This window comes from Lichenostomus cassidix, chromosome 2 (genome assembly GCF_008360975.1).
Source record: "Lichenostomus cassidix isolate B80296 chromosome 2, HeHo_3.0, whole genome shotgun sequence".
Classification (NCBI taxonomy): Eukaryota; Metazoa; Chordata; class Aves; order Passeriformes; family Meliphagidae; genus Lichenostomus; species Lichenostomus cassidix.
Genome location: NC_139482.1, coordinates 91,962,571 through 92,250,928, shown reverse-complemented (window position 1 = coordinate 92,250,928; position 288,358 = coordinate 91,962,571). Strand labels below are relative to the sequence as shown.

The window sequence follows — 288,358 nt, the reverse complement described above, 5'->3', positions numbered from 1 at the left end:
ATAAAGCAATTTAAGACAGGAAGCAAAGAGCAGCTTTTCCACCTTTAAATAATCGCAGTCTTTGGCCATGGTATATCCCAAACAAAATTCCCTCATGAAAGGCACCTAAAACCTTCCACTATCTTTACATGGCCAGGATTTTGGGTCCCTCCTGCTGCATTGCTGCACTAATGCTTAGCTGGCTCAGGGGAAGATCACCACCCACTGCATCAGTGATTCTTCAGCAGCCTTGATTTTGTTAATCAGCCTGTCTTTCATCCTGGCCTTGTTTGCTGAGAGAGCAACTTCAGAGAGAGCGGTACAACACAGAAAAGCAAAAATAGCAACAAGAGTTTCTGCAAAACGTGGCACTTCATGCATTTACTTTTCTTCCTGCTTGCATCTCCTGAATTTTCTTTTTCTCGCAAGTTTAACTCTTGTGTAGAGACCACACACACACATATTGAAGCTAGTGTGAGGCTCTTCTAAACAGCAGTGGACCATGGGGTTAGTTTCTCACAGTAAACAAAAAATGGCTCAGTCTGATGTTAATGAGTTTTAGTATTTTACACAACAGGCAATTCAGAACTAATATTCTTGGCTGATAGAAAATAACACAAGCTGGCCAAAAAGAAGAAAAACCAGAAACAAAGTGTATCCCTGCGGACAGGGTCTTTCCTCTAGGACAGAACAGTGTTATGGTTGATCTAATAGCCTGGACACAGATTTCAAAATCGCAGAAGGGACAAGGAATTGGTGATGACAAAGTAGTGATCTGCATTGAGTGACAAAGCAGCTACAGCGGAAGACACACCGGCATGCCCTACTTCATGCTGTCTGCACAGAGTGCTACAAAAAAAACTGTGAAAAAACTTGAGGGGGGATGGTGGGATGGGGTATATTTCATCTCAATTTGACTTCACATTGTCCACCCAGTCCTAGAGATGGGCAGAGAGATGATACTGCCCAGGGCAGGTGGAGCTACCTGAGTGAGGACTGGCTTGGTGGGCAGCGGCAGGCTTTGCCCAGGGCACAGCAGCTCCTCTTTGCCATCACTGTGGTGTGAGGCAGACCCTGGGAAGAGCCTCTCCCTACCTCTCACCGTGTGCCTCCCCCCTGCCACAGCACCCTTCCCTCCTGCCAGACCCTGGGCTGGTGTGCAGTGGGAATGGTACCCCTCCTCCCTGCTCCTCAGCAGAGTATGGCCAGGATGGGAATAAAATCAAAAGAAAAAAGGAATTTTTTTTTCCATCATGCATCTTAGCAACAGCACCTACACAAAGATCTAACTATAAGATCTTTTACCCCCCACCTTTCCAAGCAATTAGCATGCTGAAATACAGGCAAGAAACAGGATGGCGATGTCAAAACTGACACGTAGGAAGACCATTTCCTTTTTGCAAGGGTTTCGCATTGTGGACCAAGCTGGCTGAGAACAATTTCTGAACCTTTCTCCTCCCCGTGGAGAATTGCCTCTGCAGCAGCTTTGGTAACCCTCCAAAACCGCCTGCTTTTGGTGACTGGCACTATCCTGGTAGCTGATGCCCAGTAGGTCTCACATTTTCAAAGTAAGGAACCCCAACCCCCATGGACTGTTCTCCAGTGAAACTAGGTTGCTTAAAAACATCTGAGAAAGGTGGAAAAGGGAGGCTGCCTGTTTGAAGTAGATAGGCTGTCTTTTGGAGCAGAGCAGAGAAGAAAGGCAGCTGGTGACATATTCAGTGCAGTGCTGGCTCCATTTGAGCTTTCTTTTGTCGGCCAGATTTTAAATTAATCTCAATCTGGTCTCTGAATCTTGCTGGCAGGTTTTCTGGTAAATTTAAGACTTAGAAGAGACTAAAGAAAGATGCTAGGCAGACAAATTTATGTTAGGGTTTCCAGGTGTGGCCAGCATTGCCTGGGAAGTCACTTGTGACAATGGAGGCTGCCGTGGGAAACATGGAGGGATCTCCTTCAGAGCCACACACCTCCTCTGTGCAGGGGGAGCAGGCAAAGCCCCCTGGCTGAAACATAGCCAGGCCTATGCAGCTGGCCATGAACCAAATCTGGTTACGCTCACAAGCTGATATTCAGGGCTTGCATCTTGAATAAAGAGTTGAGTGAGTCCAAGCCCTTTGGTTTTTCTGTGTTTTATTTCCTGAGAACAAATGATGATGTTTGTTTCCTCTTAGCATCCAATCAATGTTATTTCTGCTCAAAAAGTATGCTGTTCCAGCCTGCAGCTGACGAATGGAGCAGACAGGTTGCAGGGAGGATGTTGCCAGGGGCAGCAGGGAACTGGAGGTGGGAAGCAAACCCCGGAGAGTCTCCTCATACATGTACAAACCTTCTCATACATGAAATCTCCATAGAGTTTTATTCTTTATTTGTTCATGTTTATTGAGATTTGCTCTCTGAGTGCCTTGTCAGGGTGATAGCCTGATTCTTTTTCTTCTCTCCTTGCACCACAAGGCTGGGATGCTGCCTAATGCCAACTCACCCAAACACCTCTTACCAGAGGTGCCCACTTGTCCCTGAGCCACACCTGGGGATTTGTGACTGATTAAAGCAAAGCAAAAGGTCTTCTCTTGAAGGTTTTAATGAAGCCCCCTCTGATCCCCACTTCCTTTAGCATTTAGGTAAGAAATCCATCACTGCTGTGTTTGCAGGCCCAGCTCTGTAAGTGAATATGGCTGTTTTAATTTTCAAGGCCAAAAGCAAACTTTTGAGGCAGGCAATAAGCATTCAGTTAGGACTTTAGAGTAGATTGTGTTTTAGAAGATGCAATAACTTGTGGACTGAATCACTGAATTTGAAGTTGCTAAATGATTTTTCTTTCCTAGCAGTCAAGGTTAAGCATAAGAAGAAAGAAACTCAGCGTAGGAGGATCACAAAATATATTAGCAGTGTAACAGCAACAGAAGGATTGACCCAGCCCTATGAGTTTGTGGATTTTACGTTTTTTAATTGTTTTTTGAAAGTGAGAGGGAGCTACCAGAGCACCAATACACTGAGCTTTCAGCCCATGCTCTCCTGTTTCTTCATCTCTTGCCTTCAGCTACAGACAAGTGATTATGCCTGGCCCTAATGAGCTCGAGCAAGCAGGGGTAAGGAATCCTTGCTTGCTCAAGCCTTCTTTTCTGGGAACAGAGAAAGTGGAGCAAAGCTGTGCTGTACAGGACAGCCTCCATATGTCAGACCTGACTGTGTGTGAACTCACACTCCTCTGTTGTTTCCTCCACAGCCCCATGAGTGGAGCAAAGCCACCTCAGACAGGGACATGTGTTCCTCAGTGGCTGGCTCGTGCTGGTGGAGAGGACTACTACAAGAGCTTCTGTGATCCAGCCCCCAGCCCAGACTGCTCTTTATGAGCTGGCCTTTCCTAACACACAGGAACAGGAAAATTGCATTCATTAAAAAGACTCACGCAAGCCAGAAGCAAATAGGTCACCAAAACACTCCACTGCACACATTTGCCACTTTGGGGATAGGAAGCAAGAGTAAGAGGGCTATGGCAGCTGCCAGTCACAGTGTCTGCCACGCCCCTGGAAGGTGCACTTGCCGTGGGCATGAGCCCAGCAGGAACCTCGGCAGAAATTGGAATACAGCTCCTTGCAGGCTTGCACAGTGCTCATTTAACCTGAATTTGAGGAAAGCCCATTGAGCAGAGCACTTTGCACAGGAGCAGCAGCCCATTCTGAACATCAGGATTGTCTTTCTCTTCCATTTCATAGGCAGTGCTCAGGAGATCCAATAACAGGCGCTGCCCACTGTCTTTGGATAGCACATTACCTCCTGATCTACGTGCAGGAAAGGCATCACAAAGCAGAGCTGGGCAATTCTCTTGCCTGAGCTGTGTTTAAGATATTGCTTTTTGTGCTCTAACAGAGAGAGGTTCCCAAGAGCACATAAATATATTATAAAGCAGCAGAATGCTCAATAATTAATTTTCAGCAAGGATAAGGTTTTATTTCAACTGGAACGACATAAAATGCTTTTTGGATTCTCAGAGTCTGTAAGTGGAAAGCTGAGGTGACTCAATCCAAAGACTGTTGTGCACAAGGCTTAGACAGAATGACCCAATCCCCATGCACTGACACCCTGACTCTATTTGGCAAAAATGCAATTTTCTATGCAGAAAGTACAGAATACACCAAGCAGCAGATCCCTTTTCAGTCCTTTCCTCTTATTTTGCAACTAGGAATGGTCTTCCAGGTCTTTCATCCTTTCAGCCAGAGTTGCAGCATCCCAGAGGATCATCCCACTTGTTTCCACCAACAGTGAGCACATTGCTCATATATGGTGTTCCTCCCTTTTCATATACTACCAGTCAACTGGTAGTCAGGAAATTGAGTATTTAAAGTGTATTAAGGCAGGAATGGTTGATATATGGTATCACTGCTACTTAGCAAGTGTTGTGAACAGCTAAATAATTCCTTTATTACCTGAATTACCCAAATACAAATGAAGTTCATGAAGGATTCAGTGTCTTTAGACAACTGACTCAAATAACTCTGGCTAGGAACAAATGACTCTTTTCACCAGCACTTTGTGGGGCAGAGGGCAGTGAAGCAGCTCTGCTTGAGTCAGGAAGATGCCTACATACCACAGCTAGTTTAAGAAAACCAACAAAAGACATATGAGATTGGCTGAAAATACACAAAACCTTCCTAAGCATAGGAAGTGCTGCAAAGCTGGTTACTATGAGAACTTTTCTGCATGCAAAGGTGCATAGGATTCTGATTGAATGACTTACAAACTACCTATACTATTTTTCACTCCTCATTTATTGTCTTTACTCATTTCACTGCTCAAAACCCAACATCAGATAAAGGACTACCTGTACACAGTGCATTAATTTCATGGCTGGGTTTTTTAGTGCTTTCACTCTGTTACTTTGCCTGTCATCCCTGGCAAGTCCTGCCACAGCAGTACAGCTCAGCATCAGGATGATGGGGCAATGCACACAGCAACTCTTCCTTGCACAGGCAGCACCTCCTTGCACCTTCCTCAGCTCTGCCCCTCCAGACCAGCAGTTTGTTCCAGGGACAGACTCACTTGTCACCTACAGGGCTCAGAGAGGCACAAAAAAGCTAAAACAGCTGTGTAGTCCCCAGATTACAAGCTGAAAATACCAATAAAAGCCAGCTGCACTGTCTCCTGGTGCCATGATTGAGGTTACAACCAAGGAGTTTTCACGTGAGGTTGGCATTCACTCACTGATGTATCCAGCAGGTGTGGAAATTACAGACAGAGAGGTTCTCTGTTTCTGAGCATGCTGTAATTAATATGCAGTAATAAAGGCCTAACTACTGTGTGACTGTGGGCCAGCAGCTGGGCTGATGCCGCACAGCAAGGACTGAAGTGAGCTCATAGCCACTACCCAGCAAATCCACCAGCAGCACTGGGTGCAAGGTGCTCCTGCAGCACCAGCTGGATCTTACTCCTGTCGTTTCTGTGATAGTTACAGTGGGAAGAAGTTTCTGGTGAGAAGAAGCCACCTCTATTTCATACCAGCCTTCTGTGAATTTTTATGGCAGCTATTTTAGAACTCATTTCACTGAGTTTCCTCAGATTTCTCGAGTCTGAAATGCTACGTGTTCCTGTAATAAGGATGCCACTCATAGCTAGAAGGCATTTTTTCCTACATTATTTATTCATTATTCTATGTGATGAATGTGGAATGTGTTATGAATTCATGGTAGGAGATCTGGAGGTAAACTCATTTGCTTTTAGTACTATGTGATTAAAAAGAGACTCTCTGCTTGCGTAGGCAATGAAGGTATTGAATTTCTCTTATCACCAAGATGGTAAAAAACTTGATTCCTTTCATTTCCTCCATCAAGGAAGCAATGACTGCCAGCACAAGCATATACTGTGTGATCTATTCAGAAGATACAGAGTTGCTAGACTAGATATGTTCTCATCACTTGCAAAAGGAAAAGCCAGGAAGTAGGCATTTAAAGGATAACATCAAATATTTAGGAGATAAAATCTGCACAGAGTGTAAAATGAAAGATTTAATCTGAGTCTTACCTTGAAGAGCTGGGTTTGTTTTCCTGTCTACTATCTGCTGCTTAAATTTAAATGAAATGTTAGAAGATATTACATTTGGGTACAGGCAACACAGAGTTCAAAATTTCCTGGTTCAGGAATGTAGTCACTCAGGGTTTTGTTTCTGTCTGTGACAGAAGTACAGGTCTTAACAACCAGGTGAGATGGTCAGAAGTTTCATGCAGGTTTAAAAGGGGATAAATGAAGACACTTCTTTTCTGTTTCTTTGTAGTCCTACAGCTTCACCCTACCCTTCCAAAAAAAGATACCAAGCCAAAAACTCACAAACCCCAGCCACTTGAAAAAACAGCCAGCCCTTTCTGAAGGTGAGCATGTGGCTGGCATTCAGGAACTGCAGGGTGACAGACACGTAATAGTAGGACTGGTGTTCTTTAGCAAGGAGGATATCGGTACCTGCAGGCAGTACCAAGACTTTTGCCTAGACATGGAATAGAGAACAAAAATGTTGGTGTTGGTCAGAGCACTGCTGGGACCTGCAGAGTATCTCAAAACCACAGAGATGTGAGAAACAGAGGAGCATGACCCAAACAGCCAAGAGATAGCAACACTCTTAGGCAGAAGGCAGTTCTTTCCCAGATGGCCGAAGCACTCATGGTGATTCAGTAGTTGCAGTGGCCTTGGGAAGCACTGGAGGTATTGTGCACCAGGGTCCCAGGGGACACACTGTGTAAATGTACTGCTGGGAGCATGGCTAGAAAACGCCCTGTGTGCCTCCACCACTTGCTCAGCCCTTCTGTGCTCAGCCCTGGGCTCTGCCTCTGCTCCTCACACCTCTGCCTGGGCCCCACAGCCTGCTGTCACCTGCCCTGGGCAGAAACACTCTCCCAGGGTGAAGGATTCAGCGGTAGTTGTTTTTGCCTAGAGCTTTCCTCTGCTTTGCTTGCATGGTTGCACTTCTGATCATGTTCACAATGTTCTCTTTAATGCATTGTGGCACTTTGTTTCTCAAAATATTACTTGCACAACTGTTTTGCTGAGTATCTTAGTGCTGAGGAAAGAACTGGTACAGAAAGATCCAAGAGTATAATGTCCTTTATTCAGTTGTCCCTGGGAGGCTAAGAAGCCTCTAAGCTTTGTATCCTGAGCTGCACAGAGAGACCTGCTTTTAATGGCTTGATGGACCAAAGATCAGTGCTGGCTGGTGGAGTTAAGGTCTCTCCTCTGCTCCCAAGCCATGGACAGGCCAAGAAAACATCAGACACAAAACACTGTACATGAAAACTGAGACTCAAGCAAATATTAGTCCCACCAAGAGTAATGCACCATGCACAGAGCTGTCACCATTTCGGTTTTGAGTTGGCCTCCTGGCTTTTCATGAGGATTAGGAAGAAGTCCTGGCCTCCCACACACTGCTTTTGCCCCAGGCCCATCCTGGCACTTGCTAACACTGTGCAGACTGCAAACAGCAAACAAATCCCTCAACAAGGTGCCAGTGACCTTCCTCAGGGCAGCCCAGCATTGGTGACAGCTGAGACAGCCACCGTGTGAAGCCTCCCAACCTACAGCAGTGAGGAGCAGGTGAGGCTGCCAAAGGTAACAGAAGGCTGGTGCTCCATCCATCTCAGCTGCTTCCAGAGTAGCTTGTGGAAAGCTACAGCATCACACATTTGACTGCAGCATCCACAACCACTGGGTATGAAACAGCCTCGTGGCTGCCAACAGACTGAAGGTGCATGGGGAAACAGCTTTGTCTCTTATGGCTTTCAGTATGGTGGGAAGGGAAGGACAGCAGAAGCAGTTGGGATATGTGTCTCTTTAATCACCCCAGAGTAACTGGGAATTGATGCCTGGGAATTAGCCCTATTAAAAGGAGTGAAATTTCAAACTGTATTAGAAATAAAAATATATTGGTATAGCTTTCTGAGCACAACTTTGCCAATGGAAATTCCCTCTCCTGCTAACAAATAGTGGGAGGTTTTTTACTTTGGTGTCAGTAATTGAGCTCTGAAGACAAATTTTCAATTGTTATACTTTGAAAAGATACAAACAAAAAAAAATTTTCAACCAAAAAACCCAAACAAAACCCAACAACCAACCAACCAACCCCCCGCAAACAACCCCCCCCGAAAACAAATTAAAAAACCCAAACCAAACAAACAAAAAAACCCCAAAAAACAACAAAAGAAAGAACCCTCAAAATGTCCACGGTGGGAATACAGAGCTGTACAACATTTTGGTATACATTTAATAAACTTGTCTAAGACTAGAAGACATAATTTTTCTTTTAAAAAGGTCAAGTTTAACTAACACAAATATACTATGCTGGAGAGCAAACGCAAATCCAATGAAATCACTGTTAGCCAAACACCAGCTTGTACTAGCTATGCAATCACTTAACCTGGTTATGGGCTGGAAACATGGCTTTCAAGAAGACAATTTATAATTTGTAGATAAGTCATGGGGCTGTAGAACTGCAGAGTGAGAAAGAGTCAGAGTGAGAAAGACCCACAGGTACTGCAGCTGAATCTGGGTACATCTTTGGCAGATTTTTCTGCTGAAGGAGAGGAGGAAGAGAAAAGGAACAAAGAAGGAAGGAGTTTGGAGAACTGGTTGTGTAGCATCATTTAAGTTAAGCCCCTGACCCAGGTAAAGTGCCCTCAGCAGCTGTGCAGGAGGCCTGAGAGAGACACCTCCTGACAGAAAGAGATGTTGAAACCCTAAATGAAAGTTGTAGTTCACCTGAAGGTGAAAATCTCTTTCTTGGAACAAGATCCCAAATAACTTTCTGACAAGATGTTTCGTACCATCACAGTGAAGTTAAGCAACTTACCAGTAGAGGCAGAAATGACAATCAGTCATCGTTTCCTCTTGATCTGAAAACTGTGGTCATGTATGGAACTGCTAGGGCCCATCTCACCAGCAAACACTCAGCAGCAAACACTCAGCATAACTCCTTTGGGAATACTTGAGAAAACTCAGGCACAGGTCAGGAAAAGCTTTATCCACAGTCATCAGACAGGTCTGTGGCAGTGAATGGAGGAGAATGATTTCTTGATGAAGCTACTTGGCAAAATGTCCTTTCAGGGCAGAAATCGAGGTGCAATTGCCAGGAGGTTACTGCCTGACAACAAGTTCTCTGCCACATGGAAAACACTTTACTCCTTCTAACAGTAAGTCAGTCTTTAAAGAGCAGGAAAAATGTTGAAAGATGACATAATAAAATAAATACAAATTACTGCAGCTTGTGCTCAGTTGCCTTATGCAAATCCCAGGGTGTGTTCTACATGGTGTGCCCTCTCATCACAAAATAAACCCTCAGCAACTTTCCTCCTCTGCAGAATTTTGCCAATCCAGGAAAATAAAGCACACTAAAAGCTAAGCATCTCATTCATAGGATAAATTAAAAGAAGAACACTTTGGTATTTTTTGTATATTTTTCTTTTTGCAGAACAACAGCCTGATTGTAGAAGCAGCACAGCCAGATGGTAAGGACATTGTTCGGTGCTGATGGGGATGGGGTCCTGGCCTGTGGTGTGTGGCCTGAAGCAGCCACATCTCCTGAGCAGGAGATGGTGTTTCTGCCCCCATCCTGCAGCTCAGGGAGGTGAGCATCTGGAAGCTCCCCTCCTGGCTCCTCCTGTTTATTGCATGGCATCCATCTCCCACCTTGGGAGCATGCTGGGAGCTGTTGCTGGCTGCTACCCTACACTGAATGGGGACATCAGTTAAGGACAGAGGTACAAAGGAAAAACTTAGAAGCCTAGAAAATTAAAATAGGGCTGGAAGAGACAGAATCACAAAATCACAGAACTGTTAGGGTTGGAAGGGACCTCTGGAGATCATCTACTGCAAGCCCCCTGCCAAGGCAGCATCACCTAGAACAGTTGACACAGGAACATGTCCAGGTGGGTTTGGAATATCTCTAAAAAGGGAGACTCCACAACCTCCCTGGGCAACCTGTTCCAGTGCTCTGCCACCCTCAATGAAAAGAAGTTCTTCCTCATGTTGAGGTGAAACTTCTTGTGTTTTAGTTTATGGCCATTGCTCATTGTCCTGTCACTGAGCACCACTGGCACAGTCCTCTTGTTTCACACCTTTGAGATATTTACATACATTAATGAGATCCCCTCTTCAGTCTTCTCTCCTCCAGACTAAACAGGCCCAGTTCCCTCAGTCTCTCCTCACAGGAGAGATGCTCCAGACCCAAATCATCTTTGTGGCCTCCACTGGACCATCTTCAGTAGCTCCTCGTCTTTCTTGTACTGAGGAGCCCAGAACTGGACACAGCACTCCTGATGTGGCCTCACTAGGGCTGAGTAGAGGGGAAGGATCACCTCTCTCAACCTGCTGGTCCCACTCTTCCCAATGCACCCCAGGATCCCATTGGCCCTCCTGGCTGCAAGGGCACTGCCCATGGTCAGCTTGTCACTCACCAAGACTCCCAGGTCCTTCTCTGCAGAGCTGCTCTCCAGTAGGTCAGTCCCCAGCCTGTGCTGGTGCTTGGGGTTATTCCTCACCAGGTGCAGGACCCTAGACTTGCCTCTGTTGAACCTCATTAGATTTCTCTCCACCCAATTCTCCAGCCTAAAGAAGTTACTCTTAGACCTGCAGAAGTTACTTCTTCTGTCCCAAGACAACACCACTGTAGACTGGTGTTGCCTAAATTGTTCCCTAAGACCTTGGGTGACAGGGATCTCAGCCTTTCTCAGCAGCCTTTCTCAGCAGCCTGTCTCACTGGTCTGTGGTGTCCACCCTCAAAAATGTTGCCTAAAATCTAAGCCAGCTCTGCTATAGTCTGCTAGTCTTAAGCCAGCTCTGTTTAAGACTAAGCATCAATGCAACATTATTTACCTTTAGCAAATACGTTGAATTTATGTACATTTTAAAGGGAATGTATTGATTAGGCATTTTTTCCTTATTTTTCTTGAGTAAGGTATGTAGGAAGCCTTTACGTACAATAATGTCAAGCCTTTCCCCCTGAAGTTTGTTGACAGGCACTTGTCAAAGGGACAACACAACAGCAAAGATTGATTCAGGAAACAAAAATGTGTACTTGTCCAAAAGAGTTATGGTTTTGAGTATAACATCCCCTTTCTGAAGTTAAATGAATGTTGTGGTTTCACATCACACCCTCGGTGTTACAATAGAAAGGGACTGCAGAGCAGAAAGTGCTGGGCATGTGCCAGGGCTTGGATGTGACATGTTGGTCAGACAGGTTGGCTGCTGGCTAGCTGGCTCTGGGACCCCAACCAGGCAGGCAGCACAATGACTGCCATGTGTGAGCAGCTCCCTTGATGAAATCAAGGCACAGCTGCTTCCAGTCCCCCAGCCCAGTGCTGCCTGGCACCCCACAAGCAGCCTTCTCCCTGTCCCCAATGTCCTTCTGTGCTCTGCCGGGGGCTCCTCCCATGTTGTCCTGTCCTGACCTCACAGCTGGGTCTGTACAAAAAAACCCCAAATGAACCACACCTGATACTTGTTGCTGCCAGGAGGGGAATTTTGGGATGCTTAAGTGTTGCCGCAGCCCCTGTGCTTGGCACTGGTTCAGCTCTGCTGGTAGCTGGCCACTCATGATAGCAAACATCTGATATCATGCTGCACATGAGATGGAATGAGCACACAAGCTGCTGGGAGGTGCAGGGCAAGGCAGAGAGCAAGCATGTCTGGATGAAACAGTTTTGAGTCGATCTTAGTGGTAAAACTCTTTTTGTACATGACATAGAGGGGCAGAACGTATGCTATTTGTGGTGGGGAATGGGTTAATTCAGCTGAATAACATCATAAATCAGCTGTTGTCGGTAGTTTTCATAAGAAAAGAAAATACATAAGTAGAGGCTTACTAAAACTAGTAAAAAGAAAATAGAAGACAGGGAGGTTCATATGTAAGCCAGCCCACATTCAAGGATGTACAGTGCCCAGCTGCAAGTGCTAGAGATCTCCAAGTGCAAGAGATGATGCTATGTGGTATTGCTTTTGCTATTTGCTGCTTAGAAATGTCTCACTGAGAAAATCAAGGGGAGTCATAAAATAACAGTGAGTTGTTTATTTGCATGACTGTCCCAGCAGGAGAGTGCTGGTTTGCATGCGATTTGTAATCCCAGGGAGGATGGGGTATAAACCAGGGAATGCTCATCCAAGATTGCAAAGTATGTTCCAGCAACCCTAGCAGCTCCCAGGGGAGAAAAACTCTCATAAATGAATGTTTTACTTGTCTCACCAGTATCACATGGAGTTTTTGACACAGGGTTTTTTCTGTGCATTATCAAGATTTTGGCTGAAGTAAAATGTTTCTTAAAGCTTTTTGAAAGCCATTTCTGCATGGCAATAAGAGGTGGGACTCAGAACAACTCTTAGGACCCCACTGCTTCTGGCTTGCTTCACAAGGGTGTGAAGCTCAGTTTGTGTGGGAGATGTGAATGGTTATTCCTCCCCAGCATGTGGTATGGCAGAGCTACTGATGTCCTACTGTGTTTGAGAATTTTCTTCAGCCTCTCACTAGTGGATCATGCTATGCTCACTTTGCCATGGCAAAGTGTAATCAGTGCCCTGGAGTAGCAAGCTCAGCTGCTCTGAAGGTAGGTAAGTTAGGCCTTCTGGGTTTAGTCTCTGCTTTTGTCTGTGACCTTAGCACCTCACATTCCTGCCTGCTCCATGGAATGGTCAGACTTGCCAAAGCTCTTCTAAAGCCAGTTTTGAATTGGTTTTTCAGTTATAGTCTCTGCCTCCATCTCCCTCAACATATCTAAGCAATTGTGCTTTGTGCATAATGCATAATTTTGGAGTGTGAATTGTTTAATTGATCCAAAATATGCTGTGGATGTTTCCAAAGAGTTACACCAGAAGATATGCTTCCTATCTTGTATGCCAGTCCCTGCATTTAACTCAGGCTGTAGAAATAAGTCTCTGAGTGTGTGAGTGCAAATGAATCCCTGGGTTACAGTGCCTGAGTCTCACCAGGATGAATGCATCTTCCATTGCCATGCAATGCTCTGCTGTGAGAGCCTGGGTGTCCAAGACAGAGGGCAGAACAGCAAGCAGTTAAGAAAAGGTGTTAAAAAAAAAGAAATATGTAATCATCCTAAAGTACACAAAGTTCTTCCCCATTAAGGAAGAAGAGCCCCAGGATCAGCATAAAGATTTGGGCTGTTACATGATGTTCTCCATCTCTGAATTAATCTATGTGCCAGGAGCAAAGGCAGCACAGCTGTGCCGGAGCTGCTGCGGGTGTTTCCAAGCCGTGTGGCTGGCAGGGGAGTCATCTTTAGCAGCACAGCTGACGACTGAAGGCAAGTCTGTGTGAAGGGATCTCAAACCATTGACGCCCTTGCTACGCGCAGCAGGCATTTCAACAAGCGTTGAAAAGCAGCTGCTGGGGGAACTCCCTCAGGACACCCCATCTCTACAGAGAGCTTTCAGGAATCAGGAAAGGACATTTATTACCTATTTGTGCTATTGCATCATTTAGGGACACCAGTCACAACTCAAAACTCTTTCTTTTTTATACCCGTGTCAGTTTGGCTCTCTTGGCAGAACGCTGCAGCTTTTCAACAAGAAAAGTCTAGAATTCTTTATTAAGATTTATACTCCAGACCAGATAAAGTTGGAGGGGTCATGTTTGTGTGTAATATGTGGTACATGAAAGTTAGGGGAGCCAGATTCCAGCAGTTCAAACTGGAGCTACAAAATCTATGCCTCTTCTCAAACTGAGTTTCTGGAGCAGCCCAGGTAACTTTTTGCCCAGTCTTCATTAAATGAGAGAGCTCTGGACTGCACAGCCTGTGTTCACAGATCCTGAGTGTAATTGTATGTAATTTCTGACTGTGATAAAGAATCTTTAATGGTAAAATGCACTACGGAAACACAACAGAGATAAGATCAAAATAACTTAAAATTGGAACACTTGAAAACTTGGCAGAGAATCCACTTAGGAAGTTTACATGGCAGGGAGGAGTGTGATCCCCCAAATGCTGGGGATTACATTTCCAAAATTACAGCAGGGATATGCAATAACAACTCCATAATATTTTGATTAGGAAGGAAGCAAATAACATACTGCAGGATGCTGCTGTCATAGCACACCCTTTGGCAACACCCTCTTTAAAAAAAAAAAAAAAAAGGGAAAAAAAGGTGGGGAAAAAAAAGAAATAATCCCACTGCTTAAAGATAGATAGGGATAGAAGTCAATGCTTGGAGAAAGCATTTATAGGCATTCCACCCCTAACCACCATCTTCCTCTTTGAACCCATCAAACAGAAAACCCCATGTTTACAAAAACCCAGGTGTGGCCAATAGCAACACTAATCTTCCAAGTCTGCTGCAGCCAGTGATGGTTTCTTTGGAATCTAACTAACAGACTTTCCTCCCCTTTCATGTAAATTCTCAATGTTCTTCATTTCTGGTCAATCTCATTAGCTTAGCACACACCTTTCACTGGCTCCAGGCTCTCACACAGTGACAGGCAGAGAGGAGAACTTAGTTATAATGAATCAGATGTGATAGTTTTGGGGTTGAAGATATTTGAGACCGAGGTTTAAGATGCAAGCTGTAGCAGGAACTGTTCTTGCTTTGTGGGCTTTTTCTTGAAACCAGGGCGTTAAAATGGCACTATCAGTTCCTCTCTCATGAGTGCCCACCACATCACCTAAAATAGAAAAATGTCCCAAAGGCCATGTGTCTGCTTGGGGCACAGCAGGAAGCTGATGTGCTATTCTTTCCAACACTGCAATATCAGCACTCTCCGCATCTGGGTTCTGTTTTCATCCTGCAGGGACTTTCTTGATGCATATCATGACAAATCTTACACATAAAAAAACCCTAATGTAGGTCCACAAAATATTTCCAAATACTAGACTGGGAAGTAGAATGTGTAAATCTACTATTACTAAAAAAATATAAATGCAACTGAGAAATTTATTTCTCTCATGTATTATCCCAGTTAATCCCTTAATGTGATAGTTACCTATTTCTTGTCTGTATGATGGGGGCTAATGATTTAATCACCTTTTTTCTGTCTAGCATTCCCCATTACTCCACAGTTACAATGCTCTTCTCTTGAGACACCTAAGGGATTAGTATTGTTAGGATAAACTCTGCAGTATTAGTCAACTCCCAGTACACATGGCTTGGTGTTAGTCTGCTGTTTCCAGCCTGAAGAAGAGCTTCTGTGCCCAAAAACATGGTTTTTGCATTTGCAGTTATATCTGCAGGCTGTCAAGAGAAGGTACCCTTCAGTCTTGTCTCAGTGCAACTATTAATTTGATACCTCGAACTTATTAGCTAGCATCACTATTAGCTCTGAGCAGTTTTAATGTGGGAGTGAGTATATGTCCTTCTCTCCTGTGAGGAGCCATATTTCAGACAGAGCAGTGACCTCACAGTGAAATAACAGACTTGGAAGATGCTGAAATTAAGAGCTGGGTTATATTCCTGACCCCTCCATTATACAGTTTGTATAATTAGACAGAATGACAAAGTTAGTACTTGGTATCTGGCATCCGGTCCTCCCACAGATTTTGGTAATGCACTGTGGATTCGTGGCTTTTCCAGGTTTTCCTCTCTAAGTATTCCTATTGCTAAATACCAAATGTCAGCAGTTAGCAAGTAAAACCACTCACAGATATCCAGCAGGAAGCCTTCCAATCCAAACCAAACATTTGGTCTTATTTTCAACACCTCAATACTGTCTTTTAGCCATAACTAATCCAGTGACTAGTTGGTCACTAGATAATACACAGATTACCAATTATACTGTCTTTACATCATCCTCCAAAGCAAAAGAGACTCCAAAGTTAACTTTACCCGTTCTGAATCCCTCATGACTATTGTTGCAATGCTAATGAAGTGGCAGAGGGAACAAAGAGGAAGGAATATTTTCAGAATTGCAAGAATTGTTACAAATATAAATTTAGACACATGAAAAGAAAGTGAATGAAGAGCAGTGGAAACCTATTACAAAGATCTCAAAAAGTGTTGAGAAATCAGAAGTTCATCTGCTTTCTTTTGTTGTTCTCTGTGCTTGTCCATAACAGAAAGGCTAAAAAAACTACAACCAAACCCAAACAAAAAAGAACAAAAAGTCTGTTGACCTACAGTGCAACTCTGGTGGAACCTGCCCTCCTCAGTCCATCAGCAACATTGAGATTCAGACTAACCAAAGCTCCTCAAGGGTTATAGGCATCAATATTTTCACCATTAAGCACACCCCCACGAAGTTTCACTGCTGACTTCCAGAGAGGCTACTGCATACCTCAGCGCCTCTAAGACATGACACCATTTTCAGTGCAGCAGCCTGGTATCTCCAGGCAGTAGGAAGAGGCTCCTTCACAGGATAAAGTCATTTATATGAGCTTTGTAGTCGTTCTGTCCACACTGCTGTTGACACCAGCACTCATCTACTCCCACAAAGAGCCCCTTAATGGAGCTCAATCAGGAAAACCTAAGCTACAGAAGAATTTCTCGGAGCGCTGGGTCTTCTTGGGTGGGTTGTGGGAGTTCTAACACAGGCACCAGCATGTGTGTATGGCACATGCACCAAACAGCTGTGCTACTTTGTTACTCAACATTTACAATTGCCAGGAATGCCGGTCCCACCTAAATCCTCTGGTGGCTCTGGGCTTTAATTAGCAACATGTCCAAGATACTTTGAGTGCTTCTGGACGATAGCTATAGGTGCTTACAGACAGTGCTGCATGATGCCAGAAGCCTTTTCTTGTAAAGGGAAATGTAGCTGGGTGTTAATGAGTGTCATGGGTACTTAGGCTCACTCAAACAACCCAAAGAATTCATTTCTATTGACATCTCCATTTATAGCTTCCCTGTGTATTTAACAAAGGAACATCGGTGGTAAAATAATGACAGAAAAAGACAGGACTTGTGTGAAACTATCGTGGCTAATTAGCATGAAATCAGGAACTGAAGGTAATGAGACCAAAGTCAGCTCCCTCCAGATCATGCCAAACCTTAACCACGGGAATAAGGAGGTACAAATTGAACAAATGTGTCAATTTAGGAGAACTGACATGAATAACTCCAGCTGCATATTTCAGTGCATTTACTTTCCACCTGCGTGTAAAGCTCTTCCATGTGCAGGATCAGGGCAGTGCTAATGGGAGATCAGTGACCCTTTCCTGGTACCCAGTACTGCTCACTGCTTTGCTTTGCTTCCCTCATGTTTTTTATCCTTTTCTGCCTTCTGAAAACGGGTGGTTTTGGGACGAGAGCAGTCCCTGGGCAGTGAGTAGATACCTGGCTGCCTTCATGGGTACAGGGCCAGCAACAGAGCATCCACACTGCAGCTACCAGCAGTAGCCATGTTTCTGCTCTGCTGGAGCTGCTCTCTTATAAAAATCACAGCTCTCAGAAGAACATCTCACATGAGATGACAAATGCCTTGCTTACAGGCTGACACATTATCTGAACCAAAATATATTAGTTTAGCCTATCTTGCACTCTAATTTTGTGTGCTGCAGCATCCCAGCATGGCTTTTTTTGCTTCAGTTGGTAATTGTGCTAATTTTTCCATCTAAATGACACTATGTAATGCTCAGGGACAAAAGCAGTCGCATTATGATGTGTATTAGAGTAATATACAAATATTATGAGCAAATGCCATTGTGATGATAGTCAGCTGCCTTCCTTATAGCAAGCAAATAGGAAGGCATTGGAAACACAGCAGGAATTTTTTCTCTGCAGTCAGGAAAGGGAGCTGGAATTGGCTCACCTGGGCTCAGCAGCTTGGAACCTCATTTTTTTAGGCTGCTGATGGCTCATCCTTTTGTTTTACCCAAACATATTTCTCTAGATCCTATGTAATGGCTTGGGAAGAGCCTCACAGAAACAAACTTGTCCCTCTCAGTTAATGGGCAGGAGGTCACATCATTTGTGAGGAGGTTGGCATGAGAATTGAGCCCACTGGGGGGTGGGCCTGTAATGAAAGTGGTCTCTGTAGGAGCCAAACTTTGGTAACCTATGGCTAAAAGAAGAGTCTATGTGAGTTTTGAGAATGATTGTTACCTTTCAATTCTTATTTCATGTAGCTGCACAGGAGATACACCCAACAGAGCGCAGAAACCTTGGCAATAACAGACTACAGACAGAACAACCAGGGTTTGGCTTTATCTGAGAAAAGAGCTGGATCCCCTATCAGTGGGCTTGAAACACAGGCTCCCTAAAGGGGTCAACTGTGATTGTTGCTAGGGAGGTCACGGCAAATTTAAACTTCGGCAGACAGAGCACGATGTTTTAATCCTCAGTCCTTTTATGGTCTCATCTAAACCAAGGATGGGAGAATGACACCACTCTCCCTCAGCTTCACAGGGTGGTTTGTTTGTTTTGGGTTCTTTCACATTCAAGGACATAAATGCTGGACAAATTGTACCTAATTCTACATAACCTGGGGGTAGCTGAGCACTAAATGTATCACACTGAAAGTCCCAGCCCCTAGAGTACCTTATTCTCTTTTCCCTCAAAAGGGGAAACATTCCTTTGGGAGATTTTAGGATTTTGTGCTGCATCTTTGATGAACCAATTGCAAGCCCATCAGTGGGGAACATAAGCAGTCACAGCCTCTGGTGGGACTCACAGAAACTGGAAGGTGGCAGGTTTATGTCACAGGGCAGGGAGCATGGACCACTCAATCCCTTGATTGTTTGCTGTAGCAAAAATGTGCCACCAAAGAGCCGTGACCACCAGACTTGCTCTACATTGTGTTAGTAATTCAAGTGCATTTAGCAGTACATACAGGTTTATCATGCATGCAATTGATTTGCATTTATTGAACCTTACCCTGCCTCCAGTTGGTTACTTGCAATACCAACCTGCATATTTCTCTTCAGTCATACTGTTTCTATGTGACTGAACAATTCTCATGAAGTAACTGAGACAAAAAAAATGGCCTCATTTTTGGCACTTTCTACGGACAGCTTGATTAAAGAGGTCTGGCATAAACAACTCAGCATCTCTGCCCCAGCCACACTGTAATGTTTCCACACAAATGAAATCATAAGTTGGACACACATTTTTGCCTTCAAGGAATAAATGCCCCCCAAATCCCATCTGCCACCACAGCAAGAGGGTTTTAAGCTTCTATTTTTCAGCAACAGCAAGAGCAAAACATGCAAAAGAAATGAAAAATCAGAGTAGAGAGCAATTTCAGGAGGGGGATTCTCCACAGCTGTGCAGAAGGGCAGCTCTCCCACTCCTCTCCAGCGGGAGGCACAGCACCTCCCAGACCCCCTGTTCCCACAGATGTGCCCACCAGAGCACCCTGCCAGCCCTTGGTGCACACACAGCACAGCCACCTTGCTCACATTACTGTCACACACACACCGAGCCTGTGCTGGAAAAAACATAGGCTTAGAAGAGCCTTGAAATCTGGTTTTGCCACTGTTTGGTTTTTTTAAAGTAAATTATATTTAATGAAAATACCTGAGACACAAAGTACCTTGTTTTCATTTTAATTAGCAATTATGGTTGCTAATTAAGGCAATGCCAAGATAATTGTGTCATAGTACAAAGATAATGCCCATATTTTTCTGTGCCAAATAAACAAGATTATGATCTTCAGCCATAGTTCCAGAACAGATAATACTTTACTAATAATTTTTGCAGGGCTTCATTCAACGTGCATATGAGAGAGAAGAACTGTGTAGCTTTTGATGTATGGTGAAGGAGACCATGTCATATAAAGACAGAGGGTGAGATCACAACAAGTCCTTGTCTTAGAGCTGAAACACAATTAGCCAAATAATCAGCTTCAAGTGATCTCACATTCTTCACTTTAGTTTTTAAAATCTTCTTTGTATGTTAAAATATATACACTATCTTATATTTATAGGTATTATATGCAAAGTATAATCTATAATTCTGTTTGTATGAATTTTCTTAGCCTTCACATAGACACATCTTTGACCATTTACCCAGGGAACGACTCACTGAACAAGACTGATATCCTGCAACCAACTAAATAGTCTTTTTTTTTTAAGAAGTAAAGAAAGGCATATCCTCCACAAAAGCTAATTCATGCAGCATGACTCTTTGAATATATAGTCTAGCGATACACAAGTGTTGGAAGTAGCACAAAAGAGCCTTGAAAACACTTCTAATTGATTAATTCAGCAGGGTAGCACCACGGAAATGATTGATTTTAGTCTACCAGACCTCCCTCTGACCTCTTTAGAGCCTCTGTTAATGGGTACTTGAATGGAAAAAATTTAAATACAAATGGCAATACAACAATAGCACCCAAACTCCCATCATTTTAATATATCAAATTGACTGCAACAGGTTTAAGATGCCACAAGGACCAAAGCATTTTACAAAAAAATTATCTTTAAAATAGTGAGAACTTTAATGTCAGTAGTAATGACTGATCTGACTCACAAATAATACATGACTGTGTTCTTCTTAGCTAATGATGAGGTGTAACAAACCTGGTGATAATGACTATTCGAAAGGGTAGAAAAAACCACTGCAGTGCATATTTTTGGGGTCATCAAGTTAGTCTCCTGTATAATTGTGATTTATTGCAGGGATGGCAAACCAAACCAAGGGCATGTACCTTACCAATGCCTACTTAAACTGAAGCTGCCCTTACTTTACCAATCAATGTCAAAAATATAAATAATGAGGGCTGATATTTCTGCCACTCATCTGGCGTTTGGGGACAGGTGATAGCTGCACTGAAGACATACAATTAAGAAATAACAGAATGAGAGGGACTATTTCTAAGTGTTTGATCCTTCAGACTTGACTCAGGCAAACTCCCACTCCAGCTCCAGCCCACCTTCAGAAACCATGCAGACCAGCTGCAAAGGGAAGCGTTTTTTCTTGCCCTTCCTTAGGCTGGATAATGTTTGAACATAGTTCATGATTTCAGAAATAACCATGTTTTTTAGAAATACCCATTTCAGTGTGCTTCCACAGTAGTCATGTGAAATATTGATGTGCTGATGACAGAGGAGGCAGGCAGTGACTGTGAAGGAGACCCTTGCTCCGTGGGAGAAGAATCACTGCTGTCTCCTGCCCTGAAGTAAACCTCTTATTGATGAACTTACAGCTTTTTGGAAGCTCCTTGGCTTCCCTGGGCCCCTGTCCTGAACCAGGGCTATGGGAGTGACATGGATTTCACACAAGGATGTCTGCAGGGACAGCTGAGCAGTTGAGGGCTCAGCAGGGTAAGCAGGACACATGCCAGTCCCTGGTTTGAGAGAGAAAGTAGCCTTTGTCCTTCCTGACAACCCAATATGATATTAAATACACATCATATGCTTGGTGGGACCTGCCTAGATTAGCAAGGGAACGCATGCAAATTCGCTCATCAAAGGTGTGTAGGTACCTTCTGCTGATATTTGCAAAGGGATTTTGGTATTTTGACATCTCTTGAGGGTCTAAACCTGCTAATGTGGTTTTTCTTCACAGCTTTCCAGTGGTGGCTGGCTTTGACCAGATCAGCTGTATTGTCAGTTCCAACCTGTGCCATCAAGACCAGCAACTGTGGAAAATTTCACTAAACAAATTACAAGTATTGTCATGGTTGAGGGGTAGTCAGGCTGTCTGGGTCTTTGATTTATATGTATTTGTTTGTTTCAAAATTTACCAACTTGTTTCCCGCAATCTCAGATCTGATTTATATATGTATTCAAAATCTCTTGCCCTTGTGACTGTAATGCAAAATATAAACTGTGAAAATTATTCAGAGTGTAACCAAGCAACATCTGCCCAAGCTATGAGCTGCCTGAGGAACTGTCAGTACTGACATTCCCCATCCTCTCTTCCCTGCCCCACAGAAATGCATAGTGAGAAAGAGGAGACTATAACTTTGTATGCACCTAAAAGTGTTTCCAAGCAAATGACCTAAGCAGAAAGCATTTCAGTTTGGTGCAAGGCATGGCACCTCCTAGAGAAATCCATGTTCCTCTTCCACCAGCTGGCCCATCAGCTAGGGGGGAAGTACAGAAGGGCAGGCTCACAGGATCATTTTGGACTGTGAACCAAGCATCTCCTGTGGAAATTCCTGCATATCTGCTGCCTTTCTCTGTGGCTGTTGGTCACTGTGCAGTGGGTTCCACTACCTGGCAAAATGCTGTGATGCTTTTCTCCTTATCCTTTATGCCCTGACAGCTTACAGCTTTCTGGCTGCATGTCAGAGAGAGCCAGGCTGGCTGGGCTGGGCTGATTAGCTCTGAATCCCACCTGCATATTGCACAGAAAAGGGATTTTTCTATAATCCTCCTTTAGGTCCTTGCTGTTGGCGGCCATGGCAGTGCACTTCTTAATATTCAGCAGGCAACTGTCTTCTTGGAACTGCAATAATTTAAATTTTTTCCCAGTACAGGTGCATGAGAAGCACCATGAAAGTAGGTGGCTGAGTCAAGCTCCCAAGTCAATCCCTGTTAGCAGTCAGCCCAGCTCATGAGATTGTACAAAGGGCAAAAGGAAATGGATTAATCAAGCTTCCTACCACAAGCACAGTGTTAATGAGCAATAAATAGTTCACTCAAGAGCTGTGGGCTTACCTCATGTGTGTAAAAAGGACTGATAGAATGGCAGTTTTCATTACAGAGATATCATCAGCTAACATTTAGCTTAGCATGAAGAAGATGGCAGTGTGGTTTGAAACTAGGTCCCTTCCAACTGAAACCATACCATGACTGAACCAGAGAGTGGTCAGGCTCTGGAACAGGCTCCTCAGGGAAGTGGTCACAGCCCCAAGCCTGACAGAGTTAAAGAAGTATTTGGACAATGCTCTCAGGCACATAGTGTGACTCTTGGGGCTGTCATCTGCAGGACCAGCAGTTGAGTTCATTCATCCTTGTGGGTCCCTTCCAACACAGGATATTCTATGATTCAATAATAAAATCCAGTAGTTTCTCAATTCCAGATGAAAAACTTAATGTAATGCTTCAGTGTTTCTAAAGATCTCGGAGTATATTAAAATGCCCCCATATGCATGTGTAGGTAAATTATTAATTATTTAAATTTTAAATTACACTGGATTTATCCAATACTCTTGCACTAGAAAAGCAAAGGAAATACAAGCAATTATAGGCAAGCTGAATAGTTCTGTCTACATTCTTCTTAGAAGTTTATTTTTTCTGCTTCAAGGTGATTTGACATTTTTGGGTTAGATTTTAGGAACTTGGTGTGAAATCCTAGCTTTGTTCTGCCGCTCCAAACTAGAAATGATTCAATTATGCATCAGCCCACCCCTTCCCCAAAACTAAAACCTCTCAGATACTGAACTCCCTTCAATACAGGTTTTAAATAGAAAGGGTAAGTAGGGTAAAGCTGGTTGTGGGAGTTACTTTATCTTCCATATTTTCCATAAGATAATTCCTCTGACCTGGTCAGATTCTGAGGTCCCTGTCTGTGTTTTCTGCTGCTGGGAGAGGCCAGTGTTCTTGGTCTCTGTGGATGATCAGGGGTGGGAAAGGGAGACACTTCTGTACTGCAGAGTTCTCCTCCCTAACTGTGGGTCTATCTGCTACTCTGTTGAGATTTGGTGAATGCAACAGATGCTGTTTTAATATAAGGGTTCAAATTTTATCTCACATTTTATATTAAATAAAAGGGCCTAGTTTCACTGAAGCATGGTTATGTGAAAGCATTACATGACTGTTCATCTTATGCAAAATACATAACAGATACTCCTACTAAGCAGTTTTGCAAACTTGGTGACAAGATTATTGTTATTATTTTACTGCAGACTGTTTCCTTGATACTTATAATATGTTCATCCTTTTTTTCAATTTTGTCCTGGTGTTCTAAAATATTAATGTTAAAAACAAAATTGGAAATTTGAGCTCCATTTCTGTATTGTTTTTAAATATGCTAGTTTGCATCCAGAAAATTTACCCCAGCAATTTGACTCCAGCATCAGAGCAAGCAACGTAACATTTTTGGAAGTGGAGAGCTTTGCTTGTCACAAACATGAAAGCAACTCTTGGTTGGGTATGTTGGAAAACAACAGACATGAAAATTAGAAGTGAGGAGCTCACTTCAAAAAAATTTGGCAACTCTAAGAAAAGTGAAAAGTATTTTTCAGTTTTAATAGCATGATAGCAGTATGTCACTGGAGGTCTGTATTCCTCCCAGAATTTCTGTGATGCATACTGATATTCCCTACAGATGTCCATCACTTAGAAAGTAGCTGCTTTCCATTATTTAGTACATGCTTTATGAATACTTTTGTAAGTCAGATTCTCCTCAAGAGAAACACCCAGTTCTTGCAGAGGTGCAAGAGTTCAGCTGTGGGCGACTGCAGCCCACGCTGGCTTTTGAAGGTGACTTGCAAAGAGGACTTCAGGATCCAGTGTCTTTCTCGGAAAGCTGCCACCAGCACTCGGAAGCTTTGAGAAATGCAATTTCACCTATGGGACAGGAGCATAATCCCCAAGGTATTAAAAACCATTTCATCATAAACACCATGCCACAGCATCTACACCACTGACATATTTATCCTGCTTGGGTTTAACTTTTCATGTGGCAAGAGCTAAATTTGGCTATTTTCATATTTTAAAATTTTCATCCTTTAAAACATGCTTTTATCTGGACTTCTCAAACCAGCTGCTCAGTGGAGTGACCACTCCATGCCTGGTGACTGTACTAATGCTTTTAAGGCTCTTAGGTGTCCTGTGCATTTCTTCTGCCCTGATGTCCTCCACTGCACAGGCATAGCCTGTTCCTTCTCATCATTTTCTGTTTGCTTTCCAGCTTAGTTTTCCAATATATCGCTCCTTACTCTGATCAAAAGGATTAACAGAGCTAAAAGGCTTAACAAAAGAAGACATTATATATGGCACAGGGTCGCTGGTGCCTGTGCTGTGGACACTGTAACCACTCTGTTTAAAAATGTCCAGCTTTGGAACAGCTCATTATTATTTTCAGGTGACTGCTAGATCCTTATGTATTTTGTAAGAAAGTGTTGAAACCCTCTTTAGATCACTGCAAGACAGATTTATCTTGAGTAATCTTATCCATCTAAAAGTTTCGGACTATATTAGGCCCATACAGTTCTCAGGGAGGAGAGGAGCAGGCAGTGATATGATAATACAAAAAGTCCAGATTGCTCCATTCTCTTTGTCTTTAGAGCAGGAGCTGAGGGTGTTATGCTCAGGTCTGGAGCTTGTGCTGTGCCCTCTCCTCGGGGAGGGGGAGATCTTGGGAGAAGATGCTGTGGCACAGTTCCCATCTCCCCCCAGGTAGTGCAAGGATCAAACTCTGCTTCTAAATACAGTCTAAGAGGGATTTAAATGACATTGGCCCTAGGCCCAGTCAGGAATTTAATTCCTTTGGATTTATGTATGGATTTTATTTTACTAAAGCTATTTAGTGCAAAGCATTAGGTAATGCAGCCTGCTTTGGAAATTTAGGGCTTGTGGGTTTTAAGAATGTCCAGCAGAACAGTGAAGTCCTCACTTTACGAACATAACAGTTTTAATGCAAGGAAAAAGGGAAACATTTGGCTGCTGGACAGAGTTATTTCCTTGCACTGCCCCTGGTGCTTGGCAAGCATAGTTTTATAACCAGGTGAAACTCATCCTAAGTATCACAAGTGCTGGGAGAAGGTTGGTGACCCAACAGCTTCCTTTCATTCAGCAGCTGTCTCCTAAGGTCAAGGCATCCTTGATAAGGCTTCACAGGACACCTGCAAGCTTGTGTTGTATGACAGTGAGGAGCAGTAGTGCTGTCCCACTAAGAGCTATGGCACCAGCACAATACCTCTTCACTGATGCTGAGTATGAGACCTCTACCATTCTGCACAAGAGTTACCAGATTTGCTGATAATTCAGCTGAGAAGTGCTAAGGTTTTGCTGCATTCAGAAGGATGAAATGAAGGAGGGTTTATATGTTAAGCATATAATGCTAAGACAGAGTATAAGAAAGGACCTCTTCTAAAGGAACAACAAACAAACAAAATAACTAGTGCTACTGGTTTAAGTTACGAAAGTTTTCATCTGTTTCCCTCAGGTAACTGCAAATATCACCCATTTCCTCGGAATTCTTAATATAGTTACCTGTGAATTACTGAATGTTATACAAACTTATCTACTATATTTTCATCACAGCTGCCCTACCAGGGGTCTGTTGCAGACTCACCATTAAGCTCTCAGGTTCCCTGGTTGTAATGAATAATGACAAAAAAGTTCCACTGTTTCTGAAATGCACCAAAAATGAATGGTTGAGGGGTGATACTATGAAAAACAAAACCATGCAAATGTTCTTGAGGTTGTTTTGAAAGACTTATTGATGTGAAATTCTCAGTATTTTAATTATTATTCAAAATGTACCTTGAATCCCATTATGATTTTCCAGTCACTAAAGGATCAAGTCTAAGCATCGCATGGGCACAGAATTAACAAAAGCTCTGTGGGAAGAGGTTTTTCACAGCCATGGGTGAATATTAGTCATACTTGCATATTCTTATTTCCACACACCAAAGGTCTCAGGAGACAAAGAGCTGTGCCTTGGATGGTTTTGAAATCCATCAATCTCCACCGGTCCTGAAAGGACCCCTCTGAGTGGAAAGGCTTTTTGCCCACGCAAGTATCACAGCACTTCAAGGGGCACACGCCTTCAGGTACGTAACACTATGTTTTCCAAAGAACATTTCCCTGAGGTAAGAAGAAAAGTACAGCTCTTGTATCCAGTATTGCATGAAGTCTACTCCTTTGCAGGAAAACAATCTCCTTCTCTCTTTCCAAAACAAAAGTATAATTGAAAATTACATTATTACCAAGAATGAGTAGGATAGACAGCACACTTTTTTTATTGCCATTTACGTGTAGTTTAAATCCGGACTCATCTATTAGCTTATAAATTATTTCCATTTATTAATATAAACAATATTTCTTGACTGCTTTCCCCAACAGTGACACACAGGTTGGGGTTTTTTTCTATAAATCAATTACACATACATCAAAATAAGGTAGGTTTTCGTATTGTGAGGCTATGCAGTTCACGTACAAATTGTGCTTTTGCCATTTTTCTTTTACAGCTGACATTTTTGCTCCTGGGTTCTTGCTCTTCTCAGATTTTTGGTGGCGATTGATTTTTTTTCACTCGGAAAGAAGCTGAAATACACAGCAGACCTTTTCCTGTCTAAATTGCACAGCCAGTTTGGATCAGAAATAATAAAGGGCTGTTCACAACATTACTTTAGTAGACCTTGCTGGTGAGGAGAAAATGTGCCTAACAACGAATACTTAACGAGATTTGATTAAAGCTTGCCATCGATTCCTTGCCCTAAATGTTATGGGTTGTGAAAGTACATTAGCACCAGAGGATATAGCTTTTTAGGCCCATCCTTGCACAGTAAATGCTATGGCTGGATCCCAGATACCTGGCAGCACTCCGGTATGAGTTTGTGCTAATGACAGTCAGTGCTGCCAAGGGCTGGACCCAGACATGGACCTGGATCTGGACCCAGAACCAGAACCATCACAGTGCCGTGGGTGGCCAGTGCTCATGGGATGAGCATGTGGACAGACACCCTGTGTCTTGCCCCACAGCCCCACCTGGGGTTATGGCTTGAAACAAGTCACTAATTATTTCTGCTGCAGCTTCCCCAGCTCTTGCCTTTTACCAGATGCTTTCAGCAATATGTGAATACTATAGATGGGCCCAATCATGCAGAATTGCAGAGACCACTCAAGACCAGAGACCTTGCAACCTCTGAGTATTGGGTGGGCATGGCAGGCCACAAAAGCCAACCAAAACACCCTTCAGCCACACAGCCAGCAGGATTTCCCTATTTGGTGTCCTGTGCCAGGGACATACAATCCTTTTTCTCTGTGTGAAATCGTAATATTTTCTGTACAAACCCCATCTACTAAGGTTCAGGAAAACCCAGAGAAACCTCCTCCCCACAGATCCCCAGGGCTTTAACATGCATTGGTGGCCAGAAGCCAAGTACATTCTGGGGAGTAGAAGCAAACAGCTGCTTTTCAGACTCTTCCCAACACAGTTTTAAGACTTGCTCCATGCAGTTATTACTAGCATGCTCCAAGCTCAGCTTCCAGCCTTGGCATGAACAGGACCTATTAGCCTGTTTTCCTAAGGAGACATTATGCACTGTGATCATTAATATTTTTTAACCCATTGGCCAACTTCAATCAAACGTAGCAGCCAGGCAGCAGCCTTGGAAGACCCCCAATTCCTTCAAGGTTCATGAACCATATGTGTGGCTGGGACAGTGGAAATGAAAGGCAAAGCAGGCCAACCTGTATGAGACCTCAGAGAGCACAGTGAGACTGAGATGCTGTGGATGACCTGCTCCAGGAAAGCTTCGCAATGTTTTTCCATCTGCATGGACAGAGGAGTGTCCAGAGGGAAAGCAGATTTCAGTACTTCCAGTGTCATTTTTTTATAGCAGTATCATGAACTTACACTCTCTGTCCAATGTCTCTCTGTTGGAAGCAGCCCTTGCTGCAAGACGAAAACAGAGAATTAGTTTTGTGAATGTCAGAAGCCTCTCAGAGGGCTTCTCTGGTGCCAGCTGCAGTTCTACCCCTTGGTCAGAGGGACAGCTACATCCAGCCAGGCAGTGAGGAAAATGAGGAAACTACTGATCTCTATTTGAAAAAGTGCCTTTGTTCAAAGCAGTGCTTTTGCCATGAGCACACGTGCCTGCAGGGAGCTTCCTTCAGGCACTCAGCTGTAAAATGAGGCCACAAGGGCAGGCACAGAAGGACTGCAAAGTCCCCTGGCTGTTTCTTTGAATGGCTGCCTTAACAAGAAGGTACAATGACAGCCTGTGCTCATAGACACTTCGAAAACCAGCCAGCAGTAGCTTCCTCACTGGATTTTTTTTTAATCTCAACTGCACATTTTTAAACAGAAGATTAGCATGTCTCCTGTAATAGCAGCAGTTTTGCTGCAGTGCTCCAGCAGAAGGCAGCTAAGGAGGACATGGAATTTGCAAGAAGTCCTTCCTCAGGACTGGCCTCAAAACAGATCATAGAAAGCTGTGCTTCTTCACTGATGCAGGCTAGAGCAACCTAATTAAAGATGCCAGAAGTTATTTCTAGTAACAAAGCCAACAAACACTCTTCTGAGTGATTAGCATTTTTCAGACTCATTAAGAAATAAAAATAAAAAACCCTTATCCCTTTCTTTTGGTTCAGTGCTGCAATGTTTCCCTAAGGCAGAGGCCAGCTAAAAAGAGGGGCTCTGAGAGATGTGCAAAGATAGCACTATTGTCAACCAAAGAAACCTCCTTCAATTATTCAGAGCATCTGCTGTTCTCGAATTTCTCATTCTTAGAGCTCCAGCTAAGTGGCGCATTTGGCACTAGTTCTTATTAACTCACAGGACAGCACAAGTAACAAATGTATGTACTAACAGGAAAATTCATGCTCAAAGTGAATATTGTGGTAAGAAGTTTCCATACATATTGCAAACTATCTGCCACATACATATTTTGGAAGAGTAGGGAACTTCATATGGAAAAGGTGAATTTCATCCTAAGTAGACAGGAAACAAAAGTGTTTCTATTTTTCTCCCTCATTAACAGCCACAAAATTGACCAAAATACTCACAAATGTGCAAGTACTGAAAACCAGTAAACATGGCGTACAGTCAACTGACAACTAGAAAAATCCGTCTTTCTGGTACCTACCAGTAACATTTTGCGTGTGAAAGGCACACCAGAGTTGAATTCATGGCAAAACAATATTTAAGAAGGTAGATGTGAGAGCTTCATGTCTATTCCACAATGCTATAAGTTCAAAAAATTCAAACAGACCTTGTTATCTCCTTGGCTAAAGTAGGATACTGAAATGGCATGAACTCATTGCAGAGTTGACAAACAGCATGCTCATTTTATCATATTAATCCTTTTGCAGGGTATTCCTAGTGGCATTCTCATTCCAAGAGCCCTTTTACAATGTATCACCTTGATAGGGGAGAAGATGCTTCATTTGGCTGGCCAACCCAGCCCATCTTCCCAAGCCATTGCATTGCATCTCCTCAGGAGTGATTAGACACTACAGCTGACTGAACCAAAGCAATCCCCTCTGTTTCCTCAGCTGTCACAGATACATTACCCTTCCTGGGTCTCTGCAGAACTGCTGGCAGCATTTCTTTCCAAGGTGCCAGCTGAAAGGGAACCTGAATAAATCAGCTAGAAGTGGCTGGTCTCCATATATATGGTCTGTCAGGGAAGGCAAGCAAACTACCTCCAGTAAAACCACGGTGAAATGGTGAATAATGTATCACAGCAGCTTGCAGTAAGGCTATATATACATTTATATACGTGTATGTATATGTGTATATATATACACACAAAATGTACATCAGTGATGTGCATGGCTTCTAACCAGCCAAAGGAGTGGTCAGGTTGAGTGTTGTATGCACTGTGATACTCCACAATCCACCGATCTGGTTACGTTCCTTTCAATCAAACTTTTTTGATTCCTGCAGCTGGTCAAAAAAGAGGAGCGAGTATTATTGTGCATTTTTCCATATTCCCCTTTCACCGCACAACCCATCCTGTCTTACGACTCTCTTGGAAAAGTGCAAAAGTGCTCAGCCGTGTTAGGAAGGGCGCCTTTCAAACCCTGGGGCCGCAGGGCTGTGCTCGGCTGGGGCTGCTGGTGCCACAGAGCCATGGCCGTGCCCTCCGCAGCCAGGCTCGGAGCCCTGGGCAGGGCAGGAGGGCTCAGCCATTCCATGGTGGAGCGATGGGTTCCGGGCACTGAGGGCAAAGGAAAGGGTAGGAAAGGGGTGGGAAGGTGCGCGGGGAGCCGAGACGCGACACTTACTGCAGAAGTGCCTCCGCCTGAGCCTGCAGCGCCAGAGCCGTGTCCGCACCCAGTGCAGGCACGGGGACAGGTCCATGGCTCCGCTGGCCGCCCTGCCCCGCCGCCACCGGGCACGGCCTGCTCCCCGCCGGGCTAACCTGCGGCAGCCCCCGGCCAGCCTCCGGGCCGCCGGCAGGATGCGGCGGGCGGCCACCGAGGCCCTGCCGTCCCTTTGTCGCCATGCCATGTTTTATGCATGAAGGTAATTTCATCCCCATTCTCTGCGCCTGGTGTCTACGTGAGCTCCTGCGACGTGGAGGAGCCGCGGCGTTAGTCCCTGGGGAGAGAGAGCAGCCCTCCCGGGGCGGGGGAAGGTGCCCATGGCAGGAATTGGGCCTTTTCCAGCCTCTGTGCAATGGGGTGACCTTCAGCCATCTCTAAGTCTGCAGGTGCTGCGCTGAGGGGACCCTGGAGCGAGGGTTCCAAGGGTCCAAAGATAGCCAAAGATACCAGGGAGTCTTGCAGAAACCCATGTGCATGTTGGTCATAAAATCATGGCCCGCATTTGACACTTCAACCCCGCTGCTGCCTTGTGAGGAAACAGGAGTGCTTGAGGGCAATGCAGCTTTAGCATGTCCATGTCAGTGCTGCACTGGTAGGGGTGCTCAGCATTTCTCACATTCTAATTTCACTCTTACTGTTATACAGTAATTCCCAGACTGTGACTTGCAGCCCTGTCACTGCTGCCTGAGGCATGTCTTCTGTAATGTGACTAATAGGCCCTTCTCCAATGAGTTCACAGAAGCACAGAATTTCCCAGAATAAGCTGAGTTGGAAGGGACCCACAAGGATCATTGAGTCCAACTCCGGTCCCTACACAGGGATCATCAAGTTCAATCCCCAGCCCTGCACAGGATGATCTCCAGAAGTTACACAATGTGCCAGAAAGTATTGTCTAAACATTTCTTGAACTCTATCAGGCTTCGCGCTGTGACCCCTTTCCTGGGGAGTCTTGTCCAGTGCCCAAATGCCCTCTGGGTGAAAGAGCTTTTCCTAATATCCAACCTAAACCATCCCTGACACAATTTCAGGCCATTCCCTTGGGTCCTGTCACTGGTCACCCCAGAGAAGAGATCAGTGCCTGCCCCTCCTCTTCCCCTCACGAGGAAGTTGTAACTGCAATGAAGTCTGTCCTCAGTTTCCTCCAGGCTGAACAGACCAAGTGACCTCAGCTGCTCCTCATTCAGCTTTCCCTCAAGGCCCTTCACCATCTTCATTGCCCTCCGTTGGATGCTCTCTAATAGTTTCATATCTTTGTTATATTGTGGCACCCAAAACTGCCCCCAACACTCAAGGTGAGGCCACCCCATCGCAGAGCAGAGCAGGACAATCCTCTCTCTTGCCCAGCTGATGCTGTGCCTGATGCCCCACCATGCTGGCCCACCTGGTTCCCAGGGCACTGCTGACTCAGATTCAACCAGGACCTCCAGATCCCTTTTCATGGCACTACTTTCCAGTATCTCATTCTCCAGTCTGTACATACATTTGGCAATTTAGGCCCTGTTCTCATACCTGTAAACTTTGCCTCAGCAAATACATTTGTGGGGTTTACTTAAAATGTTCCCCATGTCACAAGAATGAGGTTCACACATACACACACACGCGCACACACACACACACACACACACACACACACACACACACACTCACACTCACTGCACAGCCTTTACCAGGCAAGAGCAAAGCTAAGACATGGGTCTGGAGTACATAGGCTGTGTTGCAAATGAATAGGCTGTATCCTACCCAGCAGGATTTCGGAAGCTTTTCCCTTGCCAAATGCACCTGAGACCACTGAAGGCTGGACTCTGGGACAGCAAGCCCTGCCACATGCACCAGTGTAACTGGAGAGTGGTGGATGGCCACGTTTCAGGTTTCCTTGCCATTTGAATCTCACAGTAGGGTCATCCAAAGGGCCATCGTTGATTTTTTGGTCTTGACATAGGCAGGTAAATCTTGTGCTTTCAATGCAATGATAGGTTAAACCCAGCAGATGCATTTGAGCTTCATTTTAAAGCTCTTTTGATTGATTCTTATCAGGACTAAATGTAGTATTTTGAATTCCTATTGGGAATATGAAAAACTCATATGTGTTATTTGCCCCTGAAGGTTGTGTTAAAGCCCAGGCGTAGTTCATCCACACTGAGAATTCACACCGGATTCTGCTTGACAACCCCAAACAGCATAGAGATTTAAAACCAACCCCACAAATCACTGTCAAATCGAGACATGAAATTCCACAGGCACTCATTACATTTTGCCAAGCAACAGTCATGTCAGATTATTCATTTGGAGCTGATCAGAAATGAAAGTAATGGATGGTGCAGAAATACTTTGAAAAATATGAAGAATTTATGTTGAGTCTTGTGTCGTGCATTTGGAGACTGGTCAGAGTGATTTGGGCACATACTGTGGTGGGCAACACTGCTGGTGAAACAGGGAGCAGCTGACCCAAGCTATGTTCTCCCCCGAATTGCTCACAGTATTTCAATGGGCACCATCACCTCTTTCTCCTTCTGTCAAGAAGGACTCATCATATGATGCTTAGGTCTGCTGAAACCATGGCTGTGCCAGAGTGAAAGGGATTCCTGGGTCACCATGTCCAACTTTAGCTGCTTTGACAATCCAGGCATATTTCTGGTCTTTAATAAATTATATCTCAGAATTAGCCTTCCTGTCCTCTTTTACTTGAGGAAGAAGGAAATAGGAGTGGAGGGGACTTCAGGTGGTGAGAAATCACTTCTTTATTAGAATTCAGCTCAGCTGTGATCTCAGTGTCATCAATTACTTGCACTGATGCTGATGCACATAATTTACAGCAATAAATGAGATACAACAGCAGGTATGTGTGGGCTGGAAATAGAAATGAGATCTGAAACAAGAAAGGTATGATGGCTTTGGTGTATTTTATGCTTTAATAGTGCTTATAATTGACTTTTTAGAACCATACCGACAAATAGAATAATGTAAGAGATGGGCTATGTAGGATTCAATTTTGCTTGTTTAAGGAAAATACATTACAATGACAAGTATATTTGTGCTGATGATAGCTTGTTTTCTTCAGTATTTGATGTTTGTCCTCCTCCCTTTTTTTTTCCTTTATTAACTACAAACACACCTAAACTTAGAACTAGCTGTTTGTAGATATATTTTTTCCTTAGAATGGGCAGAAGTCATAATTTTTATACTTGGTTGGTTCCAATTCAGTACTTTTTTTTCATTACATTCTGTGTGATTTGCGTGCAGTCCTCTGGCACCAGAGTGCAAAGGAGACATTCAGAAAAGCCAAATTATGCACATCATTTTTGACACCACCACCCCTTCAATTTTCCTCCTGTAAATGAATGATGACATGTCAGAGTCACAAGGCAGGGCACTCAGTACGTGTGTTTTTCTGCATTTTCCTTTAAAATCTTGGTGGAGAGGAAGAGACATGCAGTTGCACAGAAGAAAGAGGAACTGTTGAGCTGTTTTGTACCCAGTCATGGTGCTCCTGTAGCTCCAACCTGCAAGAAAAACCTTGGCAACAGCTAATGAAGGCATCAGCCAACAAAAGCAACATCTTTTAGTCATCACAGAGTTCCTAAGGTTAAATATAACTGCTCAATCTGATGCTTGCCATTGACCTCCCCATGCAATGTGCTAATCTAGCAGCTGCTGCTATTCCTCTGGAAAGACAGAGGCCCCCTGCAGATCATGATGACCACAAATTGATGCATCAAGCCCTGACATGTGGCTCTTCTATTTTCTTCCTTAACATGCTGCTGGTAAACAAACACAGTCCATGAAACCTTTTCCTCAGCAGAATGAACCTGTTGTGGGGTTGTGTTCCCCCACCACTCCAAAAGGCTTTGAGATACTCTGCCTGCAATATAAGCAAGAATATTTGAAGTTAGCAAACCACAAACCTGCTAAATGCCAGAGCATTGTACTCTGGCATGTCAAATTTCTATTTTGTTGTACACTGGTATTCAAGTATTGTTTAATACTTGAAAGCAGTTGATGTAGTGATGTTAGTGGTTGTCAGGAGTACACAGTGCACTCAGAGATAGAGGAAGGAGCATTTCGGAGAACGCTTCCACTTAAACTACTCACTCCTTATGCTTCAGCAGAATGATTCAGTGAGTTAAATCACTGGCTAACGGGATTTATAAATTCTGTAGGGGGGAAAATGGCAGGATTGCTGGCTCAGAATACAGCCCAGGCCACTCAGCTCCCATACTGCAGTGCAGTGCTGTGCTCTTCTTGTGCCACCTACTGACCAGTTCCTCCTGGCGTTCAATTCAGAAATGGAACATCTTCTAGTTTATTTTTAAATGTAAGTATTTGATGTTGGATTTTGCCCAAGCAATTAATAGCTAGTGAATGCAGTAAGTTTTCATATCTTGATAACAAGTTCTAATTTAGAGCTGAACCACCCTATCCTGCACTAGTTGGCTCAGTGCAAGGAGGATGGGATGGGGTGGGATGGGATGGGATGGGATGGTCTGTGTTATCCAGCATGTCAGGTCCGACAGTGCTTTCTCTCTTGAAATATGTAATTCCCTGCTGAAATCATTATGATTGCCCAGATGTTCAAAATCAGAAGCTACGTGGAGATTTTGCCCTCTGTCCATAGGTGCATTCTGGAACATCTGATCTACGGCAAGGGGTTGACCTCTCATTCCCATATCAGGGAGAGGTATTGAAATGCAGCCTTCAGGTCCTCACCCATCCTCTGTGTTAATAGAGAAGCACTTTTCTTTTGGCTCTCCAACCCACTGAAATTTGGAACTACCCTGCAGCATTAAGAAAATACTTTAAACTTTTTTTTTTTTTTTTTTTAATTTTTATTAGAAGTCAAGGCAATGGCTAAATGGATGTGTGTGTTTCCTGGAACATTTCTGAAATGCTTAAAAGTGGAAGACACGTACTCTGTTCCTGCGAACATTTAGCTGTAAAGCTGCCCATTTGCATTTATCTTGCACAGGTAATGTTGACCTAACACTGAGCTGCTCTGCCAGTGGTAAAACAGGAACTTAAACAACTGTAGTAGGTTCAGTGTTAGTATTGCTCTGCGAATGTTTGTGATAGCCACTGTCTTCCTCACTCTGGCTGTGGCAGCTTACCTTCTGAAGCCTTCAGGTTAAAAAGAGTGATTCCAGCCCTCATAAAATCCTGACTGAAACCTGTAAAGAGTAGCACGTTGATAGGACAAGGCTGGGATTTGGAATCGTATATGACTGTGGCATCAATAAATAATTTCTCCACAACGGTACCATCACTGGACCATGGAGGCTGTAGGAAATGCCCCATCAGAGCAGGTGGTCATTGTTCTAGAGCTTCTCACAAGGAAAAGTGTGGTCAGAACGACACTCTTTTCTACATATGATTTAAAATGACCGCTTTGCTCTGGGGCCAAAGCAGCCTTGACCAGGCCAAGGCCTGATGGTGGAGAAATTGCTTCCAGCTGCAGTTTTTTACCTCCCACTTGTGTTCTTCTCCAGCTGCACATTTCAGTGGGGCCACGACCTCAATGTGTATTTTAAAAAATATGTGGAAAATAAGCTTTCTGTTTTCTTCATTGCTAAATGGGCTGCCTCTTGCAACTCTTTATTAAATGGGAAGATATGACAGGCTTATTCATCCTATACTAAAAGCATGATGTAAATTTCATATACTCTTTAAAAGGGATGACCTTTTAAAAGAGACCATGGATAAATTTTGCATTTGGGGCCACAATATTTTCTTTCTAATTATTTAAATTTCAGTATGTGAACTTAATTAATGCTTTCTTCTTGCATTTTACTTGTTGGCCTGAAGGCAATTTCTTCTAAAATTAATTGGATTAATCATGCCAGAAACCTCAACTGGATGATCACATATATACTAAATATTTTTAGAAACAATTTCAAAGATTGGCAAGCATTTGGATTTTGTTGCCAATAACAGTGGCACACCACTGTACATGGAGAAATTTTTTTGGGTAGCTATGAAAGATTTCTGTGCTCAACTATCCAACAGGACATGCCACAAAGCATCAAACATTTAGGAGTTAGAAATCATCTAATACTTCCCATCTAATACATACATAGATTTGAGTCAGAAACGCTGTAGGAAGCTCACCTCTGGAAAAAAAAAAAGCTTTCAAACTAGGTTGCTGGCCCAGAATAACAGCAGGAGACATGACAGCCATACCTCTTGAAATATTTATCTTAGCTTTTTCTCATCAAACATTGAAAATACAGCTGTACCACTTACGGGTCAATAAATAAATATTGTACTTAAGGCAAAATTCTGTTGTTTCCTTAATCTTTTCCTAAACTTCCTTGTTTCCCACTTGCAGACAGCTACCCAGTGCAGTGAAGCCAGTTCATTATGTCAGGTTTTCAGGCTATCCAGCCTTTCACAGGTGTGAGAGCTAAACCAGCTGCTAAACCCTTTCAAATGGATAAACTCAGGGTCTATAGGATACTATTTCTGCAAAGGAGGATGACTAAAATAGGAGTTACTGTGAGAGGGGGGTTCGTATGGAAGCTCCCAGTATGGCTTTACTGTAGTCTTCCTCCTTGAAAAGGTGCACCCAAGCAGAACACCAAAAAGTAGACAGCAAATTTGTGTCTGTTAAGAACCTTTGAAACACTTTATTAGAATGTTTTTATTAGATAAGTAGATTTCACTCTAAAGGCCTCTTAATTGAGAATAAGTATGATTTTAAGTGCTACCCATTCCCAAATTTATTGAGCTGCTTTCAGTATTTTTCTTTGAAGCTTGCTCCCTTACTTACTCTTTTGAAGTATCGTTCCTGATAGCCTTGTTAATCAACTCATCTGTTAATTTCATCTCAATTTTCCTGGGTTTTGCTGTACTCTGTATTGTTGTAACTATTTTTTCTCTTCTTATTCTTTTTAAATAGAGGCTTATTGTTAACACATTTTTATTATTCTGCTGTTTTCTCTTTACCTTTTGACAACCGTGACTCCAGTACCAAACACAATGCTTCAGGAACTTCACAGGCCAGAAATGTATGTCTTTCTTTTGTGGAATTATGCTTTTGCAAACACCATGGTATATCGTCCCATATCACAAAGGAAGCTCACACCCTGTTTGCATTTCAGTCTTCACAATTGACTTTCTGTAAGTAAATTTATTTCCTTGGATTCAGATTTCATATTTATATAACAGTGATTATTACTATGCTTCAAGAAATGTTAATAATATTCCATAGAATAAGGAATGGTTAATTATCTCCTGCAGTTATAGCATTCCTGTTTACCTTAAACCAGAGAAAGAGGTAACACTTAGACTAAGATTTTTAATGATGAGTAATTTTTTACCTCCCACTACCCCTTGAGATAAATTGTCTTTTTTAATAATCCTGTTAGAAGGTACTGCTCACCTTTGGGAATGGACATAAACAAAGAATCACCAGCTCTTGCAGCTAATACTATATGGAGTCCCAATGCAGTCATTTACCTTCATGATTTCTGACTAAAAATCTGATGGAGACCCTAATGACATGACTCAAAGCTAAAGAGAAGTCTAAACCTGTATTCTAACCTATTGTATTCTCAAACAGAGGTTGCACAAGACTTAGGAGACAAATGGGTTCAAATTACTCTATAGTTTGACAGAAACTTCTCCTTCTGCTGGCTCATGACAGATGCTTTTGCTGCCTTAGAAAAGCATGCCTGATGAAACATTTCTGGGCATTGTTTCTGCCCCACCTCACTCCCTTCTGAAACAAATTACTGTATAAAAATAATCTTTTGGTCTTATTGCAGAGAATCAAAGACTTGAACTCGGTGCACTGCTGTGAAGGCACATCAATGGTCATCCAGAAAATACAAACAAATCATTGTATCTGAAAAATCATGTTTCAAAAGTAATTTGCCTCAATCTCATAAGCACATTCTTTTCCTTCTGAAATTCTGACACTTCCAGGCTTCAAAAGCTGAATATTCAAAATTACGTTCCAAATATTTGTAATAAAATCACAAGAAGGGGCATCCTGTGTCTCCAGCAGAGTGACAGCACTTGCATCATGATGTAAATAAACTGTGAGTTAGGCCTGAGCTTCTCTTCAAAATGAAGACACTGATCACAGTTTTATTGAAAGGTTTCTGGCCCAAGACTCAGTTTGACATGTCACACAGCTTGCTCAGAGAACGATAGAAAAATTGAGGTTGGAAAGGGCTTCTGGAGGGCATTTGGTATAACTCCATGTTCAAATTGGGGTCAAATGATGTTCTTCAGGCCCCTCTCCAGCTATATTTAGAAAGGTTTCCAGGGATTCAGCTAAGAAAGCAGTGCCAGGTACCTAAGGTCCTCTACCTGCATTAAATAAAGACAGCCTCTTTCAGTCCTCAAAACTAAAAATTCCTTGGTTTTGTCCTAGACTCATTTTTTGAAATGCCAAGGCTCCTCTCCCTTCAGGTTTGGCCATGACCAAAATGGTACACAACACCCATATCAGTGCACTTTCTCTGGGCTGGTCATCCAGAGGTGTTTCATCCTTTGTCCTCCTTTAGGAGCATAACCACGTGTATGTGGTGGTGCAGCCTTGGGTGCCTCCTGCTGCTGCCAGCTGGTTTGGCACAGAATCAATCCATCTGGCACCCCCTGGGCAGACTGACAGACACACGATTGTGTGTGCAATCCCCACAACTTTACAGTGACTTGGGACTCATTGTATGTGAAAACATTCACACAGGGTTGGAAACACCCAGTTCATTGCAGCTGAATAGCTGAGTGCTGGGATCAGCCTTTGTCAGGGGCTCCAGAATGTTCACTGGCTCCTTAGCACAGGTGGCTGCAGTCAGGAGAACTGATGTGATAAGTGAGTGGAGAAGGAGCTGTCATCACTTAATACAGGGAAAAAATAAGGAGAATGACATGCAAGGTGATGCACATGAGGCCTACAGAGATATTACTACAACCAACCTGAAATGTGGTTTGTGTATATTGGAACGATATATATAGAAAGGCTATAGAAAGGCTCCTGCACAAGCTAAATTCATCCAAGCTGGGAAGTCCAGGACAAGCATTGCTCTTTGCTGAGAAAAGAAGTTTGGATTAGTCTTTCAGCTCTTAAGTTTGTCAAGGTTCATTCAAAAGGGATCTTAAAATCCAAAAAGCAACAGAGCTGGGAAATCTGTGTTACTCTGACTTAATCTGTTACACAGGTTAAAGTGTCTGACATTGTCACTGTGGACAAATGGTCATTTATATCATTATAATGGTCACTCATGAAAAAGTCAGTGATTTTTTTTTTCCCTGGGTATCTTCAAGGGATGACTGTTGTGTTTTGGGAGAAGTTTTGCACTCTGCACAGGCAAAACAGACTGAGCTTGAGTCAGTTAACACTTTCATTGCCACCTCCAGACTAGCCCAGTGAACTTTTCAAGAGCAGAAAGATTTGCATTGGCTTCTTCACTCTCTTCTTTTCCTTGGGAAAAGCTTTCAGGCAATACCTGAAGGAGTTAGACATACCCTCTCTGCTCAAAATTCACCTTTCCCACTATAAAGTACAAATCATTCTCATCTGACATCACCTAAACTCAGTGGATGGGCAGGAATGTCTGTTTTTTCCGTTTCACTTTTGTCTTGTGTTCACAGCTCACATAATTGGCTTTAACCCATGTTGCCCACTTGACATTTGTGCCTACCTGATATTTCTTGTCCGCTATGTAGACATGGAGGACATGAGGTGCTGCCTAAATACCTTTGAATGTTTTGTTAGTACAAATTCCAGCACACTGAGTTCCTAGGAGATGGTGCAATTTAAACAATAAAAATACCACATAGGAAGGAATACCAGGTTGGAGTGAGGGGTGTTTCAAGCCTATTACACTTTCACTTTCTTGAGCTAAAAATGTTTTAAGTCCCTTTTTTTGCTAGCACACAATCAAGAAACCATTTAAAGAGAATCGCAAAAGTTATTTGTTAAGTTTTATGGTGGAAGCAGAAACAACATCCTGTCCCCAGATTATGATGCCACTCTCACACATTTCTTCTGCTGCCTAGGTCAAGGTCTGTCCTGGAAGGGTCTGACAAGGGGCTGGGGACCCACGGCTAATAGAAAAGTCCACTGGGAGATCATCCTACTCCTGCTTGACCAGTTCTTGCAAATGGTTTTGTGGAGAAAAAATGTTCCTCAGGCAAAGGACTAGGAGTGAAGTGTTCCAGTGAGATGATCCTTGAGCTAACTTCTCCCTGAAGGACAGTCTGGCAGGAGTGAACAAACCCTGGGAGACAGGAAATTCAATCGTTCTTAACCATATAAAAACATAAATGCACAAATCCCTATTTACACTGATCTTTCTTTGGCTCTCCAAAAGTTAAATAAATGATGGTCAGAGAAAACTTAGCCCTATGGCACATGGCCACGTGATTCAAAATGTACTAAGATTATTTTTATTTTAGCACTTTACGGCCACAAGGTGTCATTCCTTACTCACAAGAAGAACTAGTGGCTGGTGTACTGTTCTCAAGCAGCGCTGAAGCGAAGTTTATGGCTCCTCCAGGAGCAAGAGCAGTTAGGGAAAAAGGGAATGAAAAGCCAGTAAATGCAAAGGACAAGCATAAGGCTCAACTGCAAAGTCTTCTCCTTTCACCTTGTAAGGAGATCACATACATGCTTTGTAGTATTAGATACACAGCTGCCCCAGCATAGCTAATGGATTAAATCAAAATTCAATTCCCTTATTATTTTCCTGCAGTGTTTCAGTTTTGATGAGATACGTCAAAAAGTTGCACTCTCCTCAACGCATTTCTACTTAATGAAGCTGTGGAAAGGATCAGCAAAAAATAAGAAAGCTTTAGACACATCCCTAAACACTTAACACTTCAGAATAACAAGTGACAGAAGAAAAAAACAGTGATAAAAAAGGAAAAGTCAGGCTTTCAAAAAGCTCAGCATTTACCCATCTGTTAAATAGCCAGATTTTTAAACAGTGCTTCAGTAATGAAACATCTTCTTGCCAACTGATGCTGTATAAACAGCATTTTTGTCCTCAGAAAACCTAGCAAAACACTAACAGTCCAGCTGAAATATAGCAAAGACCTTTTTCCCTTTTACCATAGCTAATGGACATTGAATTCCCTTTGGATTCCCCAGTTTAACTCCGTGTGCTCCGAGTGGCAGTTCAGCATTCAAGTACCGACACTGAGTGCTAGCAGGAGAGAATAGCGTTGATTTGCCAAAGAGGAAAAATACAAATTACATGGCACGTGTAATTTAGTGGCATTCTGAACTGTCTCTTTCAGTGCTGCTATACATTTTTCCCCCTGTGAGCAAACTCATGTCTGAATATGCATGAATTTATGTTCCGCGGTGTCCTCTTAGGGAGGAGGGAGGCATTTTGGTCTTCCTTTAGGAAATTCTTACGCATTTGAAAAAAGCTGTAAAGGGAAGAAAAATTCTTTCTGTCCAGTCCACAGCAAAATAGTCTCTTAGAGCATTCACACTCTGAAAACTGATTAAAGATGGTGTGTTTTCACTTGAGTAGGTATCTCCTAACCTTAGTCAGTTAGTCCTTGGTGCTTTTCACGTCTCTTAGCACTCCTCTGCAGCACTTGCCGCCATCAGCTCTGCGGTGAGTTCCCCCATGTGACGGTATTAGAGCCACCAGATAGAGCAAGCTGTCACTGATAGCGTCAGCTGATGGCCACGCGGTCACACAGGCACAGCCAGAGCCCAGAGCTTGTCAGCACCACCCTCGATTAGCAGCGTCAGTCCAGCTTACGGTGGAAGAAAGCCAGCTCAGCTGCTGGAGACTTGACTGAGTTGGCAGCTCAAAGAAACACTTTCTCTCTCAAATCAAGCCTATTTCATGGGGAAATCATTGTTACACAGAAAACATTGCAAGCTCTGTGAAAGGTCTCTAGGGAGAAGCTGCACTTCACAAGGGAATTAGCATAAACTAGGTTGGTCTTCCAAGGGAATAAGGAACAAATGATAATTTAATGCCCTTGGAAAAAAGGAAAGGAGGATTGTAAGTCTTCTGAAGCAGGAAGTTGCTTCAGGAGAGATTACTTCATGTAAGTACTACAGGGAACTGGAAAGACTTCACTGGGCAGCTTCCATCCCCTGGGGTGAGCATCTCCTGCTGTTTCACAGCTCGGCAGCTTTGGCGTGTTCTGTGCTCAGTGTGCTGGCATGTGTTGCATTAAATACATTGGCAGGTATTGCATCTCCCCAGACTAACTGGTGTACGCTGTGTGCTCGTGTCCAGGCTGGTCCCTTGTGCAGCAAGGACATCTGGCACATTTTCCCTAACACAAAAGCAAAAGTTTTATGGCTGAACATCCTTGTTTTGGAAATAACAGCATCGCGGGGGCCTAATTCCTTTGCTGGGAAAGGAAATGAGTCGATGGGGTGTATGCAGCTGGCAAGAGTGAGGAGGAGTGAAGTCTTTGTGTTTGTGGTTTTCCCTCTTTTTGTTGAATCATGGCTAAATACATCAACAATACAGGACAGCATGGTACAAAATCTGAAGATCACGCTTAGGTGCAGGTAGAACGTAAATAAGGTCTGCCAAAGGTCTAACTGTATGTGTGTTCACCCTGAGATGATGACAACACACATTTTGCTCTTTAATAAAGAACATTAATTTCAGATGCTGTCTGATGTAAAACTGGAAACAGATAGTTACTCCCAGGGTAACAGTAATAAACTAAAAGTTCACAGAGCTCCTCGTTTCCTGGAAAATGTGCCTACAACACTGCCCTTGGAAAGGAGCAGTCAGCCTGATTTGTGTCAGACTGTGCTCAGCAAGGGGAGGGAGTGCCTATACCCCTCGTCAAGAGCCCTTCAAAACTCCCTGGAGAGGCATGAAGCAATTGTGGCTGGCAGACGGAGTAGAAGAAAGCTGGATCTTCTCAACAGTCTCAAAATATTGGTGGGTTTTTTCTGTCGTCCACCCCTGCCCCAAATGAATGGATTTCTCTTCTTCAAACCCTGTCCTTTGGGTGTCCTGCTATTGCTGCTGCAGATCTCAGGAGTCCTGCTGATTTCTCTGCCAGGGCTCTGACAGTGCTGAGGTGAATGCTGAATTAGCTCTTCAACTTCTATTTTCACCCAAACCCACAGTTTTCCACCTCTGCTTCCTCCCAGCCCTATCTGCAAATATTGCAGTATGCATATTTTACTGCATACTCACTGTGTGGGATATTTTTAACCAGGTTGTTTCCATCTCTCATTCTCCTTATTTTGGTTTTGACTTATTCCAAATTTTACCCTTCATATTTAAATGTGCTGCAATTAAAAGAGAAGTAGGAAAACCCAGGACCATATGTCTGCTTGCAGCACAAGGAGCATCACTGCCAGCTTCATGTGTCCTTGAACTGAGCTGGTCAGCTGGGCTCTGCTCCAGTGCCTGGGGACACTGGCAGGGTCAGCATAGCCTCTCAGTCTCTACAGACCCTCTGTCTACTGCCTGGCTTATTTAAGGTCCTATTTGTAATCTGCCTGTACACCCATCAGAAACACAACCATGATTACTGAGCAATTTAATGCAAGTTGTCTGATAAAGATTTTCAGCTTCTGTTACACTGAATACAAACGAGTGTAACACTGACCAAGGTTTCCTGTTATGACGCTACCTGGGAATAAGGGAACTCACTTGTCTACCTAGATAAGTTCATCTGTAAAGAAAACTGAATAAAGTCATGCCATGTATACAGAAATAGAGCAGGTACATACCCTTTTCTATCAAGGCCCATAATTACATCTTGTCTGGTAATATATAAACCCAGGTTCGTTTAACATTCAAAAAGTCTACAGCAACATTTAGCTAAAAATTATTTTAATAGTAGCAGAACAATGCCAGAAGCCTCTATGTGCGTACTGAAATAGACTTTCTCAAGAGTAGGCAAAAAAAAACCCCAAAACAAAACCCAAAAAACCCCCCAAAAAAACACCAAAAAAACCCCCCAACCAAGCAAGTAATCAGCCAGGCCAGTGGCAGACCACAGTCCTCACTAGGAAAGACTTTTAGCTGCATGTGTCACTTGGTATCTCACAGCAAACCTCCCCTTCCCTCTGTGCCAACCAAGACAACAGCCTAGCTGTTTGAAGTCAGAGAGCAATGGAATTTTCCAAAGCACAAAATTTAATGGGTTGTTACAAAACAAAAATAATTTTTGACCTCTTGCTGAAGAATGGGGAGCTAATGCTTTCTATCAGCAGAGAGCTGTTAACGTGTTGAAAAGATGACGCTGATTCCTTGATGGCGGCACAAATGAATTAGAATGAGGGAAGGGAAATTGTCATCTTCTACTGAGCACCTCATAATTTTGCTGTCATTTGAAGAGCTAAGATTACTCCCAGCAGCAGATAATACACAGTGAAAGGAACCAAAAGAATCAAGTTGCAGGAAAAAAAAGGATGAGCGTGTGTGCAGTGAGGCAGGGAAGGAAGAAAGGGTAATAAAAACCTGTTCTGAACACTACATTAACCACTTAGGGGCAGAGTGAAGACTACTAAATGGATCCTTTCTGCTGAAATGAAGATGAAAAAAATTAAAGAAGAACTCATCCCTGACACTCGTTTTGTTTTACAGCAAATAAGCATAATAATCTGATATATTTTTGCTTTGGGAAATGGTGTTACAGAAAATGACAGCCAAGGTTGGTGACTGGGGAAAATGCTTCCAAAAATCTCTAACTAAATTCATGATTCCACTGGGGAACTAACCATTATTTGTTTTCAGAGATCATTTGAGTACTTGAAATTGATGAGAACTGATGCTCCTATGCTAAAAGCAAACTTCAGGCTGATTGTGAAATAAGTTGTTCGTGTTGTACTAGTTTGTTACGTAAATCGTCCAGAGGGGGAACAGAAATAATACCATTTGACCTATACTGCTGACAGAAAAGCACAGTTTGCAAACTGTGAATGTTACAGCCAGTTATACAGTTTTCTATTTGCAATCTTTATGTCCTGCCTTAAATAATGTGGTCTTGTTTCTGCTCCCCTGATTGGGAGGCATCTGTAATTGAGATCAAAATGTGAGCTGGAGATTAGAAACTTGAAACAGTTATTCATAAACTTGTGCTTCGCAGATCACTGCTTACATTCTGAAGAATTATGTGGGTAATTTTTTCCTAATAGCAAATGCATTCAGTTAGTGTGTGGTTTTTCCAATGGTGGATTGAGATTAGAGAAATATGTCTAAATTAGAGTGTCTAAAGCATTCACAGCAAGTTAAAAGATCAGCTGTGATTTTTCTGGAGCATCTGCTCTTTATGACTGTGATCTCAATATCGTGATATACTGCCTTGTTTTTGATGTGTATCTGCTCATCTGGATTTCAGTACAGCCCTGCAAAGAGTTGTAACAGCATGGTGTTGTGTTAGTGCTGGTGGGCAGCTCAGCCCCACAGAGCTGCTTGCTCACTCCTGCCGTGGATTGGGGGAGAGAATAAGAAGGACAAAGTGAGAAAATGTATGAGTTAACACAGTTTAATAAGCAAAAAGGGAAGGAAACTAACAAAGAAAAACAAAAACCCCAAAACACAGAGAACAAGCAACAACAAAAAAGCCACTGAAGAAAAACAACTGATGCAAGAAATAGCAATTGCTGCCCACGAGCCAACTAGTGCCTGGCTGGTCCCCAAACAACTACAGTCCTGGCAAACACCTCCCCAGCTTTTATTGCTGATCATTATGTTGTATAGTATGGGATGTCCCTTTTGTCACACAGGTCAGTTCTGCCCCACGTCTGTCCCCTTCAAACCTCCTGCCCACCCCCAGCTCACTTGGTGCATCAACATGAGAAGTAAAAGCAGCTTTAACACTGTATAAGCACTTCTCAGCAGTAGTTAGCACATACCTATGTCATTATCAACACGACTTTCATAAAAACTTTACACTATATAGGCTGCTGCAAAGAAAATTAACTCTGCCTCAGCCAAAACCAGTACACCCAGTCAAGTGATTATGAAATGTGGTAAAAGGGTGAGCAGAAACTTCTTAGGCTGTTTTTACTAAAGGCATTCCATGGAGGCCATGGAATGCCATTCCTTCAAGGCAGGCTTTCCTTCCACAACCTCCTAATAGTTGTGGCTTATCTCAGGAATTTTACGAGAGTTTTTTCCTTGTACTCTTCCCAAAGTGTTCCTTTGGTGCTGCTGGCTTCAGGTCATTGCCTCTGCAGCAAAGTTTCCAGTGATCTCATTGTAATGGAGAAGTTCTCTGAGCACCCTTCACTGTGCGAGGGAGCTGAGACAGAGCATGCTTAGGCTTAGTGTATACTCCAGAAATAAACTGTGCCAGGAACCCCTCTCAGCCCCTGGAAAGCAAACATTGCATTAAAAAGCTGATCCTGGGTTTGAGCTTGCCAAGTGCCAGCTAGCAAACATCTTTCCATCACTGCATAGTGACTAAGGTGCTCCATGGATGCCTTTGAAGGCTAAGGGAGCTCCTCAGCACAGACACAGGCTACCACATGCTCATCATTCTTATCGCCCAGCAACACAGAATCATAGATTAGTTTGGGTTTGAAGAGACCTTAAAGACCATGTAGTTCAACCCCCTGCAATGGGCAGAGATGCCACCCACTAGAGCAGGTTGCTCAAAGCCTCATCCAGTCTGGCCTTGAACACTTCCAGGAGTGGGGCATCCACAACTTCTCTGGGCAAGCTGTTTCAGTGCCTCACCACCCTCACAGTAAAGAATTTCTTCCTAATATCTTATCTAAACCTACCCTCTGTCTGTTTAAAACCATTGCCTCTTACCCTTCTACATGTCCACTACATGCCTTTGTAAAAGATCTCTCCCTCTCCAGCTTTCCTGTAAGCTCCTTTTAGGTAATGAAAAGCTGCTATACAGTCTCCCTGGAGCCTTCTCTTCTCCGGGCTAAACAGCCCCAACTCTTAGCCTGTCTCCATAGGAAAGATTCTCTAGCACTCTAATCATTCTCATGGTCCTCCTCTGCACTCACTCACACTGTTTCTATGTTGGGGATCCCAGAGCTGATCTCTGTACTTATCACTGGGCCATTCAATTTATTAATAGAAAAACAGCCTTTCTCATCACACATGTGGTGTGGCTGTGTTTCTCCTGCTTTTTTAAAAGCTACTGATGTAAATTTTACCTCTTTTTTTTGCTGGTGGGCAGAACACTTTAACTGGGATGTGAAGTGAGAACCCCTCAGTTGTTAGTAGACTTCTTTGCAGTACTCTGAGTGCTATGATGAATGGCTAGAACTGTTTCTTGCCCATTTAGCAAACCAAAACCTCTCACAACATTTGGTTCAGTGGTGGGATTTGTCCCCAAATACCAGCCCTTTAAGGAATTAAAAGTAAGGCTTGGAATTAATAGCCTAAAGATACCATTTTTCACTAAGACTGAAATGGCCATATGTGGAAGCAAACCTACTCAGAAGAACATATGCATGTACACTGATGAAAAGAGGTTGTGTGTGTTGGTGATAATCCTGTTGCACAGGATTTTTTTCAGGTCTGAAGAGTGATGATTTGAATATGAAAAATAGCACTTTTAAAAATAATTTTCTCCTAGTCATTGGTGAAGTTTATCCATCCAGAAAACCTGATGTGACCCCAGTTTTACTGTGTTAGTCAACTCTTAAGTTAATATCCTGTTATGGCCAGACCCGGAAATGGCAATCACATTTTGCCAGTAAATTCCTATTACATTGCAATACCACATCTGATGTTGTTTTATATTAGGAACATGCAGCTAGGACATTCTTGCAGTTTGCTCACATTGCTTTCCCTACTTGCTAATTCCTCTATATTTTATTTGTAAAACTTTCATAAGCTGTCCAGAGATGACTGTTGTTCCTTACTTTATTTTACAAAACATCTAGGACAACTCAGAGCACCATGGAAATGGCAAGGAGATCTCTAGAAAGATCTCATTCATCCTCACATGGAGTTCTCAGGAAGCTAGAGATAACTGTGAATTTTGCAAGGTGGGTGCAAACCTGAGTGCAAAAAAACCCGCCAAAACATAAGTCCCCCCAAATAGTACTGTACCAAGCTGAGCAATACTCCAATCTGTGGAAAAGACCAACACAATTTTAGTTTAGAACACCATTCTGAAAGAGTTCTGTAAATGATTTACCAACATAAGTGTGCAGAGGTTCTCAGACTATGCTGTGGAAGTTCCTCCATGAAAAGAAGCTTGTGCAAAGGGAGCAGAAATATCATACCAAATATTACTGCTACAGCCCATATCAGAGTTCAGATCTTGCCTGTAAAATGAGACTCCTGCATGTTCTAGCCATGTCCCAAACCTTTCCTAAAGGTGGCTGAAATTCAAAAGGTTGATTAGCTCAATGTAACTAGAAAGCTCGTTTTGCATTTAAAATTCACATGTAATTGCTGCCAGTATTTTCTTTAGTCACTATATATTCAACTTTTTCTGGTCACAAAGCAGTAAAATCCAAGATAACTTTTACTCCACACTTCTCACCTTTTTTTCCCCTGTCTCTTGGCCTATCACAATGTGAGCTGGAGGGTTCTGTGTCTCACCATTTAGGCTTAGCATGCTCTCTTAAAGGCTCTTGTTGACACACCATATGGTCAATGACCTCTCCAGAATGTGTTGCTTCTGAGAAAGCTTTCTGAGATTTAAAGAACATATTTTTTTGCAGCAGAGGTTGCTAGGTTGAATGGAAGGTATTGGTATTGATGGAAAGGCTGTTAGTAGTTTCTGCAGGGGAAGAGGTAAGAATAGTAAAAGGCTAAGAGAGAAGCTCAAACTACTAAAAAGGAGAGAGTCATGCTCAGTTTGAAATTTAGGTCAGAACTACTTCAGATTTATTTTTATACAGGTTCATTTCATCCGCTTCACTGCTACAAGGAAAATCTGTCTCCTCCTTCAGTTATCTCAGCCAGTACAAATAATGTCTATGGGGTTTCACCACCTCCATTACAGGAAATACTTAATATCACAGGGCTTGAAACCAATCAAGGAATGTTGATTGATTAAGTTGGAGTCAATGGCAAGTAAAAGAGGCTTGGTGAGACATCTGATGTGATCAAAGTCTCCTGTAGAGGAGATATTTCAGATGAGATTTCAGATATCCTGTAAATGGTGGAGCTTGCCTTAGCAACAGGTGACCTGAGCAGCTGCAATGTTCACATACTTGTTTTAAATGCTTTAAAATGTTAAATTTCCATTCAGTACCTTGCTCAGTGTATTCCACGTGTTGCTAGTAATGCCTTCTACAGAACAGAGGAAAAACAGGATGCTGGTACAGGCTGTGTGTTTAGGAATCATCTGCTCTTGCCCCTAGTTTATAATCTGAAGTTATACTAATTCCAAGTGTCTGAGTGTGATGGGATATGCAGAGGATTATGCTTGCATGAGAGAAAGCTAAGTAGCACAAGCAAATGAGCTCTTAAGCACCAATGATCCTGGTTTTACACAAATATGCCTGCTAAAAATGATTGAGGGAAGAGGAATATGGAAATAGATGATAAAATGATCATAGAATCATAAGATCATTTAGGTTGGAAAAGACCTCCAAGATCATCAAGTCCAACCGTTAAGCTGGTGCTGCCCAGTCCACCACTAAATTGTGTCCCTAAATGCCACAACTACATGTCCTTTAAATATCTCCAGGGAGGCTGACTCCATCACTTCCCCTGGCAGTCTGTTCCAATGCTTGACAACCCTCTCAGTGAAGGAATTTTACCTAATATTCAATCTAAACCTCCCCCATGCCCAAGACAGGTGTGTCAGTTTTGTTTAGCCCACTTTTGCTAGTGAGTGGGGAGTGGCACAAATATGGCTCCTGTGTGTTCTGTGTGAAGGTTCTGGAAGTTTTTCACCATGTCCAGCAGAGCCAACCTCTGACGGCTCTGAAGATGATGGACATGCTGCTGGCCAAGCCTGGGCCAATTAAAGATGTTGGTTACACCTCTGTGATAACATATCTAAGAAGAAATCAAAACAATGTGTACACACATTTCTTTTTAGCTAGAGGAGGGGGAAAAGGTGAGAATATGTGAGGGAAAAACAACATAGAGACACCAAAATCAGTGGAGCAGGTAGGGGAGGAGGTGCTTCAGGCACCAGAGCTGAAATTCCTCTGCAGGCTGTGGTGAGGACCATGGGGAAGCAGCTGTGTCCCTGCAGCCCATGGGGTCCACAGGGGTGCAGAGATCCACCCACAGCCCGTGGGGAGGTGCCCATGCCAGAGGAGCAGGTGGCTGCTTGGAGGAAGCTGTGATCCAGGGGGAGTCCCAGTGGAGAGAAAGGCCTTGCTCCTGAGATGGAAACAGCCTGGCCTCAGAGGTCTGCACCCTGTGGACAAGGGGCCCACATCATAGCAGTTTTGGGAGGACTGTCAGCCTGTGGGAGGGACTCATGTTGCAGTAGATTCAGGTGGGCTGCTGCTTGTGAGATTGGGACCCACACTGGAGAAATTCGCAGAGGACTGTCTCCCATGGGAGGGACCCATGGCAACGTAGAGGACTCCTCTCCCTGAGCAGCAGAAGAGGATCTCGGTGATGGACTGACCAAATGCCCCCCCATACCCTGTCCCTCTGTGCTGCTGGTGGGAAGGAGGAGCGGGATGAGCAGAGAAACAGTGTCTTATTTTTACTTCTCATTATCTCCCTCTGACTCTTGTTAAGTTAGCAATAAATCACTTCGCAACTTTACGTTTCATCCTATTTTGCCCTCAGTGCGTCTTCTCCTGGTTCCTTATCTCAGCTCATGAGCCCTTTGTGTGTGTGTGTTTTTTTCCCACTCCTCTGCCCAGCTGTGGCAGGGGAGAGTGGAGAGAGCAGATATCATAAGTCCCTGGCATTTGGCCAGGGTCAAACCACAACAACCATCACATCACCCAGCAGTCCTTTTCTGCTTACAAACATGTCCAGTGGGTGCATCCCCTAGTTGTCTCCCTTGCCAGCTTTGTCCTCCACACACTCCAGGACCCTCCTAGACTATTTTCTCTCTGCCACACTGTATTTCCAGCAGACATCTGGTAAGTTGAAGTCTGCCATGAGTACAAGGGCCAGTGACTGTGAGACTTCTCCCGGCTGCTTACAGAATATTTAATCTGCTTTTTCATCATGATTGTATGATCTTTAACAGACTCTTACCAGGGTATCTGCCTTGTTGATCTTCCCTCTGATTCTTACCCATAAACACTCAACCATATCATCACCATCACTAAGCTCCAGACAATCAAAACACTTGCTACCATGCAGGGCTACCCCACCACCTCTCCTCCCTTGCCTATTCCTTCTGAAGAGTTTGTAACCATCCATTGCAGCACACCAGTTGTGCAAGTCATCCCACCATGTTTCTAAGGTGGAAATTTGTCATAGTTTTCTTGCTGCACTGTGGCTTCCAGTTCCTGCAGTTTATTGGCTGTGTCACATCCTGCCACCTTTTTGGAGGAAGAAGCCCTATTTCCTACCTGGCCATTCCCAGGCACTTCTGTGATTTCTAACACATCAGTCATCACACTCTTGCATGGATCTCCATCCTCTGTCTCCACTGTGACAGCAGACAAGGACCTCTCTAGTGCTCTGTCCCGCAAACATTGATGTGCTGCTCCCAGGCGTGTCTCTGATGAGCCTGGTTTTATCCCTTTCCACCTCCACACACAGTGGAGTAACCAGAATAATTCTGAATAGATTTTTTCATTTTAAGATTTTAATGAGGTGTCAACTGCTCTTCGTAATTCTCTTCTTAACGCTACCATCAAAGTATGCCTTATCAAAACATACATCTTTGCTTCTGCATATATATTCACCCTATTTAAAATCAAGACAAAATACTTTTTTCATGAGTGTGAGGTACTGAAATAATCATAGGAGTATATGGCGTAAAGGGTTTGAAAAGACTCAGTCATAGATACCAATAGGAGACTATTTACAAAGTGTGTCATTTCCTTTACCAAATTAGGACTGGTGTGGGACACACATTTTTCCTTTCAATTTTGTCTTGGTATCCAATCATCCAGCAATATAAGACATATTTATCATTGTGGAATTAGCTAGCTACTTGGTTTTTACTCTTTTCCTAACTAAAGTTTCATGTCAAAAGACCCCAAGTCCTGCAATATCTACCGGTTTCTGAACATATATGATCAATGTTAGGGGCCTAAATACCATATTTAATGTTATCACCACACATAGACAATGAACAGAAAGACACGTATTGGGTAAAAATTATAACAAACAAATAAAATCCTGGACAGATCCCAAAATTGGAAGAGCTATAAATTATTTTTAGGCTCAGTGGAAATAAAGCTGGCATGGATGGGTAGATTTCATGAAGAACTAGGCTCAGAAATAATAGGAAGCATGTGTCTTAATTGTGCTTCTTATACTTCCACAGAGCGGCAGATTAGCTGCCTTTTGGTCTTTAAAATGCCCATAATAATTGCAGTGATTGAAATGAAACACTTCCTTAAATGGAAATGCCTGACTGGCTAGTACTGTGGTACGTGAGACAGTATGGCCCTCTTCTGTCTGCCTTCAACCAGAGCAGGAAACAGAATCTATGGGATTGCACAGGCATAGCTGGGGAAGAGTTCACCCCTTTGAATTTGTCAGAAAGGCAACTGGCAAACCTGGGTAATTTATATCTGCAACTGTTATTTATGAGACTTTCTGCCTTTTACAGCGTGTTCCAAGTTTTTGCTCCAGGCTGCAAGGCAGCTTTGCAAATCAGGTTGGATCACCTGGTTTCTCCCACCATGATGCAGCACCATGACTCCAGGATGTAACTCGAATGTCAGTCTGACACCTGCTGTTGGCACTCGAAATCTTTTACTGCGTTCAGCAGGATCATGCAATTGATCATTTCCTGATGTTGATGACATCATACTACTGCTCCTCAGGAAAAAACTGAGATTCTTCAGAGCTAAAGCCATTATACAAGGGCCAGAGAAGTTGGCAGGGAGACCGTGCAGCATTCGAGACTATAAATACCCTGCCTTATGACAGTGTGCACGGCTTGGCAACAACTCATATTGACACCTGCCTTATCTGCAGGAGATGACAGGATTTAGGCTGAGAAGGAGGACAAGGGCAGCAGACAGGCTGGGAAACAGGAATGTGTTATACTGTATGTCAATAAAGGTTGTGAAGTGCCAGGATAATACAGACCTGTGAGAGGTGGAGTCAAAAGTCCATCAAAAGTTATTTTGTGCAATTAATGGTTAATCTGATGCATAAAGGCTGCAGTTTTGAGGACATTTCCCCTCCACAGCCCTTTCTGTGTCAATGTCTTGCTGATCAATGGATTCTGAAGCCCTTAGTTCCTTCCTCCCTGCTCTGTTACTGTCAGTTAAATACAAGCTGTGGATGCTGCAACATCCCCTGCAGCTATCTAACTCACACATGATGCAGCCCACTATTCTCATCAGCATTTCTGTCATGCCAGAAACTACAACAACTTGAGCAGCCTTTAGAGAATAAGTATCTTCAACAAAACCACACACGTCCCATTCCTTTGGCAGGCAAATCAGTTATCCTTTTGAAAGACTTTTAAAATGACTTCATAGATCTTCTGCTCTGGCAGAAGACAAGGTAGGATCTTTCCATTCTCTGTGTGCCTGCTGCACGGGTGATACGCAATGTTGCACTGCTACTGCACTGCTACAACTGCTATAAAGGAGATTGAGTTGAGGTGGGAGCCAGTTGCTTCCACTCTACCTGCAGTGAGGGGACTAAAGGAAATGGTCTTAAGCTGAGACAAGGGACATTCAAATTAGATGTTAGAAAAAAATGTCATTGTGAAGGTGGTCAGACTTTGGAATAGGCTGGCCAGGGCGGTGATGGAATCACCATCTCTGGAGGTGTTTAAGAGGCATCTGGATCTGCTGCTGGGTGATGTGGTTTCATGGTGTAGGGGTTTCAGTGGCAGTGCGGAGCTGACAGGTGGACTTGATGATCTTAAAGGTCTCTTCCCACCTTAATGATTCTATGATTCCACTGAAGTGTGATCCTAGCTAGGGCACCTCAGTTGTGATTATGTGCACCAGAGCCACTAAAGTGGCTAGGTTAGGAGGCCCTGCAAACATAGTAAGGACTGCTTAGAAGCAGTCAGGGTATGAAGTGCACCTGAAAGTTAGGGGAATGCCACTGATACCAGACAGGAAACCCATCTGCATCTGCTTCTGTTGTTGCAGTTTAAATTTGAAACCTCTCTTCTCCTGCTCTGCTGATATATCTCTATTGGTGGGCAAGGAGGGATAAAAGACTATTAAAATTCAGTTACTGAAATAACAAAAATCCCCTTTCTGCCCCACTTCACTGATTCAGGTTACAGGGCAGTGTAACAATTTCTCACACTGGCACAACATTGACAGTGGAAAACAGCCAGAAGTGGATAGGGATGACTTGCTGCAGGGGGCTGAACTTCTTCAAGGATCCTTGCCACTGGGAAAGATGCCAGTGACAGCTGCATCCCTGCTGAACTGACTAGTGGAGAGTAAGGGTCAACAGGAAAGAATGAAAATCACACCTCCTTACAAAGCCACAAACTCTCCATGGTAAGGCTTTGCCTATAAACTGAAGAGATGTGTCTCTGTTTCGAGACTCTGGGAGTTGATTTTTTGGGGTCTCTGGGATGATGGTGCAGTCCTCTGTGAACTTGGGATTAGAAACACCCTTGTTTTCAAGGTCAGTCTGATGTTGTGGTAGTGTCAATACCTAGGCATTACTGTAGTTGGAGGAGCAGTAAGCAGCGGCCTGCCTGGGCAATCATGTTCTACCTCCTGTCCAGGGAACAAGATATGGGAAGCTATGCATTTTGCAGATTGAACCCAGTCTTGGAAGCACTAATCCACCTGAGTTTAGTTTGTACCTTCCCTACCTTGAACCAAGTCCAGTCTCCTAAGCACCAAAGCAGGAATTATACAGTAGCCTTGGCAGTGCTACCTCATTAGCCTGTAGTGCTGCTAATTAAAAAACACAAACCAAAACAAAAAAAGCACTGCCTGCTGCTATCATGCATTCTTCTTTTCTTTGCACAACCTGGGCTCACTGTATTTGTCAGCTCATGGTAGGAGGCTGGGGTGGAGGAGGTGCTAGCAGTATTCCAGCAGAATGCTATAAGCAGGCAGGCAGGCAGCAGGCATGGAACAATCTCATAATTTTTGCAGTTGATGCATGCTGAGAGGCCTGTGGATGTCTGGCAGCAGCCACGGAGTAAAGGTCCATGCTTCAAATAGTGTGTCAGAAACAAGACAGTGGTGTAGCGCAGAATGAGAAACTGTCATGCTTCATGTGTAAGAGGTCATTGATACAAAAATACACATTTTTTGTAGAGCTGGTGAGCAATGATGGAATAGAAGTTATCTTTCTAGAAGTTTTAGCTGAAGACAGGGATTTAGACTCAATACATAACTATATGAGATTATATGGCCTTTCTTATGCAGACTTGGTGGTCTGACTTTTCCCTCCTGGGCATTAGACAAGATGTGGACTTCTCAATTCTTTTTTTGTTTCCTGCCAAAAGGCAGGACCCTGGCCCATGTTCCTTGGTGGAAGTAAGCTAGTGTGTATCCAGTGAACCAGAAACACAGTTTTCTGCTGAACCACGAGGAAAGATTGGCAGGAAGGAAAGGAAGAGGTCAGTAGGTATTCTGCGTCCATTATCAAAGGATGCAGCTACAGTAAGGAAAAGAGTGCAGAGGAGAAAAGGAATACAGTGCATTTTACTGATATATATTCATATCCAGATAAGACATGATTGACATTGCTGTATATTAAAAACACAGAGCTTACTTTTTTATTTTACTAATACATTCACTTTTTATTTTCTTTAAAGGATGTGTTTATTCTTTACATGTAAACAGCAAACTGTAAAGAGTGCAAATTGAATCCATCTTGGTAGTAATGGTATCTGTGTTGGTAAAATCATCTCTGACATAATTTAGAGATCTGGTTGGTGCCAAGAGAAAACATAATACATTTATTTGACAATTTCAAAGTAGTCATGTTTCTTCTGAAGACCATGGCATACAGTAGTCTGTGACACACAGAAATGCAACAGTGTGGTAACATACCAGCAAAATAACTCTTATTGGATTCACATTGTTGCTCTCACTGAATGCATTTCAGATTTCTAAATTAGACATAAATTACTTTGATCTCCCAGACCCACCATTCACTTGTAGAGTGCTTGAAATACAAGGTTTATGCAGTAATCCACCCCTTTAGGATGCAGGGCGACCAATGACAGTCCTGCTGCAGTGAAAATGATCCTTTCACTGAAACCAAGCATCACTACCAAGCATCACAAGCTGAAGAATTTCCAGGGCTGCCGAGCCTCTTCCTTTGCTGTCATCCAATAAGCATCTTTCTGTGCTTGTATTTATGGGTGCAATTAAGGCAGCTAGCGTGCTGTGTTTCTATAATGTGGCTGCTAATGCATGACAAAAATCCTCAATGGCAAAGTGCAACAAGCAAAATGCTGCAACTTGTGGATTTTAATTTGGTGCTGAGAAAAGAGGCATGTTTGGTTCCCTTCAATGTAGCACAGGCTCGGCAACACCGAGGCTCCCTGCCCAAGGAGTTTGCTAAGCTGTCTCTAGCCATGGCGTTATCCCACAACAGGTGCCGCCGTCCCCATGGAGATAAGGCGACTGAGCGAGGGAGAGGCAGATGAGCTCTGGACCAAAGGTTAGCCTCTTCCAGGTCTCGAAGTGATCCGGCATTTCTGGAAAGGAACTCGGCAATCCCTTTCCCAGGCGGCGAGGACTTACCCGACGGTGACAACCACCCCCTTCATACCCTACACCGGTTTTAATGAGCCCAGAGGAGAATTCCCGCGGGGCAGAGCCCGAGGGTGCAGTTGCGAAGGCACAGTGTGCTGGGGAGGGCCGGTGATGCTGCCGCCTCAGGTGGCACCTCGGCGGCAGGGCCGGGCCGGGCCGGTGTGCTGGTGTGCCCGCGGCCGCCGCCAGATGGCTCCCGACGCAGCGCCGAGCGGCGGCAGCGGGCGAAGGAGGGGCCGGCGTCGCCGCGCTAAACCTCCGAGCCCGCTGCCCTCCTCCTCCTCCTCTCTCGCCGCGATGGCTTCCTAAAGGCGATGCTCCCGGCCGCTGCCGCCAGCACCTCCCGCTCTGTGGCCGGGTGCTCGGTGGGCGCGGGCGGCTCCCGGCGGCTCCCGCGCGGTTCGGGGGACGGGCCGGGGCGCGGGCGCCAGCCCTCCCGGGGCGGGGGCAGCCGCCGCCTGCCGCCGGTGCCGGGCGGGGGAGCCGGGCGGCGCGCAGGCGGGAACGGGGGAGCCGGTGCGGGGGAGCCGTGAGCGCGGAGCGCCGCGCCTGACGGCCGCCTGCGGGCCATCCATCCCTCCCTGGGAATGCCCCTCCCGGCCGCGCCGGCAGCCGGGGGCGGCATGTAGCGCGGGGGGAGCGGGCTCCGCGGGGGCGGGAGAAGCCCCTTCCCTCCGCCCGCGCTCGCAGCCGCACTCACACACCCCGCGCTCCGCAGCGAGGCGCACGGCCGGCCCTCCTCCTCCCCCGCCCGCTGGGTGCATGCCCGCCTCGCCCGGCGCAGGGACGGCGCGCCGCTGAAGCAGCCCCGCCGCCGGGCACCCCCGGGCGCCGGGCAGCGCCGCCGCCATGGCCGAGGAGAGCTCCGACGTCCCCAAAGAGTTGATCGGTGAGGGACGGGGCACGGCGGCGACGGTGGGGGGCGCGGGGTCCCGGGGGAAGGTGCCGCGGGGGCAAGTTTGGAGGCCGCCGTGCGCGACCGCGGGATGCAGCGCTGCCGGGGGCGGGGTGGGGGCGATCCGGCGGTGGGTCTGTGGAGCCGGGGAAGCGCCGCGGGGGCTGGCCGGGGGCTCCGCTGGGGGCCGGAGGGGCTCGGAGGAAGCGGCGGGGGGCGGCGAGGCCGCGCCGCTGCGTGCGGGGAATGGGCGGGCGGGGGCTGCGGGGCTGCGGCGGGCAGCGGGGAGGCGGCCGCGGGCAGGGCTGAGCCCTCGGGAGCCGCGGCGGGGCACGATGTGTGTTCCCTCCGCAGGGCTCTGTCCGGGGGTGCCGGCGGGCTGCGGGCGCTGGCAGACGTGATGAAGCTGCTCCGGCCCCCCGCACCGCCGCCCGCCCGGGGCACGTCCTCCGAGCGCCTCAGCCTGGCGGCACGGGCTGCGGCTCCGCTCCGTGCTCTTTTATTTATCCCCCCGGCTTTTCCGTAGTTTAGGACTCGTTTTCATCCGTACGTCGGAGGGAGTGAGGGTATTTGTAATTAAACTTTTATGGCTCCATGTACGCGAGCCCCCCGTCCTGCGTAGTATACGCTTAGGAAGTCACAGGTGATATCGAGGACCCTGAAGATGCTGTCACCGCTTTTGGGGAGCTTCCAATAGATGGATCGTTAACGCGGCGTGTGTGTAACCAGTGTCATTTGGGGATAACGGGTCTGATGCTCCAGATCCTCAGCTGGCTTGTTCAGGCCGAACTTGCTTTGGTTTTGCCTCTTGAAGAGCTATGTAAAGATTTCACCAGCATTAGAATAATTTAACGTGGTGTCTTAATGACAGATGGAAACAGAAATTTGTCAGGCAACAAGGTACATGTTGCATTGAATACAATCCTTCAGACCTTACCTAGGTAATTCACACTGTTGCATTTCCTTCAGTTTCCTCAGTCAGCAACTGGTTTTAGCATTTATAAAATACTGGTAAAATCTGGGTGGACATTTGCAGCTGCTGCAGATTTTTTTTTCTCTAACATCAAAATAGCTCTATTTTGCAGTCCTATAGGTCTGTGGTTTACAGACAGACTATAAGTCTGTCGTTTACTGTTAGGAAGTGATGAGCTGGGAAATGTTCTAGGAGTAGCTGTGGTCAAAACCATGGAGTATATCTATTTTAAAGTGGCCAGGCATGTTTCAGGTGCTAATACACAGTATTTTGTACTCACCATGGATCTGCACTCTAGCGTTGTAGGTGAGGTGTGGTGCATATTACAGGGAAGAATAAAGTGGGCATTCACACGTCCCCTCCTGGTAGCTTTGAACAATCTTTAAGAATTACCTCTCAGCCGTGCTGCCCTGCACCCACTCAGCTTGATTTGTCAAGGGCTGTTCTGGGGTATGGGGATCTGTTCATGTAGATTGGTTTGATTTCTGGCAGTATTTTGGTGCGTGCGTGTTAAAATGTAACCTTTAAATAGATATTTTTGTAATAACCATGTTTTGGGAGCAGGATGAAATGATGTGTTTTAACACAGAGTGATCGGAGTGTGGAGATTAAAGTGGGGGTAGGAGTGTTTGAGCTGCAGGTTTTGTTCTGCTACTCCCTTCCCGTGTGACCTTTGTCAGGTATCATAGGTCAGAGTCTTCAGAGGAACCCTCTCTTACTGGCTTACCTGGATCCACTCCGAGGTGTGGGTGCCTGAAGTCTCCAGCATTAGAAATGGATGAACACTTTAAAATACGAACCTTAATGTTACGTTTCCATCTCTCAGTGTTAAAATTTACTTTGTGAGTCCACTTGCCAACCAATGTGGAGGGAAGTGTCTTCAATCACATGGAGATATCTATGAAGTCTGTATCTTAGCTCTTTGAAGTAGTGTTTTTTACCCCTTTCAGACAGGTAGAGCCTTTTGAGGAGCTGACATCTTGATGATGCTTCTCTCCTCATGGCTTGTTGGAGTAAGAGTGCTGGAGCTGAGGGCTAGCAGTTGCTGCTACTTCTGCTCTGTGGGAAGCGAGTGTCTCCGTGCAGGTGCCTCAGGAGGAAGTCTCTTGCTAGATGTAGGCACTTGGAGCTGTTTGTGGGAGAGGAGAAACCAAAAGGCAGAGGCCGCGGGTGGAAGTAAAGTAGCAGAAACTGCAACAATACCTTTCCTTCTACAAGGAGATAGGACTTTTATGAAAAAGACTGTGGCCAGCTTGCTTCTGGGTTCCCAAGCAGGGACAGAAAGACCAGAAATGAGCATTACCCATGGGAGAGGAACCTTGGGAGAGCAGTTCACATGGGGCTGGGCTTTCCCCGGTCTCCGCTTACCTGGCTGCTCCGGGATCTTGCAGGCTGGCTGCTGCCCAAGCGGTTGCTCCGGGAGCTGGCTGCCTGCCACCGGGCTGCCGCGGCTTGGGACAGGCTGCTCGCTGGGCTAGCCACTGCTACCGAGGAGCTTTTGTTTTCCCATAGGAAAATTAAAATTCCTGGGGAAAACATGCCGATTCTGCAGAAAGAGCTCTTTCTGGTGAAGAGTCTCTCCGAGCAGCCACGTTTCTGACTTGCACACCCTTGTGCCCTGCAGGCAGAACGCTGTGGCCTGGGTTAAACATCCAGGCTTAATAAATGGTGTGTTGTTTGTGCTAATGTCTTCTGACTACCGGATGAAAATTGGGCAGAAAAGCGCTATACAGAGCGCTGTAATTAAAAGCCTTAGGAATAGCCTATTATCTTTAATTTTTGCCTTTAAACTTAAGCGTGCCCGAGGGCAAAGTGTATGTGTCTGGAGAGGGTGGAGACTTGCCTTTTACAGACGCCAGTTGTAGGGCTGGAAATAGGTTAATGTGTTTAAAAGATTTCTTTCTCATTCCGTTTCAGTGGGGGCTGGGGAGTGAAACTTACTGAAGGTGCCAAATTGGCTCTTCTAGATGAACTCCTCTGTTTATCTCTCAATTACATCAGTGTCAGTAGTTGTATAAGCTTTCTAGACACAGTTCCCTGTGTGTATGTTCCCTTCAGGCCAGGGTGCAAATGTTCAAGGGAAAAGCTGGTTCGTGTCATACTTGGCAGGGATTGTGTATACATGTGTAAGCACGTACATATTAAAGCATTATGGCAACTAAGGTAACTTTGGTGTTGGCACCATGAAGGGGCTACGTTGTCACTGGGATTTGGACCAAGACCAATGCTGCCTTCCATGGCATCCTCTGCATAGCTGTCAGGTGTTGCTCTCTGGAAGTCAGCTTGGTTTGCTTCACTACGTGAATGCACAGAGTGCAAAATGTGTGAACAGTTGCTCTTCCATTGCCTGATCCATTTAGTCTCCCTGATATTAACAAGAGGCTAAAATTTGTGCAGTGCAAGGAGCTAATTTGCTTTAGTAAGCTTCTCAGGTACAAATGATAGTAGTGAGGAATTTGTTGTATTTTCCAAATGTAGCTAAGCAGTGCTGTGGCTTGTCTTGGGAATGCTTCTGATATATAAGTAATGCTGGGAAAAAAGAAATCAAATTGTGTTTGGCATCCTGGCAAGTGACATCAATAATCCTATCATAGTCAACACAAATTATCGTGTAGATGGCATACTTAGAAAGTTGTACTTGTGTTAGGTTGTGTTTAGGACTGGCACATGTGCACGAGACTTCCATGAGTGCAAGCAGTTGAACAACATAGCTCTGAGTCTTTCTGAAAACTCGACAGTGGTGTGTGTTTCCTTCTTGTGTTGACACTGAAGGTATTTAATAAAGATATTTTCTTTTATTTCAGAAAGTGTCAGGGATGTTATTGGGAGGAAAATCAAAATTTCCGTCAAGAAGAAAGTAAAGCTGGAAACCAAGGGAGATAAAGTGGATAACAAAATATTGGTAAGTACTATAAAACAACTCTGATTACATATGTGAAGGAAAAGCCAGTGTATTTTCAGAAGGCATTAATTCTCCTCTGGAAGCATTCTTTGAACTTTGTGTATCCTGTAAGATACCCATGTAATTTATATTCTTACTTTATTGATAGCCTGCTTAGGAAGTTGGTGTGCAGCTGTGCATATTTTCACACACTTGTTTATCACTGAGTTATTTTTCAGAGTTTTGCGTATTGTGTTGTGGACTGATGATAAAGCAAGCTATTATCAGAACCTGTTCTGAAATATTTTGCTGTCTTTGCTTGTTAGGTTTCCTGTTTACATCCATAAGAGTTTTAAGTGGCCAAGAAATGCAAAATAAAGTGTGTAGAATTAATTTTGAGAATGTGAAGCTGTTATGCAGTGAAGAGCAGCAGCAAAACTCTTGGGCTTTTTGAACTCAAATGCCATTTGTATTTTTTAGTATTCTCTGTTAAGTCATACATCTGCATTTTAAAAGAAGTGCTTAGTGTGTGGGATTCTAAATTGTCATTCTTAAAACTGTAGTAGAGGAAAGTGTCAAATTAATCTCACTAAAGTATGCTTTCCTGTTTTCTCAAGAACAGTTTTGCTGGCCTTTCTTGATAGGAAGAAAGCTGTGGTAATGAGCTGCTGCATTTGCATACTATCTTGAATATGCAAAAATACACGGAACTGTATTTTCTTGTTCTTTTGATACCTCTCCATCAGGAGAACTCTTAGAGTAACAAACACAAATAAGTGCAATGCTCCCATAATATTTTGCAAGATATTTGGGGTTTGGTGTCTTGTGTTGGTGCTATTGCATATTTGAAAGTTTTGTTGCCAAAGCTGTTGTTACAGATATTAAGTACATTCCCCATGCAGATATGCTATTTTGTCTTTTAAAACCACAATTTTTTAATCACTTCTGAATTATCTTGAAGTACATGTTGCTACTCCTGGGCCTTAAGACTGGAGATAATGGCTCACTTTTCTGTGAGAGCCACTGCTTAAGGAATTTGAAATATTTCCTGCTTGATATCTACCCGTGTTATATGTAGTTCCTTGATTTACAGTTTTTGGACTGGGAATAGATTGAATATGTGAATGTTGATTGATTGTCTCTATTTATTTGAAAACCATGTTTATAGGGAAGGCTGACAGGTTTCACCAAAGTGGTTACACTTGATTGACTTTTTGACTTACACAGAATCATAGCTATTATCAATAGTGAAGTATATTGTGGAAATACTGAAATACTGTTCTGGACTGATGGGACCAAGAGAGAGTCAAGCTTTGAATCATCAGTGAGGTTTCTGAGGGATGTACTACTTGGCAGTAAAATGCCTAAATATGATGACCTGGATGTTTTTTCTCTCTTTAATCTCCTAAGCTTTCAGGTGGGGAACTTTCACCTTCTGTGACTGAAGAGGTACTGAAAAGGAGAGAATCTTTCAGAGGTTCATGAGTTAGTGAGCATTTCTTGTGTGCACATATGTTGTCTTCAGTGCACAAGATAAATATTTCAGGGAAATGATTTGCTGGATATGTCTGGTAGAACCATTTGCTCTTTGATGCAGAAATGCAGGGGATTTATATTGGTGGGGAAAAAAATGTTTTTATTCCTAGAGAAATAGGTTATTGAGTGCTGCAGGTGAATTTTGTGTTTTCCTTTGCCATAGAAGGAAACTGCCTTGTGTGAAGCTGTACAAATCACTAAAGATGTATATCACTGCATGTATAAATCTTTGTGGGATTGTTAGGGTTTTTTGTTTGTTTGGGTCTTTGGGGTGTTTTTGTCATTTTGGGGTGGCTCTTTTTTTTGCAGAGGTGGTGAATGCTGTCTGCTGTGGCAGAGGCCAGTAGAGACTGTGATTCACTTTGGGGATGCAGAGTTATCTGAAATGCAGAATGCTCTGGAAAAAATTACACCAGAAACACCTTAAGTTTGGTACCTCAAATTAATGAAGACTTTTTTTGCCTCAGTGTGTCGGCACAGTCTCACTTCTTACCTGCAAAGTAGAGGACATACATATACCCTTCACTCATCAAAAGAGTGGTGCTGAAAATAAATAACCTTGCTTCAGAAGTATGTGAGTGCTTAATAGTAAATGCTGCAGGAAATCTGCAAGCCAAATTAAGAATTTTTGTACTCTGAGCTGGAACTTAACAGGATTCAGTAAATAATGCATATGGCCGCATTCTGACCGGAGTGGGTAAAACCAAGTTGCTATGCCTTGGGTGAGCCTGTCAAACAGAATGCTGAATGAAGTGTTGGCAGCAAAAGCAGCTCAGTAATTAAAGACTATATCCTTAAGTGAACGCTCCAGAGGCCTCAAACATGATTGCATGGGCAACCTTCATGCCAGCGCTCCTCGACTTCTGAGAGCTTAGTTTTGAAACGTTAATCTTCTGAGTGCTGCTCTTGAGGGCAGGTGTGGCAATGGATTGTGTTGAGATTTTGGGTTGAATTTTATTAGTAGTTGGGTGTTTACAAGCAAATTAGGTGGCATGCATCAGGTTCAGCACTTAATAGGGAGAAAATACCAGTTGCTATCATCTAGCTAACTCCAGAGCCATTGTGAACTGTGCTCATGGCTTTAGAGCAGTTTGATCACAGGGGCTGGCACTGAGCCCTGACACCCAAATCTGTGCTTTAATTAAATGATCTCTCATCTTTCCTTCCTAGGGAAATCCAGCAAAATCAGTACCGCTTTGAGAAAGGGAGATTATTTAAAAATGACTGCACTTGGCAGGTAACTGTAAAAACACTTGACCTCTGGCCCTGCTGTTCACAGTGTATTCAAGGTACAGAGTACTAGAATACGGATGTAACCGTCTACTGAAATCACTCTGTTATAGGAAATTCCTCTAATAATTAAGATCAAAATTAGAGTCTGAGACTAAAGGAAAAACAGTGCAAAACCCCTGGTGTTGCTTGCAATAGCATCCCAGTATTAAACTGGTGAAGCTGGCGGATTAAGACTATACTTGCCTTAAGATGCTTTAGGATCCCAGCTTTGGGTCCCAGAGTTTGGAAATTATATCTAGGAAATTTTATATAAGCCACATTTTTTCAGTCTCCACAATGAGTTTGCTGCCTCAGTAATCTCAGTCTGCAGGTTTTTAGTTTTTCAATTAGCCATAATGATGCAAAACAGTAAACATCACGAGCTGCTGAACTCCCTCTGGTCTGCTGGCACCAAATCTCAGGTGTTCAGGCAGCAAACTGGTATCCAGCTGAGAAAGGGACTAAGTAGAGGTGTAGCTGTGGTGTTTCTCAGGCTGGAGTTGAGTGCCAGAGCTCTGCAGCAAGGTGGGGGATCCTGGTGCTGAATTTTGGGGTCACGTACCTGCAGTGTGTTGGGTGCAGGCAGCCCAACTCCAGCAGAGCCCTGGAGCAGGCTGCCCCAGCTGGCTCCAGGTGGCCCTGAGCCAGAGTCCTCCTGCAGGAGTGGAGCCAGCTGTGTTTGGCTTCAGCGTGATTCTCACAACAGTAGTCTTAGTGGGTTGAAATAGATAAAGACGTCACTCTTTTCTAATCAGTGGAGGATTGCTTTGGTTTTGTGGGATTGTTTTGTTTAAACCTGGTTTCTGATGAGGACAAGGTTTAAGGCATCATGCTGAGAGCCTGCAGTGTTTTTCCTCACGCTGACAACTTCTGACCTTCTCTCCAGTTTCAGCTTAAGCTGATGGGTATGAAGAGGTCTCAGTTGTGATGATAATGGAGTCGGTTGGGGTGTGGGGGGAGACAGCCAGAAAAAGAAACTTTACACCTACTCCTTCCTCTGACGCCTCCACCTTTTGCCACCAGAAGGGATCAAGCAGAATGTCCTGTCTGTGTCTGTGAGATACTTTAGTACCTCAGTATTTTCTTTTCTCTTTATTTTTCTTTTTTTGAAATCCCGAGGCCTGAGTGATTATCAGATTATCACCTACAGACAAACACTGGTAGGGACTGGGCTTCTTAGCTTTGGTGTTTGTGGTGCTGTTTTCCCCCCTCAAAATAGCCAAGATATCTGTACATAATTTTACTTCCCACTGCTGCATCTTCATCTCAGATTTATTGTAATTAGTAGCATCCGTTGAGAAGTTGAAATGTGAGCTAAAGGCAATATGCAAAATAAATGTGACCTATTCCTTATGAAATATTGATGTTTTCTGGAGTGGTTCATGACAGACCAGGATTCAGGATTCATCTTACTTTTTGTTTCTTTACTGTGAAGCAAAGAGAATATTCCTGCTCTAGTTGCTTTTAAGATTAGTTTTCCTTTCTAAAATAATGTAATTTTAGACATAAAAGATAAGGAAATACTGCAAATGGCTATGCTCTCTGTATGTCTGGTCTGGGTTTTTTTGGCTTTGTTGCTGGGTTTATTTTGGTCATTGGTGTTGCGGTTTTTGTTTTGTTTTTTTCCCCCCAACCTTAAGGCCCTAGAATAGTGTGATGTGGCGAGCAAAGGCACTTTATTAGGAAATCCCATTGAGGAGTCTCTGTTACACTTCTGCCCCCAGTCATTTACATTCTCTTTGTTAAAATACCACAGTGCTACTTCTGAAATCGAGACAGTTGCTTTGGCAGGTGGCTCTCCTTAAAATGTACTGTGTGCCCAACACAAATTCACTCGGAGCAATTCATATGTCCTTGTCACTTTCTCTGGGACATATGTTTCCATGGGCTTTTGAAGCAAAAAATTGAGCTGACTCTTGACAAAGGATTTTATATTTGCTCTGTGCACATGGTCTGAGATTTCATGCTCTGCTTCTAAAGACTCTCTTATAGAGACTGGAATTCTATTTAAAAAAATATATATCTGTTGTTTACTTTTAAAGGAGCAATTATGGCCATTTTGTGTGCTCTCCATGTGGCTCCTGAATACTGCTTGAACAATGTGGCTGACTCTACTGAAGCAACTGAGAAAAGCCTGTATGAGCTCCTGTGCCTGTTCAGCTATAAGGGTGGCAGTCTCCGGCTGGAGGCAGTAGTATTTTGCACTGCCAAAACTATTTTGGGATTAAGAGCTCTAGTGCTTGTTTTCCACTGCTCATCTTTTGTCGTGATCCATCCATGATATTCCGTTTGAATAGAGATGAATTTCACATCCTGCCTTAAAAAATATGCGCTTCTTTTAAACCACTAAGAGCACGAAGCTCACAGGGTTGTCTAAGGTTGGTTTTACATAAAATGTGTGCAATCTCACACGTTATATCATGACAGCTGGTATGTGATAATGATGTTAAATAGGGACATTCTTTAAAAATAATGGTGTTTCCTCTTCCCTGCCCAGAACATCGACTGTTATGACATATATCTCAAGTGTGTCTTTATGAAGATGAAAGGAGGTAGGTGTTGGTACATCCCTCATGTCAGGAAATTTAAATGAAATGAGGTAGAGTAATCAAAAAATACTTAGATGTGAAAACGTATTTTAATACATTTACAAGGTGTCTCTTAAAAAACAACTGAACTGTGGCCTGTAATAATGCTAGAGAAAACTGAAATAAGAAGAGTATTGCTGGAAATAGAATTTATTAATCCAGTCATGCAGTTGTATATGTTTCCAAAATAGGAAATGTTTAAAAAAAATACTCACGTGCAAGTTTCACTGAAATTTACATTTATGTTATACAATGAGCCATAAGATTACTTTTAACTGGTGGGAAGACTTACAAACCTGGTATTCTGGAGTTCTGTATCCAGTTCTGAGACCTCCATCATACAAAGGACGTGGACCTACCTGTTGGATGAGTCTCCCTGGGGATTCTCCCAGTATACTCCCCTCTTGTGAGACCCCACCTGTGAGGTGCTGTGTCCACCTCTGGGGGCCCCAGTAGAAGGACATGGACTTGCTGGAGTGAGTCCAGATGAGGACCATGAAGATGATCAGAGGACTGGAACACCTGTGAAGACAGGCTGAGAGAGTTGCAGTTGTTTAGCCTGGAGAAAGCTCCAGGGAGACTCCATTGTGGCCTTTCAGTGTCTAAAGTGGGCTTAGAAGAAAAACAAGGTCAAATTTTTTAACAGAACCTGTTGTGGTAGGAAAAGAGAGAATGGTTTTAAACTAAAAGAGGTCAATGTAGACTAGATTTAAGGGAGAAATTTTTCTCAATGAACGTGATGAGGCACTGGAACAGGTTGTCCAGAGAAGTTGTGGATGCCCCATGCCTGGAAGTGTTCAAGGCCAGGTTGGATGGGGCTTTGAGCAGCATGGTCTTGTGGAAGGTGGTGTTGTCTGGTGCTCACTGCAAGCGGTTGGAACAAGAAATCTTTAAGGTCTCTTCCAACCCAAACCATTCTATGGTTCAGTGGTTCAATGAATTACTGTGATAGTGCATGCAAGTGTAGAAGTTCAAGATGATTTCTTGCACTTTGAGTGTAATGTGTTCTTTGCATGCTTTGGGAGGATAGAAATGCAGCTTACTTGCTCTCCCTTTTTTTAGTTTTGGGCAACTAGCGCAGGCAGAGAAATATAAGAAAAAGGTATTCCTCTTTCAGTGCTCTGAAAGTACCTGTTACTGTCCTGGCTCATGTATTTTGCATTTGCACACTCACCTGCAGGTGCATGTATCTTTATCTGCATTCTGGAAGGAAGAAATGTGAACACGATCTCACTCTTAGCAAGTTCTGGTTTCCTGTTCACAGCTCTAACAGTTATCAGGGTACAAAAGTGGTGGGAGGGAGGAATCCACTATGGGTCTGGATTGATCATGGAATCTTTCCTCCTGTCAAATTTCTGAAACCCAATTAGAAAACATTTCCCATTAAAACTGCCACACTCTTTCCACTTCTCTTGCTGAATATATAATGTAAGTGGTTTGCTAATGTGCTTTTACTTTGAGAGGGCCTGACTCCTTGCCGTCATTATTTATGAAATGGGGCCTTCCTAAGCAAGGATTTTCATTGAAATCTGTTAATAAAAGAGGCAGAAGACTGATTATTACATATAATTTCCCTAAAGCTGGAAATAAAAAACAGAAAATGAACATTAGGGTCAACTTCTTGTCTCAGTTACTCTGCTACTAATGGCTTTTCTCCCCCCCAAGAATGACTTGGAAGGGAGCAGAATGTGTTATTTGGTAGGCCTATATAAATGCAAAATCAGTGTCCATATTTGTGTGGGGTTTCTCTTTTTTTTTCTTTTTTTCCTCTTACAGCTTGTTTTATCTGCCTGACTTACTTTAAAAGACTTCTCATGCAGGGAATGTGGTTTACTTTGGTCTAAGTAGTGTGGAGGAGGACACAGTAAACTTGAAAAAGGCTGCAAGGGCTGCTCGGTGAAAAGCTAGTGCAGTGTACTGTGAAAAATGCTTCTTGTTGCCCAGAGCCCTTCTCTTCAACCCTTGTTGTGGTGGAAAATTGGTGGATGTCACTGATTTGTTTGATTGTTAAAATATTTTCTTTAGCTCACCTACAATTCTGCTTCACTTTTTTTCTCATGGTGGCGGTAATTTAATTCTGTGTAAAGTAATTACAGGCCCAGGATATAAAATCAGTCTTTAAATATAGCTGCTGCTAATGGTGCTCTGTACAGGTACCTGAGTCCCCAGGCTGATTTCTGCCCTTGGTCCTGTCTCATCTCTCCCTCTTTCTGAAATGCCTACTCTGTGTCAGCTCACAAGTGATCTCTTTGTCTTGGTGATAGCTTCCCTAATTTGGTTATTTCAGATGACAAACTGTTAGGATGCAAAATGTAATTGTAAGAACCGGATTCTTATAACCCTGCACTCCTGAAACAGACCTAACCAAATTAATTGGCCTGCTGGATGAGGGAAGAGACACCCTGGCTCAGGGAGTCAGGGTTGCAGAATAAGATCTGTATAGCAGTGGCATCTGAAATATAAGGCTAGAAAAACCAAGTTTCTGCTGGTTGCTACAAAGCTCAGAGAAGGAATCATATTACTGATATTGATACAAATTAGAAGGGTTTGTGGGTCCTCTGAGGTTATTGAAAAGGTGCTTGCAGGATAGAAACTGTGGGCAGGTGAGGAGCAGCTCTTGTTTGAACAGGTTACGTTTCTGGATCTTCTTTGCAAAGTGACCTTTATTAAAAAAATAAATACAAAAATTGTGGTCTGGGCTCGTGGATGTGGATGTTGTGCAGCTTATCGCCTTGGCTGACAAGTGGCATTTGTGTCCCTGTATACAGCAGAAGGCCTGTGTGACAGCAGGATGGGCCTCTCATGTGGAGATGGAAAACAGAAGAGGAGATGCTGGGTCTATATTCCTCTTAAGATTTTCATCTTGCATTGCATTTTCAAGTGGTGCTTGTTTCTATGCTTTTTAGATCAGTCGATAACTAATTTTTTCCCCTTTCCACAGCTGAAGCAGTGGTTAGCAGCATGTTGCCTGTGAGGTAGACAGTGGTCTGTCTGTTTGGGATGTCTGGAAGCACTCTTTTAGCCAGGGCTTAGGAAGCTGAGGTCATTTGGAGAAAGCCATTCCACTTTGTGCCTCAGAGATGCTTGCCAGAGGCATTTCTTCATGGAGCAGGCACTTAAGGTACACATCACTTTCTCTGAACACATCCTCAGTCCTCTGATTGAACAGCAATGCTTCTTTTGTACCTAGGACTTTGTCAAACTCTGCTTTTGTAGAGCTCCACGAAATTCTGAGGATTTGAGCCAAGTTATAGATACCTACTTGTTCTTGGGGCCAAGGAGCAAAACAAGAGGGTGAGATAGCTGCTGCAGAGCAGTTTCTACTCAGATTTGATTAGAGGAAGTGAATGGCTGTTGACCCCAGTCTGAATTGGGAGACAGGGCACTGCTGTGTTTGTTCAGGGTCAGCCTTTGAATGAAAAGGCTTCTCCCTGTCTGCCTTGAAGGCCATTAGCAAGATTGAAACTATTCACACAGAACTATTGATAAAGGGGAAGCCTTTGAGAGGCTCATCTCTTAACAAGCACTAGAGGCTGATGCTTAAGAATGATACCTTTTATGGCTATGTAGGAGCTTCTACTCCAGTGAGGAGCTGAGGAGCCTGAGGCAGGGAGCAGTGAAGGTAGGTCAGTACAGATGTTGGGGTTTTTTGTGCAGCTGGCTTTAGATGGCAATCTCTTCTTTTGATGTTGACAGTGTTGCAAGTAAATATTTGAAGAAATACTAGCTTTGTTCGGTACTGATGCTTTAATGAGTACTAATTTCTGCTACCTTGGTAAGTTTATTCATATCCCAAATCTAAAGTGTGCATTTAATATTATTAATATTAAAAGTGTAGCATGAAAAATGAATTTTAAATATAACAAGCAGTTTTCCTGGCTGCTATTCTTCACATGTGCAGTTTGCAAGTGACAGAAAAGCATAGGCTTTGGCCTTTCTCTTTTCTCATCTCAAGAAGGTGCTGAAATCCCTGCATTTTTTGTAAAATGTATTGGTGTATTCTGTGTACAATCGTTTCATACACTATGGGTATCTTTATGCTCCCTTTCTTACCTTGTACCTTCCTTTTTACTGTCCTTACAAATCCTCTGCTTCAAAAAGTCCCTGGAAGCTTTCCTGTGTGAAGATGGCTGTCAGGACTGGGGTTTGCTTTTTAGTCTACCTCTTCTTGCACTAGTATGCCCATTTTTCTAACAGCCCATATTCTCCCACTTCTGTTTCATTTCCTTACAGAGATAGTGCAAATATCCTTGCAAATACAGGGATGATGAACCAAACATAATGCTGCTTTGCTAAAAAATATTGTAGGCTGCAATAAACTTATTCTGTATACATTTTTACCTTGGTTTGCTAGCCAAGTTCTCTGCTTCCTTGTTCCACAATTTAATCAAAATCTTGGCTAGGTCTATGTTATGTGTGTCATGGTGGCAGTTTGGTTCATGTTGGACATTATGGTGCTGTTTGTCTAGTTTGCCTTTAAGTTCTTTCCATTCTTTCCACCTTTCCCAAAGCAGCTCCCTTTGGTTAAAAACAAACAAACAAAAAAACCCCATAAAAAAACCCCAAAAGCAAAACAAGCAAAAACTCACTGATAAACCCCAAACCAACTGCCAGTATCTCAACAAAGTGCTGTGCAAGTTATGCTTGTCCTGAGGGAGGCAAGGTAGTATGATGGACACAGCTCACTTGCATTGCTCTCTCTGCTCTCAAGGTGCAGGAGCGGTTGGAATGAGAAAAGGGAGATAGTTAAAAGAAAACAAGTAAAGAACTGTAGTATAACATGGCAATTTAAATGTAATGAGCTGATGTGGATAATGCCAGAGCACTGTAAAAAATTGTAAAATAGCTTTAAAAGGGTTTCATCTGTGAATACAATGCTTTGTTACCCAAGTTTTATGGTTTTATCTTTACTTTTGGAAGACTTCTATGAGATTTGACTCTGCTGATGGAATTTAACTGTATTTTATGTAATTTGTACTATTTCTTTCACATGTAATTTCAAAGCCAGTTTTTTACCATTTACTTGCTTAGCCACAGCTGAATGCTGATTCTCTTGGGATTCTGTGTAGGTGTGTCAGCTGAAGTTTGGAAAAGCTGTTTATCTGGAGAAGAGTTGTGTGCTCAGTCTTTACCAAATGCCAAGAAAAGTCTTTAGGAATGACCTAATACAGCAGGGACTTACGGTTTTGGGGGTTTTTTTGGTTTATTTTTTTCCAAATGGTTGGTTTTTTTGCCTACATCAAGTAGTACTCAAAAAGCTAACAGGTGCAGGTCTCGACTCTTAAAAATTGCATATTCAAATTAGAAACATTTCAGATGGTTGCAGGTTTAATGGTGACACTGAAAATACATTGCCTTTTTGCCTTCTCATTGTTAAACTATATGACCCTTTCCAGCTGACAAAGATTTCTGAAACTGAGTAAATGCTTATTGTGAGCCTTGGCAATACATTCCTCTGTGTTAAATATTTTGAAAACATTTAACCAAAAATAGAAAACCTGAGAATACTACTTTCATGTGATATTTTCATTGTAATGCTATCCTTTTAAAGTATTCCCTGTAACACTATTAGATGGATCTACTATTGTTTATATGTGCGTGAAATTGTGTGAAATTAAAATTCTGCAGGTTTTTATACGGTATTAGTTTTTCACAATGTAGCCTTAATGCAGTTTTAGTAGGTCTTTGTTCAGCCTGAGGGCTTAAGTCCACCCCAAATGCATTATTCTTCTATTTTTCTTTTTCCATAGTTTCTCTGTTTTATTTTTCTATTTTTATCTTCCATTGTTTATTTTAGAATATTCCTTATGTTGCTTTTCTGTTTGGAGTGCCTGTTTCCTCTCAGCATAAAGACAACTGCAGACAATTCTTTGATATCAAGACTGGCCTTAAGGACATAATTGAAGGAAACATTGAAGAATTGAAGAAACTTGCCTACAAGTCAACTTCTTGGCTTCCCCTTTCACCTCTTAAACTGCCTCAGTCTCCCACTGCTCTCTGGGCTGTGTTTCGTATGATGTCCATGGTGCCTCTTCCTATGTCATCTTCACCTGCTGATTTTTTTTTTTTTACTTTATTAATAGTACTTCTGAAAAACCTTGGCTTGTGCAAAAGGGAATATATAGTGTGACAGAACTACCAAAAAGAAAAGGAATAACTTTCTCCACCTCCCTGTGTCACTGTTTTTGAAGTGGTAATAACAGCTTTTCCTGGAACATAAAGAGGAAGAGCTGGCAGGGACATGAGGCTCTCAGTCAGAAGCCTGGCAGGAATTAAGTAAGCTTCCTTAGTTGTTCTTGTATTTTTGTGTTTTCTTCAAGTGTACTTTCCATGGACCCAGAAAAAATAACACACCAATCTCACTGGGCATTAGTTATTGTTAAAGTAATTTGAGAACATTTGGGAAAAGATGTTATTTTCATTTATTTACTTATGCCATTGTAGTTACCTTTGAAAGAAAAGTTGTGGTTACACAATTTGAATAGGTTTTATTTCTGTATAAATACCCTTGTGGTAAATGTAGCAAGTTGACAGCGGATTGCCAAAGTGTTGTAAGTACATGAGAGACTTGCTACAGTGCACAGATATTGCTCCCCTCTCCCCCAAAACTGTTTCAAGCTGTACATTAGCCTCTAGGTTCAGTTCTCTGATGTAATATTTGATATAATGAAGTAGGCTGAAAAAATCCTTACACATGCAGGGTCCAGATGCCTTTTTACATAGCTGAGTTGTTTGGTACAGTGTGGTTCTTGCCACTTGCTATCTTGAAGGACACGGAGTAAGTCTGGTAATTGACTATACATTCATGGATATTGGATGACTCTCCCTTGGGGAGCAGACAAGTTTTCATAATTGACCTTTGGATAATCTGATGGTGTTGTCTTAGAAAAAACCAAAAAAATACACGGTCAGGTGGAATTGGTCTTGCCACGTCATTTAAACTTTGGTGGTGAAAATCCATTAAACACCAATCTGTCACATTTTTTGGCTTTCCGAATAATCCATCTGTTCACTTATGTTGAACTGTATCTCCTTAAGATGTGACCAAAATCTCGTTTTGATTTCTTTGCTGTAATCTCTTGTGGTGTAAGAGCACTCCCAGCTGGCTTTTGGACCCCACACACTTGCAAGGTGAAGAGTGGATTGGATTGCTCTGTCCAGTGTTTCTTGCACAGCCTGAGGATTAGTGGATCTGTTGGTGTGTGATGGAGCCAGGCCAGTTGGACAAGGCATTAGGTTAATGCTTGGGGCATTTTGGACGCATTGACATAAGGAAATTTAGTATCTGGGTTACAGTAGCCTCTGGCTGTAACATTTAGCTGATGCTACTGTAAGAAAAATACTCCTTTTCTAATTTTTTTTTAATTCTCCTGTAATAGAAAATCTGTCCTGAGCTGATTTTAGCATTACACAGAGGTAAAGATTCATAGTGGCTTGCAGTTATCACTGTGCCACTGGGTGATAAGGTTGCTTTCAAACATCTGTAATGGAAATATTGATGTTTTTCCATTCCTGTAGGTAGAGTTCATGCGTAAAATGAATGTTGAGCTTTTATGCATGTTCAGTAATCACCCCTCCCAGGAATGTATACTAATGCATATAACATTGCACAAACTGATTTAGATGGGTCTGTGACGTAAAGAGCCACTTCGTTATTTATTGCCTAATATATCATGCATAGATGAAATAAATTTCAGAGATTGTAATGTTTTACTCTTATTTTAAGGTTAGTAGAATAATTGAAACAAGAGGCAATAAAATCAAATCTTCCAAGCCCAGCATGCTGCCTCTTGCATCAAGATGGTGTTCAGTTGCTAAATGTGTTTTTCCCCAGACAGTGAGTGCATCTGCAGATTCTGCAATGCCCATTTGTTTCAGCCTGAGCACAGTCCTCTGTTGACACTTTCTGTGAAATACCATAGCCTGGTTCACCTTCTGTGCTGCTGAGTTCCTGTAGCTTTATCTTCTTTGTTTATTCATTATTAAAAGCATGCTTTCTGCTTGACAAGTGCTATAAAATCCGTTTCACTGTGGCTGAACCCAAGAACCTCCACTGAGAGTCTAGAAGGGTTATCTTTTTTTTTTTTTTTAAATGCAAATATATGCATTCCTGCTTCCTGCTGAAGGGCTCTTCAGACCAGACCCCTTAATAGGCTGGTAGATACTCCCTGTCCTGTTTTTTAAGCCACATACTCATGAAAAAATAAATGCTAGATTTTTCCAGATTCCTACTGAAAACAGAAACAAGAATATCTCGTGTGTTGGAAAAATGTTTCTAGAAGTCTGATAGTGTATTAGGTCTACATGAAAATTACTGTTCATACTGTGTAGCTTGTGTGTTATTACATATACTTCTGTATCAATGTAGCTGGTATCCAGTACCCATTAACACACACACAGAATAAAACTGAAAGGTGTGCTCTTCTAACATGGGCCACTAGAGTTCTAGATTTCTGAAGTTGTTTTTTTATATTAAGTGAGTGTAGACATTCAGTGTTGAAGTTCTTTGGCATATTTTAAGTTTCATGATTATTTGAGAACAACAGACAAATCAGGGCTTTGGGTTTCCTTTCTGTCTTGTGTAAGCACTGTTTTGTCTTTCAGTTCTTATTGAGCATGTTCTGTCTTGTTTTTATTACATTATATTTTATTTATCCTTTCTTAGATGAGCATTCCAGTATTTGGGAGCTATACACACACCTTATACTTATCCAGGACACCAGGTTTCTCTCTAAAGGGAGAACAGCAGAGTTAACCCCTTGATCTTGGTTTAATGAGAAGGTATCTTTCCAAACACAGGCCTTTCAGTTCTGATTCTTCTCAGAAAATACAGCCATGCCAGACTTTTAGCTCTGTTTTCACCTGTGTGTATTTATTTGTTTGCTTTGAAAATAATCAGTTTGGGACTGTAAGATTCCTTTTCTGTCAGATTTGTCTGTTGGGTCAAGGGAGGTAGCCTGAGGATTTCCCATGCAGTTGGATGTAACACCAGAAGTGACCTGGGACAGCAGTTTGCTATCTGAGATAACCAGAAGTGGAAGAGCTGACTCTTCCCCTAGCAAAGAACAAAGAAGCAGATGGGAGACTGTCTGAAGAATATTTGAAAGCAAGGCCAGGGATAGTGAGATCAAGGCCAGAGGAATGACTCAGACTGCTGAGTGAGCCTCCTTGTTGCTCTCTGTACTTGACAGACCTCAGCTGTGAACCTTGTTCTCCTCCATGCAGTAGAAGACCTGTAAGAAAAGGCACAAGATTCTTCTGAGAGTACAGGTCAATTAGTGTTTCTCTAATCGGGTGAACAGAAGCTGAGAAGAAAGTGATGGAGCTCAAGTGGCTTTGGGGAGCTCAATCAGTCTACCTGCTCAGTGTTTTTTATGACCATTGTTAGTAAAGAAGTCCAAGAAATTGAACATTCCCATGCCTCAGACTTGTGGGTTTTACCTAGTCTCAACTGTGATCAGCCTAGCATTTCCACAGCTTTACTCTACCTGGCCAAGGGGCAGTTGTCCATCTGCTCCAAGTCCTGCAGCTGCTGAAATAGCTGTCAGGTAGCCACGAGGATGGCAGGTGGTGTGCAAGGCTCCTCAAAGAGCTGGCTACTAGAAACCAGTTCTTCCTGACTGGTAGGCTCTTGGTCCTGTGCTCGGTGTTGAAATAGCAGGACAGTTCCTTCTGTCAGAGGAGAGATGCTGGATTCCAGGGTCAGTGATGGCCCTGACCCTTGGTAGACCTGCAGTCAGTACTGGTTTGGTTTAGCTCCAGATGAAGCACTACCCCTTTCTGCTAAGGAGTGCTGGTTCAGTGCCAAAGGTGTGATTATCAGATGAAAGCTCTTCTTTTCAGTAACACTGGATCTGCTGAAGCGCTTAAGTTTCCAAGGCATAGGGTCAAACTTTCCTTTTGTTTCAGAGCTACAAAAAGTGTGGAAGTTATGGGAGCACTAATTGGAACCAAGTGTGTCATCTGCAGTGAATGAGTAATTGGATAAATTTGTATCCTTACCTCCTCCGTCTGGTCATGTGTTTACAAGAATGCCATGGTGTTTGTTTTTAGGTGGATTTAACACCATTCCTTGAGCTCTTTCAGTGCTTGCTGTTCAGAGCCTTGAGTCTGGCTTACTGGGTATTTGTTTGAACCTTTTTTCCATACCCAAACTTGCAGATGCTGGAAGCATTTCTTGTTTGTCTTCAGTGCATACTCACAGGGGCAAAGCCCCACTATCGTTTCTGTGGGTGCTTTTTCAGTAAACTTTGTTTCTCAGACATTTTTGGAAGGAGTGAGTGCTTGTGTGAGAACACTAACCTACAGCTGTAGGTGCTTGCTGAGAACAGTGTGTGGTTGTTGGCTTGCCTTCTAGAAACAGTGCTTTACTGAGGTGTCCACTGCTTTTGTTCTTTCTACCTTTTGTCATTTTTTGGAGAATGATTGTGAACAAATCAAAACTTGAAAATACTCTCCCCTGCCTTTTCTTTTTGTCACTTCTGGCATCTGCCAAGATAACGTTGTATCAGAAGACACAAGCATGGCATTAACTCTGAATTGCACTGCATTTTAGCTATTGTGTTTATTGGTGAAGAGTTAGAAAGTTGGGATCTGGCAGCTTCTAGTGACAGAAAGCCAGAAGGAAAAATCTGTTACTTCAGGTCATATTGATAGTTGTGTCTGCTCACTTCTTTAGATTAGTCTACTCATTTCTTTAGATTTACTCGTAATAAAAATCTGAACAGCAGCTTGAAGCAGTATATTGATAACTGAGTGAATGTTAAGTATGATTATTTAATAGCATTAAATACTGAGGTGCAGATGTATAATAACCTCTAGGCAGCAGCATCCAATAATCGAGTGGAGCTGTCATCTATTGCAGCCATCACATAAATCATCTTACACCCATTGCTGAGTGTGTACCTTGGGTCTTCCTCTTGTGTCCCCAGACCAAGACAAATCAAATCAATGTTGTTTATTTTTCCCCACCAAATTAAAAAGGTGATTATTTGCATGCAGTGAGGGGAATGGTTTAATGACAGGACAATAAGGTCTTGAATCCTGGACTCATAAATGTCAGCTTTCAGCAGCTGTCTGTTCTCATAGGAAGGCAGGTCCTTTTGGAAAGTCTTCCCTTTGCAGCTGGGAAAACACATAACATGCAAAAATGCAGTTTGAGTTGGGCTTGACAAACCAAATCTTAAAAAAAAATTAGTTCTCTTCCAACATCTTCTCTGTCTTCTGATTATCTAAGCTTTTGTGGTGTCCTTCCAGTGCTTTCCAGTTTGTGCTTTCCCCCTGAATTCCATGTGATAAGCTCTCCTGGACAAGTGTTTTCTTCGCAGGGCAACTTAGCGTCCTTGAGCCCAAATAAGCTGTGGTATTCTGGGAATTTTGGGGCAGACAGAGCCACTGACTTAGACAAATAAATAACAATCTGTGGTTGAAAATTTCTCTCTTACACTAATGTGGGCTATCCTTTTGTTTTCAAAATGCTTATGTATTTCGCTTAGACATTATAGCAAACTAAGTATATTGCAATATATTGTCAAAGGGAAAACCTACCAGAAGGGAATTGTCTCAGTCTCTGACTGTATATAATATCATCTGTAACTGAGATGTAAAGCTCTTCTATGAAGTAAATGCAAGCAGATTTATTCTAAGTAGGGAAAAAACATATTGTGAGGCAGAAAAAGTATTTAACAGATTTAATAAATACACAGTATGCAAGGACATGAGAAAATATTTACAGTATTAAAGGTCTGCTAATTTTTCAAATGACCTTGAAAATACACAAGTGCAGCTGTTCTTGTTGATGAGAAAGGAAGCTGCTTAGGAAAATGTGGGGTCTGGTAGGGGCTGGGTCGATCCTTGCAACAAAACATCTTGAAGGTACTGACTGGCGACATTACTATCTGATTTGATGGAGTTGTGTACAGATTTGAGGAAGACTTTAGGAAGGTGTGCTAGGATTTGGGAACTATCCCTGAGTATTCATCTAGTTTTGACTGATGAGGCTGAAAAACAGTTATCTTTGCTAAGAAGCTAGCTTGAAAACAATGCTGCAGCTTCTAAAGAAGAGCTATTGTTCTTTAATAGTTAAATAGTGGATATGAGTGATATAAGTTACTGGAGAAACTGAAGCCTTTCAAACTTTTTAGGCCCAGTCTGATTTTGGGATTGATTCTTGTAACAAAAGAGGTCTAGGATAGAGGCTACCTATCTGTGTAGTTCAGTAGAAAGAAAAGACAGAATTGACATGGCCAGGATGGCCTTTGCTGTGGAGTGAGGATGCTGAATGACCATGCTGAAAGACAACAATGAAAGACCATGTTGAGTGGTCTTCAAGTGATTATATTCTTTGCACTTCCGAGGTGTCTGTGTGTCTGCTGAATAAACTGACTGTGATTCTTCTTGATCTTGTAAGGTTGATCTTAATCTTGTCTTACATCTGGCAAGTCCTAACTTACATGTTAAATTTTGGCTCACTGTGGAAGCTCTTCCCTTGTACATAGGAATATGTGGTATTATCCTTTCTCTAGAAATTAACTAGTTTCCATTTAGAAGGTCGTTATTGCTTAAAATGTACTTGAAAAGTTTGCTAGTAACTTTTAGAAGTCAAATACTGTTAGAATTTTACTGCTAAGCTAAGTGAATTAAACCAAATTCCCTGTGCTCCGTGATAGTTTTATTTTTTAGTGCAGAAAACTCTTCACTGAGTTTGTTTTCCTTTGTAGAGAAGTCAACTGATCCCTTGAAAACTTGATACCACAGTTGTTACATTTCCTTCTCTGAATAATTACTCCCTTTCTGCTTTTCATTTTCCAAATGCTCTGTCCCTTCAATCAAGGCATTACAATCAGGTTTATGTTCCCTTGTTGAAGCATCTTTCCTTTGATACAGCATTCTATGGAAATGTGGGTAGTTGTATGATTGCTAAGGAGTGACCTAATGTTTTTGGCATGTTGGGCTATTGCAGCTTTTCTCTTACCTATGTTTAAAAAAACCCCTCACCACAGCTGATTTCTTTGTAATGCCCCACCCTTAATAGAGAGAGCAGCAGCAACCTATGGATGTTTTGAAGGAATAAAGCCATAGCAATAACTTTGAACTTTCTCTCTACCCTGGAATTTCCTTTATCATTGATTCTGCTAGCCATGGGTGAGACACCAAGCTCTTTGTGGTGGGTTTTCATGCTTCACTGGAGAAGAGGAGGTGAAAAGGCTTTCTAGGTAGAGATCAACTGCCCAGTACCATGATCTGCTGTGTTTTCCTGAGTGCGCTGGAGTGACAGCCAGTGAGTAAGCTGAGCAGACTCGGCTGCTGCAGGGCAGTTATACCTGTTAGTGTAGACAGAAGCCAGGTATCAAATCAAAGTGTGGTGCAGTAGCTTGTGAGCTACAGCTAGCGGGCTTCACGGTGCCGAGAAGGAAAAAGCAGATGGAAATGCTCAAATGCATTTCCTCCCTCCCTTTCCCAGTCTCTTGGATCTTTTATTTCAGTTAGTAATGGAAATCTGTGCTCTGAGTTTTGAATGAAGGGCTTACACTGTGCTAGTGTTAAGTACTTAATGAGCCTCATTTCTCAAAGATCTTGCAGTCTGCCTCAGTTAACCCAGCTGCTTTTTTTAGGAGTGCTTGTTTTGGCAGAGGCTTTTCTATGTGTATGAAGAATGCACAAATAAACCGTTGTGCAATTTGCAATTAAAAATGAGGTTATAGGGAATGGAAGGTTTTTAAACTAGGAGATCAGAGGCTGCAGAGCCAAGGAAAACAATTGCCCAGCATCACTCCATAAACCCCTGTCTCAACAAGATCTGTGTGTCTGCCTTGCCTCCCGAAGAGAATAGAAATGCGAGTCCATGCTGGTGGAGTCCTGCTGTGCTTGTGAGGATCAGGCCCTGGCAAAGGGAGAAGTAACCTGAAGAGAGCAGGAACTGATTTGGGTTTGTTTTTTTAGTTTTCCCTCTCCAAGGACTAATTGCAGTGTGGCAAAATTCTGTAGAACATGTGCAGTGATAGTGGTTAGGATTATTGTGGTTAAAAAGAGTGACACTAGCAACTCGGGAAGTGTGTACTTTCAAAGAGTGTTTGAGAGGATACAAATAAATAAATCTAGAGCTCATCTACAGCTGTGGAGTTGTTTCAATTCACAGACATCACTGGTTAGCCATAAGAGTAGCTGTGATGAGGTTTATCTTTATGCTAAACTCAGATTTCTTCATTGGTTAGGTTAGATTTAAGCAGGAATATTTTTGTCTGATGTAAATTTGATTTGGGAAGGAGGGCTGTTGCCTGGGTAATTGCATCACGTCAGCAGTTTCAGTGACACCTTGGTATTGGCTAAAATTCCAATTATAAATGTGGCTTTAAATATGGACCTGTGTTTTTCTTCCATTTGTATAGGGGTCTTGAACAACTGTCTCCTAGATGTGATGCTTTAAAAATCCTTTACCTTTGAGAAGTACCCAGTATATCGAAGCAGGCATAGCTAAAGAGGTTAAAAATGTTAGCTGGGGTTACACAAACAATTGCCTGAGTTGCTGGAGTTCAAATATCTGACGTATTTGTTACAGCTGGTGTTTGCCTGCATGCCTGCTCTTACTTTGTGATGAGTCCTGGGTAACCAACCTGCCCTTGTGTGGTAGTCAGCTTGCCATGTGTGCTGCCAAGTTGCTGAGATGTGATACCAACTAAGGAGCGAGCTCTGGACCCAGGTTCTTGAGATGGTGTTTTAAACTTACGTCTCCATGCTAATTAAGAGACCACAGCTCAGTTCACCCCTCGTCACCTGGGCAAGACAGAATCTGCTGCACATTTACCTGACTAAAAACAAAGGGTTTGTTATTTTAGCTAGTTAAGTAATGGAAGAACAACTCTGGAACAGGTGGGGTGAAGCCCCCTCTGTGACTAGAGAAGGACCAAAGGGGTCACCTAGGCTTCAGCTTAGGCTAAATGCCTAAGTCTTTTAGATGGCTCATATTACACAAAATCACTTCCACTTTGCTTTCATGTCTGTAGAATACAAGAGTGGCTTGGTGCTGCCTCAGGTAATAACCATCCCTTTTCCTGAATGGCGTATCCCATGGGCATGCAGGGTGTTCTTACTGTGATTGGCTTCCACAAGTGTGTGGTGCTTGGTCAGGCTGTTGATCTCTCCATCTGTGCTACTGTGGCATGCTGTAATTGTAGCTTCTGGTCATCTTCTGAAGCCTGTGATGGTTTGTGGGGTTGCCTGCTGCGGGCTGTGGCAGTGCATTTAGCAGATGTTTTGTGGCATCTGCTAGACACCTTTTCTATCACTTTGTGATCTTTAAAGTGTCCAGCACTGCTGTTCCTCTGTCAGGAAAAGGAGGAATGTTCAGAGATGTAGAGCTGCCCTGAACAGCTGCAGATTTGACCAAGAGCAGTTTACGGTAAGTTACAGGTCTCTTGAGTTGCAAGGCTCTCCTTGCAACTGATAGAGACCTTTGATACTATCCTGCCACAGTATATTTGGGAAATGCAATGAATCCCTTTCCTGTGGCCAGCATGGGTGCCTCTTCTGTGGTCCAGGCATGGCTAGAGTCCCACCAAGTGCTGGAAGAAGGAGGTATGCTTTTCCCTTTGAGATAAATGCCTCTCATCAGCTGTCTTGCAATGCCTTTGCTCTAACCATGACACTAGAAATTGTCCCTTTGTTTCTGAGAACAGTTCTTCCAAAGAGCCAAAGATCAGAATTACTTCAAATGAAACCAAATAATTTTAAAAGACCTGGGGCAAATGCTCTTAAATCAAAGATGTACAGAATAAAGTGTTGTCTAATCCATCACCAAAACCCAACTGAACTAGATAGCAACAGGGGAATGTCTAACAGGAGCAGTGAAGACAATTCAGGGAATAACATAAGCTTGTCTTCCTATCATCGCACAGGAATTTCTTGTTACAGTGCTGGTAACAGGCCTCTCAAAATACAGCCTCTGAACTGGTGACTTGCATTGCTCTGATTTAATATTATCTTGGCAGTTTTTGAAAGTCCAGCTGTGAATCTACTTTATTATATTAGCCATGGGATCCTATTTTGTATTCACAGAATGTTTGCTTAAACACAATATCCCAGGAAGGGTAATAATCCATGGTAAATATGATATAGCCACTGAATGCCTTATTTTGTTGAACTCCTAGTCTTTCTGCCTTCCCCCAAGAGCTCTTAATTATTTTTCTAGCCTCTTGATGCAGTTACTCTCTGTAGTAGTAAACATGTAGATTTATTTCTGTCTTCCCTCCCTTCTTTGCTACTGTTGTTTGCTGCATTGTCATGTCTGGTCTTAAATGTTGAAAGCTTTTTTGAGGTGGAGCAATGTCTGTATTCAGGCAGGACAGTGGACTCTCACTTCTGAAATGGTTTGGAGGTGCTGCTTGAGTAGAGATAATAATGAAATGTGAACTGCTTGTGGTGATATGTTTGGCTTGTGATATAAAAGAGACAAGTTTAATGACTAGCCATTAAAATGGCCAAAGCTACTCTCAGAAAAATTCAAAATGTCTGGAATCCAAAGCATTTTTTCTTGTATAAACTTTTCTGGCTGATGTCATCAACACCAAAAAATGGGCCTTGAGCTTTGCTGTTGTCCAAGGTGGCTGGTAGGCATGACACTACCAATCACAATGTCACAGTCTTCTGTGGTTGTTTCAGATGATCAGCCTGTCGGGGTGACCTGGGTGACTGATTGCCTCTGCTAAGCCAAGTGAGCCAGGCAGTTATGAATGTTCATGTGGCCCAGGGATGTTTAAGGTGGTCAGGGTGATGGGGAAGAAATGGAAGAGAGCATGTTGGTGCGGGGTTCTGCATACAGTGTGCGAGAGGCACCTCAACAAAGATACTTCCTTCTGTGGCTGAGCATGATCTACCAGGGTGCTGCATACAGAGGCCATTTATGTAACTACTGATTGTCTCTTCAAATAGGTGTTTATTCCTGTGGAAGTACTAGTAAGCAGCTTTGCAAAAGTTTTCATGTATATATGCCCGGTCACAGAAAAAAAATTAACGCTGCAGTAATAGGCTGCTAAGACCTTTTGTTTGCTTTTCCTTTACACCCAAGGGGCAGATGTCATTTTCCTCAGCAGTGTTACTTATGTCTCAAGTTTGACAGCAAATGATGTTCCAGTACCTCATCCCACGTTCCAGGGGACTTAGGCTAGAATCACCAGATAGTGAAAAACCCCAAAATCCTACAAAAACCCCTGAAAAAGATCATGCAGCAATTTGCATGCAGGATTCTTGGCTGCTTTTTCCTGGCTTTTGCCCTAACAGGACTGCAGTCCAATGGAGAAGCTGTTGCTTGTTTGCCTTCCTTTGTTTGGAAGAATGATTTTCCTAGAGTAGATTTGTAATGGTCTACACATTCCTTCTCTTGAAGTCTCTTAGGGTGATTTGATCTTTAGATGCCATTTTAACTGTGAGAAAAAAAGCATTTGATGTCTTACTATTTCTTGTCTGTCTTGCATTGTTTTGAGGAGATGCAAGCTGCAAGTTGTGCTTGATGCAGTTTAGTAGAAATGGTAGCCAGTTCCAGACTGAAATAATGGCAAGCTTTTTTTCATCCTCCAAGTGCAACCACACCTGAGATAATTAACTCCATAGGAATGATTCCTGAGGTATGTCCCCTCAGTGCGACTGCAGGTGGACCTGCCTCTTTGTGGTTTTGGCGGGACAAAGAGGCAGTGGCTTTTATTTTCACCGCTTTGATTCTGTGTGTGATGTGGAAGGTAAAAATGCAACCAGGAGATTTGCTCCTTCTGTCCTTGAGTTCTGCTGTGTGGCTCCTGTCTTCTGCCCCTGCTCAGTGGTGCTCTGGAGGGACACACTGGAGCTGCAGAGCACAGGATGCTGCAGGGTTGCTGGGGAAAGAGCTGCCAGGTGAGTTGCAGCACAAAAGCAGAACTGGAGGGAGCTTAGCTAAGCCTGCCTGTGCTGTGGCACACCAGGACTGCAGATTAATGTGGGGGCAAGAGGCCAACCTGGCAGGCATGGGGGAAACAGAAGTGTTGCTTGTCACGGGAAACTGGGACAGCAATGGGGGGAGGGTTGCTAAAAATTCCATCAGAAACATTGAGTGTCCAGAGGCTCTCTTACAGCTTGGCCTAACGTGGCCTCATCAAGTTGGGATTTATTGGCATGGGAGTGGAAATGAGAGCAAGGATTGAGGCTGTTACACGATACTAAGTTAAAAAAAATAAATCCAACTAAATAAGAGAGCATGTATGCAGTGGTGGTAGCCTCATGTCCGTTCTAGTGTCTGGGCTTGTGTAGTCTCACTAAAATTACTGGCCACATCCTGTTTTCTGTGATGGAAAATTTCATCTTTTAAAAGCTATATACAAAGTTACTGTTTTTAAACCTGAGTTAGAAAATTAGTACATGTCTCCCACTTTGTTTTAAATCTGGAATGTCTCAAAGGAAGAAAACTGTCAGGAAGAGAGTGCATCTGTGTCCTCAAAAAGATGTATTTAGGAATAAATACAAATGGTTTAATGTCCTGTGTTCCCCACAGGAAGACCTTAAAATGTTTTCTTCTTTGTCAGTCCACCTCTCTAAGTCCTGCTTTTTCTCATTTATTGACATATTATTTTTGAGAGATAAGCACATTAAATTTACTGTGTACCCTAGTGAAACAGAGAGGACCAATTTTTCTGTTTAAGTGTTTCCTGTAGAAAACAAAGGGCTGCTAACTAAGCAGTGATATTAACTAGGTGTGGCAACATGTGTGGATAGGACTTTGATAGCAATTCCACATGTTTCTTGCTGCTTTAATTTTTTTTGAATGTAAGGGTAGAATTTTCTGTTAAAGTAGAGGGCATTCTGCAGCTAACCTGTGTAGACCTTTTGATAATCCAGCTTGTTTCATGGCTGCATTTATAAGCATATCTTAAAAGAACACCTCTGAAAACCTGCTTGATAACTGGTAACTGCTGCAAAATTAGAGAAGAAGTTCTATTAATTTTCATTCTTTGTGAGGATCAACAAAATGAAAGATTCTGTAGGGAAACAGAATTTTCTGAATTATTTTTACTGTGCAGCATTGTGTGGAAGCAGCATGAAAGGTTATTTGTAGTGGTGATCTTGTAGCCAACACAGTGGACTCAAATCTTGCAAACCAGCACTTTTTATTGCCAGTTGTTTGTTTATTGTTTCTTTGACTTCTGAGATATTTTAGAAAAATTGTACATATTTCTGAAAATGTTCATATGACTGGTTCAATTAAAAACCAGGTAAGAAAATGAATGTATTTGTGATAGAAGGCTAGAGCAGGATAGGTAAGTGAAGCCACTCAGTTTTGGTCAGTGAGGCTCCTTCTCTTACCAGTGTATAGATACAAGGGCTTCTCCAGACAGTAATTGAGAGAATCCAGATTAAGCTCTTCCTCTGCATCTCTTTGTGGAGACTGCTGTATCTTTCTGTTGATTATTATTTACCTCTGAATTCAGATAATTAGTTACTCATCTACACCTACGCAATATGAATATCCTCTGCTGCCATGCTGCTGAGGAACATGATTTGGAAGGGGTGAGGTTGATTGGGAGGGAATAAAAAAAGGGAGCATTACAAAGGTTCAGAATTTCAGTATACACTAAGGGAGAAGGAAAAAAAAAAAAGTCCTACATTGCCAAGTGCAGGGACTTTAAACTTCCCTTGGAAAGTTTTGCCTTGACAGTTCATTAGTTTTATTGCTTCAGTTTTGGCATGAACCCAGGCACGGCAGTATAATGTCTGCATGGACAATGAAGACTCCATTTATAATTGTTAGAATAAAAACCTGTCAGTGTGATTTAAATGTGCTTTACTGGTAAGTGCAATTCTCCATCTCTGAAACTGCTCAGTGGATCTATGTTAATCTGCACATCAGGTCCTCCTAGAAATTGTCTTTTGCATATCATTCCATGTTGCTTCTAGGAGGTATCATTCCAAATTTGTGCGACAATGTAGGTCCCCTATAGAAAATGTGAGGGGCCATACATGCTTGATTTTGGCACTTGCTGTGCTGTCAGTTGACAATGGTGACTTGTCAGTATATTGCTGGATGACCACATCAGGCAGGAATGCCATCCGCAGGGGTGGGGGAAGGATGTTCAGTAACTAGCAGTTGCAGAATTATGGGGATTTCAGAACTGAAGAGAACAGGACTAGTCCAATGTCCCCTTCTCATGTTTATTGTATCAAGAATTGAAGTAGTAGCTTCCAAATATTGTAAAGCATAAGACATTTCTTCCCAGCATAATAAATACTGTTTATTCCCCCTCCTTTTTTCTTCTTCTTTTTTTTTTTATATTTTTAGTGATAAAAAAATGTAAATTGCATTGACTGGCTCAGTGGATATATAATGAAAAAAAATTAGTCACTAGATAGGTTCTTGTTTAGTATTCATAGTATGGTGTTTTCTAGGAAATAAGATGGAGCTGTTGAAGCATCCAAAGAGGCACTTTTTTTTTCTTCCTTGGGACTTGTGATTACATTTAATTATGTATTTTTCTTCTTACAGCTAAGCATGTCATGCATCTTCAGACTCAAAGTGTATCACGTGAAGGATTAGCTATTATTTCATGGCTGATGAGATCAGCAGAAGCAGATTCTCTTTGGCTGTAGAAAACTGGTGATGCTCCCTGCTTTATGTAGGCAAGGAAGCTGACTTAATGATGACCCATCAAGCAGTATCATGATAAGGTGTTGCGTATCCCAGAATCTGAAGTCTGCAGCTGGACTGTGTGACTCATGGAATGTGCTGCAGCCTTCCTCTACTTTCCCAGGCTTTGCCCAGGAAAGCATCGTACTGAGTTGCCACAGTGGACATGCAGCTGGAATGTTTTTCTTTAGGTGTGGTAGCTGTTGTTTGCATCTGATAAAGGCTCTCTGCAACTGAAGGGTTTGCAGCTTGTTGAAGCATGATGTTTTTAGGTATTTTTCGTTCCACATTTAGTTATAGGTAGGACTTGATACAGTGTATGCTTCTAGAGCAGAAAACTTAATAAAGATGAGGAAAACATAATAAAAGAGAGCAACAAAAAATTCTTTCAGAAGATGGAGGAGGATTCTCTGTGATGTCTGGGAAATAGCAGTGGGTTATTTCCTTTTTGGCACGGTTGAAAATAGGAAGGATGACTGCAGTTATCAAAAAAGCTTGTGTGTTGATGGACACTTGGAAAGCCTCTCATTGGGTTGCAGAGAGGGACAGGAGGGTACTAGGAAGGTGACCAAGTGCGCCATGTATAGGACAGGCGAACCAGAGTTTTCCAGGAGAACACATTGTGTGGTCTATGGCCTCAGCTGTTTTGTCTGCAGAGGGAGAAGCAGCACAGTGCTTGTTTTAAATATTTTTTTTTACCATTGAAATGTACATTTATCTGACTTGGATAAAGGTTGAATGATGCTCTCTGAAAGGAATATGATGCAGTTGCAATGGTTTCCTAAGGCTTTGCCTTTTCTAACTCATATGAATATCTGTTTAACCAGCCACCTTCCTGGCAGACCTTAAGTTCTGTATCTCCTGCTTTTAATAGCATGTTTCTCGGTTCAATGCAGAGAAGTAATAAAGATTTTAAGGCTTTGTTTACCACAGGTTTGCAGAAAACTGTCGTTATAAAAAGCAGTTTAGTTTCCTCATGATTATAAGGCTAAGCCATGCTATTGAGGAATTGGATGTGTTTTCACTGGATTTGAAGGCCATTGCTGATGCTGAGTACTGGAGGCTTACACATGACAGCCATCCTACAAAATGGGGGTGTTTCATGTGACTTTTCTGTTACAAGATTGAATTTTGTGGAGTACTGCCTTGTATTTGTGATGCACTTGTGGTGGTTTTGCACTACATTGGTTCAACTGGATAAAGATACTTGTTCAAAAGTTTAGGTGGGCTGTGTTAATGCTGTGAGTCTGGGTCCCAGAGACCAGCCAGCACCGGGTACTGCATGGTTACATGTAAGAGTAGGATGAAATAATCTCCCAAATCCTATCTGCTCCTGGTTTGTCCCACCTCTCCTGGCAGCAGGGTGCAGAAGCACTGCCCGTGTCCCAGCAGTGGGTGGATGGCAAGGAAGTGACGTGTGCTGGTGATTAACACCAGGCGGCAAGAACAGGACGTTCAGATCATGAAGGAACATGAACTTTCATACTTTTTTTTTTTTTTTTAATCTGCTATTGTTTAAAACTGACCTGCTGCTTTCTTAGCTGGTGTCATTTTCCTAGAGGAATGTTATTTCTGTGATTGCAACTTCAAAGAAAGAAACTAGTAATAACTTAATAGCTGTGAGAAATCACAGCACGTTTGTTAAAATAAGGATTTTTTCCCCAACAAGGGGGAAAAACGTGTCAGTAAGGTGAACAGTGATAATGTACTTACTGTCAGGTAACTGAGCTGAAAGCAAGTTTCTGTTTATGCTTTGTTTTCATATTGCTGACTTGACTTATGATTTTCTACCTTTCACTCACTAGCATGTTAAGCCAAGTGAATATAATCTTTGTTAGGCAGTTAACTCCCTCTTTTCCATCACTTTGGAACGTGGACGTTGGTAGTGCCCTTATAAAAAGCCTGTTTCAAGGATGGATTTCTCCATTCTTAATTAGCTTTATAGTGAAAATCACTACTTATTTAATTGCAGCTCCTGTTCATCAGCAGATACTGTTTTTCTCTTAGAAAAAAATGTAGTTTTGTACAGCTTTTCACTTTGTATCTTTGCAGATGCCTCACTGTTACGTGTTTCTGTTGGGATGCATGTAGAACTCAGCAAATGAAAATAAACTTGTATTTGCTTTATAATGATCTCTGGCGTCATATTTAAAATGTGGCTCACACTGAGTAGTTAATTTGTTCTTCATTTTGTCAGTAATAGGACAATTTTTATATAACATTAAAACAGCAGGACTGCAAGAAGATAGCATTGCTCTAGTTCCGACATGCTTTAATCATTGGACAATAAATTGGTAATGTGTTTATGAATTTTGAAGTTTCAGCTCTAAGTTGTGATAAAATGACTTTATCTAAAGTAATGTGATCTACCCCTTTTTACCTTTGCATGATAGGTGATTTTCCTGCCCCATTTTGCAGAGGAATCCCACCCACACAATGAGTGATATGGCCGCTGCTGCTTCCTTATCAAATCAGTCAGTGCAGTGTATTGTTGGGAGGTAAACAAAGACACAAAGGTTGAATGACTTGCTCAGGAATGTGCTGGCACGGGAGAATGCAGGCATCAGGGCCTGGCTGACAGTAGAAGATGGGACTGGAAAACATCAGCTGTGCCTTGGGACTGCATAAACCATTGTGAGATGAGGAAATGTGTCTGTGCCAGAGGTGAGACTTGTGGCACAGATATAAGTGACCTGTCTGCAGCTACAAAGGAGGATGTTTGAGACAGTTCCATATTTTGACCTGATGTCATAATCCCTGGTATCGGGAACTCCTTATCTGGTTCCATAAAATAGTCAGGTTTTTACCCGATTTTTTTTGTTTTTGTTTTGGTTTGTTTTTGGGGGGGGGGGGGGCGGTTTAAGATATTTTTCCTCTGTTTTCAGCTATTAGAATCCTATTTACTGGCAAGTATTGCAGGCACAGAAACCAGTACTATAACTGCTTGATAGTGCTGGCTGTTGTTGCAGGAAGGGAGGAGTCCCATTTGTCTTGGAGTAAAGAAAGTATGTGTAGTAGCAACCAGGGTCTAAGATGGGCTGACTGAGGACTCTGCTGCTTCCATGGATCTGATGAGTGACAAGCATCTCTCTAAGGTGTCAACAGCCAGTGTTTCCTCTGTGAGCTCTACAAGCTGAGAGTTGGTGAGGAGATGTCCGTACTCAGAAGGTGGCTCAGCTGTCTCTGCTGCTGGGGTTTGTGTTGCTGCTCCCTGACTGCCCTCAGTGCCCAGGCTGGACTGCAGCCACATTCCTGCAGGTGCTCTGCCTCCTCCTAGCCATGTGTTCTCCAGCGCTCCAGGCTAACCGAAACTCACCTTCAAACCTTGCATGAACTCTTTAGGGAAAGGCTTCCCAAGGAGGACAGCACTTTCTCATTATTAACATAATAAACTTGTATTTATTTAGCTGAGAGGCTGGATTGTAATAACTGCTTAGAATACTTCAGCAGAAATTCTGTCAACTCCAAAGCAATAGGAAGAGATGATTGCTTATGGGCAATAACTATCTATGGCATAAATTATTTACAGTGTGCTTAAGTGGTCAGACTTCTTGAGAGAATGGGAGGTTAGTTGTGTCCTATGGCAGGGCTGGCTGGCTTGTTCAGCCTTGCAGGGAGAGAGGTAAAGACGAATGAAGAAAACATGACCTTTTTGAGCAAGATGTGTGGGTGCCCACTCCTAACACATGGAATTTCTGCTCTCCCACTGTGGCTCTTGATGGCCATTGACGGGTTGGTTGGTAGATTCTGCTGGGGCAGCAGTGCTCACTTCCCATCCTTGGCTCTTGTGATGAGCTGCTGTGAAATGTGTGGCTAGCATAGTTTTTCCCATGAGAAGTTTTCTTGTGTTTTGTAAATAAAGATAAGGTTTGGATGTTTTTGGAACAGTGTCTCAGAACTTGGGCAGTGCAGGCCTGGCCAATCAGGCCTGGGGGAAGGCTTCTGACTGACCAATCTGGGTGACTTTTGAGAACTCTATAAATGTGATGAAATCAAAACAATAAAGGTCATTCCTTCTTGCCACTGAGAACCGATGCATTCATTACTCTGCTAGCTGCTCAACAGCGACAGAAATGTGCTGTGTGTCCATGGAAAAGCACACTTTTACATGTTTGGGTCCCAAATATATACATGCATGACAGCCTGGACTAAGAATACATTGAACTGGGAATTACGTTTATTCATATATGTAAAATAAAGCCTGCAATTCAGTGTCTCCTAGGATTTGGTTCATAAGTAGTTAATCACTAAAAGCACTTGGTGAATGTACAAAGTGTTGAGGTTTTGCAGAACACAAAATCAAGGTGCTTAGCATCCTGTCTGTGTGCTTTGTGACTGATTCTGGTGGAGAGCTTAGAAAATTGGTCACATGTGTGTGAGATGGTTTGAAAAGCTACAGCATTGGAGAGTTTTAAATCTGCACAGAAGAGAAATGACTCTTAGAAACTTGCTTTAAATGGTTCTGAGATATTTGGGGAAAATATAGTGATTTTTGCTTCCTCTTGCTCCCTCCATTCAACAAGCAATAGGTTTGGAGCAATGTTGTAGACTGGAGTTTTCAAGTTGTTTTTCAGATGTTGGTATACTGTACTTTAGTGTCTGGAAAGCATAACTAAACAGTTACATCATATTTTCTGACATGACTGGTACTGTGCTTGTAACCACAACATCCCATTAACTGTTTATCTAACCTAGAGTTATTTCCTCCAGAGGAAAGCATTACATGCATAAATATTTTCCTTAAGACACAGAGGCATTTATGAAGAAAAAAAAATGCCATGAATACATAGCCAAAAGTTGAAAGTCTATGCAAGTTACTTCAAGGTTATGGCAGCCAAGTGCACTCCAGGAATAGGGCTTATGTGAGAATTCTACAAAGCACCTCCTGCTCAGAGTGCTTCAGCTCTCCTAGGGTGCTGCTGCTTCCCTCTGGAGGGTCTAGAATTGTTACCTCTTCCCTTCTGTTTGAGAACATAACATCTTGTGGATTTATGCAAGCACGGTGTTTGGATGACTTCAGTAAAGAGTTTGAAGAATTGTTAGGGAGCACAGAAGGCTCAGTATACTACAGGAGTAGGAACAGCAGCAGGGGATCCAGGGCTTTGGAGGATTATGTGACTGGTAGTATTGCTCACCAAAACTTTAATCTCCTATTTTGAAGCTAGAATAAAGCAATGGAACAAAAAGCTTACACTAATGACATAGTTATAATTTTTTTTTTCCATTTACAAGGTGCAAAATTATATGCAGCACTATAGTTAGGGTGTTTTTGAGCAAAAGGAAATATACACCAAGGTTAAACAAAGCTTGCTATTGAAATGAGGTAGTAGTAATATTACAACTTTAAGGAAGAATTTGCACTGTGATGAGTTACAATATAAATGTTTTTTATTCCTTAGGTTAATCTTTAACTTGTGTGACAAAACAGAACATTCTTCTTAGAATAATGGAATTGCTTCTGCAGCAGTAATGCCTCAGTCAAGGCAAAAGGAGGTGAAGTATTGCTACAGAAGACAAGGATGTGAGAGGGAACGATCCAAAAGTCAGGAAGAGTGGTTATAGGACATAAAAGCTGCACATATTTAACACAAGCTAAAACACTGGCTGGGAAATCCTCCCAGTTCCATTCATACACTAACAAGCCTGATGCCTCAATCTTACTTGCTCTTTATTCACTGAGAGTCTAAAGACTGGCTGGAAGGAGCTCCACAGCCTAGGAATCCAGCTCTAGGAGCCTGGGCTAAGAAGGACAAAAGAGAAAAACTGAGGCCTGTGCTCCAGCTGACATGTAGAAATTGGCTCAGGAGTTCCTGCCGAGTCGAGTGTTTGAGCTCCAGTGTTGTGTGTGTGGTGACAGCGATTCAGCAGTGTCGGGTGCCTGCCTGTGAAAGCCCCTCAGCCACAGCAGTGTGTTGGGGCTGACTGAGGAGTAGGGGCAGCATCAGCTCCTGCTGCCCCTCTGGATCACAGGAGATCAGGCAGTAAGGACTGTGCCTTGCAGCCTGCCTGCCAGACTTGCTGCTGCTTTGTCCTTTGCCCCTTCCCTGCTGCCTGCGAGCTGGAGATTTCCTTTGAGCCACTCTAAATGCATTCTCTGTTCTGTTTAGCTGAGCTCTTGTGCCTCATCCCAACAAACATCCTTACGCAGTCGAGTGGGGAAAGTCTGGCCTCTGTGGTGACCATCAGGCATTTTACCTGCTTCAGCAAAGTCTTTGAATACCTCCCTGAACAAACCCAAGATAAGCATTCCATGAGTTGAAATTCGCTTAAGTAACTCCTCCACTCATGTTTTCTGAAAGTGTAAAATAAATCTTGTAAAGATGTGCAATGTAATAAACCCCAAGCCCTTATTGCCTGTTACCTCTCCAACAAATTCTCTGGTGCCCCTAATATTGCTGGTACAAGCTGAAGGCTGTGAATAGCAGAGAAATGAGCGTCGGGAGGTTTGCTGTGAATGTTCCTCATCATGAGGTTTACTACTTACAGTAATGCCATTCATCATCTACTTTTTCATGTCTTTAACAGTTCATTCACAAATTTGACATTGAGTTGTTAGTTTTGAGAACCAGCCTCTTCTAGTTTATACATAATAAATCCAGTGACACTCAGCATTCCTTAAGAAGCCAAACTTAAATTCAGTAAAGTATTTCTGAGCTATATGGCAAAGACATCTCTGTATCTCATAATAAAAAATACATAATCTCATGCTTTGAGTTATGTGCTCTGCTGTCTTCTTCATAGTTATTGCTACTTTATTAGCCATTACTATAAGTCTTTTAAATATCACATGAATTTTTTTTGATAATAGAAACCTTTCCTCAAAGTTTCAATGAATTTATGTCATACAGAAGATACAATGAGATTAGAAAATTTTAGCATTAGTGCAGCATAAAAATTTAAAGTTTTAATTGGAATAAAGGGTTTCTATGAACCACAATTAAAGAATTTCTTGGAATTCAAGTCAGGATTCACATTAATTTGACAAAATTCAAATTAAATAGGCCATCAGCAATAAAACAGAGAAGAATATGATCAAATGATTTGCAAGATAAAAAGAGAAGATACTGTGTGGAAAAATTCACAATGCCAGTGTGGTTGATGACGTTTATGTCCAAAATAGAGACAGAGGAGTCCAATAACTTTATTCAAATAAAGGGAGAGGCCATGGGGCATTCCCCTGGGATCTCTTGAATTATTGGGGGACGCAGCCCCCTTTTTATCCTCAGTTCCGAGCCACATCACCCTCTTCCTTTCCTCATTGGCTGAGGTACTCAGAAGGTACAGACTTCCAGAATTGCCTACTCTATGCCCCCCTCTAATATGCACCCTTCCCCCCCTTTTTTTTAAATTCATAATTCTGTGAAGTCTTTGTTGTTTTTCTCTAGTTCAGGAATTTAACAGGGCCTTGGCTGAATAACAGTCTGTATTAATTAGTAACATCCCCTAGAACTGCTAATTTCTTCTGTTACTTCCCTATCCTTAGTTCCTGGCCCTATCTACAAGCAGATTCTCATGGTCTGTTTGTAACTACACATTCATCTTACTCCTTTCAATATTATTCTAAGTTCATCAACTAATTATTGACTTTTAAAATTGTTCCATAAATGTTGATTGATATATTAGGCTGTCAACAAGTAATGCTGTATTAAATACTGGTAGATTTTTTGGTTCAAAGTCTGTGGATGGGGAGAGTGTTTATTTTGGGTTTGGCTTTTTTTGGTTTTTTTGTTCTTGCTGAAAATATGTGCCATTTGCTGAGAAAATAAAGTGATTTTGTTGCTTAAGTTTTCTAAGTCTACCCAAGGCTTTGCTTGACAGACAGGTTTTCTTGTAAGTGTCAGGCGTATGGCTTGTGCAGTGGTTGACGTCCATCTGTGTTAGATAATTCCTATTCCTTGGCTCTGAAATAGCATTTATTCCAAATCTGTGGTTACCCTGGAATACTTTTGTCCTTTTGTAATTAACTATGCTGGCGTTTTTACTCTTGCTCTTTCAGATAAAGATATAAACCTTCTGTTAATTTCTATTCTATTTATGAAGGAAGTTCCTCTTAAACACTATTGGATCGTTTTGACTTCGCTGTGAGGAAAGAATATTTTGTAAATTCACGAGTCACTTTTCTTGTACAGCAAAGAACAAGGTTTCTCTTACACCCAGCAAGTCGATTATGGTGTCATTCAGTGTTCCTTGGCAAACAGTCTCTATCATGATTAGCAGGACTAGGGCAGTGATCATCCCCCTGCACTTGGCACTGGTGAGGCCACACCATGAATGCTGTGGTGAAGGGCCCAAAACTGAGCACAAGGACATTGAGGCACTGGAGCATGTCCAGAGAAGGGCAGCAGAGCTGGGGAAGGAGCACAGGTCTGATGAGGAGCAGCTGAGGGAGCTGGAGGTGTTTAGTCTGGAAAGACAAGTGCTGAGAACTACCTGAAAGGAGGTTGTGGCAAGGTGAGAGTCAGTCTCTTCTTCGAAGTGACAAGAGAAAATTACCTCAAGTTATGTCAGGGGGGGTTTGAATTGAACGTTAGGAAAAATTTCTTCACTGAAAAACTGGTCAGGTATTGGAACAGGCTGCCCAGGGAAATGGTGGAGTCACCATCTCTGGAGCTATTTAAGAGAAGTGTGGGTATGACAGTTGAGGACATGGTTTAGTGGTGGACTTGGTAGTGCTGGGTTAATGGTTGGACTCTATGATCTTAATGGTCTTTTCCAATGTAAATGATTCTATGATTATAATGCTTAGTAATTACATGAAATTAAATTAGTTACCATCAGTTATTAAAAAAGCACAAAAAGAACCCACAACAGTTGTGCATGTTTCCCCTTTTTCTTTCTTCTTCTAAAATGTAGTCTTTATAATGTAGCTATCCTAAACACATTTAATCTGCAATAAAGGTTTTTATTGAAAGTTCTTAGAGCCACACATCTTATTGGTGTAAATCTGCAGCAGATCCCAGACTTGTGCTGCCATCCAAGCAGCCTCACCTTGGACCTAAAGCTGATGTGTCAGCAGGGAAATGCCTGATTTTTGAATTAATTAGATGTTCTGCTACTGCACTCATGGACTTAGTTGATTTCATGAGTTAGAAGCTTTGTGATTTCTGTGGAGGAAGGTCATATGTTGGCTGTCCAACAGTTTTTTTAAAACTTTTATTTCTTTTAAGTTTAGGGTACTGAATGCATGGCAATAAAAGCACTGTTATTTGTAAATATTGTATAATTATGATTATTTTATGAATTAATCTGTTCCATACGGCACTTTTTTTATAACAGTATTTATTTTAGAGAGAAGTTTTTGGTGGCTGTTTTAGTGAAGATCTGATTTACATGTTTTAATTCAGTTAAAAAAACAGAATTCATTTCAGAAAACTTCAATACCAAGAAAAAGTCTTTTTTTTTGCACAACCAAGTAGTCATAGTGCTAAAAGAAGCATACCAAATAGAATTTCAGTCAAGTTGATTTTATTGTAAATGTCTTCCGTACTTCTAGTTCCTAGCAAATTGCCCACTGTAGTAATAAGAGCAAATGACTTGCATTTGAATCCCTCAGAGTAAAATCAGCCCTTTTAAGTACATCTAAATGACAGCTGCATTTGCGAAAGATGGCCCTACCTCCAGAAAGGCTTCATGTTGAATCCCAAAGAATGAAAGATGATTGACCTTTATTGGCTCAAGTTTGGATAGTCTATCTTCTTTCCTGCCACTCATCTGACCTGGGGTGAACTGCCTGACTTTGTGGGGACATCTTCTGTGGAGAGGCCATAGTCTTCTGGATTAGCCCTTTGTTAGAGAGGTGTTACAGGGCGGAGTTGAACCAGGAGGAAGCCCTTGGGAATGCAGTGGAAGACAGGATAATCAAGAAGGATGCTTCTTTTTAAAGCAGGGGTGAGTAGCAAAAACTACATAATCTCCCTGGCTGTACAGGACTGGGTGGAAATCACCTTGCTTGCCTACATATATTACAGTTTTGTGCACTCATTGGCAAGCTGTTAGAGCTCGTGAGGTAACCATACTGGTAGGTTAAAAATAATCAGGAAATATGTTACTAAGTACATTGGGAGTTTATTGAAATAGTAGTTTATTTAAATAGAGATTTTTCATGAAATCAGTAATCCTTAAACTTTTCTGCTCTTTAAGTGCTTTTTTGAGGCAAGATTCTTGCTTTTTCAGGCTCAGCATTCAAAGCCTAAGTCTAATGTTGCATTTCTGCCAAGTGTTGTGGGTTTTTTTGGGAATGGTGGCATTGGATCAAAGTGTTTTTTCACTGACTGACGGTACACTTTCCCACATGGCCTAGGTTAACTTTTAATTTCTGGGGTTTTTAAACAAGTGGTAGTGTTGAGGAAAGATTTATGGGAGCTTGAAAACCAGGTGAACTAGCTGAATAGAAAATTGGACAGGACTTCTAAGACATTTCTTTGGTTTTCAGGCCTGCTGCCTGTTATTGCCACCAATAGCAAAATGGCCTTTAGCTGACCTCTTCCATTTCTTTGAAGGTTGTTTTTGACTGTTTTCTATACTAATATAAGAGGAAGTTCCTGAACAAGTTTACATTGTGCTACATGTTCCTCCTTGTTTCTTTTCTCTAAATCTCTAACTAAAAGTATGTGACCCTATGGGGTGCAAATAACTTGCAGATTTTGTAAATCACTGGTAAGTTAAATGCATGCTAATGTTTCTTAAACAGATGCAGATACCTCTTTTAGGTCTAAATATAGGAAGCCTGGGTGTCTAATGAAGTACATAACATAACTTTTATGTTAGACAGTTGTTTATATAATACTGTATAAAATTTTTATTAGTTATCTGGGCACTGTTTCAACAAAGTAGGTTAGCAAATGCTGAAATCCAACTACTCAAGCAGTACCTATACTTTGGCATTGGGTTATGTGTTATGTGTTCATTAAAGAATTAAAGATTTTTGAGGATTTTTATGTTGGTGGGTTTTTTTCTTTAATTGAAAAAAATCTCTATGACTAGAGACTTAGTTGTGCCATATCAGTCGTTTCAGGTTTATTCTTGATGTCTGGCACGTAATGTTTGCTTGTAGTAATTTTTTTCTTCCTATGCAGTTATTATTTGAACACTATCAGTCTTAAGTCTTAGTTAATAATTGATAGTCTGTCATTGAGTAAACTTTTCCCAGGGCAAGAAAGAAGGTTGAAAAGAAACCGTCTGTTTTCTGAAATGATAGAAACGTTTGGACTTGTCTGTTTGGTTACTTGTGCATGGACAATAAAGGTGTGTGAAGTGATCTGGCAGTGGGGTTATTCCGTGGGTTGCTTGATGCTAGGAAGCATCAAACATTGCCTAAATTTTGCTAAAGTGTTGTTTCCCTTTATTCTGGGCAACTGATGGTGATAAAACCCAGTATTTATTAAGAGGGTTTTTCCCTGACTGTTTCAGAAGGTATTGATGGTTTTCAGAGCTGTGAATTTGCACAAAGCTGCTTTGTCTTAGTAAAACTATTTCTGAGGTGTAACATGATACCAAAGAAAAGCGTGTGTCCTGGGGTTTCCCCAGGTGACTTCTAAAGAGACAAACTCAAGAGGACTTTGCCTGTTAGCTTTACACTCTGGCAGGGGTCGGGCAGCTCGAGGTGCCTTTTGACAAGCCTGGAAAAGAAACGCTCAGGAAAGAACTGTCCCAGCCTGGGGTATGCTGATAGATATTTTCTAGTCCAGTGGTTTCTTTTGAACATTTGTGTCTGGAGCAGTTTCACAGGGCCACTGAAGCTGTTGACCAGCTTAGAGCATTTGTGATGTTTGTCCTTATCCTGTTTGCTGGATGTCTGCAGCAACACGTCTGATGGAACTGTGTTGCACCCTAAATGCCTGTGTGTCACCTAGCTGCTTCACTAGCCGCTGCACTAGTTTGTGTTCGCTGCAAGTGTGAACCCATTGACTTTGCAGTGTTTTTTTCCTGACAAGTCAGTATCTCATTGGGTAAACAAGCTGTATGAAGAAGGCAAGTTGTCAGAAACCTTGGTGGGAGCTACTGTCTTACAGAGATGTGTGCAGCAGGAATAACAGCCGTGCAGGGAAGTGCTGCAGGGTGGGAAAGGTAACTGTGGCTGCTTATGGCTTTATCCTGACCCTGGCATGTGCTGTGAGGCGTTGGATCTTGCATCCTTCTGTAAAGCAACTGTTCATGATGTACACACCCATGTTCACCCATTTCTTGGCTGGCCAAGGATGAAGATTGTCAACAGCTGTTCTGTTAACTTCTTCACTTTCAAAAGCAGTTGCCTTCAGCTCTCAGTGAGTTGGTTAGGATCTCTTGTTTAGATGTGTCTCCTGCATGTATCTTCTTCGGTGGCCAAGCCTTTAAGTCTTGTGTGACTCCTAACAAGAAGAGTTTCAGGCCTTTCTGTTTGCAAATATATAAAGTACTCCAGGGAATTCTTTTTTGTACTTCCAGCTTTTCAGCAAATGGAAGACCTCCAGGATTCATTAAACAATTCTTAATAATTATTGCTTGCAATTGTATTTTGAGTATTTCAGCTTGACTTACCGTCTTTGTACATGAAACTGTCCTTTCAACACGGTAAGAGAGAATCTGGTCTTACAAACTGCTTGTTTGAAATTTCTCATTGAAGCAGTGTAATAAAATATGAAGTAAATGACTTCTAGAAGAAGAATAGAAAACAGTGTCTGAATGAAGATCTATATCAAGAACTTTCTGAGATTAAAATTTTGGCTGTGGGAAAAGTTTCTTTTAATGACCTTAGGAACCCCCCCACCTTTTTAAAAATAAATTTAAATGGTAAATGCTTGGAGGAAGCCACATTGTCACACCCCAAACACACCTCAAAATGATCAAATAACAGGTGAAGAGCTTTTTTGTTCTATCTCTGTCTTACCAATGCGGAACTTCATAGGTGTATGGAGAAAAGTCATTAGAGGGTAAAATGATTAATACCTATCATGGCTAATAATGAGTTATCATTTTCATTTTGTTCATCAAACAAGGCACTAATTACATTCTAAAAATGTGATTCTCTTCTTCTTATGGTAGGTTTTTGTTTCTTGTTACATCAATTATGCACTTGAGTTGATTACAGTAGAGCAAGAACAACTGGAGTAATTCTAATCATATCTTAATACTTTTAAACCCAGTACTACTCATGCAACAGAATCCCTGCATTTTTTCAGTCTGCTCCATGAAGATGTAATTCACAAAGCAATTGGTACTATGTTTAACCAGTGAAGTATGACAGTGTGAAATATACAGGTCCAAAATAAAATTATATCCACATAATCTTTCCTGTTTTTCTGTGCCTTTTGCTGATTCACTATTACAAAATTCAATAGGAAATAAATTATTTCAAGCAGATATCTTGCAAAATCTCAGTAAATGGAGCTTACTGTAGGTTATGGAAAATTAATGACATCTGTGGTTCATGGGTTTAAAAAGTTGTAAGTTCAAGACATTCTGATAATGTGAGATAGCAAAGATAATGTACAAAAAAAGTAAAACAGGATTTTTTTTTTTATTAAAAAGCAGGAATAGAGAATACTCTTAGCTTTACTTCTAGTTCCCACAGCAGGAAAATATGGCTGACATGTCCAAAGAAAATTAGTGACTGCCTTGTCCTAAACAGAGCAGATTTTTGTCTACTATTTTGTCTTTGCCGTAAGTAAGCAATATTCTTAAAATTAAGTAATTGCTTTAGTGGGTAAAAGGGACAATTAAGAGAGACATACAGATTGAAAATACAATAACAGATGGAAATTTTGAAAAGGGTGGGCTGACAGTTTTGAACTTAATTGAATCCTGAGATTGGGAGTTACTTTGATGTTTGAAGTTAGCAATAGTGTCTCCAGGGTAAGCATGGTGGTTTTAAAGGGATTATTTTACGTGGTTAGTACCAATATTGAAGATTGATTCTATGCTGGATTTATACATTTGTTGACCTACTAATTCTGCAAACTCTTAAAACAAGCACTAAGGAACTTAATAGGGATTTCATTTAAACTCAGAAAGACTTTGTGAAGTGGCTTTCTCAGTGAGTAGCTACACAACATGTGTTTAAAAAAGGATATCACTGATAGTGGGCTAAGAAATGAGGTATTTTTAATGCTAACAAGAAAATAAAATATTAAAAAACCCAAACTCAAACTGCACAGCACTATTAAATTGTTCAAATGTAGGTCTGGCCACCCACAGCCAAGTTTTAAATTTCTCAACTTAAAAAAGTTCTTTATGATGAGCATGTTAATGTACAACAAAATCAACAGCCCTTCTCTAGTGAGTGATAAATGGTAGATGCTGTAGGGTTTTCTTTGAGAAAGAGCTGAATTACCAAAAAAATACTTCCTCCCTCTTCTTCAAGATAGGACTACACAGATCCTGCCCTCTTAGTTTTTCAAACTGGGCAATTTTAATTTCAGCATGCAAGCTGATGTTCAGCTGGTTACAAGTGTCTAATTATTGTGATTATATGCATGCAGACTTCATCACTTTTTTTCCCCAAATGGAGCTGGCAGTGCAAGATGAGCTTGGCATTTTATCTACTGTATAATTTGCTTGTTTTTATGCTTAGTGTAACAGCTTGCTGAATGAGTTGCTGTAGTGAGATGTAGATAAACAACAAGGGGAGAGTGGGCACCCAGGCTGTCGGGTTCCAAGTGGTCATTGCACGTATCTGAAAGACCTATCAAACTGGCAAGGGAAGGCCAAAAAAGTGAGAGAGCAATTTCAGAAGTAACTTCTGCTGCTTTGTCACCTGTTGACACCTGTGTCTTTGTTTTTTTTCCCTCATGGAGGTGATTTCTGTGTAGGTGAATGACATCTGTTGATGAAGATGGCCCCATGGTGCCATGATGGCCACATCTGGCAGTGGCTGCTTGGGATACACAGCAGGTGTGTGTACGGGGTGTGTGGGGAGCACATCCATTACCTGGGGTCACGTGCCCCATTGTTTTTGGGATGGAAGCAGCCAAGGATGGTGCCTTTGTTCTGAGAGGAGACCTGGCTGCTACCCTGCCACCTGGGCCACTGCAGGCTTGTTTACTGAGATGTGGTTATAACCAGCTCTCTGAAAATCTCAGATTACTTCAGTCAAAAAGAAGCATGTGAATTAAGTCCTGTGTGCCTCACTCGGCCAGAGTGGGAGGCAGAAGACCAGAAGGGTCATCTGGGTTCAGGATGTGGTGGCTCCTTGCTCATCCTGTGGTTGCACTGGACAAGGGGGCTGCCTGTGTGCCTGGCCTGGCCCTTGCTGCTGCTCTCTGCAGTTGCACAGCAGTTCCCGCACTTTACAGCCTGACTGCCCAGCACAGTGTATGCTTGGCTTCAGGTCTGTGTTTACTTCCTTGGTAGCTGCACGTGGTTCACAGCTTTATGTGGAGAAATTTACTGGAAGTCACTGCCATGTTCATTTTAACAGCTTCCTTCTGCCACAGTTAGCAGATGACAGGCAATGACTAGATGCCAGAGGCTAATGGTTTTGGGTTCTAGTCCCACAGAGAGCTTGTGTGACCAGTCCACATTCATAGATGGGGCTGTGCAGCTGGTGTCAGGCCAGCTGCACAAATAGGGGTGAAGGCTCTCCACAGCCATACTTGCTGCAGCTGTACTTGCTCTCATGTTAGGGAGCCTCCTTGCTGCTTCTCCACTGTTGGACTCCTCATCCACCTTCCCCTGCTTTGCGTACACTGAGGCTGCAGGGTGATGCACTGACCCAATCTCAAGACTTGGCCAAGTTGTTTCCAGCATGAGTCATGGGAGGTAAGAATTCTGTGTGGATCAGCTTACTCCTTGGGAAGCTGACTTAGTCGCGTGGCATGGGGTGTGTGGCAGGCCAGGAGGCAACTTCCATGACCCACACTAAATGCTTTTGTGTGCTGCCTAGGTGGCTCAGCATTGCTGGAGTGTTTCTGTACTCGACATGAGAACAGGAAACTGTGCCAGGAGCCTTCTTTCTCTCACCAAAGAGAAGATTTCAAACCTGTGCAGGGGGACCTCATGAATTCTGGTTTTCCACTTGACCATTTTCTGGGTTAGGAGATGAAAAGTTTGTGATGTGTGTGGTTGTTCTTAAAGCAGTGGCTTGGTTTTACTTGTGTTCCGATTTTCTAGCTTTTAGAGTGAACTTTGGTAGTATATCCACGGTTTTCTTGCAAGACTGAAGTCTGTGTTCAGGTGATTTAGGAGAATAAAATGGGCTCTTATATAACTCTGGTACTAATATCAGGATGTGGGATTTATGAAAACCACTTGATATTATGAGACTTGGCAGTAAAATGGTGAAAGGTAGGTTAACATCCCTTCACAATTTTGCCTGAAGTGAGCTCATGGAAATTCTCAGTTACCTCTAAAAGGTCACTAGCTTGCAGTAGGAATCCTTGACTTGTGGTAATACTGCAGTTTATTAATATTTTGTGGTTTTGAAATTTCTAGCATTGCAACAGGAAATTAGTGTTTTCTTATCTCAAATTAAAAAAAAAAAAACCAAAAAAATCCCTAACAAACCAAAACAGTATTTTGGGAAGTATTCACAAAATGAGAATTCTGAAATACCATTGGGCTATGTGTGTGTTGAAATGTTGAATTTCAGCAATGGTATTAAATTAAAAAAAAAAACAAACCAATAGTCTAAGGTACTGAATAGAAGACGTGTCTACTCTTGTGAATACAAAGAGGCAAAAGCAATTGACATAGAAATGTCAGTGTCATTTCAGTTTAAAATGCCTACATGTCTCTACATGTTTCTGTGAAATGCTGAGCTCATGACAAAGTGTTCTGGTGGTGTTTGCTTGTGGATTTTCCCCAATTTATAACTTTTTTTTTTCTTCGCTTAAGTATTCATTTGAAGTATTTTTAACAGTCAGTCCCTTTCTCTCTTCTGCCCCCTCCCCTTTTCTGATTTTCTCATCTGCCATATGCTATGTGTCTTCTTGCAAGATCACTGGGGATAGATGATATCTAAATATACTTTTCTCAGTTTTAGCAGAGTGTGGCTCTGTTCCTAATTAGTACTTGAATGCTCTTCAGGATAAACATGTTAAGGAATATGATGCCATTTGTGAAATGGCTCCTTTATGAATATGGGAGGTGCTTTGAGCCTTCATCAGAATCAGCATTTCTCCAAACTGTCTCAGTATTTCAGCTGAATAATAAATCAGCCAAAACCATGGGATATTAAGTAATATGGTTATAAAACAAATGTTTCTGCTTTTTAATCAGATTCCATATGCACAGTATACTCATGTTCTTCTATGAGTTGTATATCCCCTGAATAAGGATTTCAAGACAGATATATGTTTGGACAGCCTTTAAAAATCTAAAGTTGAATTAAGGAAAAGAAATTTAAAAAAATTACACAAAACACATCCAAACTGCCTGTTAAACTTTCTTTCATACCAGTAAAAGCAGTTCCTCCCACTGTGTTTGATCTCTTACTGTGTTAAAGCTGACACATTGAAAGAGCCTTGTCTGTGGGTAGTGTCTGGTTTAATGGAGACCACCCCAGGGGTTTGTGCTGTGTTGTTCTTTGATCTCAAGTAGGACCTGCTACTGGTCCCTCAAAGCAGGTGAGCAAGAGTTGTAAACTGAGGCAGCTGATGGAATTGCTGGGTGGAATCAGAAGAGCACATGTACACTGCCTGAGCATTTCCTGGGTAGATAGGAGTGAGCAGGACATTTGACTAAGCTGTGTTCTGTCCTGGTCTGACAAAACCACGAGTTTTCAGTGTGATCTGTCCTTCTGTTGATTTCCATTATAATGGGGATCTAGAAATCCAACAGCAATTTTCTACAGTGTTAAATGTAATTGGCTTGGGATTCTTGGGCAAGCCTAAACCACGCTATCTTGGATACTGGAAACTGTATAGTACAGAAAGGAGGAGGTGACAGCAGTGAACAGTAGCTTCATAATGGTGTAGCTGGGCTGCTTTATCAGCTAGTTCATGTTTTTCTGTATGCTGCAGTTGCCATCTAGGCACAGCTACACTTTGCCCAAGGCATTGTCCTTTTCCAAAGCTATAAAATAGACAAAGTAAGGAAGGATTATCAGGATACTCTGAAGTATAGGGACTTGTTTGGCTTTACCGGCAAGGTCCTGAGTAAATTGTGGTTTCGTATGTCTCCATCAGGCTCTGATCTGTTAGACAATACAGCCCTTTTGTAGCTTGTTCCCTAGTCATTCAGATGAAGAACATGGGAGTAAGTAAGGGAATGCCAAAGACTGTAAGCCTCTTGACAGAGTGGTTTGTGTATAGTAATTCAGGGGATGGTAAGCAAGTTTCCTTTGTCCTCTTGGTTTTTGGGGTGTGCTGCAAGTCATAGACTATGGAAAGGACAGATTTCTCTGTGAGATCCAAAATGCAGCCAAAAATGGTTTAAACTCTAGTTTACAATTATTGCAGCACATAGTAGGGAATTGCAGTATGTGTCTTTATGTCTAAATTTGTAGTATTTCTATGCATGCTGAAGCATTTATATCTGGCAGTTGTGTGCTGTTTGAGACTGCAGGGTAATCTTTCTGTAGCAGAACTAGTAAGAGGTGGACTGATAAAAAATAGGAATTTGCTTCCACTTACTAGATGAATACAATTGTCTGCTTCTTTACCATCTTGCCATTTTACTTCCTCTGTTAGTGAATGTGAAATATTTTTAGGGGACATTAACTATCATGGATTTGTAGGTGTTAATTTCATTATATTACACTTTTCTGGCAGCAGTTTTTTTCTACAACAGGGAAATCTAGAAGTGTAGTGGGTTTTTGTTTTAAATACTGGTAATGAATAAATAAATTAAAAATATTTGTTTTAAATTGCACAATATTTCAATGTTGATTTCTGGGCTTATATAAAGTAAACAATAACTTCCAGTTTGGGAATGTTATTTTTCCTGTTACTGAAATTGACTGGAATAAATAAGATCAGATTTACTGACTCATTTTAAGGATATTTTGATTCTTTTTTTTATAAGTTGAGCAACTGTTCTTGGGATTTTGCTGTTGTTGATTATATGCTATTACTGCTCACATGATACTTGGCAGCTATTTCTGTCCACCTTACATACATTCCATGCTGTTCTGGATCCTTGCTTGTGGGTGGGTGTTTTTTGCTAGCCATTTTTTCAAGACTTGTGTTAAATCTTTTTCCTATCATTACATCTACCATTCTCCAACTTCCTAATGAGATTCATTAGAGGGAACGTTCTTCCGTAACTGAATTGGGATATAGTATTTTGCTTTATATGTCTGTCTGACATGAATTCTGTAGATCTAGGAGGTAGTCTGTGAGATCTGAATGCACTGCTGGATCTACCTGCATAGAGCTGGGTCTAGCTACACCAACAGACCTTCAGAGTCCCAAGTGTCTAGTAGGACTGCACAATAATTTAATAAAAATTCCACCAAGACTTTCACCAAAGACAGACAAGTAGTAGTAGGAAAGGCTAGTCTGTGGGGAGTAAGAAATCTGGGCATTTAAGTAGAATTTAGATGTGTAGGGTATGTCTTACATGAAAGTCCAGACCTTACAGTGCCATTATTAAAATTCACTCTTTCTAATTCCTGTTAGACGTCTCTTTTTCTCAGTGAGGTCACTGTTGCATTTCAGCTGTGTAATGTATCAACTAGACCAGCACTGCATACCTGCTATCCTCTGCCAGTTTGAGGAGAAGGCATGCTGGATGTTGCTGCCCCAAACCCAGTCACAGAACTTGTTCCTGCAGAGATTCTCGATGCCTTTGAGACTTGATCAGAGCAAGGAAGCATAATGTAAAACAAACAAACAAAGCAACTCTCCTTCCCCTCCCCAAAAATGAAGCTCTTCTGGTATGGTCACATTGTAGACATATTTAACTGAAGTTAGTGCAGTCTTAAAATCTTCTGACAAGTCTTACTGTAGGACCACCTGTTTAAATAAGCTCTTGTGGAAGAGGAAAGAGGCACCTGCATCAAAATCTCTTATAATATTGATGAATGAAAGAAACCCTTGCAAGAGAGGACTAGTTCATTGACTCCACTTCCTGCTGTTACAGGCATATCACATCATAATATAGTGGTCAAGTGTTAACCAAACTGTCCTCAAGGTTCTTGCCTCTACTGTACTCATGCAATGTCTTTCTTTCCCAGTGGAAAGGAAGGCTTCAATTTCTGACACATGTTGTCGGTAGTTTAACCATACTTGGTTCTAGTTCCAGTTAAAATAATTGAAAATTTATGTTGGTCCTGTATTTTTCAAGATTTACTGAATCAGTAAATCTTGAAAAAAATTGAAAAAATCAAGATTTACTGAATCATCCCCTCAGAATGCAGATATACTGAGCTCTTTCTGGAACACGAGGAATTGCCTCTCCCCTCAACCTTTAGACTCAGTGCTGGGGATTTTTTGTATCACTGTCTCAGATGAAATATTGACTAGTGTAATAGTCTGGTCTCTATGTAATCCTCATTTTGTCTCTCATAGCAAGTTGCCTACCCACATTAAAATTATTCATTTCTACCTCCAGCATCCTCAGCAGCACTGGTGCAAGTTTATGGGTACTCAGCTGGGTTAAAGCTAGCATTTTTTTTCACCAGAAGTTAATACTTCTCTTATCTAGAAAAGGAGCTACAATACTGAAAAATACAGTCATGTTAGTCTGATGCGATTTTTCTCACTGGTGTTGGCAAGCTGATGTTGTGTCTTATTTGGCTTTCCTTTAGACTCTAATGATGCTTCTCTTTACAATGTGTTCCAATGCCCTGTGTTTCTACCGAGGTGATTTTTGTGAGCAGTACTTTCCTGGATGGCTTGGCTTTGCTTGCCACTTCATCTGCCTTGTATTTTTTCAAATCTAGTTACAGTGTTTATTAAATATTTTCAGATCATATACCACTCGATACTTAATAGTTTTATTAAAGCCCTTGCACCTAGTCCTGCAATTTCATTTGTCAGTTCTTTACGAACCCACAGATGATGATTACTGAGGTTTCTCTAGTTTTGAGCAAATTAAGCTCTTTGAATTTTGCTGCTGTTTTCATGTTCTTTGCCTTACAGGCATCTTGGATTTCCCAGGCTGTAAAATAAGAAAGTTAATTCCATTTTGAGGCTATTGAAAGTCAGCTGTAGGGCATCTTGATGTTGCCTGCTCTGCACAAGTGCTGTGGGATGCCTGAGTGAAATTTTCATTTCATTGTTCAAAGTAAGCATAGCAATGCCATGGAAAACATAAAACAGCATCTTGATTTCTTTTTTTTCACCCTAATGGAGCATTTCTCCTGCTCCTCCTCTACATGGCTCTGGGTGCTTGTTTATGCTAGGCAGGAGTGGGAATAATTCCTCTTCCCAGTGCTCAGTCCATCGTTCAGTGATGTACCATCCAACAGGTGACACTGCCAGGCACTTTGTCCTTTTGCCCAGAAGGGAAGTTGTGCTTGTGCTGCTGCTGTGCTGAACTCCTTCAGTAAAAAAAACCAAAACAGGCAGCAATTTATCTGCTCAGGATATTAATTATATCTCAGGATTTCTCAAGGACCAAAGAGGCAAAGCCACATGTCTGGGTAATGAAATGTAATGTCTGGGTAATGATAAACCCCAAAAGATGTTCTCTGAATGTGTGTAGTAAGGCTACGACTGGATTAGATGTGAATGATGGAGAGAGCCAGACTGATTCACTCAGACAAATTTAAATTACTTGTGGAGGTTCTAGTTCACGGTGTTAAAGTCCATTCAGATTCATAAACAGCATTTTCCCAGCTAGTGAGGTGAGTGAAACCAGTTCATTTTTGGTTTCCCTGGGGAATTTCAGAGTGGGTAAGAATAGATAAGATAAAAAGATCAAGCCACCACAAAAAAGTGTATTTGAGTAAGAGTTGTGACTTTGCGTGGTGACAAGTTCTCTTAAAATAAAAACATTTTAAGAAACTGAAGCTCAGCAGATGGCTACATAATCTGTTGTTGAGACTGTAAAGATGGAGGCTGAGGGGACTTCTGGAAGAACCTGAGACACCCTGACAGAGGAGCAGTACAGTGTTTCTCCTTTCCTCAGGTCCTTCCTTGCCTTCCATCTGCCCTTCCCAAAGCCTAGAGAGCAGATACAAACCCCTTTAAATTCAGGCTGCTGTTAACAGAGGGAGGCTGGAGGGCTGTAAGCATGTAAAATTTTTGAAGTTCGTGTAGTGTCAACTGCTTAGCCATTGCGTTTTTCTATTCCTTTTTTTTTTTTTCCCTGAATTCATCTGTGGGCTAGGACTAAATCTTAAAAACTTAAAAAAAAAAAAAATTAAAAATCTTAAACTTTTCAAGATCTAAAATTGTTTCAAGATTTTAGAATGCAGAGTTTTAAAATCAGAAGAAGTGAGGAGGCAACTCCTTCTGAACAGGAGAATTTATAAGTGAGGACAATGCTATTGCTTAAACAACTGCCTGCTTGGATTGCTGTTGGAGAGGCTTATTGGACTCTGATGCTTTTTGTCATTGCCAAGCCAACTTCTTTTAGCCTTTCACAGAGCAGAAAAGGAAAGCCTCGCTCACATTTTGAGGAGTATTTGAAACCTACTGTTGCCTCAAGCTTTAGCTTCCTGTGCTGTGCGGTAGAATGTCTGATAATGAAAGATGAAAGCTTTCTATTTTTGTCTTGTGAATGTAGCTCATGTTTCATGGGCCAGATTGGTTGGTTTTTGTGTGTTCCTTTTTGGTGCTGCCTTTATCGTGGGGAAGGGGGAAGGAGGGAATAGCAGCTTCACCGAGGTGTTAAATTTAGAGTGGGTAGAAGCAAGGATGTGTATCTGGGGTCTTTTCAGCTTATCAGACTCAAGGCACCTGAAGAGGCTGAATTGTGACCAAGCATATTGAGTTGAAGGGACAGTTCTTGGGCACCAGAACCCTCTTGCCCTTTACCCCATTGAATATCTCAAGTGGCAAATCTGTGCACCTTGTCAAAGCAAAGATGATTTTTCTCCCTTTGTCATTTGAAGTATACACTGCGGACATAGTTGTTAGCGGTGTGGTCTGATCTAGTCAAACTTAAACTGTGCATTTAAAAAAATTGTGATTGATTCTGGGTGTTTTACACCTCTATGCCTGGTACACTAAAGAATTCAATACAAAAAAATTTGTTTACATAGAGGCATTCTCAAAGATGAGGGATGGTAGATTTTTGGGTTTCTTTGCAAGGTGTGTATGATACAGAGAGGATGTTAAATAGGATAGGACTAGTGCAAAAAGAGGACATAGAGGAGAGGTCATGATGTTCTGTGCCTTGTATGTCACACATTTTCTACCTTATATTTATTTTGGAAACTTGCTTAAATGAACTGTAGCTATCCAAGTGTTTTTATTCTATAAGTATAAAAGCAAATTATTTGTACTTTCTTTCTTTAAGACCTATAGCCTAGCTGTAGAATTAATATTTTTTTCATTATATTTGTATATATTGGATTGTTCTCTTACCTTACTTTTCTCTCAGATGTTGACATTTCCACTTTCTTTCTTATGATGATGGATACCTTTGTTAAAAACATTTGCACGCATGTGTTACGGAATGAAATGCCATATCTGTTCATAGTATGTTCCTGCTGTGGGAATTTCTTTGTGGAGACAGAAGCCTGCATACTTGTGTGTGCAGTGAGAAGTGCTTCAAAGAAGAAGCACTGTGCTTCAGCACCCATGCCATCGTCCAGCTTGCAATTCTGTCTACAAGCCCCAGCCAACAAGTTCTATGGCTCAGCCTTCCCTCTCTTTCTCCTTCAGCCGCTCACTTCCCAACCTGCCAGCACAACTCCTCTGCAAGTGTGATCTGTGGGAGGGAATAACTGCTTAAGCTGTTTGCCAGAGCTCAGGTTAAGTGAATGCTGCTGCATTTCATCTCCTTCTGAGCACTGGCACACCTGGACAGCATTCACAAGGTGGCTAAGATGCCCTGCAAAATAGTGCTGTTTTCGCTACAAAGTAGTTAGGGTTGTTAACATCGATAACAGGTGCTGCTTTTTGTGATGGTGTGACCAAGGTACATCTTCAGAAGGCGAATGGCTAAGGCGTTCAGCACCATGCTGCCTGGTTCATTATAAGCTGACTAACAGCCTTAGCACATTGACAGTAGGTCCTACTTTTTGTGAAGGCACTATCCAAACTACCATCTTGTGGAGCCAGGTGTGAAATTCTCTTTTAAAAGAAAAAAGTCACACTAGTGCTGCTGACAGCAAGCAGCAGCTTCAAGGTAAATCTGCTGGGTTGCAGGCGAGTGTGAGGAGAGTTCAGCTTCCGAATGCTTTTATACAGCATCAGCAGCTCCTTGTCAGGTCCTGCATCCGTCGTGCAGAGAAGCACTCAGCTGCTTGGGCACCCTTCCTGCTGAGAGAGGTGGTGCTCTGTGGAAAAAGACATGTCCCACATGAAAGCCTCTGGAAAGGCTTCATTTGTCTTCTTGAGTGTACCTTATTTTCTGCAAAGCAGAGAGTTGTGCCAGGGCACGTGCAGCCATCAGAGGTTTCCTTGCTTGGAGTAGGTGAAAAGATTCATAGTGGTGCTTTTTTTCTGGCAAGCTCCAAGACTAGGAAGGGGAGAATAGAGTACAAACAGTGAAAGGTGAAGCTTTGTACAAGAGCTAACTTCATGTTTGTTCTGCAATATGAGCTAAGTGCTTGTTTTAAACCTAGTTATGAAAATATGAAGCTTCTTACGTTTTGCTGTTTCATACTTACAAGACAGCATAAAGGGCATCTCACAGTGTATCTTTTTCATCCTCTTTGCTGGAAATCAAAGCACTGAATTCATATCTATATGTCCAGAAGACATAAACGTACATTTTAATTCCATCAAAATGACAAAAAGGAGTATATTTTGGATATCTGCATTTGGAGTATCCTTGAAGTGGGTTGCAGCTTTGTTCTCCGTGTGCTCTGAGACAGAACAGGTTGTTACACAGGACCTTTGTACACTGACTCGCTACCTCTGCCAGCAGTTGAGGAAGCTCATGTAGCCTGGTCTGATACACGCTTGAATTTACATCTTGGTAAACAAGGCTAATTAAGTGAAGTCACTGATGGGAGCCCGAGAGGGAGAATGAGGTGTGGTTTGTGTGGAGGATACAATTAAGGAAGGCGTGTGCCCTGCTTTGGAGGGACAGCATTTGAGAGTGACTTTGTGTGCACGAGTGTGCATGCTCCTGAGTAATTGTCTCCGGGAAAGGAATTGCAGAAAGCTGACTAGATTTCTGGCTAAACAGTTACTGAATCTGGTTAAGCTATTGCAGGTGGATCATTCACAAAAATAATGGTTTGTTTTCACAGAGTCAGTTATGTCTGCCATGTCTGTTTAGCGTGAGATAGGGAGTTTTTTGAAGAGGCTGGTTTTGTTCAGCTTCATACCTGCAGCTGTTGCTTTTCCACATGCGCAGATTTTTTCAACACTGATTGAGCTAAATGTTTTTCTTAAATTAAATGTGTTCACGACTGAAAAAAAATCCTTGATAAGCCAGGTTCCTGGTGGCTACAGGTATGCTGCAGGAAGGCCAGAGGGGCTCTCTGACCGAAGATAAGAATTGGAATGCATGAGTATGTAAATCTAGAAATGGGAAATGCTGCTACTTGGCTACACACAGCTAGAACTGCTTTGTGAGCAGAGTCTGAGTACCATAAAAGAGCTGGTGACAGGTCTCTATCTGAAAGATGGTTTTGGCTTATAATCCACAACCACTTTCCATGAGTTACAGAGCAAATTTGAATTAGTGTTTGCATTGTTTGGTTGGCAGCTCTTTCTTCAATGTCACTTGGGTTAATTTGTGCTCTTCCCTTTTTTCTGTCTTCGTTCCATCTCACAGTATGTGCAGCTATTTTTTCTTCAGTCCTGCTGTTGGCTTTCTTGTTGTGCTGCTTGCTGCTCAGCCCCATAGGGAAAGAGGCTCAGCTCCTCCACCTGTAAGACTGTGCTGGCAACCAAAACCACTTCTCTGGAGCATGGCAAGGAAGGGAAGCACTGGTATCAATAATGGTATCTGAAAACTCAGAAGTCAGCAAGGTCTCATGCTTCATCAGTGTGACATTTCCATTATTAAAAGTGGTTTCCCAGAGTGGGCAAGAGCCCTTTTGGACTCAGAAGGATAAGGTTTGTGTAAAATCACAGGCTGGTTCTTATCAATTAATACCCATTTGTTAATTGTAGATCTGTGGAGAGAGAAATTATTTGGAATCAACACAGAATTACTTTTAAGTGCAAATGCCTACAATGATTAATAAGTTTTCGGTGTAATGTGTCTTATTCAAGAAAGCGTGACACTTTTTATTAATTTTTTTTCCTAAGAATCAGTAAGAATTGAGCACAAAAAGAGGACAGCAGTACCTCTAATATTAGATAAAGAGTCTAATCAAAGGCAAAAACCATGTCAAATAGAAAATGACTGCTTTGGGGTTTTTGGTGGTTTGGTTTCTATCTTTTTGTTTGTTTGTGGTTTTTTTTAGTGATACCCCTGATCACATTTGTCATCACAAATCTCAATTGCTGTTTAAAAGCTTCCCCATGAAACTGAGAGAGAAATCATGACAGTTCAGCAAAAATGAATGCATGAAAATGTTGAAATGTGTATTTGATGTAAGAACACCAGAAGCACATCCAGATGGAGAGATGGTGCTGTCTGGAATACTTGTCTTTGTAGGAAGGAGATTTTATTGCTGCTGTGTTGAGAGGTGAATTTTTCAGAATGTTCTCAAGGTTTTGACAGTGTGTAATACACAGTGGCAAAAAGCAGAGATGAACTATTCTGATAACATTTGATAGTTCGTAGAGGCACATTATTTAATACCTTTGCTTAGCGAATATAATTGTTGCTGCTGAAAATTGGGAAGTTAATACTTACATGACCCAAGGCAAACAACTTTGAAACAAGCCCATTCCTGAAGTTTTCAGTTTTAGTAGATGCCTCAAATCAGACAAAACTTCAAATGTTTGACTCATGGCCGCCAGCTAGAAGTGTTTTGTTGTTCCTGAGGGTACAAAGCAATTTCTTTTATGTTTCGGGCAGTGAGTCATGGCTGAAAAGCAGTAGTGCTTCTAAGCAGTAGTCAGTAGTGCTTCTAAAGGTAAATTGGGTAACTGATTTTGTGGCCATCAAATGGAGTTCATGCACCCTAAGCTATCTGTGGGGATGGATTCTGGTTTGGTGTCATGGATTTACTCATAAAAGATGACTAAGTGGTTCATAAGGTTTATTTTGCTGGTGTGTTTGACCTCCTCTGGAGTCATTGGTGACAAAGAACTGGTTACAGACAGATAAGACTATTGATGGTTTTGATCTCATTTAAGTAATGGGATTGTGCAATGAGCTGATAAGGCCTGGCCTGGCTCAGCATGCTCTTCTGTTCCTCACACACCTACCAGGACTTGCAAAATGTGCAGGCTGCTGTTACTTCACCTGACTGCTCAGCTAGGTCGCTAGTGCTGTCTTACAGTCGTGTGGGGTGTCCAGCCTCTCCATCAGACCAGTTCAGCATCTGTGCCATCAAGTTGTGTCTGTGTGGTTTCTGACTTCTCGTTGCATTTAAGGTGAAATAAAAGCGCCTTGCCATCACTGCAAGCTCACCTGATGAAAGCTCAGCCTCATGAAATTGCAGGTGTTTTGCAAAACCCCTGATAGGAAGGAAGGAGGTGTCAGCACTTCCTGTAGTACAGTAGCTGTGGATCTGGGAGAGGAGTCTGGTTCTCGGCTGCTCTTCCAAGTGAAACACTTGTGCCTGCACATATTTGGCAGCGGCAGCCATTGATTCAAGCTGCCCGCCTGCAGGTCTGAAGTTGTTTCTTCCTGTGTGGGAGGGAATTCTGTGCTCTGGGACGAGTATTCTGGCTGCACACGTGTGACTGCCTCTCGTGGCACCCTCAAGACCAGAGGTAAGTAGGGCATTTCAGCTTCTAAACACAGGTTGTGGTAACATCGAGATGCAAAGGTGGGTGGATTCGCACAACTGATTCCAAGCCAGGGTGGAAGAACATAGCGGATGGTTGGGATTTCTTTGGAACTGCTCCCTCAGGGGGCACCTCTGCTTTGCTCAGGCAGCAGGCTCCAGACAAGGAAAAGCACAGAAATGCAAGTATATCACAGTTCATGGGGCAGCTGGGCAAATGACTAAGTTCCCTGGTGTTTCCTTTCTCAGAGGTACAGATTTTGTATTGTGAAGAGGGTGGACTGCAGCTGGCTTCCCCAGTGACTCTGCTTGTCTGCTGACAGTGTTGTAGATGGAAGATAAATTGCTCATCATTGCAGTCTGACAGCTGCCTAGAGAGCAGAGTAGAATTAATTCCTGAACTCCTTCCTTAACTATTTCATTTACCTGGGTGGATGTTCACTACTGAATGTCTAACTCCTTTACAGGAATGAATAGTAATAGAATTATCTGCCATGTTTGTTTCATGTATGCTTGGCATCCTAGGTAACACAGAAAGTATGTTGTTTATCTCTCTCAGGAAAAAAAATCTAGATAGTTAAAATAAGCTGAAAATGCAGTCTTACTCTGTTTGGTAGAGGCTGTTGCCTTTGGCTGTGGCTTATCTCATTAACCAACCATGAAAACTGTGCAGTTTTCCATCTTTGCTCTTCATCAGGTGTATTACCATTCATATTATGTATCTACAGTTGTTCAGGGCAACAGTGGGTAGGGTATTTGTGTATTTCTGGTGTATTTACACAAGACTGCTCTCTGATGATTGTCGACTGTGGAGTTGGGTCTTTAAATGCATGTTTTGATGGACAACTGCTCTGTAATTAAGGAAGAAAGTGCCCTATTCTTTCGGCAAGGGGGTTTGCTTACCTTGTATTGTGCCATTCAGTTACCTATTGAGGTGTTACGCTTTGATTGTGCTGTATTTACAATAGGCTGTTTGGAAAAGCTGGTAGCAAAACAATAGCTTGAAATAAAATACTTTCTGGAGGCCTCTCCAGGGTGGTTAATAGACAATTCCTGAGCTTTTAGCTGTTAAAAGTCTGCTCAGAGCTCCAGCCGAGTTACAAAACATGTTTTGTCTGGCTGTGGATCAGTTATGTGGATCAGTGAGCCAAAGGGTTATGAACAGTTAAAAAAATCCTTTCTGACAGAGTTTGTGCCCTTGTTTTGGAAAAGCTGTTGAGAGAGTATGAAGAAGGTAGGGTTTCTCCCTGGTCTCCATCACAGGAGTTTGAGAGTCACTTAGGTAAATGGGGATTATTGGGGTATGTATTTGTTGTTTCAAACCCATACTCCTCTCCTTGTTTTTCTACTGATAAGATTCATTATTGATTGGAGAAGGCTGTGTAGCTACTCACTTGGCATGGCCGTAACCTTTCAGGAGGGAGAGGACTCGGGGTATGGAGTCCTGGGAGAGGGCCAGGGAGCTGCAGGAACCCCTCGCTGGGACCAGGTCTGAGCAGGAGCAGGCAAGGACCCACTAATAAGTTTGGGATCTCAAAGAAGTGCACTGGTGAGGGCTGGAGTGCAACCCAAATGTGCAGACTCCAAACAATGACTCTGTGGCCACCTTTGCTGTTTTTATTAAAATCGTATGCGGTGCTCTGTGAATGTAAAAAAGAGACCCTGGTGAATGTTGTCATTTGAAATGGCTAATTTTAGGTTGTAATTTATTTTTCTGAAGATGAGACTAAATTTTTTTTTCAGGTGTCTTGTTTATTTAGCACCTTGAAAGAGAAGATTCTTTTAAAACTTCATTACTGTGTACAGTTCTGGGACAGATGCTCCATGTTGTCATGCTGTTCTCATTGGAAAGCAAACATAAATATAGTTACAGCAGTGTTAAATGCTGTGACTAACCTAACATACTTTATTACATACTGTTTAAGATTTTATGCAGCCAAACATGTTATCTTTCACTGAAAGAACATTTACTGCATTTTTATTTTAGCAATCTGCAAGGGGTTGCTAACTGTACATGACAAATATATTTGGTTTTGCAGTAATGTGAAGAAAATTGTCAGAAATTCTTGACAAAATCTTCTGTTCTTTTAGTACCAACAAGGTCCTGTGAAAATAATTCTGTGTATCCTTCTTGTGAATTTTCTCCCTCCACTGTATACCTGTATGCATATATGGGGAGGGGACAGATGGAGACAACACCCAATCTGAAAAACATGTTTATTTTGTTTTCCTCTATTTAACTGCTGGTGACTTTAAAAGTTAGAGAACTGTCAGGTCATATGCTTTCCTGTTTTTTCCCTTTCTATTTAATCAGTTGAATAGCTGATCTATACTTTTCTTTGTATTAGCTAGAGGCTTTTTCCTCTTTTACTCCAAGCAGGCACAATGTCTTCTTCCATTGTGCTGTGAAGTTGACCACGCAGGTGACCTCTGCTTTTTAATTTGCAAGCAAAACAAACTTTGCTTGAGCATATTCAAGCATACTTTTTGTTTCTGTTTATGGTTTATTTTTTTAAAAAAGCATCATTAACCTTTTATGAAACTGTCTTAAGTACAAATGTACTTGTCTTGGCTGACGCAATAGCTAAATGGAAGCTGAAAGAGCTGTTTGGAAACCACCTATGTATCTGTGGATATCAGGATGCCAGAATTACAGCCAGCTTGACCAAAATGATGTGCTTTGTGTATGTTAGGGCATATGAATGAAGCATGCTAGCAAGTTAACTTGCCCAAACTGGAAGCTGATTTTACAGTGAACTCATTTCTTTGCTTCAGCATTCTTGAGTTTGCTTTTCAGTTCTGTGAATTAGCATCAATACATGTGGGAGGACATTTTCTTTGGATCCTGCATTAAATTATTCTGAAGAAGCCCTGACAGTGAGAGGAGTTGAACGTCTGTCTCCTCATCTATCCTCCTAATGGGCTTTGCACTGTGTATTTTTGCACCTATTTGAAGCAGTGATATTAGTTTTCCAATTACTGTTCAAGCTCTTTGACGGTGCCGATGAGGAGTTACGCAACATGTCTGAGTTGCTTCCTTTTTCCCAAGAAGTGAGCAAGGACTGACAGAACAAGTGTTGGCTTCTTTGTGCAAGTTAACTCTTAAACTGAAATTTGGAGCTCATGCTATAGGTACTTTGAGCAGGTCCCTGATTAATGAAGATGAGAGGTTACAGGTGTTAAAGAATGGATGGATGCTAGCACAGTGTCAGGAGAGCTGGATTTTGTTCTGGTCCTTCTGAAAGGTTGAGTACAAGTTCACATAGCACTTCTGTTTTTCATCCATTGTAGGAAGCAGTGACTTTTTATTTATTTAAGGTTAATCACCCCAAATGGTGCTGATTTTTCTAATATAGGGGTTAAACGAACACATAAACCCTTGTGTGGGCTTGTTAGTGGGCTACTTGAGTACCCCAGTGATCTGCCCTACTGGCATCCAGCATTTGTTTTTCCTTCAGGGATGTCCACCATTTGCAGATGTATCAGCAGATGCATCTCCAGATGAGGTGTCTGTGTCTGGTAGGCTGCTGGGCTGAGCTGCCAGGTGGTGGTGGTTAGCTGAGCGAAGGGCTGCCAGGGCTGGGTCTGTACACCTGGATCACAGGATGACTCAAAGTCATCCTGCTGTGGTGCATCACTAGATGCTTCATTACACTGCCCTTCCTCTTCTGCTCTTTCCTGCAATAATTATACCCTTCTTATGTCTGGTCCTGTCTAAAGAAAAGCTAGGCTAGGGTTCTCTTCTCATTTTGGGGGTTTGCCCTGTTGAGGAAAAGCAAAAGAGTGGTAATTAAAATAATGGAACTTGTCAATCTCTTAAGGAAGGCCTTCCTTCTGATGCAAGATGGCTGGCAAGATCTGCCTGAGCCAGCTGTGCCCATTCTAGGAAGTTTCCATTTCTGTTTGCCACCTGCCCCTTTGGCAGAGGTTATGTCTCTGCTGTCTGGGTTGGTGGCATAGACGTGGCTATAGACACCTGCATCAAATGCTGAAGAACTGATACGGTGTGTGTGCACATGGTGGGAGCCCCTCAGCCTGGTTGAGCAACCTAAGCAGCTGTGTGATGTTCCAAGTGCCCTGCAGTGTGATGGAATTGTGGGGAGAGTGGGCTCAGCCTCTCTGGGTTAGCTAGCTGTGTTACGCTGGATTAGATGTGCTACACAGCTGCATCCTAAGACTGCATTTTGGCACGTGCATGGAGGCTTTTCACTTCTAATTGATTTCCCTCACTTTCTTGCCTGCTTTGTGCAAGTGTGACTGGGAATGTGGAGTGCCAGGTCTGATGCAGTGCTCCCCGCTTTGCAAGCAGTTTTATGTATCGTGCCAGGGAATTAATTTAGTTCCTTTTTTTTTTTTTTTTAGTTCGGAGATTTTTCATTTTGGATTGGATTATTTAGATTTCCTGTTGTTTATCAATGGTTTAGTGGATGTACTTGGATCTTGGAAGAGAGCAGTTTATATGCATAAAAGAGGAAGAAAGAAGAGGTAGATTCTGCTTCTAGTGCTGGGTCATCCTCAAATATTTCTGCATGATTATGTGGTTAGAAAAAAAGGCACCATATATTTGTTTGGCTATTATAAAGCTTGGTGTCTTCCTCTTTTGTGTCCCAAATTGCGTGTAGCTATTTCCATCCCCATCCCCCCTGCTGCCATCTGCTTTAATTAATAACTAGGGTAAGACGGAGAGGATTGTTGAACTCTAGACTTCCTTTTGTGTGTGTGCTACATAGATTTGTTGACTGTACTTTGATATCAAAATTGATTTCTGAAGCTGTACCAGAAAGGTACCGGTTCTATGGGTTGTGGAGATAGCATTGATTGTAATTTTTAGTTAGTTTGGGTTTTTAAAATACATTAGGTTTTAAGTCTTATCCGTTCCTTCATGCTTTTCAGATGGCCTCATTTGTTTGTAGGTTCAAAAGGTGTCTCTTCTCCAGGAATCAGCAAATTAAACACAAATCAGTACGGTTTTTTTGCTGCTTTAAAATTGTTCGTTACTTTATATTTGTAGTCTCTCTGCATTAGTTTGTTAGAATGAACCAGAAAATACTTGAATCACAGCTCCATTATAAAAGCAGTACTAGCTGTACATACACAGGAGTAAATACACTGCAAGGGATGGTATTTCAGACTAATAATCTGGAATAGAACACAGCAGCTTCTCATGTAAAGTGTGGTTCTGCAGCCATTCTATGTATTTGCTAATGAAAAGGGGTGGGTTTATAACAGCAACACTGAATTAAGAGAATCAAAACACGTTCCATGGTAAAAGTGACCTGGAAAGAAATATTTTTACACAGTTTTATGTTGCCACTGTTTTTCATTCATTACACATACACACATCCCCGCCTGAGATGTTTTTTTGTCTTGTTTGTTGTTTTCAGAAGCTTCCTGGCTTTCACTAAGAATTATTTAGTGTCCCAGATCTGCCAATTATGAGCTTCTCAAGCTATGGGCACAGGAGCAGAGGGACAAACCTCCAGGCAGAAACATGGTGCAAATAGCGCTGAAGTAGCTGCAGACAAAAGGGCAAGCTGTGCGTTTGATAATGTAGGAATTGAGTGCACTGGAAATGCAACATAGGCATATGAAAGGTGACAAATTTAGCCCAGGGTAAACTTGCCTTTGGGAGAGAGCTCAGTCCCTGGTAAGTGTCAAGTGTTCACAGCTTTTAAATCAGGATGGCTTGACTTGGCACAGATTACCTGTTTTTGAACCTCTGTCTTTGATCGTGGCAACCCACATGCATTTGAGTCTCTGGTCATGATATCTGATTGCACTTGAGGTGGGGGGAAACCAAAACTTGGTGGGTAGAATACTGAAGTTAGGTATGGTGCATTTCTACTGGATTTCCAAGCCTGTACTGATCCAGGTGAAACCACGGATGCTGGATTTCTGAGATCACAGCCACTCTTAAGTTTATGTGAACTCAGTAGCCAGAATCGGACATGCCTTGCATGAACTGCATGTCAGGAAGTGTAGTGTGTCTCAAGCAAGCTGACTGAGCATAAGCAGAGCTGCTATCAGTAGAGCAGCCCAGGCTTTCTAGATCCATTCAACTTGCTGTGTGTAAGTGTAATCTCTCTTTTTTCTACATAGAACAAATCTTACAGAACCACAGTGGAAAAGGTTGCTCAGCCACAGCCTAATTTTTCTTCTTACAGGTTGAATGTTGGCATGTTGCCAACAAGTAGCAACTTCAGACAGTATAAATAAAAATCACTGTCCTTAACAATGAAGATTCTTGTGCGATATTGAAGTCTTTGGACTGATTATGCAGCCTGCTGGAAGCAGAAATGTGGCAAAAACTAGAAATTGAGTGAAGAGGAAAAGTTACTGTGTTAGTCCTCAAAACTGGATTACCTTGACATTTGTCACTTCTGTAGTGTTTTTACCTCATGTTAAATCCTCTTTCTGGCTTGATTGCGGGTAAGTATCAATTTCATGTTCCCCTCCCTCGGAATGATATCCAGTTGTGAGAGCTGAGGCTTGGCCCTGTGTGGTTATGTCTTACACCACATCTGCATTTGGTGCTCTCACTTTTTTGCAGCTGTTGCTGCACTGGCTCTGTGCAGGGCTCCTTGAAGCCTGTGGTCTGTAGGCTTTGACTCGTTTGAAGGGAGCATTGTTGAGCACCAGCATTTCCAGACAGCTGTGATTCCTTCATCATTTGTTTTAGTGACATGATTGTTACAACCAGGGTCAGATCACATACTGTGAACCCTGAGGAGCCATAGAAGGTTGTGTTTTTTCTAGCTAATTTACCAGGCTTCAGAAGCTTCACAGAATTGATTGATTTGTGCCACGAGTGAGTCAATGATGTACGTTGAAAGCTGTTATGTATTTTCATGTGGCTGCAGGAAAGTGAAACTGCCCCTTCTCCCCCAACCACGTTTGCATATTTGAAAGCAAAATTCTTCAGACTATTAGCAACCACAACAGATGCTTAGCTTCTGAAATTGCTCGAGGCATCAGATTGAGAGGAGCTGAGGTTACAGGCTCCATGCTGGTATTATTGGATGAAGCACTGTGGTCTTTATCATGCAAAGACTGGGCGTAGATACATTATTTTAAAACCCTGGTGTTTGGCATCTGTTCTTGAGAGAGTTATATCTACTTGCTTCTGTCACCTGCATTTTTAGATGAGGGCCTTAACTACATGTTTGTGTATAACAGCTTCTAGGGTAGGAGTGACCTCATTAAAAATGTACTTTATGATCATGATGATGTGATTGTTTGAGGCAAAAAGCCAAATTTTGGGGTTTTTTTTAAACATATTAGGTAGTGAGCACTCATGCTTTTTTAGCTTGAGCAGAGTAGTGTCTCCTGGAGCTTCTTTACTCAGCCTGGAGTAGATGTCAGTAGAGTGTCCCATTGTTTCCACCTCCCTTGACCACTATTTTAGGAGAAATCTATACTTGAGGACAGAGATCTCTTAAGTTCTCATCTAATTTATGAGCAAGGAGGAAGTGGCCTTTTCAGAAGTGGTGTGAGCTCTGCAGTGCAACTGACTTTGAAAAGTCATTCTATCATGGACACATTAATACATGGATGCTTTCTTCTCCTTGTCTTCATTTCTTGGTGCATTTGGGTGAGAAATGCTAGGATTTAAGGAAGGGAAAGAGAAGACATCTGTATGTAGTCTGAAAAAAAAAGATAATGTAGACAAATTAAGTGATGATTGAAATGGAAGGTAAAGCTGGGGGGTTGTTGCACTGTTGCAGTTGTGGTGGGAGGTTTTGACTTTTGATGGTTATGCTTTACGGACATGGTTAATGTTCTCATCTGAATAATGAAGTTAATTATCCAATAATACGAGTGGTTGTGTGTGGGCAGAGTTCAAATCTTTGATATATGTGATATTCTGTTGGGTAAAATTTTGTAAAAACCTGCTAATAAGACTGATCATTTATTTATGGCGTGTTTGGGAAGTTAGCTGTGTAATTCAAAAACTTCACACTTTAAAACTTCCAATTTTAGCTGTACAAAACTCCTGTGTTGGTTATAAGTATTAGAGCTCAGCAAAAGGAAAAGAAAACATTTAGAACTTTAAGCAACAAAAGATCTTGAGAAGAGTTGATAAACAAGAAGTGGGTAGAAAAATCGTGATGAGACACATTAATTGGCTGTTTAGGCAGCACAGTTGAATGACATTTTCCTTTCTGATTTCTGTGAGAATACTAGCAAAATTGATTGAATCCAGGTGAGTTTATTGAAGTGGTTGATGGTTGATTTATAACTTCAGCGATAGTTAATCAATGTTATTGTGAATTTAGGCTAAGGATGATAGTCGCATTAAAAGCAAATTTAGCTAAACTGGTAAAGCCATATTTTATAACTGGCATAAACTTAAAATTGCACTTGCAGGCCCTGTTCTTACAAACTAAACTTAGATGGACCGTGGTGGTTTAAAACCTGGCTGGAAAATTACACCCACTCAAGCTGCTCTATTTCCTCTACCTTTCCGATAATAGCGGAAAACTAGGAGAGATAATGAGTTGGAATATAGTCATCGTTGTTTTCCTGCCAAAATGACACCCCCAGCAATGATGTGCATGGTATGGAATTAAACAGGGCTAGAAACTCCATCCCCTTTTTCTCTGTACCCAGGACACTGGCTAATACTTCACTTATGAAATCTTGCACTGCCTGAAGTAAGTATTAAAATCCCCTCTGAAGTTAGTAGGTGACAAGGAAAGGCAACAGTAACATTTGGAAATGCAATTGCTAATGTTTGGTTTTGGTTTTACAGGTAAAAAAAACACCAAACAACAAAAAATGCCATTCACCAGCATAAATAATCAAAGAAACCACAACCTTTTACAAAAAGAAAGGGAAAAAAAAATGGCAATAGCTTCTTTGAGGTGGTTCAGCATGGTTGTAGCATGGGTTTTGTCTCACATTGGCTTTGAAGCCCTGATGATAACATGTTGGTGTTAAAGTCTCTTTGTAGTAGACTACTAAAGGCTTTTGGGGCTTTGTTTTACTTAGGTACTGCCTGGCTTAAGAAGATTAAAAAAATAAGACACAAATGTGTGTGTAAACATTCTGTGTCAAGAGTCATAAAAGTAGAGCAGTGACAAGATACAGCATGAAAAAATTTGTCTGTGATACATTGAATTTCAGCTGAAGGCTTCCCTGTGCATCTCCAGGGGTAGGCAAACAACTTGATCTTCAGCCATGCTATGGAATAGGTAGAGATAATACTCACGAGGGTCCTATGTTTAGAAGGCATTCTGTCTTCCTAAAGTTCTATCTGTATTCATTTTTCTCTCTATTTCGATCACCTGCTGGGCTGTGTTGGTGGCAAGAGCAGCATGGTGCTCAGGAAGATGGAAGCCTAGAAAAAGCATGCAATAAACTGCATCCATGGTGCAGTCAGGATACTTACTGACTTGCCTTATTCAAGGGAGCTTTAAATTTCCTTAAAACCAGGCTGACTTACACTAGTGTGCCATGTGGATTGGCTTGGTCAGCAGGAGAGCTTAAGCTGTTCCAGGGAAAGGCTTGTCTGAGAGTAAGCAAAGGCTTGGTGGCCTGGAGAATGACAAGAGAGTTGCCTGCAAACCTACCATCTAAAAAAAGAGCAAAGACCATTCTAAGGTTTACTTTCCTTTTTGGCAGACTGTGCTATACCTGCATAGAGAAAATTAAGATAGTCCACAAATTGAGGAGCTTGTAAATCATTACTCTAGATAAAATGATAAAGCCCGGGAGGATCTAGTTTGCTTTACACTTCTGTAGCTTGCTCTGACAAGCAGAGCTGTAAATTCACAACTTAGAAGTAGTAAAGTAGTGAAGTAACCTTTTAAAAGCTCTCTTCCTCTCCCTAAGACTCTTGTGTTCTGAAACGAACAATGGTTAAGTAGCATCAAGCATATGGATGAGTGCTTATAAAAGCAAAATTCACACACAAAACTGTTCTGAGAAAGAGTTTGACTTAAAAGGCTTTTGCGTCAGAATCTTGCGAAGGCTTTCTGGAGAAGCAAGGTGATTTTTTCACATTTCACAGGCATAGGTAGTTTAAAAACCACAGAAATCTTTTTTATATCAAAGAGTAACTTGATGCTGAGTGTTGGGTACCAAGTTGTAGCAGTTGTTACACTTAACTCCCAAGCTGGAGAAGCAGAATAATGTTTTGGTTTTTGCATCCAGTGGATTGTAGTTTCCTTGAGTATGGTTTCTGACTTTTTTTTAAGTTTGTTTTCCATTTGGCTGTTACAAATAGATGTTGTTCTCAGATAAAGGGGGATATTTTGTTATTACATGCATTTTGCCAGGTTAGTATATTGTATGGAAGCTGCACAAGTAACACATAGGCAATATTGGTGTGATACATTCAAGAATCTTCGCGAAACCAGAAATTATGAAAATGGCTTTTATATTGAATAGCAGCATATTCATTTTTAATGATTAACAGCATTAGATAATTGACATCATAAGACTTTCAAAAATCAGCTCCATCAATGGTTACTTAGTTGTTTTTGCCCAGCGCAAGCAGCTTGTGCTTCTTAGGTAAGACAAGACAGTGTGCATTTTGGGAGTGGGGGAGACTGCCAAGTATTTTTTTGCAGCGTGTTGGAGGCAAAATTGCTTTTCTGGAATGTGGCAATTCCTGAATTTCTGTCCAAGGGAAGCCAGATGCAATCAGCTGTGTCATTGCTTAAAGCTGGCCTGGTTGCTGGGTTTCCTGCCTGTTAGATACAGAGTGGGAGCAGGGGGAGGGACTTTGTCTAGTGCAGAATTTCCTAAGAAAGAAATGTATCCAGCATCACACGCCTGCATGGCAAGGAAGTGGGAACACTGTTCACACCTCAGTTATTTAGCTACCCTGGCTGTAAGAGTAAAGTGCATGACGGCGGAGCTTTTGTGAGTTCTCCCCAGGAGATGGTAGCTGCTTGTCAGCTGAGTTGGTGGGTGGGTGGTTGGCCCTGGGCAGCCATCTTCAGCTCCTGCCACTTAAAAAATAAAGTATGGCAGCTATGGAAAAGCTCCATACTGGAAGGGGCCTCCCTTTCACTGCCTGTTTCATGTGAGGATAGCAGTGGGCAAAAGGAGGTCCTTTCCAGCCGTGCTTTCTTGTGCAGGGGCAGGGGAGTAGTTTGCTCCTGTTTTGCCATTTCTGGAAGGTGTGTTAAACTCTGAAAGAAAAGATTTCTTTAGTAGAGGAGAAATGTGATATATTAGAAATAAAATAGCTGTTAAAGAGATCATCTTATAAAATGTAAAACAGTATAACAAAATACGAGTTTGGGGGCTATGAGTATAGTGGTAGTTTTTGAGGATTTTAAATGGCCAAGTAGGGGGTTTCAGCACTCAAGCACCATCCCTCTCTTGAAAGATTGATGGTCTTAAGATATCAAAGTATAGAAAGATTAAGTCTTGCAGTGTAGCTCAGGTGATTAGGGATGGAGTGGGTGTCGCAGTTGTGTTAGTTCCAGCGGGTACTTAGTATTTTACAGATTATAGAGATGGAAAAGTGGTACTGTGGGGAAGCAAGAGGAAGAAAAGGAAATCAAGAGTGCACTTGAGGACAGCAATGAGTCTACTGTAGTAGTGTGGAGGAGCAGATCTTGCATCCCCTCTGGACCTAATGGGGAAGAGGCTTTTGTCTTGCACCCATGGCAATGGTTTTTTTGGGAAGGAACTGACTTGGCTTAGGGGTTTTTATGATTCTCTGCCTGTTAGTTTGTGTTCGTGTTTCAATTTGTGTATGCCATGGAGAGTACACAGAAGACTTAATTCTACAGATTTATTAAGCTGATATCTTCCTCTGGCCCTTCTTGGCGCTATCCAAGGTCAGTGTTTTTGAAACTGTGGTTTAGGGCAGTGATTATTGAGGAAAACGGTTCTACTGTGCTTATTTATTTTACTTGAATATTAGGTGTAGCTAAGTGCATTGCACTTCGATAATTGAATCTTTATTTAATTGCTGGTAGCTAAAAGCAAATAGGAATGGCTGTAGAAGCCTTTCTTATGAAGTGCTTGCATTGTGGATCAAATTGCATCTCCTCTGAACCTGAAGTTTTTGTTTTGTTTCCTGGTCTTTAAAGTTCTTCATTATGGTTGCTGTGACACACTTAGAAAGAGAGCAATCCCATCACCAAGGATCACTGCAAAATGTTTAATCTGGCATTTCTAAGTGATGAAATTAAAGAAGATAAGAATAAAAGCACTGTAATAGCAAAATCTATTTCCAGCTACTTCTGCATAGAAACAGCATCATATGCAGCACACCAAAATGCTTCCAGTTTTAACTGCTGTGCGTAAACACAGAGAGAAGCTCTGTGTAGGAAGAGGGAAGGTGTATGGATGTTCCTTATTATTAACACCATGGACAGGTAATGGCAGGGTTTTTTCTACATGGTGTCCATATGATCCTTTTATGATGGAGAGATGTAGTACAAGAGTGCAAAAAACTGTTGCACAGAAAATGCTGGAGCCCAGGGTGTTTTGAATTACAAGTCAACAGAATGTTTTCAACCTGCTTTTTAACCCAGTATTGGTGGGGCTAGGAACATTGCAAAAGGTGAGTACCTGGGGAAGGTATCCTGCTGAGGCACATCCTAACCTGAACTGCAACAGTGAATCTGTGTAATGGCGGTATGCAGATAAGACCAAAAGTAGGAAAAAAAAAGTGAAATAAAGGTGTATTAACACTAATGTGCTAGTGACCTATTTTTGTGTGATGTAGGTACAGAGAAGGAAAGCCCGCCCCTTTTGTGGTGTTACCCCTCATTGATGAGTTACAAGTGAAGGTATGTGGTTGAGCCTGCTCCCCTCCTCTACCTCGGCTGGGATCAGCCCTGGCTGTGTCCAGTGCTGTGGAGAGGACTTTGAATCGTTGAAATGCAACTGCTGATTCCTGTTTTTATGGCTTAGAGCAGCCTTAAATAACCCAGTAGGTGGGTCTTCTGGTATTTAGTGTTTTACAGCATTATGGTTTTTTGTTGTTGGGAGTCGTGTGGTGGTGAGCAGGATGACAAGGAAGTTTTGCAGTCTGCAGGGGAGTGTGTCAGCTTTAGTGCTTAGGGTTGGACATCTCTCACAATGCCATGAAACTGTTCCATGACTGACTGGTCACTAGAACAAGGGAACCCTGTACACACAGGCAGTAGGTGGCTGTCCCTCCACAAGCAGCTCTGTGGCTAATAGCAGAAAATACAAAACTTTTGAATGTAAAGTCTCTAAAATCAGGACAGACCCAGTCTGCACCACTGATGATCACATCACAAGCTACTTCAAGTGACAGGGGCTTGGCAGTTGGGGTGTCCATGGGTCCTGTTGCTGCCACAGGTGATGTCTGGCCAAAGGTGAACGTGTCTCTGCTTCTTCTGAAATCCCACTTTTACTAAAATAGCTGAATCCTTTGCTCATTGCAGACAGGGTTGTAGCAAATGTTCATGTTCTTTGTGCTTCACAGGTGTTTAAGAAGCACAATTTCAGTCATGTGTCTTCTATAAACAGTTCACAGGGCCAGGGCACTGCCTGTAGATGATAATGGTAGTGTTGCTAGAGCTGTTGGAACATATTTAGTTATGTCTGGAAATTTTGTCTTAATTTGCTGATAAACCTCCAAGCTATGTTGTTTCTTCTCATACTGCAGAATTAGGACCTTTTTACTCCAAGCTTTACCACTTCATTTTGCCTTTTTGTTTTAGGCAAATCTTTGTGTGTCCATGCCTTAGTTGTTATTAATTCTAAAACAAGGATACTTTTTGCTTACCTGTCTTCTAGCTAGCATTTGTTCATTGCTGCCTCTGAAGTAGAAATTGCTATGCAGATTTGAACAGCTCCCCAGGAGCAAAATAAGCATTTCTGTTAATGGGTCCTCTAACTTGGACTGTAAGGGAAATGTGTGTAAAGCACTCTGTTGTGCCATCTTGTGGTGTCCCCTGTCTTGTTCCCAACAATAATGTGAAAGGTGCTTCTCTTCTCCTTAAGCACGGCAGATTTATTGGTATCTTCTGGTACCTGAGCACATTAAAAAAAAAAAATCAGCTAAAAACTGTTCCCCATACCATTCTTTGCCGTCCAGAAAATACAGTAATCGGTGACCCATAACAGAGCAAGCTTGAATTGTTAAAGTAGTGTGGTGGTGATAAGGACCAGTGAAAAGCTGTGATCTGCACAGCATTCCTGTGTCAGGCAGGCTCACTCTCCATGGCTCCAGTAAGGGAGCCTTGTTGAAGAAGCAGTGCTTGCCTTGAGGAATGATAGTAGAGAAGCATGCAGCAGAGCAGCCCTTCATGGGGATGGTGGAGGTAGTTACTTGTGTGGCAGAGTTTACCCCTGTCTTGGGCAAGAGAAAATTGTACTGATGCAAGTAGCAGCTCCCCTTACTGTGTTTTGGTCCTTGGCTGGCCACACAGGCACCAGCGACTTAGGCGAGCTGGGAATGTGTTCAACTTGGCTAAGGGTCAGCTCAGGGAGGGAGAAATTCTGATTTTTGTGTGTGAACTGAAATGCACTAACCCTTTCTTAGCAGATCTCCAGCTGCAAAAGACTGCCGTAGTATCGGTGTGTAAATAAGTGGACATTTGGAATAGGAGTGAATAAGGTCTGTCAATGGTTTTATCATAGATGACACTTCAAAAGTAGTTGAGACCAAATGATGAGAGTCAAATTCAACTGAGAGGGCTGTGTGGGTGAAGGTGGTGGTGCTGCAAGCCCTCAGATTGGGGCTGAGCTGGGCTTTTTCTCTGGTGTCAGCGCTCTGCAGAGAAACCCACCATATGCCAAGGGATGCCACCATTTCAGATGATGCAGCATACATGTTCCTGTTGTGCCTGAGCCAATCAGCCCTCCAAAAAGCCCCTCCAGTATGTCAGCTAGCCTCTTTGTGTAGGGAGGCTCCGTGCTTTTAGCAGGGACTGCCTCACCCTAAACCAGCTCTAATATCTCTAACATGATGCTGAAAGGGGCCTTTTATCTAATCGAACTCCAGTTGCTACAGGATGAAGCTTTTACAGCATCAGGCATGCAACCCGGGAAATGAACGGTCGATCCTGTAGGGACTGAGGGAGACTGGATGCTCTAACATGTATTGATTAATCTATGTTTTAACAACGCGAAAACCGTATTAGTGCTGCTGCTTTACCTCAGATTATTGTGTGTACATTAGATATTGAGTCAGCAGTAGCAATGGAAAGCTTATGAGAGAAATCATAAAGTGACTAATAGAGGTGGAAACTTAAAAATGATGATGCTTTAGATAATAACGGTAATGAGTAATGATAAAAATGGGGATGGTATATTTAAGGTATATACAGAAAAGTGACTGTCTTCTGGATTTAAGGCATTCTCAAGATGATGGCTATCATAAGACTGTGATAAGAAATAAGAAAACATGTTACAAATGCTTCTTTCCTCAAGTAAATTGTAGTGGAAGAAACAGTGAATTTTGAGGCTGACAAAATGGCAGATGCTGGGGGCAAAAGATACTGTGGTGGAAGGAAAGGTGCAGAGAGTGCATTTTAAGAAGCAAAATTGCAACAGTTGGTAAAAAAACGTACAAAGTTGGATGTTGTTTTTGGTTTTGGGTTTTTTTTAAGTACCTATGTCAATCAGTTTCCAGCAAGAAAAAAATATTTGGTTAATCATCCTGTTTTTGAGATGTCAGCAGAAGGAAATTTCAAAACATCTGTCGTAGTGAGTGGTGGGAGCATCATGCAACTTCCCAGGGCCCGTGAAGCGCTGAGGTGGTTTCATTTTGTTTCATATCTAGTCACAAAGCCCAATATGCATACTGTGTTTTCCAGAACTCTTTGTTCCTAGGCATTTTAAAAAGGGTAGTAGTGTTTTTCAGATTTTCATTTCCTTATAAATTTGAAACTGCTTTACATACAGATAAGGTAGCTTTAGTTGCTGTGGTTTGTCTGGCAAAATAGATGCAATTAACACAGAGCTGTGTTTCTCTAGTGATCTTCCCAAGAGTGACTGCCAGGTAGGGTGACTGGGTTAACCCAGTGCAGCCCTGTTAATTTAATTTACAATGCTGGGATGGGTAATAAGGCTAGGATTTGACAATAAATGACAAAACGCATATGTGTGTTTGTTATATTGATATGCTGACTGAGGATTTATGTTCAAATTAATTTTATTTACTGAAACATATTATTTATTCAAATACAAGATGACCCTGTAGGCCGTGAGTCTCTGGAGAAATAACTTGCAGGATATGTTTTTGGTGAATGTTTCTGAATTTTTTCTTGTTTCTTGTACATTCTGAGTGGTGAAGGGAGTGTTACAGAATTTAGAATGATAAAAACATTAAGAAATCATCAACTCGGGTATGTGTGTGTGAGTAGGAGTAATTTAAAATTGAAATCATAGTCCTATTTTATGCTTTAAAAAGGCAGAGTAGGAAGACAGACCAAAGCTGCTGTTAACTAAATATAATTCTCTTTTACTGTCCTTTCCATGGAGCAATAGCCAGGTTGTGTACCCTTTATAAAGTTTACCTGGATGTGCTTGCTGCCTTCACATCAGTCATTTGCAAACCTTTTGGTTTACAAGTGTGTTAAAGCATGAATCAATTCCTGAGCCTCTTTCTTTACCCTGCATGTGTTTATCTTTTGATGGGATCTTTTAACTTTATTAGTGCTTGAGCACCACTGGTGACCAAACAAAATAATTATGAAGGAGTGGGGTTGTGACGTGTTAAGCTGAACAAGTGAGATCATTTTGTTATCAGATGATATATGGCGTATAAGGTGGATTATACACCATGGCCAAGTGACATTCCTGATGGATTGTGAGCCAGGGAGCTCTTTGATCCAAGTTATCCCTGGAGTTGGGGTGTCTGCTGCTCTGAGGACTTCCAAGTTACTTTGACCATGACACTGCTCAAGGTTCCCCAGTTGCAAAATTAATATAACAGTGGCAGAATCTTCTTGGTCAGATGCCTGAGGATTGCTTGAGAGTAATGGTGGCTGCTTCTGCTTTTTAGTTTCTTGGTATGAAGAAGTTAAAAACCCCAGGAGATCTAGAATCTGCCTATTCATGAAAGCCATCACTCCTGGATGCTTCTGAAAGCCCTAGGCAATTGTGCAATCACGCACATACTCATATTCTTGTCAGAGGAATGCAGAGACCTGGGACCTCCTTCACCAAAATAACTTGTTTCTTAAAAGAGGACTTGAACTATCAGTGTGAAAACACCTACAGTGCCTCTGCCGTCGGTGCCAGCATTGCATTTCTCAAGGGAAGGGTTAGAGGGGTACTTTGTTTTGAGTAGACTGCAATACATGTTCTGTTGCCCTTGCAAGTACTAGCAACCATGCAGAATCCCATTGACAGAGACATGGGTGAGCCAGTATCTTAGGATCTTAAGATGCATTATTTGTTTATTCCTCCTTATTGAGGAGAAGAAAGTCATAGAAAACAAACAGTTCACATTTTACAGCTTATCCAGCAAGTCTTGAGTTGAATTGGGGTACAGGCTACCCTGTTGCTAAACATGAGAAAAAATGGTAAAATGGTGATGGTAAAATGCAGATGTCTCAATAAAATTTAAAAAATATTAGGAAAAAAAATCAGAAAGGAGTAAACTGAAGCTGATCCTTTCAAGGGTCACGATGTGTACTCGCAGGTTTTAGCAGCTAAAATTGTGATAAATGGCAAGCCTCATCATAGCTAATTCTGCCAATTGTAAAAAAAAAAGTTAAAAAATAATAAATCTAGTCCTGCTATTGTCAAGATGAGTCATTAATTTTGCAGTAATAATTGACCTTGTCTTCAATTGATTTTATGTAAAAATCAAACTCTTACTTGTTTATGAACTGTGAAAACTGTAGAAACCTCTTATTAGGTTAGAAGCTTCAAGCTTTTCATTTTTTCTATCTTACTGCTCAAGAGTAGCCCTTTACCTGGTGAGTGGGGTGTATCATCTTACAGCAGGCATCGCCTTTGTATCTTAAGTTTAGTGGGTTTTTCAGCTTTGTTGGTTTTAGAAAGATCACTTTGGGATCATTGGAGCTACTGCCACAAGAATATACACTGCCGTGTGCTCAGTTGGAATGTTCTTTCCCAACGTAATTTTGTTAGGGCCTTCTGGTTGCCTGGTTTACATTTAACTTTGTTGTTTGGACTGCTCATGTGTTCTGCAGTCATGTTAAATCGACCCTTTCTAGGCTCATAAAGTAGCTTGAACCGATATATGCAAGCAAGTATTTTGTAGCAAGACTGTGACATGACTTTCTTGTAACGAGCTGTCCCACTGTGGTGGCACACACAGAGCACTGAAATCTCTAATGCTGTGAGCCACTCCCAAGAAAGTAAATATGGACAGAGCTCTTTGAAAGGTTTCCTTTCCCCTGACTGTCTCACTTGTGCATCTGACATGTAGTGACCAGAAGCTGCTCTGCCTGTGACACTGGAGAGATTTTTTGGTGGTGCCAGTGCAGGGGGGATTACTGATCAACTACCCCTTTTCAGACATGGGCAGCTTGTGGATGGGTTCACAAGTAAGAGTGTCATTTTTACTGGTAATGAAACTCTTTGGTGAGCACAGGGGTCTGATCTTCCCCAGAGGTGCTTGGGAAAGTGGTGTGTACCTACCGTGTGTGTCTGCCCTGAGGAGGTGGGTGAGGGAGGGAAAAGATCAGTGGTTTATTACTGTGAGAGAGAGCTGCTGTTCAGCTGGGGAAACTGTGGTTGTGCAGTGGAAAAGTCCCTTGAGTAGACCCCTTCCCCTTTCTCTTTGTGCTGAATTGTGGAAGAGATACTTGGGGTAGACATAGCTGGGAGGAGAGCATGGGAAGATGTTTCTTCCCTACATGTGAGCAAGGAGATGAGGCAGGTCTGTGACAGGGCCAGCCTGCATAAGGGGGCTTCAGTGAAGGGCTGAGCCTTACAGGAGGCACTGGTTAATTCTGCAGCAGTTTGGCTCTGCATCAGTGGTGACCAGAGCACTGGGTCTAATCACATCCACCCTGAAACAATCTGCTAATATTGAACACTGGTAAGCACTTGTGCTTTTAGGATTTAAAGGATGTGATTCAGCTGAGGTACTGAAGCTGAAATCCAGTCCCTGAAGTGTTTGAACAGTGTTCAGAGTTGGATGCTGAGTTGCCTTCTCAGCCTGGTTCTTCCTCTCCGAGTGGTTGACACATTTTGTGTCAACCTGATCACTTGATCATGGATACTTACTGAGCAGGGCTGAGTTCAGGAGGTCCTAGCTGTGTGAAAAGCTCTGCATGTGCTGTGGGATTTTGATGTAGGTGTTCAAATAGTTTGTTTCTTTTCTTTTGTTTTGTTTTTTTTTTTAATCTAGGAAAAGATGTAGCCAACAGCAGATAATTCTATAGGTAAATCCCCAAAAAGTACTGTAGTTTTGCAAGATGAGTAATTCCTTTTGCAAAGCATAAAATCTGTGGGTGCGATGTGCTACTGGAGAGTGGAGTGATATGATATAAAATCACTGTATTTTGATTGGCAGTAACTTCCAAAATACTCATTTTGTTGTGCTTTCTCCCAAGACTGACTGGTCTCACTAGTCTAACTGTATTTTTCCATTACCTTTTCTGGAGAAGAAATGCAGGGGCTATCAATGAGAAATCTTTGTGTTCTTACTGTAGAAGTGCCCCAAATGTGTCCAAACCATATCCCCTCCCCCGTTTGCTTAGTCGCTTATGTTGCTAATAATAGCATGATGATCTTGCATATTTTTTTACCATTAAGTATATCTTATGCTCCTTGGTAGGACTTCTTATCCTTGCTGCTTCTTAAAATGCAAGTAAGATTTCTATTATATGTTCTTGAGAGATTGATAAAATACATTTCTTCAGTTCAGTGATGTGCTAACTAGCTCATAGCTGATTGGATTGCAGCAGTCTCTTCACTGTGTTCTACTGGATCTGATCCCAGTTTTGCTTCCTTCAGTGTATGACAGCAGAGGGTATCTACACTCACTCTGCTAGAGGCTTTTTCCCTCTGGTTTCAGGATTTTCCTGGAAAAGACTCTTTTATAATACTAAATGTTTCTTACAAATTGTGTTCTTTTTTATTTTTTTCAATAGGTGTTGGCATCATGTCGGGCATTTCTTTTAACGTCTCGGATTCCCACCAAGGTAAAATCACTGTGTTTCTGTAAATACTTTGGGGATACAAATGAAAGTTACATAAACTAAGTAGCAAAAAATTAGCATATTTTAGTTATACTTGTACAGCTGTTTAAAAAAACAGATAATTGGGGTATCATCTTGAGTTAGAATGGTGCTTCTGTTAGTATATGCCTTGCATGAATTACACACACACACACATATATGTGTGTATATATTTATACACACATCATTTCAGAGGAATTTTAACTTCTAGAACTGCATAACTTCTAGAACATAACTGGCTGAAGAGTTAGGTTGTAAACTCCAACTTGAAGAACTGTGAGATGAGCCTGATGAATTTTATGGAGGGACAGTTTATGTGCAAACAAGCTGATGGCATTATTCCCTCTAGTGTTTGTAGTGTCAAATATGATTATATTTGATTTGGAGGCAGAAACTGTGTTGAGTTCTATTAAATTCTGCTGTGTTCTAATGATTTTCTGGTTCATTTTGAAAAGCATTTTGGCAACTTGCCTTGCCAATGCCGGTGAATTATTTTTTCTGTGCCTATGTCAATTTGTAATGATTGCTGTAGAAGAGAAACATGATTTCCGCATGAATAAAAATGACTGATGTGAAAGAACATCTCTTGTCCAGCTTGGAATCGGTAAATGGGAATTTGGCACCTATCCTGTTTTGTTGTATTTGACATGCGTGTGTCTAAGTGTGTGCATGCATATATATATATACACACACACACACAAACAGTTAATAGAAAAAAACAGAATCAAAAAATGGAACTGTGGATACCATATTTTCAGCTATGTCCACTGGTAAATGTGACCATCCATACCTATAATTGGAAGATGCTGACTGACAGGTAGGATGAACTGTAGCTTGAATTTCTGTTGATATTTATTTTCCTCAGTTGATCACCCTGTCCCTGCAGTACAGGTGTCTCTGGTTGGTTGTCTGTTGGTGTTTGGATCACTGCAGTTTTCAGCCAGGGCTTTTTAAGACAGGGTTTGGTGACTGCTTGCATGGAAGTGTAGATGTATCATGTTGCAATGGCAATATGATAGACAGGTGGTGATCACGATCTTGTTAGACAATAGTAAAGCCATTGTAAGTCGTCAAAAAGCTCTTGAAGGCTGGGGCTTGGAGTACTAAGTGATAACTCTGTTTAGTTGAGTGTTTCAGACAACTCTCAGAACCCATTAAATAGATTTACATGGTTGATAAACTTGGTTTTGTTTTCATTAAAATCTAGAATATGTATTCTGTACTAGTAGAAGTATGATTTGGGTGATAGCAAATAGAAGGAAGCTGATGAGAAGCTGTGCTTATGATTTATGTAAAACTTAAACTTTGTACAGCTGAGCAATTACTAGGATGGTTGAAAATGCATTTCTAGCAGGATTAGTGAAACTCTGAATTTTCTAATGTCTGTAGTATTTTCAATAGCTGCTCAGAAGCTTTCTGAGCTGGAGAATTTCCATTTAACTGGCAGGCAGTGACTCCTAGAAAGACAGCTGAGAACATTCAGCGAAGACACATTATTTCTCTGAGGACCTCTAACAAAATCAAGCATGCCTAGAGATGGCCAGTTGTGAGTAACTGTTACTGCTACATTCAATTCCAAACTTCACTTTTCCTCAAACAGTGCGGTTGAGATGTATCTACTAAGCGAGGCTCAAAGTTAAAAAGAATTACTGTTGGTTAAGTACAATACCAACTCACACTATTATTCGTAGAGCAAAGATACCACACTGGGCACCTCCTAACTTCACACTCTGGTCCAATCAGTTCATTCCCACTAATTGAGATGGAGTTATTGGGAAGGAAGGACAGTACTTAAAGCCTGCTAATTCTTGCTATGCTCTATATAAAATGTAACTGCAACGTTAGTAAATGTTGGATGTGTCATCAAGCCCACAAGTAAGTGTGTAAAATATTTGTAGGAATGTAATTCTGATTTGTGAATGTATTTCTATGCAACTTTCTTCAAGTTTTGGTTGAAAAAATTGAAAACTTTGAAATTAGCTGTCTGGGTAACTGAAAGGTTCCTAAATGAGTGGCATGCATAGCTTTTTAAGAGGATTTTTAAACCATACAATTTTGGGTAGTAAATGAGATTATGCTTTTTAAAACCTTGTAAAATTAGCTCCTAGTTTGAGGTAGATGATGTTTAGAACATGTTGTACATTTTTGCTGCAAAGCAAGGACTATAAATTCATATTTTGAACTAGAAAAATGAACCACTGATGAGCTGTAGAGATAGTGCCATGTTTCCTGATATTTGTCAATTCTAGGCGAGAGGATTTGCAGACTAAATTCTTGAGTCTGGATCTGTGTGAACTTTTCAAGTATTTTTAGTTGTGTGTACATGTATATATATGTTTGCACATACTTTACCAAAAAAAGAACCTTCAATTTGATAGGTAAATAATTTTCAAAATATGAAGAATTTCACAGAATCTCCCCCCCCAATTTAATTGTGATTTAGGCAAAAAAAATTTTGATTAGCACTGGAGAAAAAGAGCTTTTCCTTTCTATATATGTGTAGTCTTGCTTAATCGAGTAGCTAACAATAGCTGCTATAGATTTTTTTTGGTGGGTTTGGTTTTTTCCTTTTTTTTTTTCTTTCTGCCGTAAGTCAACTGCATGGGGCCATGTCATCACAAAAGATTGCCACTGCTAGTTTAGAAATAAAGCACTGAAGAGAAGTGACTACCTTACACTTGGGAAAATGCAAGGTATTGGTGTGAGCTCTGGGAAGATGCTTGTTCTGCCTCCTCTGCCTCAGTTCCCTGCCCCTGCTTTTTAACCAGATGTCATGGCACCTCTGAAGTTTCCTGTTTGCTGTGGATGCTGCCCCTGCAGCAGAGTGTGGGAAATAAAACACGTGAAGTCTCAAAACCTTTAGAGAAAAGTTTGTTCACCAAGTTGTGCCTTCAGGGGAAGGTGAACTTTGAACAGAAATGCGAGGAGTGCTTATATCTTCTGATGCTGCCAAATCATGAGGGCAACTGGAGGGATAAGGATTCAGAAAATAGGCAACACAGAGCAGAGACACTAATGTTTTCTGGAAAGCTTTTTGATGATTGGAAACTGATAACTCTGTTCCTGACTTTCCCGTGTGCTATTGCAGCCTTTATGGGCAGGGAGTCTTGATATCTGCATCTGAGTTCTGTGCACTCCAGCAGTCATTCAGGGTTGACTTTTAAAAATATTTTCACAAATACAGGAACAGGTTAATATGGTGTTTGCCAGTTAGACTGGGAGCACCCTGACTGTGAACCTAGGGTAAGATAAAGTACAGGAAACCTTGTGCAATTCAGACAGACTGCTCAGTTACAATGGTTTCAATGATAACTTAAAGGAAATGACCAAGCTAGTGTATTGCCCTGTAGTTATGATTCAGTCCAAGATGTTTGCCTCTTTCTGTATGTCTCATTTGTCAAGATATTTGTCTACAGAGTTGTGAATTCAGATCTCAGAACATTCCCTGTAACCCCAGATTAGTCCTTGGGAAGAATTCCCCGCCTTCTTCTAAGCTTCTATTTGGATTCAGTGTGTTCTTCCCTGCCTACTCTGACTGTCATGTAAATAAACCACTCAGACAAAGCTTATGTTTCACTTCCTCTCATACTTTTAGACAAGCTAAAGCAGTCCAGAAAGGCATTTATGTTCATATCTGTATCTATCTATTTATATATGGTATTTTTACACACACACACACACTTAAAACAATGTGTGTGCATGTCCCTTCAGCTTCTGTGCAGTAAAATTTTTCACATCTGTGATCAGTGTAACTACTGAAAAATAATTGTGAAGCTGTAAGGATTGTAATAAGTGATTAATCAGTCACAAGAGTGCACATCAGTAGGGTATTGTATTAATGCTGCTTTTTATAGTAAATTTTTTTCACGTAAAATTGATTACAAGCTTTCGTGCTTATAGCTTGCAGTAAAATATCCAGTGTGGTATTCCCATTACCTCTAATAACAATTTAAACCTGTAACTAGCAAATGTAAGTATTTTTTAAATGAAAAATGCACCGAGGTATTAGCAAATACTTAGTGTCAACTACAGAAACTGATGTCAAGTATCAGTAGCCTGCTCAAGGTTTTTTTAACCTCATAGAGAAGTGTAAGTGCTCCTGAAAATACAATGATGTTTGCACTAATGTGGCTTTTTTTTTCTTTTATCTACAGTTAGAACTGACTTTCAGCTACTTGGAAATCCAAGGAGTAACTTCCAATAAGCCAGGCCAGGTGAGTGTATTCTAGATAAAAGATACTTGTTTACTCATGCTAAATCTGTTTCAGTCAAGGAGGTAAATGCTCCAACATGCAGGTGTTCCCATCCACTGAGCACACTGTGCATTTGTGTTCTTGCATTCATGCTGGTCTAAAGTCTTAACACTAAGAATTTAAAGAGTCAGTATTAGGAATGTGTTGTGCCGGTGGAATGATGATAATAAATAGATTGGGTTTTTTCTAGTTCAATATGGTACAAGTTTCCATTTGTGTGGTGAGTGGATCTTTTTCTCAGAGCTGGTAAAGCAATGATGGCTGGTATGCAGTCACCCCACAAGCTGCAGTGGCTTCTGTGGTGAATACCTTTATGGGGATGCCAAAAGCTACTGCCTACGTTGCAGGCAGAAATGCTTTGCTTTCAACTATTCTTCATGCCTTTACTGTGTACAACACAAAATATATTTGACAGCAAGTTATGTGCCCAAAAATGTAAATGTCAAGGAAAAGGTTCTGAAAAGAAGAATGCCTTTACAGCATTTTTAATTCATAAGATGAGCATGTTGACAAGATTTGACAGCTCAATTCTATCAAAGTCTTGTGTTTCATGTGTGTTTGGTTTTTAAAGAGGTTTTTAAGAATAGGAGTGCCTGAGATACTTTGAACTCAGAAAAGCTCTCATTGTATTAACATGTCATCTTTTTAACCTGTCTTTTGAAGCTTTCCTTAAAGGAGGAATAAAAAGGTCCATGTGTTTTCATGGGGAGACATTTACTAAATTCTAAGTTTTTGTGGCTTTTTTTTTATTTAAGGTACTAAAGTGCCAGGTACCTATTGATAATTACTCTCAGAGACATAGACAATCACTGTTGTAGCAGAGTTTTTTAGCAGGAGATTTTTAGCAGACTCAATGAGCATACACTTTTCCTAAAAAGTTTTTAAGGTTTTTCATGTTTACATTAATTTGTGTTTTAATTGTGTGAGGCTTATAACTGAAGGCAGGCAGAATCCTAGGTTATTGCCTGCAGAGCAAACGATATTGTTGCAGTTTTCCTGCAAACAGTGTATTATAGCTGTCATATCAGAAGGGTGTAGTTTTGTGCTAGGCAACTCGAAGAAAGCCATGAAGAGCTTCCCACTGTAAGATAAGGGAAGAAATGGACAGAAATAAGGAAATGTTATGCTAATATTAGTGATGATGAAAACCAGTAGGAAGTTACCCACTCATTCATCATGAGGGAGTGATGGGACAGGATCAGAAAGGAGTTGAATTAGTGGTAAAAGGTGTGAATAGTCTCACTGTGCTTTAGGGATAATACAGCCTCTTCTAGGATTATCCTGACGACCCTAGACATGAATTGGGAACCAAGAGAGCCCTGGGAACCAGTTTCAATAAGAAGCAATCCTCTGTGTCATACTGCACAGAGTCCTCTCTCCTACTGTCTGTCTGCACTTATTTATTCCTAATGTTACCTTCTCACTGGGCGTGCACAGCTTCTCATCTAAAAGAGGTTATGACTTGGGCTGTGTTAAGTATTTACACTGGAGTAAACAGAAACATTACATTGCTTCCAGTGATGCAGATGAAAGCAGCAGCAGAGCTGATGTGTCAGTCATGCTGTAATCTGATTTGATTCTGAACACTCAATAGCTAAGAGAGGTGGGTTGGAAAAGGCTTTATTTATGCCCCTTGCTCAAGCATGTATTCCCCAGACAACAGGACAGTTATGCTGGCTGAGTTACTACTTCATCTGTGCTGAGACAGCACAGCACCACATCATTTTCTTAAACAGCCCAGGACAAAGCATTAGAGCTTTTCCAGAGGATCACAGCCATTAAAGACTTTTACTTTTTGCCGGAGGAAACAGGCACCCTGCTCATTCAATAGTTTCCTGTCAGGCTGTGCTTGCTTCTCCTGGTGTTCTGGGACGTGTTTCAAAAGAGGACAATGCTGTGAAAAGTTCTTGGTTTTCAAAGTGTCAGCTGAGGTCAAGATCCTTTGAAAATTGTGTTCCCATGGGAAGCAGGGCACTGTTAGAAAAAGCAAAGTTTGAGTACGGGGGTCTTGTACATTCAAGAACAACTTTCAGAAACTTTACCTGGAGCATTGCTGTGTCATGTCTTAAGGAATAACAGATTCCTATGAGCACAGAAAGCATTCAGCTGGCATTCAAAATGGTTTCCTTTTTAATTCATCGGCATGAATTGTATGATACCCAGTTCTCAGCCTCTTGCACTTTTATTTATAGTTGATTATGGAAACTGAGAAATGCAGCATCTCCATGAAGATGGCATCCTCAGAGGATGTGAACGAGGTGCTGGCACACATCGGGACCTGCCTCAGGAAGATATTCCCTGGACTCTCACCAGTGTAAGTATCTTTTAGGGCACCTCTAGTGGGAACAGATTGTGTGGAAACAGTGACAAGCCACCATTTGTTGTCTGCTGGTCTCCCCACCCTGATCTCAGAAATGCAGTGAGATATACTCTAAGGATATGAGAATCACCTTGAGGCAAGTACTAAGCTTTTGTCCAGGTTCATGGCAGAACCAGGACACTGTGTAGAGCATAGGTAGACTATGTGTGGTCTTGTAGGATCATAAGAGCCTGTGGTTTGAAGGGGGGTGCAAGTATTTGAAGTCTTAATTTTCCAACAATTTACTCTTGTTGCCTCTCCAGCCTCAAGTGTAGCTTAGGTTCTGTCTTTTTTGTTGTAACTTGTTCCTTTTTTTTGTTTTATTTTTTTTTCCCCACCAGAAGTAAAGTCGGAGCTGGGAGAGGAGGGAAAAGTTCCATTTACTTTCAGTGTTTGTGAAACAATGCACAGGATTGTGAGCCTTGTTCTTCAAAACTGAGCCCTTGGCAGTCTTGTCATATACTTCCTATGGTTTAACTGGTTCCTTGGATCATTTGTCTCCTTTTCTGGCTTTTCTTTTCATTGCATTACTTGTGCCTTTGGTTTTCTCTCTTACCTATGCCTCTGGATTCTTGCAGCAATTCTCAGTAGTTTTTCTTAATTTTTTTTTCTTTCTTCTCTGACATTGCCTCATCTTCATTGCTCTCTACCAAGTCATGCAGCTCAACCGTATTCTCTTCAGCTCCTGGTTTTCAGCATTATTAGAAAAAATGTGCTGTGGAAAAGAGTTTTCTTACACATGTTGGTTTTTATAAGTGAACCTTAGTAGCAGACATTAAATGTGAATGGCCAGGCTAAACTTACATGTTTTATTTTGGGTGCATGTCTTTATTATTCACCTTTCCTGTAGGTGGAGTAGGAAATCAAGTTCATAAACTCTGGATGGCAGGTTCTTTTTCTTGTTTTCTTTTCTTTTTTCCCACTTCAAATTTTCCTCTCAGGCAGTATTATTAACTGCCTTGGTGGAGATTCAGCTCTCCTTTCAAAGAGCATGAATACAACTGAATGTTTGTGAGTGGGGTTGCTGTAAAACCTCAGTAATGGTGTGAGAAATGCAGACAAAAAGGGCTGCAAGTGTATGTATGTTTCTCTGGGTGTTTATGAAGGCCTTGAACTCTATACATGTTTTCTGTGGGCTCTCTTGAGAACATTGCTGGATGTTTTGGTTAGCTGTATGGAGTTCTTGCTTCCCAGAATGGGAATTGAATTTCTTGCTCTCCTCTCAGATGGCACAGTTTTCCAAAATGAAGGCTTTGGAGTTGTGTGGATGGTATAGGACCAGAATAAGCAAGAAGGGGGGAAGCAGTTTCTCCAGTTATTATAATTTATTAATTCTCTTCTGGTCCACTTCCCACATCCTCAGACCTTCTTTCACCTTATGGAATTCTGTAGTTTATGAGGCAGTCTTGCTATTCAGAAAAACAGATAATTTTATTTCTTAAAAGGCAGGAAAGTATTGTGTCTCTGTCTAGGGAAGGAAAATTCTACCAAATTACAGTGATTGGAGCTGGATATCAAGAGTGTAGCCTAGAGGCCACATGGAGCTGCTCAGCTCTTTGTACCATGGTGCTATTTCTGTATGAAAGCAGTGTATATACAGCAGTGGTTTAAGGGTAACCATTAATAGCATGTTTCTTCCCTATTTTGGGCATCCTGGTGTCAGATGAGGGCCACAAGTCTCCTTAGCTTGAGTGATCCTGTAATACAAAAGGGTTTAGTTGCTCCAGTAGTCACAAGGGTTAATCACAAGAAAGAGAGAAAGAAAGAATGAATAAATGTTACTCCTGCTGGGCTGCATAATGATGTGTGTGCCTTTTAGGTAGGAAAGTGAGTTGTATTAAAAATGGTAATTCTTCCTATACAGTCATTTTAAAATGCTCTTAAAATAAAAAAAGATTTGTGTGTTTAAAAATACTTTCAAAGCCATGAATGATGTTTTTCCTCTCTTTTCCATCTAGGAGGATTATGAAAAAAGTAACTATGGAGCCTTCAGAAAGACTGGCTAATCTCCAGGCCCTGTGGGACAGTCAGACAGTGGCAGAACTTGGACCTTGTGGTGAGAATGAATTTGAATGCTTAAATATAAAAGGGCTGGAATTGCAGTGTCAGGAAGTTTAATTCTATTTCTGGCAGAAGCTTGTAAAGGTGTAATTAGTTTTAAGGTGGAATTAGTATGAAGCAGACTTCTGATTGGTAGGTGAAGGCACTATATTAAGCTTTCTTGAAACTTAACAGGCAAAGATAGGGTAGTTTCAGTTTCTTTCATGAGCACAATGGACACTTTTATTACAGAAAAAGAGAGTGAGTAGAGAAAAAGAGAGTGAGTTTTGAAAAACTGGATCTTTAAGTATTAAGGTATCCTTTTAGATGTGTTTGTTTGCTTATTTGACTGTTATGTGAAATAGTCTCTCGGGTTGTTTGTAGGAGGCTTTTCGCAGATGTATGCCTGTGTTTGTGACTGGCTTGGATTTCCCTACAGAGAAGAAGTACAGTGGGTAAGTGCATCTCTTGTTCTGAAGCTCTTTACAACTACCTGTACTAATGAAGAAAGATAAATCCATAATGCTTGAAAGAAAAAAAAAAAACAAAACCACTATAATTCTGTAAAGATATATTTGGTTATGTATTTTTACCAGGATGTTGATACGATTTATCTGACACAAGATACCAGAGAACTGAATTTGCAAGACTTCAGCCACCTTGACCACAGGTAAACCATATGCAGTAATCATGCTAATATTGATGAAGAGGGATGGCCTCAAAGCTGTTACTGGAATGTGTAGACCTGTGAAATGACCATCTGTAGCATTTTTAGTTTTCAGCACAAAGCTGCTGGTTTTGCACAAAAGCCCCATGGAAACCACATTTCATTCAGGAGCCTGAGAAGATAAATATGTTTTCTTATTGGAAGCAGTCCAGAAAGTTAGCAGATAGATACTTTTCCTGTGATGGCGGATATAAGAGCTCAAAATCAGCAGATAAAACATGCAGCTACATCTGGTGGGCAAAGCAAAAAAGGAAATTATGAAGTCTTTACTTCTGCAGAATCTTCTTTTCATGGTGTACATGGTAAAGGAAATTAATTTTTGTTGGCAAGTCAGTAGAAGGTTTGAGTTGTTGAACTGATTTCCAGCCAGTTGTCTCTTCACTTGTAATAGATGCTATCAAAAATATGTATTTCCAGAAAGGAGCTAGTTGAGGGTAATTTTGCTGTGAGATGCTGAAACTTAGCTAAGTGTTGTACTTAGTTTACTGAATTTAAGCTGGCTGAGAAAATTGGATTCTGAGGAAGTTGAATCTGGAGATATTACAAGTAGGAGAAGATGGGAAGGAAGCTTAACTAAACTTTATAATTATAAAAAAGAAATTGTAAATTTAGGGAGGTGTAAATAAGACAGAGAAAGTAATTATTTCTTTGGGAGAGCCCAGTGAAAGAATTAGGAATCTGTCAAAGGTATAATGCTAGAATATTGTTACAGAAAGCCTGAACCTGGAAGTTGGTAAATAAGAATATTTTGCCACAGCAATCTTTGCAGCTTTAATCTATCTGGTATGTGAACTCACAGACTATCCCATTCACATACTTAGCTTAGCTTCTGTGACAGGTTTTCACAGTCTGCAGTGAATCCCCTGGCAAAGTTACTGAGCAGTATCTGTGTTGACTAGTTCAGAGGTAACTCAAGACTACAGGGCTGCAACTGGTGCATGGCAGATGTAGCTGAAGACTCTTTCCTTGGTTAAGCCTTGCTGAAAGAAGATAAGGGGAGGAATACTATTAAGCGCAAGCTAGTTTGGGGCAAGAACTTAATGATGCTTTAAACATTTATTGCAAGATGTAAGTGACAAGAAGACTGTGGGGCATTCTTAAAAAGTGACCTACAGGTACCCAGCTTCAATGGAAATTAAATATTTGAACAATGTATTAGGAAAGAGTAGATAGAAGTGTTTTAAATGTTCAGAACATCTCAGCTGGTGCAAATGAGTTTGGCTTCCAGAAAATGAAATAATAGGTTTGTTGTTTTAGAAAAGATTTTCATTGAAATATACCTTACAAAATTTGTATTGCTGAGGAAATATATGCATTGTGAAGAAAAGTTTTTATTAAGTGTCTCAAAATTCTGTAAGTCTAAGATTCAAATCTGTTTTGGAGACATTCACATGCTGTGGAATCCTTCTTGTGATGAGAGCTTCTACATGTTGAGAACCAAACTCAGGGGTGTTTTGGATTGAAATTTCAAGAAAATTAAAATTTTAAGAAAGCCAAAACATTGTTATTCACTAAAAATATAAATTAGGAATTGAAATACCAGTCAATTCAAGAATGCATGTAAAGCATTTTCCCATTTATTTAAGACCATGAGACTACTACAAATTCACAGTATGCCATTATACTTTGGATTTTGAGAGGTTGTTGAATATCTCATCTACCTAGTTTTTGGGATTCCTGAACCTATATGGTTTATATTGTATAGTGGATCTGAAGCAAAGTAGGACAGGTACATCAGTTCTCTAAATACAGGGGCTATGCATTGCAAAAATAAACAATTTGTGTTTTTCCAAGTAAAACATTTCTGTTAAAGGTCAACATGAGATGGCATGAATTATAGATGGACTTAAGTTCCCAGAGCATCACAGCATGGCTTGCTGCGTGGGAACATAACTTCCGAGGTTTTATCTGAAGTTATGTTGTGTTGTGAACCATATAATTGTTCAACCAAAAAAAAAAAAAAAGGCTCACAGTGAAAAGGGCTTATTTGATATGGTAGCATGATTTTCATCTGTGTAGCATATGTTTTAGCTTATTTGGACATTCAAAAAATTTTAAGAAAAGTGTGATTGTTTAGATTCTTTTCTTTGTGCTGTTGAGGTTTCTTGCCATCTTAAATACACTGGGGACAGAGATGTTGAAAGCATTAGATAAGCTTGAATGTTGTTGAGGCTTAGAGAGATTGTCTGCATTCCAGAAGAACAGAATTTGTTCTCGTTTTAAGATGGCACAGATTTATCTTTTATAAACATTACTTTATTCTGGATGGTAATTTTAATTAAAATAAGCACCTCAATGCAACTCCATGTGGGAAAGATATGAGAAGGTGCTGCTTTTGGAACTGGTTCTTAGCTTTCTTTCATACCATATTGCAGAATAATTCAGGTTATTGTTAATACCACATCTAGAGTGTAATAGAATAAAGTGAATAAAGCAATATATAGTTTTGAAAATGAAAACTCGGTAACAAGAATATTGAGGTTAAGCAAACTTAAAGCAAGAGAAGGAGTAGAGGTAAATTCCTGAAGGGGACTGTCGTTTGTCAGAAGCACCTTCAAAAATTGGAACAAATGAAAAAATAAGTCTCTCCTTAAAATCAGATGGTAGAATCTGATAAAGCAAAGTTTCTAGACACTAGATAAAGCTGCTGCAGAACAGGCAGAGGGGTTCCATTGTCTGCAGGCATGTTGGGAGTAAGGGGAAAGGGGAACGTGGAGAAGGAGTTAGTAGTTGGTGTTTATGGAGGTCCCAGTATCAGTGCTTGTCTGGGGTTTGAACAGAGAGACCTTGGATACTGCAGGAGACTAAATTGTTCAAGGAACATTGTTGCAGCTGGACAGGAATATTTAAAACAAATCAGCCCAGCTTACTTGCAAGTTTTAATCTTTAAGTATTTCTTGAAGGTGTCATATCTCTCCCACGGGGTCTGAGTACCCCTTGTCCTTCAGCCATTTGCCTCCCAAGCCAGAGGAGGAAAGGGGAGAAAGGCACGCCCTCAGGCAAATTCTGTCTGTAGCCACTCTCCTGCCCTGAAGTTCCTGAGCTCTTGTCAGCCCTCCAGGCTGCTTACCAGCTCCTTGGTTGTGTGAACACTTGGTGATCGCTGATCATTGTCCCTCTCTTCCTTTGAAGGAACTGGGCTGCTGCTGACAGCTGAGGGACAGCTGCTCCTGGTGCCTTCTGCCTCTTTTGGGGTGGTGGTCCACAGCATGAACAGCTCTGCTCCTCCAGTGTCAGCCTCACCAGTGTTTGTCCAGCTTGTGCTGCCTGGTTACTGCTGCATAAATAAGCCAAAATTTCACCTGAAAAATTGCTCTTGTATTCATTCCACTTCAAGGCAAAGGCACAGGCAAGAGAGGCATCAAAGCTGCTAATTCAGTACCACCTTCTCGCCAGGGGACCACAGAGGAGGAGCAAACCTCTCTGTGTGTGTGGACATTCCATACTCCATAGAAAGGTCCCTGCCTGCCCAGCCTAAGGGGGAAATACCTCTGGGTTGTTATTTTTTCTCACCTAATGTTTCACCAGTTAGTTATTGCTTTACATGGAGATAAAGTGTGTGTGTGTAGGAACAAAAACAACGTGGTGGACAGAAATAAATCTATACACTTCATGAAGCTGCTAAGTCTCTGCTGTGCCTGTGGAAACGAGTTCAACACACACTGCGATGTGTGCTGTGAACAAGATGGAAAGATGGCTTAAATCCTTGAAGGGCACCCCACACTAGTTCCTCTAGTGTGTGGAAGTGTGAAAATGGTCTATTTGCATGAGCTTCTCAGCTGGTGGGCTACAGTCTTTTGCTGCAAAATGCTGCACCTTCGATCTGTTACCGTAGTGATGCTTGTACTTCCAAATCTAGCAACTGCACTTCCCAATATAGCCTACGGAATGCTTGTCCACGTGATGTCGCCTTGTCTCCTGGCTTTCCTGTGTGGTTAACAGCCACCATGAAGTGTCTGCATGTTTGCAGAGGAAAACTGGGGGAGAGGAAGAATAAAAAGAAGATGGGAGAAGGGTGCTGCATGTTAAATGCAGACCTGTGCCTACCTGCATATGTGCTGAATGAAGAGCCTGGGGGGTTGTGGGCTAGCTTATAAGAGTCAATACTTTGAAATTGCTCCCTAGAAAAACTGAGGCTTGAATGGCACTGTTTTGCTGGTTTGGTAAGTTAGTTTGTGTACGTTACAGCTCTTTATTTCATTATAAAGACAAGGGCTTTCTAAGTAGCTGTTAAGCCTCTGTGTAGGTGTATATGAGTATTTAATATGCAGCACCAGAGTGATCCAAGTGCTGCACTGCTAAGTGGTGTGATAGTGCTTCATGAATGGTTCTGCTGGGGGTAGCGTAGGGATGTGACATTCATCAATGTCTGCTCTTGGAGAAACTTAACAGAGGGAGAGCAGATCACGTTAAGAGGCTTGGAATGAAGAAAATGGGAATAATTTAGAATTTCATTTGTGAAATCCCTTTTACAATTAAGGAGGGTTTGTGCTGAATGTCGCATTATCCTTTTGCAGGTCTCCTGTTTCCTGGGGGGATTTAACTATAGAGATGAGACAAGGAGGTGTTCTCTAGAAGCATTCAGTCATGGAATGATATTAAATCATCAGACTGCCAAAAAGCTTTTTAGCGTCATGCTAAATTATAATTAGAGGTGATTAAGAAGCTTAAATATGTCACAGGCTGAACAAAAAGTTATGCTAAAAGTAGGAATGGCAGCCCAGACAAATTCCTGTTTTAAAATTCATGCTAGAATGGATGCCAGTTGGCCAGTCAAAAAATTTATTAAAATAAGAGAAAGACAGGCAGCTGCTGATGCTGTTCTTTTAGAATGCAGAGCTTTCTATAACGGGGATGGTAGGCAATTAGCATTGCAAAACTATGGGGAATGAGATAGGAGAGAACACTTAAGAGATTGTTTCAAATGACAGTTGTATGAAATGTGTGTAAAAGTGTTTTCCTTTTTCTAGAGACTTAATACCTATAGTTGCTGCCCTGGAGTATAATCAGTGGTTTACAAAGCTGTCCTCCAAGGATCTGAAATTAGTAAGTAATAAATTGAAACAATATATCTGCTTCTACCAGGCTGTGCTGTGTTTTAAAGGATGCTGTTACGCTTATTGAAGTGAAATTTTTTAGGCAAGTACAACTGGGCAATCCATTGACAATTTTTTTTTCCTTTAATCATATCAGGAAAATACAAACTGTTGGATAGTCAATTTGTACCATAAAACATCCCTGAGAGTCAGATCTTGTCAAAATTTCAACTAATATAGTTTGAAAACTTGGGTGATCACAGGAGCCCATAAAACTGCTTCATTAGGCATTGCTGACTCCCCCAAACAATATTAGGTGACTAATAGGAAAATAACTCTATAGCAGCCAGAAATCTTAGATGCTTTTTGCAAGTGAAAAAAAAAAAACAAACCAAGATTCTGGGCTTTTTTTCCTTCCAGTATTTTTGTGTAGTTTTCATTGCAACTTGATGACTTTCTCACCCAGTTTTCTGAAGCTCTGATGTGTGGCACTGCTATTTTTCTATATCAGTTTTCATTCCTGAAAGCAAAAAGAGGGCATACCTAAAGAAATCGGACTACTGAAAAAAGGGCCAAGAAAAGCAGTAATTCAATGATGTTTTAAATATATTAAAATGTGCTATTTCTTCTCAACTTGAAAGTTTATAGTCACAGGTGCAGTTAGTGGTTTGCTTGAGAAATTGCTTTCCTGCTTGCTTCCAGAAGCTTTGGACTTTAAAAATTAATATTGATGCAATTTTATTGATCTGTAAAGCTCTCATTACATTCCTAAGCTATCATTTTCCATGAAAATTCAGTAGAAACTTATGTAATTCTTGGCAAAAGAGTAGGCAAAAAACTTCTTTCTTGCTGGGACATCTCACTCAAAGTTATGCATGGATTGAAGCTGGTGGTATTTTTAGTGCTGTTGTAGTTTGCCATCAAAATCAACATTTTTAAAAGGTACAATGCAATTAATCAGTTTCTGCTTCATTGAAATGAGATAGTTTGCTTAGTTGGAAGACTGGCTGGTGTAGTTTGCTTAGAACAAAACCTGTTCCTATTATCTGTCTGAGATATATTTATGTGAATGTTTTGGGGGTTTTCTCTTAGCAACTTTTCTGTGGAAAACAAATAAACCTTGTCAGTCTGGAAAATGCATCAGTTACTTAAAAAAAAACCCAACCTCTTACCTTCCAAACATTCCATTTAAGTAAAAAACGAGGAAAATGTAAATTGTTGGACAGTAAATCCATGCCATAAGAACACTGCCGAGGGTCAGTATGAGGTCAGACATATCCGGAGGCCATCGAGTGCATTGTGTTTCACGAGTCCCACTCAGACATGGTGTTTGATAGACAGGACCCATAGTGGTTTTATAGTACAGGCAGGAAGCTTTCCACTTGCAGTCACAGTGCTGTAAAAAGATCGTGATAATATTCTGAATTATTAAAATATGGATGGTAAAGAAAGAATTGGGAAGACGGCCAAGTTTACAGTCTTCACCAAAAATTGTAAACCTTTACTGTGTGAAGGATTAATAAGATTTTACATGTGTGGTAGAGGAGGCTTATTTTGTTTAGGGTTTTTTTTTGGTCATTCAATTAGTTCAAAAGTTAAAAAAAAAAAGAACCCTGAAAAATACACAAACTAGAAAATGTCAGATTGTCCTTAGAGACAAAAATATCCCAGGCATGAATGTCACATTGTTGTTTTTAAAGGCAGATAATAGAATAGTTTCAGGACTTCATGATCATGACTGAAATTCAGCTTTGTATATCACATGAACAGTAGTTAGTGCATGTGGGTGGAAAAAGAAAAGTCAAATCCAGAAGCAAAATAAAAGTTTATACTAAAACTTGGTGAGGTACTGAGTTCATTGCATGGCTTTTGAATGATTAAGGTTTTATCTCTCTATTTAAATGAGCAGAGCAAACAAACTCTTTTGTTGCTGTGTTTTGTTCATGGTACTTGCAAATATCCATGCAAATTCTAGAATTCAAGAGTAAGATCATGACATGGGATTTGCTTCTGCATAGGCTGGAAGAATTCATACTCAAATATACTGGCCCTTAAACACTAGTCCTTGGGAGTCTTTGGAGGACCTCTAACTAGGGTACTTCTGCCCCTGACGTTTTTTGAGATTTTTTTTGGTCTGCCTTGTAACAACTTTCTTTGTGTTTAGTTGTCATTCGTAGTCAGGCTTTATTCTCCTTTGCTTTAGTTACCACTTTTTTTCTGAAGGATTAGCATGTATATGAATAAGATTTCTTTTAAAATTAGGTGAGTGTTTTTTCTGAACCACATTATTTAGGGGTTTTTTTGCTGTCATTATAAAAATTCTGCCCCTTTTGGTTTGGTGGCCTGGTTCATTAATTACCTGCTTTTAGTCTGCCTCCTGCTTCTTTTGAGTCTTTTCCAGAAGTCTTCTGTTGACTCTCCTGGGTGTTTCTGGTATTCTTACTTCCTATTTATGTATAACAAGAAGACAGTCATGGCTTGGATCCCATTACAATGTACAGCTTAACTCAATAACTGTCTGTTCCGTGTTTGTGTTTTTTAACACTGTTCTGTCTTTTCTGTGGCAGTCCACTGATCTCTGTGAGCAGATACTGCGGGTGGTGAGTAGGTCCAATCGATTGGAAGAACTGGTATTAGAGAATGCTGGGCTTAGAACGTAAGTAATTCCTTTGAAATGTCACTTTAGATGTTGCTTACTCCCACTAAAAGGGATGCGTGATGTATGTTAGCCAGAATGCGCATTAAAAAAACTGTGCTCCATGTCTGTCTAGTTCTGAGGAGCCTGTAGTCACAATCTTTTTATCAGGTTTTCCAGAGGGTCCTTATGTCCAAGAAAGCCTGTTAAACTGGTGTTTTTTAAGATCCTGCATGCAGAGTTGGGTTAAGTGGAGCAAAATGATTGAAAGAGAGCATAAACCTTAAACCAGCTCATACTGCTCCTCTCCAAATATGGCTCCAATAGAAGTATCAACACCTTTATATCATTTAAAAAACAGTGGTTTAGGTTTTGTTAAAAAAACCGTAATTCCACATTGCATAACACTTTATTGTTGTTTCATTTCCAAATGATCTGGTATTACCTTAATGTGGATTGCTGTCTGCTCAAATGTAACAGGATTTCTGCATTAGCTTTTTTTTAAGAAGGTAGGTAAGTTTAATGGATTGCCATAGACTTAGAAAGAAGATATATAGAAATAAGCCATTCAATTTAATCCTTGCATCTGTTTTAAATGCAGTAAGTTGTGGTTATTAGGTATTTGCTTTTTTCCCCCTTCACAGGGAATAGAAGCAACATTGAAGTTACTTCCAGCTGTGCTAGTTTTTACTTGTAGTGCTTGTTTTAGTGTTAGGGTAGTGTTCAAGACAATGTACACAAGATAAACTCTAGAGCTAATGAATCTTTTGTTTAGTTAAAAAAAAAGTGGAAAGGTGGAGAACTACAACACTATGCAGAATTACAAATAAAAGCAAACAAGAAAAAGGAAAATACTAGTTGTGACTTATGTTGTCTCCTCTTCTGTTGTTTGGGTCTTTTTCTCCTTTTTAAAATGAGCTTTGCATTGAAATACCTTTAAAAGAAAATTGCCTACATGACAAGAGAAATTTGAGGCTGAGTTTGGAATAGCACCCAGACTTTCTCTTTCACTGGTGCACTGATTTAAATAGCTGTCATTCAAACATAAACCCCTGATTTTACTCTCATTTTTCTTCCAATATGTGCCACAAAATCTAATGATAGTCATTAATATTAAAGTATATGTTGACTACCTTTACGCGTTGCCTACCTTAACTTACCACAGTTGGATTAACTGCTTTCAGTTTTAACAGGACTTGACAGATAATCAACCTGTGACTTTGGTTTTCATGTCTCCAACTACATGCAGAGAGTTTGGCATTGTGCCTTGGTGTGTATCTGTTCTGATCAACACTGTCTGTCTGTTTTTGCCAAGGGTTCATTTGTCAGTTTTGCCATTTTTTATATCTGTTTGCTAGGAGGAGATTCTGTTGTTGCATCTTCCTTCCCATGGCTTACAGACCAGTCATTTTTAATGAGCTGTGATAGAATGCCAGACCAGGGTTAAGAAAGAGCTACCAAGAATAGAGCTGTAAGAAATAACCTGAGCAGCTGCAAGAGCATATTTCTTCCTGCAGCACAGTCATTTTAAGATAATTCTCTTATTTTCTACCTCTAGCCACTCGTTTCTGTGATTTGGTTTGGGCCACAGCCTCATAAACTCTTGTCATCCTCCCAAATGATGAAACAGCAAACTATTGTGCAGTAGCAGTAAGAAGGACCCAGAACTAGGGAAGTGTGAACTTCCTGTTGGGCAAAACAGGATGTCAAGTGAAAGACCCTGTCTGATAGGATTTGTGCCAGTTTAGATGCTCTTGGAAATTTTATCCCCACTGCTATTGCTTTAAGTACACATAAAGGATGCAGTTTAGATTACATTGGAAGGCTTTAATGCATACAGCAATCCCTAACGTTTTGGTGTTTTAACTAACATAGGAGAAGTCCAGATTTCAGGGAGAGAAGAATCATTCAGGATGACCTGAACAAATAAGCTTGAAAAGAGAATTAGTTTCTGAAGTATTTTAGAGGAATGAGACAATATGTGACAACTGGAATATTGATTTCTGAGCAGGCAGCTCAACCTGTTGATTAGGCTGGAGTGGTGTCTGCCAGGCTTTTGCAGCTTGGCCTGATGTGAGCTGTCCTTGGCCTGCACTGTCAAGAGATGCTCAACTGCAAGGACTTTAGGAATATTGAGGTATTAGGAAAAGGCTCTTCCCCTAGAGGGTGGTCAGGAACTAGAACAGGCTCCCCAGGGCAGTGATTATGGCCCCAACCCTGCCAGAGCTCAAGCAGCATTTGAACAACACTTTTGGGCTTGTGGTTGGGTTGTTGGGGTGTCCTGTGCAGCGCCAGGAGTTGGACTCCATCCTTGGGAGACCCTTCCAAGTCAGGGTATTTTGTGATTTCCATGGACCTGCAAGAGAGACTTTCCAGTCTGCGAAGGCCTGTTTGCAGGAGCTGGTGCAAGTGATTTATTTGTTGCACTTACATTCTCTCTGAAAGCTGGCAGGCAGAATGTCCCTGCCTCCTTTCACACTGTCCTATGCAGCCTTGTTCCAAAGGGAGTGGCCAGCTGCCACATGGGGAACAGCAGAAGTGCCTGTTGCTGGTATCTAGAGGGCATTTGACAGTGAGGTCAAGTCTTATCTTCCCCTTCTTGACAGGGTCTTAATGTCCTTGGACCTAACAGTGTTACTCCTCCCACACATCCTCTTTTCTCTTTTACAAGGATGTTGTCTAGACAGATCTCAAGGAATTGTTTTCTTTGTCTGAGATTTCCAGATTGATGGTATTCTTACCCATGATGAAATATCCTTAGTCTGTTATATGTATACTTAAATTGGATCTTTTTGGAGCTTTACCTCCAAGCCTGAATAAGCTCTTTTCAGCCAAGCATGGCTGTGTAATGCATATAGAGCAAGTTTGATGCTTTATAGAAATTTTCAGACTTATACTGCATGCCCTGTTCACAAGTGTGCAGCCCAGCCAAAAGAAGTAATAAATTTTATGATTTGAAAAAAAGGTGAACAAAGGAGGTTTCAAGAGCTATTCCCCCATGAGCATAGCCAAGGTGCCTCTATTTATGGCAGAGGCTGCACAGGGAGTGTGTGTTACTTGTTGTATTATTTTTTCCAAAATGAGCCTTGGAGCCCCATGAGCCTAATGTAGACAATCCAGTGCTTTCTGGTGACAGTTGATTTGCTGTGCCTTTGCTAAGTAGTTTGCACACACTCTAGTTGTCCAAAAAGTTTGGATAATCCTGCCTATATTGCTGGCAAAAGCTGGAGCAGAGTTTATAAACAAGCCTGGAGGTATAGGCAAAGTACTGTAATGACAAGAATCTGTTAGGGATAAAGGGAGAGGAGGAAACTCCTCAAGAGGAAAGGGTTTGTTGCTTTTTAACTCAAAACCTCATTTTTCTTGGCTGGACATAAGGAGCTTTATTCAGTTGCCTAAGGGCAGGCATCTAGTGCCATTTGAAATGCTGGAGGATTTCCAGAGTGTCGGCAAATGTAGCTGAGCACCTACAGGAGATACCTAGCCTTCTGCAGCAGCAGCTGGTAGCAAAGTAGGAGACCCTGGGGCCTGTCAGGTGGCAAAGTTTCAAGTCCAGAAGCTCTTTTTGTTGAGTGTTTGTCTTCACATGCTGCTTGTATTTTAGGAGAATATGTTTTTCCTAAAGGCAGTCCTTCATCATGCATCTGCAGTGCTGGAAACAGTTCTAGCCCCAGAAGTCTGTTAAAGGACATAGGGTTTCAAAGGGAACTAAACTCCCCTGGAGCATCTCTGTACTCCACTAAATTTTGCAACTGCAGATAACCAAAAGCTATTGAGGCTACTGCTGTTCAGTCTCATCTCTTTTCCAAATACTAGAAGAGGATGCTGCCTCCGCTGTGGTTCTCAGCGCAGAGTTTGATGGTAGGCAGGATTGGTACCAAGGAAAGAGGGAAGTGTTAGCATTTTGGTAACTCTCCATCACTGGTCTACATGAGGAGAGATAATGTACTTCAAGGCAGAGGGGGAAAGAAGGAACTTCAAGACGTATTTTTGCTTTCTATCTTGTTGCGTAACATAGGTGAAGTAAGAACTCTGAAGTTATAGTCCCACTTCATCAAAAGCACACAGTAGGTCTAGTCCCTTATTACATGATAACTTCCCAGTTGGTATGAGAACAGGTCTGAGGATTTGTCTTAGAGCTGATAAGACTCTGATAAGCCTTCTGAGTTAATGCAAGGAATATGTCTCCACAGAGTCTGGCAGTGTGGTGTGCAAGAAAACCTAAGCTAGCTTTGAATTTAGTGCTGTGGGTGGTGGCATTCCAGCTGCAGCAGAGCACCTACAGACAGGCAGGACAGTGCTCCCTTGCCTCTCAAATGGGTTTGGAATAGAGGTCATGCTCCTACATTTACCCACTGTAGTTGATGAAGGTTACTTCAAAGCTGTCTATGCTACCTGGCCTGGCTGTTGTCAGCAATACAGAACTGATACTCTGCCATCTCTCTCGGATCCATTGCTGGGACTGTGATCAGCCAGTCATGCGCTTTGATGCTTCTCACTGTAAAAAGAACCAAAAAATCAGTTCATCAATGTGCTGCTGTTCTTTGAGAGTGCTATTCCTGCTGTTTTATGAGGTTAGAAATACTTCTGGATATATTGCAAAGCCCATCTGTTTGAGTGACTATTGGCAGAAAGCTGCTGCAAGTGAGCAGGATGGCTTGTGAGTGAAAGAGGTGGTGGTATGCAAGTTGATCTATCATCTCCCACTCCTGTGGCGTGGAGAGAAATGGAAGATGTGCTCAAGTTTTCAGTTATTCTGTGTAACTCCTATTTTATACCTGCAGATCCTTGTCAAAAGCATTTTGGGCTTTGATTGAGTGCTCTTCAGTCTCTTAGGTCACAGAATGAATAAATAATGAAGTAATGCCCTATGAAAGACAGCGAATTAGTCGGATAAGCATTGTTTAGAGCCATGAGGAGTCAGTGCTCTGCAGTAGCATAGGCCACTTGTGGCCAGTAATCCCTTGATGCTTTTAAGCCTTTGAATGTGCTGTTGTCAGAGGAGATAACAGGATTCCTTCTCCCTCTCTTTTTTTGCAGAGATTTTGCACAGAAACTAGCCAGTGCCCTAGCCCATAACCCCAACTCAGGACTCCATACGATCAACCTTGCTAGCAATCCACTTGAAGATAGAGGTACTGTAACATTTACATTTTTCTCTTTCTGTAAATGTAATAGGAGGATTATTGCTGCTCTGTTCAGCTTTGCCTGAATAATAGATTACTCTTTTGTGCATAATGTAAATGCTACTGTAAATTTCTGTTGTTCACAAGTGACTAAGAATTGCTATTCTTTTTGATTTATGCATATCCATTGGTGTGTTGAAAAATATTTAAATGTCTTAAACCAACCCTGGATTTTAAAGGAAGATACAACACAGTGATTGTTTAGGACTAGATAATAAAAAGTGGTGTGCATTTTTAAAGGCAGTGTAATCATCTGAAAGATGAAGCACAAAACAACTTTGTTTCTTGGATTATATTTTTCTGATGGTTTTGTGTTTTTATTTCAGCTGTAATGCTGTATTTATTTTCAGTATGAAAATGATTCCTTCTTCTTACCTCTGTGCTAGCCTGCCCTGTTGTGGGGTCTTGGTGATGTTCAATAATAGTGGCATAACTGGCATTCTTATGGAGCAAAGTGCTGTTAACTCCACAAGATGGAAAATCAAGCTGAACAGCTCAGCTTTTCTCAGACTAGGCACTGCTAGGCATGATTTCAGTACATATCAAGTCATTCCTCTCCCTTGTCTACTCTTTTCACCCAAGAGGCATTTATTTTTAAAATAAGGTTACATTCTTTCAGTCTGGAGTTGACCCTTCAGTGCTGCCCATGTGAGATTTCCATTTGCTTCACTTAATGCATTCCAGGCACACAGTGTTCTGGGACCAGACTATCTTGTGCTCCTGTTGGGCCAGAAGAAAAAGAAGAATTTTGCAAAGTGAACCTTTTCTTGTTTTATTTGGTTTGTTTGGGGGAAATTTTCTGTTTTCTTTGCTGTCATGATTCAAAATAGAAAAGCTGTTCATTTTGATTGCAACCTGATAGAATATTGTTAACACAGAATTTTGTAGGTGTCTCTTCTTTCTTGCTGGTTCAGTGAGGAGACAAATAGCTGGGAAGGTTTTTTTTTTTTCCCTTTCTACTTCTGTATCACTTTCCTTTTGACTAGAAGCAAGTATGATAATGTTCTTGTTTTTAACCTATTCTGAGTAGTTTTTTATTTGAAATTGTTCACATGAATTGCCTTAACTCTTCTGCTTACCTCTTGCCTGCTGATTATTGGTTGTCCTCCTTAAGAATTCATATCACATGAAAGCCAATGCTTTGCTGAAGAACCTTATTATTACAAAGTGCCATAGGCCTATTGCATTTTACAGAAATTTCTGCTGTAAGCTAGAAAAAAGGCTGCTACATTGTTGATTCTGCTTTTGAAGAAATGTATTTAGATTGTGTTGTTTGAAAGGTTTTTTTTCAAAGTAACTCATTTTTATCTTGGAAGCAAAACAATTGACCAAGCATTGGGTACTCTGCAGTGCAGGGGATTTTTTCTCTTCTTTTAAACATATCCATGGGGGTGCTTTCTTTGCAACAAACCCATAGATTCTAACTATGCTGCTGTATCGACATATAGGATAAAAATGAAATGCAAGAAACTACAACTTGGAGAAATTAGTAGGGTTTTTTCATTTTCTCAGCCTCTCCTATCAAATATGCAATTAAGACTTGCCCTTTTCATTAGCGGAATTAGATGGGTTATAAAGTACTTAAAGAGAAATTAACTATTATTGCAATTTGCAAATATTGCAACTTCTCAAGTCAAGAAAGTTTTAAGTGTCCTGTGATCTGATATTCCCTGGGTGCAAGGTAGATTTGACTTTGGTAAACTGGAGCAGTAGGAAGGATTTCACAAGTGAAAGTGGAGATTCATATAAACATGGAATTTGGAAAGTACCTTTCGAAAAGTCACCTGCAGGAATTGGAAGTTCAACTAGATTATTTTCCAGTTACAAGGGAAATCACACAGTTGTGTATTTCTGGAGAAAAACATTTTGTACCTTGTTTGAACACAGACTTACACTAAGCTGTTATATTTTGTTGAGTACCAGTAAGTGAAGGCATTACATTATTACATGAATGCAACTGTCTGTATTCCAACAGCAGGGGAAGTGGGTTTAGTTTACCTAAGACAAAGGGCCTGGCTTTAGTTCAAGTACAGTGCAGTGTTTACATGCAGTGATTTTTTTTACTGGGATCAGTCTTTTAATTTGTGATTGGCTGTCCTTTGTGGTACTGTCAATATTTGTGACACAGACACTTGGAAAGTTTATTATCAGTCTTGCCTTTAAAAATCCAACCATGCTGAAGTGATGAAAGTTTTGCTTTTGGCTCTAGTGAGATCAGAATTTGATCTCATATTTTGTTAAAAATAATGCAAAACAAACATACTGAAGCCTAGTAGTACTCAAATTCCAAATTGTATGCCTGGATGCAGCTAACTCCACTTCTGCCATTAGAACTCTCAGCTCTGTTATGCCATTAGCAAAAATGAGTGACTTAAAGGGTGTTCAAGGGCCTGAGTAACCAGAAGCACTTTTTCATTTTTTGCACTTGATTCCTGTATCTTATAACTATAACTTAACCCCCAGTGCTACTAAGTTGTTAAATTTGTTCAGCTTGGCTAGGACAATAACTAGCCTGCAGATTGTTAGCTAAATACAAAGATGGAGAGGTAAAACTGTTTGCTGCGTGTCTAAGTCAAAATGCTTTATATGAAAAATTACATTTGAGGTATCCTTAGTGGTACTGATTGTACTTATAGAGCTATGAAAGGAAATCCTATTAGTATGATTTGATTCATTCTTGCTGAAAATTGGTGAAGATGTCTGGTTATTGTGCTTTACAATAAAGGATTTCAAGGCCTCATGGGTCTAATATTTTAGCAATATAAATAAAAACCTGTGGGTTCTTTTAAGCTGGATGGGTGTTGCACCTTTCTGTAACATATGCAACATGCTTTTACAGAGAGCATTAGAAAAAACCCCTAATACAGTATCTGCAAGGTAGCTTGCTCAATTATTATCAATGATAAGTAAAACATAATAAAAACAGAGTAAACACAGGCATGTGACCTACAATTTCACAGACTGTTTCATGTCTGTGTATGTGGAAAAGGGTATCCGCTTTTTAATTTACTATGTTTTCAATCAAGTAAAAGGTTTTACCCTCTTTACCCTTTTCTCTCCAAGTGAGTTGCTGTAGAGGACTGTATTTCACACCTCAGGTTAAGCCTGGAGTTCCTATGTTGATTTATTTCTCTAATAAATATTTCACGGTTTAGTTCCATTGTTATTTAGGATGTGCCCTCTTAATCAAATTTCAATCTTTTGCTTAAAATGGAGCATTAAATTTATGGAGTGGGGAACTTGGACACACCGAGTAAAGGCTTTAATGAAAAGTGCCTTTTTATGTTGTTTCTCTTTTGTTGGATTTGTGCTGAGGTAGTCCAGTCTGTGTCAGCATCTTAACAGGCTTTTACTGTTTGGGATTGCAAGCAGTTGTGGCATTTCCAAGCCTGTGTCCTGGCTGGTAGCCTGCAGGCTACTGTAAGGGAATTAAGTGGCCATTATGACTTGGTTTCAGGATATTAGGGTTTGCCTCAGAAACAGAGAGTGATGCTAGCTAATGTGGGTGCCTTTCTTGCCTTGACAGCCCTTCGTTTTAAAAGAAAGTGAAAATACTTTGAAGTTTCATGTGAACTACCATTGTTGGGTTTTAGTTTGTGCCTAGATTTTTTAATTTGTTTTTTCCTGAAACATAAAGCTTCCAGATTTTCCAAGTGCTGCTTGTTTGATGTGTGCAATAGCTTTGTTTTGACTCCTTCTCAAACGTATGTGTGTATTATCCAGTTTTTAAACTAATTAAGGAGGATTACTGATGGTTGACAACAAAATTCCCTATCTGTTCAGTGATTAGCAAAGCAGAGATCTTGATTACATCAGTAATTTCAAAGGTTTAGGATCATAAAATGACAGAGCCCACCTGCACAGTGCGTGTGGTTCTTCCTGTAGTGTCACCAGTGCAATTTGCCCCTGCTGAGATTTGCTGGGATAACCTGAGCTCACACAGTTAACCTGAAAACATCCGTTTTGTCTTTGCTCCCCCAACAGGTGTGTCATCTTTGAGCATCCAGTTCGCCAAACTTCCAAAGGGACTGAAGCATTTAAATTTATCTAAAACCTCCTTGTCACCTAAAGGTATGTTTTATAAATATGTTTCTTTTTCTGTTCTAAAACTTTCAGACTTACATACGAATAATACTTTTTCTTACCAGGTTATAAACTGATTGGTTTTGTAAATTATTAACATGTATTTTCTCAACAGTGCAACTGCTTTTTTGCAGTCCTGGATTGCTGAACCATGGGCTGGGTTCTGGGTACCCTTCAGCACTTTGATAAACTCTGACTTGCTTCTGTAAGAGTTAAGCTTGAAATCTGTATTGTAAAGGAAGACTGAAATTAGGATTGATGGAAACAATATGTTTCATATGTGCTTCAAAAAAATGTCTGAAGCAAAAATGTGTAGGGAAATTTCCAAATGTTTTACACACAGTTATTTTATGAAACTAAGCATTGTGACAGTGGCTGATGAGTGACTTGATCTGACTAAAGACTTCTTTATTTTATAATTTACAAATTTCTGATTTGATATTGCAGTTGAAATGTTTGTATATTTTAAAAGTGATAACAACAGTGAAACACAAGTCAGAAGCTTTCAGGATTTTTGGCATTTCTGTTTTACAGATAATAGAAGCAGTCTTAACCAGACTGCAAAAACCCAGGGTCTTCTGTATAGACAATGTATGCTAAAAATAGAAAAACCACACTGACGTTATTGCTGCTTTTTTGTGGATGTTGATGACTTGGAAAAGGTGACTGAGTTAACAGTATGAAGGGCATTAGCTGATAACAGATAGATGCCCTTTTATCCTCTTAATTACTGCTCTGTGAAGTGCAGATTCTGTATTTTCCTTACCTTCAAGGACTGACCTGGGGAAATATGGGTGGGGTAAAGGACTTTCTGCTGTTTTATTATGAGTGCCTATGGCTCTTGTTATGCTTAAGTGAACCATAAATCCTAAGGTGAATTTATTAAATAATGATTTTCACTAAAAGTACTTTATTAAACTCTAAGGTTGTTGTTTTCTACTGCTACCTCAATTTTTGGTGACATCCAGTTGATTAAGAATCTTGACTAATGTAACATACTCTTGAAATGAGATATTTGTGAATTTAACAGACATTAACAGAACAGCAGTTCTGGTATGTTCATTCATTCTGTGCTTTTCTTCATGTAATGTGAATTTTTTCAGCCAGTTATCGTGAAGTTTGAGTCAAGAGAACACTCTAGCTACATTTCCATCTTCATAAAGAATAAATGTCAGCTTGATGAAGTTCACCCACACAACTCTTGTCAGTGAATGTGAATTCTGAGGTCATGAAAAGAATTTGAGGGTTTTTAACATACTTTTTAAAGATGATCTTTAAGCAAAAGCTGAAAATGTTTTCCAGTATGTCTAATAGTGATGTCACATGGGTGACCTTCAGAGTAACGTGTTACCATGAATGTTGTCCCGTGGCCAGCTCCTCAGTATTCCTTAAAAATAGTACATGCCATGTCTTAAAATGGGAATTCTTACAAACCTTGAGACCTGAAGAAACTCAGGTTGTTGCAAAGCTGTCTTAGTCAATTTTTCTCTAACTTTAGAAGACAGTACTGATTTGGTTTTAACTTGGAAGGCTATTTTTGAGCTTGTCATTCTTTCTGTGGGAAAGTCTAAAATAGACCTTGGATCTTGCATTCAGCAGACTCCAAAGTGCATGGATTTTTTCCTCCAGCTTTTCCTTTCTTTTTCTTTTATTTTCTTTTTTTTTTTATTTTTTAATTTTTTCATTTTGAGCTTTTCAGAAATTCAGAACAATCCCTTGCAGGTTTTGACCTTATTTTAAAAGTGCTTTCTATTTGAGATAAGTTTCTAAGATTGACAAGGGAAGTTCAGGTGGCAACTTCCCAGCTGATCTTTCTTCAAATATTGTATCTCAGAGTTCCTGAGAGCTATTAACAGTCTGAGCCTCCTGAGAGTGGTAAAAGAGCATAAAAGATTGTCTGCAAATGAAAGTGAGATTACTGTTAGAGTATAGCATGAGGTAAGGTGAAGTTCAAACATAAATTTATTGATTTGAAGATTCTGGTTAAATGGAAAATTCTAGTATACTAATTCAAAGATAGAGCTTGCTTTTTTGAGCCCAAGCCAGAGGCTAATTTAAAGAAACCCTCATTCACATTGTTTGCCTTCACTGATGGTGGTTGATTTTGAGCAGTTGGCCCTTTTTAAGCATGAAACAAGTAGCAATATTATGAATTATTTGACAGCTCTTCTTCTCCCTCAAATTCAGACGCTGCTTCTGAATGCCCAGTTGGTTCTTGGCTGTGCATGCTGAATTGCTGATAGTTTAACCTGGCTGGAACCCCAGCTGACAGCTAAGGACCATCGAGCAACCAGGACAAAATTGCATTTGTTTCTGCTCCTTTTTGTTGCTTGTAAATGTTGTTGAGAAGGCTCATTAAAGTGAATCCAGAGGTATAAGGGCAAGTGTTTGAACAGAGCTTTTAGATCTTTTGGGGTTTCAACAGGTATTACTTTGCAGGTTACCTTTAGCAATAGGGTGTAGATTGAACAACACAATCTGAAGCTGAAAGAAAAATGACACTGAGTGGAAGAGATTTAAAACTTGACAAGGGCGTTGCTGTGCTTTGATCTTGTCAGTTTCAAAAGCCTCCTGAAACCAGGAGCCATACTGCTAACATGGGAGACTTTATTAATATTTGAAAGTTCAGAAAATTAAAGCACTGATGTAGGCATTTGTGTCTTCAGTGGCTTGCTAGCTGCTTCTTCCACATCCTCATTGGCAAATCAGTTTCATAATAGTCTTTAAGTGAAAACTGGACATGTTTCACCCATTGAATTCCCATCCAGTTTCACTGAGGAGCTTTGAGAAATTGTTGAATATTGTGTAGTAGATCACTTGCCTTCTTTATTACTTTGGGTAGGCACTTTAAAAAAACCCTGCAGCATCAGCTAAAGGACACAGTGATGCTTATGCATGTATGAAACATATGCATGTAGTGCTTGAAAGGCAGCAGTAATCATCTACAATAAATTGAGAAGCTGATGATAAGCTGCAGAGCCTTCAGATGAAAGTTAGATTTGAAGGAATCAGAAATAGCCATGTCCTAATTTGTATTTTGAAAAGCTGAAAAAATTCAGTGGTAGAAAGCCCTGACTGGTTTGTTCCCAATGTGAGCTTTTTAATTTTAATGTGAAAAATATGTGTTTGTTCTGATAAGCAACTGAGAGTCTTTATGCGTCTCTTGATATTTTAATTAACTATTTTAATGAAATTACAGGCAAATACATTAATTGAAATATTTTTAATTTCTAGGTCTCATCAGTCGCTTTTGAAGTTGCGGCAATTATAATTGTTAATGTACTTGGTCTTCCACAGATGCTTTCATCTACTTCCACCGATACTTTTATCTAAACATTATTGTTTGTAGGAAGACACTGGCTCAACGTTACGGAGTAAACAGTGTTTTTAAAATCTGTTTGAAAATGTATACATCCTGGATCTGGACATATAACACACTGTGTCTCCATCAGGGATGTTGGGAGAGTGTGGTCCAGGCAGAACTGGGCAATGCTGGGGCAGGGAAGAGTCTCCTATCTGCCTGGTGATCTGTATTCCTCTGCTGCACTACACTGATGGAATAGCAAGTCGTTAAACATTTGCATATATCTGTTCACTGAAATTGTGCACTTGCAGGGTCTGGGCCAGTTTTGTGTAGAGCTGACTGAGCAGAGTTGTGACCTGTTTTTTGGCAGGGGTGAACAGCCTTTCCCAGTCACTGAGTGCCAACTCGCTGATCGCGAACACACTCGTCTATCTTGACCTCTCAGGGAACGCGCTCCGCGGAGATGATCTCTCAGTAAGCACTTTCCCCTCACTTGAGACATAATGAAGGGGTGTTTTAATTAATTATTGAGAGGAAGGCAAAACCCGTTTGTTTAGATCCTATTTGGCCTTTATTTCCGTACAGTTTTTGTAGGGATAGAAAATAACTATTTTATCTTTACTCTTCATTATATAGTCAGAGAACTGCCCCATGCAACTAAAAAAATTCACATAATTTTAGTTCATGCTTTTAGTTTTTGGCTTCTGTTGATAAGTGAGAAAAGTGCAAAGGTACCACTTTTTTTCAGTGGACTTACCGTTCTCTCTGAGTTCTGTTTGAAAGTGACCAGAACACCATTAAAAAACCCTCATAGTCTTTTTAGTGATAAGTGTGTTACAAATTTTTATTGGAAGGTTGAATGCAAATTATTTCTTTTGACTTGGAAAGAATGACTTTCTCTTTTTTCACTATTTTTGTTTGTGTAAATAAATCCATGCACCTCCTTGACATGTGCTGTTGAAACTTACGATTCTTTGATGAATGAAATGACTTTTTAGACTCCTTTGTTCAGTTTTCCAATTGCCATGGAGGAGGTGCAGCTCTGTTTTCTCTGTAACAAAATCCACTTCTCAATTTGTATGTATTCACTTTTTGACTGTTGCATCTGTATTTCTCTCTCACATCAAAAGTTGTATGCATGTAACTGTCAGGTTTTGAATTCTAAGTATTGAACATCCAGAAGAGGCAAAACTACAGTCAACCAATCTTGTCATTTAAAGTGCAATCAGATATGACTTTATGACTTTTTTCACATATCTTGCTTGGTGATTCATCAGCATATTCAAAGAACTAGCCTTGTCAGACATGAGGTGACAGTGTCAGTGGGACAACAGGACTTTAAAGGTAGCAAATAAATAGTTAAATGTAAGTAAAGGCGCACAGTGAATTACTCTGAGAGAATAACATAGCAAATAGCGTAAAAACAAAAAGTAAAATAAAATTGACAATTTTGGTAGGCAGTGAGTAAAGAAATCTAAGGTCTATCTACAATATTTTAAGAGATAAATGCAAAAAGTGGGGCTTTCCTTAGTCTGTCAGAGAGATGGTTCAAAGATAAAGGTTATTAATACTAAAGTCTCTTAATCTGTGGAACAGCTTTCTAACAGGAGCAAGGAAATCCTGTTATTTAGCAATTAAAATAAACCCTAGGAAAGCACAGGAATTTTTAAAGTGGGGACATTTTTTGCATTGTAGGTATAGGGGCTAAATGACCTAATTTTTAGGAAGATGGATCTATTTTAGAAATGTTAACTGTTCACTGTTTGGCTGGATTTCATGTGGAGTCGAGCTATCCACTTTTCTGTGAATTAGGTCACACTTTTATCTTTCTATGCTGTTCTCTGAAACTAAAAAGAGCCCAAAATGAAAGTGTAGTAAGAAGTTTTGCATACACTAACGTTTATACGACATACTCAATATAGTACTGAAGCCATCAATGTTAAAATCTTGCTACCTGTTCTGTATTCTCCCTTGAACCTGTAATGTGCAGCTGATATTAAGAAATAACCATGGATTTCAGGTGCAAATTAGTTGCTTGCCTCATGCTTAAAGGGTCTGGCTTTAACTTACAAACCAATTAGCTTTTCTGATATGTAACAGCAGTCTGAGTGACATTGCAAAGTATTTCTAACTAATATAATTCTCATTTGCTGTGGAAGTTAAATGAAATAACTCAAGACCCGTGCTTTAAGAGAAATGTTGAGTAAATGTAGTCTGAGCACCATTTTCCCACTATTATTTTAAAAAATGATAGCCTATGAAAGTAAAACAGGTTGTATTGATTAGGTGAAGTTTTAGACAATTTTATAGTAAAAGCCTAAAATGTAATTGTTGTCTGTCATAATATAAAAATTAACATGTCCAATTATTTTTATCCAATAATTATAGAGCCTGTACAATTTCTTGGCCCAGCCAAATGCTCTTGTTCACCTGGATTTATCCAACACGGAGTGTGCGCTAGATATGGTAAAGACTGTTTTTGTGGATATTTCAATACTGAGGGAACATTCCCCACCTTCTATCCCTAGGTCCTTTTTTGGGTTAATATAAAGTAAAATGAATTGCCCTTATTTTGAACCAGGTGTGTGGAGCCCTCCTTCGTGGATGTCTTCAGCATCTAGCTGTCCTTAGCCTCTCTAGAACTCTGTTTTCTCACAGGTACAGTTTAAATGTCATAACTCTCAACTCCTGCAATATTTTGTTTTATAATTTCTTGTGCTCATGTAGCATCCTTCTTTTTAAGAATAAATCTAAGACTTTTTTTATAAAAGCCTTAGAAGTCTTAGTGCTCTATGAAATAGGTACTATTTATTCTAAGCAAAATATTTTCTTTCCCTTTCTGCTCTTTGCTAAAGGTCTGTAAAGTAAGCTACTGTGTCTAATACATGGTTTTGTGATTCTGATGCAGCAGAAAGTCTATATATCTTCTGTCTCTAAAAGGCAGAGCATCAGGCTTTGAAGTCTGACTAACCTGACTCCTCTTTAAATATGATTTTTAAAGTTTGTACTTTTCATGATTTGATGATGGTTACAAATGGGTTTTTTTCCTGTTTTGTCTTCTTCTGGGAAGAACTTCCTTTGAAAGTCTTTGAGATTGAACATTTACTTTTTAAAGTACTTGGACTGTAGGAAATATTAGCTTCTATTTTGTTCAAATTGATGCCTTGGGTCCTTATTGGGCATGATACTTAGGTAAGGTACTCTAGGACTGAGTAATTATTTCTAGTGGTGAAAAAGCAATTGCAGGGTTTTGTTCATGTCCTGTTTGATTTTCTGCTGGTGAGATGTAAGTATGTTCACTGTTAACCAGACCTAAATGATCATTCTTTGTAGTTCACCAAACAGAAGGTAGATAGTAACGTCTTCTGTGCAGCAGTGCAGTGCTGAGGATTGTTTGTTGAATCAACATTTTGATGACATTATAATTCTGGGTTAATTGAGAGCCACTGATTACAGAACTGCCAAAGATAGAGCAATTAAACATGTAAAAGATCATTACATTTCTGATGGCTTGCGTTCACTATTTATTGGAATGAGGAGTGTCTAATGCTACTTCTTAATGAATTTGTTTACTTACAGAAAAGGAAAAGAAGTCCCTCCCTCCTTCAAACAGTTTTTCAGCAGCTCACTTGCTTTGATGCAGATTAACCTTTCAGGAACTAAACTCCCTCCTGAGCCTCTAAAGTAAGAATTTAATTTCATTTTCTCCTGTGTCTAAAACCTAGTTTGCATTGTTGTTATATGTGTGCCTCATATTAAAAAGGAAGGGGAAAAATTTTTGCTTTCTTCTTTTTTCCCCATTGTACATTATTGATAATAAAAGAGTGAGTTTTGTGATGGTCACACATTCATAAAAGGTTCTTTCCATCTCACAGTTGAGACTATTAATCATATTTTTTGCTCTGGGAATGTCACAGTTGGTTAGCTTCTGTCAGCGATTTTTTGGGATGTATTTCCTTCTTTGTGGCTTATGAACAAAACTGCTCCACAGTGAAATGGGATTATAGGCTTGTGTGAGCACCATTCCTTTGGGACTGTATTATTGCAACAGCCATAATGAAACTGAACCTCTTGCAGTGTTTGGGAGGAGAAACCTATTGCACAGGGTTCTCCTTTTGCAGGAAGAGACAATGACAGCCCTTGCTAGGAATGCTGAGTGGAATGAGTATTTTTGTTGTATGTCACCCATCCCGTGACGAACAGGTTCTGCAGGCTGAGGGAAATTGTGAAGCACTGTGTCGCCCTTCTTGTGATGTGTGTGTATTTGAACTGTGTTGAAATTTTCAGACATGAAATTTAAAAGTGTGTTTTAAAGTCAAGATAGGCCTAGATAGATAGTTCTAATCTAGATATGTTGTTCTGTGATTCTGGCAGAATCCTTGTGTTTATTTAGCTTAATTAAAGAGAGGGCTCTTTCCAAAGTGTCATCTTCCTAGCTAACATGCATGAAAACATACATAACCATATCCATAGCAGACTCCTAGACATGTTCACTAACTGAGAATCCTAGTATGGATACAGGTGCACATGGGTATGGATGTATCCTTGTGTGGTTGCCTCCTGAGGGAGAACAGGGAAGGGGAATGGGAAGTATCTAATGAACAGGAGTTGATTGCAAAATCAGAGATGTGGGGTATAAAGAGTAGTTAGTGAGTGAGGATGGAAAGCTTTTGCTAGAATCTGGGGGAAGCTAAGGGAGGGAAGAGTGGCAAGAGCCACAGCAGAAAGAGTAGTGTATGTTGTTTTGGAGTATTTTTTATCAATGCAGTTCAATATTGAAGTGGACAGTACCATATCACAGAGTGAGTCAGGTTTGAAGAGACCACACTGGGTCATTTGGTCCAACCTCGCTGCTCAAGCAGGGTCATCCCAGAGCACATGGCGCAGGGTCATCCCAGAGCACATGGCACAGGATTGTATCTAGATGGTTCTTAAATATCTCCAGTGAGGGAGATACTTAACTCCACATCATCTGTGGGTGATCTGTTCCAGTGCACAGTCACCTGCACAGTAAAGAAGTTCTTCCTCATGTTCAGGTGGTATTTCCTTTGCATCAGTTTCTGCCTGTTGCCTCTTGTCCTCTTGCTTGGCACAACCAAGAAGAGCCTGCTGGTTAAGGCAGATGCACTGGAATGAAATCCATATTCAACTGCAGGAGCCGTTTTAGCTCTGATCTTCCACTTTCTTCTGTGTGATGCTCTTGGTTGCTGTCTTGCTTGCTCAGATTTTGTCAGTATTAGGAAGGTGTGATATAGATGTGTTTTCAAACAGAAGGCGATTTTTGAGAAATGCAGTTGATTCTGATAAATTTAGAGCTATTGATTCTGTGGTGGAGGGCAGCAGGGAAGAAAAACAAGGATGGATGTGACTACTACAGAAGGCAGTATTGGTGCAACAAATACACCAATAAAGAGAAAAAGGAAAAAGAGAATATTGTGAGACATTGAGTGTATCCCCAGTGAGTAGGAAAGGTGAGGAGCACCAAACATTAAGGTTCATTAAGATTCTCCTCTTGGCATGTTGAGTGTGTCTTATGGTGTGAGGAATTTTGGCAGGTGAGTACTCTACAGTTGCCTATGCTCATGGAAGATTTTGTTATATTAATTTGTCCCAAAAACTTGGGACCCCTTCACTGCCAGCTGGGCAGCAATATCTTCCTAGTGTTTTTCAGCCAAAATCTGCATTAGCAAAAACCTGCTGCTGGTAATGTTGAAGATAATCTGGCGCAATTTGACTGAATTGAGTTAGAGGGAGTTACTCTTCTGGCTGGTGTTGGAAGTAAAGAGACAGTGATGGGGACTGTAGGATGAGCTGAGAGCAGAAACCTCTTTCACTAGCACAGAAAGCTCCAGGGGGGCATCTTTCCAAAATCTACCTGGACATGAATCATCTCAGAGTGTCCATGCCACTCTCAGCTGTCTGGTATTTTGGCCTGGGCTGCTTTTGTTCTGGTGACACCATTCATCTCTGACCTAAATTTTTCCTTTGGTTTGAGTCAAGTGTATCTCACAACACTACAGAGGACTATAATCTGTAGGACACCTGGCTTTACCTCTCAATCTCTATATAGCTTGACTTATCCACTTCAAAAGTGTCCTGTGGGAATTAATCTAGTGTTAAAAGGACTGAGAATGTGCTATACTGCGGGACAACTGCTTAGCCTTTTGATCTTAATTGCAGAAAAATTACAAAACTACTACAGAACCATCAAGATCACAGGGTTTGGTAAAGACAAGAAGATAGAAACACTTTTTTTTGGGCAGACTTACTCATCATTGCCAAGACTGTAATAGCACATGACTCCAAGAAGGAAAAATGAAAAAAACATGGTGTATCATAATAGTACTTTCCTGGCATCTTTCATCAGCACATGTCAAAAATCTTTTGACAATGTGGGACTTGGAGCTGTCCTGTGACAAAGGAGAAGTTCCTGGTTTGTGTCCATGAACCAGAGGTCACCAAGTTGAATGTATGAAACAAGATCAAGCCTGCCTAGAGGAAAAAACAGATAAAGTGCAGATACCTGACACCCTGAGTTCCAAATTCCCCTGATTGATTGTTACCTGATTTCTTTATCAGCTTCCTTTAGATCAACAGTCGTGGTATGTTTAGTTGCATGTGCTAAATCAGTGAGTTTAAAGATACTGGTTAATCAGGGCAGTCTGTGAAGGACATGAACTTGTTTGGACAGTGTAAGTCAAGCCTTTCAGGGAGTAGGTTTGCTAATAAAGCTGCACTGTGGTGATGCCACGTAGTGGGTGGGGAGAGGATAGGGAGAGGATGTACTTGTACATCGGTGATATAGTTAATGTTCCATTGCAGCTCACTCTTTCTTCATCCTTTTTTTAAAATGAGTGAGGTAGTTTGTACTCTTGTCCTTGTTGAAGTGTAAGTTGGCGTTTTTGTTGAATTTTACAGACGTTGCCAAAATTGTATTTTGATTGTCAGTGCTATAACAAGACAAGTTTCTGATATGCTTCTCATGCAAATGCTAATTACAAGGCCAATTCTTGCATTCTGCATCATGCACGGTTGACAAGACCTCTCCATGTATTGCCATGTGTGTGATTTAAACATAGTGGCCAAGTGTAACTATAATATGTCTGGCTTCAGTCCCTTGAAATGCTGCTGATTTTTTCATGACAAAGAATTGTGAAGTAAGGGGATTTGGTTAGGATGAGGTTATGGGAAAGAAGTTAGGGAAAAGAATTAGCTCTTTTTTTTCTTCCTGTAGAAAGTGTACACCTGAAGCAGCACTGTGTCCTCTTTTTTAATCTGCATTTTTTTAATGCTTACACTGTATCTTTTCATTTCCTCAACATGTTTAGGAAGCTCTTTGCAAAGTTATGATCAGCCAGACTGACTGAATAAAAACATGTCTGGGTAGGAAAGGTAGACAAGATTGTCTAAGAATTTGTGAAAACTGTGGCAGAACTTTCACTTCTCCCCCTCCAAGTCTGTATATTAATAGCTTAAGAAGTAAATAAGCACAAGACATTTGCCTTTGTTAATATGGAAGGTCTGATTATACCTGCAGGACAGATATAAATAGGTTTAAATGAAAAACCTGCCCAGGACACACACATTTCAAATGTAGCTTTGACACACTACTTGAATAGCAAGCGTGTAGACAAATGGCTTGTCAGAAGGGATTGGTTTTTATCTCCATGCATCAGTCACTTGGTTAGCTTGCTTTTGGCTGAAAGTAAGTTGGAGAAGGAAGTCCTTCTGTTTCTCTGTTGAATTATTAATTCAAAGCTGCATCCATTCTGAAGATACTAGAAGGTATACACAGATTTTGTTTGCTTCTTCTCTGCTACACATACTGTTGTGCTTTCTTCGACAGTATTAATACAAGTGTGATATTAACACTAACTTTTAGATGTGGAAACAAACTTCTGTAAGACTTTAAAAGAGGATTTATGAAAACCATCATTAGTTGTTACTTCACGTGTCTTGCATTCTGCTTAAAGACAAAGGATACCATTGAGTAGGAATATAATTTTGAAATCTGTAAATATTTGTTGGGTTGTGGAAGTGGAGAATTGTGTGATACTGGAACATGCTCCAGCCTTTGAGTGTTACAGGCACTGTGCCTGACTGAAATGGTTGGCTGCATGGCATCTTGCATATTTTAAAAACCTAAATTTTTCCTGAATTTTTGGAAAATCAGAGAGTTAGTATGGTCGTATGACAGAACACTCCATTTATAATCATTTGGTGCTCTTTGAAAGCAAATGTTGAAGAAAATTAATCTCTGATGAATGTTACTAAATGTTGATGGTGCATTAGCTTTAGAGTTTCTTCATTAGCCTTGCATCCCTGCAGTTTTTGAAGCTCCTGGAGTGTTCTCAGTGTGGCAGGTTTGTGCTGCCATTGTCATTTAAGAAATAACTGCTCAGCTGGTGTAATTTTGAAATGATTCTTTGCATTATAGGTGTATTAACCTGTGATCACTTAGATGATGATGTAAAGCTGCCCTTTTTTTTCTTTAAATCGTTCTAAAATTGATCTTTTTCAGAGCGCTTTTATTAGGCCTGGCTTGCAATCACAATCTGAAGGAGGTGTCTTTAGACCTCAGTAGCTGTGAGGTAAGGAATGTTTATCAGGATGTGTTCAAAATATGCAATGATATGGCTTTAGAGTTCTGTGAAATCCACTGGGCGACATATTCTTCCCCTGTAGTCAAAAGCTGTGGGAAAGGTAGAACTCAGAGAAGCAGGTATGGTAGAAGTTAGGATATGTGTTACAGCATCCTAAATAATGAGCACAGGGGTTCAAAGCACCTTTTTGGCAAAACCCTGCTTGCAGTGCAGCTGTACTACACACTGAGCCAGCGTGTTAGATGCTTGCCAGCTCCTGCTCTCTGGTGCTGTGATTAGCAGCAGGAGTTTCCAAGGTGCCCATATTTGAAAGGCTCAGAGGAAGCTGCATGCCCTGGAGGCAAGTCTGTGGTTCCATTGTCTTCCTTCGGAACCAAAGACATGCTTCCTCTTCTGCAGGTTTGCTTTTTAACCTTGAAGGAAATTCCACTTTCCTAATCAATTAATCAATTCAGGCCAATAAGGAACTTTGGTAAAAGTTATTAATGTTGTAAGCACTGTGAAAGTGGCTTCAAGAATAAGTAAGAACAATTGTGACAACTCAATTTGCCTTATCTTGTTTCCTCTTGCTTGTCTGTGCTTTGCTGTGCACTTTGTTTCTCAGGATTGCCCATACTCTTGCAGGGTGATCCCTGTGTGGTTACAGCTGATGAGAAAAGATCAGACACAGCCCTGGGGAACCAGAAGAGGCAAAATCATGTAGAGAACTGTGTGGTGGACTCTTGCCAAAACCAACATGAGCCAGTTTAGGCTCAGTCTTTCTCAGACTTCCCAGTTTTTTAAGCTGCAAAGAAAGCCTCTCATTTGTTAGATCTTTCAAAGACCACCTGAGTATTTACTGTTTTGGAAGTGCTTTACAAATACAGTGGTTTCCCTTTAAGCAGAAAACATGCAATTTTGTAACCATGTTGAAGTGCAGTAATCCTTGCCTTAGGTTTGTGGTCAATTGCTTTTGAAATGTGCACAGATTTCCTTATGAAGAAAAAAACGAATCATTGTGAATGCATTTCAGAGTTTGTTCTGATATTTTAGACTTTTTGGAAAATATTATTACTTTGAAGAGCACTACATGTAAATTCCAAATCGGAAAGCTTTCAAGTCAAGTACACATGCTTCTGACTTCTGAGTAGAGGGATCAGACGGATGATAATTTATCTTTCAGAGGAAGGAAGGAAGGAAGAGGGAGGAGTAATTAATGTAATAAAAATGAAGTCCTATGATCATAGCCTTAAATGAATAAATCAGTAAAACACAAATATAAGTAATGAGAGTTAAATTAGCATGTAAATCAGCAAGGGCTGACAGGAGAGAAAACATTGTCCTTTAATGAAATAGTGCCCAGGATGGGATGTGAAAGAGCCCTTCGAGGGGTGGTTAGGTTTATTGGACACCAAAGCACATGTGGTCATGGCTGACTCCTGTGACAGAAAGGAAGGAATTCTGCCCAACTCGGTGTTGCATTCCTGTAGCTGGTCCCTCCAAACTGACAGCACTTCCTTAGATCCTTCCCTTAACATTTTTTTTTTTCACATCACTGAGCTTTATCCATTCTCATGTGCTTTGGAAAGAAGTTATGCTTCCACCCACAGGGAAGTTGATGTGCCAGCAGCTGGGAGTGCTCTCAACTAGCCCAGCACCTCAGGATCCTACTCCACCTCTCCCTGACCTCTGGGATCTGGGCAGGGTAATCTACACCCAGAAGGAGAGCAGTGGGAAGCTTGGAGCCAGTGCCCACTACTCCCAGTTCCTGCAAGCACACGCCGTTAGGGGGCTAGAAAGCTGATTCTTCAGCTTTGCCCTCTTCTTTCCTCCATCAGGCAAGCTGTACTCAAGTATGGAAGGATAAATCTATGTTCCTTCCCTCTCCCACCATTTTTCATTTGCTCCCATAATTTTCTGGTATATTACTTCCAAGCTTAATCATTTTATATTGCTTGTTTGGTTGGTTTTTTTGTTATTTTTACAATGAAAATTACATTTTTATTTCTACCTGCTCAGCACTGATGTATTTCACTCTTTTCCCTTCTGCTTCCCTTAGCTTGGTCACTGTGTAAGTACCCTCCATGCTTTACCTTAATTGTTAAATCAGTAAGCAGCTTTGTTTGCCCTTCCCATTTTGGTACTTCATAGCTTTGAGCACATTGGGCATTTTTCATTGTAGAAGGGTTATTCTTCATTTTCTGAATAAGAGCTTTTCTTTGTAGTCTCAGAAGTATATCATATAGGAGGTGATGCAGAGGGTCTTTTTGTCAGTTTCACAGTCCGCATTGACAAACAGCACTTCAATTAATCTCTGCTTTTATATATATATCTTCATTATATTTTAACATAGTTGCAGCAAATTATGATCCTAAAAGTGAAGTTTTTGTCATCACTCTCAGATTAAATAGATATCACCATTTGTGCTCATGAAATGTTTATATATTTAAAATTTTGAATGTAGAGTTATCTGGTACAAGATTGAAAGCTGCTCCTGAAAAATTGTCCACTTCAGCCCTCAAACTATATATAGCATAAGCATTTGGATTCTATTGTGGGTATAATTTTAGTGTATAGAACTTCACCCTACCAACAACCAATCCGGTTCTACATATGATCTGCCACTTCCATGGATTCTGCAGTAATAGCTGTGACACTCTGTGTGAAGTGATTGTCTTGGGTGGGCCACACTGAGAGAGTGGCATAAAGCAAAACTGAATGATTTTGGCTTTCATACAACCAATACTACAAATGCTCTTACAAAAATAAATTGGAGTTAAATTTGCAGCACTTCTGGCCCAAATACAGCCTGTAATATGACTGCTTCTTGAGAAGATGAAGTGAAGGATAGGCAGATTTTGTTTTATGGAGAGGAGGAAAGGTGCCTTGCGTTCTGTACCTCTTACACTCCAGATGTGATTTATAATTTAGACGTTGTCTTTCACCACCATTCTGCAAATGTTCAGGTCAGTTATTGAGCTGCATGTTAACCCATCACATACCTCAAACTTTCAAAGAAGTGCCAAATGAAGTCTTTACTGAAAAATGTTTCTAGAAGGCATTTGTGATTCTTTAATTATAGCATGGATAAAAGTTGATGGTCCACAAAAATATCAACAGGTTGATTCAGGATATTTATCCAAGTAAGTCTACTAAGTAAAATATTATGCAGCAGTTTTTATGCACAGGAGGTGAAAAAGCTTTCAAAAGGTTTGAAAAAGCTTTCTGATCTCTTTGAAGCAAATAAGGTGGAAATGGAAAATGTAAAGATAAAATGGGAAATGTAGAAATAAAACTTCGATAGAATTTTTTCCCTCTTTAGTTAAAGTATTCTACTGAGGGATGCTTATTAAGTGAAATGCACCTTATATAAATGTGCATAGCTAGAAAAAAAAAGAAAATGCTATTGCTTCTTTGGGAAAAAAAAACTTGTGGTAATTCAGTAGCATTAGTAAGTAAGTGTGTAAGTTTTCACAACTTTTAATTCTAAATGGTGATGTTTTCCCCTAGACTATTTCATTGTTTATTCATTAAATCCTGACTTTTTATAGTTATGTAATATTTCAGATTAATAATATCATAATTGATACTTTGCACCCAGGCATTTTTGTTATTGTTGCAATTTTTTTCTTCTATTGCTATTTCTTAAATTAAGAATAACTATATCACTGTTTTCTCTTGTTTATGGTCTTTTATGGCCATTTTACAATGGGATTATTTTAATTTTCTTTTCAGTGACAGGGAGGCATAATTTAACTGATTTTTTTTTTATTCCCCCACTTATCTTTGAACTGGGCACCTTAGCATTGTGCTGAGAGCTGGAAGAAGATGCTCACTGTAAGGCCTGACTGTAGTGGAGTTCAAGGGTGACAGTGTTGCAAGCTGAAAGGCTGGTCTAAGTTTATTTTTTTTTTCTCACCAGACACTAGAAATGTCCTGGGTCGTTCACATGGAGAGCACACACCCAAATCCTGCAGGCACTGCCTAGCACATGTGCTAAAGAATTTGCTATGTTTAACCATTTAAATATTTTCCTGATTTAATGGCTGAGAGGTAGTTTCAAGAGAAAGGAAAAAGAGTCCCTTTCCTCCTTTGTGTGCAAATACTGAGAGCAAGGATGAGAACAGTAGGAATGTGTGCTTAGGCTGTCATTTTGATGTCTATAACTTCTTCTGTTGCTGTTGTTTTTGCCGCTGCTAGTGCCTTCTGTATTCACAAAGCTCCTACCACTGTCTTCTGTGTGATCTTGAAACCATAACTAGTTTGCAAAAATGGATGATGTTTTGTCTCTAGTTAAGATCTGGAGGTGCACAAGTCTTGGAAGGATGCATAGCAGAAATACACAATATCACCAGCCTAGATATTTCAGACAATGGTAAGTACACAGAACAGGAATGGAGGGTTGTGCAAGTCAAGAAATGCTTTTTGTTTCAGCTCACAGTCTAACCAAGGATGGTTGCTCTTGCTTTATGATTATTTGCCATGTTGGTTATGGAAATGTCTTAGACCAAGACCTCTTATTGCTACAGAGTGTTTAAGAAATGTTGAAAGACTAACTATACCCTCAAAAGTTTGTTGTTTGAGATCAGTGTAACACATAGGAATAAAATAATGGCACTAAGCTCATATTAGATCCAGAGGAAATTTGGTTTAAGTACAAGAGGATGAGAAACTGAATGAGAATTCGAAGTATAGTGAAATAACAAAGGGAAAGATCTGGTACAGAATGAAGCAGAGGGGGAAAATTTGGAGCAAAGAGCTAACAGCTTCAGGTCAAAAAAGGCCTACTTGAGTCTTTGGAAAAGTCTTTGAATATTTCTGCTTTGGAGTCTCTGTGCTTCCTAGTACAGATATTCCTGGGAGTATGAGCTGACTTTTCATCTTGCAGATTCAAAGTGTAGATGTATGAACTGGAAGAATTCACCTGCTGTGTTTGCCCCTCTGTCAGCCAAATGCTGAAGTATTTCAGAAACAGATTCCTAGTACAGTTGAATGCTCAAGATAGGTGGGATGGATTGACAAGTGGAAGGCTTTGTGAGCTACTGACTCAGCCCCCTTATGCAAATAGATTTCTTTTTATAAATAAGGATAGATATTTGATATCTAAATTATCCTGTGAATATGAATTCTAAATTATTGTAGTCTAGCTAGTGGACTCTTCAAATACATCACTAGCTTGGGAATACTAAAGCAAGTTATCTTTTTTTTTTTCTCAGAAGTAGAATAATATCTGGCTTGTTTTTCGGGTCATTTTATTCAGTCTGTTATGTTAGCTTTTTTTGCAGGCTTTTGAAGGCTTTGAAATATTTTTGGTACACAGCAGTACTAAGACTAAATAGTGATTAGCATTGTTTCAGAATTCTCTAAGGAACTTCAAACTGTCCCTGACAGTGTGAGGAATTACCCTTGGGTGGTTGAACTTTGGATAGGGGACTGATTTCACTTCTGTGTTTCTGAGAGGTGCCTTTAGTAGCTGATTAGCATGCAGATTTAAAGGGTTTCTTTTCCAGAAAGTATTTATTTTCACAGAAAAGCTGAGGCACTAAAGAGAAAAAGATTTAAAGATAGAAGAGTGGAAATTTTTCTACACATTTTGGAAATTTGTACACTGGTATAATGATTTGAATTAATTAACAATTGGACCTGGTCTGGGTCTTTTGTGAAAATGTGTTTTAATTCCTAATTTAATCTGATTCTTTCCAGGCCTAGAATCTGACCTCTCAACCCTTGTAGTCTGGCTTAGTAAAAACCGATCGATAAGACACTTGGCATTAGGCAAAAACTTTAACAACATGAAATCCAAGTAAGGATTTTCTTTCTTTTAAATAACAAGAGAATGGATGAGGAGAAGTTGCTGATTTCATCATCTTCCTAACTTTTCTTCCCTCAGAAATCTCACTCCAGTACTTGATAATTTAGTTCAGATGATTCAAGACGAGGATTCAGTGAGTATCTTTCTGCCTACTATCATCATGTGTATTTGTACCCTCACAGTATATTTCTGATCATTTTCTTCACTGTGTTAATTTGCTGCATAAGATTTGATCACAATTCTGCACAGACGCCTCCAACATTTTGAGTTTGGTTTTTTTTTTAAATTGTAATTTTGATTACTTGTATCATGTAGGTGAACATTTTCTGAGGATAGTCTTAGGATTTGTGGTTGTTGAAAAATACCCATTATAAATAGTTGGATGTGTGTAACCTAGTTGCTTTAGGTCAAATTATGCAGCCCTGTAGGCAGAAATTTTCAGAATTTTTGTGTCCTGATAAGAGACTACAGTGATAGTGTTCGCTATAACTTTTTTTTAATTTATAGATTTATACTCTTTAGTTTATACTTTTTCCTGATAGCTGTTCTTGGGTATTAACATTTTTTTTCTTGACAAAATGCAAGGTCACTGCAGTGATCTCTCAGACTTCCTTCCTTCTTCAAAAGGTGCAAATAAACGTTCACTGTGCTGTTCTTTACTTCTCTTAGTACTTTAGTTGTGGGAGCAATTTCATAAGACCTTTTCAGGGTGCCGTGCTGGGATGCTTTCCCACTTTCCTAATTTCTAATACTCTTTTGTGATTCTGAAAGACTTTTGTGGTTGGAGTTGTGTTCTTGCCTGTTCTTGGCATCCCAGTTGTGGTTAGAAGGGGATCTTAAGATGCTCTGTTACTCTCGTGCTTGTCAATTGTTATTTATCTACTCTTAGTCCTTTCTTAGTCCTTAATTTCCTGTGCAAGTAACAAGCTGTCTTTCCTCATTCTCCAGAGACAGCTGACTGTAGACTCAAGTTGTCTGAACACCTGCTATTTCCTGTTGTCTTTATTGTCTCACCTCCAAGTTCATGCTCTTCATATTAACTACTTGGCTATTTTCTCCTTCCATCTGTGTCTGTATCCTGGCAGTTTTAAGCAGGATTTCCAGTGTCTATTTCCTTGCAAGGTCATTAGAGTTATATTCCACGTTCCCCTTTTCTTAGTTCTTAATTGTATTTGAAGTGATTTATGAAACTAGTTCTCTATGCTCTTTTTGCCCTCTTAAATAAGAGGGCATTTCCTCCACATTATTCTTTAAAACGTGGGATGTTGGTGTGATGTGGTGAAGTTCTGCATACAGATAACACAGCTGATTCTGAGGTAACACCTGTAATGAAAGCACCTTAATAAAAGTCCTTGTTTGCCCAAATTAGATGCAGGGTTGTGCTAAGTAATGTATGGTGGAACTCTGTGTGACTTCTTGTACCAAACTAGCCTTTTTGTTTCATGCTGTGTGATCACCTCCTTCTACTCCATCTCTAAGGGAGTGCTGCAGGACTGCCTTCCCCTTCTCTCCTTTTCCTTCTGATACTTTACTGAGGTGTGTCATGTAATCAGATAGCACCTGCTTCTTCTCTGTGGACATTTGTGTCTGTCCTGCCCTGTTTCTCATGCTTATCCTTTCACAGTTGGCCTGAAGAACTGAATCACAAGCAAATGTAATTTAGTATGTTTTCTATTTCCTTTATTCCTTTGTTCTGTTGCAAGTGAACATTTCTTCCCTCTCAGACCATATCCTAAAACACTTCTTCAGAGCACTCTGTGCCCTTTCAGTACCCAAATGATCTTCTCAAACATGCTGTTGGGTTCCCCCTCGCCCTATTTTATGACTATCCTTTTCATACTATTTGTTCTTAACAACAAAAATTTCAACTTTCCCTTTATCATCTCTATTTAAAGTGTTGCAACCTTCTGTTTATCTTTCCTAGCTTCTGTTTTTGAAGCTTCTAGGTCATAGGAAAAAGAAGCTGCTAAATATTGCATGTATCATTCTTGCAGCTCTCCCTCCTTTGCATCATTGGCTTCCACTTCTTGGCTTCCTTTTCAGCCCGTGGGTGATGTCAGTTGTTGTTCCACTTTCTGCCTTTTACTCTACTCAGTGGTCAGATGTGCTCCTGTAATTCTTACCCACCATGTTTTCCTGACCTAACCTACGCAACGTACTCTCATCATGTTTTCAAACAGTGTTACAATGAAAAAAGTCACCAAAAAGTTATTTTATTTAGGTACTTAAAATAACTGTCTCTCCATGTCCCACATTAACATTTGGGATATAGCATATGATCCTTTTGGGCTTACCTTGCTTCTTCTCTCCCCGTATTCTTTTCTCTTGTTAATCCTATTCGCGAAGGGATCTTGTTTCTTTCTGTCTCATCAAGTTCTAAAACCCACGTGAACCATCTCCTGGCAGCTAAAGGGTTGAGGACAGGCATTGTAGCCCTGTAGAAAAAGTGTGCTGCAGAAAGCCGCCTAGGATTGTCCTTATTGTACCTCAATGCGTAGAAAATTATTTTCTAGCTGTTTTGGTTTGGTTTTGAATCTTAAATGGGGTGGTAGTCATTCCACTATTGGTATGCATTTGCTGCCACAGGACACTGAAAAGTTAAGATGCAGCTGGAGAGACCAGGGTGTGATGTTGCCCAGGGCACACTGCACGGTTTAGGGACTATGCATTATCTGCATGGAAAGCTGAAGCAAGAGGCTTTAATCTAAAATAGCCACCTCTAAATGCTTCTCCATGTATCTATGCACACTTTATATAGTTCTGTTGCTGTGTTAATGTGAGCCATGAGTAAAACGACTTAAACAATCAGTGCCTTGGTTCTGTGACTTAAAATAGAGCTATGCACTCTATTAGTGCATCACTAACACTGAAAGAGATGTTATTCTGCACAATTTAAAAGCAGTAGTAGTAACCTGCAGAGCAGAGTTTCCCAGGTATTTTATATAAACAAGAATGTAATATTTAGGTTAATTTTTTGGGTTCTTTTCATGTCTTTTCTATTTAAGTAAGTGCTGTACTGTGCAGACTATTACAGTGTATTCTTACTGTGCCATTTCTTTTCTTGTTGCAAAAATTGATGTTACACTGCAGGTATGTGCTGCCCTTACTCAGAGTGGTAATCACTCCTGCATAGGTGCAGTGAATTTTTAGAGTGGTGAATATCTTTAGTTGTTAGTTCAATGTTTGGTGCAGAAGTGGCTTTTTGAGGGTTTTTACAGCATTTTTGTTCTTATGAAAAACAAGTTTCACTTGATTTATTTTTTTTTCCAGCAGAAGTATGACAGAATCAATGAATAAAATTATACATTTTCTAATTCTATAATTGTACTTCAAGAATTCCTCTTCCCTAAAAAGATTGTGTTAAGGCATCTTCTCTGTATTGGCAAAGTACTGGTTTTCTGTAGCAGGGACACTGAAAGTGCTCCTTAGACTTTTGTTTTCTCTATATATAGCTAAAACTACTAAGTTGTTAAGAGGAGTGTTTGTAGAATATTGCCCATATTTGTGGGGGATTTGGTTTTGATTTTTCTTTTTTTTTTTGTTTGTTGTTTGAGTGGGATTTTTAATGTAATGATCAGATAATTTAATGAATATTTGAATGGTGCATAGCTGTCAATCCTTACAGAATCCTTATAGAAGTGTTTTCAGTCATATACTGTTTTGTCAGAGTGTTGGAATGCAAGAAGTTTCCTGGGAAGATATTTGAGGTTTAGAAAAATTGGTGGGTGGGAGGGATCACCTGCAGCTAACTTACTCCAGTGCCCATTTCTGAAGTGACACACGAGAAACAGAAGCAATGTCACATTCACAAGTTTATTGCTGATTTCTCTGAGTTCTGAATGGTGCTGCTTCACTGTGACTCTGTCAGCAAAAGGGCTTCTCAGACTTCTGTCAAGAGCTCATAAGTGCCATTCTAAATGTGATGTTAATATTCTTTATGTTAATATTTCTTTAAAATTCTTAATAATTCTTTACATTCTTCTTCACATAGTGTAATAAAATTGGAAAACACAGATTAAGGGTATTAGCATAGTAATTTAATAACTTCTTTTAAAATAAAACCAGCATGTGGCTTGTGCTATTGTTAGACTTTTTAATTATAAACCTGCTGTGCCTCCAAATTTTTATGCTTTTCCACATTTGTAAGTGAATTTCTTATTGTTGCAAGCTTTTTGGTTCTCACTGTAATCCAATGGTGTCTGGAGGGTAGGATCCCATTGTATAGCTGGTATAATGCAAGCACCTTGGAGCATGGGCGGTGTGCACAGTTCAGTTGGTTTATTTTCATTAACCTAAACTTCAGGATCTAATGTAGGTGCCATGGCTCATTTTTACAAGATACTGATTTTTCTATGCTGGCAATTTGCAGATTTTAGGCTCCAAAAGTTCATCCTCCAATATGTGCCTAAGTGGGTGTATAACGACCATACACTCCTCTGTATGGACTCTCACTTGAGCAAGGGAAATGTTTTGTGGAGTCCTCATTCATCACCAAAGACCAATTACAATTTTAGGAGCTGTAATATCTCTGCAAGGCATGGGGATAGAAAAAGGTTTTTTTGAGGCTTGGAGTGTGACTTCCAAGAGGCAAATAAGGTAGTTTCAGCTTAATATGCTGCATGAAAAAATAAAAGTTACTGCAAGATATTGTAGGTATGGATGTCAAAACACTATTGTGAATAATATCTATTGACTTATTTTAATAGATACTCAATACTGTTTTGAATTTCAGTTTTCTGTCTCTTTACTTCAAAAATCCCTTTGTTGAAGGAACAGATAGGGAAAATCACTCCTAAAGTTGATTTAACAATAATAAAGCCACTTAAGAAAACTGTTTATTTTAAAAATGTCTCAGACTGAAATTTACCCTTGGGTGAATCTCTCGGCCTGAGGGAAAGAAGGGGGAGTGGTAGCTATTTTTATTTCTCACTGCAAATGAGAGTGCTGGTTAAGGAAAACCCACTGGACACTAGAAGTTGTCTTGTGAAGCTGGTTGTTATCTTGACTCTTTTGAGGTAACACTGTATTTTGTACTTAGTAGGACTCAGGAAGTTGGAGGCACTGCCCCTTGAAAATTATTTTTTCACAGAGTGTTGCAACTTAATCTGCGTGTGTTTATGTGTTTGACACCTGTACTGAAAGTTGTTGATTCCCAGTTTATAACGTGTTGTAGGATCTGCAGTAAACGCAGAAACAATTCTTTAATGCTTACTGCTGTCCCCAAGAGTTTGTGAAATTATAACTTCTTGTAGTTGATGTTTGAGGAATGAGTGCGTTTTCAGTTGCTGTTATCAGTGCCTTTTCTATGATCCACAGCCTCTACAGTCATTGTCCCTCGCAGATTCCAAGCTGAAGACTGAGGTCACCATCATTATTAATGCCTTGGGCAGCAATACTTCTCTCACAAAAGTGGATATTAGTGGAAATGCCATGGGAGATATGGGAGCAAAGATGTTGGCAAAAGCCCTACAGATAAACACCAAACTCAGGTAAGGGAAACATACTTGCAGTAAACAGTAGAATGGCTTAATAATACTGAAGTTGTTGGCTTATTCTTAAGTTGTTTCTCTTCAGAACCTTTCTAGCTACAGCCACCTAAGAATGTCTTTATTTGGAAGGATTCTCATTGTTTTCTTTCTTAAAAGAAAGGAAAATAACAACAAAAAAACAAGAGAAGCAAGTTGTCTCTTCAAAAACATTTCCTTAACTAAAACTGGGGAAAATTTTCTAAATTTGAACAGAAAGGCCTCTTGTTGGAATCAAAAGACTTTTACATTTTCTAGAATGACAGAAAAAAAATTACATTGTTACAGAGCCCTGCATGTTATTAAATCCCACGTCCTTTTCAAAGCTGGGCCAACTTTAAAGCTGTACGATGTTGCCCAGGGACTTGTCCAGGTGCAGTGTCCCTGAGACCCCTGTTTGGTGCTTAGCTACTTTCTTCTATTTTCCTCTCTGGTTTTTACTGGAGGCCTTACCAGCAGAGAAAATTCTGATACTTGGGTGCAAAACCAAAGCAAATTCTTTGTCTTCTGGAGTGTCAGTTAGTGGAAATAAGAGCATGTGGAATTCAGAATGGGGAGCAGCATGGACCATCCATTCTTCCTACTGTGTTGATGGACCTTGGCATATCTTCTCTGCAACTTCATCTGCCCAACAACTTCACTGCTTTTTGGTGTGTCTGGCACTGATGGCTTGAGAGTATTGGTTTTTTCCTATCCAGCATGTGTTTCACAAACAGTAAAACCTTCAATCAGCGTAAATCTGGATAGCGACTTCTAAACATGTCACCCTCATCAGGAAAGATAATCCTCCCTCCTCCTCCTCGTCAGACTGTGTAGATGAACCTTCCTGAGTGTATTGTCAGTGTAAAGAGACTACTTTTTGCCTGGTCTTCAAGTATTTGTTCCCTGGAGGATAAGAAATTCCCCCAAACAGTCTTGGCTATTTTGTTCAGAGGCACAGATCCTCTGGCCTTTGTGTTGCTATGCCTGAACTGAATACTAAAAATGTCAAGAAAACACTGGAGGGATGGCTTAGGTTTATTGAATGTATTAACCTGAAATGACCACAATATCTGAAGAAATAAAGCCTTGATACGTTGCAGGACGGCAGACTGAAATATTTCACAGTATGCTGAATGTCACAGTTGACATGATGTCACCACAGTCTGTGGTGTGATTACAAACTGAATAATGCAATGGTAACTGGCTCTGCCAAAAATGTTCTAAAATGGCATCCATGTAGAAATATAAACACTTTTTTCCGTGGCAAAAATGCTCAAGGTTTGACCGTAAGTATACCTGATCTTTGCAGAATGAGTATAGACTCTCTGTTCCTCTTTTCCTTACCTTCATCTTGCCATCTGAAAAATGAAGGGATAATTCTGCAACAACAGAAGGATGTCAATACTTGTGAAAGAATGCCATCTATCTTTTTTTTTTCTCTTTTAAACACCAGAAATCTTTGTTTGGTTTTATGCATTTTTTTTTAAGAACAGCTACAACTGGTACTCTAGCAGAAGCAAGATTTATCTGCTTGTCTGTCTCTTCTGACTACTAATGAGATCTTTGAACATGTGTTTGCAAATTGCCAGGCAGTCTGCTTGAGTGGTCTGAACTGGGGGAGGAGGGGGAAGGCTTGATCACTCTTATCATTATTGTGCATTCAAAAGAGCTACAATTTATGCACCTAACCTAATGGGGTTTATATTGGCAGCTACTTATGTTGCACGTGGAATCATAGGAAATGTGTGATAAGCCTAGTGCAGGGTTGAATATGTAATGGCCTGCAAATTTTGACCACTAATCAGCATGAATTTTTAAAATACACACATAGCCTATGTAGAATAGGGATTGATCAGTTACTGTAATTTTCTGTGTTTTCAGTATGGGATTGCAAAAAAGACATTTGAACTTTGTTTTTGGTGCTATTCCTCAAAGAAACCCAGGAATTTATCCAAATCTTTCTATTAACTGTGTTTTAGAAAAGGTAGGTATTTATATTAATGAAACTAATAAAATAAAGCAGAGTTCCCTTTAAAGTAAGAGAAACTGGATTTTTCATATTTGTCCATAATCTTTGTCATTGTAAGGGTATAGCATATAACTAAAGACAAGTTTTTAAAGTGCTGCCTTCTGCAATTTTGAATATTCAGCAGTGTGTTATTTCCATATGCAAAGTTTCAATATAGATTTATTTGGTGATTCTTGCTTAACTTTTATTTTTCTTTCCTCTTCCCACCACCTTTCAGAACTGTAATATGGGACAAGAATAACATCACTGCGCAGGGCTTCCAGGACATAGCTGTGGCACTGGAAAAGTAAGTCTCAAGTAATTGAATGTCTGATGAAGAGGCCAAAGATCCTGAATGATCTGAGCAGCTGCAGTTCTCACCACAGTCAATATGGTCTTGAAGATGCTGAGTGCTCTCAATTTTAAGCATCAGGATGTTTAATCTAAAGGAAAATTCATGACTTCACATCCTTCAAAAGGATGGGAAAAGGCTCTGTGGCTCTTTCATCCATACTCTGGTATCAGCATTAATGTCCTTGAGTTCTGCTCTTAGCATTGAAATTCTGAATTTGGTAATATTTTCCCTTTTCTTCATTCTCTTGTGTTGATAGCACACAGAAATTATATTCTAGTGAATGAAGCTGTACATAATAACAGAAAATTACTGAAGTGGGCCTTTGTGGTCTGACATTTTTTCTTTCCCCTAGCAAGTTGAAACTAATAGTGATGATCTCAGGAACTGCAGTTTTTCTTTGTAATGGCTGTGGTCTGGGTCATTTTGCTTCCATGAGTTTACTCACAGATGCAGCTATTACCAGTGATAGATGTTAAATTGCTTTCATCTCTCTCCATCTCCATCACATTTCTTTATATGTTATTATTACTTTTCTTAAGAGAGAACAATTACAGATTTAAATTAAGCAGCAGTTGAAGTTGTTTCACGTCATTAAATCCCTCAGATAGGAGCAAAGGCTCTCTTTAGAAGGTGAATGTAACCTACAATTGCTAGTTTCTAGACAAGGTATCTTGTAAAACTGTATACTTAAGAGAGCATCTTAACCCTTAAAGGGGTCATAATGCTAGAGCTTATAAAGTTACTTGTTTTATGAAACTATTGTAGTTTATATACTTGGTTTTGAAATGAATTCAGTTGCGCTGATGTTGGAAATTAGATAAATGATGTATAATTAAGCAAATCATCTTGCAGTGATTCCATTGATAGTAGTGAATAATAATTTCCAAAGGTTATTTGTCAACTTGCAGACATTTGTCTTTTAGAGAGCAGTAGCATGGGGAAGTCTGGTTGAAAAAGAAATACACTTGTTTTCTGGTTAGCATTGACTTTATTTCTCTGTTCTGAAGTGTTTGTATGAGTAAATGGAGAAGAGGGGGAAATCCTGAGGCAAAAGCAAATTATCTAAACAGGAAAAAATGAAAGAAATGCTACAGATAATTATGTACTTCAGTGGGGTTACATCTCATTTCTTTAACTTGGAAGCTGAGGTAATTTTATGTTGCCTTAAATGTTTTTAAATTGTCAAAAACATTGATAACATCACAAACTAAGCCACAAGCAACAAAGGTTTAAACTTAAGAGAGGGGGACTGTCAGTACTGGCTGAAAACAGTTAGGCTGTAAACAATGTATCTTGAAGACATTTTGAGAACATTCTTCACCATATGTTTCCTAAAAATACCTGAAACCATCAATATTCTGTAGGAGAGAACCTTTTTGTTCAAAATGGAATGAAATATACTGGAGATGCTTGAGGGTATGTGTTGTATGTGCTATTTCAATCTTAAGAAAAATAGTCACATACCAAACCACAAAACAAAGAAGAAAGGTAGACCTTGGCAGTATGGGTAGGAGGCCGAGGGGATTTGGGAGGGATTGTAACAGACTTTAAAGCAGTATGAAGTAATTGGAAGGTTTTTTGGAAGGTTATTCCTGTAAGGGAATTCCAGGAGCATGGCTGTTGGCAGATTATGCCCCAGGAGTGTCCCAGACAGGTGATGTGAGGTGCTGAGAAGATCTGCAGAGTCCTGTACAGGAGAATAGTTGAGAACAGTGGGCATCCTATTCAGCTTGGCCATTAAGCAGGGTCTTGTATCTCTGTAATTTTAGTATGAAGATAAGCATGTGATTTGCAGCCTAGAGCCCCCTCTGTCACAGGACTGTACAGCATTTTCTCATGTTCATTTCTGAAAGATTTTTTTTTACATGAACTAACCGAAGAAATAGCTGAAGTTCTAGTATCTGATGAGAAATGCTGGGGTTTTTTAGAGGGTTATGAATTCTTCCCTTTACAGTGACATGAAATTCACACATCCTGACCTGCAAAAACAGATTATCTTATTCCTGTTTTTTAAAACACTAGTCAGTAAAATCTCCATTGCAGCAGAGAGCATATGTAGTGTATGGATCAGAAGTTACTGCGAGGGAAATAATGTGATGAAATGTAGGACTGTTGTCACACATGTTGCATGTAGAAGAACAGGTTTTTGGGACAGGTTTTTGGGACATTTGGGACCTTTAACAGTCTTTGAGCACCTCTGAAATTTAATATCCTTTAAATATAGGTATTTTGCTGAGTATATTGATGTGTTAGGAAATCACTGGATTATTGAGTTTCTAGCAAAATGCACTCTTTTACAAGAGACAAGTGGAGTGTTAATAAAAAGAAGAATGGAGAAATATTTTAGACTTCAAGGAAACAGAGAAAAACAAAGTGTAAAGGTAAAGTTGAAAAGCAAGCTTTAAATTCTTGGTATTTTCCCCTATGGGCTGGTTAATTCTTAGGTGAAAATGAAGTTGCATTTTGAAAAAATACTGTTTATCCGAAAGCAAACCAAGTACAGAAGCTTTCCTTCCTTCCTTAGGGTAATGGTCTTCTAAAGTTTGCCTCTATGATTGTGTGTCCATGAAATCTCCTTGGCTTTCATTTTCCCTCTTTCCCTTCTGTGTGTCCATGTGTGTGAGGGAGGGTGCACAAAGCCTTTGACTAAATTGAATTTAGCATATAACTGCTAGCATGAGAGCTGGCAATTACAGATTTCAATGAATGGGATTTATTAAATGTCCATCAGCTCCAGAGATCCTGTCAGGCAATCAGCAAGCTCTGTAATCTGTCTTTGAGCTTGGTGTCTTTGGCATTTAAAAATTTTCCCTGTGGTCGTGGACAGCCAGTTATTCACTGGTTAGTATTGCATGAGGACACATAACAGGATCTGTGTATGTTTGCAATGTTCTTTTGAAGGACAAGACAACTAGAAAGAAGAGTTAATTTTCTGACTGTGCTGCAGTCGAGACTGTGGAAGGACAGGGACTGTGAGTGTCTGCCACTGATATCTGTGCATCAACATGTTTGCAAGAAGAAACACGGAAGTCTTTCATTATCATTTAAAGCAAAATTCTGGGTAGTATTGATGAATCTGCATGTTTGCAGCTCAGGAGGACACTGCCTTTCAGAGAATGGTGTCGCACGTGGCCAGGAAACTGGTGGGACAAGAAGTGAAAGAAGCTTGGAGTTTCACACTATATAAGGTGTCTGCTGTTGGAGTTCGTGCATTTAGTGAAGAGTGGTCTACTGTCATCAGTGGTGGTGACTCAACTGAAATTGCCAACTTTAAAGTGCTCAGAAATAGAGGGTTCCAAATATATTTATGTAGCTCTGGATGGAATAGGAACAGGCTGTTAGTGGGATGTTTGCAGAAGGAGGAGAAAGAGATGTTTGCAGGAAATTAAGTATTAATTGAAAATAGAAAGAATAATTTCCTTTCCTGGGTTTAAGAACTTCCTGCTCTTTTTTTGCTTTCCATTTATTCAAGTCTGAAGTTTTTGGACTTACCACTGTATGTAACATTTCAGGTATAACTGTGTTATGATAGCCAATTTATGTTCTCAGAGTTTAAATATAATTTTGACTCAAGACCAAACTCATATCTTTAATCTCTTATTGCAGCAGATGGACAAAGCTGCAGAAATATTTTGCGAGCAAATAAGTAAAATGCAGGGAACAATTGTTAGCATAAAGCAATGTGGAGATGCTATGCTTGTTTTGTCAGCTTTTTATTAAAAATTCAGCAAGTGCCTTCAAATTGCTGTAAACACAAGAAGTTATTAAACAGTAAATTTCTAAAACTCAGTCTCTTAGTTGCTATCTGTCTATTACTGAATATTTCCATTTAGTCTTAGATCTGATACACTTGCCAGCAGCTACTGGTACTCCCTGTTTTGTGTAGATATAGGAAAAATATCTAACCTTGTGCAGAGAGGTTCAGAGGGGAGCTAGGCCTTCAGTCAGCAGCCACTGGGCATTGACCGTGTGAGTACTTTTCAAAGTCTGCCTCTCTGTCTAGTGGCAAAGAAGAATTAACAGCAAAAAAGAGCATGCATGCTTCCAGCTATTCCACTTAAAAAATGTGAAAAATACATTCTGAGCACCTTTCACGGACAAGCTAGATGCACTTTATTTCTCGCTGCAAGGTTATTCTTATGAAGAGATACAGAAATTAGGTTAACTTTCACAATCAATTTCTTTTTCTTTAGGAATTATACATTGAGATTCATGCCTATACCGATGAATGATGCTTCCCAAGCACTCAAAACAAACCCTGAGAAAACAGAAGAGGCACTGCAAAAGGTATTGCATATGCCACTAGTGAACAGAAATAAAACCAGCAAAAATATAGTAATTTTAAGTGACTGAGACTTCATGCTTGGCTGAATAAGAATACTATGCTGGATTCAGGGTTGTTTGGTTTACATAGACATATACATGGTAATCAAATGCTGCAAGAGCTTTTTATTCCAAAGAATGCTGGGAATGAAGGCTGGTGGAATACAATGGTGTATTGTCAAAATATCATAACTAAGTAAGTGCAAGCTAGACCTGGTATTGCTGTGTGACTGACTGTGAAAGGGAGAGTGCCAAACTGCATGTTTATTACATATGTGCTTGTGCCAAATGTTTGGAATTATTGGTGCACATTTTTTATATTGGCATAAAAAGTGCAGTTAGCTCTGTACGAGACAAAGGATGCTCTTTAATTTGAAGGAGGATGAAATCAATTACTGCCTGTGTTTTATAGTGTACATATAAAATTCACACACTGTGTTGCCCTAAGTAAGCAACTGCACCAGCATGTTCTTTTGGATGAAAAGGTGTTGACAGTATCTGTAGCTGTTCCACTTGCATGAGTTATAAAACTCCCAGCTGAGTTTTATTATGGTAAATCTTGCAAGCTCCAAATGAGCCTCCTGCTCAATCAAGAAGCATACATTTCACATCTCTTTAATGAGTAGTTTTCCTTCAGCCAAGGTAAGGTCATAAAAGCCTTATAAACAGTTCTTACAGATAACTGTGATTAGAAAGCAAATATCTATGATCCTTATTTTCAGTAATTTGGGTATCACAGGGAGAAGTGCTGGTAGTTAGTACCTTTTTCTTTGATGGATGAAAATCACCTTAATTCTGCTTTTAAAAATCTGCTTTGTGGGGGATGGACATATTTCTTACATCTAATTTAATATAATTGGCTAGGTTCATATTTAGACTGATAGATGCATTTCTGAAAGAAATACTGTGAAGCTTCTGGCCATGGGGATTTAAATTCTACACGTTAATTAGGCACTATGTACAAAGAGCATTTTCTTTTATTCACATCAAAGTTGCTAAAACTGTTAGACCCTGAGTTTAACACGTGTGGTTCAGGCTTTCTTTGCACAACACATGGAATTCCCTCCCAGAAAAGGTAACAGTGTTGAGAGTGATGCTGTGAACACAGCTGATTCCCTGCAGGTAGGAATGCCTGCATGGACTGAGCTCTCATGCCTGGTGCCAGGACAATTGCACTGACTGATGGACACAGCAGCCACACCCCTGAGCTCCTGAGCACATTTTCCTTGGGGTGGGCAAACTGGATAAATCCAGAGTTACTCTGGGGCATGGTCAGAATGTTGCAGTTCTTGCTGCTGCTGGTTTGTAAGACCATCCCCACTGATCTCTGCCTCACAATCTGCTGGCCACTCCACCTATCCTTTTCTCCCCTCTTTTTTTCAAACCAGATCCATCACCTTTTATGAACCTTAAACAGTTTACTAATAGTTTGTGTGTTTTTTGACTTCACTAAGTTTGGTAGAGCAGCCATAAAGTTGGCTGATGGTAGGTGTTCACTGCTGGTGACAATTGTGGTGGGCTGTAAATAGGAGTCACTTGTCTTTGAAGAGCACTTCTGCACTGCTTAGCCTTAACTAACACGTGAACTCAGACTGCACTATCACTTAGACACTTTTATGTAGTTTATTTTCTCTTCAGACATTGCTATTCAAATCTGTGTCTTTGCAGCAGGCCAAAGACATCTAAAGGAATTAATCAAATATCTTGAGTCGTCATGATCTCTACAACACATAACAGTTAGAGTCCCTTCAAATATTTCTCAAACCAGGATCTAATCCTTTGTCAGCATAATTTGCGAAATTGTTCAAAATAGAAGACTCTTTCAGAAAACACTGGCAAAAGCACAATGTTTAACCATGTTTCACTAGTTTGTGAGTGAATTAGCCAATGGGGTTATTAAGCATTGAGACACACAAAATAAAGTTTGTAGATAATAAATAATTAGGTGGTTTTTCTTGTCAGTCCCCAATTCTGACATGGCAGCAAAATTGAAAGCAAATTACAATGTGACGAGTCAAATCAGTTTCCTAATCTGCTCTTTTTTTCTGCCCTTTTTTAGATAGAAAACTATTTGCTTCGTAATCATGAGACCAGGAAGTACCTACAGGAGCAAGCATATCGGCTGCAGCAAGGCATTGTCACTAGTACCACTCAGCAGGTGAGAATTTGTCACTTACTAGACTTCTCAGTGCCTAAAATCTGCCTGGGGGGGGAGTTCTTTTTCATTCTGAGTACTTTTAAGATGTGCCTCGTGGGTTATACTGTTTCCCAAGAAGTGATAATCATCAATGACAATATGTTTAGAAGGAAAGCATTTGTGAGAGGGAAGTCTTCTATAGTGCAGTACCATGTAGAGAAAGACTCAAGCTATTACCAAGTAAACTACTGTTGAAACTAGGAATAGTTTGGTTTGCTTGTCCTGTACCTGTGTTATTAAAATTTAATGGGACAGTCTTTCATTACTGGAACCTGAAATTGGACTCTAATCTCTTGAGAGAGAACATGGTGTATGGAGATACACTGGAACTAAAAACTGCAAGAGCAATTGTTTTGTTCTAGTAATTTATCTGTTCCAATGCCACTCCTCCCCCCAAGTTAATATCTCTATATCAAATAACTTTAGATATTTTTATTGCTTGTTGGTTTTAGTTGTGCTTTTCTCCAACACTACATACACATCCAGTTTCAGGAAATGTAATTTTTTGTTATTTTGAAATAAAGTTACTCATTTCTATATTAAATTGTGTACAATAAGGATGGATTTTTAAAACAGTTTTAAAAGAGAGCTGGAAAAGACTCTCTAATATGGTAGAATTGCATTATTATTCCCAGAATGTATTTTTTTTTCTGTCCAGATGTCCCAGTGAGACTTTCTACAGTCTAATAATTAATTAGCTTTTTGTACATGTGAAAAAAGGAAAACCACCCAAAACCCTTTGAAGAGGAAGAGTCATGTGGACCCAAAAAGGACCATGCTGTGAAATTATTTCAGTTCTCATTGCTAATGATGTAAGATGCTAGACTTTAGAGGATGATGCTTGCATTCAGATGTTACTTCAAAATGTCAAATAGCCAGTTCTAATGTATGCTAAGTGGGCTGATAAAGACTTTTAACTATTATATCTCACTGCCTCATATATCTTAATTAAAGCTGACTATGTGTCAGGCATTTTTAGTGGTTTGTCTTGTAAGATACAGATATACCACCTGCCCTGCATTTGCAGCATGTTGAGTGAATTATCTTGTGGGTACAGATTAAGTTCAATTTATCCCACTGTGAAATGTCTGATGGAAACTTCTGCTTTGATAGTTTTAATTCCCTTGCAACTAAGAATATTTACATTTTGAAAGAGTACTGCAGAAGCGTGCGCAGTTGCATTTTGCTTAGGCTGTAGAAGTCTCTGTGTGGTGACAGGGCTTTCTTTTACTGTCTGAACTTCTTAACAGTTCAGAGACGTTTAGACCTTAGTCTTAGGTATATCAACAACATTTTCAGCATTAAATTTGCTCCGAAAATCAGAGTTACTCTTAAACAGGATAACTTGTTGATTATTTGCAGTTATGCTGGAGGTAACTGTGGGGGAAATATTCCGCAGCATTTATTTTTTCTGATTGTAAAGTTTTATTTATATTTGCAATGTTCAGGTGTGTCTTCATGAGATGTAGTTCTTTCCTTCAATAGTATTGACATACTTCCAAGGTCTTGTGTTTTTCAAGGTTGGTATATTGTCACTCCTAATCTCATCATGCTACTATTGATTTTCTACCTGGACTGGATTAAGGTTGTGTTTAACCAACGTTCTGATGTTTTATCTTTTGTTTTCTTTTGTTCAAGTAGATGATTGACAGAATATGTGTAAAAGTGCAAGATCATCTCAACTCTTTAAGAAACTGTGGTGTGGATGCTGTACAGGAGGATGTCAAATGTGCAGAACGGCTTATGCGGGATGCTAAGAACTCCAAAACAGTAAGCCTTTCCCAGCATGCTGGTCATGCTGAGAGCAGTTCTGTGTGTGCTTGCAGCTTTTCTCCTTTTGGGGAGTGAAAATAATGATGTGTCACAAAAGAGTGTTTTCTTTAGATGAAAGTTTTCTTCTATAGGCAGAATTCAGAGTGATAAAATAATTCTGCTTTGTAGACTTTGATTTAGCTAAAGACATTTTCTGCTATTTGTCCTGGTTTGAAGACAGGTAGTGATGAGCCTGTTTTCTGAAGGTACTCTTCCTGTCTTACAGCTCCTACCAAATCTGTATCACCTCGGTGGAGCTTCTTGGGCAGGAGCAAATGGTTCACTCTCCAACCCAATCCAAGAGACACTTGAATCCATGGCTGGAGAAGTCACAAGGGTCGTGGATGAGCAACTTAAGGTCTGTGGATAGAGATGCGTTACCATCTCTCACATTCAAGAATAACTAAATCTGAGGTTTTCTGTTGTAAAAGCCACACTTCGTTTTTCTTCTCAGTAGATTTGTGTGTAAGCTAGCTGTGTTTCCATTATTAGTTTCTTATAACTTCGGGCCTTATTATTTGGATTTTTGCCCATTTGGAATAAAGTAAAAAGTTGCTTTAGTGTTTTCAGTGGGAAGAAGGAGCATATACTGTTTATTATCATCTTTTTTCATCTGCTAGAAGGGGAATACTAATCAGTTGCTCCTTCAACACTTTATGAAGGTGTTTCTTAAGCACCCTAAGAAGCCTCATGCCGTGGAGTAAAGTGCACAGTAGTTAAGGAGTCCCAGTGGAGTGAAAGCTGATTTTTTGTAGACTTCATTGTAGATTTTTTTCCTCAGTAATCACTTTTGAACCTGATGCGGGATTTCCAATTTACTGTTTGACTTGGGTAACTTGTGTGTAGCACTGAAAGTGCCCAAATAATTGGTACAGGCAGCTTCACAGGAAATCTTTTCACAAGATGCCTGTCAAAACTCAGTTCTTGAAATAGATGTCATTGATCTGTAAATGTTCTTACCTGCGTCCTCAGCCAGCTCCTGCTCAGAAACTTAAACCTTCAGTTATGTTTACTCTTCCTATATAACAAGCAAAGAAGAGTCATCCATATATCATGTGCAAAGGTACCAGTCCAGGAAGAAGACAAAGAGGAGAAATTTTACCGACAGTTGGGATCTGTACGGAAGCTGATGAATTTGAAAATATGGCTCTGGGGCAGCTCAGATCAACCTCAGTTTATGACTAAGCTGCTTTGCCTGTGTTCTGTTGTATTTAAACACTTTACAACCTTCAAATTCTTTGATCTTGCAGTTGAAACATGAAAATGCTTCAGTCAGTGGGAATATAATGAAGAACAATAATAATGCCATATTACTAATTACTTTTTTGAAATTAGAAAGTTAATGAGGAGGAAAATGGTGCTCTATTTTTAGTATGTTTCTCCATTTCCCCATTATATGAAATAAGGTGAAGATTTCTGCAGACATGAAAGTGATTTATCCATAAGATTCTTCCCAGTGGAACTTCTAGGGTATTATTGGGACAGGAATAGTCAGATCAGCCCTTCATGCTGGGCTCATGCACTTATAAATGTTCATCTTGGAGAGTCTTATAGAAGGGAAAAAAAAGCCTCATCAGCATTTGGAATATTCCTGAGTTAATGTGTCTTCCATTTACACATTTACCAATTTATAACAAAAGGCACTTCAGCTCAACCATTCTGACTTTTACATTTACTTCTGATTTGTGTGGCATTCAAGTTCAAGTGGCTTACAAGAAACTATAAAGTCAAAATGCGCTTTGTACTCCAACATTTATTTTTATTAATTTTCACTTAAGGTGGAAAGGTTTTCCTTGAAGTTCTATGGCTGGAGGAGGAAGTGCTGAACATGGATTGGGATTATATTTTCCCCAGTTGTTTAGGTCAATTCAAAACATCATAAGCAATTTATTATTTGTAAGGATAGATAAGAGAGCTCACATAAGGACAGTTCTTTTTGTAATTGTTGGGGAAAAAACATCCTGTGTGCTGTAAGAGGAGTTTTGACTTTTAGTTTCCATAGCAACCAGAGCCTGATTCTAAAAAGAAGTTTGGAAATTCATTACAGTCAATGAACATTGTTCGGGTAAATAAGAGACTTTTTAAGTTGTTTTTTTGGGGTTTTTTTGGCTTTTTTTTTAAACTCAAGGAAAGGAAGTGCAGTGAAGAAAGAGTAAGGAAAAATAATGTTTTGGAGTGAGTTGACTTGACCAAAGGAGAAATTATAGCAAGACCCTTGCCTTTTTCTTCTCCTGCTGGTGTCACTGTGGACACACAGAACCTGGAGATGCTTTATTTGGTCAGCAAAGGCCCGAGGGAAAATAAGCAGGACAAATAAACAGGAAAATAAGCAGGAGTCTACACAAACACGATTGTTTTGTGGGAGCAGGAATGCTCAAAATACTCTTCTTAAATTTTGTCCTAGTGCAAAGGGTTTGTTGGCTCCATTACCTGTTCCATTTTTTGTTTTGATATCGCCATACTTTTCCTTATCTTTCTCTTGAATGTTCAGATTCTTTAATTGAGGGCAGTACTTTCTTCTCTTCTTTCACCTAGTGAGTGGTACTTGTAGCCTTGTGACTGAAATGTGTGTCCATTCACAGTCAATATTGGTAACTATGGCTTTCCATCAGTGAAAAGTGTTGGGATGGAATTAGGAGGTGAGGAAAGGTTTCTGTAGATACTTTCTCTAGATAATAGTCATGTGAAATCAACGGCTAAAATCCACCATTAAAGGAATTATGTTCAGTTGTGCAATTAAAGATAAGATCCAAACTCTATTTGACTTTTAAATTGCACATTCTCTCTGTTTTGAATAAAAATTGGTCTTGAAAATCTCAGGAGAAGTCTAGGTTTTTCCTGCTACTTCCCACTGATGCCTTCACGCAGCATTTTTTCACATGATCATTTTAAAAGATCATGCTTAGACTGCAGTTGTAATTCAACATAGCACGTCCATCACTTTCATGATTGCAATCCGTCAGTAACTCTTGAGAGGCTAAGGAATTTTTTCACAGTAAACTACACAATTGCACCAGTGAATAAATACCATAGGAAAAAACGGATGTGTCAGGAACTCTCATCAGTAGCCTACCTGGCTCAGTTTTCTCTAGCCCTAATCTAGCCCTAACTAGATTAAGTTCTTCATCCCCCATGGAGATATGGCCACAGAGGCTTAAAAGTCTCTTCATTAGTTATGCTGCCCCAGAATCTGCTTGAGGATTGAAGGAGGGAGTGTGGGAAGAGTTCTTAAAGTGCACCTTGAGAAAGTGCACCAGAAACAAGCTTTATTATTAGCTATAATGGCAGTTGTCCCTTGCAGCTGTAAATCAAATGTTGTAACGATTGGACTTTCCTGTACACTGTGGCTGCTTTATGTTGCTTTGTTGTTTTTTTTTCAATCTGTAAGAGCTACAGACTGCAAGATGCTGCTTTGAATCATTGAAATTATTATGCAGCAGTGGTGTTTTTTTCTCGGTCAATGTCTACATAAGAAAATTGTTAGTTATGGTAGAGCTGTGCGAAGAGATAAAAGCTCTGATACAATGGAGTTGAATCTGAGGTTACTTACCTGTGGTGTGGGTTTGAGAAGAAAAAGGATGTCAGTAGAGTTTTCAAGGGGTGCAGTTCTTATTTTTGTACAATTTACAAATGCCTGGGTAAGATCTGGGCTTACCTAGTACACTGTTCCAGTTAAGCTTTGTTTCTTTTTTTTTTTTTTTTCATTTGTCAATACCTTTTTCTGTTTGTTTATCAACCCTCAGTCTTAATGGAGACAAGTTGGCCCATTTCAGTAAACTGGGCTCTGGTCTGTTCCTTTCTTTTTCCACCCTTCTCTGGATTTTTCCTGTGTGGGTGACCATGCACTGGAACAGGCTGCCCAGAGCATGTGTGGAGTCCCCTCACTGGAGGTATTCAAAAGCTGTCTGAACACAATCCTGTGCCATGTGCTCTAGGGAAATCTGCTGGCACAGGGAGGTTGGGCTAGATAACCTTCTGTGATCCCTTCCAACCTTTTATCCATTGTGTGACTCTGTGTGAATAAAAATTGTTTGCTACACCTAAAGTTCTCTGTAGATTTACATGTATATAAATTGGATCCATATATTAAGGGTTTGCATGCCAACTGCAGATCACACTTGTAGCTACTTCTTAATATTCAGCTGGTATATTCCAGCCATGTACAGCATGCTGAGTGCTCAGGAGTCTCCCTTCTTCATTTACTGATGCTTCTTACAAATTGGCAGGACTGGAGCATTGATGAAAATTGGTCATTCTGGGCACAATTTAGAGGGAAGGCAGCTGCAGCAGAGCATCCACTGCAGTGGTGGGTGCACAAGGGAAGCTAATTTGTTCTGACAGTTAAACACACAGAGATGTAAATGTTTCATATTTGAAAAGGCAAACATATACAGTTTGTGGGTCATTTTCAGAACAAGTGTGTTGATTCTCAAAGCTATATTTTGTAAAATGTCTTATATTGCAGCTGGACGCAAAATGGATCAGAAAGCAGGAAGAAGAATTGTAGAAACTACATGTCTAAAAGTGTCATAGTGCTATTCACCAGAGTAATGTTGCCTTCCAGCTAAAGTAAATCCCAATATCTAATGTTATTTTTTGCTTACTGTGCTGCAGACACTGCTTGAGTCTATGGTGGATGCAGCAGAAAACCTTTGCCCAAATGTAATGAAGAAGGCTCGCATCCGTGAAGACCTCATTGAGGCCAGCACTGAGAAGATTTCCATCCCACGCACTTTTGTGAAAAATGTCCTCTTGGAGCAGTCTGGAATTGATATCCTCAATAAAATTAGGTACTTTAAGAGACTAATCTAGCAAAATAGGAATTTGAATTTTGGGCTTGCATGTATGTGTGTTTGTGTAGTAGAAGAATTTTGGAATTCTTTGGTGACTTACAAGAAACTATATTGCGGCGTTCAAAGAGCAGGAAATTGTCTGACAGGTCTGGGGAAGTTAGTTCAGGTGATTCATATATTTGGAATCTCTAGGGATGTTAACTTAGATCATTAATGCATGTGCTCCCTTATTTAGTGAAGGACTTGGTTTATGGTACACAAATAACATTTTCATGGCTGATACTTTTTAAAAAAACTTTATGTTCTCACATAACATTGAGTTAATGTAATAGAAGGAAATTGCACTCTTTGCTTTGACTGGTAGTAGTACTTTGTCTGTTGTTACATTTGGTCTTGTCCTATAGCTGTAGCAATCACTTTGAAACTTTGTGTGGGAGTTGTGCCCAGCAGACAGATGTGCTTAGAAAATGGAAACTTGCGTATACAAACCACAAACCTGGAGCAGAAACCATTACCCTAAATAACTCTTAGTTTGTCCTTTAAAAAAAGGAGGATTTTACCTGATCTTTAACTGATCAGGTAAAATCCAGAGAATATATTTACGCAGTATAATGTGGTTGACCTGTACTGGAACATTCTGAGTTCCTTTCTGCCTGATGCTTGAAAGACATGACATTTTGCATTGTGATGCTAATACCTTCGAAGAAGAAGAAAACAGTAAGACTGGGGAATTAATTTTGCAGGGTGCAGCAAACAGGCAGGAAAAGGTGTTAAAGACTTTAGCTATGCCTTCACAATGTTTTGAATGGCTTAGGAAGTAAGTTTTCTTCACTTCAGTCCTATCAAACAAATCTTGGCCCCCAGACAATAATATTGCCTCTTCCACTTGTAGAAGCTGGAACTGTCAGTGTGACCCTTCCTGACTTATATTATTTGAAATTAATGCCATTTACTGAGGGAGATTCCTTTACTCTCATTCTCTTCCCACTGTGGCTTGGCCACAATTCTGCCTCCCCATGAATTGCATTGCCTTTCCAAGTAGTTCCTTACTTTTTTCTCTGGGCTCTCTGTGGCAGTAGTGCTAGCCCCAGACAAAAATAGCTTTGTTAGTCCAGTGCAGCTCAGTCCACACATCAAAACAATGAACCAAAATCATGTCACTTGCTGGCAAGTGTCAGTTGAAAGAGCTGGCCTTGAAAGCATAGAGGCAGCAGAGGTGGAGCTCAAGGCTGCAGCTCGGGCAGTCGTGCTGGTTAGCTCCAACCCAGCTGCTTTCCACAGGCAGAGCATTTGGTGCTGTCACCAAAGATTCCAAGGGAGCAACGCAAGGAACACATTTCCTCAGGGGGAGTTACCAGTGAAACCTAAGTTCACTGTGCAGGTGTGGTGGTGTTCCACATGTCTGTGCAGTGGAAATGGCTGACAAGAATTGTTGAGACACAAAGTGGTTACCTTGAGCAAAAGAGGAAGCAAGATTATGTTGGCATTGGCTGGAGAACCAACATTATACACTTGTCCTTACTGGCAGACTAACACAAAAAGGAATTGAGGAAATGAATGGATTGTAGTTGTTCATGGTGTTAAACAGACAGCGCTGTTCCTAATCCCATTCATCTGAGATTCATGTTTGTCTGACTTCAGTGGAGGAGTGTTCCTTTCTGAGTTTCACTTCTTATTTTTATTCAGCTCTCTTACCAGATGTTTTCATTTCATCTCATGGAAAACTGTTAGAAGCAGGTTAAATATGGTACAGAGGCTCCTGTGTTTATTGTGTGATTCATGAGTTTATTTCTGAAACCTGCAGTCATGTATCCTGACACCCTCTAATGTTTTACTTCAAATAAAATGACAGCACTGTGGATAATCGTCACACTGTTGAATGGGTAATAAAGATGAAAATCTCCTCCTTGAATTAAGAAGTTCTCTCATTTTTAATCCTCACACAGCGAAGTAAAGCTGACAGTGGCTTCTTTCCTGTCTGACCGAGTTGTAGATGAAATCCTGGATGCACTTTCCCATTGCCATCACAAACTGGTGAGTTTTTTCTTGGTTGATATCTAATCTGCCAGATCTTAGCAATGCCATTTACATTTATAACTTGTTCAGTTTCTCCTTTGACAGCTCTGTTTTGAAATTGGTCTTATTTTCGTTGACATTGTGACATCTTTTGAAATGTGATTTTGGGGCTCTTGCCTCTTTGCTTTAAGAGACATGCAGCCTTGGAAGAAATTGTGTTATATATTGGTCCTATTATCTTTTGAGCTGTTGTCAGATCTAGAACTAAAAATGCCATCAGGAGGCAGCTTTGAGTCATCAGTTAAGAACAGTGCCTCTGTTTATCAAGGTGAGAGTATAAGGGTTGTATAAGTATCCTGCTCATGAAATGAGAGGCAGGATTTCATTCTTTAGAATTCTTTGGGCTCTGCTGAGACCTTGTTCCCTGAATGAGTACATTTTGGGATTACCTCAGAAATGTAGGTATCAAGTTTGAAGAGAAAGGAGTAGGAATGTAGGAAAGGAAGCATTGTTACTTGAAGGTGCTGAGCTGTTGGGAGGGACAGATATTTATTATAGAAGTACTTGCCTCATCAAGAGTAGAAGAAATAAACAACTGTGTATCCACAGAAAACTTTTTTTTGCTTCTAAGGCAATGGAGCTGTGTAAGGACAATCCAGTACTCTTTTTTTTTTTTTTTTTTTTTTTTTAAGGAACTTAGTGGATGGTCATTCTGATTAAAGTTGCTCTTCATTTCTAATTAAAATTTCTCTGGCTTCAACTTGCAGTCATAATTTTTTTCAGATGCTTTTCTCCACAAGATAAGGGAACCATATATATTTCTCTTTATTTCCTCTCTGTGAAAGTCCTCACACACAGAAAACAAATCACTCTTTCTGCCCCTTCTCCCCCTTTTTTCAGTAAAAGACTAAGTTATTTGAGTGTGCATCTTAGTAATACAGAGCAGCATTGTGTCAAGGTACAACCTCTGGTCTCTGGAGCTGTGCAGCAGCAGCAGCCTGCTGTGGGAGAGACCACATGAATGAGCTCCAGTTTGTCCTGGAGGAGGCTCAGCTGGAATGAGCAGTGACTGGGCTGTTTCTGTCCAGTGGTGTTGCACAACCTGGACATACCCTGATTCCTGCACAGTACGTCATTTTCTCCAGCCTTTGAGTCACTTCACTGAAAATCCTCTGCAATTTTTCCAGCTGTTTAAGGAGTTGCTTTTAAAATTGTGGTTTCCAGAACCAGACAGACTATTTAGGTGTTTTAACCAACACTTTTCACAGGAGTGAAATTGTTTTTCTCCTGATATTACTTATTCCTTGTATTTACATAGCCAAGAATATAAGAATTCCATCCTTTTGTTAGAGTTTCAGTGATAGCTCATTTTCAGGACAGGGTTTGCTAGACCTCCCTCCCACTAAAGGCTTCTGGACACTTGTTGCTTTTCAGGATTGTGAAACTGGCTAATTGCCAGTGCTCTTGCTTCCTAAGGAATGATTGACTGTACATTTTGGTGTCTGTTGATTTGCTTTGTGATCCATTTTGGCCTGCATTATTAACATGTCCCTTTCACCATTTAACTCTGCCATGTTTCTGTTAGCTGCAGGTGCATTCAGATATACAGCACTGATGAAAATATAGAGGAGTACTGATCTCAGAAACACTAGTAGAGGAGCTCCTGTCTAATTTGACATTGTTAATCTTCAACTGACAGCTGCAGTCTGAGAGCTGGCAGCTCATTCTTAGTACAGCAAAGATTAAATGCACTGATACAGTTCTCAGCCAGCTCCTTAAATTGGAGTGTCATGTTCTACTAATTCCACCACCCACACATCTGTGTTTGTTTCATTGGCATAGGATTGTTTGAGGCAACTTTGAAAAATAAACCTTGTTTGACAAGACCTCAGTTTGCCTAATGTGGTGATGATTAGCATTGATTATTATTGCAGCTATTTTCATGTGCTTGAAGATAAATCCATAGCAGCTCTCCAGTTGCTTCTCCTAAGCAGACACCAGATTAAATGAGCTATAATTGACTCAGGTCATCTGTTTACCTTTTCTAATGGCCAGAAAACTGCAATCCACGGGTTGTCCCAAATTGTGCTGATGTTAAGCAGTGGACTACAGCTCTCCCTAGCTGCCTCTTTGAAGACTTCTGTGACTAATTGATTTGGGATGGCTGATCTTCAAATATTTGCTTTTAGCAGATGTTTATTTAATATTCTCTCCAGTTATCAAAAGAGCTAGAAAATATTTCTTCATTTTCATGACATCATGAGCCCACTCCATTCTAACCAAATACAATCCAGGGTGGTTTATATAACATTCTCTGTGGTCCTAGTAACAGTTTTTTCTCTGCAGGTCTAAAAATAGACTTTATTGTTGTTACAGCTTTTCCCTATCTATTTCTTCAGTGAAACAGAACTGAGGTATTTAAAGCTGTCTTACTTTTGTGAGTAGCGGATTATAACGTTTTGGCCACTGAATAATTATGAAAATTATATTGGCTGAAATTGTACATGTCTTTGTGTTTGTTAATTAAAAAAAAATGGTTCAAGAAAAAGCTTCCCCTCCACACTTTCATTTTCTTTGTAAAACAAACCCAGTGTGAAGACTAACCAACATAACTGAGTTTTTGTCTTGCACTTGGTCTTCCAGGATCTCTGATCACCAAAATTCTGTAAACTTTCCGGTTGGTTTCTCTTTGTCTTTTTTAAGTTTGACTGGTGTGTTCTTGTCTTTATCTTTCTCTCCAGGCTGATCATTTGACCAGGCGTGGCAAACCACTTCCACAGCAAGAATCACTGGAGATTGAGTTAGCTGAAGAAAAACCCACAAAACGCTCAATGATCACAGTTGAGGAGCTGACAGAGATAGAACGTTTGGAGGATCTGGACACTTGTATGGTAAGACACATTCCACAGCCCATGTGGTTGAGTACACAGGTAACTGGAGGGAAAAAGGCTTTTCAGAATATCATTCAGCAAATTCATGGTATCAGGAAACTGAAGTTAGGAACTGGCTTCTAGAAGGAATAAATGTTAGCTTGGAAGATTTTGTCTGAAGTGCATATTGCTGTTGAGCACAGGAAAAGCTTTTCCCTTTTCTTCGCTTCTTTCCTTGTACCTGTTCAAGGACCTTTCCCTTGCATACAGTGCTTCAATCAACCTAATACACTAAACACCTCTTCCACTGGGCACAGTTTCACAGGAATTCAGCTGAGGTTATAAACTGGACCATGCTATCCTTTGACATCATGCTGCTTTCTGCCTTTGTCTTCCTTCTACTTGACATGGATTCCTTTCACCTGTGACAAAAAATATTTCTGCCTGGAAGTTATGTTACTGACCATGATTTATGTGTGACTTTATAATAAAGATGGCTCTGTGCCTTATCATCATCCTTACAAGATGTGAACCCACATGATTGCAAATAAATGGGTTTCTAACTGTTTACAATCTCAAATTCCCCTCCGCCCAGCTCAGTCTGGTGAGGAACTTTACTGTGGACAGGAACTGTAGGAAGTGCTTCTCTATTACAAATTAGTCAGACTAATAAGTGATCACTCCTGCAAAGGATGAGCTTTTTCCTCTGCCTTCCTACCTGGTTCCTTGGCCATGTGCTTTCACCGGAAGCTAAAACAGCAGAAAAAGTGATTGCAACTTTTTGTAGAAGGTTTGTTGATTTAGCTCCCTGAATAGCCATACTGCAGTCAGCACAGAAGGAGCAGCAGGGCTGCTGCAGCAGCAGCTATCTGAGTTGGTCTTACTTAGCTATAAAACAAAAGCACACCTTTGTTGGAAATACCAGCTTAAAATAGGTTTTCTCTCCCTTCCAAATCTCATGTTTCACTGAGAGTTGATTTGATACAATATTTGTCTGAGAATCACAAATCAGTGTGAGGCTTGTGGTGTTGACTACATCATCTAGTTCATCATGGTACTATCACATTCCAAAAGCTTTCAGTGGCCAACATTCAGTAACCATTTTGAGCCCTAGCTCCTATGAAAGAGACATCCCAATAAAATATGCGGCATCTGAACACTGTACCTGTAAGTTAGTTTTTGCATGCTGGCTTCATATATAGAACACTAAGCTAAGGGCTCATTTTGACACCCCACCCTCTGTCTTTAAATTTATTCTTGCAGCCTGTTAAGGATAGTAATACTGAAAACGTAAAAAATAGCTCCTGTCTTTATCTCATATCACCATGGTTATATGAAAGCATCATATCACTCTGCTGTTTTTTTCATTTTGGCCATATTAAAAGAATGGAAATGTGATGATGCTTACACTCTCTAAAAAATGCATTAGATGCTAACTGTACTTGTCTTCAGAAGTGTTTATATCTGTCTTCATTCTTTTCATTCACCTTTATCTTGCACAGAGATTCAAATACCTTTGTGACCCAGATTCTCATCAATATCTAATTTCTGAATAGAATGAAGCATCAAATAAACATGAGACAGTAATCTTAATCAGTGCTAAAGAATCCATTTATTAAAAACTGTAACCCATATTTGGGAGCTGCTTTCTGCATCTTGACTGCAAATGATGTTGATTGCTGCTGTAAAAATAGATAAATACATGAATTCATAGAATAGTTTGGGTTGGAAGGGACATTAAAGATCATATGATTCTAGGGGTAGGAACACCTTCCATAAGACCAGGGGTTGCTCAGAGCCCCATGTGGATGCCCCATCCAGTCTGGCCTTGGACACTTCCAGGGATGGGGCATCCACAACTTCTCTGGGCAGCCCGTTCCAGTGCCTGCCTCATCACACTCACAGTACAGAATTTCTTCCTAATACTCTTATCAAAATCCACCCTCTTTCAGTTGAAGCCATTTCTCATTTTTTCTATCACTACATGCCCTAGTAAAAAGTCCAGCCTATTTTTAGGTCCCCTTTAGGTATTGTTGTAAGGTCTCTTTGGGGCCTTTTCTTCTCCAGGCTGAACAACCCCAGCTCCTTCCTCTTGTCTCTATAGAGAGGTGCTCCAGCCCTCTGATCATCTTCATGGCCTCCTCTGGACTCAGTCCAGCAGGTCTGTGTCCTTACTGGGGACCCCAGAGCTGGCCACAGGACTCCAGGTGGGTTCTCACAAGATAGGAGTAGAAGGACAGAATCCCCATCCTCACACTGCTGGCTGTGCTGCTTTTGACACAGCCCAGGATACAATTGGCTTTCTGGGCTGTGAGTGCACAATGTCAGGTCTTGTTGAGCTTCTCATCCGCAAATACTCCCAAGTCCTTATTCCCAGGGCTGCTCTCAGTCCAGTCTCTGCCCAGGCTGTGTTTGTGCTTAGGATTGCCTCAGCCCATGTGCAGGAGTTTGCACTTGGCCTTGTTGAGCTTTAACCTTGACACAGTGACATGGCCCCAAAAGGCGATACAGGGATATTTACTGAGCTTTTTGCAACTAAAAGCACCTTAAGAATGAATCTGCTGTATGTAGTTAGTAACTTCAAAGACAACACTTTCCAAATGATTTATTTTAGCTATGGGAAAATCCTACAGATTCCAGATATTCTGCTGAAAAACTTACCCTGATTTGTGGCAGCCTTTAAGTGTCATGCAAGTATTTGTGTGGAAATGAGGAACCTTCTTAAAGGGGCATCAGTGAATGCTTTATGAACTGGTCAGTGCAGGACACAATATGTTGCTGCGCGATTTTACTAGAAAGAGAGGCATATGGTTTTACAAACTATAATTAGGAACCTAATTTCTTTTGATTATTTTAATATTAAATGAGAAGCAGCTATTTAGATCTTACTTCCAAAGTGACATTTGTCCAGGACAGTGCCTTGCTTGGTCATTAGAAATCCCTAAGCATTATGAAGTGTGATTATAAAGTACATCTTAGCCTTTTGATTAGATGATGCACCTCGTTGTGTGTTATGCAATCCTCAAACCTGAAACCTTGAATTGCAGCTTGGTATTATGTTTGTTTGGGAGCCTAATCTCCTATAGCCAAAGAATTTGGAATGTAGGATGAGTCTGATTGTGTTGGTGGGATGCCAGAAGAAACTCTCCTATTCTAAGCCCAGCCTTGCACCAGGTAGCTGTCAAGGTGTCTTGGGAAGAAGAGATTTTGAACATGTAGGAGAATCACTGAGCTTGGACCACTTGAGCTTGGTTTGGGGCAAGCTGTTTCCCATTTGCAAAACAGGATTTGTTTTTCAAACTCCCATTATTTTCATCAATTCTTTGTTCTTGTTTTCTTTAGCAAGCCTGTCTGTGATCAGTATTCTGACTGGGGTGAACTATAGAGCAGCATATTGTTATTTACCAGCTTCCCTTGAAGCTGTATTTGAACAGTGTGGGGAAAAACTGGATCTGGATTCACATTTGACTGTGGTTGCAGGTAGATTGTGTATCACTGAAGCTATATGAAAGACTGTGAGTGGGGTGGATGGGTTGGCAATAAAATGTTTATGGGCTATTTGGTTTTATACTTGGATTGAAGGTTAAACACAAAAGTTTGAAACACTTAGACTGGCAGCCCAGGGGTCTGAGACCTCCGGTGCTGGTGACAGACTGAACAAACAGGCACTGTTTCAGGGCTTGCCCACCTACTCTCAACCAGGGTGCAGAGTGGCTGTGGCTGGGAGGATTTGCCTGGCAGAGTAGGAATTTAGATATGTATAAAAAACACAGACAAGGCAAAATTAAATATCACAAATGGGCTCACAAAATGCACTACTGAAAAACAGGCTTTTAAATGTTATTTCTAGTATTTTCTGTTTTGTGCATTAGAACTTCCTAAATACCAAACTGTGCAGTTAACCCTTATTAGCTTCAGCTTAGGGTAGGTTTCTCATCCAGCCTTTCACAGTGGCCTGAGAGCCCATAATATGAAAGACTTGTCAGTCATACCAGAATTTGCCAGTGTGTTAAATGAGTTGTGAAGAACACTGGGAGCAATTGAGTGGTCCAGCGTAGGACGTGATTGCTGGAACATGGCGCATCCCAGAGTTTTGGATCTCCCTAAGCTGCACTACAGTAAATTGATGCTTCCTTAATCTACAGCTGTCTGAGCTGCCTGCATTTAATTAGAGCTGCATTGATGGTAATAAGTCATTAGATAGAAGTTGCGTGCAAGTAAGATGGAAAGAAAAATCTATGCAGAAAATTACTTACTCCTCTCAGATGAAAGGAAAAGCCATGGCCTCCTTTTCAGAGCTTAGACTCAATCATGAATTAACTTCATAAAATAGTATGGTTTGCTAAATTTTTCTGTGCATATATGATGAGTGTGACACATATTTAACTCACACATGCATTTTAAAACTAACTTTAAATAATGCACCCTTTTTTACTGAGACTGAATATCATGTGTCTTGCTATGTGTGATCGTGTAGGTAGATACTAACAGATTTTAATTTGCATAATGCTTCTAGTTGTACTTTGTTCTTTCATGTGCATTATTATTTTGCAGAAGTAACAGATACTAAATAATGCTCAATGCCCCACCAAAAGATAATGGAGCATCTTTGTTAGATTTTGTATAACAGTTATTTTTTTAAAGCTGCTTAATTTTTTTGAGCTATCTGAATGTTATTTTGGCTTCTAGAAAACTAAATAGAGCTCATCAGAGTTTGAGCCACTGTTTAAAGATGTTTTGAGAGAAATAGCTTTTCTTTAACTAAAAATCCATGTACCCCTCATTTTTTAAAAATCTGTTTCAGCAATATGACTTTATTACTATAGGTTGTAACAAGCATACCGCCAGGATAAGTATTGTTTTTAGAGCAAAGAAGGGGTTATTTGTGCTATGAAGAGGTATGGTAGGAATTTGTTTGAAACATGTAAAGGAATGGAAGGTTGCAAAACAGAAGTTTGCCTGTAACTCTTCTTTAAAGCATTTCAGTGTAAGCTTGAAACACGTGGATGGTATGTTTTGTTTGAAAAAATGTTAGTTGCTAATAGGAAAGGACTGCTTGTGATGAATATTGAGTCTTAGCCATTTCTCATCTATTCCTGATTTTAACTACAGAAATTGTTCTGTGCCATTAGTGAAGGAAAGTTTAAAACAAAATCTCATGAGCAATATATTAAAATTCTTTATTGAACAGTAGATTTCACCTGTACAGTAGAGAAGAAAATTTGCGGAAGTAGCAGAACACTTGTAGACTGGGGGGTCTATGTTTTTCCTGTCTAGCCATTGTCAAAGACTTACCAGATTAGTCCAGTATTCAGGTGAAGACTTATGACCTTGTGTGCTCTGAAGGAGTGTATGGATCTCCGTGTTTTCAGAGAAAAGGAAGAAATGGCACTCGCCAAAAATAAAATTATTAAAACAAGCAAACAAATAAAAAAACCCCACCACCTGAAAGCTTTTCTCCCCTGCCCCCCCATCCATAGCAAGTTAGAATTAAAACAACAGAAACCTCTTCAGTTGCATTCACTGGCAGGAGAGGATCATGGTACAGACTCAGGAACATGTGCACTGATACTGTAGGAAGAAAAACTAAATAGAGATTCTCTGGTATGCCCTGAGTTACTACCACATCTGACACTTGCTGCTCTCTATTTACCTGCAACAGAATTGTCTCAAACATAGTGAGTCAGCTTTTTGGATGAAAGACTGAACTCCTACTGCAGTAAAACCACGGTTCCTGTTGGACTCCATATGTTCTCCTGCACTATAAATAAAGCTCCAGCTCTGTGACTGACTTAATCCATCAAAAAAAATTTCTTTTTTTGCTGAAATGAGCATTTCCACTGTCCCCTGTCCACAGTTCACACTTTCCTGCCCACACCCTTACACTTGTACTGGTGTTCACACAGCCCCACAACAAACTGGGTGTGGGAATTGATTCAACTGATAATTAAGCTTTTAACAGAGGATTTCTTTCCCAGGTTAGTTTATAGCCCAACTAGTCCCCTGGCTGAGTCCACAAAACAAATCCTGAGCGGCAGGAACAAGCAGACAGGGATGAGGGCAAAGGCAGCAGTCTGGATGAATGCTGGATTAAATTGATTGTGACACTTGAGTTTCTCTCTTGTATGCATTAGCAGAAATGGGCCTTTGATGTGCAGTAAATACAGCACTCTGTGGGAAGCTAGAAACTGGCATTATGGTACGTGAGAGTATTCTTGGCTTCTGAAAAGGCTCACAGGCATGCAAGCAAATCTACTTTAGTGGGAGTCCAGTCATACTTCTGACTCACCCCGAACTAGGACAGTTCATGAAAATATCGCCAGGAATAGCAAAGCACAGTGCCAGGGTCCTCCTTAAGCCTTTCCCTGCACATGCAGTGCTATGGCTAGAAAGTGCCATACAAAGGGAGCCAGTGTGATCATTTGTAGAACATGTGAATATCTAGTTTGTCTGCAATTTGTGTGTTATCCTCATTAGCATTATGAATACATTAATTTTAATAGTGAATATTTATTACCTATCTTTTCCTGCATTCGTCTATATGTAGTTTTGCAGCATCCTCACTGCCCTTACCCATGTTTATTCAATTATTATTGTTACATGTATAGACTACAGAGTACAGGCTTGTGAGGGGTTACATGTTCCCAGCTGAAGCACTCTAAAAGAAATCTGGCTTTCAATGTCTCTTCTTGGTCTCTAAATGGAAGGAGGTGATGGATAATTTATATATAGTTTGTTTTTCTTAAACCAGCTGAGATTTCTTAGAGTTCAAAGCTTTTACTCAAAATCTAGGGTACATTTTTGGTACAATATGAAGTAAATGAAGAATGTGATAAACGCAGAACAGCACTTCATGCTTGTTTAAGAAAAAAAAAGTAGTAGTATAAAATTGGAGATTGCTTTCTTCTTAGGTTGTTGGAAGAACTGCGGAATGCAGCTGCTGAGTATTCTGTTGGGGTGGTGACACCTGTACCAGGCACTTGTGTCCCATAATGTTGGTGCCTTAGCAGACACAGGTTTGTGTTGGGGGTGGAGAGGAGGGTGTGCAGTTGTCATGAGTTAATCTGGCAGGCAGCTGAACACCACACTCAATCCCCTGCAGTGGGATGTGTGAGAGCATCAGAAAAAAAGTAAAACTCACGGTTTGAGAAAAAACCACTTGAAGAGAGCAGAAAAAGAAGGGGATATAGTAATAATGATGAAAGACTATACAGCACAAGTGATGCATCATGCAGTTGTTCAGCACCTGCTGACTGATGCCCAGCCAGTCCCCAAAGAACAGCCACCACCCCCTGGCCAACTGCCCCTGGCTTTATAGTCTGACCATGATGCTATATGGTATGGAATGTCCCTTTGGTTAGTTGGGGCCAGCTCTCCTGGCTGTTCTTGTGCCCCCCCACTCTCCTTGCTGGCAGGGCTGTATGAGAAGCTGAAAAGTCCTTGATTTAGTGTAAGCACTGCTCAGCAACATTTAAAAACACCAGCATGTTATCAACACTATTCTCATGCTAAATCCAAAACACAGCACTGTACCAGATACTGGGAAGGAAGTTAACTTGTTCCCAGCTGAAACCAAGATGGTATTTACATCCTTAGTGGCAGTAATTGTCTTACTGAGTTTCCATCATTTCATTTCAAGAAAAAGCCACATTGATAGGAGAGTTCAGAGTCAAACCACTCATTGAAACACTGGTCTTGAGAGCTGAACTTCCCTACAGTGATTTTAAGAGGGAGTTTGTCTGTGGCAGACAGAAAGGTGTTGAACGTGTAGCTGTGCAGTCTGTTGGTAGTGCCAGCCTCTGCTAGCAAGAATTTGAATGCCCAGGCTGCCAGCAAGGCATCTCAGCAGACACCAGCTAGCTGTCCCAGGCTGTCACAGCGTGCTGATGGACACCCATCCACCACCTGGGGAGAGAGGACTGTCCCTACCTCCCTCTGCTTGCCCATTCAGCCAGCAGCAGGGATCACCCAAGAGCTCTTTTACCTGCCTCAGGTAAAGTTAACAGGTTATGAGGGCAAAGCCCTTTTGCACAAGTTGGGTCAGGGGGCACTCCTGTGATTCCCTTTGCCAGCAGGGCCACGGAGTCAGTTAATGTTCAGCACAAACATACAGAATCATCTTCCCACAGCCTCTGCTTACAAGAACCTTCTTGCTATTTCCCATGGAGATCAGCAGGAGCTTCTTTGGAGTAGTTCTTGGCAATATCTCTGCTCTGGGGCCTTTGGCAGAGGCACAACAGCAAGCAGCATGAGAATAACCTCTGATAATGCTATTTCTGTAGCACACATCTCTCTGCAACCATGTGTTGCAATTCAGTTAGTATCTGGCAAGCTGACCTTCTCAAATCGTTGAGTTTTCTGTATAGCTTGTATGGTCCTTTCTGCTGCTTTTTGATTCTTCCAGCATCTCAGATGAGTAACTTGGCATGAGGTACTTATGTGTGTTGTCTGGGGAAATCTTGTTTACTCTGAAATCTGGAGAGCCTACTGAAAATAGCACAAGCATGAGTCTCTCTCACTAAGAGTGCTTCTTGGTTCTCTCTTCACCCAGAAGAACATGAGGCTTGCCATTTTTTGCTGTGCAAAACTGATACTTCATATTGCAGGGATAAAGAATAGTTCTTCACAGGAAGAGGGAAAAGAAAGTCTGTGTTAGGGCAGGCAGTTACAGAGTACCACTAGACTTTGTTATATTTTGTCAAGGAAAAGTAGGTTAGGATGAGCTGGGTTTCCAGAACAGGAACCTCAGAATAAATAAAAAAATAAAATCAAGCATACATACTGCCAAGAGGGTAGAAGACAGCTTCCAATTAATCAGGTGTCATCACTGCTGTCATTGACAATAGTATCACACAGCCTCATTCATAAATCTATCAGGCTTCCTCTCAAAACATCTTTCTGTTACACTAGAGGAGAACTTGGAGGTGAACATGCTTTTTTCAGATGTTATTCAGGTCAGCTTAAGCCTCGTTACAAAGTGGTGGATATATCTCTGCAGTGAGATCTTAGATGAAGTTGCTGTGAATTTTTGAGGTCAGTAGTGGCATGATTGGAATAATAATCCAAAACCAAAAGCACTTAAATAGGTGAAAGGATCAAGTATGCAGATATTAAAGAGAACTACAAGGAAAGAAAAAGAGAGAAAAACAAAGAAAACTCAGGTTAGTTTTACTCAAAGCTCATCAGAACCTCATTTTACTTCGTACAGTTTAGCTCTGAGTAATTTCCAATACTGTGGTATTTAGATACTCCTGGGAGGTTTGTGTCTGTACCGTCAGCACTTAATTCCATGCTTGTGGGTGAGCAGTCCTGTTTAGCAGGGCAGGCATCTTCCAATCCTTTCATGGTGTTTCTGTCCTTCCTGGGTTCATGTGCAGCCCCATGACTGTCTGACCAAGCAGCATTATTTAGATCATATATCACACTTTAGTTTCATCACTGCATAGATCAGCTTTTGATTTTGGCCATCTTCTCTTGGGTGAATAATGATTGACATTTTCTATCAGTTTGTTTTAGAGAAGAAATTCAAATACTCTACCACAGTATTTCTGTTTCTCATACAGGATCTTAGAATATTTGCTAGTTGCCTGTCAAGATATTTCCTATTTTCAACAGGAAGATATCTTGATATAGTATAGACAACACTTAAAATTCAGAAAGTTGGGAGGGATTTTTTAATGTTTTCGTTCACAAAATATGTTTTGAAGTGTCTGGGGGGTATAAAGATTTACTGTGCATGCTGGAGAGATGTCTGGAGCAGTCTTCCATGAGGGAATATAAACAGCTCAAGTGTGCCTGGGTTTTCAAGAGTAAAACTTCCCATCATAATTCTGAGCATAGAGTCCATTTGCCCTTCCAGGGTAAATTGTATCTGACTCACTGTGATAAGTCTCCCTGTAGCATTTCCCATACAGAATGTCACCACAAATAATGCATCATCTGCCCACAAAGGGTGTGATGATGGTGGCACAATGGCTGGTTGCTTTTGTCTCCATGACTGCTTATCCTTTTGGTAGCTGTTCACTTCAGGTTGTTGGAAGGAAGGAGAGACACAGAAGTTGTGTTGGTTCTCAGTCCTGGGAAGCTGTAGAGCGGGCAGGTACAAGAGTTCTTTTTCATAAAATCATCAAATGGTTTGGGTTGGAAGAGACCTTTAAAGATCATCTAGTTCCAAGTTCCTGCCACAATTAGGAACACCCTTTGCTAGATGAAGTTTCCCTAAGCCCCATTCATCCTGGCTTGAACAGGATTCAGGAGTGTGTTGCCTGAGAGTTGCTTTAATGATGTTCTTGCCCAGGGCACCTGATACATATGGTAGCTGTTAAAAAATTGCCTAAGGGTATCTTGAACACCTGTCCACCCCTCCACGTTTGCTGAGTTTAAGAGCTTTTTATTCTTACTGTATGGAAGATTAGGTCACAAACAAAGTAATTTTTGCATCCATGTTTGCTGGCTGAGGGTAATGAACAACGACAAGCAAGCAGGTTGTGGTGACTTCAAGAGATAGTTTGTGTCATCTGACCTGCAGCAGCACTCTGTTCTGCACTTAGTTTTTAACTAAAATAAATATAAAAGCAAAAGTAATGTAGTTGGAACCATCCTTTTGGATCATCTTGAAGCTCAGGTGCTATAGAAATTGTTAACCTCTTCATGAGCAAATAGAAAACAGAACTGATGCTATGGAGAATTGCTTTTTCTCTTGCAGGTGGTAGTTGCAGGCATGAATTCATTGCAGGATACTGATTCAGAATGTGGAATTAAACATTTGCTTTAATAGTTTTAGGAACTGCTTGGTTTAATTTATGTGTCTGGTTTTTTATTCTTCACTATAAAAGCTTTGATTGTTTATATGCAGGAATGTTTATTAGCAGGAATTTTTTGTATTACTTGAAAGATACAAGTGCAGAATTATTAATTAAAAAGAAACATTGAAATGCTTGATGAAATATCACAGAGTACATGAGCCACATCTCAGCAAGCAGAAAAGCAAGGATTTCTTGGCTAGTAAAATATAACAAGCTCAAGGGCAAATCTACTGAGCTTATCTTACTGCAGTGCTACTCCTTTCAGAAAATGTTTCAGTACAAAGTAATTCTAAAGGTCAGGGTGGTTTAGATGAAATTAATTGAATTAATTCTGAACCATAGCTCCTTCCCTAGAAATTCAGCTCTTGAGAGAGAGGAGGAAAGAAACATACTCCTGAAACTCACGTGGATTATTTGTATGCCGTATTTATTTACTCTATCTATCTATCATCTGTCTATCTATCTATCTATCATCTGTCTATCTCTCTAATCTATCATATTTCCAAATAAGAGTACAGAACTCTGAAATACAAAGGTAGGGACCAGGTCCTCTGCTGATGTAAAAATGCATAGCCTCTACATTCAGGACTGTGAGTGGCTTTGCTCTTCTATCTACTGCAAAATACTCCATTAGCTGTCACAGATTTTAGCATTGCATTTAACTTTCCAAGGACAATGGCACTTGAGGGGGAGATTCTAAGGACAGTGACTCAGGTTACTGTAACTGCTGGTGAGAAGTGCATCACTGATTTTCTGAAGCCACATGGAAGGTTTCACACTGGAAATCACGTCATAAAATTTTCTGTAGCTGAAGTAAGCAACAACAACTTTCTAAGGATTTCTGTACAAATGGTGAGATACCTGCATGTCCAAAGATTTCATGTGCAAAAACCAGAACTGGTGAATTTGCTGCTCTGCTTTATAAAGTATACATGAAGTTTTTTTTTTTAATGAGACAACAGATGTGTGACACTGTGTCAAAGGTAGTTAGGAGACTAGAAGACTAGAACTGTGGGAAATATTGACTGGAATGGTGTCATGGCAGCTTTACAGGTGAAGATTCCTTACAGCAAAAGAAAACAGCGGGACTTGTAATAGAATACCTTGTTTTCTTATGCCTCTTTCCTAAAAAGGCATACTCCACAAAATGCATGTAGCTGAAAGGGTACAGCACTGGATAAATATGTTCCGTAAAATTCCTTTGAAATATTTTCTCTGACATCTCAGACCTCATTGGTCTCATAACCTCAGTCATAACCTCATTGTTACCATTCCCCAATGCAATTTCTGCTTTTGTTTGGGTTTAATTTCCTTGGGATTTTTGGTTGTGGGTTGGAGCTTCATCTTCAGCAATGGCCTGTGCAGTACACTGGGAGGCAGAGACATTTTATTTTGCAACTGTGCTGAGAGCAAACAAAGAGAAGGGTTGAAAGGCCTCATGGTCTGCAGCTCTTCAGGGGTCTGAAGACTGGAATTAGGTTCCCTGCAGAGCAGCCAGATTCCTTGGTGGCTTCAGGCAAGTCCCTTGGTCTTTGCTGTGCTTAGTGGTGCTTCCTTGCCTTAACCTGTTGCCTGCTGTGCGCCTGTTTCTCCTGCCTTACCCTCCACCCACAAGCTGTTTAGCACCTTTTAATTTTTAAGTGCCTCAGTAGTGGGGAGATCACTGAAGTGTGGAAGGTAGGAGTTTCCATAAGCTCTTGTTGGATCAGGACCATAGACTGTAAAGTTCCTCAAATCCTGGGATTGCTTCCATTTATGTGTGTTACTTTGCACTTCGGTCCTCATCACATTTCCAGCTGCATATATAATATAAATAACTTTCCTGCCTATGCATTAAATACACAGAACATGCTGGAGTACTGCCATGAATGCTGTCTGAAAGAGAATCAGTGTCGCAGATTTATTTTTTGAAGTGTGCAGGAGCACTTTTTAGAAGATTGTTTCAGTTTTTGGGATGTTTGTCAAGGGATTCTGCAGTCTCTCCAGCAATCTCAGAACAGCCATAGTGAATGGTGGTGCAGAAGAGAAGAGAGAAGATAGATTCTGACAGAGTAATTGAGTAAGAGTGTATTTGTGCATGGATAGCATACAGAAACTAGAGTAATGAGGGGGTTTGCCTGAATCACTGCTAGCTGAGAACTCTCACATAAAGCCAAAGTTTCTGAAGGTAAAAGAAAATAAAGACCAAAAAAACCCCAAAACCCTGAGGCAAAACCCCAACAAACAAACAACTAACCCGGAGGGCAGCAGAAAAAAAAGGAGAGGAGGAGCTGTGTGCAAGAACATGCAGCACTTTCTTGACAAGGTGTTTAATCCAGACCATGATTACTTCTGCCACACTGCTAACACCTGCAGTGTTGTTGTAGCAGCAGTTCCCATTTAATTTGAAAACAAAACCACATTTCTAATAATTTTTTTTTCTAACTCTAAATTCAGGAAGAGCATGATTTGTCATGAACCATAGAAGAGATAGGATATGGCATTGCTTCATTTCATATAACGGCTATGCTGCTTCCTTTTTTTCTTATAATTTTTGAAGGGAAGAGAAAAGGTTGTGTTTTAGTCATGAAACAGCATCCTTCTCATGTGCCAAAAGTGCTTGAAAGTCTGTGCCTCTAAACCTCCTTATTGGAAGGAGAAATACTGTTGCTTTAGTTTAGATTTATTTAAACCTTGGGACAACAGACTTGCATCATTTTTCATTCCTTCAAGAGAAGCTTTGTTTTGTTTTCCTTGCTTGCTTGCACACCGCAACAAACTGGCAATTTTAAATTCAGAATCTTCCTTCAGACTAGGAAATAAGAGAATTACTTTTTTTTCTCGCTACTGGTGCCAGCCAAATGGAAAAACACAGTACATTGGGACAGCAGGTGGCAGGTTGGCACCACTGGCGGGTGCTGTATATTGGAAACAAATGTCAGAAAACCTTAATTTGTCCCAATATAGATCAAACAAGAGATCGCATCCTTCTCTGGTTATCCTCTGGAAATACAAAATGTGTACCACTTCCAAATACAAGGGATTTTTACCTCATTCTTGCATGTCACCTTTCCTGCTAAAACTTCCAAATGTTTTGGCTTTAGTTTTCTTTATTTTGGTGATTCCTGGTTTTGCCTCCTTTCCTGAGAACTGCTATTGCTTTGTCTTCCCCATTCATATTCTTTTTTCTTTCTTTTTTGCTGCATGGAGACTCTCTGCTGTACAAGTGTAAGTATTTTTTTAGCTCTGCTGTTTCTGGCCTACTTGTTTATGTTTTTGTGCTCCATTTACCTCTGTTCTGCCTTGAGAGTCTCCTGGGAGACTACAGTGCCATCCATCTGCACCTACAAATGAAATAGGCAGTGGTTCAGGAATGAGACTGCATTTACAAAAAGGTTCATCTAGGTAGCACCTGAATTTAAAGGATCCCTTGGTTTTAAGACCAAGCCAAAGCAGAGTGCTGATGTGGGAGGTATAAGCACAAATACTTCTGCTCAGAAGGAAAATCTGTTGATTTGCTTTTATATTCCAGCATCATACAGCTTAATGAAAGAAGAGTCCTTAATGTTCTCAAAGCTGAAAACCCATATGTTGAAGGGAGACTGGTCGGGGAGATGAATTTCAAGAGGGAGCAGCAAGTTGTTCATTAGTTTGTTTGAAATCTTTTGAAAGGGAAGTGACAGGAGGGTCACAGAGTGTCTCTGTATCTAATAGGATTGAATATAAATTACTTTGGAGTAGGAGGAGAAAAGCATGGAAATAAGCATATCCCTCGGCACTGAGAGTAATTTCAATTATCTGTATAAACAAGGGGAGTATCTGAGATCCTGTTTCTGAAAGTACATCGTTTTCTAGCATTCAAAACAGAACGATTTCAGTTGTTTTTAACTCCCAAGTGTTCTTCCACAGCTGGTAGTATAATTTCAGAAAACTCCAGAGAGCTCAAGTAGTTTCATGAGGAAGGCAGTCAGAAAACAGGAATCTGGAAAAGTGATCATGGGAAGAGATCCTGGGAGCTTAAAGTTAGCAATGACATGTGATGGTGTCCAAGTAAGCCCTTATTTGGAAGTGTGGTAGAGATTTGCTGGCTCAAATCTGCTGCAGAGGGGTGCATTCATGGAGCCATCTCCTGAGACCTCTGTGGCACAGGTGCCTGCAGACTTCCAAGAGGTCCTCTCAGATTCCAGAGGTGCAGTAGTATTTCTGTCTGTTCTGCCAAACAGCCTCATGGAAAAGTAGGCAAAACAAGGAGGAATTCAGCAGGTGGTCTGCTAGAATGGAAAGTCCGTGGAAGTTGTGTATGAGGGGAGGTTGATACTAACAGCTTGTTCCTCTGTAAAGGCCACAAGGGAAACATAAGGCCAAAAATCCACGTTGTGCTTGCGGGACCAGAGGTGATGGGAAGGCAGAAGATGCATTTCTGCCAAAGCTGAACTGCTTCCGTGAAGTGTAGGAAATGGGGCTCAGGCTGGGGAGTTAAGACATCTCCTCTAGCAATGACATGTGCTCTGCTGCTGTAGCAGACTGTGTGGTGGCTGAGATGTTAAGCAGAGATTAAGCCTAATATTTTGTAAAAGAGCACACTGGCCTATTTAAATTAATGCTTTGACCCATTTTGCTCTGCGTGTGATCTAGAAAGTTCACTTGGCAAGAAGCCTTTCATCTGTGCACTTCCTAAACAGACTAGAAAACAGAAGGTTTTCAAATAAAAGTGTATGTGGAGCTGTTATTCATGCTGTTAAAGCAAATGGGAAGCATCTCTATCCTTCTGCCTTTATCCCCAGCAACCAAGCTGCTGATGGATCATGCCAAGCTGACAGTAAGATATAGCAGAGACTGGCTTATGGTTGTCAGCACAAGCTCTGCAGGGTCATCTGGGGGCATTTTCTTGTCTGGGAAGGAAAATGAAATCATTCTGTTCCTGGTTGTTGGAGATGTATTTGGAGCATCCCAGTCCTTGCACAGGAACCTCAAAACTTGCCCTGTGCTGTTTGGCATTGGTGCCCTGGGCTGCTGCAGCTCTCAGCTTGTCTGTGTTCACCCACTCTGAGCACTGGCCGTGGCTGTGCAGCTGCTGAGTGACCAGAGCTTTCCCATCAGCCGCGTTTTCCATCCTCATTCCTGATCTTCATTAGCACAAGTTGCTGTACATCCTAGATGTAACTTCCAGTCCCACCACCAAAAAAAGCTGGGAAACAGACCAAAATGTATGTGAATATACCTTAACAAGAGAAATGGGCTATGTCTGAAAATAAAACCGGGACTACTGATACTGACTCTTAGTTGTTGTCCCTCAAATGCTGAGCAGCTTCAACTCTTTCTTACGTGAGGTGCTAATGCCTTTGGTTGTTTCAGGTTTGGGTGATGGACCAACATCTCTTGAGGTGTGCAGTTCAGAGGCTGCCCAGCTGCCTACCTATTGCACAGTCCACTGCTGTTTTGGCTGAAAAAATTCAGCACCTCTCCAGCCACTTGCCGTTTAATCCATTGCATTTAATTTATTGGTAATTCTGAGAGTAGTGCCTGACCTTTTGATGCAGCAACACTTTGCCGCCTCATTAGTGTCAGAGTAAGTCTGCTCAGGTGGCAAACTACTTCTGGCTGGTCTTGAAAGTACTGTGTTATTTACTGATGGTTGTCGAATGTGGAAGTGGAAACCTGCAACAGCTGAAGGTATCTTTTTTCCCCAACAATGTACATGGTAATAAAACCAGAGCTCTGTTGTCCAGGCTGTGCTATCACTGCCCACTCTGTAGTCTTCAAGTCCTTTTCTGGTCTTGAGAGCATGGGTAATACCTGTCCTGTTACAAAAATCTGTCATAACCATGAGTGTGTGAATAGTGGCATAACCCTTGTGACTACTTTGGGAATATGAATTCAGTACATGCAAGTCTGTGCACTGAGTTTTCCACACATAAAAACTAGCAAATGTTTGACTTGAACCATTCATCATTTGTCTGAGGTGTTAATGCCAACGATGTCTATTCTGGCTGATTTAAAATTTTGCAACTAAACTTTATTAACAGTTGTGTTAATGAGTTGCAAGCCATAACAGCTTCCTGACTGATACTCCAGAATTTGAAGCCACTAGACTTGAAGTCACTAGGCTTCAAGATGAGCAAGTTAATGGAAGTATATGGGTATCTCTAAAGCCAGCATGTACAGCTCTACCACAAAAGGAGCCCATGTTTATAGGAGCTGAGTCAGTTAAAATTAACTCTTGAGAAACCCTGCAGATTAACTTTTAAACAAAAAGTCTTACAGTGCTGAGCTGCGTTAAGAGGTTTGGAACTGGCGATGCCTCCATTTCCTGTAGCAAAACTGTCTTTCTCTCCATGCAAACTTTCAGAAGGCTTCAGTCAAGAACAGAAAGACAACTTTCTTCCGGAAAGAAAAAACTTGAGTCTGAAGTCTGGGTATTTGTGCTCTTAAGGCAACATATTCCTTTTTTTTTTTTAGCATTGTGAAGATGAGAAGGCTAATAGCACATAATTCAACTGTGTTGAATGTATAACTGTGTTGAATGTATGTCAAAGTAACATCCCACCTATTCTCAATGTGTCTAAAGCCCAGGGAGGTCATGTGTTTGCTGCAGATACTGCTAGCACTGACATAGTGGGTTTTTTGTTGTTTTTAAGAGGAGCTGTATGCTCCAAGACTCACTTTCCTAGGGAGATTTGCTGAGCTGTGTGGTGGTGTCCAGAAGCTTAGATTCCCAGTAACATGCCACTAACAAATGAACTGAGGAAGTATATTTTGTATCAAAAATAAAAGCCAGAACAATGGGTAGACTATTCCCGGTATTGTCATTAACTGAGAAATATTGGACAAAGTAATTAAGTCTTAAATGAGTCCCTTATGATCTCAAATGCAAAGGTGAGATTTTAATAGTTCCCTTGTTATACAGTTGGGGGATCAAAGAGTTAATTCTTGGATAATTTCAATAATCATCCTGTGTACAGCCTGCAGTTTTAGCAGGAAGAATAAACTACCTCCCTGGTTCTGTTCAAAGTCAGTTGAACAAAATACCAATTTAGAAGAAGTTCTGAATGTGTGAGAGAGGGGGGAAAAAACCCATTCCCTTCTGTTGTAAAACCATTCAGATTTTCAAATGGTTCATAGGCCTGAAAAACTGATTTGCTGTAATTTCTTTTGTCTCCTAAAGTAATTTTTGTTTTGTTTTGTATTGATAGATGACTCCTAAATCAAAAAGGAAAAGCATCCACAGTAGAATGCTTCGGCCGGTGTCCAGAGCTTTTGGTAAGTGAGAATTTCATAAAACCATTTTGTTTCTTTGCTTGCCTGAAGTGGTTCTAGGTGGTTCGTGGTTCTTGGAAAAGCACAGGTGATTCTCCCTCCCTCTAGACTGCATTTGTGGCCCTCACTGGCTGCTTTGTTTTGGGACTCTGCAAATGTGTTTGATAGTAAATGGTTGCTCAGGGTGCTCTGTCTGCTCACAGACACATTGTGGCCAGGCTCCCTGAATGTGCTTATAATTATTTACCACCAAAGAGGGGAATGGCATTGTATTTTGTTTTAAATACCATGTAAAAATGTTTTGATTTCTCTTAGAAATGGAATTTGATCTAGATAAAGCACTGGAAGAAGTACCTATCCATATAGAAGACCCACCATTTCCTTCCAGCAGGCCAGACAAACGAACTTCTGGATTCATTTCAGAGCTGCCATCAGAAGAAGGGAGGAAACTGGAACACTTTACAAAATTAAGGCCCAAAAGGAATAAAAAGCAGCAGCCCAGCCAAGCAGCAGTGAGTCTACATTAAAATATTGCTGGCAGTGTTGTGTGTTACTGCTTTACGCTGTGAGTCAGGTCTTGAAATGTAATGAGGACAACTGTTTAAGTTGTAAAAGCCATAAGCAACTACTTAATTTTTCTTCTGGCATTCATATCTTGCAGTGTGCTGTCCTTGTTACAAGCTTTTTGTCTTGTTTGACACAGTGTAATTCCAGGATATGTTTTATCCTTTTTTATTTTGCTTTTGTTTCTGTTTTTTTGTGGAAGCAGTTTCTGGAGGTACTTGGAGCTTTCACAGGAAATGCACAAAATATCATGAGACTTTTCAATTGTATTGCAAGGGTTTGTTAAAGTTTTAATCCTTTTTTCTGCCTGCATTAAGATGTGGTAACTTGGCATGAACTGTTATTTCTATCAGCTCTCTGAGGAGCTACTCTGTGACACCCAGCTTCCCACAGCTCCTAAACTGAAGATGGTGTTTGGGCCAGCAAATCTGCATAGTCACAGATCTGCTTTTCATGCTGGAGCCTGCCTTAGAAAGGCAAAACAGAAGAGCACTGTCTGTTCACGAAAGGCATTGGTGTGAACTCAATATACGTGTGTGGAGTTCCCACAGTTCCATTTCCTTGGCACACCACATCAGTAAAGATTTATTTCTGTGATGGTGTGTCCTCAGGGTATGTAAGGACAGATCTGGAGGAGGTACAGAGTTATCTCACAGCAACAGAGCACAGCTGATATGATAAGTAGCCCTATCAAGGGGCAGCCATTACTTCTCTGAGTTAGGCTGCCTCATAATAAATGCCTATGGCCTCTTCTGCTTCCTGAGGATTTTCAATTGAGAGGATCCTTGAAAATTTCCCTAATACTGGGAAAATTCATATCAGGCAGTGGAGTGCTTTTTGTACCACTTGGAAAGGGAGAAACATTCAAGCAAAGAGAATATTCAAGCCAACTTTCCATTCCCTTGTGCTTTACAGGGAGGGTTAGAGGTAGCAGAAGAATGGATTTGTCTCCATGTAGTGAAAACACATCTGTGTTTACTTCTTCCAGTTCCATTGCTGCAGAACACACATACTTTCCCAGTTGCTTCCCAGCGCAGAGCATCCTGTGCCATCAGCACAGGGATGTGGAAGGAGTGGGGGCGTGGGAGGGTCAAGTGTTTCATGGAACTAGGACATACAGTATCTTCTTTAACAGAAACAAAAAAGTTACTCCTTGTAGAGAAGTCTTACTTCCCATGATAATACAGTGTTGTGGGAATGTTCATCCATATTGAATTAATTAGAAAATTGGAAGTTTATTTAGTTGCAGAAATTGAAAGGAGCTTTTTTAAATTAAACTCATTTGTCCCTGTCTTGTTTTTATGAACCATTTAGTTCCTTAGTACTTCTGACCTCAAAACAAGTCCAAACAAATTTTTGAAAGACTTAAGATGTTTGTTTTGATGTTTCTGAAAATGAAACAGCCAGATTTTGAAGGTCAGAGTCATGAGTGGACTGTGACATTGCTTGCAGAGTTGATTTGCTTCTGGTTTTGCCGCTTCAAGAATACAGAAAGCCCTGCTTAGGGAAAGCACTTGAAATGTGAGATGCAAGATCTTGACCTTTTCTGCCACTTAAAGCAGGTCTTTGGGTGTCGCTGTTGAGCAGCTAGCAGAGTAATGAATGCATCGGTTCTCAGTGGCAAGAAGGAATGACCTTTATTGTTTTGATTTCATCACATTTATAGAGTTCTCAAAAGTCACCCAGATTGGTCAGTCAGAAGCCTTCCCCCAGGCCTGATTGGCCAGGCCTGCACTGCCCAAGTTCTGGGACACTGTTCCAAAACATCCAAACTTGATCTTTATTTACAAAACACAAGAAAACCTCTCATGGGAAAAACTGTGCTAGCCACATTTGGGTTGTTTGCTCTTCCCATTATTTGTAGTTAGTAATTCAGGGGGTCTCAGATTATCATAGCTGTACTTTTGTGGTTTTGCTGGCAAACAGATTTGTTCTTTGTAAGATGAAAAATACAAGAAAAGAAAGGAAAAAGCGGAAAAAAAAGAGAAACTTTTAACTTGGGTTGGGTGGGTGGGCAGAGGAAAGATCTATAATTTTGTCAGAGTTTTTACTGAAATTAGTGTTCAGAGAGAGGGAAGAGGAGAGGGGAGAAAAAGAAAAGCTCAAAACCACCCACTCCCAAGTGGTTTTAACTTTGAAGCAAAACGATAAAACAGTTGTTTATCATTTAGATTTTTGTGAGATCTTAACCTCTTGAGTTCTTCCCTCTCGTGTGAAGATTTAGTACAGCAAAAGAGATAATTCTCTAATGTATTAAAGAGATTGTGATTCATCTTACTTATTGCTGCTTCAAAGCCAGTTTTTTCCTTAACAAAGAAATATACTTGCTTTTAAAATTAGGCTAAAAAAAGAGATAAAAAAAGACAAATGAAAACACTTCCTATTTTTTTCGTTTTTTTTTTAGAGTTAGGAGGGTAAACACAAAATAAACCAGAGCTCCGTCCTACAGTTAATGCTGATACTAAAAGGTGTTGCATTAAACAGCTATAAGAAAATCCTGTGCCTTGAGGACCTTACTATACCCTCAACATTTCTGTACCTTTTTAGGAACTTGCTTCTGTTTCACGTGCAAACTGTTTTCTTGTTTTGAGGTAGGTCTTCTCATTTGCTGTAGATCATGGGATTGTAGAATTACTTCCCCTTCAGGAGATGCTCTTGCTTTTGATACTCACATGTTTATCCCTACTATCTCAAGGACTCCACTATCAATATGAAGTGGTTTCTCATTTCGATTAAAATGCGTCATTCGCTTTTATTTTGTGTTTCAGTTGAGCTGCCAGTGCTAAGGTGTTTGTGACCCAGACCTACTGACATGTTGGCATGTGCACTCCTGCCTAGTGTCAGATGTTCCAGCTAAACAAGCTCTCTACAGAGCATACCAAAGGTGGCAGAGATGGAAATCTGATAAATCATTGTGCTGCTTTAGAATAGAAAAGCAGAGTTCTTTGTAGAAAATCTGTTGCCAGTTTGACTGGCAACAAAGCAGTCATTGCCAGGTGGGCTCCTTTCAGGTTGGTATTAGATTGCTACAGCAGGTATCCATAAAATATTAACCATTGTCTTGCATAACAAAAATAAATAGACTTCTAACAGGGTTCAGCCATGGCAAGTAAAAAGTTTTGTGGTTTTGTCAAAGCATTAGTTCATATGAAACGCATTGTCCTGACTTAATGAGACTGGGTTTGATGTTAACAGCAGTTTTTAAGAGTATTTATTTTCCTTTTTAGAGGCATAGAAAAGAGTTTGTATTCCACATCAAAAGGGAGGTTGGGATTACTCTTGAGTTATGGTGGCAACTAGGAGATTCCTTGATTTGAATTGCTTCAAATTACAAACCATGCTATTTTATGTCCTGGTCCCTAGTACTAGCAAGAATATAATTGGGTTGGGTCTTGGGGAGTCCTGTGTAGTCATCTAAAAGGTTTCCATATGGCATTTAAATTGAAGGAAGTCTCTTCACTGGTAATAGAGCTTTTCCACATCAAAGCCTCGCACAGGAGCTAGACCACATGAGAAATCCTCCCAAAATCCTCCCAGAAGACTGCTTGTTTCATCTTCAGGAGGCTGCAGAGTCACCAGCTAGTCTTCACAGGGCCTTTGTGGCTGGCAGGTATTTCAAAGCCAGCCTGGTTTATATGCCTCAGGTCACCCATATTCAAAATGGGGGCATTGAAACCAAAGATGGGGAGCAGGTTTGCTGTTCTCAGACACTGAGCAAAAGTCTGTGTTTGGTTCCTAAAGTGGAACACCAAACACCTGATTCTTTATTTAGAGTCTCTGCTTTTGGAAGTGCTGGACTCTGCACTTCCATTATAAAAGGTTCTGTTAGCCTGTGGGAGCCTTGTTTCCAAATCTCCAAGTCCAAAACCCAGAACATAGGTTTTTCTCCAAAGAGGGAAACAACTGGCTGTTGAAAATACTTTCTCTTCAGGTCACCACCTGAACAGGTGCTTTTTTTGCTTGTCCAACTGACCTGGTGCTCTGTTCTCTCAAGCCCAAGACATTTGATTCCTGTCTTCATGCATTGCAGCATCCAGTTCATCACTGGTGTTTTGGGTTACTTTGCATTTGATGTAATGCATCAGCTGGCCTGGCTAGAGGGGGAATTCCAGTGGTGATTCTGTTGTCTGCACTGGGGTTTGGTTGGCACACATAATTTTTATAATGTCTTAAATCTTAATTCTTATCACTGGATCAAGCATGCTTCGATTATTATATACCAAGAGACTTTCTTCTTCTGTCAGGTGTCTGCTGGAGTAGCACCAGAAGGGGATCAGAATGGCCTCATGGGGAGAGTGGATGAAGGTGTGGATGAATTTTTCACTAAGAAAGTGACAAAAATGGATTCAAAGTAAGTTAAAAAAATTTTTAGAAGTTATTTTAGAAAATAATCCATCTTGATAGCTGGGCAAGCAGCACTTCTAAACTGTGTTTGACTCTTATTCCCAATATCCAGGGTTGCTGTTGTCAAAGTCAAAAAATACCTTAGAGGTCAAGACATTGTGAATTCAATTACCAGCCCTTAAAAGTGGCTACATTGAAATAAATTGCTTTACTATACCATGTTGGGGGAATTAATGACTAGCGTGTATTTTTGTAATTCAGTTGACTTCATTGTACCCTTCAGTGAAGCTCATTAGAGCTGAAGTAGGGCTTTGTATTGGCTGAGTCTCCCCAGTGCTCATTGTACACATGGGTGTTTCTCTCTAGTGAGGGCTGCTGTTGGGTACAGTGTTTTCATAGATGCAGTAGATTTATGCTGGTTGACAGATTTGTAGTACTCCAGGTTTAAACAAAACATTAATCTGAAAGATATGTCTCCTTCAGCTTTATATAAGGGTTATAGAGCTTATACAGTTGCTTTGTAGGTGGCTGTATCTCTACAGAGCCATGCACGTAGATGTTCCTGAATCCATGCATGTTTGCGCATGTGCACACACACAGTACCTCTGTAACTAAATGAGAAACCAAAGGTGATTTCCAGGCAACTTGGAATGACCCTTTCTGTGCTGTTGGTGACATCCATCCAGGAAAACAGTAAGTGTTAACTGGTGGATAGCTGTGCCAGGCTAAGCATATGTTTTCAAGTCACTATGAGTTATAGATATCTGTAGTGACACATGAAGCCATGTGTGATACACTATGTGAAGGCATGAAATTATGGTAGCTTCAAAAAATGTCTTAGCTGGGTTCAGTTCAGGCTGCTCACAGGCATGCATTATCCTGTGATCCCCTTGGGTCCCTGCCAGCTGCTCCTTTCAGATGTCCCTGTGAACTTGCACCATCCCTGTTTCCTCATCCCTGGCCATGCTTTTCTGAGGATCCTTATTTGCGACACCAGTAGCTCTCCTTCCAGTTTGGGTGCTTTTATACAGATGTGTATGTGCTCAGCTTTGCACTTAAGTGTGAATACTCTGTTCAGAAGATGCCTCTAGAAAATCTTAGTGGCAGGTGGGTTGTTTTGAGGCTGTTTTTTCTAGTGTGTTCTTTTTGGTTTTGTGGCTATGTTTTTTTCTTTTAAGGATGAGCATCTGCACTATAAAAGTATTCCTTACTGTGGCTGTGCCATCTAAGTCGTTTCAAGCAGGGCCCTTAAGGAACAAGATCTCCCTAAAGCTGTGTTAAACATGTGCCTTCATCAGTTCTTCTCCTTCTCTCTTTTAATGGGCAGATACAAACCACAGGCAGTGTGCTCTGGAAACAGAGCAGACTGAAATAGTATGTTGGGTGGGTTGACCCTCTGCCCACCATAGCTGCTGTATCACCCCCCTCCTGCTGGACAGAGGAGAGAAAATAAAATGAAAGGCTTGTGGGTTGATATGAGGGTAGGGAGAGATGTCTTGCCAGTTACCATCATGGGCAAAACAGACTCGAGTTGGGGGGAAAATACGTAATATATTACCAATCAAACCAGAATATGATAATGAGAAATAAACCAAATCTTAAAAATACTTGCCCCCACCACTCCCTATTTCCGAGGCTCAACTTCACTCCCGATTTTCTCTACTTTCTCCTCCCCAGTGGCACAGGGGGACAGGAAATGGTGGCTGCAATCAGTTATTCACACATTGTCTCTGTTGCTCCTCAGCAGGAGAACTCCTCACATAGAAGCCACTCCTGTAGACCCCCTGACACCAAAATCTGGCCATGCAAACCCAATATATAGGTGTATAGACAGCTTGGTTAGAGTTGTCTGGTGTTGAAAACAGCTGGATGCTGAGTGCAGATGAAACAACTGCACAAAGCAGCACAGGAACCCTCAAGATGGTATGATAAATGCTAATTGTCCAGTTTTTAATATAGAGACACCAGGTAATGACAGGGCCTAGGGCAACATACGGGTCATGCAAAAGATTGGCTTTGCCTAGAAGAAGTCATTTGGTACTATTTAAAAAAGGGAGGAGGGGAGTTTGTAATGGCAGGAAGAAAAGTTTGTAAGGTTTGTCTTTTTTAGGAGACCATCAACTAAAAGTTCAGACAGCAGCGAACCCAGTGAAGCAGGTGATGAGAAGAAGAAAAGGGACTCAAGGAAGAGTGGCTTCCTTAACTTAATCAAATCAAGAGGCTCCAAATCTGAGCGCCCCCAGACTGTGTCAGTGGCAGAGGAGCCCTCCTCACCCAAGGTTGCTGCAAAAAGTCCAGCTTTAGACACAAGCAAGAAGGAGGCGAAGCCTGCAGAGCAGAACGGTGGCACAGAGCGCTCCGAGGAATTAAAGACACCAGACTCACTGGAGGAGCTGCAGACAGATGATGTAGCAAAGGCTGAGAGGGGTGACAGCAAAGGAAGCCCCCAGGGAGGCCGGAGGTACGGTGTGCAAGTGATGGGCAGCGGACTCCTCGCAGAAATGAAAGCCAAGCAGGAGAAGAGAGCAGCCTCTGCTCAGAAGGTGAAGGCAATTTGATTCCTTTTGAGTTGTCAAAAAAAATGAGCAAAAGCTATGTGTCTTCAGGAGAGGTGGGTTGGGACTGCAAGGGTTGGTTCCTGGGGCTTGACACATCAATCCTGTTTTCCAGCAGGTGTTGTGGTGTTCCTTCAAGAGGGTTGCTCTCTGCTGTGGTGGTTGAACACAGCCTGCCCAAGGTGCAGGCTGCACATTTGGAGCACCTTTAAGCCTGCACTTTCTCTCCCCTTGGGGAGGGGGTGACACCTGCCTTTGCACTTGATGTCAGACCATCACAGAAGAGGACATGTAATTGTTTGAACATACCACAGAATAATTTGGGGCCGACTAGTAAGCCCACCTCAGTATTTCTGCTCTACATGTTGTGTGGTTTGTTCACAGTGCCTATGCTTTGGAAAAGGTAAAACTAGGACAGGCTTCTGACTGTGTGCCCCCTGCACACCAGTACCTCAGGTATGTGGCAGAGTTAACTACAGTGGTAGTTGTCTGTACCCTTTAGGAGAGTGATGTAGACAGATGGAGAGATCTACTGTATATTGAATTATATATTCCATGCAGAGAAGTAAATCTGGCTACCAGTTACTGTTTACAATATTTGGCATATACATTCCTTGTTGCACATTTGATTTTTATGTCCTTTTGTACCGCACCTAATTGTTTTTATGCCTTTATGTATTTCAAATACTAACTCTGAAAGAAAATAAGGTGTTAAAAAAATTATTTCCAATTGTCTGTCCAGATTCCTTTGCTCTCTGTAATTTTTTCTCTGTGAAGTGATGATCTTGGGCAGGGTCTTTGCTTCACTCTGCAAATGTACAGAGTGGAATATCTTTGTGTTTCTCCAAAACATTCTGTGCTGGCCTATTTTGCCTGATGCCCATTTGCCATTGGTCTTCCCCATTATTATCCTCTGCTTCCTGCCAGCTGCAATTGGCATATTTCACAACTGCCAAGAATCAACCTTTTTTCACTTCTCTCTTCCTCTTCCATGTGCAGGGCACTCAGAGGCTCTCCATTCCCTACCATTGTCCCCTGCAATTTAAAAGGTTTTACCTTACAACAAAGCTCATCTCAAGCTTTGTTTTCCTTCCTTTAACACATACAGAGTTGTCTTGCTGTGACCAAGCAAGGTACCCAAAATCTATTTTTACCTTTTCTTCACAGTCTTGCAGTGCTTGCCATGATGTGTGAGCCATTCCTGCAGACACCAAGGTCTTGTCATAAGCAGATTCAAATTAATGCAGTTGTCTATGGATCATTAAAGGATCCTCCATGCAAAAATGATTTTTCTAAAGAAATTACCAATTCCCACCTTTCTCATTGGTTTTAAGTAATGCCCATGAATAGTCTCATTGATTTCTAAAGCATCAAGTTTTCAAATAAAATGCCATATGATTTTAAGTAAGTGTTATGCCCTGCCTATAACTTATAAAATACCAAACTATTCCAGATTACTTAAATTTTTACAGCTGCGTAACTGTGTATGCTTCCTGTTCTTTGGGTTCCTAACACTTGTTATCTACAGTGAGTCAGATCTGGGAGGACATGACTGAGGTAGAATATTAGCATGTGTAATTTTTTTTTTAAAGTGGGGAGAGTAAAAGTCCTTTTTGAATTGGTGAGCTTTCGTAACATTAATTGAAAACTTCAATTTCATCCATCAAATGAAGAACTGTTGCCTGTTTTGGGTTTTTTTTTACCACACATAGCTTATTTACTGGCTGGAAAGATTAGTTCTGTTATTTCAGGTTTAAGTTACAAGAGAATAATATTATTGATCTTACTTTTTGTACAAATTTGTATTTATGGAATGCAAAACTATGTCTTTATACACATATATATGTTAAAGAATGACAGGAAAACTGAACTGAAATAGGAATTTGTACACAGCAGAGTACTGAGTTACCTATTCTAATGTTGCTCAGAGGACACAAAATTGAACTGCTGTTCCAAAGCATTTTTCACATTCTTCATCCTAGATCACAATATTAAATAATTTACATTTGCACTTTTATTCGTGGAGGTGAAAATCATACAGCTTGAGCTGCAGAAGACAGCATCCTACTGTTACGTTGTTTAGGATGGTTATGATATCAAGTTCCTTGACATCTTCAAATTTATCAGTATTTCAGTATGATAGAAAATCATATTTTCCTTTAAGGTACAGATGGCTGCTTATATTCTGAGCTATTTTACATGAAAACAAAGCCAGAAGGAATTTACTATTTCATTCATTCCCCACCACAGTCTTGTTGCAGATAGAAGTCACGAGCAGGTGCAGAGTAGATGGAAAGATGGTAAATGCGGTTTTGTTTTCTTTTGCTTAGAATACAACGTGGGAATTGGCACTAATGGTAGAGTCAAGTATTTGCAGATCAGTGTTGCCTCAGGGCACACATAAAAAGATCTTCTAGCTCCATCTAGTGTTACACACTGGATTCTTAAATACCTGGAGCAAGGCCCATGAGGAAACCATCATCCATAACCTGTTTATTCTTTCTCAATGGCACCCAGCTCTGCAGTATTTCCCAGCCTTGCATGAACTCTTATAAAAATAGAGCCTGGGCATAATTTATCTACATAATGAATTCACCTGCATTGATCTGACTTCTCAGGGTAAATTTTTGCAGCCAATGTTTAGTGCTGTCTGGGGACCATAAGCAGTTTGTAATGTGTGTACAGTAGATAGCCAAACATGCTCACATCCTAATTGCATTTCTAAGTACTACACTAATAGGTGCCAGCACTGGCTTTAGTATTTGTCTCGGTACATGGTCATATTTCCCCAGTAGTCCCATAACTAGAGAGGGAGGGAGGAAGGAATTACAGTGAAATTAGCTTCATACGGTCATGCAGCTCTCCTAAGTCATTTACTGTAGCTAAGTATTATGTGTCTGTCTTCAGTATTTACAGAAGAAAATGAGTTTCATGTTGAAAGTTCATGAGGATTTACATTTGATGAGAAGATTGTTACCAAAAAGGCATTTTTTCCCCAAAGTATGGAAGAAAAATCCAGTAAGAGGAGAGTGGTATTCCCTTTAAAAATACATAGCCAGGACAGTTTACAGAGAAGCATATCATGTTAATAGGAGAGGTGAGACTTTACCAAAATATCAGTAATAGTTAAGAAATGGGAATAAAAACTGAGTTTCCACCCAGTGGTACAGAGCTTTAGTGTTTTTATTAGCTTTGGAGGTGACTTTGTTTTGTTCATATGGGCACCATAGCTTAATATTCTGGCCCTACAAGTCATAGCATTTCTAGAGTGCATCTGTCCAGAAGACTTTATTGTTTGGCTTACATGTGGTTTTTAACATACAGGTGATTTTATACTTAAAACCTGTAGAAATATAAGCCCTTGGAGTGGATAGTTACACCTGTATCAGGGCAGTTTTACAGCACAGAAAGTTTAGTGATTATTCTAATGGCACCCTCCTTAATGCACTGTGCCATTTTAAGTGTTCATCTGTAGTTAAAGGAGAGGTTGGGAGATGGCATCACACTGCTAGATCTTATACAGGAATGGCAAACACTCAGTATCTCCATTCTTTTTGCTGTATTGAAGAGAGGCTTTGTTTTAGGAGCTGTGAGATTCCATGAGCAAAATGGAGGTATCAGTAAATCTGAAAGACCAACTACACTGTCTTCTGCATCACTCCCCAAAATCATCTTCCCTTGAAAAGTCTGTATTGTATTACCACCACAGGGAAAGGCACATGGCCAGCATGGATATTTAGAGATCATTTCTTTCTGTTTGTATTTGAAATACAATTTTCACTCCAAATACATCGATTTTCTGTAATAAGTATGCATTCCTGCTACTTGTAACCATTTCCTTCCTTCCTACATTTTCTGTTGTCCCATTTTTAACTACATGCTATACTTAGCAGTCTTTCAGATCATAACTCCCAAAGGGCAGTGGTCATGTTTGTACACTGTGTGGCACGTGGTGGAGATATCTGAATGCTGTGGGACAGTCAGAGTTGGTGTTGAAGTAGTAGCAGCAGTGACCTGAGCACATCAACATGATTCACGTGTGGGTATATAACCAAATGCAGTGGTCATCAGAACAAATAATTTGCTTTAAGTCGTTTGCCACACTATCTTACAATAGCAAATAAAGATCAAGATTGAAGCTGCCTGCCTGCAGAAGTCTATCCCTACTCTTACAGTTAAAAAAAAACCCCTCACTTTTATCCCTAGTCTTATCTTTATAAGGTTTTCTGTCTTAGTATATCCTGCACCTACTTCTGTGTGCTCTTTTTGTATCCTCTCATTTGTCCTTCTGCCGAAGCTTTGGTAGCAGGTAAGACAGTAAAAGGAGGCTGCTTCTTTGACAAGTGCTGCATATCTAAGCTTCTCCTGGTGAACACACAGGTTTCAAGCTCACTTAGCTATGACACGACAAAAGTCTCTTCAGGTGGTTTGTGATGGGTATCTTTAAACACCTTTCAGTAAGTAAGGTCTGTTGGTTTTCAGAGGAATCCTGTAAATATGTGATCCTGCTCCTTCTATAAGAAGATATTCTTCTGTGTAGAAGAGCATATGATCCATTCAGCAGTCATATTCAAAATCTGGATCTTCAGAAAAAGGTTTTTAATTCAAACCTAGACAAGAAGTTTAGATACAGAGCTATCTTTGGAGAAGAGGCTGCTTCCAGCTGACACCTTCAGTTTCAACTCGTGTACATTTAGGAGACCTGTCACAAAGGAGGCAGTGTGTCATTGCAGCTCTGATAGGCATGTGGCAGTGTTAGTTACAAATCAGTGTCGTTTTCTTCGCACTTAGCTCTCCGAGATCTGAAATAAAAAGAGAGAATGCCCCATTTCTTACTATCACTGATTTCTCTGCCTCATGGTTTCCAAATTAAGGGTTTTTCTGAACAGAACCACTGAGTTGTATTAATTGCAGACATATTACTAATATGAGAGCTTTTCTCACTCTTTCAGAAGCTTGGGAATGACACAACTCCCAGAGAATCTTTTGACACAACAATGAGCTCAGAACGACTGGATGGAAGTGGTACAGGTACAGTATAAGTTTCCTGGTATAAAATTTCTAGAAAATGCAAAATCCCTAATGTCCAAAATCTCACTTCCCTTTCCAGACTGAATGCCTACAATTGGTTAAGCAAAATAGGAGCTTACACTATGTGAAAAGCCTTAGAAACAAGCTCACTTTGTGCGCTGTGGATGGCACTTCTCATAAAGTCAGCTCCAGGGCTGTGTTTATGGCTCACTCTTTATTCTTGGTGCACAGGAGAGAAAGTACTTGGTGCAGGTGCCTGGGGCACCTTTGAAAGGAGGCTGACTTTTAATGGGATCAGCAAAGCTGAAGCTGAACCCAAGAGCCAGCAGAAATGTCTGTGCACAAAGTGAAATGCTCAGTATATCTGAAGACCGAAATATGACCAGTTTTCAAGGTTTAATCTGGTCATGCTAACTTGAATAGTCCTGACTTTCAGCTGACTGGAGTCTTGTCAGTCTGTCAGTAGTCCTGACTCGTAGTCAGTGGCAGCTGGCTCTGCCTAGGATTTACCCAGTTGGATTGAAGCCAGGGCTGTCTGCAAAGCTCTGGAGGCCCCTGGACTCCACATGCACAAAATGACTCTCCATTGTGTACAAAGTGGTGTCCAGCCTTGCAGTGCTTACAGCGCTATTCCCTCTGCACTTCATCTTTCCATGCCCTTGTCAAGCTGCAGTCCTGGGCCCTGACATGGCAGTGCCACTCTGTGGCCACCTGAGGACAAGTTGACAGACTGGTTTCCATGTATACTTTTGGGACTGGCCAGTGAAGGCTTCAAAAGGGATTCAGCTCTGGTGGTTTGTGTGTACTACATGAGAGGAGTGGTCTGAAGTGGGAAATTCTGGTCTGATTTCTCAGCAGCAGTGGTACCCTGCAAGCCTGGGACATAGGATTGCTAAAACATACAGAAGCAAGGCTGGAAAACCAGACTGAAATCAAAATCCAAACATGGCCATCTTGATTGAGCACTTCAGATATCAATTTTGAAGTTTTATGTCTTTCTAAAGCTTTTTTTTTAAAAAGGGTATTCAAAGCATGCCATAATCTATAAATCAGGCTTTTAAAGCCTGCTTATCTTTTGAGGAGAGCCTTGTGGACTGTATGTGTCTCCTGATGACAGCATTCTGAAGTCAGAGGAACAACGATAAGTCAGCACTTGGAGCATTAGAATAGCTGGGGGTGTCTGACCTCAACTTTTCTCTGGTCTTTGTCTCTGTATATGACATTTCACCTCCACCACACTGCACTGTGCTTGCCCCTTCCTTCGGCCTCCAGCTGTCAGTTGTTTCCTTGCCACTCTTCCTTGAGACCTCCCCAAGGCTCCTTTCCATTGGTGCAGCTACAGTTTGCCTTTGGCTTGGGCTAATTTATTTTAAATTACTCTGTTCTAGTAATGTTAGAAGGCCTGAGGTCAGGAAGACAAGAAAGAAAGTTAATGGAAAATTGCTGAATATTGTTACAGGAGAACTATAGATAGTGGTGCAGAAGGACAATAACTTTTGGGGGTTTTATTCCTTGTTTTGTGTCTGGGTGTTGTTTGTGTCTGGATGTGTCTGTGTGCTTTTTTTGTATGCACACACACACAGGGGCAGGCAGTGTCCCACTGTTTCACTTGCAGCAAGAAAGTATTTAATGTGTGCAGACACAGACTGTCCCTGTCACGCACTCACACTCATATATATACACCACACAGCTGCCTGGTGTGCCAGTTTAACTCCAGCTGGGCTGGAAAACAGCTACATAGGCTGGAAAAACATAGTAGAGATTGGCTTGCAGAAACTATATAAACACTCCCTTCCTGCCACTGCCATTAAAATGTCTGTGCTCAGCACTTCCATGTTCAGTAGGATTTCTGAATGGGAATAGCAGCTAGGTAGGTCAACTCAGCATCTGTGAGCACATACTCAGTTTTGCCAAATACCAAGGCTGCCAGTCTGCATTTCAGTTAGTCTGAAATTCTCTTCTGAGATAAAATATGTGACAGTTGTTGAAAGTCCCAGGCTAACATACGAGTTCGAAGATTATCATGGAAACTACTAGGTGTGAGCCTTCAACCTCCTGAAAGCTGCAGAGTAGGAAAGTAGGGCAGGCTTTTTGCTTGTTAGCAACCTAGAGTCCAGCAGGCTTTCTACTGGCTTGCACAGCTAGATGGGACTAACTGCTTGGAAGTTGCTGTAAATTTATCTCTAAATACCTTGCTCTGGGTTTGGGATAAATAACATGTTGGTAAACTTACTAATGTGTGGAAACTGTAATCCATGTACAGTGTTATTAGACAAACTGAAATACTGTATAAAGAATACTTTGATCTGGGCTAAGTTTCAAAATCTCTTCTAGAGCCTGCTAAAAGCAACAAATAAAAAAGAAGTAGCCTGCTGGTCACACACTTGGGATTTATTTTCTGGGCCAGGATTTCTCTGTTGATCTTGGAAACCCAACCTTTTGTCTGTAGAGACACAAAACAGTGAAGAGCTGCCTTTTCCACTGATCCATCACTGTTTTCTCAGCAGGTAGCCTGTGCCATCTGCTCCTAGAAATAAGAGGGAGGAATGAGGTCCAGCTAGCCATCATCCCAAATACATTAAAAAGGGGGACATGCCATTGTCCTCTTGGGCAATTGAATCACAAAGCTTAGCATGTGTCAAAATCAGCAGGTTTAGATGCTTTGCTTGCAGTGATTTTGGATAAGACATTAGGGATCTTCTACACAGTCACATAGCAGTGCATGTGTTAGCTTGTAGTGGTATTTTCCACACCAGTATACCTGTGTATGGAGCATTCTGTGTTGCAGCACACTTTATTTTATGTGTCTGTTTATTTCAGTGCCTAAACAGCAGCAGACCCTTCCAGAGAGTCGGTTTGCATCGAATAAAGGTGACTCCATCTCAGCATCATCAGAAAAAAACTCCAAAGCTGAACCAAAGGCAGAAGCTGGTGCAAAGGCAAGAAGTTCTTCCAATACACCGACTAGTCCAAAACCCCCACTGCAGTCAACAAAGCCCAGCCTGGCAGGGCGACCCACAGTGCCACAGAAACCACGCTCTGCCTCTCGTACTGGTAAGGAGCTCTTCTGGGCACTTGTTATCCCCAGCTCTGGGTGCTTCTGAGTGCTGTTTGTGTGGGATGTGGAGGAGACACTCATGGCCACACCAGGAACAGAAGTTAAATGGAGAGGGATGGGTTCTTCACTGCCTTGCTCTTGACTCACATTATTGACTCAAACCTCCTTTTGCCCTGGTACGAATAAACTTACTCAAATGGTTTAATCAGTGACCCTCAGTAGTAAAGTGTGAGAAGCAGTAGTGACGGTGGCAGAGCTGTTTTGAGTTAGCCTGCTTTCACAGAAGAAGAGTCCATAGAAAGCTACTTCAGCATCAAAGCTCTGCTTTAGTAGCAGTGACAAAAATAAATCTAAACACCTGGCTCTAGGTACTAAAGTCCTTGGTGTTTTGTGGCAGGCTGCTCTTAGCCTCTCAGGCAAGTGCCTGTTATTCTTAAGAACTTGCACAAACCAGCTGTCTCTTCCTGTCTTTTTCCTTGTTTAGCCTTTGTTTCTTTCCTTATTACTTTTGACTGGAAATAATTGTGACTGTGCTTTTATAACCCTGCAAGACTGCCTCCTGCCCAGATATTATCTTACGGTTTCCAGTAGTGGGAAATGTTTCAGCAGATCTCCCATGCATTTGTTTTTCTGCTGTTTAATAGGGCAGTGTCACAACCCTCTCTTCCCAAAATGCAGCCACTGCAGTTGAGGGGAATTAAGAGCCAGTTAAAGACTTCCCAAGCAATACAGCAAATACAGCTTATTAACTGCTAGGGAGTGAAAAATGTGAGCATGACCATCTGTAAGAGCTTGCAGCCCTCTTGACTTTTCCCATAATCACTGTTGACCTTAGAATGATGTAATTTCTGGTAAGGATGAGGAGTCAAAGGGATGTTACAGCCTCCTCCCTGCCCTTGATGTGAAACCTGAGCATTACTTAGTCTCTGCACTCCAGTGGGCAGAATGTCGTTCAAATACAAAATCACCTTCAAATTTTAGGTGGATTTTCATTTATTTTGTTGACCATTTCAGAAATGGTCACCGAAGTGAGAGATACCAGGTAAGATGCTCATGCAGATGAATGCAACAGGAAAGCATGGCCCATTTGGTGGTGCTTAATCTGTAAAACAGGCAGTGTTATGTCAAAGTCTTAGGCATCACAAGGGCATAAGCTGTCTGTTTCTGCCAGGTCCTATTTCCTGCAGAGAGAGCATACTGTGGGTTTAACACAAGGAAGTAATTAATACATACCCATAATAAGCCAGCTCATTGGTCCATAGTAAAAGCAACACAGCTCTGTTGCAGTCTAACTTCAACCCTAGTACTTGTGGTAACCCACTGCCTAAGTATGCGCAGGCAATGTGAAGGAAAAAAAACCAAGCAATCATTCTTTCTGTGCTCTTGCTCTTGCTGTTGTTTCCAGCAGTGTGGGCAAACAAATGGTAGCAAATTTTTGCTAAGTCATCTGGAGGCAAAGGAACAGAGCTCAGATGTCCACAAATTGTCAGAGACTGAAAGTCTATATCTAGCTGTGTTTACCAATCACTGTGCTCATCCTAGTGTTGATGCTGAACTTCCCAAAGCAAGTGGCCTCACAGACGTATCAAATGCATGGAGAAGGTCCAAGAATTGTTGTATTTGTTCACACCAAATTGCATTTGGGAAGCTCATCCTTTCTTGTGCTGAAAGTGAAAAGATTGACTCTTTGTGGTAGCTCCTCAGCAGAGATAAGTTTCTTTTAATTTCTAGTATCCCAACTGCATTAACACTTTGTACAAATACACAATGCAGGTAACAATGAGTTCTTTTTGTTCTTCTGTCAGTGCTAATGTATCTTCCTAGTTCCTCTCTTGTGTACATATGCCTCTGCTAACTCCTTGAGAAGCAAACATAAAAGCAGTTTAAGTAGTCCACTGTGGCTGTACTTCCCTACTGTCCAAATGAGGCTTGTCTAGTGTAAGACTATAAAGGTCTTCTCTAAGGACTGTAAAGATGGTAGTCAACTTGCCTTACATAATCCATGTCCAGCCTTTTAGAGAAACAAGCTATCCAGGTGGTTTTAAACTATGGATTTGAATTTAAGTTTCAGATTTTCTCACAGTCCAGAGGATGGAAATATTTTTTTTCTTTTTAGCAAGTCTTTACAGATGCCCTTATGTTATGCTCTGGGAAGTTATTTGTGGAAGTACAGAGTCCTGTAAGGCTATTTATGTAATTTGTTTCCCTGGTTCACTTTTAGGCCTTATAACTGTGGAACAGGACATCTAAATTGATCAGTTCAATATGTTTCAGGACAATAAAAATATAACTAGAACAAATATTTCCAAAGATCCGTCCCAAATTTTTTTCAGCTGTTCTTTACAAATGGCATACTTATGTCTTGCAGTTAATTCAGCTGGTCTCACAGATTTCTATTTGCACTACAATAGCAGTACATGTTAATAATGCTGAAATTGAGATCTTCTCTTTGTCTGCTAAAAGTCTTTCACCTGGACCAAGGTCCATATAATTTTTTCCCTTGATGTAATGTAAATTCCTGAATCCTTCTTCTTCTGACACAGGTTCTGGCTGTTTCTTGTTTGTGTATTGTGTTGAGGTTTGGCCCATCGTAAACAGCACTGTTTCTGTGAGCTTCAGTGCAAATATGACTTCTTCTCACCCCTTTGTTTGTGGTACTCCACAGAGGATGCTCCAGAGTCCCCTTCTGGCCCCAGTTCCCCAAAAGTTGCCCTACTTCCACCGGTGCTGAAGAAAGTTCCTTCTGATAAAGAAAAGGATGGTCAGAGCAGCCCCTCAGTCAGATCATTTTCTCAAGAAGGTAGGAATGTTGGTATAAGTGTTGTTCCACCATGACAGTCTTCTAATGAAATTTGATATGTCATTGTCCCCTGATTTGTTTTCACTTGGAAGGGGAAGAGGGTTTTTCATTTGAAGGTGCAAAGAACAAGGAAGATGTATCTGATCACCTATTCAGCATCTCCTCCACCCATTTTCTTTTGAGCAAATCAAATGAACAATTAATCCCTTGATATTAATAATGTAACTGAGCATTTAAGGGACTCATGTTGTGTATGTTTATGGTTAGTTTGGTCTGAACTGAGATGCTCGTTGATATTGGTCACACATGTGAAATGCAGCTCTGTGGTTCACTTCCAGGGGAGCAGCCATGACTTCATTCTTGCAGCCAGCCCACTGCTCTGCTTGTTCTCCTCCTTTCTGTGGAGTCTCTGCATGTGACTGATTTCACCTCCTCAGGCAATGAGTCTCTGTGTGCCAGGGCAAGGCTTGGTATCTTTTATGCACAGCAGTAGGCTGCTATCTTCTCTTTGCTGATTTTCATGTGTACCCTGGATTTCTACTTTTGCTAATGCATTTTCTTGCCCTGAGTTGGCTCTTAGAAGAGCTAAAGCTTCCTCTGATTGCATAGGGTACGTGGAGAAGTAGTTACAGAAATGTTGCTCAGCATGGTGTTAACTGGCACAAGTGATGATGTTTGAAATCTGGGAGTGAGATGTCTTCCTTCCTGTGTGTCTCCTCAGGAAAGACATAAAAGGTGATCCCCATCACTTAAGCTGTAAAGCAAAGGGATGCCCTTTCACACTCTCACAGCAGATTTTCACAGTGTAGAATGGGGATGAACGAGGCAGCACCATAACACTGGGTTGTGAAGATGGAGAAGTTGTGCTGCCTGCAGAACCCACTGCCATCGTTCAGATGATCCATGTTGCCAAAAGCGACAGGCATCAGGCACTGTGCTTTCTTACTCCTTGCTCCCTTAAAACTCTCCAGTCAATTAGCCAGACACAGGATTTTCAGCCCTACATGGCACTGTACATATTTTATCGATAATAGTTTAGACTTGCCAGGTTCTTAAGGAGCTGCTGTGCTTTGCGTAGAATTGTTTGGGAAAGAGTAAATTCTGTTTATTGTATTTTTATTCCTTTTCATGTTTTCTTTTTTATTCATTACTGTCCTAATTCCTCACTCAGCCATTCCTCTGTCCTTGCTTTCTGCCTCTCTTCAGGCTAGCATGTTCAATTTATTTCTGCAACTGGTAAATCACTGCAAATCTGTCTGAGTTAGTAACCAAAATCATATCTCCTGTGAAACAAATTAGATGATACTTGATTATAAAATTGCTTTATGTTGATTACTTTAACTGTACTTTGGGGGACAGTTTGCAAATACACCTCTTTGTATTGCACAGCTGTGAGATTGGGCTGCAGTTACCAACACCCCAAAATATCTGGGCTACATTTAAGCAAGCATCTGGCATACTGATTACTACTCTCTAAATAATTGATTAAATGGGTTGGATAAGAAATACTTTTCATATTACCTTCTGTACATGGACCTACAGAACAGCTTAGGAGTATAAATGAATCCTTTTCCTTGCTAGAGCAAACAGGAGATTGTCAAAAAAGAGATGCAGCTCTTGACTGTGCCAAGCCATCTGGCAGCGTGAAAACCACTCCGGGGCAGTATTCTACCAGTGCAGAAGAGGAAGCTAATGTGCTTGGGCAGAGGATGGCACAGCCAACTTCTGGTTAGAAGTTTTCATTTTTCATCAAGATGGTGCTTGATAACTGGCACTAACAATTGTTAAGAAATGGTAATAGCAACGAAGCCACAGAAGAATGTGGCTTTGCCATTTGTCATTATGAGAAAGGTAAAAATCTCATGGAATTCTAATCATCTTTCTCTCCCCATGGGACATTTCCATGGCATGAAAAAAAATCCCAGATAAAAAATGTGTGTGCATTTCTCCTTGGTGGCAACTCCAGTGACCAGTCCCATCTAGCATGTGCAGCCCCCCTGGAGAACAGCACCCACTACAATCTGGGACTGCTCAGTGCAGCAACACTTGGATGCTGCAGGTGTGCAGGCTGGCTACTGCTTGGTGTTCTTTTACACCTGTCATTTCTAAGATCATGCACTTCAGTATTTCAAAACACATTTCAGCTTGAATGTTGTTAGTGCCAGTTCAGTGCATCACTCGCAAAACCATTTGAGAACTGGGTAAATTGGATTATTCATTGTTACTTTGATTTTCAGTTGCAAAAGCAAACAAAAACACCACCAAAGGAGCCCAAGCCCAGCACTTTGCTGCACTGAGGAGCAGCTTTGACTTACAGTGAGCTCATTCAGTAGGCTGTAAAAATGTTTGGTTCCTTTATATGCTTCTAAAATATAAAAACTCCTGTTCTCAAATGGTACATGTTTACATGTTTCTCTTTACCTCTTAACCAGTTTGTTTAAACAGTTGTTCAAAATTACTTTTCTTCTGAAGTATTTTAATTGGGTATTTCAACATCTTATGCAACTCCATTTACCCACAGTATTTCTAAGACATCACAAAACGCTTCCTCAGCCTAATATTTATAAACTGATTCCCTTTTTGTGTCGTAGAATCAAACTTAGTCCATCTAAACTGTGGATCTCCCCTCCCTATCATAATCAAATTATTATATTTTAGTTCATTCTGAGATACCTCTCTGATAAAGTAACTTTTGAAAGATGAGATCCTGCCTTAGACCACTGCAGGTCACCTGTGTACAGTTTCATCTAGGCAAGGGTAAGCTCTTCTGGCAGAACCCTGCTTGCACTCTGTGGGCTGAAATGCCTGATACATCTTTCAGTCCTTTATGGGGAAAACTGCTTGCCTCTGTTTACCAGGCCATAAACTAAAATGGCTGTTGCAGGATGTGTTTTGGGTTTTGTTTGAGGAGTCAAGGGCAAACAAAGACCAGGTAATTATTAGGACGTACTGGTATCAAGGATGACTCAAAAAATTTCCAGGCACCTATTTCTTTTAAAAGCAGTGGTGTTTTGGAAGGTGGAAATGCCTGAATATTCTTTACAGGATTTAGGTATCATAATCCTTTCCAGTTCTATGAAATGGCTTTACAAACCTTTCTCAAAATCCCTTCCTGTTTCCCAGCTTGGAAAGCCAGGATAAGAACGCAGTGAGTGTGTAGCTGCAGGCCCTCATTTCCTCACATATTTTGGCTAGTGTAGATGAATAAACAAGTACTTTGGACTCAGGAGAACTATTTGGCTGCCTCAGGATGCCTCTCTGCATTTCCTGCATTCCTGGCACTGCCTAACACAGCCTGCCACAATTAGAAATGGCCACCAAGATGGTCAGTGGCCGGCTGCTGCTGTGGCTGGAGCTGCATGCTGGTGACAGGGCAGGCTGTCCCTTGCAGTGGTGAGGCTACAGGTGAGTGGTACTTGGGGAAGGGGAGGTGGTGCAGCATGGCCACCACAGCTGCTGGTACCTTGTCAAGAGAGGGATTCACAAAAGTGGTCAGGCATAACAATCAGTGTGAGCCACAGCCGACCATCCCTACCCGAAATGGTGGAGCAAAGGTCTTGTAATGGCAACATTTAATTTTGTGGGGGTGAAGGGACGTGGCTTGCAACAAGGTCACATTTAAGGGCCGCTATGTGTTTAAAGTTTCACTTTAAGTGCAAGCATGAGATTTCTGATGCTATCAGTCCTTGGGTAAGGTCACCCTGGTTGATGTGTATAACCATCTTGTTACCATAGCAGTTGTAGGCCACTGATTAGATTAGGAATCTTAACAAGATTTTACAACCTCCTTTCCAATTTATTTTGAAGCTTATAGGTTTGGAGAAAGCCCTGGCTTTACAGAGATTTCAGAGTACTGGGAGAAGAAAATGGGTACTGTTTGCATTTAGATCATGGGAAGTGAGTGTGTGCCCTCCTGCTCTCCCCATTCCTGAGCACAGCAGGGTGCAGAGCCCGTGGTCTCATCTGGAAGAGATGATGGTTGGGCTCAGAGCCATGGATGCCACCCCTGTCAGGGAACAGTGAGGGCAGTGAGACCTTGCAGTGTAGTGGGGCAGGGACAAGCAGTTCGATAACTTGGATGCCAAGGTGAATGTCTGTCCTGATCAAAGCTGCTGAGTCAGTAGAGAGAACACAGATGTGTCCTGCCAGGGAGACAGGCCTGTCTGAGATGTGCATCACTGGTCTGAGCGGTCCCCAGCAGGGACATCCACCTGAGCAGTCAGGAGTGAACTGTCTGAGATCCATCCCAGCTGGAAAAAAGAATGATCTGGTTTGGAAGTGGTGGGATGAGAAGAAAATCTCTAGGCAATTTCTAACTAGTGTTTATCCATGTCACAGTGAAGTACTAAGTGTCATATTTCAAGTTTGCCTGCTTGCCAACCAGCAGTGGAATAAAATCTGCTGAAACTCTCTCTCACCTTTTTCTGGCTTGAAGAATTAATGGGCTTATGCTACTCCTACTAGTGCAAATTAATTCAGAGGGATCAGGAATAGGTCCCATGTGCATTAATGACTTTTTTATTGTTATTTTTAATTCTTCTTCCTCTCTCTTCTGCAGTCATTAGTAAACCTATTTCTGTTTTATGCAGCTGCAAAAAGAAGCCCTGGGCAGCAGTCTCATGAGTTCCAGGAACTGAAGCAGAGGTCCTTAAGTAAAGATGGCCATCAGGGGAGCAAGTCCAGTGACTCTGGCGAAGAAGCAGATAAAGATTTTATTTTTGTTTAGCAATCAGTACAAGTGCTTTGTAGCGCAAGAGCTTTTTATAACAATTGGGGTTCAGCAATCAACAGCCCTTGCAGTCAGCTGCTCTTTCACCACAGGTACATTTCCATGCAGAAAACCTGATCTTCCAATCATGATTTACAGTACCCTTGGCATTGATTTGGTCCTTAATTTCTGGTCTGTACAGTGCAGACATTCCTTTCCATGTCTTTGCCTAAAGCCAGCCATTCTTTCATGTATTCTACTTGAACTTCTCTGAAGCAGCTACAAAGAGTGCCCTGCATTAGGGCATTTAGAAAGCAAAGCAAATTAACTGGACACTGTCTTACACTAATACACTGTACAGCAGGTAATGTGTTGTACTGCTGAATGTAAATGTGTCGGATCTGCACGTGACTTACCTATAAATATATTCTTGCGGTATGCAATTGCACATTGTAATTATATTAAAAGAGCACACTAATAAAATAATTTGTATAGATTATATATATTAAATGCTTGGGTATGGTTTTTACATTCTCCCATAGGGAGCTTCTTTCTTCCTGTTCTCCTACTGTACATAAAGCTCCAACGCTTACATTTGTGTACTGTCAGAAAGCACAACAGAAGGATTTGGATTACGTATAACCATGGTATGCTTCCACATTCGTATATTAATGTATATAGTTGATTGGAATGAGGGCAATTGAAATTTTATTAACATTGGTGTTTTCTAGAGGCCTTCCTCGGTTCTGTCTGCATATTAGCTTCCTTTCAATGTGTAATTCTATGAGAAATTCTATAGTTCGACACCTGTAAAAACATTTCAGCTTTTGAGGGAGGGGATGCAAATTTCACAGCCACCCACTTACATTACAGGTTGAAGGGATTTTATTCATATGTATATTTGTAACAATAAAAAAAAAAGATTTTACAACTGAAATACTAGTCTTTGTTTTTACAGCACTGTTTGTGGTCTGATGGTCTCTGATCTTTGAATGCTGGCATTGGGTGAGGTAGGCAAAGTGTGCAGTTAAGACAAAACCTTATAGAAAAGTACCTGTTCCAGCTGAAAGGGACACATACACATAATAAAACTGCTGATGGAAGATGTCTTTACTGTTCTCCTCCCTTGGAATGTTCAGCAAAGTAGCCTTCATGTGAGCCATAGACAGCCACCTGCTATCTAATTTTCAATTTTGGTCCAGTAGGACAGAATAAAATTGGTTTGGTAACTCTCTCCCAGAAGCAATTCCTCTGGCCTTTTTGTGGCTTTTTGGCTGGAAAAAAGTGCTCAGATACCTGCCCATCTGATTAACTTCTGTCTGATCCCTGTGCACATGCCTGCTGTTGCCACTTCTCCTATTGCACTATAAAGGGCTGCTAAGTCAAAACAAAACATCTTAGAAGCACTTGGTAGAGGTTAACATCTCAAAAGCAGGCTACAAGGCTGTGGGAAAGCGGTCCTGAACGCTGAGGGTTCCTACCTGGGGTTTGCCCTGACTTGAAATTATGTATTTGTCTAAAATCATTAAGAGAGAGTTCTTCATATTCACATATATGCTCTTGATTGATTTGGCATTGGTAAGAACAAAAGACGAATTGCAAAGGAAAACTTGAAATACCTGTATTAGAAATGAAAATCAATTTAGTCATAAATAAATTGCAATTTTTATTCCTTTAGGACATAGAAAAGACAACTGTCTGGGAAGTGTAAGTATGCAAGAAGGGTTGCTCTAATTACCGGTTTCGTGACTTAAGGGAAATTAACAGCAATGGTTGTGGTATTAATTAGGAGAAACATTTTAAATAGTCTCTGACTTCAAGAGCAGTCAGTTGCTGAGAATTTCTTACTTGTGTTTGATGTCCTTCTCATCAGTCATCTGAGATACTGGGGGTGCTGTTTGTGCTGTGAGAAACCACGGCAGTAGTGTGTGCCCATCGCCCTGGTGTCAGTAAACCAAAGATGGGGATGTCTCACATGCTGTAGACAAAGCATATGTTTGTGCTGTTAAGAAGAAGAAAAGCTTCAGTGCTGTAACATTTGTTTGCTGGAGTATCAGCATTTCATTAGACATCCGTGGTTTTCCATATTAGTTATGGAAAGCCATTCCAGTCATCAATGTGTTGTGGGCAGGCTGAGTGGTGGAGAAACAGTTTTAGGGGAGTGCTAGTGAGAGCTGTTGAAGACCTGGGGTTTGGCTTTTTGTGTGTGTGGCTTTGGGTGTGAGGAGGAGTGATGGTTTTCATTTTTTTACTATCTTTCTATCTGACACACCCGTCACTATCAGCCCAAATGCGAAGAATTCATGTTGCATCCAGAGCACCCCTCTTGCACCTCTTCTGCATTTAAGAAATAATGACTTTTATCTTCAGTGTCTTGTGTTCATAGAGGCCATGGGTAAGTGCCAGTGTGTTTCAGGACAGGAACCACTCTACCCTGGTGCCAAGCCCTGCTGGGAGGTTTGGGGGGATCATAGCTCTGTGGAGCAGGGAAAGTGCTGCCTTTCCATGAGCTGCAGGCCCTCAGAGCAGGTGCATAGCTGGCAGAACCTTCATTTCTCTTGTTTCCTCCCTGCTGCCTGAGCTGCTCTGTGGGTGACCTTCTGTGATCCCTGCCTATCCTGGCCCATGTGCTTCTCTGGGAGGGTGAGGGGCAGAGCCCAGAAGCCATGTTCAGCTGCTTTGGTGGGCTGCCAGTGGCAAAGATCCCTGAAGTTCTTGGGACACTGAACAGAGATCAGGTGGAGATGCCACTGAAAGAAAGGGCTGCTACTTGTTCTTCAGGGCATCCATAGTGTCTTTGAGTACCACCAATGCTCTGTGTTCCTTCCTGTCACACACTGGCTGCTGCCTGAGCACCTCCAGCCATGCTGGCAGCAGTGGGAGCAGACTTTGGCATGGGAAAAGAGGTGGCCTGCCTCCCAGGCTTGCTGCTGGCCTTCCTTTTGTGGCTGAGGGCATCTCCACAGTGCTGTGCTGTGCACCCTGGTTGCACAGAAAGGGCTCAGAGGCTCCACAATGTGACACAATGGCTTGGTCCCTGGGCCATGGCTGGTGTCAGGCAAGACAGCAGCTGAGTGTTGCTTTCACCATATTTAGGGGTGACAGCATCTGAGGTGACAGCCAGGCCCTCTGCTTCCCCCCACACACATAAGCACACATAATATATGACCAAATGAGAGGGAAGGACCAGCAGCACTGGTCACCCAGTTAGAAATGTTGCCCTGGAAGGAGTCTTCCCATGAGCATGTCAGTTGAGAGCTGCACCTAACTGATCCACCTTCATGAAAAGGGGGCAAAAAGCTCTCCTGGAGGGAGCTGCTCTGCTCTTTTCTGCTCTTAAATCTAGTTTTCAGGTTTTGCTGTCGAGGAATTTCACCCATGATGTACATAGCAGGAGCACCTCCCCGTCTGAGAGGCGCTGGAGAAGGGCTGTGGCTGCCTGCTGGGCTCCAGTGTGAACTCAGACAGCTCTGCACCACAGCTGCAGGACCTGCTTCCCACTCCCTGCTAAAGGAGGTTAAAATCTGACTGATAGATCCTGAGCTTTTTAAAGTATTCCCTGATGTGCAGTAACAACAGTAAATAGCTGCTTCCTAAGATGGGAACTGCAATCATCCTAAATCTTCCCCCTCTGCCAGAGCCAGCTCACCAGGCTGAGACGATTTGGGAGTAAATGTGGCCCATTAGTTACAAATCTTCACAACCCACGACACTTAGCTGAGAGCTGCCACCAGCACGAGCTCTTGCCGCCACTGCTTATTAATTGATTAATGTGGAGATGATTTCTCTCTCCTGTTGCAAACAAAAAGGGGTACTGAGAATAATTTTTGGGGAAATACCAGAATGCTCTGCTCCTGTTTGAAACACATGAGAGCTGTGCTGCTTTCCCAGGGATGCTAATGCTGAGTGGGCTGTGCCTGAATCCCACCTCTGGAGATTATCCTCTGCTTGTGCTGAAGCTTGGGGAAGGTTTCAGGTAGCAACACTGTCCTTTCCTTCTCCTGGAGCCATAAGCCAGAGGATTTCATAACAAACAGCACAGGTGAGTATCAGAGATTATCATTTAATGCCAGACTCCTGCTGATTAGGCCTGGAAAGCAGAGCAGTAGTTCCCCATTCTAAGAAGGAGTTAAATGGGGAGGATGAAATTTGCAACATAAACACATGGTGCCAACCCTCTCTTTCGTTCTAACATAGGAGCTCCCCATCCTGGAAATAAGAGACCATAGGGAGATCTGCCAGACACCTTCCCAGCTTTCCTACCAATCTCTGTGCCTGTCCTCCTGCAGTTCCTCATACCTCTTCCCAACAGGAGCATCTTGGCAGTGCCACAGCAAGTGCCTCTAGAGCCACCTCAGCCATCCCCCACTGGTGTCCAACATTTCCAATGCCTCCAGACCACAGGCAGGGCAGGACTCCCCAGCAGCTGCGGTGTCTTCCCTGGAGGGCAGAGAGGGTGTGTTCATTTTTGGTTGAGAACAATCAGCATCACCACACAGTGCTCCCTGTTCCTAAGGCCACGATCGCACCTTGTATCAGCAGGCACTGCCAGTGACCGGCAGCTTAAAATGCTGCTCTGATCATTGCACAGGGAAGTCTTCTTTTCCCTTCCTGAAACTCACATTTCTCCAGCTCTAAAGGGCAGTTTTCCAGACTTAAGGATTTGCTGGCAGCATTGAGACTTCAGTGGATATGGCCATGAACTCCCACCATCTCATGTGCCCCATCCTGATTCCCTGAAACACAGAAAGAGGTGAAAAACTAACTGGAGCACCTTGGCCAATGACACTGGGGTTGTAAGCTTGTCTTCATGGGGCTGCTCCTTGTTCTGGCAAAAGGGCTGTGGGATGATGAAGGTATTACTTTACCCTAGAGGCAGTGGTGTGGTTTAGTTATTATTTAGTTTGTGTATTCAGAGACCTGGGAACAGGCATCTGAAGGGGTGAAGAAATGCAGAAGTGAGGCCTCAGGGTGATCTGCAGGGCAGGGAAACAAATCCAATAGTCTAAAAGCTGATGGCAAGTCTCTAGAAAGCAGCTGTGGGGGGGCTGCATCCAAGTGCCCCTTGGGAATGTGAGACACCCCAGAGATTCCAGGGTGACATGTAGTGAGGAGAGGAGAAATCCCCACTGGTGGAGAAAGGCTGATGCAGGGCAATGGCTGAGCTCCTGATAAAATTCTTTTTTCCTCTGAGTCCAGGACAGAGCTGCCAGTTCTCCATCAGCACACAGCCAGGAACAAGGCAGTCTTTGGGATGAGGGACTTGCTTGGGCAGGAACCAGGGCCAGGAGTGCCAGCTCTCCCCCTCCCTGGGCCTTCTCACCCGTAGTTGCTCCTACTGCATGAGGGAGATCTTGCAGGGGCAAGGGCTGCAACTCTCCTGGGGGTGCAAACTCCCTCCATGCCAGCTACCAAAGAGAAATAGCTGTGAGAGCAATGATGCTCATCAGCACCAAGAAGCTCAACAGTGAGACACTGTATTTTCAAGTAGAGAGAAGACCTGTGAGTCTCTGCACAGAACATAAAGGTGTCATTAAGAGGTATCTCTCATTACAGGACTTAATTTCTTATGGTGTATCCCACAGTAAACTGAAGAGGCTCCTGCAGATAGAGAAAATTCTCTTCCCAATTAGAAAGCCACTCTGTCTTTGACACCCCTACATCAGCTGTCGTGGGGGTTTATTAGATGCAGGTTCCAAGTGCCCATGTTTGGGAAGCCTGCATGGAAAAGCAGATATGCTGCCGTGGCCCCTCCCAGCCATGTGTTGAGGTCTTTGCTCTGATGTCTCTGTGCTGATGCTGCTTTGGCAGTCGTGATGAGTTCTGCCAGCTGACCCCGAACCAAATCCTTCAGAGCCTGTTTTTTCTGCTTTTCCAGTAAATTGAACTGAGGAGAAAAAAGCTGCGTGGGAGAAAGAGTATTTAATTAGATTGATCCCAGCCAGGGAAGGCAGAAGAGGGGCTACTAGCTTGGCAAATCCAATTTGGTTTCACTGAACAGAGGAGTCAAGTTAACTCTGTGATCTGTTTAGCATCATTCCAGGAATGCCTCCTTCCCTTCTCATTTGCTTAGGTGGGTAAGACCCACCTAAGGAGAATGCTGTGGAGGCTGTACAGCCTGGGATTTATTCAGACAACATTAAATTCTAGCTGAAGACTGAAATAATGAAAGTCATTAACTGTAACTAAGACTGCAGTCCCTGTCTGGATAGCATTGAGCAACATGCAGCTGGGTGAAATACCAGATTTTCCTTTGGGAAATCTCTTCTTAGATCCCTTCTGATGGCCTGAGTCCTGACCCCTCATTTTCAGTGGAATCCTTGTGGGAAGAGGTTGACTGCTTCCCCACAACATTCAAGGTGTCCCATTGCTGGTCCAAAATGAAGAAGATGACAGAGGACTGAAGCCTCAAAGTTTGGGTTGCTGCATGTGGGAAGGCTGGAGAAACTTTGCCTTGGTGGGAATCTGCAGATGGAAATGTATATGGGATGGTAGTCTTTGTGTCACACCACATCTGTCAGTACCTGACCTGCTTGAACTGTCATTGCTCCTCTTTGCACCCTGAACACACACACTCTGCACCACCTGAGCCAGAAAGATGGATCCAAGATCTAGCCCAGCCCAGGAGTATGGGATTTGCTGGGCAGATGGAGGGAGTGGGGTGGACAGAGGGGAAAGAGTAGAGCATCCTTGTTGGAAAGTGGGAATCTGCTGCTAATAATCAGCTTGTACTCATCTGAGGGTGGGTTGGAAAGAAGAGTCTGTTGGCTTCCTCAGTGTCTCTGGTTAGTGCAAAGCTGAGGGAAGCTTAAGCTATTTGATGAGGGAAATTATTTCCATTTATCTGTGTCTGTATGTATTTGGAATTTTCTTTTGTAAAGGGGAGGAACAAAGTCATGCCACAAATCCAGATATTTGGTTTGGTTTTTGGTTCTCTATTCTGTTCATGGACACCCAAATGTTTCATTTCACATCAATGCTTTCAGTCTGGCCCAAAGAATGAGGCATTTGTCAGCTGCCCCTTATTTTTGTTTCCAAATCAGCAATCTGCACTTTTATCCATGTTTTCCCAGTTGCTGTTGCTTGATTAAGCATTTCTACAAAGGTAGCCCAGCCTGGGGTTTGGCCACGTGCTCTTTATTTTGCTCTTTACTTGGCAAAAGTTGCCATTTATTAATTGATAATCAATATCAGTTAAATAATACAACATTGCTGGTGTCCTCAGCTGGAGGGTTCCTTGACCCACAGCAGGGCCAGGAAATGGCCAAGCAAATGCTTCCAGCCTCGAGGCACTTACTGAAGCACATTCATTTTAAGAGCCAAGTGCATCTGTGGTCAGGGTGAATACACTTGGGTTGGTTTGTTTTTTAAGCTTTTCAAAACATGGTTTTGAGATCTTCAACCTTGAGCATTACTGCACAGTGCAAAGCTGAAGCCAAAGTCCTTAATCAAAAACTTTCATTACTTTTTAAAAATACTGCCTACCTTTCAGTCTTATTTATTCATCTAAGGAAATAAGCCAAGGCAGAGCAGTTGCTGGGTTTGGTACATGAGCTGCACACACAGCAATCGTCAGTGTGTTTAGTACTAATGCCAATAGATTCACAGTTCAATATGCTCTTCAAATTTACAGTGTTCCAAAGAAAGTCCAATTGGATGAGTAAAAATTTTTCTGCGCTGCTTTTTGTTTAGTTTGTTTTTTTTCTCATTCAGGCTTTATTAAATCATCTAAAGAAACTGGAGAAGCTGAACCCATTTTAGCCATGCAGCAAGATGGTCACATCCTCACTGCTGGCTGGGATTTTGCTCAGCTTAGCTGGTTCCAGTCACTTTGAGCTAAATTTTGCAATTCCACCCCTAAGAACCCTGAATCCATTTTGTGCGATACATGAGGCGGGGCAGAGCAGCTAAGCTGTGCATCTGTGGGGTGGCCCCTGTATCTGTGGGGTATTTCAATGGAGAGTTTTGTGGAGGGAGCAAAGCTGGGGCAAACAGAAGAGGAATCCATAATTTCTGCTCCTTTTTACCCCTTTGCAGGTATGTTCTTCTCCTCTGTGAAATCAAAACCTCTCCTGCCAGCACTGAAAGGGCGTGGGATGACCAGGACAGACACATATCATCCACATCCTCCTGCACAGGTAACAATGAGTTCTTGTGAGAACCCTTTAAGCTTTAAGGTCCTTTGTTATCTCCAACCTGGACCTGGTTTCACTGGAGTTGTGTGAGATGCTGAATAAATAGTGGTAGTTTCATTAAGATATGAAACCACCTTCTTCCTGTGAGGACAGGGGGGAGAACCAGCTATGAGAAGCTCTTCTCAATGCCCTGAGCTTTGCATCTAGACCCACAAAACCTTGCTGTCTGCAAAATGGCAGGATGTATCCACTTGAAAAATACTTCAAAACATGTGTAGTGTTTCTTCTTAAGTTAGTTTTATTAAAAACATTTTTTAGTAAGAAACTACTTGTCATGATCATACTACCAAGGGACCTTGTTGATTATGAGCCCTGGTGGTAGTTTCCAAAGCTGGATTACAAACCACACTAGAAACTGATGAACATCTCTTTCCTAAAAACCTGGATCAGGATGCTGCTGGTCTGGGGCAGATGGGCTCTGTGTCCTGGAAAGAGAGACGGGGCCAAAAAGTGATCTTCATGCCATGGAGCATGAAGACATGCCAGGTGACCCCACACAGATCAGTCAGCTCCCATGGGGCACATGAGACCACCACTGCCAGGGAGCCATGGGGGGAAACACTGGGAAGAAGAGACTGCAGGAGGGGTTGCATGGGGAGTCCTCACCCCAAGGCAAGGCATGACTTTTGGCAGTGAGGCAAGGACAGATGATAGAGAAACCTGTGGAGGACTCTGGTCTTACCTGCAAGGGACTTGGGCAGGTGTCCCCTAAAAATTCAGATTTTCCATGTCATTATCTGATGACTTCCTCTCCCATGCTGGGGTTCCCCACCTGAGCACAGTCAGGGGTGCTTTTAGTCTTGCTGTTGAATTAAGATTTTGAACAATAATTTTTCTGAGGTCCAAGGTGATCCCAGGCTGTTGTCCAGCTGAGATGCTGGACTGAGATGCTCCCGTGGTGCTTTTTAAACACATCAGCTTTACAGCATCTCCTTTTCCTTTGCACACTGGAGAAGCTGGACATTGCTGTGTAATCTCTGTTGTGATCTCCCTGAAAGAATTCCCTGAGTAAAACACAACTGATTTCTTCAAGTTTTTTTGCCCCCTCAGATAAAATACAAACCTGCTCAGGGTGAACATTAAATGCTTTTTTAAAGCCTTTTCTGCTGATTCTGAGAGCCTGTCTAAGGCAATCAGTATGTGAATAAAATTGAAATAGATGTATATTGAATCAAAGGCAACCTGGAAAAAACTGTCTGTAAGGGGTCTGAAAGGAGAAAATAATGATTCTGGTGGCACACATGGAGACAGCCAAGTCCCAGGTGCCTGGAATCACTGCAGGTGAATACACAGGTGACATTCAAATAAATCTAATCCCAAGCAGGGCTACTCTGATATGATGCTCTATCAACGCTGAGACCTTGAACCCCACGGTTTCTCTTTTTGATTAGTACTACAGGAGGAAGAGTTTGCAGGTTTCTGTCCACCTTCGTCCTGTGGCTCTTCTTCCCGGTGAGGGAAAGCCTCCCGATGGCTGTGAGGAATGAGAAGGTGAGAGAGCTCTGCCTGCTGCCGCTCTGCTTTCATAAACCGAGCAGGAGAGTTACAAGTTTTAGAAAACTCCCTCTTCCCCCGCTAAACTCCACTCCTTCTCTGAAGCGCTTCTGCCTTCGTTCGGGAGTTCTAAACTTTAAAGGTCGTTTGCGAGAGGCGATGGCCCTTCCGAAGCGGGGCTGGGGGTCGGGCTGCTCCAGTCGGGCTGAGCTCCGTCCTGCCGCAGCTCCTGTCCGAGCACACCCGGGTGGGTGGGGGGACCCGGGCGGGAGGTCTGTGGGACGAGCCCCGGGAAGGGGGAGACTTCTCCCCCGACCCCCTCAGGGCCGCCCCCGGGGCGGGGCCGCTGCCCTCAAAGCCGGGCCCGCCGGCGGGGCAGGGCGGAGGCTGGCTGCCAGCTAGGGCTGCGGGCCGCCAGCAGCACCATGGAGAGCAGCGCCGAGGGGCTCCTGGACGCCGCCGCCTTCCTCGGGGCCTGGCGGCGCTGCGACGCCGACGGCAAGTGGGGACAGGCGTGGGGCGAGCCGCGGAGGGCCGTGGGTGCCGTGAGGGGCTGCCCGGGCAGGGGTGGGCTGGACCGCCGGGAGGTGTCCGTCTGGGTGCGGGAGGGTGGCTGCCGGCATGTCCAAGTTTCACCCCCACGACGTCCTGCAGCTCCTTTCGACCTCCCTGCTTGTTTCTTACCACGAATATCTCAGCTGTAAATCCCCCTTTTCACCCCAAAAGCTTTTGCCTTTTCATCACTTCCCCGGTTTCATCTGCTGTTCTGTCTTTTCATCCCAGTTTGTGGATTTATTTTTGTTTCTGTAAAGTTTTCTGTGAGGAAAACTCTGAAGGGAGCCCTGCAGCTGTGGCCAGCCTCACACAGAAGTGAAGAGATGAAATTGCAGAGGACACAGGACTCCCTGAGTGGGCAGGCAGGGTTCCCAGCTGAGATCCTGACTGTGAAGCCTTGGGCTCCCTGCATGCAGCCCACGGCACAGTTCCTGGACCTCTGGCACTACCCCTGACCATTAATATATTTGCTTTTTATTTAGACAACGGTTACATAGAAGGGAAGGAGCTTGACAATTTTTTTCATCATCTCCTGGAGAAACTGGGACCAGAAGTAAGTACTGTGCTGTGTTGCTTGTGCATCAAGTCCAAGCAAAAAGTTATGCTGAGATGATTTGTGTTTGTTGTTCCCTGATTGCTGACTTCCTTAGCAATCCCAAGGTAAAGAGCTTTTCTCTTGGCAACAGGGTGGCATTTAAGCAGGTACAATAACAAGGGCAGTCACCTGAGCAGATTGATCAGTTGTTTCCAGCCCAAGAGCTGCTGGTCAGGGTGAGATCGCAGCTGGCACCAGCTGAAGGAGCTGGTTGGCAGCCTGGAGAGAAAGTAATTTACTGTTGTTGAGTAGAAACAAGTTAAAAAGCACCAGCACCTGGCTGGTTGAGCAGGAGGGCAATGTTCATGGTTTGTTTATTCAAGCCTGTGCCGATTAGTTTTGTTAATATTATAGGTTTCTTTCCCAGGTTGATTTTTAACAAATATGCTGTCAATAATTTTAAATGGTGCTTAGAAAGAAGCCTTATGTCTAAATTGCCACAAATGGCTAGAAGCTAAATGAGAGTCAATTCTATTGCTTCTAAGATCCAAACCTGGCTCTTCAGCATATCTAGGCTTCTCCCCTGGTTTCCTTTCCTGGTTTTGGTGGCATTTCCCCTCTCTCACTCTCTGCATTTCAGTACAACCAGAAGTTGCACAACAATTTACAGGGGCTGGTTTTGTTAGCTCCAGGTCATACATTGGCTATGAATGTCACCACCAGTGAAGGAGAAATCCTGCCACTCAGGCCAGCACTCAGAAGTATACAAAGAATATGTTAATATTTTCACTGTGTGTGCCCAGATAGGAAAAGGAGGAAACATCTTCTAAAGGGAAAGAGAGGGTGTGCCAAAAGCCAGAAATGAAACAATTCCTTTAAGCAAAAAGTAATTAACGAAGAGAGAAAATGTAGCTGATAAAAGGCATAAATTCATGAGTATCAAGTGTGAAATCAGAATTCTACTTACATGCCAATTAATATTCCTGGATCTTCGGGGCTACAATAAAAAGAAAAAAAATAGAAGCCGTGAGTAATTTTTTCAAACATGTTTTTGTTTAATTTGCAAGTAAATTTGGATTGAAATATTGGCAGAAATCTGCAGAAATGTCTTTCAGAGCATGGATGGCTAGATGAACAGATAGGCAGGTAAAAAGACTTCAAACAAATAAAAAAAAAATTAACAATAAGAATCTTTAGGGACACAGAAAAACTAATTTAAAGAGAAATCAGAAAGGTCACGATTGTTTACCCAGGAACAAAAGATGAAATTGGGAGCTGCTAATCTTGGGGTACTGAAACAGCAGCACAAAACATGCTCAAAATCAGTGACAGCAAGCATGAGATGTTGAAGGAGACTCCTAAAATGAGGCTGCAGAGCTCAGTGCTGCAGTGGGTACTTCCAGCAAGGGACCTCCACGTGGGGCTCTCTGGAGTGACCTGCAGATGGTGATAAAACTGAGGGTTAAGCAGGGATCTCATGCTGCAGGCAGCTTCCTAAGGATGAGAGGTCAAGAGAAATTCCAAGCCCCACTCTAGCCCATAGGTGTCCTTGTGAATCCCTCACATGAGGTTCTGGGACAGCTTCATACCAGCTGGGGTGCAAACCCAGTGTGTTACAGCAGTTTTTGTGGTCTTGCTGATATCCATGTGAACTCCACTACATTGTGTCAGTTTTCAGCACACAGAACTTGCAAAATGAGGGTGTTCTAGTAATGAACTTCCTGCTTTAAGAACTCAATAACAATTTTATTGCTTGTTTGAAGTCCCTGCTTGGATGACTCCAGCTTAACTCAGCACCCTGATGCAGTTTGCATCTCCTTTGCTTCTGCTATCTAAGTTTTGCCATTAAAAGAAATATCTTACCACAAGTTGAATGGAGAAAGAACCATATCTCTCTCCTCCTATTAAATAGAAGAAATATGCTAATTCTGGAAGACAATGCTCACTAGCTTTCAGGGTGCTTGGATAGGCTCTCAAGAGCTTTTGGATTTTTCCCTCGCGTTCTCTTGCCTATTTTTGGCAATATTTCCACTCTGGTAGTATTAGGAACAAAACTACAGGACAGGTATCAGGCAGAGCAGGCTGTCTTTGTGGCAGAAAACTCAAGGGAGGCTTTGTCTTGGAAGGCTGAGAGCAGTCCTCTGCCCCCTCCCCTGGTATGAGGATCACTTGTAGCCCCAGATTAAACAAAGGTCTCTACCACCTTTGTACAATGAATTTTTCTAACAACATTGAGGCGTTTTTCTCTTTTTCACACAATTTATATTGTACAGGCTTGTGATTACAGCAGGAGGGGTAAAGAGTCCCCTCTGCATTGGTTTTACCATCCTACAGAAAGGAAGTGTCTTCTGTGATAGAAGCAGGGAGCTGGGACTGAGCATTTCTCTGCTGTACCACTTGTATTTACCTTTACTCCTTTAGGTTCTTAACATCTCTGTTTCCTTGCACAGTAAAAGGGGGAGACAGCAATATGCAAGACTGGCATAACTTGCAGATGTGTCACAAGGATTAATTAGTGACTGTGTCTGAAGTGCTACACAAGTGATAAATAATGTTATCAGCACTGGAAGCTGTCTCTGCTTGAATAGAGAATGGCTTCATAATTATATTTTTTCAGCCTTCACTTTCTTAGCTGTTATTTTTCTTAATGACCACTGTGGTCCTTCAGCTCTGTTTTTCTTCCCAGCTCTGCAGCATCCCCAGCTGACACTAAATGCCGGGGGGGGGAGCAGCTGGGAAAACAATGCAAAAATGAGCCTGTTGGGAAGCTGAGAGACACAGTGCTTCCTGACATCTCTGAGCAAGGAAAAAATCTTGAAATGGCATCCAGTGATGGAGGCCCATTCATTGTCTTTTATTGAACCATCAACAGTTGTGCGGGGGAAGGGAAAACTGCAACGAAGGTAGACTTGTAGTAAACCAACAAAATCCCAGATGCTGCTTCCTGTCCCTTCTCCTCCAGCAGTGGGTGATTGCTATAGGCATTTGGACAATGCATTTAACAACGTTTTAACTTTTGGTCAGCCCCAAAGTGGTCTGACAGTGGACTAGATGATTATTGTAGGTCCCTTCCAAATGGAATATTCTATTCTATTCTATTCTATTCTATTCTATCCCTAAGAAAATGCCTTCAGTTTCCAGGTGAGTGTAATTCATCTTCACACAAGCATTAAATTTTTGAGCTGCTGGCATTATCCACCTGTTTCTCTTATCACTCTTGTGACTTCTCTCTAACCATTTGAGCCTCCAGCTTCCAACCTGCTACTGCATGGCTGCTGTGAGCTTCCTCGGCTCTCTTCTTCTCTTTCATTCTACTTTATGGCACCCCTTCCCATGCATTTTCTGAAAGTTTTTGTACTGAGGTGAAAGTTCAGCAGAAAGGACAGTTTCTTTCAGCATCTTTCTTTCAGCATTACAAAGAAGTAATTTTATTAGAACAGGAACTACAGTCCTTGCATTTGTTTCTTATATTCCTGTCCTTCTTTCTTTCTGTTTCAAGACCATTTAAGATCTCCTTGCTTGCTCTTTTTTAATAGTGCTCATGAAGCTCTATGTAGTCTCATCATAATTAGGTATGAGTTTTATAGAGAAAAGATGTAAATTTGGGGGTTAGATTATGGAAGGTTTCCATAAAACCAATGACGTCTGGGCAGACATGGAGAGAAATGCACATTGCCATTGGGCTATCTCAGAAAGGTATTTCACTTTGCTTAAATTATACTCAAATTTGATAGAAGACTTTCAGATAAAGGATGGTTGCCTTCACCTAACTGTAAGTGTTTAGGAGACCACAAAAATGGTTGAAGTATAAATTTGATCAGACAAGACAGGTACTAACCTTGTTATAATCCCTCTTGCCTGAAAACCACATGGATAGTCATGACTGGAAGGGACTGAAGTTAATCTCTGGAGTTCACTCTGAGCAGCCATTAAGGATTTGTCTTTGCTCTTTATTTCCAAGGAATAGAAGCACCTTCCAGCTACTCTTGCACTTCATCTTTGCCTTGCACACTGCATTGTCTATCTCAATAATGTGTATCATTTAGTATGGTCAGGAATGCAACAGCTAGTCAAAAAAAGTTTGACAGCCAAAATATCAGCCAGCCTCAAAGCCATCCAAAGCAGACTTCCCCTGTGCTTTACCACCCTAAGAGACCTAAGGTCGCTGGTGACCAGCAGGTCAAGAGCAAGAAGACCCCTAGCAGAAAGCAGTCAGCTTGTGTCCATATCCAGACTATTTCAGAATTCTAACCCGCAGGCAATCCTGGCTATTTAAATATTCTACTTTAGTGAATAGGGAAAGAATTCTTTACTGTCAGGGTGGAGAGGCACTTGGAACAGGTTACCCGAAGAAGCTGTAGATGCCCCATCCCTGGAAGTGTTCAAAGCCAGGTTGGATAAGGTTCTGAGCAACCTGGTCTAGGAGAAGGTGTTGGAACTGGATGATCTTTGACATTCTTTTCAACCCAAACCATTCTATCATTCTGATTATTGCCAAATAGAGTAATTTCTTTAGGTGTGGCTTTCATCAGCCTTGATTAGCCTGGCCAGTTCCTATTCCTGTTCTTTCACATTAAGGCATGGAAGTGCCTTTAGGTATTTCTTAATGCAAACTCAACATGCCCATGGTAAAAAATACACAATTTTCTTTCATCTCCCAAATGCACATCAAGCAACCTTTAGTCTAGCAGAAAGGACAGAACAAAGAACCTGTCCAAAGCCTAACCACAAAATCATGATGGCACAAGGAAAGATGCAGTAGCCTTTGTTGGATGCTGGTGTCTACTAGGGAAAAAAATCAGCATATTTGCGCTGATGAGACTCAAAAAAGAAACCAAAAATGCAACGTGGGATGACAGGATATGTGCTCATCTATTGTAGTATGCAGGAGTACAGTAAATCCTGACCAAAAATCCTAACCAAATACAGGGCCAAATTCTCAAGTGATAGTAGTGAAGTTGAGAAAGATTGGCCCAAAGGAGAAATTAGCCTTGAAGGTGTAAAGTGATATCCCACAAATATGCAGGCAATCCAGCATACAACTGCATGAGGAAAATAAGGTCATTTCATTAATGAGATTAGTTTTTATAATGAAGAAATGTTTGGCCCAAAAATGAAAGGTTCTTCTAAAGTCATAGTGTACATCACTGATGCCTCTCATCTGGTCCTTGTTGGCCTCATAGCTGTACTGTGTGGCTTTTGGCATGGTGATAGTTGTTGATTTTGTTTTCCAACTCTCTTTCTTGGCAGACAAAATTTATTTTCATAGATCTTGTAGGAACTCAATATCTGTGGGACCCTTGGCCTTTCTATCATATTTGGCTGAAACATTAGAAGACACATGTGCTTGAGCCAGCATTTTCAGAAAATTCTCTGGGTTTTTTTAAGAAACAGGGTATAATAGTCACTTAAAAGTCGTTTCATCTTTTTTTATACCCAAATCAATATGGTGGCTTGCTTCTAAAATCATGTCAGGAAGGAAAAACAGATCAACTTATTACAGGATTGTCTTGACCTGCAGGAATTAAATGAGACATCCCATTTCATCAAGTAGGAAAGGCTCTGCAGTGCTCTATACATTCACTTTTTGCCCCCCAAACCAAATGTCTCACAGTTGTGTTTTCATCGAGGCAAACTACTGCCAAGCACACAAAACCCTTAAGGAGCAAAAATTTAATTAGTCAGCATGAGGCAAAGTGTGCAACAATATAAAAGGAATGGATTAACAAAGAAGATAGATTACAGCCAGGTTTCCAAACAATCATAACCAGCCATGACAAGGAAATTAAATGCTGTAGAAATTTTAAAACTATGTGATCATGCCCTTTCTGTGATTACAAACACTATTAAAAACCAGATTACCTTTGTGATGCTAAATACTTCTAAAGGGTTTTCACAAAAGGGGAGACGGAGACTGGACATGGAAAGGAAAAAGCAGAAAATTCATTTGTTACGGCAACATGAAGCACAGAAGCTTTTCTTTGTAAAACTCTGTGGAAGAACATCCATAGCAAGAAATTTACTTGTTAACTCTGAAAAATATGTGAACAAAGTCATGGCGATATTTTAAACTGTGTTCTTTTATGATAATAAAAATTATATGGCCTTCTCCTCATGGTAAGTAGTAAGGATTTCTGTCCTGGCTGGACAGTGAGAACATGCAGCAGCCCTTGGAAACCACACAGCATCCACAAACTCAGGGAGGTGCATGCACCAGGGAAAACAAGGAATTACAAGAAAGGCTTCTCTGTACAGACAGTGACTGGAAAGGGTGCAACAGCATTCACTTAAACTCTCACGAAAGGGAAAGCTTTGCAAACCTTTAAAAGTGGTTAAGGATCTGTTGCTTGAGACAGGCAACATAATCAAAACAGCATTCTATGATGAAGAAAGATGTGCTCAGCTGCATTTATTTGCTGGAAAGCCATTTCCCCCCGCTCTGTCTTATGAGACAAGAGGCACATTTTTGTATGCTGCAATTTGTTATGTCATGCTTTAACCCAGCAGGCAGCTCAGCCCCATGCAGCCACTCACTCACTCACCCATTCCCTGATGGAATAGGAGAGGGAATCAGAGGAGTAAAGTGAAAAACTCATGGATTGAGATAAAGATGTTTGAATAGGTAAAGCAAAACCCAAGGGCAAATGCTCAGGCAAAACAAAGAATGGATTTACCACTTCCCATGGACAGGTGGGTGTTCAGTCTTCTCCAGGAAAGAAAGGCTCCATCATTCTGACTTGGGAAGACAAACACCACACTCCAAACATCTTCCTCTCCTCCTTTTTCTCCCAGCCCTTTATGCTGAGGACCACACCATATACTATGGTGTATCTTTTGGGTCATTTTGGGTCAGCTGTCCTGGCTGTGTCCCCTCCCACCTTCTTGTGCTTCCCCAGCCTCCTTGCAGGTGGGGTGAGGTGAGTCTGAAGATCATGTCCTTGCTTGGACACGGGGAATAGAGCATGTAGACTATGGGGGTTTTCCAGCCTTTTAAATGTTTTTAAAATAGAAAGGCAATCAGAGCAAGCTACTGGTTTGCACCACCAGTAGGTTGATCTTGGAAACCAGGTCTCCCAGCCTTAGTTTCTGCTTGGAATATGTCTTATTTGATATCTGTTTGTTATTTTTTTTAAGTCTTCTGAGATTGTTTTGGTAAATAGAAAGGTCCCCTTTGAAGCCTAATGGTTTCAAATGATACACAAAGTGTATCATTCTTAGTATAAAAATTTGTAATATACAAATAATTTTGTCTTGAACATACATCTTGGGAAAGCCAGTTTGTGCAGTGTCTTTTATTCTTTGTGAATAAGGGCTGGGTTTTGCTAGAACTATTACCAGTTGTGTTTCATAAATAGAATATTTATGAAGAGAGTAATATGGTCCAAATTGAAAAAATCCACTGTAGTGAAACCCCTGGGACTAAAATCTTTTGGAGCTCTGTAAATATTGTAAGTATTCCAGGCATTTACTTGATGTGTCCCATAATTTAAATCAGTTTATAAAAAAAGGGGGCTGTCCGATTTTTATGCAGATAACAGTGTCCCTGCCACAGAAAGCTCCATGAAGTGGTGGTTAATAGCTGACCCCAAGCTGAGCATTTTAACAAATGACTAGTTTGAAATGCACTGCACACTTTTCAAGTATCAACTAAGATTATAATTTTGGAAATAACTCAGCCTACTGGGCACGGAGGAGGATAATTTCAGAGTACTTTGCAAGCCTATAGAATTTGGCAACTGATAGGCTTGCCTACCTCCTGGGAGGTGTCTCAAGGTGTCAAGGTGCTGTCAGAAGGCAATTTAAATAGCATGAGGGTGAGTTATAATGTAAAGGGGAAAGAAAACCAAATGTGTATGTTCAGTGATGTGCTGTGCCCACAATACCTGAGCCCACAGTGCTTTCTGGACACCACCATGGGAAAGGAGAGTCCTGCAGCCATGCTCTGGGACCCACTCCGACCCCCTCCTGAGGCTGACACCTTGGGTGCATCCCTGTGGGATCACTGCTGAATGTCTCATCCCAAACTGGGAACTGCCAGCCCTTGGTGTTACACAGCAAGGGTGCACCCCAAGGGCTACACTGCATGGATCAGTAAATTTGGAACACTTACTCATGGTCTTGTGTCACAGTAATAAAAAAGGGAGTGCACAACCTAATGGAGCTACAATAGAAGCTGGAAGAATGAGAAACTGTGTTAGAAGACCTAGGAAGGAATAGCTGTAGTCCTTAATCCACCTGGTTGTAGAGATGATAAAAACTTTGAAGGACTTTTATTCAGGTGTTGGGAAGAAGTTAATTTATTGTCTTGCAAAAATTGCTACAAAGGTATGCCACAAACCAGTGTGGGTTATCCTTCTCCCTTCCTTCCCTCCCCTGCCACACAACTGGGAGAGAAGCCAGGACCTGCTCAGTGTAGCTGCTGAGGACTTAATTTTTAATTGCTTAGGCAAGATTAACTAGGTGAGCTTCCCAGCCCAGCCACAAATCTCATATGGCCAGAAGCCTTCTCACAGGGTGAGGAAATTGTATTTCGTGTAGTCCAGTCAGAATGGGTACCCCCATGGTTTCTGCTGAGGAAACTATGCCTGCTGAACCTCAGCACTGTATTTTACGTGTCACAGCGATGCCTGTCAAAACACATAACCTGACAAATCCAGAGAGCTCATCACTATGTATAAATCGATTATGGAGTTGAGCAAATACAAAGGGAATGTCAATTGCTTGAAATTCTATGCTATTAACCCAAGAACGCTGACAGGGCTTGGTGTCAGGTCTTAAACCAGCTGACAGGCAATAATAAGCAACAAACTAGTTCCACTGATACCTTTCAAGGCTGATGATCTAATGAACTGCAGAGATGTCATTCAAGGATAAGGATATCTTCCTGAAAAGCACAAGGTGAAAACAAGCAAGGTGGAAACTGATGTAACACATACTTTAGCAAAGGCAAACTCCAGTGATATAATTGGAACAGTTAGCTAAAGAAGCAGATGTCACTGAAGTATTTTGGGGTCTCCAAACACTGCTCTCCCAACTGAAAGCTTAGTTGCTACAAAAACATGCATAAGAATTATTTCCAAAAATTCATCCACAATGGTGTGTCTCTGGGCTTTTAAAACCATTACACCTAATTGTAAGGATGTGATTATCGTGGTGATTATCCGTGAGTGAGGTGAGATTTTCTCCAAGAGGGTCTTCTAGTGCCCTCAGCAATATTCATGCACTTGTTTTTCCCATGGCAGAGCACCATCACAGAAGAAAAAGTTCAGAGGATGAAGGAACAATTCATGTCTGTCTACGATGTCACCACAGATGGACGCTTGCAAATCCAGGAGGTATCTCTGTCCAATCACGGCCTAGGATTTCTTTTATAGAAGGAATTAGAAATAGAACAGACTTTCTATAGGGTCTGTAGGAATAGGACAAGGGGTAATGGTTTTAAACTGAAAGAGGGTAGGTTAAGAGTAGATCAAGGAAGACTTTTTTAATGAGAGTGGTGAAGGACTGGAAGGGGTTGCCCAGAGGGTTGGTTGATGCCCCATCAAATGTCAGGTTGGATGGGGCTCTGAACAACCTGATCTACTTGAAGATGTGCCTGCCCATTGTAGGGGGATTGGATTGGATGACCTTTAAAGGTCCCTTCCAACTCAGACCATTCTATGATTAGGACCTATGGCAGACTTAGGAGATCTGGAAGATAGAACCTGGGTGTGGAGGACGTGACTCATGGAGTATTACATTAGCCAGATCTCTTGGTCTGGAGTTTATTTCCAAGGGAGAAACATGCCAAACTAATATTTCACATACTGGCTCAGTAGCCACCCAAGTTTTTTCTTTTCTTTACTTTCATGGTGTGGGTTTGTTTTTTGTTGTGGGTGTTTTTTTAAATGTTTTTTATACAGCTTGCAAATATGATCTTGCCGGATGATGAGAATTTCCTACTGCTTTTCCGACGGGAAGCTCCCTTGGACAACAGTGTGGAATTCATGCGGGTCTGTATCTCCACATTGCTGTCTCCCCGTTGCACACCAGCAGCTTCTTCAACACCAACCCTTCTGCCCTCTGTAGAATAGAGCATGGGAAATAGATGGTATTGTGGAACCAAAACACGTTCTGACCTGTTCAGGTAGAGAAGGTTTTACATTATTTACACCAGCAAAACAGAGGTGTGGTAGCTAGGACTGGACCAAGGGTACCCAGAGAGCTCATTACACTTCACAAATGCTCTCAGCCACATATTAGTCATGCCACCACAGACAAAACCTCCCCACTCATAAATTCACCCCTGCAGCTCCTCACCTGTAGCTCAGCATAGACCAAGAGGGTGGACCAGGCATATTTTAACCCCCATTTCGTCTTGAAAGATTAGACTGTCAGAGCATGGAGAGGAAACCTCCATAACTTGGGTCTACAAGCCCGTATAACTTTGTCCAATCTCCCTCTGATCTCTGCCCCTAAGTATCCCAGCAGAGAATTTCAATTTTTCCAAGACCGCATGTGGTTACTTTTATTTCACATACAAGCTGGGGCTTCTGCAGATCAATGGCCAGTTGTGTCTGGCCTTGACTGAGGGCAATAAAAGAAGTTGCATGTACAAATTAGGTAAGAAATGCAAAGCAGTTTCTTAGTATTGTCTTCCTTTTATAGACAGTGTCTGCATTTAACATGCAATAGCAGCATGTAGCATGTACAGCATCCAAGTATGAGTAAGAGCTATTGTGTGAAAAGTTTATTTTATTTCATCTACAATTAATTATATGTTGGATAATGCAACAGCTTGCTAATTATGGAAGTTCTGCTTTGAATCTTTACAATATATCACCAAGCAGATAAGTAACTGCAATATTTATGTGCTCATATCAATCATCTATCCCCATTCAGATCTGGCGCAGTTACGATGCTGACAGCAGTGGATTTATTTCAGCTGGTGAACTCAAAGTAAGTTATTCTAACAAATCTCTTTGGGCTTGACCTACAGCTCACTAATGTCAATGGGAGCCCTTCCATCAGCTTTACTCATTTGCTGCCTTTTTGTGTGGTTGACAAATGGCATTTTTGGGTTGTTCATAGAGAGTTGAAGGACTGGTGCCTTCTGGCATGGTCTCAGGGCCCTGCAGGAGGGAGGATGGTTTGCTATTGCCTTTGATGTTCTGCTTCCCCCTAGCCTCGTCCCATGACCCCAGTTGTCTTGGTGACCCCAAGGCATCCAGTGGGCCCCACAAGTGCTGCCTCACCTTGGCTTTGCACATGTACCTCTGCCAGATAAACAGAGCCAAAACCATTGTGTTTTATCTATGGGATTTCTTCACAATCTCATCCTGAACCTGCAGATTTTCTGAACACTGATTTTTTTGTTAAAGCTCAGGCTATTGAGGCAAGAGCCTGTTCAGAAACCATAACTCAAACACTTTGAGCCAGCAAGCACAAAAATTCCATCCCTGGGCTGCAGACCATATGCTGAAGTCTTAGTGTGTGTCTTCAGCCTATGTCCCGCAATGATGTAAGAGGATGCTTAAGTGTTTTGCTGAATGGCAAATATTTTGATTTGAGATCAGTTAATAAGTATTGCAGGACTTATGTTATCTTCACTTATTTTTTTGAGTTAATTAGGACTCACTCCATTATACCTACCCAGGGGAAATTTGGTTATTTTCTAATTTATTAAAAAAAGTTTCATCTAAAAAAAATTGAACTTTGTCAAATGAAAGACACTAGTACTAACCAGGAATGTAAAACCAGATTCATGTAACCCTGCTGAATTTGAATTTAATTTCTTTCTGTTACTTCTTGAATTTACTCTAGAGAGTAAAATTTCTCTCTTTTCTTACTACAGGATTTCCTGCGAGATCTCTTTTTGCAGCATAACAAGATGGTTGCTGAAGTAAAGCTGGAAGAATATACTGATACTATGGTAAGGAAAGATAGAATTAATGTTGTTTAGATCAGAGAACAGCCTAAAATCTCCTTTAGGGTCAAAGTCTGTAGGGCCATAAAAGCCCTCTTAAAATGTGTATCAGAGATCCCTGTGAGAATTTAGTGCACGCTGCTGCTAACAGTTCTTTGCACTAGACATCAGCTGTGAAGGCTTTTCAAATATTTTTGCTTAGAGCTGAACTATTTCTTATGAGGAAAGAGCTCGACTCTACACCAAAGCAGGCTGAGCTCCTAACCCCTTTAAATATAGGTGAAGTGCATCCTCCTTCAGGATATCTTCAGCCTCAGCCAGATCTCCAGCTCATTCACTTCCTCCTTCCCTCCCTCCTAGCAAATCCTTTTGCACCCAAGACATGCAGGTATCTGGCTTTTCTGCTCTGCAAAGCCTAGCAAGCATTGCTGGCTCCCTGCTGCTTCCCTGAAAGACTGGGAGGCTGAAAGTGTCAATTCTCTGCCTGGTTTATTACAATATAGCTTTTATACTGCAATCAACAACATAATATTTGGTGTAGGTTTAGCATCAGTCACCTGGATCTCAGAGAAACTTATTATGTCTAAACATCTAAAAACAAGAAAAGAAGGGGAAAAAAGTCTCATTTCTGATGCCTTTCTCAAGGGTATAATTTGCATTCCACTAGCAGACATCTATCACCACAATTTTCTAAATGGTTTTCAGATGGGACTGCCTTGTTTCTTGGCACAAAATCTGTGTTTTTACCTAAAAACCAGCTTAGTATGCAAGCAAACAAGGAGCTGCCCACATATTTTGCAATGCCATGTTATGTATGTGTGATGTGTGTGTGCCTAGAAATGTGACCCTTCAGAGCAATGTGAGAAACTGTACCGTTACAGACTGTGTGTTTTGTTTTTCATATTTATAAGACAGTGAAGAGAGAGGAATGACAGCTGCAGAAATTATTTCCAACTGGCAGAGCTTGGAAACAATAAAAGCCCAGAAATTACAGCTAGCTCAGAAATCTTTCTGGTAGCATTTGCTGGTGGCAAATAGCTTTCATTCTGCTCCATTCAGGTTTCCATCCCCAGTGCTTAATCTCTGATCAGGTGTTGGGGAATAGGCGAGCTGAAGCTTGTAGACAGTGGGTGGTTCCTCCAACTCCTTTCCTTTCCCCTTAATTTCCCAAGAAAGATTTGTGATTCCAATACCCCAGTGCAGCTAGGTATCAATGCAGACCAGGGCTGGGAGCCAGGAGGTCTGGTTTCTATTCCCATGGCTTCTTTTAGAATGCCTGTGTATCTCCAGAGAGGCAGTTTAGTCTCCATGTTAGAAGACAAGATTTGATCTGGGAAAAGGGATTCTTTGTATATCTGGGGAAATCTATGGTCTGAAATGCAAATTTGGCTCCTGAGGACAAAGGTTTGCCAAACTGCAATGCCAAAAGAATCAGGGATGATAACAGCTATTAGAAAATGAGGACATGGCAGATGATTATTTTTTCTTTGCAATTCTTTTCTCTAAGCTGAAGATCAAGGATGTTTATAAACACATCTGATCCCAAAAGCTAAGGCAGGGTATGAAATTACCACAGGCATAATCTTACCCTGCGATATCCTGAAATAAAATAGAGGACATTAATTCTGTGTGTAACAACAAAGTATCCACATGGGCAGTATCCTATAGCATCAGATACACTGCACAAATGATTGCATAGGAACTTATCTGAAGTAAGAAGGCAGAATTCCAAGGAGAGAAGAAAGATTCAGCCTTTCATTTGCATGGCTGGATTAAAGAGGGAGAAGTGACTTAAGCAGCAAAGATTTGATGTCAAGGTCCAAGGCAATGGCAACTCATTGCTTTCTCTCTCTGCTTTCCACATGGAGTGAGGAGCAGCTGGAGTGCAGAGTCCTGCAGCCACTGGACTCTGCCACCATCACCACTGTGACAACAATTTGTTTTTGTATCTTTAGCAACCACCAGCAGTGATTCCTTTACTGCAGATTGGACATACTTATATTTCTCTCCCCTGTTGCTTTTCTCCCACTCTTTTATCTTTTTAGAGGACAAAGTCCTTGGGACCAGGACCTGTTTCTGCTGCACACAAGTACAGGATCTCTCAGGGTGGCCCATCTATCCAATTCAGGGCTTTCCAGGGCCAATGTAATTATTATTCAGTTGAAACAAGCTGTGTCCCAAGGAGCTGTAAACCCATCTGTCTCCACAGGAATATACACATCCCTGCCCTTTTTTCTGTTCGTGCACAGCTGGCTGCAAACATCTTAAGCAGCTACTGATATCCTGAGTGGACCCTAGGGCTTCTGGAGATAGAGATAAAGAGGAAAAGGCATAAACTATAATTTTAAAGAGGCTAGCCCTGGCTTGAGGGGAAAAAAAGGCAGCATTTTATGGTTCTGTGCTGGGTATTTGCAGTCAGTGAGCGGTGTGAGCTGATATCATATCAACCAACCAGAGCATGCTAAATTCTTGCCCCTTGTGCTGCTATGAATGATCTCATACTGCATTTAAAAAAAAAAAAGGCTGAGAAGAGGGAGAAACTATTTCTTTTGGAAGAGATTGGCTGTCTCTGGAAAAGAGCATCACTTTATCAGGTTGCTTAGCAGCCACTTCTTAAGAGGCCATTCTGTTTCCTTGTGACCTTGACATTCTTTCTTCAGAGAACATTGATATAGATCAGGGATTTGATGAACAAGTGATGAACTCCTGTAAAGAAAACAGGTAGCAAGCACATCGGCATTGCACAAGCTCTGTGAGTCTGCTAAATCAAATCTAAAAGAGCACTAAAGCCACTGGGGAAAAGCACAAAAGAATATTTGAGTTCTCAAGACTATTCATGGGGGAATTGGAGTGACAATGCTGTGCTGAGGGAGACCCTTTGTAGGCACTGTTCTTGGTTTCTTTCATGCCTATATAGATATGTGTTTGTATTATTAATCATTAAGTATGTATTAATAATTATTTACATGCACCCACTTGCATGAGAAGATGTATAGTCAGGTGCAGTTCTGGGTGCAGAAATCTATGAACAGCTTGACTTTGGGGACTGAGGGGAGGCGAGAGAGGTCCAGCAGTGTGTGCTATGGGAGACGGAATGAACATAGCTGAAAATGGATGGAGGGTTCAAATAGCTTGGTGAGAATTTTCTGCCTTCCTGAATTAACACAAGCTGGAGGAATGAATACCAGCCCCTCTGACACTTCTTGATGAGGACACTGTGGATGATAATGGCAGAAGAGCATTTTCCAATCCCTCCCACCACCCTTCAGCCTCCGAAGTCAAACTGTTAATAGGTTTCTGGGTCCTGGTGAAGTTTCAGCCTAGAAATACTCATCTCACGAATGCATTTGACATAATTTTTTTATGACAAATTCCCTACCTGTGCATGCACACAGCTGTGTGCTTAAGCAGGATATTGTAAATGCCAGGATATTAACTAGATTTAAGATAAGGTTTCTGATAGTCCACAGCTTCCTAGATAGCAGCATGTTACTTCTAGTTTGTAATCCCAATGTCTGCAAGCTCTTTTCTCAGTCGAACTTCAGCAAATTAAGTTATATATTCTGTCAAAAGAGTGACACATGCAACACTGACATTCACTTTTTACTTTGCCTTATGTTGATAATGTCAGATGCAGCATTAAAAAACTCCTTCAATTTAAACATTGTTATATTTTTGTAAAATGTAAAGATAGTTCTAGCCCAGCCAACATGCCGTCTTTGCCCACCACAGGTTAATAATCTAGGGAGACAATAACGTAAGTGCAGTCACTAATAATTTAACAAGTATTGGTCATGAGCTACAGCATTTGAAAGCTTGTAGATGGTGATGACTAAGGATGAAATCTTAACCCCCAAGAAGTCAGAATAGGTGTTTCTCCCATCTGTAATGATGTCAGGGTTTTGCTGGGCTTATTTGCAAAGATTTTTCTGGGCACTGAGCTATGTGCCCTGAGCATGCCAGCCTGTGGCTGAGAGCTCCTCATCTTCTTGGTGCAAAGGGAAAGATGTTGGCTTCTCACTGAAGATGGTCTGTGCCCACAAGTATGCATTGTGGGCTACCTTCATTGTACACTGGGGGGATTTCTGGTGCTTTTGTGGCTGCTGCCTGTCCCCTTTGCAAGGATAATGCTGGGGTCTCAGTGTGGTCAGTTCCATGGCTGTGAAAGTCTATCTGTGCTCAGTGTTAATGCAGGGAAATAATAGCCAGAGCACAGAAAATTCAGGTGATTTAGACCCTTAACTCCTTACTAGTCAAGCTAGCATATCTTTGTCAATGAAGTCTCTTATGACCACCAAAGAAATGGTGTAATATTAGAAAGACAAATATTTATTGTAGTGAAAAAAGGCCTAAAGAGAGTTTGCTATGTTTGTGAACGCACTGAGCAAACTTCCCAGAGCTCTAGAAATACAGTAGGAGTGGAGTGTGGCCTACAAGATTGGTTGCCTTAGGCACAGTCTTTGCACATCCTTTCTGTTCCTGGTAGTGGTCCATGCTGGCCTCCCTTGCAGGCAACTCTATAAGGATGCTGAGAGGACCCACACAGCTGATGAACACAAATTTGCCTCCTGTGACCCTTCTCAATTTAATGCCAGTGGTGCTGTCACCTCCAGTTTTGCATCACACTTGCTGTAGCATAACTCAAGGGAAGCAGAAAATCCCTTTTAAACTCAAACTTCATTTCTGAAGATCAAAACCAACAGAACTTAGGAGCCTCCACGCTTTTGAAAACCCCAACAAATAATGCCTTGGTCTCTTAGGAATCAACACACTCACAGAAATCTGGTGCTAAAGGACTTGTCTACACGATACAGGTGATCTGGCTGGGCAGAGCACTGAGCTTTTGTCCTGAAGGCAATTTGTCCTGAAGGTAATTTGAAGCCACCTGCGGTGGCGCTCCTGCCACTCTGCAAATGCCTTTGTGACCCCATCCTTCCCTAAAGAAAGAGGCCATAGACAGTCCTGCAGGTTGGGCTTATGCCTGTCTTTATGCAGTCTCCATAACCTCTCTACTCACTGCCCAACTTTTGTTTCAGCTGTTGGGCATAGGTGCCCATGATATATATACATTAAAATATATTTGGAAGAGTAGGAGGTCAAAAGGTCAAACAAAACAGACTCTTTCAGTGTACCACTTTATTACACACAAAGACAAAGAAACCAGATAAGGTATAAAAGCAGGTTTTTGTGAGTCTGCTGAGCACAGAACTATTTATTTTGGTTGTTTACTTCTTTCCTTATCTCTGTCATGGAAAATAATTCAGATTTATAGTCTTATATTGCTCTTCAAAGAATGTGTGTGTTTGTCATATTGTGGTGTTTCAGTGGCCTTCTTTACAACACTGGACTGGGAAAGCAGAGATATTTCCTTTCCAGAATTAAAAGCCAATGGCAGTTTTGATTTTGCACTTTAAAAAACAGAGACATAACAACTCTTATTTGAAAACCAAGCTCTTACATATTCTCTGTCTGCCTCAGAGTGCCTCAGAGTACGTTCAAACAGAGGTGTACCCTCGGTGCACTGCCATTAAAATGTCAGTGAATTAATTTGTGCAAACACTTTAAAACATGGGGTAGCTTGACAGTAAAGGAAATGCATCATTTTATAAAGCATACTGCTAGATGCAACAAAGCTTTTAATAAAATTGAGTGCTATTTAAACATGCCAGGCCTTGTCCTTAACCACATTGAGATGTTTCATATCAACCTGGCAGTGTAAATATACCTTTCAAGAGTGTAAACTGAAAATCCATCAAATTTAACATATCAAGATGGTGTTTGAAGGCAAAAGTTTAAATTAGAAACAACCTCATAACCATTTCAATTATCTGTTTCTCCCATGATGCATGCTTTGTCACATGGGGTAGGTACCCTCTGTCATTCTTTGTGTACTCATGCACACAATTAGCAGATCAGATCAAACACTCACATGCTTGAAACTTGAAAGTTTAATTAAAAAATGTTTCCCTAGGATGTTCCCCAAGTAATGCAGCATACGATTGCCATGTAGTGGGTATGCATGAACTCCGCTTGTCCAGATAACAGGATTAGGTCTATCTTATTAGCTGTGGTACCTGAACTAATTCAGTGAACACTAGCCCATCTTCCCTACATGTTTCCCAACTTTCATGTGTTAGTCACTGGGAAAGAATTAGCATGGTCTAGCTCTTCCACTCAGACTTTTGTTTTCTTTCTGTTGACTGGTATGGATGATCAAAACATTGCATATGCTTGAAAATGGTATTCAGAGTAGTCATGGCAGAAGAAAGCCAAACAAATAGAAAACAAAAATATTCTCTCTTGCAGAGCTGAGTGAAGGAGGTCAGGGGCAGGAGCTGGTTAGCTGTTAGTAGACATGGTCAGCCATTGAAAATTTAATATCAAGCTCAAAGACAGGGTGCAAGAGAAGGATGTTTCCTTTCATTAAGCTATCCTCGAAGGAGTTTATTATTTCTCTATTAAATGTGTTTTAATGGGGTCTGTACTGCCGCAGGAATACTGTAAAGGGTTCAGAAGTTAATAGGGTTGAAAACTATATGCTCACAAAATTGATAATGAAGCAGAAAGCCTTTCACATCTAAACCATCATCTCTAATCTAGTCTGTTTCATTAAGGATGCACAAAACTCTTCAGCCTCCCAGCTATTTGCAACTTCTGAAACCACGAAAATTTGCTGCACCCACAAAGTGGAGCAGATGCAGGGCAGGTGGGACACATAAAGTCCCAAGGCAAGGACAGCTATGCTGAAATGCTTATTTATTTATTCCCTGGAAAAGGAGGTGAGGCTGGAGATGTTTCACTGAAAAAGAGACTTGAGACTTGTCCCAGACAAGCCTATGTGAAATTAATATTATGCCCCAATTCTGGTTCTTGAATAGGACACTGCCAGTTCTGTCCTGGTCCTGTAAGCTGCCATTGTGTTTATCAGCGAGCTTGTATGGTGATCAGGACATTGTGATCATGGAGCTGAACTTCTCCCAGAAATTCTGTGTTTGCTTTTCTGATGCATCACAGAGGGAAAAGCACATCTTAATTTGAAGTCTAGGCTGAAGCACCGAATTTTAGTCTCAAGACAGTAATTCTGAGATGCACCAGAAATGTGAGAAAATAAAGCACACTTTCAGGACCTCAGAAAAGTGTAGGAGAATCCAAGCTACAGGCAGTAAGTTTTTGTGTGTTTTGGTAAGGACACTGTATCTTTGATGAAGACCAGTGCCTTCAGCCAGAGCTGCCCTGACCTGGCAGCCTTCTGTTTCCCACCAAAAGCTGTCCTTTCCCAGCAAATGCTGTCCTCTCTCACCACACCAGCTGCACTGTTTTGTGGTGAGTTCCTACAGACCATGTAGGTAACTAATACTCCTTTGTGGCCTAAACCAAGGGATTTAGAGTGACATTTTCAAAAGCACTGAAGTTACTGTAGAGCCCAAGGACTATGGTTTTCCCACCATCCACACACTGGTACTTTCTCTAGCCCTCTAAATAGGGGTTGTCTCCATAAGCTTCCTTTAGGGAGCATATTTTAGAGCATTGATGTAAGATGGATGTTGCAAAGTCACCTGTGGTGGAGTGTGTGCAAAAGTGAAGCAGTAGGGGTATTTCTTTCTCTCCTCAGACAACAGACAAAACCTGGTAAGGCATTGATGTTTTATTTGGAGAGAGGCTTTTGAAATCTTATCTGGGATTATTTATTTCTAGAAGGAACATTTATCATTTTCTATGACCTGCAGAATAACTCCTTTATCAGCCAAGAACTGAAGGCTTGGGTTTATCTCTGTGATGGCAGTGGAAGGCTGTCATTGTAAGGACATTTCTCCCCTTGGTGGCACCAGCAAAGGCAGCTTCTGCTCCCATCCCTTCCTTCAGCCTTGTTCCATTGCAGCTCCAGCAGAGACCAGGGAAAAGCGCCATACTGCTTTGGGAAAGCTAATGGGGCAAGAAGCAGCATGCAAGAAGTTAGATCAGCTGGAAAGGGACAACTTGGACTGATGCAACCAGAGGGAAGTCCTCAGGACATCTTGGCAGCTTTATTCATCTCTTGAGCAAAGGAAGATTCAGCAGTCTTTCCTCTGTCATTCAGTGGCAGTGCACAGAGCACATGTTTGTCTGAGGCCAGTTAAATGGGGAAAATTACTTTCCTTGTGTGACTGAACACCCACATGGCTCTCATGATGTCATTTTTCCAAATATCTCACTATGGGCCTTCAATCATTCACAGAACTTTTGTACTGTCTTTCAGGGGGAAGAAAAGTGAGCCCATACCAAATGCCTCTTCAAAAATCCCACCCAAACCTCAGTAGTGTAAAATACTCAGAACAATTAATGGGATACAATCTGTTGCAGAATCTCCATCTAAATGTAGGGTTTACCATGGACTTGCTGTCCTCAGCATGGCTGCCTGCCCTTGTGCAAGGGACAGGGAAGAGGCAGCACTGATGAAAAAGGCAAAGAATCTGCCCCACCCCATCACCCCAATGTGAAATATATTTTCCCCAGACCTTTGAGCCATGAGTTATTCTGGTTTGCAACTCATTAAACATCCCCCCACCCCTTTTCTTGTAACTTACCCTTTTTTGTGCCTTGAAGAGAAATGCAGAACCAAGCACAACAAGTAAATAAATATTTTTTGGTGAGGGCTGATCAAAATTATGCTAATCAGGAAAGGGAAAGAATAAGTTTTGAATTCACACAGATTAAGCTCCTGATATTCACAGCCTGAACCTTCTTCCCAGTTTTAGTGCATTCTGACAGCAGGCCTTAAGCCAAGCAAACCCCACAGCTTTAGTGGTGTAAAATCCTGACCTGAGTGCTGATTAGAGCGTGACATTTACACCTCAGCTGCTCAGTAGCCACAGCAACAGTCAAAGGTAAGGATGGAGTTCAGCTGGAAGTGTTTAGAAGTTCCCCCTCATTTTTTGGCATTTTTTCGGCATTTTTTTTTCTGGGGCCAAGTCAATGTCAGTATTTAGTTTCTGAAGGTATTTGCTGCAGACCAGCTTTATCGCTATGTAAGGCAGGAAGAGAGCCATGCTGGTATTTGATTGCCTTGGGTTGCTGCTGTCAGAAAGCTGCCGGGTTTTGCCATTCCCTAGTGCCACTCTTGCACTTGGTGCTAGCACAGGATGCCACGCTGCCTGAGGTTTGGAAAAGCACCCTGAGCAAGCAGAGGGGAGGGCACAGGACAGAGCAAAATGTATATTGGCATGTTTTGTATGTGTGTTCTCCTAATGGCCCATCTATTTTATCTCTGCCTTCTTGATTTATAGATGAAAATCTTTGACAAAAACAAAGATGGACGGTTGGATCTGAATGACCTGGCAAGGTAGGATTTAATAATGTTGATGGGCTTTCTCAGCTCCCAGTGGTATATCCAGGCAAAGTGATGTTCTCCCTCTAGGGACGTGCAGTTGACTTCTACCTCCTTTTGAATTAAATCTGCTCGGATCCCAGGTCTCCAACATGTGGTCCCCATTGCAATAGTCTGAGAATCTAGAGCCAGTGATAGGAGCAATGCCAGGACCTGTCTGTAACATCACTGTGCTCTGGCATGATCAGTGCTACCTCTGAGATGCTTCCAGCAGGTGGCAAAGCAACCAGTGGGTCTGTTTCTCCAAAAGAAGGATGACAATCCTTTCAACAGGGTCACAGACATGAGTTTATTTTTCATCATTATGTGCAGCAGGGGTTGCAATGCATTTTTACTGCATTTTGAATAATAAAAGTGCCACCACAAAAGAGTTTGGCACTGGTAGTAAGAAAGAATTTGGAGAGCCAAAGTGACATGCTTGTGAATGAAGCTGTGAACTCAGTCATGGGCCTCTGTGTCTTTTCTGTCCTTGATGCCTCAGAGGCTTTTAGATTATTTTCACTTCCTACAGATAGAGAGCATGCTTCTCTTTGTAAAGGCACGTGCATTGATTGGATAAGACTTTAAATGTGCAGATACAATTTTAAAACACCAGTTTCGATGACGAGGGGAGAGAGGTGCTGGTTTGCCACTGTTACTTTCTGATTGGGATCATGACAAATGCCAGCACAAATAACTGCAGTGCATGCAACGGTTCCCTTTGGCCATGGAATATATGAGGGGAATCAGAGGCAGGATGGGGAATATCTAAAGGGGGTTGCTGTTACAATTTCCTCTTAAATACAGTTCCCTATTGGGAGCCAGGCCATCTGAGACTGTCCTCCAATCTGAGCACATTTCTCACACTCCAAGTCCCTCCATGTGCAGGCACAGCCCAGCATGCCCTGTGCCATGGGCTCTAAAAACCTCAGGGTCAGCAGAGCAGTTGGAGAGAGAGAAGGGTTTATCAGTGCTTGGCAGGCATTAGGAGATGAAAAGAGAGGACTTCTGCCAGTCTTGGTGCACAGGCTAGTATTACTTTGTCCTTTACTTTTACAACCACGTTAAGTCTCCCTCCAACAGAGAATCATAAATCACTCTTCCTTTAATGCAGCACAGCAATCCAGTTGCAAGGAATTACGAGGAATCCAGTTACAAGGCTTGTCTGGAAGTTCTTGCTTCGGAAGCTGACACCCTCTGTTGTGCAGGACCACCAGAAATGCTCTGGGAGAAGCAATAGTGCTAATAGGCATGTTTGTGGTGAGCCAAAGGGCACCCTCTGTGCCCCATCAGACAGGGAAGAAGGCATGTGTTCCCACAACAGCACCCTGTAAATAACCCCACAGGCAATTTTCTTTTTTATAGGCCTGTAATCTAACATCCCTTTGATTTACAAACAAGGAGACCTCAGAGTAGTTTGTGTGCAGATGATCAAGCGAAAAGATCATAATTTAAATCTCTCCATTCAGGATTCTGGCACTCCAGGAAAATTTCCTTCTACAGTTTAAAATGGATGTAAGTAGTACTAATTTTTGATGCATTTATCCTGTCTCTCTCAGCTAAGATGACCTGAGCCCAAACTTGAAATTTTTGCTTTAATTTCTCTTCTATTTGTCCTCTCTCTATTCAGGCTTGCAGCACAGAAGAAAGGAGGAGAGATTTTGAGAAGATCTTTGCACACTACGATGTTGTGAGTCCCGTGAGGCAGTTAATTTCCTCGCAGTTTGTAAATGACAGATTTAGCATGTGCTGCTGAGACATCTTTATCCTGCTGGGTGCTGTTGGAGTCACTCAGGAGCAGCAGCTGTGCCCAAGACCATGGTCCATGGGCCCAGATGCCAGAGTAGGAGTGATAAAGTAGGGACAGAGGGGAGCAGTGCTCAGAGATCTTGTGGCAATGACCCATTTTTACTCTCCCCATTGCCATGGCCAGTGCTGCTGCATTAGCAGTTTTCCTGCAGGAGATGAAAGGGAGGCAGAGGAAGTGATGGCTTTAGCTCCCACAGTCTCTGGGAGTTCAGGACTTGCATCAACACCACATTGAAAAATAAACTCCCTTCCAATATTGAACCCATGGTTGGTTAGGGAGCCTGGCTCAGGACAGACACAACCATTTAACTGCCTGTTAGACATCAGCAATTCAGTGCCACTTCTGACAGTCACACAACTCCTTCAGGATGTTTAGAGACATTGCTCTCATGTGGTGGGAAGAGATGGTTTGGGAAAAAGAGAAGGATCTTAGATATTAGATATTAGGAGTAAATTCTTTACTGTGAAGGTACTGAAGCACGGGAACAGGTTTTCCCAGAGAAGCTGTGGATTTCCCATCCCTGGCCAGGTTGCATGGGGCTTTGAGCAACCTGGGCTAGTGGGAGACATCCCTGGCCATAGTGGAGTGGTTAAAACTAGATGATCTTTCATGTCCCTTCCAATGAAAACCACTTTATGATTCTGTGAAATTTATGCTATAAATCTTGGTGACCAGGTGGTGGTACTGGTGGTACCAGGTGGTGGTAAACATTGTAGTGGTTTTGACTCACTGGGGAGTTTTGCTGTTTATTCCTTCTTTCAGAGTAAAACAGGAGCACTTGAAGGCCCAGAAGTGGATGGGTTTGTCAAAGACATGATGGAACTTGTCAAGGTATCTTCATGGCTCTGTTTGTTAATCTCTGTATTTCTTTAAGATCAGTGCTTTTGGAAATGCTATGTACACAGAGACACTAGTAAGAGCATAGAGTCAAATTTTAGTTTGATCATCAGCAGAAGGGAAGGTCACATCTCAGCATATATACTGTAGAGCATTTCACTGTATCACAAAAATTCTGCCTCACTAATTAATATATCTTCCCTCAGCAACTGTATTTTAAAAAGGTCCTTTCTAGTTTGTGCTTCAAATTAGGCAGATGTTACAGCATGACAAACTGTTGACATGGATGAGTCATCACAATTTCTTTCTTTTTTCCCTGTGGATGTGGTTCTCACCAGAATGACCTCATGGTTCATTAGCTTATCTCAAGGGCTGCACTTGAGAATAACTTGAGGTTTATCTCTAAGCCAGAATACTGTAATGGGTGTGTCTCTTCAGCTTCTGATGGACAGAAGAATCTTTCTTCATTGGATTGTCTTGAGTTTCCAGATGCAGTCCAAGATAGAGATTTTGACCCAAACAGAATCTGATCTTTAGCTTCCTCTGAGCCTGAGCTGTTGCATTTCCACACACTGTGAGCTGGCACAGGGCTGTCTGTGCTGCCATGTCCATTCAGGAGAGAACAGAGGATGGCAGCTGTGTGCTGATGGCTGTATGTGTGTTCTGGACATGTAGTGTGCAGGGAAGGGTGTGGAGACAGGCAGGAGGTTGGATTTGTGCTCTCTGTGAGTGTGAGTAAAGGAGGGAAGTTTGTACTTTGCCTAAGAGCCTTCATCAGCACTGTCCTTGGACACCACAAGCTGTGCAATTGAATTTGATCCCCTCTTGAGAAAGTGGGAAGCAGAGCAGACAGTACAGTATTGGGAGCATACAGACTGTGTGCCTATAAAATGTGTCTTCAGTATCAATTTGGTCCACAAAAGATGTTTTTACGTTGCTGACTATCCTGTAAAATAGGAGTATGCTGACAGAAATGTCACATCAGTCCTTGAACAGCAGGTTTGAGAGAGGAAACCAGATGAAACCAGATGAAAGCCCAGGTTAGGTAGAGCAGGGATCTGCATTGCGCAACTTTCTGAAGTTTTCTCTTATATGGCTCAGATACTGATGGCCTTGACTGAGCAGAAAAGTCATGGTGCATTTCTGTACAGTTACTCACTGTCCCATGCCCCTTCTGCTTTTGCAGGGCATACTTTCCCCGTCTTCTGTTTGCTTCCCCGCAGTTTATGAGCTGATGTGGGGTCTTTTGGTCACTCTTCCTTGGGTGGATTTCCCGGTTGCTACATGGTGGGCTGCTTTACAAGCTGGGGAAATCCAAAGCCATTTTCTCTCTCAGCACTGTTTTTCTCTTTGCCCACAGCCCAGCATTAGTGGAGTGGACCTGGACAAGTTCCGCCAGATCCTGCTCAACCACTGTGATGTGAACAAGGATGGGAAAATTCAGAAATCTGAACTAGCTTTGTGTCTCGGGCTGAAAATTAACCCATAGCTGGGAAAGTGCTTGTGGTTGTGTTTCCCTTGAAAGATTTGCCTGCTGCTCCTCGTAGAAGTGTGTCTGTGCTGCTGTGTGAGCAATGGGGAGCTGAGGCACCGTGCTACCAGGGTGGACAGTGGGATTTGCACAGGAGCCTCCTCACTCCACCAATTCCTTTGTGGTGTTCACTTGCTTCTGCCACTTGTGGGTCCCCTTAGCAATGTCTCTGCCCACCAGCAGATGAGCTGCTCAGAAAAGAGAGTGTTGTTCTTCTGCCCTCATGAAACACTGCCCTGCCCTGCCCAGTCTCCTAGGATAGGAACAAGCATCTCCTCAAAAACATCCCCTCAGTGCTCTCAGAGTGCAGCTACTAGGTGTTTCTGATGGTCACTTTGTATGTGTGAAGTCATTACTTTGGTGAACATTGTGCTTTGTGCATTTTAAATATTGGATGGGTCACAGTGTATTTGTGCAGAAATAAAATGGCAATTACAGAAATTCAGTAACATCAAAGTTTATGTGTTATGTACAGAAAGCCATCTGCCACAGGCTGGCAGACTGTACATAGTAGCCTTTCATGTAAGATGCATCAAATGGCAAGAGGTTTTGTGATGCCTATCTGTTGTGGGGTTTAAATGTACAATGAAACATGACAGAGCCTTTCCATGGGGAAATCACACACACCCGGAAATTATGTCACCCTGAGGATGAAGCCACAGGGTAACACCACTTCTGGAGGACACTTCTCTTCTGACCCAACCTGAAATAACCTACAAGGTTTCAATAAACTGGAAAACTGGAAGGACAGAAGCCTGATGAGAGCAAGCTCCAACACATGCTTGTTTCTTTTTTTCAGTCTGGTAGGGCTGGTAGATACTCATAACCCTTATTAAACTTAAAGCTTCCCATAACTCCTGGGCCATGAGTGTAATCCCAGAGCCCAGTGGCAGCAGCATAATTTGTGCCACATATTTCCCTATACCAACAGCTTTGCCTGAATATTCAGAAAGTGTCATACCTACAACATCATGCCCATATAACGCTTTCTTAATTTCCTAAGAGAAAATTGTGGAGGAAGGGTTGTTGGCAAAAATTCCTCCCATTTCACAATTTCTGTCTCCTACAGATTACATACCCACACTTGACTCTACTAAGGTCTTTCTGGTTATGTTTTCTGCACCAGGCAGCACAATGAAACCCTCCCATTATATTCAGTTTTACAAAAATTAATGAGAAATTGCCTTCAGTCAACATGAATAGAGATGTAAACACTGATTACATAAAGCTCTATAGAACATACTCAACTTAGCTCATTTTCTATTTTCATTGATGATAATCTCACAGACCAAACAAGTGCTAAGTGCTTGTTTAACCCCAGCAAAGAGCTTGGGCTTTAAGCTCTGAAACAGCTTTTTATCGCCCTGGCAGCAACACAAATCACAGCCACAATAAGAGAACTTTACAATGGTTCATAAAAGCCATAAACAAGGAATCAGGCCTTAGCAGCAGCTCCTCAAGCCAGCAGGGATGCAGTTTTACTCATGGATGCTCCAGCCCCTCTAAGGGAAGAGCTGTGGTCAGGAGTGCAGGACCACCAGCAGAGAAATCCCACACACTGCTGTCTACCAGACATGCTTTATCATCTTTGAACACCTTGTAACAGGCTACATCACCAGCTATTGTTTTATTGTACCTCGAATAGGTTGTAGGATGTGACTGATCAGCACAAAGAGTTATGCCTTTAAGTATATTCTTCTATTTCTCTACCTTCAGTCTTCATACGATTTTAATTGTTATTATTATTTTCCTAAACTACGGTTTTTATTCCTTTGGACATGGAAGTAATTTCTGTACCATGCCCTACAACATATTTTCACAACATATGTAAGATCTTTTTGCTATTTGTATTTCTCAGTATGGCAGGTCTATTCTGTTTCACCTCTGTTTAATCCTACCCATATCAGTAGAACTTTGTCTTATTTATTAAAGTATAAATTCAAGCATATCCTGTTCTGCCTCACCAAAAATACAGCAACCCTTAACCTAAAGGGAAAACTAATTTCTAAAGACTTTATATAACCACAGCTCTCATTTCAAGAATTATACAACACTTCCTCTTTACTGAAGCCTTATGCTTTTCACATGCTCTACAGCCAATAGTTCTCATTCAACAGACACTGAGCAGTAATGAATTTGAGATGTCAGTGTCGCAATGTATTTTGCTTTTTTCCTACAAGTCTGGGATATTTTTTTTTCTAAATACTGATTTTGCCAGAGGCTTCACACAACTAGTTCTACTAGCTTTAAATAAGTGAGTGCATGGCCTCCAGTAAGTGAGTTTAAAGGAGCATTTTACAAAACATTGGCAAAAAGTAATTTGGGATCAGAGAGTGGGGTTTCAGGATTTTTTTTAGTGAGTTGGTTTTCCATTCTCATGAGAGTTTGTATTTTTTTATTGTGTCCTGGCCAGAAACCAGAGAGCAGGAAAACAGGCATGCATTCTGTCTTGTTTGCAGGGACCATACGGGAGAGCCATATCCCAGTGGGATTACAGCCTCCATGAGCTGCAGTTCCCCTCTGAGCAAAACAAAATATCAGGTGCAATGGGATTTAAGGCCATGTCATAAAGGTCAGCAAGGCAATTACTAGTGAGACATGGTTTTATAAATTTGTAGTCTCTGAAAGTCAACATTAAGGCAGGAGACAGTCATTTTGAGACTTCACGCAGAGAAGACATGTTCCTTGCTTGCAGAGCTTTTTGTTGGCTTTGTTTTTTGTTCTTGTTGGCTTTGTTTTTTGTTTTTGTTGGGGTTTTTTTTGTTTGTTCGGCTTGGTTTGGGGTTTTCTATTTTATTTTTTATTATTATTTTCACTTCAATAACAAATGATGTATAAGGCCCTTTGGTCTCTGGCTCTGATGATTTCAACCTTTTAGATTCCCGTAGATATAAAGCTGGGCAATGCATCTGACAAAGTATAGCTGTTTTCCATTTTGCAAATTTGAAGGGTACTCCTATGTACTCTAATGTACAAAAATCGAGCAAATATTTCACATTTGAATGCTTACACAAAAATACTTGTTTTGCATTAGATACATGAAAACGGCAACAATTTCTGTGGTTATCACTTTTTGGGAGGCTGCATCTTGATAACTAGTATTTGAAAGCAGAAAGTGAACAAAAATGTTTGCAAAGATAATTTTCGTGTTTTTCTTTAGAAAACTGGGGATAAGGGATTCACAGTTTTCTATTCCTTCATAGTATGCAAATCTACTGAAATAAATTTTTAACTGACTTATCATATTTAATAGGTGTGTTTCTAAAGCACATTTAGCAGCCCCAGGCATATTGGTCTACGGGAACGGTGCTCCCAAATTTGCTATTTTATGGTTGGTTTTCTTCCTTTGCTTGTTTAAGCAGCAAACTGCTGTATCTGGAAATTAATGTGTGAATTTCCTCAGAGCAAAGCTATTCCTTTGCTTCCCTTTTCACTGTGGGTTTTATGAGATCCTGCCCTGCACTCCTGTCATGCTCCCTGCTCGTCTTGGCCCTTCTCACTTTTGGTACTTGACATCGTTTTTTCCGGATGACTTGCCATGAGAACTTCATTCAGGAGAAACTGACAGCTTCAGTTGACTGTGTAGAACTGATACCCATGAAAAACAAACATTTATAGGGTTTTTTACCTCAAAACCATCCCCTGTTTAACTTCACTGGTTCTGCTGGAAATGGAGGTATCTTTTCTCCCATCATTTTTAAACTCAACACACTCTTTGCTTGTCCCAAGCCATTATCATGGGAACTTGCCACTGGAAACTCCCATTTTCCTGAGTCAGTCTCACAACCCCAAATTGCTCACATGCCAGTTGTGCCTTGGTCTGTGTAATTTTTTCCCCAAGATAATGAACCCACATATGCATGCTCACCTTATTCCTCAGTCTGAACACACTCCAGCAATCTCACATCACTGACACGCAAACTGGAAACAGATGAGATGTTTAGGAATTGTGTCATTTCAATTTCATCAGTGCTTTATTTTCAGATTTTCAATAAAATAATTATCTCTCTTTGTTCTAAAAATATTACTTTAAATAACATGGTCAAAGCTGCCTGCATATCTTACAAAACCTGCTCTTTATTCCAACTGAAAACTAAGAATTGAGCATCAGTCCAAAAGAGAGGTTCAGAGCATAGGAAACCAGCACAATATTTTGATTAATCTCCTTTTCTGTTTGTCTGGTAAGAGAATAATGCCAATATTAATGAAAACAATTATGATTAATGCAGCCAACAAGACTATCAGAGAATCATCTGCCACATTGTAATAGGAACCCATCACTAGCAGCACCTTAATTACAGCTATTATCCCTTGAAATGTCTGGGTAACTCTTAACATTAATCTGATTTGAAACAGAAAGTTTCCATTATGTAGTGAGATGTTAAACAGGGCTTTGCTGTGTAATTACATGGGGTAAAGTAACTATGAAAGCCATTTTTGTTTGAAGGCTACACTGATGGCTAACGAAAAGCTCTCATTTTCTGGCACCTGTATTTTCAGTATTTCCATGGAGAATTGAGTCTCATTTTAAGTAATATTTTTGCATGGGAAAAGGGGGAATAAAGAATGCCAATTATGACCACTATGAGAGAAAATAAGGGAACCATTTTTCTAATGCCAAGAGACATCTACAGGGAGCTCCAAATGGGTCCCAGAGGTAAAATAATTTCCCTTCCCTCTATTGCTTAGCTGGAAATCACTGATTTTCACAAACTTGTTGCATGATAGTGTCCTGCTTGCTGCCTGCCATATACTTAGCCTTTACACTGGCTTCAGGCGCTTCAGTTTGTTCCTTCAAAGTTGTTCTAGTCCATAAAAAATCATCCTGCAGGTGTGCTGGACACCTTGCATAGATGATGGGAGAACTAGGGTGGATGTCTCTGCCCAGAAAAAATGTTCGGCGCAGTGGCACACAGAGTATGGACAAATGTTCAGGCTGCATCTCTGGGATTATCTG

The 288,358-nt window shown here is 41.3% G+C and overlaps 2 protein-coding genes and 2 long non-coding RNA genes across 9 annotated transcripts; all 4 read left to right on the top strand.

The window, feature by feature from the left end:
- The first annotated feature begins 23,849 nt into the window (after positions 1-23,849).
- LOC146441782 (uncharacterized) lies at positions 23,850-27,104 on the top strand. Its single transcript, XR_014849525.1, has 3 exons — positions 23,850-24,368; positions 26,414-26,551; positions 26,969-27,104. It is a non-coding gene; the product is annotated as an uncharacterized LOC146441782 (long non-coding RNA).
- Positions 27,105-30,645: 3,541 nt separating this feature from the next.
- Positions 30,646-40,980, top strand: LOC146441781 (uncharacterized). Its single transcript, XR_014849524.1, has 3 exons — positions 30,646-30,975; positions 37,735-37,886; positions 40,776-40,980. It is a non-coding gene; the product is annotated as an uncharacterized LOC146441781 (long non-coding RNA).
- Positions 40,981-57,915: 16,935 nt separating this feature from the next.
- Positions 57,916-248,133, top strand: CARMIL1 (capping protein regulator and myosin 1 linker 1). 5 transcript variants are annotated; one of them, XM_085052394.1, is made up of 39 exons: positions 57,920-58,357; positions 62,141-62,238; positions 136,111-136,161; positions 140,352-140,411; positions 142,643-142,764; positions 144,768-144,865; positions 145,234-145,304; positions 145,446-145,519; positions 150,547-150,622; positions 153,180-153,268; positions 158,288-158,382; positions 162,418-162,504; positions 166,191-166,294; positions 168,209-168,286; positions 168,402-168,478; positions 169,400-169,504; positions 174,342-174,411; positions 178,696-178,777; positions 180,106-180,205; positions 180,293-180,347; positions 185,531-185,703; positions 187,968-188,036; positions 192,278-192,371; positions 194,467-194,565; positions 196,246-196,374; positions 196,643-196,774; positions 201,031-201,206; positions 203,156-203,243; positions 205,967-206,116; positions 220,090-220,107; positions 224,073-224,139; positions 224,452-224,648; positions 228,945-229,051; positions 231,155-231,587; positions 236,552-236,630; positions 239,451-239,684; positions 242,354-242,488; positions 244,070-244,216; positions 247,078-248,133. In XM_085052394.1, exons 1-39 carry the CDS (start codon positions 58,318-58,320, stop codon positions 247,212-247,214), a joined length of 4,296 nt encoding a protein of 1,431 aa, XP_084908520.1. In that variant the 5' UTR covers positions 57,920-58,317; the 3' UTR covers positions 247,215-248,133. The 5 variants fall into 5 exon arrangements, with proteins under 5 accessions (XP_084908524.1, XP_084908520.1, XP_084908521.1 ...); XM_085052395.1 differs by lacking the exon at positions 220,090-220,107 and having other exon boundaries at positions 57,921-58,357; XM_085052396.1 differs by lacking the exon at positions 244,070-244,216 and having other exon boundaries at positions 57,921-58,357.
- A 6,919-nt stretch (positions 248,134-255,052) lies between these two features.
- On the top strand, positions 255,053-283,842 carry SCGN (secretagogin, EF-hand calcium binding protein). 2 transcript variants are annotated; one of them, XM_085052392.1, is made up of 11 exons: positions 255,053-255,334; positions 257,923-257,993; positions 267,218-267,310; positions 267,878-267,967; positions 268,857-268,913; positions 269,809-269,886; positions 279,144-279,199; positions 280,693-280,738; positions 280,854-280,913; positions 281,796-281,864; positions 283,231-283,842. In XM_085052392.1, the coding sequence occupies exons 1-11, from the start codon at positions 255,085-255,087 to the stop codon at positions 283,357-283,359; spliced, it is 999 nt and encodes a 332-aa protein (XP_084908518.1). In that variant the 5' UTR covers positions 255,053-255,084; the 3' UTR covers positions 283,360-283,842. The 2 variants fall into 2 exon arrangements, with proteins under 2 accessions (XP_084908518.1, XP_084908519.1); XM_085052393.1 differs by lacking the exon at positions 255,053-255,334 and adding an exon at positions 257,152-257,383.
- The last annotated feature ends 4,516 nt before the right edge of the window (positions 283,843-288,358 follow it).

Bases quoted from the DNA above. Each gene is read 5' to 3' on its own strand.
- CARMIL1 (XM_085052394.1), top strand. From the start codon at position 58,318: ATGGCCGAGGAGAGCTCCGACGTCCCCAAAGAGTTGATCG. The intron at 142,765-144,767 runs GTAAGTATCTTT...TTTTCCATCTAG, and splicing joins TTCCCTGGACTCTCACCAGT to GAGGATTATGAAAAAAGTAA. The intron at 194,566-196,245 runs GTGAGAATTTGT...TTGTTCAAGTAG, and splicing joins TCACTAGTACCACTCAGCAG to ATGATTGACAGAATATGTGT.
- SCGN (XM_085052392.1), top strand. From the start codon at position 255,085: ATGAGGCGGGGCAGAGCAGCTAAGCTGTGCATCTGTGGGGTGGCCCCT. The intron at 257,994-267,217 runs GTAAGTACTGTG...TTCCCATGGCAG, and splicing joins TGGAGAAACTGGGACCAGAA to AGCACCATCACAGAAGAAAA. The intron at 267,968-268,856 runs GTCTGTATCTCC...ATCCCCATTCAG, and splicing joins ACAGTGTGGAATTCATGCGG to ATCTGGCGCAGTTACGATGC.